The following is a 251353-nucleotide window of genomic DNA, read 5'->3' as shown; positions in this document are numbered from 1 at the left end:
TGTTTCATTGTTTAATTTTTGACATAAACATTCATAGTATTATTTATAGAATAATGATTACATTAAAGTTAAAAAGGAGAAGATAAGGTCAAAATAGGCTCCATATTAAGGATAACTGATCTTTTTTCTTGAAAGATATGTAAAGAGTTGGTACTAGGGACATAAGGGAAAAGATTAGGAAAAGTAATAGGGAAAGAATCCTGAAATTCTGGCATTTGAATGAAAACTGACTCCTAAGTCAACTTAATAACTAATAATGATAGATAATATTTAGATAGCAGTTATTATGCCCCAGGTACTGTACTAAGTGTTTTTCAATCATTATCTCTTTTGATCATCTCAACAATCCTGCAATGTAGGTACTATTATTAATCCCATCTTACAGATGAAGGGATTGAGGCAAACTTCGGTTATATGACTTGCTCAATGTCACACATCCAATCAAATGTCTGAGACTGGATTTGAACTCAGGTGTTTGTTTTACAAACAAAATAGAGACATATCAAAATATCTAAGATAATATAAAGGAAGGCTTGCAGATATAGAGAACGTCAGTATATTCTGTACCATTAGAAAATGCTGTAAATATCATCTAGGAGGAAAATGGATTGAATTTTTAAGAAGTACTGAAATGACTCTCCCAATTCTATGGAAGGCCCTCAACAAATGGATACTATGCTGGGGTAGTGCAGAAACAAATATAATAGAACACATATTCTGTGAAGCATCTGCCAAAAGAATATGTGGACAAGGCATCTGAAACCTTAAACCTCTGATAATGCAAATGTCTTTCTGAGTGCAATTTTAAGCCAGTTGGTTTACATGACTGGAGAAAAATAAACAATCATAATGAGTTCAATTCTGAGAACCCAGAAGAATAAATTCTGAATTCCTCTGTTTTTAAAAAGAAGACGTCTCAATTTCTAGCTGAAAACAAAAGGCAAGGTCTGGTCAGGATGGGTCAGACTAGAGATGGGAAACTTTAGTCAATGAATAGATGAAGTTAAAAAGCTTCCATAGCCATATATCTGACTCCTAAAAGCATATTTTCTGTTGTGTTCTTCCTTTTTTTTTTTTTTTTTTAATAATATAATGGTTCTCTCTGGGAGCAGGTTTCTTGGGGAGGTTTTCTGGAGGCAGCCTTAGTTTCGGTTCAAAATAATAATCACTTCAAATGAAGCCAGGTGTTAAAGTAGTTCTTTATTATTTCTTCCAAAATAGCCCAGTTAGCTTTCTTTGGTTCTGAGAGCTCTTGTTGCTAGCTTCAGCCTCTTTCTGAATCCTGGTTCTGCCCGACTGCAGATTACCTTCTCAATCTCCTGAGCTGAACTCTCACTCTGTCAATCTTCCAAAGTGACTTCTGGCTCTATCTCAAATCTGACTCGTGGCTTCTTCTGAACTGACTCTGACTGACTCACTGAAGCTCTTTTTATGCTCTGTGTAAAAGGTTGACTCCTCCTCCGAGAGTGGGATTATGGGAGGTGTGAATTCACAAAATTACAAGGTTAACTTTGTGTATCTCCCATACTTGTGAACTCCAATGTGTGAACTCTAATGTGCAAACTTTTTTTTTTTTAAGTTACTCAACAAATTTAATCTGATTAAACAAATATATGTGGCATACTGCATACAAGGCACTGAGCTACCAAATAACGTTAACATTACACTTGTGATTTCAAAATACCTCTTTTGCGCAGTGAATGTATATATGAATATGTTAATGTGTATACTCTTAAAGGTGCAAACCCAAGCACACAAGCATTGCTTCCATCAATTCCACTTAGTACCTTGTTTCATGTTCTGGCCCATAACATCTCCTTGTAAGATCAGATCAATCATACTGAACCATGCTAAATTAGATAATTATTGTCTCTATCAATTCTAATGAGTTAACACTTTGTAAGGATTCCAACATTTTCTATGCCTTTATAAGATGTAAATCATGCATAGAAATTACCAAAGAAAAACAAACTGAAGCTGTGTGAGAAAAAAACAGGTAACAGATAACGGGGGGGAAATACCCATGAAGAGAAATTGGAAAGAAAACAGGTGAAACACAAATTCCTTCCTCCTCCACAAATCTGAGAGGTAAATTATCCTATGTTCTTCTTTGTTTATAGTATCATTCTTTATGTCTAGATCATGAACCCATTTCGACATTATTTTGGTATACGGCGTTAGGTGTGCTTCTATGCCTACTTTCTGCCATATTAGTTTTTCCCAGCAGTTTTTGTCAAATAGTGAATTCTTATCCCAAAAGGTGGGGCTTTTTGGTTTGTTAAATACTAGATTGTTATAGTCATTGGCTTTTGTTTTATGAGCCTAACCTATTCCACTGATCAACTAGTCTATTTCTTAGCCAGTACCAAATGGTTTTGATGACTGCTGCTTTATAATATAGTTTTAGATCTGGTACAGCCAGGCCACCTTCATTTGATGTTAGAAATCCTTACAAATTGTTAAGTCATTAGAGTTGATAGAAACAATGCTTATGGTTCATACCTTTGGAGCTCATACCTTTAAGAAAGTTTACATAAGAGTTCATACATTAGAGTTCACAAGTCCGGGAGATTCACACCTCCCATAATCCCACTTTCTCAGAGGAGGAGTCAACCTCTGAGTTCACACCTTTGGGAGAGCATATATAAAAAGCTCTCAGAGCGTCAGTGAAGAAACTTCGGGAGATTGACAAAGCAGGAGTGAGTGGAGAAGTCAGTTGGAGATTGAGAAGCCAGGAGTCGGAGTTGAGCTAGAGGTAGAAGCTGGAAGAGCTAAAAGACAAGCTGCAAGAGCTTTTGGAACCAAGGAGGAAGATAGACCTCTAAGAAAACTAACCAGGCTATTTTGGAAGAGACAATAAAAGATTGGATTTTATCTCCCAGCTGTATTTGAGGTGATTATTACTTTGAACCGAAACTAAGGCTGCCTCCAGAAAGACCCCCTCCCCTGCCCTCCCCCAGAAATCTGCCCCCAGAGAACGATTATATTATAGAAAAGAAGAGAACACCACAATTTGTTTTTTTTTCCCCATTAGTTCCCTTGAAATTCTTGACCTTTGTTCTTCCAGATTAATTTTGTTGTTATTTTTTCTAGTTCAATAAAGTAAGTTTCTTGGGAGTTTGATTGGAATAATACTAACTAAATAAATTAGTTTAGGGAGCATTGTCATCTTTATTATATTTTCTCGACCTATCCATGAGCACTTGATATTTTCCCAATTGTTTAGATCTGACTTAATTTGTGTGAAAAGTGTTTTGTATTTTTGCTCATATAATTCCCGACTTTCCCTTGGCAGATAGATTAGCAAATATTTTATATTATCAAGTTATTTTAAGTGGAATTTCTCTTTGTAATTCTTGCTTTTGGATGTTGTTAGAAATGTATAAGAATGTTGAAGATTTATGTGGATTTATTTTGTATCCTGAAACTTTGCTAAAGTTGTGGATTATTTCTAATAGCTTTTTAGATGATTCTCTGGAGTCTCTAAGTATACCATCATATTATCTGCAAAGAGTGATAATTTAGTTTCCTCATTAACTAATCTAATTCCTTTAATCTCTTTTTCTTCTCTTATTGCCAAGGCTAGAATTTCTAATACAATATTGAATAGCAATGGCAAAGAAGAACTAGAGATCATTATTGATCATAAAATAGATAATTTTGATTATATAAAGTTATAAAGATTTTGTACAAACAAAACTAATGCAGACATGACTACAAGGGAAGCAATAAACTGGGAAAACATTTTTATATCCAAGGGTTCTGATAAAGACATCATTTGTACACTATATAAAGAACTGACTCAAGTTTATAATACAAGCCATTCTCCAACTGATAAATGGCCAAAGGATATGAACAATTTTCAGATAAAGAATTTAAAATTATTTGTAGCCACACGAAAAGGTGCTCCAAATCACTATTGATGAGAGATTTCTCTGAGATATCACTACACACCTCTCAGATTGGCTAAGGTGACAGGAAAAGAAAACGAGGAATGTTGGAGGGAATGTGGGAAAACTGGGACACTGATACATTGTTGGTGGAACTGTGAACGGATCCAATCATTCTGGAGAGTAGTTTGGAACTGTGCTCAAAAAATTATCAAACTGCATAATCTTTGATCCAACAATGTTTCTACTGGGATTATATCCCAAAGAGATCTTAAAAGAGGGAAAGGGACCCACATGTGCAAAAATGTTTGTGGCAGCCCTCTTTGTAGTGGCAAGAAAACTGGAAACTGAGTGGATGTCCACTGGTATCAATGGCTGAATAAATTATGGTATATGAATGCTATGGAATACTATTGTTCTGTAAGAAATGACCAGTAAGATGATTTCAGAGAGGCTTGGAGAGACCTACATGAACTGATGCAGAGTGAAACGAACAGAACCAGGAAATTATACACAGCAAGACTATATGATGATCAATTCTTACAGACATGGCTCTCTTCAACACTGAGATGATTCAAAGCAGTTCCATTTGTGCTGTGATGAAGAGAACCATCTGGACCCAGAGAGAACCATGGCAACAGAAGGTGGAACACAACATAGCATTTTCACTCTGTTATTTACTTGCATTTTGTTTTTCTTTTTCTTCCTTCTTGATCTGATTTTTCTTGTGCAACCAGATAACTGCATAGAAATATATATATATACACATATTGGATCTAACATACATGTATCTCAACGTATTTTAACACATTGGATTTACAACTTGAATAGGTTTAGAAATCAATGCACTAGCTATCATCCCCATAATTACTGCCCCCAAATAACCCGCGCCTGGGCGCCACAGACGGAGAAGCAGGTAGGGAAAAGTGAAAAATTAGCAAAAAGTGCAAGAGGGTCTATGTACAAAAAATTACAAATGCATGCGCTTCATAAAGAAAAAGAAAGCGTGCAGAAGGAACAAAAAACATGCTTTCACCTCCAAAACTTCGTAAGCAAAAAAAACGCTTGACTAAAACTTACATTTCAATACTGATTATCAGGGGAGAGCGCGAACGCAGTCCCCCACTACCACAAATTATGCAGTCGAGTTTCCCGCATTTGGGGAAATCGCAGGGGTCAGCCCATCCGGAGTGCAATGGATAAGCCTCGCCCTGGGGAAACCACCTTCGTGATCATGGAATCACCCCTGCCAGGTAAGTATGCTTTCCTCCACCACGCTCGCCCTCTCCCTCCGCATGCTCACACATCACGCACACGGTCACCAACACAACATGTCCCACACACCAGCCTCCAGCCCCGCAAACCACAGAAATCAAAAAATATTTCTATTATACAAATGTAGGAGCTACGACCCTCACATCTACACTTTTCAGAGAGAGAAAACTATTTGGAGAATACAGGCCCTTAAAGACTCTTCATTTGCATATTGCCTCCCCTTTTGTGACGTTTCTCAGTCTTCCATCGTCAGCCATAGACCTGCCTTATGCAGCATTAGGCATTTCCTCATTCCTCTGGAGCGAAAGCAGATTCGCTTCATTGTTCCGTTCTTTCTTTCTTTCTTTCTTTCACCTCATCCTCCTTGCTTCCCATGAAGTAATTACCAATTTTAGGTTTAATATGATGACAATAACGCCACATAACTTAGGTAAAACTTTTAGAATTTTCCAAATAGCCAAATACAACAAAGTTGTAATTTTCTCTTAATTTTTATTTTTATAAAGGTGAAAAATCTTGCAATTACATTTGCTTTTATATTATAAATCGATTAGCAAAGCTAAATAAACTCATGTAGGAAAGGAATCTACATGTGCACAACGGTCGTGGCAGCAGTCTGTTTGTAGAAAAAAAGAACGGAGCCTGTGATGTCCAATAATTGGGGAAATGACCGGTGTTGCGGAATATGGATATTGTTGAATATGATTGTTCTGTAAAAAATGATCAGCACGGCGATTTTAGAGAGGCCTAGAAACACTTACATGAACTGATGCTAAGTGAAATGAGCATAACCAGATCATTATACATAAATAAATAATATTATATAATGATCAATTCTGCATGGATTTTCCAACAATGACATGATTGTGCTGTTCCAATGATCTTGTGATGAAAGGAGTCATCTACACCCAGAGTTCCAGTCCGTGGGATCTGAGTGTGGAACACAACATAGCATTCTCACTCTTTTTGTTGTTGTCTGCTTGCATTCTGATTTCTTTGTCATTTTTTTCCCCTTTTGGATCTGATTTTTCATATACAGCAAGATTATTGTTTAAATATGCTTGAAAATACATTGAATGTACTGAAACTAAATTGGATTTAACATATATTTTAACATGCTCCAATATGGTATTGAATATCTGGGAGGGTGGGGAAGGAGAGGAAAATTTGGAACACAAGGTTTTGTAGAGGTCCGTGTTGGAAAATTAATGTTGTGTATATTTTGAAAAGGAAAAAAACTTTAATAAAATAAATAAGTGAAGAAACTTTCCACCTTCTTTTAGTTGTTACACTTATTCTGTCCCCAAGCTGTTGAGCTTTGGAAGTTCTCAGGGAGGATTTCTATTCCATTCAATAAGTTACCCTGTTGTTTTAGGGAAAGACAAGACAATTCTTAAGATTGAGATAATATGTTTGAAATTGGACTTCGATTTACTAAGTTCTAATTAGCTGTTCTAGAAAAACTGAATATTGTCATTTGGTTATTTTCAATTCATAGGAACCATTTCTCTTTTGTGAGCCAGGAAAGGGTTAAAGTGCCAATTTTTGTTACATAGCCTTGTGTTGAATTTTTCCTTGATAACTCAAAAGCAGGCTGTTGGTTGCCAGAGTTACTCAATAGCAACGACCTGCTTTTCTGTTTTCCTAAAGTTCCCAAACTCTTAAATCTGCTGTTAAGACAGTTGATGCAAACAGATTACAATTTACATATCCCTTCAGTGGGCTTTGATTAGAGTCCCTTTAAAACTGCTTTTACTAGCATATCTGGAATAACAAATTTAACTGAACGATGTCTATTTTCTTTCTCCCTGCTGTAGTCAGGGAAGGAGGGAAGGGGGAAGAAAAAAGAGACTCTCTCTCCTCTTTGCATTAACTTCCTAGTCCTGGAGAGGCCTTAATGTAGTTGAATTTGCTTCCAAATTTCCGTGTAAACACAGATCAGTGGGCTTAACAGATGCAGAGGCTGGCTTTCTCACCTCACCCATTCAGTTGCTGGATTGGTGTCCCGCTGAAGGCTGTGGTGACTGGTGCCAGGATCTCTATTTAATGATAGTTTCAGGTGTGCTAGGGCTCAGAGAATGATAACCATGGGGTCTGTCCCTTACTCCATCTCCCACACACAATAATTCGTGCCCCCCCTTCCTGAGTTGAGGAGTTGTTTGGGCAAGGAGTATGGGATCCCTATGACTGTTGCTGCTTCCCCCATTTGTACAGGTGAGGCAGAATTTGAGTTTCCCTATAGTTCTTCAGCATTCTCTGTTCTTAATCTGATCTGACCTGAGAAGGGTAGCAAAAAGGTGCTATTTACCCAGTTGTCTTTTTGTTTGTTTGTTTGTCTTTTGTTTTATTATTAATTTTTTTGGATGACTAATTGCTAGACTTCTTAATCATGTCTCTCAAAACCTTGAGAATCAGCTAAGATGTTATTTTAGCAGTTCTATAGTTTTAATTAGTTGACGTTATTAGACCTGGGGTCCAGAAGAAAAAGTCAGGGAAATCTTTCCTTAACAAATTGTAGCTCACAGAAAGGACATGACACAGACATTCTGTGAAGAGACAGAGACACAGACAAAAATGGCATGAAAAAGGACTGTTCCATCTTTGCCCAAAGCCATAAACTTGGAAAAAGAAAAACAACCCCTCAGTTATTAACATGGTGCTAAGATAAACCATTCTTTTAAATGATAGAAACAATAATTGGGGTTGGGATTGGAAAGGCCCAGGATGGACTTGGGAGATGGGTAACCAAGAAGGGAGCCACCTGTTTGGAGGTGTGAATTGCCAGGCCTGTCCAGCACAGAAGAAGAACAAAAGCAGAAGCAAGGCAAGTGACTGTTCTGTCCCTGAAGGGGAGGAAATGTTCTAGCTCAGGCCACAGCTGCCACTTGCTTTTCTAAACTTGGCTCAGTCAATAGAGAGGCGGCCCCGTAGAGCAGATGAGACAAGGGAGGCCAGGCAGCCAAAGAAGTGCAGATGAGCAGGTTTTGCAAGTATGTTCCCTAAAGAGGACAAATAGTGGGTGGGAAAGATGATTGAGGTTGCAGGCGAAGGCGAGGTGGTGGAGGTCAGAGCGCTTGCGTGTGCGCGAGGCTTTTGTGTGTGGGGCGTGTGTGATTGATGTGTGGGAGCGTCGCTCGGGTGATCCTGTGTTTAGAGTGTGTGTGTGCAGGGAGCGCTGGAGCGCGGTGTGATTGAGCATACTTACATGGTAGGGTTGATTCCATGATCACGAAGGTGGTTTCCCCAGGGCGAGGCTTATAAGTAAGATTGCTTATAAGTAAGATTAAGATTATTAAGTAAGATTGGAATCATGGGTAGCTCTTTTTATTCTGTTCCTTGCCACATTGGTTGGTATCATTATCCCATTTGATCGAGACATATCTAAGGAGTAAATCCATGTAGTTGCATGCTAGTTGTGATCAAGTTTCAGATTGTGTAGACACCCCCAACCATATTAATGCTTGTTCCATTGTTTAGTTCTGTTTAACTTCATTATCTATTATTCTTTTAAGGGATCAGATACATTTAAAAAAGTGATCTGTGAAATGAACAGTCTGAATAGATTCTGTTTGAGCTCTAGGTAAAACAGTCAGTGACATAAATAGTTGTGATAGCTTCTAGAACTCCAGCAATGAGTAATCCAACATTTGAAAATGCTTTTGGGATTCATGCCCAGTAATGATATTGTTAGATCATCCCATATCTGAGATGTGAAAATGTGTGGGATGGGCAGATAATAAGTTTACCACTGCCTGTAATTGAAAACATTGTGTGAAGGGTGCTCAAATAGCAAAGATGCTAAAGTTATCACCTATCTTTGGGGACATCACTCCTTGTCTTGTCGTTATGCCTCTCCATTGGACTTCAGTGACTCTGGAAGAGAGTTGGTTACTTGTGCAAGTGCTTCATTTAATTCTATTCACACAAGAATCAGGATCCTGATGTCATTAGCTTTTTAAAAGTGACTCAAGTGACTTATTAGGGAAAGAGAGTTACATAAACTACTCAAAATAAATATTGGGAAGCAGAACAATACAGTTCCACAACCAAGCTATTACAAGCATTTCTGAAGCTCAGAGATCTTTGACATACTTGTGATCCCTTTCATATATCAGTAATCCCCCTTTGAGTGAACTCTGCCTGAATTTGGAGATGCCTATAGCTGCCAGAAATCATAGAACATCCTTAATTGGTTCAAGGGCAACTCTGAGCAGAAGCTATAAACTATTTGGGACTTTCTGAACATCCTGGCTTATTATATCTACAGACATTCTCTTCCCCTTAACTCCTTCCTGCTCAAAAGCCTCTAGGCACCATTAACTATTTTCCATATCTGCTTGGAGCAGTTGAGAACTCTCCCTCTTTGCTCCTTTGTAGAATCTCTTCCTTACAGGCTTCTTTTCTCAGAGAATATGTAGTCGGTATGTTGACTCTCTATTTGCTTAGATCCTTTATGAACCCGAGGGTCTTTTTTTCACAATGGTTAATGACATCAAAGAGCATAGTAAAGGCACATATAAAATTAATTTTCTCTCTCTGTAACTTCTGCCATAGATCATTTCTTATTTAACTGGTGAGAACCCACTGTTTTCTTGTATATTATAGTACGGTAGAGGGTGAGATCTCCTTTGAAAAAAAAAAGCCACCAAACAGTATTTAAATGGTTTAAAGAAGTAGATAAAGTGGGCTCTAAAATTGCTCTTCCTCACCAATCTTCTGTGTTTTGATAAGAAATAGTGCAGAACCAAAAGGCCCCACAGAGCGCCCTAAACCTACTGCTCTTGTTCTTCACCTTTATCTCTCAGTACTTTCTCAGGCCATCACTCTCAAATGGGGGAAGAGCATCTTTCGGTAAATTAATTTCCTTCCCACCCGTCCTTCTGAACAGGCTCAACTCACAGTATCTATTTCTACTCTATAATTCTTCATTGATTGGGACCACTGCAAATATAAGGGCTGTTAAAATAATCCCTGTAGTCCTCCCTCACAAGAACTCTTTTCTTTTGATTCTCTTGAATTTCTTACTCTTGATTTCATATGATGATCTTTCTTGCCAAGTCAAACTTCAACTCCTTTCCCTTGTTGTTCCCTAGGGCTTCCAACTGATGGTCTAACACCATCTCATTTTATCTCAATCTTCATTCTTTATCCTGTTCTGCACACCAAAAGTCTTTCCATTTTAAGTAAACAAAGAAACCATCTTTAAATATTTATCTTCATCATATCTTTCTTCTCTTCTTAGATAACTTTGAAAATTCTCCTACCAGGTGCCCATTCATTATCTGTCTAAATGGATGGTGCAGCATCAGAGTGGGTAAGAAACAACTTTTAATTGAATCAAACAATCAGAAACCAAACTAGTGCTTTGTTTACTCTTCGAATCAACCAGTCCTAGTGTGAAAGATCAGATCAAACTGAGTAAACCAAATGGAATCTCCTCCTCACTTAAGGAACAAAGAAAGACCCAGAGAATGATGCAACCATGGGTCTGTCCTCACTCCACCTCCCCACACACAATTCATGCCCCCTTCCTGAGTTGAGGAGTTGTTTGAAGGAGATGGAACTTATGACTGCTGCTGCTTCCGTCGCAGGTGAGTGTAGAACTTGAGTTTCCATAGTCTCTCAGCATTCTCTGTTCTTAATCTGATCTGACCTGAGAAGGGTAGCAAAAAGGTGCTATTTACCCAGTTGTGTTTTTGATTGTTTGTCTTTTGTTTTATTATTAATTTTTTTGGATGACTAATTGCTAGACTTCTTAATCATGTCTCTCAAAACCTTGAGAATCTGCTAAGATGTTATTTTAGCAGTTCTATACAAATTGAAGGATTATATTAGACCTGGGGTCCAGAGGAAAAAGTCAGGGAAATCTTTCCTTAACAAATTGTAGCTCACAGAAAGGACATGACACAGACATTCTGTGAAGAGACAGAGACACAGACAAAAATGGCATGAAAAAGGACTGTTCCATCTTTGCCCAAAGCCATAAAACTTGAAAAAGAAAAACAACCCCTCAGTTATTAACATGGTGCTAAGATAAACCATTCTTTTAAATGATAGAAACAATAATTGGGGTTGGGGACGTTGGAAAAGGCCTAGGATGGACTTGGGGGAGATGGGTGAATCCAAGAAGGGAGCCAATTCGTTTGGAGGTGTGAATTCTGCCAGGCTCTGGTCCAGTACAGAAGAACAAAAGCAGAAGCAAGGCAAGTGACTGGTCTGTCCCTTTGAAGGGGAGGAAATGCCCTAGCCTGGCGACAGTTGCCAATTACTTGCTTTTCTAAACGTGGCTTCCAGTCAATAATAGAGGGCGGTCTCCTGCAGAGCAGATGAGATGAGCGATGTCAGTAAGGGCCAAAGCATTATGCAGATGAGCAGGCTTCGGTAAGTATGTTCCCTAAAGAGGTCAGCTAGCGTGGGTGGGAAAGATGGATTTTCGAGGTTGTGAGGGGCGAAGCAAGGAGGTGGCGTGGAGGCTCAGGAGCATGGCGGGAAGTGCTGAGGCTTTTGTGTGTGGGGGGCAGATTTACGGGAGCGTCGCTCGGGTGATCCTGTGTTTAGTGTGTGTGTGTGCAGGGGAGCGCTGGAGCGCGGTGATTGACATACTGGCTCAAGGGTGGTGATTCCATGATCACAGAAGATGGCTTCCAGGGCGAGAGGCTTCCTCCATTGCACCTGGATGTGTTGACCTCATGATTTCCCCAAATGCGGGAAACTCGACTGTATAATTTGTGTTAGTGGGGGACTGCGTTCGCGCTCTCCCCTCTCTTTGACGTTCAATGGAAAGAAAAACCATAACCCGTCTTGTTTCCTAGCGATATTCTTCTCTCTTCCCACCAAAGGACCTTAACCTCTCCCGTAGCTGCCCGCTGCAACCTTATAGTGTTTCTTGACCCTGCAGTGTCTTGGTCTTTGTTTCCCTTGCTCTGTCTGGGGAAGAAATGTCTCTTTCCTTTCAGACTCTTAAACACATCGCCTTGGTCAGTTTAGAACTTGGGAAGTAAGTTCTTACCTCCCTTTCTCTGGCATCCAGCCTACTGCTGAATCGGCCCAGAAAAGTGGCTGCTGCAGCGACCATTTTTATCCAGATCTTGGGGAATTCAGAGAGTGAAATCCTTGCCTGTGTGGCTGGAAGGGTTTATAGGGACAGGGCAAGAGTGAAGGCAGGTGACCAAAGAATATGGACGTTCTGGACAATTATTCCCCAAATGGCAATCAAACTGTGCAGATCCTTTGGCCTAGCAGATACCACTTCTAGGTCTGCATCCCAAAGAGATCAAAAAAAAAAAAAAAAAAAAAAAAAAAAAAAAAAAAGGCAAAAGGTGCAGAAGAGGTACAAAAATATTTATTGTAGCCCTTTCTTGTGCTGGGGAGATGTTGGCTATTGAACGGCCTCCCAGTGACTGGAGAATGGCTCAGCAAGTTGAGTTCATCCCACTCACATTCACACTTATGACTGGTAACTCTACCCTTCCCCTATCCTCTTCTTTTCTAATTCTGACCACTACCTTCCTTAAGCCACTCTTCCTCCTATCCCATCCCCTTGCTCTCAACTCCTATTGGGCAAGATGAATTTCTCGCTCTCGCGGTTGCTCCCTCTCACGGTTGCTCGCTCTCTGTCTCTCCTTCCCTCCCTTCTTTGCTTCTGTCCTTTCTTTTCTTAAACGTGTGCATTTGTTTACATGTTGCCACGTTTATCACGTGACACCAGAAAAATCAGATTAAAATGGGGGAAAAGTGAGAAAGAAAGAAAAGCAAGCAAACAAAAACAACAAAGGTAGAAATACTATATTGTGATCCACGTTCAGTCCCTACAGATTTCTTTGTGGATGGAGATGTCTCTCTCCATCACGAGTGCACTAGATTTGTCCTGAATAATATCAGTTTTGAAAAGAGCCAAGCCCACCAGAATTGATCATCACATTGTCTCGTCGTTGCTGGGTACGGTGTTCGTTTGGTTCTGCTCATGTCACTTAGCATCCTGGCCTTTCTGAAATCATCCCGCTGATCGTTTCTTAAAGAACAATAATATTTCATAACATACCTATACCATAACTTTAGTCAGTTGCAACTTAGTTCCTTGCTACTCCAAAAAGCTCTGGTACAAGCATTTTTGCACATGTTGGTCCTTTGCCCTTTTGGATATATTTTTTAAAACTATTTTTATTTTTATTCTTTTGGGAGGAGCAGGAATTTTGTGAGAGGACAGTTAAAAGTAAGCCAGCGCGAACTCACCAACAATGTATTTAGGTGTCCTGCCCCACATCCCTCCAATATTGATCATTATCTTTTCCTGTCATCTTGGCCAATCTGGGGGGTGTGTAGTGGTACCTCTTAATTTGCACGTGTCTAATCAATAGGGATTTAGAACCTTTTTTTTTATGACTAGAAATGGTTTTAATTTCGGGAAGATGAATTTGTCAACCGCGTGTATTTATATTCTTCCCTTTTTGAACCAGGTCAGGGACAGTGAGCATGCCTGTTGCTTCCCACCTTTCCATTTTTCTTTGGAGATCATCTCATCCTAAGCGCCTCACACTCTGTCTCACTTCTCCTTCCAGCTTTTAAGCGATAATGATAACGCCCCTTTGCATTAGATGTCATCTTCTGTTTCTCACCATCACACCTTGTAGGTTTTGTCTACTTTGAATCTTTGTGTTGGAAATGTCAACTCTATCCAGTTCTCATCTGGTCATCATAACCATCCAACAAAACCCACCAATATCAGACGAGAACGCTGATGAATCAGCTCAAGGCAGACCAAGTATAAAGCAAAGGTATGATTAATAGGGCAAGACAGTGACTGCTCTCAAGGATTATCGGTGATGATAAAGACTTGGCTGGTCTGTCCCAGTGATCAATCTGTCCGTGGGTCATTTTATTAAAACTGAAATGCCCTTTCTTTTTTTCATTTTTTAATTTCTATTTTGAATTTGCTTTCCAAATTTCTGCAAATCATTTATCTCAACACGGGCATTATAATGCTGGTAACATCTAAAGCCCTAAGGAAGGCTTCAAATAGAAGTGATGATGTCAACAAAAGTTAGTATTCATATAACCTTGTTTTATGCTAAAACACTTGTTGCAAACATGTGATCTTCACAAAACTAATCAGAAAAACTGGGGCAGTTAAAATAGCTACATAATTATATTCCCAACTGAAACACAGATCAGTAAATACGGGATGCAGAGGCGATTCGCTCTCACCTCACCCACTCAGTTTCTGGACAGAACCCGCTGAAGCCTATGGTGAATGGTGCCAGGATCTCTGTTTGATGACAGTTTCAGGTGCCAGGGCTCAGAGAATGTTAACATGGAGTCTGTCCCCAGCTGCTTTCCAGGTCCTCCCACACACAGTGCACCCTGGGAGTTGTTTGGGCAAAAGGGATCCCTCATCACTGTTGCTGGCCTCTAATAGTGAGACAGAATTCTGAGTTTCCAGAGTTCTTCAAATATTCTCTTGTTCCTTGATCTGATCTGATCTGGAGAAGGTTAGCAAACAAACTATTTACCCAGTTGTGTTTTTGTTTGTTTGTTTGTCTTTTGTTTTATTATTAATTTTTTTGGATGACTAATTGCTGGACTTCTTAATCATGTCTCTCAAAACCTTGAGAATCTGCTAAGATGTTATTTTAGCAGTTCTATAGTTTTAATTAGTTGACTTACACCAGAGGAAAAAGTCAGGGAACAGGCACCAGCTTCACAGAAATGACATGGCTGATTCTGTGAAGAGACAGAGACACAGACAAAATGGCATGTGAAAAGATCTGTCCACTGTCCAAATAATTTGAAAAGATAAACAACCTTGGTTATTAAAAATGGTACAGATCAACTATTCTTTTAAATGATAGAACAATGATTGAAGGGTTATATCAGGATGACCTTTGGGGAGTCATGAACTAAGAAGGAGCCAATTGTTTAAGATGAACTGCTGAATGTCCATTACAGAAGAAGAACAAAAGCAGAAGCAAGGTGCGACTGGTCTGTCCTTTGAAGGGAGGAATGCCTCAGTTCATGACAGTTGCCAATCACTGCTTTTTCTAAACGTGTATACCAGTCAATAATAGAGGGCGGTCCCCATAGAGCAGATGAGATGAGTGATGTCAAGGGCCAAAGCATTATGTAGATGAGCAGTGTTCAAGTATTCCTAGTGAGGCCCAGCCATGGGCGTGGAAAGGTGGATTTCAGGCTGTGAGGGCGAAGGTGGTGAGCCTGAGCGCGCGTGCGCTTTTGGGGAAGCAAGATTGATGTGGGAGCGTCAGCCGCGATCCTGTGTTTAGAGTGTGTGTGTGTGTGCAGGAGCGTTGACAAGCGGTGTGATTGAGCATACTATCGGCAGGCGATTCCACGATCACGAAGGTGGTTTCCCCAGGCGAGGCTTATCCATTGCACCGGATGGTTGACTCATGATTTCCCCCCAAATGCGGAAACTCGACTGCATAATTTGTGCTAGTGGGGGACTGCGTTCGCGCTCTCCCCTGTCTCTGATGTTCAAAGGAAAGAAAAAATAAATCACAACCTGTCTTGTTTTCTAGCCACGTTTTTCTCCCTTCCCACCAAGGAACCTTAACGTAATCCTGTAGTGTGCCCGCTGCAGTCTCAGCACCAGCGTGTTTCTTTGACCTCCTGCAGTGTCTTGGTTCATCCCTTTGCTCTGGGGAAAACCCTTTCCTTCAGACCCTTAAACACACGTCAATATTTGCAGTCCCAAAGCTCACCTTTCTGGCATCAGCTTGAATCGCCCAGAAAAGGCTGCTGCAGCGACCACTTTATCCAGAGATCTTGGGACGAGAGAGTGAACCCTGCCTGTGTGGCTGAAGGCCAGGACAGGGCATGCGAAGGCACATGGACAAAATAGAGAGAGACCTGACTCTAATTTATAAGAAATCGCTCATTCTCCTAATAAATGGTCAAAGATATGAACAGACAATTCTCGTCAAGAAACTGTAACCATTTCTAGCCATATAAAAGATCTCCGTCATTATTAATCAGAGAAATGCAAATTACACAACTCTGGGATACCACCACATTCCCACTGACTAGCTGTAACACAGGAAAGATACAATGTAATGTTGGAGGGAAAGTAAAACAGGACATTGTTACTTCACAGGAACTATGCCTGCAAGTTATCAAAGTGTGCATACACAGTACAGCAGTGTTACTACTGGGCTTATAGCCCAAAGACATCTTAAAGAAGGGAAAGGGATCTGTATGTGCACGAATTTTTGTAGCAGCCCTTTTTGTAGTGGCCAGAAACTGGAAACTGAGCAGATGCCCTCAATTGGAGAATAGCTGAATAAATTGTGGTATATGAATATTATGGAATGTTATTGTTCGGTAAGAAATGACCAACAGATGTTTTCAGAAAGGCCGAGAGTCTACACAAACGGATGCTGAGTGAAATGAAAGAGGCCAGGAGATCATTATATACTTCAACAACAACACTATGATGCATCACTCCTGATGGATCACTATCTTTTCACTATATTAAACCAAATCAGTTCCAACGGAGCAGTAATGAACTGAATCAGCTACACCCAGCGAAAGCCCTGGGAGATGACTAAGAGTCACATTGAATTCCATCCCTATATTTTGCCTGCTCAGTATTTTGGATTTCCTTCATACACTTTTGTACACTATTTCAGAGTCCGATACGTTTTGTACAACAAAACAACGATTTGGTCATGTATAGTTATTGTGTATCTAATTTATACTTTAATATATTTAACATCTACTGGTCATCCTGCCATCTGGGAGAGGGGGTGGGGAGAAGGAGGGAAAAATTGGAAGAAGAGGTTTGGCAATTGTCAATGCTGAAAAATCACCCATACATATAACTTGTAAATAAAAAGCTATTAAAAAAAAAAAGAAGAAAAAAGAAAGAGTATGGGCATTCTGGAGGATTATGCCCAGAGAGCAACCAAACTGTGCAGACTCTTTGGCCCAGCAATACCACTTTTAGGTCTGCATCCCAAAGAGATCAAAAAAAAAAAAAAAAAAAAAAAAAGACAAAGAAGTACAAATATATTTATTGTAGCCCTTTCTTGTGCTGGCGAGATGTTGGAAATTGAGCGGACTCCCAGGGACTGGAGAATGGCTCACCAAGTTGTATTATATGAAGCACATGCGTATTCTGGTCTTTATTCTATTCTCTTATAGTTCTATTTTACCAACGAGTTCATCCCACTCACATTCCCACTTATGACTGCTAACGCTTCCCCCATCCTATTCTCTTCTAATTCTTCTTTGTCTTTCAACCTGTCCCATCCACAAAAGTCTAATTTGCTTCTTCTGACCACTACCTTCCTTAAGCCACTTTCCGCCTATTCCACCCCGCTTTTCTTATCTCCTTTCTATTGGGCAAGATAAATTTCTCGCTCTCCGGATTCTCTCTCTCTCTCTCTCTCTCTCTCTCTCTCTCTCTCTCTCTCTCTCTCTCTCCTTCCCTCCCTTCTTTGCTTCCGTCCTTTCTTTTCTTAAACGTGTGCATTTGTTTACGTTTCCACATTTATCATGTGTCACCAGAAAAAGCAGATCAAAATGGGGGAAAAGTGAGAAAGAAAGAAAAGCAAGCAAACAAAACCCATAAAGTACAACACATGTTGTGATCCACGCCAGTCCCTCAGATTTCTTTGTGATGATGTCTCCATCACGAGTGCACTGATTTGGCTTCTGAATCATCTTGTTTTGAAAAGAGCCAGTCTACCAGAGGATCATGACATTGTCTCGTAAGTTGCTATGGTGTTCGCTATTCTTTGCCTATGTCACTTAGCATCAATTAGTGTAAGTCTCTCCAGGCCTTTCTGAAATCATCCCGCTGATCGTTTCTGAAAGAACAATAATATTCCATAACATAGCTATACCATAACTTTAGTCAGTTGCAACTTAGTTCCTTGCTACTCCAACAAGCTCTGTTACAAGCATTTTTGCACATGTTGGTCCTTTCCCCCTTTGGATATATATTTTTTAAATATATTTTTATTTATCTCTTTGGGATACAGACCCAGGAGCGACACTCATGATCAGTGAAAAGATTGGTTTGATAGCTCTTGGGCATAATTCCAAATTGTTTCTCGAGGTTGAGCAGTTTGCAACTCTTACCAACAATGTATTTAGTGTCCTTGCTTCCACATCCCTCCACATTATCATTCTCTTTTCCTGGGTCCAACAATCTGGGAGGTGTGTAGTGGTACCTCTTAATTTGCACGTGTCTAATCAAGAGGGTCTTAGGGCATTTTTTCTTATGACTAGAAATGGTTTTAATTTCAGGAAGATGAATTTCTAAACCGGATGTATGTATATTCTTCCCTTCTTGAACCAGTTCAGGGACAGTGAGCATGCCTATTGCTTCCCACCTTTCCATTTTTCTTTGGAGATCATCTCATCCTAAGTGCCTCACACTCTGTCTCACTTCCTCTCCTTCCAGCTTCCTTGTTGATAATGATAACGATCTTTGCATTACAAGTGTCATCTTCAAGATCACAGGCTCCTTTTGAGTCTTGTGTTGTAATGTCAAATTTCCCATCCAGTTCTCATCTGGTCATCACAAAGCCATCCAACAAAACCCACAATTAACATCAGACGAGAAACGCTGATGAATCAGCCTGCTATGGACCAAGTATGTGCTAAAACGGCGATTGGGAAACGAGGGCAAAAGACAGTGACTGTTTCAGTTACTATCAGATGATAAAGACTGGCTGGTCTGTCCTGAAGGGATTGGGAAGCACCGTCCGTGGTTGTCGGTTGAAATCTGCTAGGTCGTTCAAGGACCTCAGTGAAAGCCGGTTTTTGAAGGGGGAAACGGAGTGGTTTGTTCCTTCACGTCTTCCTGCCCGGGAACATTCCTCCACCCTGAAAATGCCTGCTTCTCCTCCTCCTGTCAAGGTTTGACAAGGCGAAATGCAAGAAGCCTTCCAGAGCGGGACAGAACGTCGGTGGAAGTGCTGGTTCTGGATCCAAGGGACAGCGGAGGGCCCTGGCGCTCTGCTGCTGGGTCGGCTTTCGCTTTTGAAGAGCTTTGAAGAAGAAAGGGAGGAAGGAGAAATGAAGGAAAGGGAAAGTGAAAGATGGGAGGGTGGAGTTATGCAATGCTGGAGCAGGCTCTGTAGGCAGGGTTTGTGGGCTGCAGGCGTGCCCTACCAAGAAAGTGGCCTGACGTATAAAGGTCCGTTTCTGTGGCGCGCGCTGGCGCTGGTGTGGTCGTGGCAAAGGCCCAGGCTGTCAGCTACTCGGTCGGGGTGTAGGGAGGCAGAGGCGCGGCGGCGGCTGGGTGAGCTGCCAGGTGGGGCTGAGTGCAAAAGGGTGTTGTGGGGAAGGGTGAGGAGTGAGTTGACAAAGTTATCGCTTCTCGGCCTTGGCTAAGATCAAGTGTAGTATCTGTTCTTATCAGTTTAATATCTGATACGTCCTCTATCTGGAGGACAATATATTAAATGGATTTTTTTGACTCTAGGAGGGAATAGAGCTGCTCCGTCCACCCACGCATCGACCCAGCATGCACTCTGAACGGTATTTCCTCCGGGGATTGTTTTCTGTGTGGGAAAAGAAAGTTGTGGACAATTTGCGCTCCTTTGTTAGAGGCAAACCTTCTTGTGGCCGACCACCCGAGGCGTTTCTCCTTTTTTCTCTTTCCCTTCTCCTTATCAAATGCCTGCTTGAGATAGCCCCACACCGGGAAAAGCAAGAAAACTTGCATGTTTACACGACAAGATGAGCTCTTGAGCTCATAATAACCTTTTTGTATTAACCTGAGTTCAATTAACTTCTTCTCTTAGACAACAGTCAACCTGCTTGAGGACAACTCTATTATTCACGATTTCTCCCTGGGGTTCCCATTCATTTGGCACTGCCTCATCGTCTGCCCGGGAAGAGTAACTGGAATTGCCCCAAACATGAAGACTTTCTCTGGGAGGAATGGGCAGAAGGCCACAATTTCTCTTGACTTTGTGTTTGCCACTGGACTTCAGTGACTGAAAGAGAGTTGGTCAGAGCAACTCCTGCCCTCATGCACGAGCAACTTGTGCAAGGGCCTCATTTAATCCAGTTCACACACACGGTCCCTAGATGTTTTAAGCCTTTTAAAATGAAGGACAAAGAACGTCTCTGCTAGGGAAACAAGATCAATATGTGATGTGAGAAGTCTGAAGAGATTCTGTTGGCTCTGTAGCTAAAACGGCCACTGGCGCAAATAGTTCCGACAGCTGCTTGAACTCCAGCAATGAGTAATCCAACAAACCTGTTTTTGCTATTTCTATTGGTTTCTAATTTTCTTTTGATGTCATCCCAAGCCTGTCTGCCCGCTGTTCTGTACCCATTGTGATTAATCTTAGTAGTCATTATCAATCACTTAGTAGGCCTCGAAGATGGCGTTCTATAATAAGAACTATGGGCTATGACTTAGAAGTAAGACACTAGGATAAAACACAATTGCAACATTGTACAATCTACCCTCGTGGTCCATTCATGATTTGGATTCCAGCGTCATTTCTTAAGATGGTATCTCTTGTTAGATATATCTGTGGATTTGTTAAGCATACCAGCCCTGAACGGCTGGTTCTGACGGCCCTGAAACATTGTGGAATCCCCTATCTGAGATGTGAAATTGTGTCCCATCCTAAGTTTCAACAGGGGACCCATCTAGATAGTTTGGAGTTCATTCACCCACCCCTTCCAGTTTCTTCCCAGACCTATGGGGCCCAAAGTCTTCTGGAGAGCCGGGGCAATGATCTCCTTCTCTGAAACTTCCTGCTGAGAATGGGCATAGAGCTGAGTCATCTACAGGGTTCCACTTTATTTTCTTTTTCTTTTTCTTTTTCTTTTCTTTTCTTTCTTTTTTTTTCTTTTTTTTTCTTTTTTTTTGGATAAGGTGGAACACAACTATAACTGACTAAAATCTAAAATAAAAAAACCAATTGAACAAATAGAGTTCAGGATAATCTGAGATAGAGAAACAAGACCAGAAAGACTGCTATAACATATAGAGAAGCCAAGATAGATTGGCCAGCAACTTTTCATGTAAAGAAACATATTTGTATCACAGGACATACAGTACATACAAATGTTCAAGATGTTTCAGCTTTAGTTTCAATAAACAATCCAATGAGAGTTGTCTCACAGACACTCATGTTAATTGGTCTTAGATTATTTTAGAAAACTTTAAGGATCTTATTTCATACAGACATAAACATTAAGTAGCAGATACATGATTAGGTCAAATATTCATTCACCTAATTATTTACCGATGTAATGACTACATATTTTCAGATTGAAAACAGCAAGTATGCTCGTGGCTTCTAGTGACCATTTGCTCTGATTCCAGAAATTTTGTATAGGAGGAAAATGCAGGTGTATGACTATAATACATCAAAACTGGGTTTTCAGGCTCCATTCTAGGAGCATGCACACTACAGGATAAAGCTCAGGTCAATCACCAATTATAACATTTTCACCTTATGGCCAGATGCAGGAATAATCCGGTGGGGGAAAGAAAGAAACAGAACTGGGAAACCGGGTCAGAAGGATCTGACTTTGAGCAGAGACTAAGGCTGTTGTGCCAGCTCTTGCCTGGATAAGAGGTCCACCTGTGATAGTTCAGGAAGTAACTGGCATTTCTCCCTGAGTAACATGGCCTTTCTCTCAAATGGTCAGATTATTGACTGATCAGGCAATGAAATTCAGAACTCAAGAGAGCATCAGTTACAGTCCCAAGAGATTTTACAGCAAATGCTATGAATCACCACTTAGGGCTAGTTAAATCAATTTCTTAAGATTTCCCAAGACTTACACCCATAGCAAGTTTTGCTTAACATTGCTTATAGGTTTAAAACTCATCCTGATGCAAAGGATCAATCATTAAACAACCTTATAGATTCTTAGTAAACACATTCTTTGTATAAGCACTATACATCCTAAAGAGGCTCATTTCTCAAGACTGATAACCTTGCTTACCCTGATGGTTTCAAGAAAAATCTCAAGCTTACAAATTAAGGGGAGTTTATAGAGACCCCAAGAAAGGGGCTGAGCTTGCAGTTGCCCACCCCAACTATTCTTAGTGTTTTCGTGGGCTGTGCTCTTCCATACTTCCCCCCTCCCCAAGTCTGTGAAGGGGGGAAAAATTGCTGCACACCCTCATCCTTGAAGGTGAATTGATAAGGCTTTCACCTCATCCTCCTTGCTTCCCATGAAGTAATTACCAATTTTAGGTTTAATATGATGACAATAATGCCACATAACTTAGGTAACAATTTCAGAATTTTCCTAATAGCCAAATACAACAAAGTTGTAATTTTCTCTTAATTTTTATTTTTTAGCAAAGGTGAAAATACCCTAAATTACATTTGCTTTTTATATTATAAAACGGGATTAGCAAAGCTAAATAAACTTGTGAGGGAAAGGGACCCACATGTGCACAAATGGTTGTGGCAGCAGCCCTGTTTGTAGTGGCAAGAAACGGGAGCCTGGGTGGATGTCCATCAATTGGGGAATGACTGAGTAAGTTATGGAATATGGATATTGTTGAATATGATTGTTCTGTAAAAAATGATCAGCACGGCGATTTTAGAGAGGCCTAGAAACACTTACATGAACTGATGCTAAGTGAAATGAGCATAACCAGATCATTATACATGGCAACAACAATATTATATAATGATCAATTCTGGTGGACGTGATTCTTTCCAACAATGACATGATTGCGGCCAGTTCCAATGATCTTGTGATGAAAGGAGTCATCTACACCCAGAGTTCCAGTCCGTGGGATCTGAGTGTGGAACACAACATAGCATTCTCACTCTTTTTGTTGTTGTCTGCTTGCATTCTGATTTCTTTGTCATTTTTTTCCCCTTTTGGATCTGATTTTTCATATACAGCAAGATTATTGTTTAAATATGCTTGAAAATACATTGAATGTACTGAAACTAAATTGGATTTAACATATATTTTAACATGTCTAACATACATTGGATTATCTGGGAGGGTGGGGAAGGAGAGGAAAATTTGGAACACAAGGTTTTGTAGAGGTCCGTGTTGGAAAATTAATGTTGTGTATATTTTGAAAAGGAAAAAAATCCTTTAATAAAATAAATAAGTAAAGAAACTTTCCACCTTCTTTTAGTTGTTACACTTATTCTGTCCCCAAGCTGTTGAGCTTTGGAAGTTCTCAGGGAGGATTTCTATTCCCTTCAATAAGTTGCCCTTTTGTTTTAGGGAAAGACAAGACAATTCTTAAGATTGAGATAGAACAGATGTTTAAATTGACTTCGATTTACTAAGTTCTAATTAGCTGTTCTAGAGAAACTGAATATTGTCATTTGGTTATTTTCAATTCATAGGAACCATTTCTCTTTTGTGAGCCAGGAAAGGGTTAAAGTGCCAATTTTTGTTGCTGACAGGGCCCTCAGAAGCTGACTCTTGATAACTCAAAAGCAGGCTGTTGGTTGCCAGAGTTTCTCAAGTAGCAACGACCTGCTTTTCTGTTTTCCTAAAGTTCCCAAACTCTTAAATCTGCTGTTAAGACAGTTGATGCAAAGAGATTATAATTTACATATCCCTTCAGTGGGCTTTGATTAGAGTCCCTTTAAAAGTGCTTTTACTGGCATATCTGGAATAACAAATTTAAATGAACGATGTCTATTTTCTTTCTCCCTGCTGTAGTCAGGGAAGGAGGGAAGGGGGAAGAAAATGAGACTCTCTCTCCTCTTTGCATTACCTTCCTAGTCCTGGAGAGGCCTTAATTTAGTTGAATTTGCTTCCATATTTCCGTGTAAACACAGATCAGTGGGCTTAACAGATGTAGAGGCTGGCTTTCTCACCTCACCCATTCAGTTGCTGGACAGAACCCGCTGAAGGCTGTGGTGACTGGTGCCAGGATCTCTATTTAATGATAGTTTCAGGTGCTAGGGCTCAGAGAATGATAACCATGGAGTCTGTCCCTTACTCCACCTCCCACACACAATAATTCGTGCCCCCCCCCTTCCTGAGTTGGGGAGTTGTTTGGGCAAGGAGTATGGGATCCCTGTGACTGTTGCTGCTTCCCCCATTTGTACAGGTGAGGCAGAATTTGAGTTTCCCTATAGTTCTTCAGCATTCTCTGTTCTTAATCTGATCTGACCTGAGAAGGGGTAGCAAAAAGGTGCTGTTTACCCAGTTGTCTTTTTGTTTGTTTGTTTGTCTTTTGTTTTATTATTAATTTTTTTGGATGACTAATTGCTGGACTTCTTAATCATGTCTCTCAAAACCTTGAGAATCTGCTAAGATGTTATTTTAGCAGTTCTATAGTTTTAATTAGTTGACGTTATTAGACCTGGGGTCCAGAGGAAAAAGTCAGGGAAATCTTTCCTTAACAAATTGTAGCTCACAGAAAGGACATGACACAGACATTCTGTGAAGAGACAGAGACACAGACAAAAATGGCATGAAAAAGGACTGTTCCATCTTTGCCCAAAGCCATAAACTTGAAAAAGAAAAACAACCCCTCAGTTATTAACATGGTGCTAAGATAAACCATTCTTTTAAATGATAGAAACAATAATTGGGGTTGGGGACGTTGGAAAAGGCCTAGGATGGACTTGGGAGATGGGTAACCAAGAAGGGAGCCACCTGTTTGGAGGTGTGAATTGCCAGGCCTGTCCAGCACAGAAGAAGAACAAAAGCAGAAGCAAGGCAAGGACTGTTCTGTCCCTGAAGGGGAGGAAATGTTCTAGCTCAGGCCACAGCTGCCACTTGCTTTTCTAAACTTGGCTCAGTCAATAGAGAGGCGGCCCCGTAGAGCAGATGAGACAAGGGAGGCCAGGCAGCCAAAGAAGTGCAGATGAGCAGGTTTTGCAAGTATGTTCCCTAAAGAGGACAAATAGTGGGTGGGAAAGATGATTGAGGTTGCAGGCGAAGGCGAGGTGGTGGAGGTCAGAGCGCTTGCGTGCGCGAGGCTTTTGTGTGGGGCGGATTGATGTGAGAGCGTCGCTCGGGTGATCCTGTGTTTAGAGTGTGTGTGTGCAGGGAGCGCTGGAGCGCGGTGTGATTGAGCATACTTACATGGTAGGGTTGATTCCATGATCACGAAGGTGGTTTCCCCAGGGCGAGGCTTATAAGTAAGATTGCTTATAAGTAAGATTAAGATTATTAAGTAAGATTGGAATCATGGGTAGCTCTTTTTATTCTGTTCCTTGCCACATTGGTTGGTATCATTATCCCATTTAGATCGAGTGACACATTCATGAGTAAATCCATGTAGTTGCATGCTAGTTGTGATCAAGTTTCCAGATTGTGTAGACAATTCCCTAACCATATTAATGGTTGTTCCATTAAGTTTAGTTCTTATTTTAACTCATTATCTATATTATTCTTTAAGGGATCGTGATACATTTTTGGGTAAGTGATCTGTGAAATGAACAGTCTGAATAGATTCTGTTTGAGCTCTAGGTAAAACAGTCAGTGACATAAATAGTTGTGATAGCTTCTAGAACTCCAGCAATGAGTAATCCAACATTTGAAAATGCTTTTGGGATTCATGCCCAGTAATGATATTGTTAGATCATCCCATATCTGAGATGTGAAAATGTGTGGGATGGGCAGATAATAAGTTTGTTCTAATTGCCCTGTAGCACTGAAAACACGTGCAGAAGGGTGCTCAAATAGCAAAGATGCTAAAGTTATCACCTATCTTTGGGGACATCACTCCTTGTCTTGTCGTTATGCCTCTCCATTGGACTTCAGTGACTCTGGAAGAGAGTTGGTTACTTGTGCAAGTGCTTCATTTAATTCTATTCACACAAGAATCAGGATCCTGATGTCATTAGCTTTTTTTAAAAAGTGGACTAAGTGACTCTGCTAGGGAAAGAGCTGCCACAAGCAAACCAGTGCCCCAAAAGCAACATTGGGAAGCAGAACAATACAGTTCCACAACCAAGCTATTACAAGCATTTCTGAAGCTCAGAGATCTTTGACATACTTGTGATCCCTTTCATATATCAGTAATCCCCCTTTGAGTGAACTCTGCCTGAATTTGGAGATGCCTATAGCTGCCAGAAATCATAGAACATCCTTAATTGGTTCAAGGGCAACTCTGAGCAGAAGCTATAAACTATTTGGGACTTTCTGAACATCCTGGCTTATTATATCTACAGACATTCTCTTCCCCTTAACTCCTTCCTGCTCAAAAGCCTCTAGGCACCATTAACTATTTTCCATATCTGCTTGGAGCAGTTGAGAACTCTCCCTCTTTGCTCCTTTGTAGAATCTCTTCCTTACAGGCTTCTTTTTCTCAGACAATGTTTTAGTCGGTGGTTGGACTCTATTTTAGTTTAGATCCCTTTATGAACCCGAGGGTCTTTTTTTCACAATGGTTAATGACATCAAAGAGCATAGTAAAGGCACATATAAAATTAATTTTCTCTCTCTGTAACTTCTGCCATAGATCATTTCTTATTTAACTGGTGAGAACCCACTGTTTTCTTGTATATTATACTTGGCAGAGGTAGATCTCTGAAAAAAAAAAAAAAAGGTTTTTGAATTTAAACAGTATTTAAATGGTTTAAAGAAGTAGATAAAGTGGGCTCTAAAATTGCTCTTCCTCACCAATCTTCTGTGTTTTGATAAGAAATAGTGCAGAACCAAAAGGCCCTAATAAGGAGCGTCCTAAACCTACTGCTCTTGTTCTTCACCTTTATCTCTCAGTACTTTCTCAGGCCATCACTCTCAAATGGGGAGCATTCCTTCTGGCAACACTCTTCCCAATTCCAGTCCCTCTCTGAACAGGCTCAACTCCACAGTATCTATCTTCTACTCTATAATTCTTCATTGATTGGGACCACTGCAAATATATGTAATGTTAAAATAATCCCTGTAGTCCTCCCCACAAGAACTCTTTCTTTACCCCTCTTTGAATTTCACTTGATTTCATATGATGATCTTTCTTGCCAAAGTCAACCCCAACTCCTTTCCCCTTGTTCCTTTAGGGCTTCTCCAACTGATGGTTCTAGCACTATCTCATTTTATCTCTAATCTTCATTCTTATCCGTGTTCTGCACACCAAAGTCTTTCCCCATTTTTAAGCAAAATAAAATAAAATCCATTCCTTAAAATATTTATCTTCATCATATCTTTCTTTCTCTTCTTAGATAATCTCCTTGAAAAATTCTCCTACATTCAGGGTGCCCATTCAGTCATTCATTCAAATGTGATGGTGCAGTGATTGCCAGAGTGGGTAAGAACAACTTTTAATTGAATCAAACAATCAGAAACCAAACTGAACAGTGCTTGTTTACTTCCTTGAATCAATCAAAGTCCTAGTGTGAAAGACTGCATCAAACTGGAGTAAACCAAAATGGAATTTCCTCCTTACCTTTAAGGAACAAAGAAAAGACCTTTGGATCAGAACTGCATCCGAAAAGAGTAATTGTTTATACTGGGCTATCTATCCATACATTAGTACCATAATATAACCTGTTTAGATACTCAAATGTTTCCATTAAACAATTAAGTTTTAGCACAAAGGGGGGTAGGGGTGGGGAGGGCAGAGCCTAAGGCAGGCTATTGCCTGAGCTCCTCCTGGCTTCTTAAGGTATACTTGGTTAAGTTATCTTGGAAGAACTTCAGAAAAGGTCGGTCTCAATAGAGCAGGGGTGAACAGGGCCCAGCATAGATGTGACATAGGAGGATTGTAGTGGGAGATTGTTTGCCAGCTTGAGGATTGTAGTGGGAGATTCTTTGCCAAATTACAGCAGCATTGATTACTCTGTCCTGATTCAGAAAGCCAGCCCAGCAGTGAGACCTCCAGTGCAACCACAGAAGGCAAATTTTGAGTCTCTTAACCTCAGTATAACAGACAGGACTTGGTCAGGCCACTCTGCACTCTAGGATACCCTGCAGCACTTGCCCCAGACCAATCACTGAGAAGCCCCTGTCATATTCCCTATGTCCTAAGTGCAGACCTCAACTTTTTAAAATAAACAAAAAACCAAAAAGATCTCTGACCATAGAGAGTTACAAAGAAAACAATGAAGACCGGATTACAGCCTTGAAGATAAAAACTTAGTCACTAGTCAAAATATTGTCTTGGAAGAGTTCAAAAAGGAACTTAAAAGAGAAGAAAGAATGGGGGAAAGAAATGAGAATATTGCAAGGGAGTTATGAAAGTTTTGTTTGTTTGTTTTTTTGGGGGGAGTCAACTCCTTGGAAAGGAAGCACAGAAATTGGCTGAAGAAAACATGTCCCTAAAAAGGTTACTACAAGGAAGCCAGGGAAAGGGGGAGGACAGAGGAACAGGATGAGGGTAGGAGACAGGGAGAGGAGAGAGCAGGAGAGAAAGAAAGAAGGAGAGGGGAAGGGGGAGGGAGAGAGAGGTAAAGTGAGGCAGAGAGCTTAATATCTTCTTTACCTGAGTACTGAGAACTTTCCTAATTGGAGAGTCAGGGAAATTGTTTTGTGAGTGATCTGACAATGTTTCTCCTAAGTCAAATGAGTTTTTCCCCCCTTGTAAATAGTATTGTTAAGTCAATATTTTAGAAGGTCAGATGTAGAAAAGATATTCTATGTCATTCAGTTCCATTCTTAAATTCAATTTATTTTATTTTCATTTTTATTTTCTTTCTTCTCCCCTCCCCCACCTATTGAAAAGGCAAGGAAAATAAAACCTATTAGAAACATGAATATGATGCAAAACAAATTCTCATATTGGGCATGTTCCCCCCTCCCCCCCAAAAAAAGGAAAAGAAAGGGAGAGAAAAGGTGGAGAGAAAATATGCTTTGGTATGCACTCTAAGTCCACTACTTCTTTATATGAAGGTAATGAATAATTTTTTATTATGGTCTGGTGATTTGAAATTGTGATTGGTCATTGTCCTGATCCGAGTTCCTAAGATTTTAAAATTTGATTATCTTTACACTATTGTTATCATATATATGTAGTTCCCTTTCGTCTTTCCATGTTTTTCTGAAATCATTCCCTTCATTATTTATTACAGCATAATAGGTATTCCATTCCACAAATTGGGCAGACATCTCCCAATTGGGGGACATTCCCTCAGTTTCCAATTCTTTGTTACCACAGAAAGAGCCACTATTAAGTATTTTTGTTCACATAAACCCTTTTATTCTTCCATTGATCTTTTTGAAGTGAATGGGCTTAGTAGCATCATCATTGGGTCAAAGCATATGCAGTTTAATAAATTTTGGGTTATAGTTCCAAATTTTCTTTTTTTTCCCTTTTGCTGAGGCAATTGGGGTTAAGTGACTTGCCCAGGGTCACACAGCTAGGAAGTATTATTAAATGTCTAAGGCCACATTTGAACTCAAGTTCTCTTGATTTCAGGGCTTGTGCTATATCCACTGCACCACTTAGCTGCCGCCTCCAAATTGTTTTCCAGAATGGTCGGACCAGTGAACAGCTCCATCAATAATATATTAAAGTACTTGTTTTTCTACAATACCTCCAGCATTTATCATGTTTCTTTTTTTAACTTTGCCAATCTAATGGCTGTGAGGTGGTACCCCAAAATTGTTTTAAGTTTCATTTCTCTATGCATTGGTGATTTAGAGCATTTTTTAAAATACGGAATTGATAACTTGGATTTCTTCATCTGAAAGCTTCCTGTTCATACTGAAACAAATGAAAAGCCTCAGAAACAATTTATGTGTATAATAATCAATTCATTAGTTAAGTAGCTGATGGTCAGTTGTTTCAGAAACCAAAGATAAAATCAGGGAGATCTGTTGGAGTCTAGCTTCAATGAACACCAAGAGTGTGAATGAATATCCAAGGCCAGACAGAAGATATGCTTTGCAATTTTCATTTATTAAACCAGCTACCTCCAGATATCGCTATTTACCTTCCAGGGTTAATGCATAATCAATACTTTCAACATTTTAATTCATCTTAACTAGCAATAACAAGATATCTATAGTAACAGGGGAGTCAATAACAAATTATCAATGGTATTTGCCAAAGCTGATGTAAATAACAGTTGTAGTGCCTTGTTCTTTTTTTTTTTTTTTTTTTTTTTTATTATTTAATAGCCTTTAATTTACAGGATATATACATGGGTAACTTTACAGCATTAACAATTGCCAAACCTCTTGTTCCAATTTTTCACCTCTTACCCCCCCCCACCCCCTCCCCTAAATGGCAGGATGACCAGTAGATGTTAAATATATTAAAATATAACTTAGATACACAATAAGTATACATGACCAAAACATTATTTTGCTGTACAAAAAGAATCAGACTCTGAATTATTGTACAATTAGCTTGTGAAGGAAATCAAAAATGCAGGTGTGCATAAATATAGGGATTGGGAATTCAATGTAATGGTTTTTAGTCATCTCCCAGAGTTCTTTTTCTGGGTATAGCTAGTTCAGTTCATTACTGCTCCATTAGAAATGATTTGGTTGATCTCGTTGCTGAGGATGGCCTGATCCATCAGGACTGGTCATCATCTAGTATTGTTGTTGAAGTATATAATGATCTCCTGGTCCTGCTCATTTCACTCAGCATCAGTTCGTGTAAGTCTCTCCAGGCCTTTCTGAAATCATCCTGTTGGTCATTTCTTACAGAACAGTAATATTCCATAATTTTCATATACCACAATTTATTCAGCCATTCTCCAACTGATGGACATCCATTCAGTTTCCAGTTTCTAGCCACTACAAAAAGGGCTGCCACAAACATTCGTGCACATACAGGTCCCTTTCCCTTCTTTATAATCTCTTTGGGATATAATCCCAGTAGTAACACTGCTGGATCAAAGGGTATTGTAGTGCCTTGTTCTTGTCACAGTCAGTCTCTAGAGTATTTATTTAGAGTATGTTTTTCATTCATTGTTAAGAAGATAATGAGGCAATAATTTGAATCTCACTAACCGTAGCAGAGAGCAGGTCTCAAGTAATGCCTGGACCAGAGTCTTGCTGTCCAATTTATTCAATACTGGCCCTATTCAGAGATCAGCTTAAATACCTTTGGAAAAAGCAGGTGCTCCTGAGTGGTGTTGATCAATCCTGATTGGTGAAAAATTAACGAGGGAGTAGACTTTCAAATAAGAATATAGACGTTGAAAGTCTTCACTCCTCTTGAGAATGTGGCTTGATTAGGAGCCTCAATGGATTCCAGAAATCTAGACAAAGGAATTCACCTCTCCCTATACCGCTCTGGTTAGTTTTCTTCTTGAGGATTAGCCTAAACTCCAAAGGAGGGGCTGCTGCAAGGTCATAGACTTACTTTTCAAGGGCAAGAATGTACATAGATTAGATTCTGTTCACATAAGTAAACTCTTCTAGTTCTGTTGTGGAAGACTGAGAAACAAGTCCCAGAATATTTGGGTAATCATATCTATCAGCAATGTCCTTCAAAAACTGATTGACTGGAGCTGGTCCCTGAATAAGAAAATGTAAAAAACCAAATAAATCCTTAATCCTAATCTATATTAGACTTCTCTTCCTCATTTCTTCCGGTTCTAACTGCCTTAAATTGTGAAAAACATTAATTTTTAACTATTAGTCTACTTTATCTCCCCTAACTCTTGTGTGGTCCTAAACTTTCTCTGTTCATAGACCGTAATTTCCCTGAATCTTTTCATTAATTTATGGCGTCATCTTAAAATCTGCATATGTAAATGCCTAAACAGCTGTGTGCGCACATAGAAACATAAAGGCATATGTAATAGGTAATTTAAAAATTGAGATCAAATAGGCAACTATGTAACTAGGTATAGCTTTAAATAAACGAAAGTGCGAAGGCTGTTTTCCGACTGTAGCAATAAAAACAGCCCAATGGGAACTAAAAATCTGCACAGAGTTCGATAAACATGAATCTTGAAACGCTAATGTAACGGCAAAATACAGCGTACAGTAGTTAAAATAGCAGACACAAGAAAAAAGTCCACTTAGACAAGAGCTGATTTGAATTTATGTTTGAAGTAAATGAAACAAAGCCAATTAATCTAGCAATTGCATAACAAAACTTACTTTTAAAACACAATATGTCTCCCAGAGGGAGGTGCACCGTTCCCGGAAGTACTGCAATACCGGGTCGATGCGCGGAGCGGACGGAGCAAGCCCCTATTCCGACTCCTAATTCCAAAAATCCATTTAATATATTGTCCTCGGATAGAGGACGTATCAGATATTAAACTGATAAGAACAGATACTACACTTGATCTTAGCCAAAAGGCCGAGAAGCGATAAAGATCTAGCGCCGCCGCTCCCCTACACCCTTGCAACAACACCCTTTTACACACGTGGCGACTAACCCACACCGCCAACCCTCCCCCTCCTCCGATGATACCTCCTAAACCCAACATACAATGTCCGCTTCCACACAACAAAACGGCCTCCAACAACACTACAGAAAACGGATTTTTAATAAATCTTAGCTCTTTCTACGTACAAGAAGGCACTCACCCCGTATCCACAAAACCTTGCCTGCTTGGCAACTCGTCATTTGCATACCCCTCCTACATCCGCGCTAAGTCGACCAATGGCTTCCCTGTAGAGGGCGGAATAGGAGCTGAAAATGCACACGGAGTCCTGATAGGCGGGCTGGGGGCCAGATACTCCTTTCACAAAACTTTGAGCATCTCTTCCCTCCCCCACCTGCTGCCCTCGCACCTCCTGTCAAAAAGCTATAGAGAAACCCTCCTCCCAAGAAGGGCAACCCGGGCCCCCAGATTCCAAGCGGCCTTGGTGAGGAATCAGCCGCTCCACAGGCGCCCCCGGTTACTGGCTCCCTCCGCCCACTTTTCTGCCTACTGTTAAGTCTTAAAACAAAATCGACAAGCAGACCACCTGGGAAACATATCAGCTGCCCACAGTTCATCAATCCCCATGTCACTGGTACCCAGATAGTAAATCACCCATTTCGAAAATTCATTAAAATGTAAGCAGCTTCAGTCAGTCAAGAAACGTTAAGCAGTCTACCACAAGCCGGGAATAGAGGTTAAAGGAGAGGCAAAAGAACCTTGTTAATCTCTGCTCTCAAGAAGCTTACAATCCAATCAGGGAACCTAAAGTGCAAGCGGCTATGTACATCATGTAAGGGGAGAAAATTACCAGATGGAAGACACTAACATGAAGGAAGATTAGAAAAGATTTCCCCCAAAAGCTAGGCTTTTAAGACTTGGAAGCCTGGGAACCTATGAGTTGGATAGCATGGTGTAAATTATATCAGGGTCCCCTGAAACTGTGTCCCCTTTAATCTGTGGGAGAAGGGTGATTCCGAGTCTCAAACTCTCCCCAAGGAGGGGCACATCCTCATGCCCATAAAAGAAACTCCCATGATTTTGAGTTCATTTAATTTTGAATTGAGTTGAATTGAAAAAGCAGTCTCACAGATTTATCCAGAGATTAGGCTCCCAGTTCTTGGCCAAAGATCAAAGCAGCCCCGATATATCTAGGCTGTATACCCAGACAGCTTTGCAGATGTCTTAACAGGACCGTGCCTTATTGTTGGATATATTTTCTTCTCAGTGTAACCCACCTTTGCTATATTCCTTGCCCACTAAGAAGTCTGTCTTCTTAGTGTAATTAAATCCCATTCTTTGCAACAAACCTTGTGCCTGTAGTCACTGGGGTTTTCAAATTCTTTCTTTCGCAAAGTCTGCCACCGGCCAAGGGGATCCCGTTGCTGTTAGGAGATCTCTTTTTCTCTATTCTCGCATCTCATCAACCATGAGGAAGATAATTCCAAATGGGTTTCAGGAATAGGAAAAAGGCTGATCAGCCAGTGATCGATTGCCTTGTGCTACATAGTATGTGGAAATGAGTAAGGTGTAAGACTGGAAAGGTAGGAAAAAGCCAAATAATTAAGAGTTTCAAAAGCCAAACAGGATCTTGTTTCATCCCAGACATAACTGGGGAGTTACTGGAGGTGATATTGACGTGTCAAAATATTTTGGAGATAGCCTGTTTCCAGAGCTAAATGCCAGCAAGCAGACTGTGTTAGAATACATTAAATCTGGCTTAACAATAATCCACTGCTCTCAGGATGATATCATCTTCTGACAAAGTGTATTGCTTGGAGTAGCAGCAGGTATTCACTGAGGGATTTAGTCCCTTATTTCCCAGGACCATCCACCACATGTTCACAATCCCTATGCCTTGTCACTGACAGGTACTGCATTCCTGTTTCTGTCACAAAACTCCATTGCTGTACCTCTCAGAGTGGCTAAAATTTGACACATGACTATTACCATAGAGATCCAATAATATCTATATTATCCCAAAAAATGATAAAAAGGAGAACTATGTCAAGATCTAAGAATGTTTGTGTTGTGAGCCAACCTCTTTCAAGTAGATGAGGTTCCAGTATCTGGCCTTCTTTTTTAGGAGGTAGATGGCCTTCTGCTTGCAGGTATGATTTCCCTCACTCTGAAATTAAACTTCCACTTTTGTCCTGATTCTCCTGTCTCTAGTCTGATGTTTCAGTTCAAACCACTCACAGTTTAGAAGGTAGTTCAAGTCCAATTGATTGATGTCAAATCTGAGTCCAGTTGATTGACAGACCTGAACTTTAGGAAACTCATTTGGATAGCTTAGTGGAGGAAGGACTGGAGTGGAAGAGCAAGAGCAAGAACAAAAGTAGGACATTGAGTGAAGAGATTGAATAAAAATTAAGTATTGTTATAAGACTTTTTTATTTCCCTTTCTTATTTGGGACTCAGGACTATTCCTTTTGGTTAACTAAAAGTCTATTTTAACATTAACCTAACCTGAACAAAAGCTGTCTCATGGGATATAAAAATTTACTTAAGAATTTTAAATATTTCTCAGATAAGAAGCCATAGAAAGAATCTCAACTGTCCCTGACTCTTTGAGGACATCCAATTGGACTCTTCAGTCTATTGTGAATCCTTTTAATATAGTTTAATCTGTAATCTGACTTAGTTTACATATAGAGTTAGACAAAGTTGTTTTCTTAGGGGTTATAAGAGATTATGAGTTTTTCAGTTTGTTCAACTTTTATGACATTAAAGAAAGTATGGAATTGTAGGCAGGAGAAGGTAGGTTTCAAAGTGGGTAAAGTATCAGTTTTGGAGTTAGAAGGGCTGAGTTCAAATTGGACCTTAGTGGGCAGGTCATTTAACCCTATTTATCTCAGTTTCCTTATTTATAAAATGAATCGATGAAAGACATGACAAAACCACTCCAGAATCTTTACCACGTAAATCCCAAATGAGGTCATGAAAAGTAGGACATATATAACTAATTGACTAAATAACAAAAATGGATCTATCTTTTCTTTAACTTTTATAGCCTAAGAGGCATAAGATGGCAATGTATAAAAAATTTATTTTTCAGTCATTTCCCACAGTCCTCTCTCTGGGTATAAAAGGCTCTCTTCATCACAAGATCATTGGAACTGGCCTCAATCATCTTATTGCTGGAAAGAGTCACGTCCATCAGAATTGATTCTTGAATAGTCCTGTTGTTGCCATGTATAATGATCTCCTGGTTCTGCTCATTTCACTTAGCATCAATTCATGTCTTTCCAGACTTCTCTAAATATCATCCTGCTGATTGTTTCTGATAGAACAATAATATTCCATAACATTCATATACCATGACTTATTCAGCCATTCTCCAACTGATGGGCATTCACTCAGTTTCCAGTTTCTTGCTACCATGAAAAGGGCTGCCACAAACATTTTTGCACATGTGGGTCCCTTTCCCTCTTTTAAGATCTCTTTGGGACATAAGCCCAGTAGAAACACTGCTGAATCAAAGGGTAGGCACAGTTTGATGACTTTCTGACCATAGTTCCAAATTGTTCTCCAGAATGGCTGGATTTATTCACAATTTCGCCAGCAATGTATTTGTGTCCCAGTTTTCCCACATCCCCTCCAACATTTATCATTATCTTTTCCTGTCATCTTAGCCAATCTGACAGGTGTGTCATGGGTATTTCAGAGTTGTCTTAGTTTGCATTTCCCTGATCAGTGATTTAGAGCATCTGATCATATGACTAGAAATGGTTTTAATTTCTTCATCTGAAAATTGTCTGTTCATATCCTTTGACCATTTATCAACTGGCTAATGGCTTGAAGTCTTATAAATTTGAGTTGATTCTTTATATATTTTAGAAATGAGGCCTTTATCAGAACCCTTACATATAAAACGTTTTCCCAATTTATTGCTTCCCTTCTAATCTTGTCTGCAATAGTTTTGTGTGAAGAAAGACCTTTTAACTTAATATAATCAAAATGATCTATTTGGTGTTCAAGACTTTTTTTTAAAGATAGATTTTAATACCCAAATATACTAAAGATGGATGGTAAAATACAGAATCAAATTAATAGACCATGCTCTGGCGAGCCAAAGAATCAAGATGGGTGAGAGTCGTCTCTGGTGACCATAAGATAGTGATCATAAGATAGTCAACTGCTCATGTTGGGCAAGAAAGAATAGTCCAGAGATTCAAAAACAAGTTGGGGGAATTGTTCAAAGAATCAAGGTATCCCGCTTATGCTGGGTTTGGACATGGAATTCAAGACAAGATGGAGATATCTTTGTTGCCATTCTTGTTGATCCACAAGTGAGCTTCATAAGAGGTAAACAAGTAGGGAACATTATATTAAAATTTGAGGCCTCCAAAAAGGCCTACTATAAGACACTATCTTATCTAATTATTTCTATATGATTTATGTAAAATATCAAACTGATTAATATTAATTTGAATAGAGTAGGATCCTAATGAATTATATTTCACACCTCCAGACTTGATTCAGCTGAGCAAAGCTCTGCCTTACTAGCTTGATTTGCATGGGTCAGGGGAGGGAGGGAGGAAGTTGAAGAAAGCTAACATAATACTTGGAAGTACTATATACTTCATAATGTCTATAAGAATGTCTGCTAATTGGGGTTTTTGTAACCATCATTTTTAAATATAAATATTGATATTTCTTGGGAGAGAACTTATGCATGCATATGTAATGATATTGTTAAGCTGAAGCTTAATTACTGAGGATCTTCTACTTAATGCTTGAATCCTTCTAAAATTCCCTTTAAAGTCATTCAATTTGTGATATTCTACATTTCTTTGTGGAGTTTCAAAGGAAAGGAGTAAGTCTGTGCAAAAATTCATTTTCTCTCCCAAAGAGCAAGCCATTTCTCCCAATCCACACTAAGCAGCAGTGCTATTGTCAGAGTAGTGCTAATGCACTACTCAGAGTAATAGGAGAGATTGTATCAATTTTTCCTCCATCCCTATCCTTCCTACCATCTCATAAGAGACTGCAGCACTCCATATAGTTAAAGGAGCTGTAACAAATCACCTTTTGGTGTTGCAACACCCTTCCAAGACTCTTCGAGTTGCCACCTGGACCCTATGTTCACTTTTTTTTCCCCACCTTTTCCTTTTTTAGTCTCACGTAGTTTGTGGAACCCTAACCCAGGATCCTGACCTGAAGAACAGTCCATCTTCTTTTCATTCGTTCCAAGACCTATGGTACCGGTTATAAAGAATCTCCTTTTATAACCATTTGTAAATTTTATGTCTTTTTTTTCTTCTTTTCTTTTCTTTCCTGGCTATGGTGGTGCATTGATTACAAAATCACTTCTGTAGAGGGTGAATACTGCTTAAGGTAGGAAGTTATCTCAAGGGGAGAATCTGCTCAATTCCACTTTTAAATTATCTTTTGTGAATGCCCAAATAACTCTAACATTCAGGGAAAAACAAGTAGAGCCTTACAACAATGGGTAACAGAAATAAGAGTAATTCAGCCTTTCTCCTTTCCACTCTTCTAATGACAAGGTAGGTTTTATAGCAGAAATGCTTCTGTGGTTTTGGCAGGTGTTTCTACTCAAGTGTTTTCATATAAAATTGCTATTCTGCAGTATTCTTCAAGCATGGCACTATTGGAAATGCTGCTGTGACTAACAGAAATCAAAAAGGAAAAACATAGGGAGTCTACTATTTCTTTTTACAACAAGTGGAGGCTATGGTGAGTGTCTTCAGGAGTAAAAAAGCTAGGGCTTTGGAGCTCAGGGACTCATGCCTTTCTGATGTTCTAAGCAGTTGTTATTCTGGAAAGTATTTCTTGAGGGTTTTCTAGGTGGGAACAATTTATTATCCCTGTAACTGACTTAGTTATCAGGGAATAATCACCAGACTAGTTACCTCCTAATGATGAATGATCTTTTGTATTATGTGACCTAGAATCATGAGCTTCAAATGGCCTTGGTGGAGCTTCTTCGATATCATGAGTCAGGAAACTCAGAAGACTAGAATTCTTTAAATTGCATTATCTGAAGCCACAGGGAGAAAAAAGTTTAAAGAAGGAGAGGGAGGTACCCCGATTGGCAGTGAATAATATATGGCTTGGATGGGTGATGGATGTCACAAGTATGCTTACACAGGCTTTTTTATTTTAATCAGTTTCATTTACTTTCTACTTTTATTCAAACTGTAGTCAATAAAATAAACATCTATTTAGCAACATGTTGTCCATGAGATGATGTGTACAAAAATAGTTATATACAGAACATAATACAAAATAACAAGGTTTTTCTGTTTGTTTTTTTAGGGGGAAAGGCTTCCCACTTCCTAGCAGAGAGGGATAGTATGAAAGAGGTTTTCTGACATGCAGTGTGTAGGCACAGATGTATGTTGCTTTTGTTTAAAGTAAGTTTATTTGTTACAAAGAAAGGCTTTGGGGAGTTATTATAGTGATGATAATTCAAAAAAAAAAAAAAAAGGAAAGAGCATCAATGAAACATTTTAACAAATGTGCTACAAAAAAAAAGAAGGTAGTTTAGATACAGGCACAGAGCAGCAGTGATATTGGTGAGACTGCAGTGACTCTGAAGCCTTCTGATCTAAGAGTACTCTTGTTCTAACAATGTCTGTCAATGATTGTAAAAGTCCTCTGGCCTAATAATGTAATAATATTTCTCCCCTTAGATATATTATTAATCCTGAATCTCTTTGACCTAAAAGTGCTCTTGTTCTAATAATCTGTCTGTTGATGATTTCAAAATTTTCTGGTTTTTAGAATAGTACTACAAACATTACTGTCAGATTGATAATCTGTTGGTCAGTAATGACCCAGTTCCTGAGACAATAGTGAATAGACCACCCCTCAAACCTGCCTGCAAGCCATAAAATTAGCAAATAAGTAACATGAAGCTCTGATCCAATTTGTATAAATCATCTCCTTTCCCTCTTTCCCTTACTAATTTCTTTTGGAATTTAATCCACTATAATTGGCATTACAATTACAATAAACTTTGCCCCTTGACTAAGAAATGGGTACAAGCCTGCAAATTCTTTTGAGACATGTCATGACATTGGTTTGTGAACCCAAACTTTTGGGGTTCTCTTCCCAATCTCAACGGTAAGACAGCATTGGAAGGAGCATATCGAATTTGTTTATCTATTTTAAAAAACAACAACTCCAAAGTTTATTGTAATTCAGGGTTTCATAAACGATTATCTGTTTGTACATAGAAATGTCCATCTTTGTTCATGTTGGTCAAGCTCATAATAATACAAAAGTATAATTTTAAAAATTAGGGGAGGTCTTGAATTTTGGGAGAAGAATTTGGAAAAGCTTTATGTAGAGGATGATGCCTGAAGGGACCTCAGAGGGAAACAAGGTATTTTAAGAATGGGTAGGTGAGGAGGAACGGGGCAGATGCGTGCGCTATAGGAAGTAGAGGAGTTGACTGAAGTATAGAGTACTACAGGGGAAAGACAGATTGGAGCCATTTTGTGAAGAGCTTTCAAAGGGTCAAATAGAAGGGTTTCTATTTTATTCCAGGGGCGAGAAAAAGCCAGCCACTGGAATCAACCGAATAGGGGAGCGGGGGAAATCAGCTTGACTGGTGAATGAGAGATGAGGTGAAAAGGGGAGAGGACTGAGGTGGGGAGTCCGACCAGGAGGCTAGAGAGGGGATCGCCAGGCTCGGATTCATAGTCCGCTGCTAAGGCTGAGGTATTTAGAAAAGGCTTCATGAAAGAGGCGTGGCTTGATCTAGGACAGATTCGGAAATGTAGAGAAGGGAAAAGAATCGAAATTCGGCATAATTGTAAACTAGGTATGAAAATAAAAAAAATTAAAAAAAAAAAAAAACGAAACCAACCTAACATAAAATGCAACTGCTCTTGTTCCATTGAGATGAAATGTCAAATGTTGCACAAAGTTGAATAAGTAAAGTCACAAAAGGGGAAGCAGTATGCAGATGAAGAGGACTTGTGGTCCCGTTTTCTCCGACCAGTTACTCCTTCTGGAAAATATAAATTTGAGAGTCAGAAGATCGTAGCTACTATGTTGTTTCGTTTGAAATACTTTGTGATTTATATAGTTTGCGTGGATGAAGGTTGTTGTGCGGGATGTATAAATCTTGTGTAGGTGACCGTGTGTGTAAAGGGTGAGTGTGTGCAGGGAGCGCTGGAGCGTGGTGTGATTGAGCATACTTACCTGGCAGGGGTGATTCCATGATCACGAAGGTGGTTTCCCCAGGGCGAGGCTTATCCATTGCACTCCGGATGGGCTGACCCCTGCGATTTCCCCAAATGCGGGAAACTCGACTGCATAATTTGTGGTAGTGGGGGACTGCGTTCGCGCTCTCCCCTGGTTTGCAAGTTTTAAAAGACAGATCATAAGTTCCACTTTTGCTTTCAGTCTTCCTTTTGTTTCTGTTCTTTGCTTGTTCCCGTATCCGTTTCTTTGGTCTCATTTGCAATCTCTGGTATGTGTCCATTATGTCAATCTTTAAGTGAATTAAGTCTTGGGTATGACTTTGTTGCGGTCTGTGTATCAGCATGCACGTTTTTTTCAGATTGCTACCATGGAAGGTGGTTTTTTGTGGTTTCTTTGGGACACATTAGAGACTTAGACCAAACGATAAAATAATTTTGTAATAATTAATTAGTACTATTTCCTGGTAGGATAGGTGAGTTCACAAGCTTATATTACATTATAAATTCTCTATCTCTTGAGATATGTAAGCAGAGACTGAGTAACCACTAATTAGGAGGTTATGAAAGGAATTCTTTCCTTTCCTGTGTATGTATCCTGTGAGGGATAGATTAAATGGTCTGTCAGATCTCTTCTTGTTCTTGGTTCTTATGATTCTTTTTATGTCATGTGTATTCCCATGCTTCTATTTCTCCTCACTGAAATGAAATGAAATGAAATGTTTGTTTCATTCTCTTCTGTCCAAATATCACCCATTTTTTAAGGCTCATCTCAAATTGAGATAGTAACACTACTCTAGTATTCTCATCTTTTTCTTTTCTAATTTTTACACCCATCAGAGTGAATATAATCCAGCATTTAACTATATGATGGCTTATATTGTTCTAAACTGTGTCATATGCATTAGTTAGAAGCAGCTAGAAGAGGACTCAAGAAGTTATCGGTGTTCAATTTGTAGTTCGGGAGAAACTGAGGCAAAACAGGTTAGAGGGTTTTTAATGTTTTAATAGTGGAGAGTTTGGACTGGCAGCCATATTAGCCAGCCGGTTGGATGGGACTCTTGTTTCAAAGAATCCAAGATGAGCAAGGGCTTCCAAAGACTCTTTATAGGGCTCCAGCTATCAGGGAAACGAAGGCAAGGGGGGAAAGGGAGAAGCAGAGCACTGGTGAGTGCTTTTTAATTCTGACAGATTGGGGTGTGAAGAAGGAAGGATCAAAAATTCTGATAAGTTGGGAATGAAGAATCTAGGAGACAAGAAGTCTGAGCCAGAAAAATGCCCAAACATTTGAGATAAGCTGTCTGGAGTTTTATGACTCTTTGGAATGCTAGAGTGGCCAGAGCTCCTTAGCCATAATTATCTCAGTCCTAATGGCCAGGAAGAGGGGAGGGTGCCACCAGGGAAACTGAGGCAGAACAATTCAGGGAAACTAAGATAGGGAAACTGAGGCATAACAAATTGAATCCAATTCTTTGTCACTCCATCGACCATATTATCTATATGGTTTTCTTGGCAAGAGTCCTGGAGTGGTTTGTCATTTCTTTCTAAAGTAGATTAAGGCAAACAGAGATTAAATGACTTGCTTAGTCACACAGTTAATAAGTATTTGAGGTTAGAGTCAAGAATACTCTAGACCCAGTGCCTTATCGGTTGAAACATCTAGCTGCCCTTGAATGGAAGAAGATTTAAGTTCAAATGTAGCCTTAGACACTTACTACGTGTCTGACTCTAGGTAAGTCACTTAACCCCAATTACCTCACCAAAAATATGGGAAACACAAACATACAAAGTCATGGGAGACCTCTTAAAAAAAACCTACGTCCATTTTTTATAGATTGAATATGGCTTCTGCTGTCTTTTTTTTTTTTCTGAGACAATTGGGGTTAAGTGACTTGCCCAGGGTCACACAGCTAGAAAGTGTTAAGTGTCTGAGATCAGATTTGAACTCAGGTCCTGCTGACCTCAGGGCTGGTGCTCTATCCACTATGCCCCCTAGCTGCCACCTGGCTGCCCCTCTCTACTATCCTTAAGGAATAATGGTTACTTCTTATTGACCAGGGCCTAATTGATATATATTTCAGCCTTGCAATAGAACTTTATCTTTCTCAGTATAGACTACAACCAGGACTGTCTGTTACATTAGCACAGGAGCAAAAATAAATAAGGAAAGGTTTGAAAATAACAAGTTTAAGGAACATATTTCTTCCTTTTGGATTTGGAGGATATTGTCTAAAATGAAGTAATGTTAAAAGAGGAAAAGACAAGACCACTCCAACACCACCCCCTTATCGATATGATCCTAACAAACAAGAAGACAAAGACCAATACCACATCCTTATGACAAGCTCTTATTGGCTTACTTAAAGAACCTTTGTTGAATTGAATGGAATTAAAATGATTTATGCCTCATGACTTCAGTACCTAGCTAGAGTCAAGGATGATACACAACAACAGAGACAGACAGGGAAGCCACTCAGGTAACCAGTCTCACTAGAACTAACTACCCATTTTTTTTATGCTTTCCCTGCTGCACACAGAGTCAACTCTTTAGTATAAAAATCAGTTTAGAAACACTTGCCTAGAAATCTGATTTTTAGTGCTATCTATAGATTTTTGTGGGCAGCTAGGTGGTATAATGGATAGAGGAGAACTTGAGTTCAAATGTGGCTTCAAACACTAGCTATATGACTTTAGGCAAGTCACTTAACCCTCTCTGACTTCCTTATCTGTAAAATGAGCTGGAAAAGGAAATAGCAAACCACTACAGTATTGTAGAGCTCATGCTAGACTCTAACCCTAGGCCCTCAACTAGCTTATGAAAATTATTAACATAAACATTTTCTAAAATCATTAAGATTTAGTATATTTAGACTTGTTGGGCCCATAGAAGGAACATTTGCTCTGCAAACTATTCCTTGAACTCAGGCAACAAAGTAGCTCTACTCTGTTTTTAACAGATCCTGTGTCTTAAAAAAAAAGATTCTGTTTTTAGCAACCTTAATATTCCTAACATGGCTTGTAGGCAAAATTATGGTACTTAAGCTTGCTCTCACCTCCTGTCCCTATTAACAATTATTTTGCCCATACTATTTGGCTCCTCAGCTATGGTGAAATAAAGCTCTTACTTAAATAGAATTCTAAGCAAATGTTCTCACTCTGACTTCAAACCAACTGCTCTTCTGCAGCATCTTTGATAATAAAACCCCATATGGGGTCATGGAAGAGTCAAACATGAGAGATAAAAACTCAACAACAACAGATTTGTGCAGAGAGGGAAAAAAGGTCTTGCCCTTCTCAGAGTTATGAGGAATAGTAGTTGCTGTCTCAAGTCAAGTGCCTTATCTTGCTCATTGGACTTGCTTATGGGACTCACTTTCCCAACCAAGGTAACTGGGGAAACCTGGAAGTAGTTGCCTTTAAAATAGTATCTGACATACCTTCTTGGGCTTTTTGTAGGGAAATTACAGTGCCCACCTTAAAACACTAGATAAAGAGTGAGTTCCAGAATCTCTAGGATTGGGCCTCTTCTCTCAAGGAGAGAACATAATGTATCTTGGGCATCCAAGAGTTTCATGAAGAGAAGATTGTCTTTCAAGATGTAACTAACTTCTTAGTTGATTGAGTAAGGGGATTGAACAGTGACTAAGTAACAATTGCTACTCTTTTACTCAATTTATACATTAAAAAAAGAGTCTGAGTAGCAACTCCAGTTATACTTTGTTTCAGTTCTTTCCCTTGCTCCTCTTTTCTAAATTTAAGGCTCTGATAACATGCCAGGATTCCAATAAGGCTGATCTTAAAAAAAAAAAAAAAAAATCTTCAGACTCACATAACTTAATCTAAAGGAATCTTCTTATTTACCTTGGCTTCTCTTGTGTGTGTGTGTGTGTGTGTGTGTGTGTTTTAACCCTAATTTGGCTTCTACTTTTAATCTCACAAAGATGGAGGAATCGGAATCTTTCAGATTTCAAGGACAATACCCTCTTTTTAAGAAGGATAGGAGGACTGGAAACCTGTCCACTTGATAGATGAAGGCTCAAAGTTAAGCAAATCTTGTTTTACCCATGAGGCAATGGAGAAGGGTATCCAAAAGTTGTTTTACATTTTGACAAAGTGCTAACCTTTTTGAAAGGTGTTCTTTGTCAGAGTGTTTTATTGATGAGGCTGAGCCAGAAAGTGACAATTTCTATCTAGTATTAAGAGAGAGGTAAAAGGTGTTAGTGCTAGTAAAATGAAGAGAAAGGTAAAAGGTATTAGTGCAGTGTGGTATTATTTGTTTTTTTCTTCCCCTTTATTTCTAAACTCTGCCCCCCAAGACAGGCATTACAGCTATGAGAACCTGGGAAAGTACTATGCTGTTTTAGGTTTCTATTTGAGTGACTCCCTTCCTTCATCCTTGCCTGGTGTTGGAGGAGTTTGTGTAGCTCAATGAAACTATAAGGTGGAGAGTTCAGACAAAAGGTAATCCCCTGGAAAAGGAAATGGCAAACCATTCCAGTGTGTTTGCCAAGAAAACCCCATGACTAGTATTGAAATGCTAAAAGACATATCAGAATGGTATACTATGGTCCATAGGATTATGAAGAGTCAAGTATTGAAAATCATTTGAGTAAGTCTAAAGGCTTTTTTTTTTTTTAAGGATTTAAGGGTGTGATTGTTTTATCTAAAGGAGTATAGTGTTTCAGTTCTTTGTTTTTACTCTGAGATAATTTATTTTGTAAATTTGTTTAAAATTTTTTTTTCTCCCTGTGGTAATATTCAAGAGTGATCTAACTCCTGGAGAGAGGAATTATTTTGACAAGAAACAGTTAAATCTTCCACTGAGATTTAACGTTTAGTTAAAAACTAGAATGGGGCAAATGGAAGCAAGGTTAATTTCTTGTCATTATTGAAATATGTGGTTTTGACAGAAAGCAACACTTTAATATACATAGAACAACAACAAAATATGTATGAAATTGAAAAAAGTATTTTTTCTTTTTAAAAAAAAATCTAGATTAAATTTAATGTGATAATTTTCTCATCATAGTATTGTCTTCCTTTCTGAAATTCTGGCCTCTTTTGTTCTTAAAAAAAAAAAAAAAAGTTTTACTGAAACTTTTCTTTTTTTCTTATTTTCAGGGTTCAGTCTCTGGCCAAGATGTCAATGATGAACATATTCTTTGTGACCCTATCAGGTGAAATAGAGATATATAGAGCATTTCACCAGAGAGTAAAGTAGTTTGACAACCTCCAAAGAAGTATCTGGAGTGAGGTATGACATGAATTTATCAAACAGAGTTAATAATGTTAATTTATTATTTATGTTGACATATTTTCTGTATCTTGGTTATATTTTATCAATTTAATGTATTTTACATAAATTCAAAATATGAAAGGTATATACTTATACCTCATTTTTGCCATTGCCATTCTATACAACTTTTACTTGATTAAAAAAAAAAAAAAACAATTTACTACTGTTGTCAATATGACATTTGCAAGATTACTTTTGTGTTATTACCAAAATGTATTTACAAATACATTGCCTGATAATTAACTTGTATGTTAATATGCTGGGCTGTTTTCAATATATGTTGTTTTGATTTTGCAGTTAATTTGTTCTCCTGGTCCTTCCTGAAAGATTTACTTGGTCACACCCTTTGTTTTAACTTTTTAGCTTTTATTTATCAGTGGACCATCCAGTTCTGTGGAATTTACTTTCTGCCACCTGCTTACATCATGTGGATCTCCTTCACCCACCATCTTGCCTTTAACATCCTACCAGTCTTCTTTAAAGACAAAGAACTCCGTAATTTAATGACTCCAGAGGAAAATGAAAGAGGTCCAGTTAATAATTCTTTTGCAGAAAGGGAAAGACTCTTCTCTGTTTTTTTGTACTGGCTTTTTATTGAACCAGCTACTTATTTTCAGTGCCATAATCTAGCAAAACAATACTGAACTAGAGAAGGCTAGGAATCAAATAGTTTTAGATTTGGAAGAGGCACTTTGACTTGACTTAATGATGTCAAATCAGAGAACTACAAAAAAGCAAAAAACAAAACCAGGCAGTTACTTTTCCCTACTCCTCCCTGGAATTCTCAATTAGTAACCCAGTAGAATTTATGGCAGCAGCTCCTGTATCTATCAGCTCCCCAACTCCTTTTATTTATTCTATTTCCAAGTTCTTTTAATTCTCTTAAGTAAAATTCTTCTTATTTCTTTAGATTTATTTATCTCTTATTATCTATCAGATCCATTTATTGCCAGTTAAATGAATCTTAATTGCAGTTTATTGTTGGAGGTATACACCCTCAACAACATACATGTGGATTATTTTGTTCTGCACTTAGCAGATTCATTGGGGTTAGTAACATGCACTGTGGTTGACTCATAAATGAATGGATTGAATGACAATTATATTGAAATTATCTATAGATTTGTCAGTACTGTTTTTGCTCTGATTGTTAACATATATATCAGACTATGACAAGGTTATATTATACAATGTCCTCTACCAGATAAATATGTTTATTATTGCAATGTGGTAAAAATGAATGAATTGATTACTAAATGCATTTCATAACATCTGGTATCTGTAGTTCTAAACTCCGGTTTATAATGTATAGAATAATCCTATCTATTTAGGATTGTTGTCACTGCAAATAAAGCCCTTCCTCTTTAACTGTAATCCAATTGGTATCCCATGGATATATACCAAATTTGTTAAAGTTTAAGCCTATTTTCTTTCATGTTCAAATTTGTGGAAAGTCCTTTCTTACATTTATATTCTCTTTATATTGAAAGTGTGAAGTAAGAGAGCAAAGATGGCATAGTGAAGCCAGGAATCTGTTCAAACTCTCCCAGTTTCCCTCAAAAACCACATGAAACAAGCTTCTGTACAGAGTCTGACAGAATAAAACCACTCTTCAGTTCAAAATAGATTGAAAAGACTTCAAGATAGGTCAGTCTCACTGGAGTAAAAAGGGTGTTCAGTCCAGCTCAGATGGAGACTGGGAAAGTAAGTGAGAGGGTCTTAAAATACAGCAGATCAGCAACTGAATCCTCCTGGTCCTGGCTCAGAAGAAGAGCAAACCACTGGGAAGTCTCCATTCCCAGGTCAGAAGACAAATTCTGGGAAACCAGGCTGTTTCCTGGAAAGAACAGGTAAGCTATCCCCTGCTGTGAGCAAAAATGGCAAACACAAGAGACCCCTGTGCTCAAAGCCAAGGTTCAGAGTTGCACAGAAAGCTGAAGACAGTGACTACCCAGGAGCAAAGCTAAATCATAAAAGTCACAAAAGAAGAAATACAAAAAGAGAAGGAAAGAAAATTAGCAAGAAATAGAAAAGAACCTTGATCATAGAAATATACTATGGTGACAGGGAAGACCAAAATGACAAATCAGATGAGGACAAAGTGTTCATAAAATAAATCTAAAAGAATAATAGCAGTTGGTCTCAAACCCAAAGAGGTTTCTTGGAAGTGCTCATAAAAGACTTTAAAAGGCAAATATGAGAGGTTGAAGAAAAAAATGATAAAAGAAATGAGAGGTATGCAAGAGAAAGTCAACAGCTTGGAGAAGGAAAGAAAAAAAAATTGATTGAAGAAAACAATTCCTTTAAAAATATAATTGGCCAAATGCAAAAAAAAAAAAAAAAATCCACCAAAGAAAACAATACCTTGAAAAGTAGAATTAATCAAATGGAAAAAGAGACAAAAAGTAACAGAAGAAAACCACACATTAAAAACTAGAATGGGGCAAATGGAAGCTAGTGTCTCTATGAGACATCAATAATCAGTCAAACAAACTAAAAAGAATGAAAGTGTGGTATCACCTTCCCTCCTCCATAAGATAGGGGGTCATCATCATCTCCAATTGTCTTGAGCTATATCTTGCCATTGGCCCCAGATATCTTGTCACTGGCCACTGGCTCTGGAAGAGAAAGTGAGGCTGATGACTTAGCACAACCCTCTCTCACTTAAATCCAACTCATTTTCATATCATGGCATCAGCTACTGATGTCATGGTCCTCCTCAAGAACAAAGGAAAAACAATAATGACCCTACCATAATATAGAAAACTCTTTGAAAGGAGGATCATGTTTCAATCTTTGTATTTTCCCTTTTCTTTCTTTAGTAAGACTTGCCATTATGGCTTCAATTTCTACTATTCTGTCAATTATTTCTGCTGTGTAGGCCATAAAATATGTTTTCACAACATTCTGTTTTGGTTCCAGGATCTTTTACATACTTAGGGTTCTCTGCATTATCAGCTCTTGGTTCCTTTGTTTTGTGCTATTTATTCATCAATGTCTGAACTTGTTTGGTTGAGCTTGAAGCCACATTCCCTTGAATATATTCACTGTTGGTTCATCTATTTATGTTACTGAGATCTTTGGTCATTTCAGTTTCTTTTCATTATAAGTTCTATTTTTTACTTTCTCTTTCCTTTTTGATTTCAGTAGCACTTCAAAGCTATGTATGTCAGCTTTATCCCAAGATTCACTGGCCTCTACCCCTAGTTAATTTCTGGGAGAGAGAAGTAGATATCCCCGAGTCTGGGCTCTTTCCCTCAGGCTTAGGGAGGGTAATAAATATATCCTGCCCCAGTTCCCTCTGTTTCTCAGTTCCCTGGCTGATCTCTCTTGAAAGACATGGCTTTATCATGTTTTTTCAGCTAAGGCAAATTCTTGTCTTTTGATTTCTCTCTGAACTATGAAGGGCATTTGCAGCTCTCCGATCTTGGGGAATGGCATGGGAGGGGGTGGTGAGCAAGTTAAGGGTTAGGGATTACAGGCATACCTTGTTTTATTGCACTTCACAGATATTGTGACTTTTTGTTTTTTTTAAATATATTGAAGATTTGTGACAACTCTGAATAAAGCAAATCTATTGATGCCATTTTTTCCTGTGGCATGTGGTCACATATTGTCTCTGTGTCACAATTTGGTAATTGCAATATTTTAGACATTTTCATTTTAATTATATCATTTATGGTGATCTATGATCAGTGATCTTTGATGTTAGTCTTGTAATTGTTTCGAAATACCATGAACCATGCCCATATAAGATGCTGAACTTAATAAATGTGTGTTCTAACTCCACCTGGCTGGTAGTTCCCCATTTCTCTCTCCCCTCCCTAATACCTGAGACTCAACAATATTGAGAAATAGTACATTAACTTAGTTGACAAAGTACTAGCAGGTTTTGAGAGAATTGACCCCAAATAAGTTATATTGTGCTTTGGCCCGCGAGGCGGAGTATGTAGACTCTGGAAGAAAACAGACATAACAGCAAGAGAGAGGGGACGCAGAAGAATGGAGGCAAGACAAAACCATCTGATCAAGTCTCATTTTAATGGATGCAATAGTACAGATATATATATATATATATATATATATATATATATATATATAGTAGCAGGGTTGGGCGAACTTAGTACAGGGTGGGGGTCCTAGACAAAGGATTGGTTTCCCGCCCAAGGATGAGCTGATCAAGTGTCTTTGGTTGTAGGAAGCTTCATGGTGTGATTAGGGTTTTGCCTAGATATCTGCCTATTCAAGGTTAAGGGTCCTTGGTCTAGGTTAGGATGTGATTAGGATATTCCTCCATGATGTGATTAGGAGATTCCTATTCAAGGTTAGGGCAGTCTTTTGGAATGTGGCCTTAATCACCTGTATATTAGTGCTGGCTCCCCACAATATTGTGGGTAAAAGGGCCATCAAATAGTACTGCATACCACAGAGAAATTTTTTGTGAAAGGAAGAATCAATCAATGAGGAAAAGTTCATTGTCTTATTTTAAGAAATTGCCACAACCACTACCCAGATCAGTCAACAGTCATTAATGTCAAGGCAAGACCCTCCACCAGCAAAAAAAGATTATGACCTGATAAAAGCTCAGATGATGGTTATCACTTTTAACAATAAAATATTTTAAATTAAGATATATAGACATTTTTAAATATAATTTTTATATATAATACTATTTGTACACTTAATAATGTAAAATTTTATATGTACCTAGAAACGAAAACATTCATGTGACTCAATTTATTGAGATATTTACTTTATTGAAGTGGTCTGGAACTGAACCCACGGTATTTCTAAGGTATGTTGCAAACTCCTCTGCAGTTAATTTAATGTTTGTTGTTGTTTTTTTATTGGCTGAGGCAACTGGGGTTAAGTGACTTGCCCAGAGTCACTCAGATGGGAAGAGTTAAGTGTCTGAGACCAGATTTGAACTCACGTCCTCCTGACTTCAGGGCTGGTGCTCTATTCACTATACCATCTAGCTGTCCCCCTTTGTGACAAGCTTGGGTATTTGGTGTCCTAAACAATGGAGAGTTGAAGTTGTTTTATCTCTTGTGTACAATTTTTATTTTGGAGAGGTTTGAGTCATGAATATTGGAACAAATGTTCATTTTTTTGGTCATGTGACCTGGTAGCACATTAACTTTTTTTTTTTTAATACTTTATCCCATTAGCAGTTTGGATTTTAGTTTATAGTCAGGTTAAACTGTTCCTTTGAACAGGACTAGAAGATTTGACTCCATAAACAGGTTTTACAATAAGTTCAGGGTTTTGAATGACATGTCCTCCATGATCTTTGATACTGTTACCATCTTCTGAGGGCCCTATGACCCCACAAAAAATTTGGGTTAAACAAATTATTCTAGGGCTTAAAGCAGGTATTTCCATTGGATCCTGAAAGAACCTAACTGCCACGGTCATGTCAATGACTTAGAGAAAAGAGATATTTTGCTTTTGAAATAAGTCAGATATGACAAGTAAAGAAATAATGTGTCTGTATTTGACCCAGAAAGAGTAAACAATATTTAGCAATTATGATAGTAATTTTAGATATTTCAGATAGATTTAATAATCATGATTAAGAGCTGAGTCACAAGCAATAAGTGTCTTTAATTCAAGCTAAAAATTGGGCAGAGAGAAATGTCTGTCTTGTGAGAAAATTAATGGTTCAGTATGCAATTATATAGAGCAAGGACATATATAGTAATCACGTCATGGGAGTAGAACTAAGATCAGTCTTATAGGGAAAAGAGGATATATATGAGGATATATATGAATACACATACGTATGTCTATACATACATACCTATATTTATATATTAATATTAGAAGGGTATTACTATTACTATTTTGATCTCTTAACCAGGAAATGATTACCTTTGACAAGAATATTGATATGCTTTTCTTGTTAGTTACTTACTATTTATGCTATTTATTGATCCTATTCACCTCGCTTTATATATTTTTGTTTGCATGTTATTTCTCTCATTACATTATAAGCTCCTCTAGAACAGGTCCATCTTGCCTCTTTTTTGTATCCCCAGCACTTAACACAGTGTCTGGCCCATAGTTGGCGCTGAATGTTTATATATTATTGTTTTTATATCCTGTTATTATTAGACAGATATTGAATATATATATAGTTTCATTTGGTAGTAATTTTTTTTTAAGAATGAAAATATAGGATTTACATCATAATATAGTGAGAGTTGTACATTTGCTTTTTAAAATAATAAATTGTAAAACATCTTTTCTTATCAGATTAATACCAGATAAATCTTCTATGTGAAGACAATATATTAAAAGGAGTTTTGAAACATGGAGATGTGGTAGGAGCTTACTCTCTTCACTCTACACATCAATTTCAGTATTGAAGGACTTCTGGAAATGGTTTATTCTCCCCAGGCAGTAAGTTTTCTGTTTAATAGAAAGATTTGGCTTGCTTTTTTCAGGGAGTGTATCTCTCAGAAGCTCTAACTTTCTCATTATCTATACACATTTTGTTTGTACCTAGTGGAAGTGGGGAAACTGAAATCAGTTTTATAGGGAAAAGAGAGAAGGAAAGTTTTTGTTTTATATTGCCTATTGGCTGATATTAAATGTGGAGGAATATAGACTGTTCTAATTTGGCCCAGAAGACATTCTTCAACAAGTGGAGAAGCCATGGTTTGGTAGCCTTTTAGTAGGAATAAGTCTGATACACAACTCTTGCAAAATAAAACAAAGCAAAACTTTCAAATAGAAATATTAGATTTTTCTAAAGGGTGTAATGGGATATGATTGGTGTTATTTTTCAAAGAAATCTGAACAGGCTAGAAACACTAAATCCTACAGGAGAAATTATTTTTAGTGGTTGGTAAAGAGAGTCCCTTTTTGATGTCTATGTCCTATGTTAGAATCAGGTTCATGTCACATGAGGTTAATAAACAAAATGCAGACTTCCAGTTAACTAAATTAAAATTTGAGGAAAGAATAACCATGAGACCTAAATAGTTCCAATAAAGGAAAAATTTAAAAATCACGGTAATAGTTTATAGAATTCTTAAAACATCATGGAAGAAATCTAGGTCTTAATTTTAGTCATTTAGTGTATCAAAATGGCTGCTACAAACAATTTTTTAGGACCATCTATCATTGATTAATTCAAAAGATAATAAAAGAACATGTGGGATGGTCTTTACTGGCCTGAGAAACACGATAGACTCAAGCCTAATAAGCTCCATAAGCCATACAATATCATTTGGTTTAGACTAAAATGGATGGTTAACAAGATAAGGGTATTAATAATGCTCCCCATAATCTCTGCTTCTGATTCTCCCAATGTTCTTTACTACACCTAGGGAGTTTCCTCTCTCTGAAAGTTCATTCTGTCTCTAGATTTCTCACACTGGAAATATGCTCTGCCATCGGGGTCATTTTCTTATTGGCTGGTTCTTCCTAGAACCTCCATTTTTAAGGAAAGTGCCCCAAATTATTTTCTTTCCAGTACCCACTCCTGATTCTCCATATTTTCTTTTCTTTTTTCCTCAATAGTAGTTTATTTTCCAAATACACATATAATTTTCAACATTCATTTTTGTAAGATTTTATGTCACAAATTTGTATCTCTTCTTCCCTTACAAAACAGCAAGCAAGCTGATATAAGTTAAACATGTACAATGCTATCGTGTGCTTTTTAGAGCCCCCAAATTGGGGTGCCAAAATGTACTGTGCTTTCTAGAGCCCCCAAATTGGGGTGTCAGAATATACTGTTGGGACTAGCTCCCTGGATCTCGGGACCAGCCTGAGTCTTTGGTCTTAATGGAGGACTGGAACCCATGAGGATGGTCAAAGATGGAGTCTATTTCAAGTCCTCTCAGTCCCTAAATACCTTAGAACAATGACATCACTGCAGCACACTGAGCAAGTGCCAATTTATAGTATCATTATATCACCACAGCACACTGAGCAAGTGCTATCAGCACCCTGCTATTAATATGTAGATGCCTCTTTACTGTGAGTATCTCTGCTTCTAGTAAAACACAAGTGATCACCCCTCACCCTGACTTCTCAGGAAGGGTGAGATGCCCCAAAGGGAAATGAGAGCTGAAGCAGACATTGTCAGCAGGTTCCCTTTGAGCTGAAGGGTCTTATACCTCACTGAGAGTTTTCCCATTGTCTGTGGCTCTCTACTCAATGCTTTATATAAAATGATCTGGAGAAGGAAATAGCAAACCATTCCAGTATCTTTCCCAAGAAAACCACAAATGGGGTCACTAAGTCTTGGACCATACACAACAAGCTCTCTCTTCCGGGAGTGTTGGAGAAAGGGTTGTAAGCTTGTCCCTGGTTATAGCCATAGGTATGCAAGAGGTGATTCATAAGATGGGATGAATTGCTTCTGAAGACTTGGGGCAGCTCTCTCACCATTTCCTCACTGATACTGTGAGCCATATCCAAAGCCAAAGGGGCTACATACCTGAATGACCCAAATGATTTGGAGCATACATTCTATTCTAGTCCAATCAGCATTTTCTCACCTTGTGGCCTAATGGAAGCAGAACGTGATAATGGAGGCACAGATGCATTCAAACTACAGACCTGGTTTTCCATGTTCACCATGACTGTTGACTAGAAAGCAATCAACTGAGTTTAACCTTGTGGCTCAATGATTGGCTCCTGAATTGATGGAAGAACTTTTAAAGAAAATGTTTTGTTAGTTTTATTAAGCAGCAATTAGTTTTATTTGGTCTCTTTTCTGGCTTCAGCCTCAAAGTTGATGTGAGGAAAGAGATCCTTTATCTGGTTAGTCGACTTGCATTTTATTCACAGAGAGAAGTTAGACTGTTTTCCCTTAATTGATGCCAGAAGATTGGGTTCTGGAAACAAAGACTGCCATCAGGTTGGTGCACATTCTGTGCCACTGTAAACATCACTAGAGTTGACTCTCACCTTGTAACATAATGACATTTAAACAGACCCTAAAAATCACGACAGTGGCAAAGATCACCGAGGTAGGTTTGCCATTAAAATCATATCAAATGATTTATGGAGGAGATTGACAGAGCCAGAATTCAGTCAGTTGAGAAGAGTAGAACTGGAGACCCAGAGGGAGCTGGAGGCGACAAAGGAGAAGCTGCAAAAGCTCTTGGAACCAAGGCGGGAGATAGGCCTCTAAGAAAACTAATCGGGCTATTTTGGAAGAGACAATAAAGGATTTGAACTTTTAACAGCCGGCTGTATTTGAGGCGATTATTGAACTGAAACTAAGGCTGCCTCCAGAAGCTCCTCAAGAAACCTGCTCCCAGAGAGAACCTTCATATTTTAGAGAAAAGAACACAACATTAGACCAGAAAGAAATGAACATGTGGTTGGGGGTGGTAGGAGAAGTGGAGGGAAAATGGTAGATATGATGGCTAATCTCAAATCTGTAAAGCTGTTAAGTGAAATTGATATTACAGTAATTTTGCTTGGCATCAAAGATCCCTCCCCAGTCTTATTCAATGATGGTTTTGATCCTTTGCCATTCGGGAAGAGAGGAAAGAGTTATAAGAAACTTTTGAGACTTCCAGAGCGCTCTGTCTCTCTGTCTCTCTCTGTCTGTATGTCTGTCTCTTTCTCTCTCTCTCTCTGTCTCTCTGTCTCTCTGTTTCTCTCTGTCTCTGCTTCTCTCTCTCTCTCTGTCTGTCTCTCTCTGTCTCTGTCTCTGTCTCTCTCTCTCTCTGTCTGTATGTCTGTCTCTCTCTGCCTCTCTCTCTGTCTGTCTCTCTCTCTCTCTCTGTCTATCTCTGTCTCTATCTCTCTCTGTCTCTGTCTCTCTCTGTATGTATGTGTGTGTTCCTGCTTTGGGTGGAGAGGGGCCTCTATACTAGATTTTCTTCTCACTGGATGATTGTAACATCATCCTTTCTTCCGATCCTCTGACGGAGGCTCCCCACTCCTGTCATATCATAGTCTTCTGAATCAGGGAAGAAAGGTTAGTATCTTCCATCTTTTCCCTAGAAGCCGATGAGATATCGCACTAGAAAAAGATCTGAAGAAAATTTTTGCTTGAAGACTTCCTAAAAGTAAAGAAAAAGGGGACCCAAAGGGGATCCCCAAAAGACACCCGCCGGGGGGGGCTGGGAAAGGTTCTCCGGGAGAGGCGGGATGGGAGCTGCGCGGGGCGGGAGCAGGGAGACTAATCCAGGAAGGTTGGTAGGTGACGTCATGAAGAGGCAGAGCGTATGCAGATGAGGAGACTTTCAGTCCGGTTTTCTCCGAGCGGTTCCTGCTTGTGGAAAAGAGATTTGTGGGTCCGGAGAGATGGACAGGGAGGAGAGACTGAGCCCCTTTGGTGCTGTCTGAAGCGCTGGAAGCGTGTGTAGTTTGTGTGTGTGTGTGCGTGCAACGCGTTATGCGGGGCGCGGAAGTGGTGTATAAGTAGGCGTGATTTAGAAGTGTGTGCGTTCAGAGGGAGCGCGCGCGTGTGGAAGGTTCTAGCATACTTACCTGGCAGGGGTGATTCCATGATCACGAAGGTGGTTTCCCCAGGGCGAGGCTTATCCATTGCACTCCGGATGGGCTGACCCCTGCGATTTCCCCAAATGCGGGAAACTCGACTGCATAATTTGTGGTAGTGGGGGACTGCGTTCGCGCTCTCCCCTGGATTTTCTTGTATTAATGAAAGACTAACGTTGTGCGTTTGTGGCGACAGCTAGTAATTTAGTGTCTTATTGTGTTTCTGAGTTGCTTAACGATTTTGTATGTTTTCTACTGCAACTAATATGTAAGTGAAATCATGTAGCAGTTTTTTCTCAGCAAAAGGGCATGAAACTAGTGAAAGCTTTACGGTGGAGATTTATTTAACTTGCTTCTAATCAATTGCAGCAAAGCTAAAAATTAAGATAGGGTATTCACTGTAAAATGAATGACATGATTTCAGAGCATAATTAAAAAAGAAGTAAACTAAACATTACAAAGAAAACAACTTGAAAGAATTTAAGAACTGTGGTCGATGAATGCAATAGTCACTCCTATCTCTAAAGCCCAGTTTAAAATTATGGGTGGAGAACTCCATATGGGGTCTTCACTGAATATGGGGAATTCTCGAAATGATGTAAATGTTTTATTTGTATTACATAAAGGCTTTTTAAATTAATTTAAATTTTTGTTGATAAAGATTTTTATTTTCAAAATATGCGCAAAATAGTTCTCAACATTTGCCCTTGCAAAAACCTTGTGTTCCATATTTTTTCTTCCTCCCTTCCCCTCACCCCCTCCCCTGGGCAAGTAATCTATTTTAAACAATTTTTTACATTTGTTTTTAAAACTCTAAGTTTGATTCTCTCCCTCATCCTCACCCCCAGCCCCATTAAGAAAGCATATGTGAAGCTATGCAAAACATTTCTATAATAGTCATGTGGAAAGAAAGCAAATTATCCCCCCCCAAAAAATTTTTTTTTAAAGAAAAAGTCCTTTCTCCCTATTCTTTTTCTTTCTTCCTCTTCTTCTTCCTCCTCCTCCTCCTCCTCCTCCTCCTCTTCTTCTTCTCCTCCTTCTCCTTCTCCTTCTCCTTCTCCTTCTCCTTCTCCTTCTCCTTCTCCTTCTCCTTCTCCTTCTCCTTCTCCTTCTCCTTCTCCTTCTCCTTCTCCTTCTCCTTCTCCTTCTCCTTCTCCTTCTCCTTCTCCTTCTCCTTCTCCTTCTCCTTCTCCTTCTCCTTCTCCTTCTCCTTCTCCTTCTCCTTCTCCTTCTCCTTCTCCTTCTTCTTCTTCTTCTTCTTCTTCTTCTTCTTCTTCTTCTTTCCTATTCTTTTTCTAAGAGAAAATACTTCAACCTGTATTCAGACACAATCAGTTCTGTCTCTAGGTATAGATAAGATTTTTCATCTAAATCCTTCAGAGTTGTGGTGGATCATTATATTGCTGAGAATAGCAAAATCATTCATAGCTGATCACCCCTCGACACTGCTATTACTTTATACACAATACATACCATTCTGCTTGAGTTCATGATATGGAGATTAAAATTATCCCATTTACAATGAGAGACTGAGGCAGAGGTCTGAACCAAAGGCACTTTATTAAAGAATCCATGGACCCTCAGATGTTCCTCACATTTGAGATGGCACCTTCTTCCAAGGCCCTATGTTTATAGGGCTAGATACCCAGTCATTCCAGAACAGCTATACCAAATATAGAATAATTCCACTGAATTAGCAATTTGTTTGCAGGGTTACAAGTTGAGTGAAGCAAGGATCTGAGCAGAAGGAAATGGTACAAGCCATTACAGCGAGCTAAATTGTCATAAGACAGTCATCTGCTTCTGTTGGACAAGTGATTGGTCTGGAGGTACAATAATATTTTGGGGAGCTTTGCATATAGTTGAGATCTCTGCCAATCTGGGCTTGGTCAGCATCACAAGTGGCAAAACAAGAATGGAGGGCCTAAGCAACTTCCTGTAGCTCAAAGCTCTGGGGCCTTATATATAAAACTACTTTTTTAAATAGCTTTTTATTTAAAAGTTATATGCATGGGTAATTTTACAGCATTGACAACTGCCAAATCTTTTGTTCCAATTTTTCCTCTCCTTCCCCCCACCCTAGATGGCAGGATGACCAGTAGATGTTAAATATATTAAAGTATAAATTAGATACACAATAAGTATAATGACCAAACCGTTTATATAAAACTTTAAAAATATGATTAATATTGATTGGAATAGAGTGGGGTCCAAAATGAATTATTTCTCTCACCACCCCCCACCTTTGATCCACAGAAAGATCTGTGATTCTTGTTGTCTTTCTATAGATTGTTACAATCCAAGTGCATGAAGGCAGTCCTCCATGGGCCATGAAAATCCAGAAGGGGGCAGTTCCCTCAAAGGTAACATCAGAGAAGAGGAAAACAGGAATAATTCATAAGCATACTGATTGTTTTCCATTAAATAATCATATCCTAAATATACAGTGAATGTCTGAAGTTATTCTCTCACTTACCAACCATGAGAGAGAGGTTCTTCCTAGGAAAACTTGCCTACAAGATATGAAAATTAAGAATCCATAAGGCAATGTGAGCATTGTCCTGGAATTATGAGTCCTGGAAATCTTCTGAGTTTGTAAAAAAGACTCAAGCAACTTTGACAATCATTCTCTTATGGTGATGTGAGGCCTCTGATATAGAAATATAGGACTTCCCAGGTTTTGCTGAGAGTATCCTGTTCATTATTTCCCATAGAACAATAATATTCCATTTTAATCACATGCAATTTATTCAGCCATTCCCAATTGATGGGTATCCCCTCAGTTTCAATTTTTTTGCCCTGAGAAGAGAACTGCTATAAATATTTTTGTACATACAGGTCCTTTCCCCTTCACATAAGAGTCTCTGCTAAAAGGGGTCCTGAGTGAAAAAGGTATTAAGAAGCCCTACTTTAGAGGACCTATAATGAAGTATGCTCCCCTATCTTCTGACAGTTAAATATTTATTAAGGGCCTACTAATATACAAGTTAGGAGACAGCTAGGTAGCTCAGTATCTCCTTCCCAGCCCTGAAATCAGGAAAACTTGAGTTCAAATGCAGCCTTAGACAATTACTAGCTGTGTGATCTTGTACATATCACAACTTCAGTTTGCCTTACTTAAGTCACTCTAGCCTAGAAAATCCCAAGAACAGTATGTTCCACTGGGTCATATGAATAAAGGACAGAATTACAACAAATAGCAACAAACACTATGCTAAATGCTGGAAATTTAAAAGCGACAAAAGACATGCCCTAAAGGAATTCACAATCTAATGGGAGTTACTACAAGCAAAGGGAAATAGATCCTAAGGTTTAGAAATACACAGTTTTGCAAGTAGTCATTGGGTAAATTAATTTTACTTGATGAGGCTTATTTGTTACAAGGGTGATTTTTCATTTGTACACAGTAACAGCAAGAGTGTATGATAATCTTTACAAGACAGAATAGTCAACTATAGCAATATAGTGTTTGACAAACCCAAAGATCCTCACTTTTGGGATAAGAATTCATTATTTGACAAAAACTGCTGGGATAACTGGAAATTAGTATGGCAGAAATTAGGCATGGACCCACACTTAACACCGTATACCAAGATAAGATCAAAATGGGTCCATGATTTAGATATAAAGAACGAGATTATAAACAAATTGGAGGAACATAGGATAGTTTATCTCTCAGACTTGTGGAAGAGGAAGAAATTTGTGACTAAAGACGAACTAGAGACCATTATTGATCACAAAATAGAAAATTTTGATTACATCAAATTAAAAAGCTTCTGTACAAACAAAACTAATGTAAACAAGATTAGAAGGGAAGCAACAAACTGGGAAAACATCTTCATAGTTAAAGGTTCTGATAAAGGCCTCATTTCCAAAATATATAGAGAACTGACTCTAATTTATAAGAAACCAAGCCATTCTCCAATTGATAAATGGTCAAAGGATATGAACAGACAATTTTCAGATGATGAAATTGAAATCATTACCACTCATATGAAAGAGTGTTCCAAATCATTATTAATCAGAGAAATGTAAATTAAGACAACTCTGAGATACCACTACACACCTGTCAGATTGGCTAAGATGACAGGAAAAAATAATGATGATTGTTGGAGGGGATGCGGGAAAACTGGGACACTGATACATTGTTGGTGGAGCTGTGAATGAATCCAACCATTCTGGAGAGCAATCTGGAATTATGCCCAAAAAGTTATCAAACTGTGCATACCCTTTGATCCAGCAGTGTTTCTACTGGGCTTATACCCCAAGGAGATACTAAAGAAGGGAAAGGGACCAGTATGTGCCAAAATGTTTATGGCAGCCCTGTTTGTAGTGGCTAGAAGCTGGAAACTGAGTGGATGCCCATCAATTGGAGAATGGTTGGGTAAATTGTGGTATATGAATGAAATGATCAGCAAGATGAATACAGAGAGGCTTGGAGAGAATTACATGAACTGATGCTAAGTGAAATGAGCAGAACCAAGAGATCATTATATACGTCAACAATGATACTGTATGAAGATGTATTCTTATGGAAGTGGATTTCTTTGACAAAGAGACCTAATTCAGTTTCAATTGATCAATGATGGACAGAAACAGCTACACCCAAAGAAAAAACACTGGGAAATGAATGTAAACTGTTTGCATTTTTGTTTTTCTTCCCGGGTTATTTTTACCTTCTGAATCCAATTCTCCCTGTGCAACAAGAAAACTGTTTGGATCTGCACACATACATTGTACTAGGATATACTATGATATATTCAACATATATAGGACTGCTTGCCATCTAGGGGAGGAGGTGGAGGGTGGGAGGGAAAAATCGGAACAGAAGTGAGTGCAAGGGATAATGTTGTAAAAAAATTACCCTGGCATGGGTTCTGTCAATAAAAAGTTACTATAATAATTTTAAAAAAAAAGAGTGTATGATAATCAACTATGATAGACTTGGCTCTTCTCAGTGTTTGATGATCCGAAGCAATCCCAATAAACTTTGGATGGAAAACATCAAATGCATCCAGAGAAAGAGCTATGGCGACTGAATGTAAACCAATACATGCTATGTTCACTTTCTTTATCTTCTGGTTTTTTTTTCCCTTGCTTTTTACATTTTGGTGTGATTTTTCTCTCCAAATATGATTCATATGGAAATATATAAAAATGAATACATGAATAACAAAAGAATTGTTGTATGTGTAATTGGAGAAAAAAAATTTTAAGGGAAAAAAAAACCACCGTTGCTTTTTTTTCCTGCTAGGGTATGGGACCCTGCTAAGAGGGAGTACCAGGCCACCTGGACCTTTTGTGCACAATAAGTTTTCTGCCATGTGACAGAAATGCCCTGTTGAGCAAGGAGCACTGATGTGTGGCATGGGAACGGGTTCAGTCTGAGGGTCACAGTACAATTGTTCATAAGTAGGGATGCCTTGACAGGGCCTCTCACCTGAGAGCTAGCTGCTAAATTGCTGGATTGGCTCTCCTTCCACTGGCAGATATCATGCATATACAAAGCCCATAAGCTGCTTCTCTGAACGATGATTGGGGATTGCCTGCTGTTCACATGATCATGCTTGCAAAAATGTATCTCAACAAGGTTGTGCTGCATAATAAACTAGAGCTCTTTTCACACACTTTGAGTCTCCCACCTCATTCATCTCACCTCTGACATCAAAGGACTCAAATACTTTGAGCTTTCAATCAAGATGACTACAACATTTTTTTTTTAAGTTTTTAATTAGGATGGAGGTAAGGTAGTAATAATATTGTATAAGAAAAATGACATTATAACTTTTTTTAATATTAGTGAACTAGAAGCTCAGGAGGAAGCAGATATAAGGATAGTTGAAAATAAATGGAAATAAGCAAGCAGTATGGGATGGAGACATACTTTCAATAAGTAAGAAATTATGGACAAAATGAAGAGATACAATAGACACCAGGAATGGTAAATATGAAATCAGAGTTGGGAGAGCATATAGTTAGGAAGGAAAGGAATTTTAACAATGATGGAAAAGACAAGAACCCTAGTGGAAATCAAGATTAACCAGGAGAAAGAGAACTACCTCATCAGATTGGAGTATGCCCTTATCTGGTAAGCTAAATCTATAGAAGATTTTAGCGCCCTAAAAGTGTTAGCTATAAGAAGGAGAAAGAATAAAGGCGTGGTGGGAGATATAAGGAGGGACAACATGTCACGAGAGAGGGATGAGGGGAAAGCCACCAGGAGGTAAATGTCCATGGTGAGTGTAAGCAAAGGGGTTCAAGCAAAAATGTCATGAATTATGATCAGATTTAAAGAGGAAATTTAACTTCAGGGGTTTAACATAACTTTGATTTTTGATCAAACCCATGATCTCCACAGAGAATGGAACTATGAGGTTAAACTGATCCCCATCAGTACCCTTCCCTGCTTGCCTCAGAGAGTAATTACATCAATACTTCAGTCTTTCTTTGCCAACTACATCTAGTTACTTAGAGTCTCATCAGTACCAATCCTCAGCTCTTGCTCAGAATGGCAAAGTTCCACAGCATATCTTGTCCTTGACAGTTAGGGACTCAAAATCATTTAGGAAAGTTCTCTCAGTCTTCTGGCTGATTGTAAACTCTCTCTCCTCAAAATTTTCTCAGTCTGGTTGTCTAATTGTTTTTTTTTTTTTACTCTCTTTGGGAATGGATGAACAAATTGTGGTATATGAAAGAAACAGAACTAATTTTAGAAAGGATTGGAAAGATTTACATGAATTGATGCTGAGTGAAACAAGCAGAACTAGGAATACATTGTACACAATGACAAGAAGAATGTGTGATAATCAGCTATGAAAGATTTGATTCTTCTCAGTGGTTCAGTGATCCAAACCTATCCCAAAAGATTTTGGACAGAAAATGCCATCTGCATCCAGAAAAAGAACTAAGGAGACGGAATGTAAATCAACACATGCTATGTTAATTTCTTTTTCCTGTTTTTTTTTTTAAATCTCTCCCATGGTTTTCCCCTTTTGCTCTTACTTTTCTCACACAACATGAGTCATAAAGCAATGTGTATTTTTTTTTTTAAAATAAATTTACTAGAAAAAATGTAAAAAAAAAAAAAAACCCTCAACAACAAAGAATGGCTATTTAAATTACAGTTACATATATAATATATCTGCAAACTTCCTCATGTATTTAAGACGGGGAATATGCAGCTCTTAGAGAGTTAGCTCTTATTGTTTAACCTTTAACTTTCCCCCCATATAAAATCAAAAGATCACTCTTGAGGGACAGCTAGGTGATGCAATGGATAGAGCACCAGCCCTGAAGTCAAGAGGACCCAAGTTCAAATCTTACCTCACTTGACACTTCCTAGTTGTGTGACCCTGGGCAAGTTACTCAACCCTGATTGCCTCAAGGGGTGGGGGAAAGATCACTACTGAAAGAGATCCTACAAAGAAAACTTACTTAGAGGAATGTCATAGCCAAGTTTCAAAATTTCCAGGTTAAAAACAAAATATTGCAAGCCACAAGACAAAAAGAAAGAAAAAAAAATGAAAGAGATAATTTAAATACGATGGGAAAATAATCAGAATTTCATAAGCAGCTTCCACGTTAAAAGACCACAGGTCTTGGAACATTATATGTTTTTTTAATTAAAAAAAAATAATAGCTTTTTATTTTCAAAATATGTACAAAATAATTTTCAACATTCACACTTGCAAAGCCTTGTGTTCAAACATTTTCTCCCTCACTTTCTTTCCCTCCTCCGCTAGATAGCAAGCAATCCAATATATGTTAAGCATGTGCATATATATTTCCACATTTATCATGCTACACAAGAAAAATCATATGAAAAAGAAAAGGGGAAAAAGCAAGCAAACAACTACAAAAAACTGAAAATACTATGTTGTGATCCACAGTCCTCTTTTTGGATATAGATGGCTCTCTCTATTACAATTGAATTGGCTTGAATCACCTCATTATTGAAAAGACTCATGTCCATCAGAATTGATCATGGTATAATCTTTTTGCTGTGTACAATGATCTCTTGGTTCTGCTCATTTCACTTAGCAGCAGTTCAAGTAAGTCTCTCCCGGCCTTTCTGAAATCATCCTGCTGATCATTTCTTATAGAATAATAATATTCCATAACATTTATATACCATAACTTATTCAGCCATTTCCCAACTAATGGGTATTCTTTTAGTTTCAAGAAACATTATATTTCAAAGAGCAAAGAAGCTGGAGTTGCATCCAAGAATACCTTATCCAGCAAAATTAAGTATAATTCTTGAGGGGAGAGAATGAACTGAAAGATTTTTAGATATTTGTAACAAAAAGATCATACACTATGGAAAATTCCCTATACAATATCCAGAAGAAATATAAGGAAATCATTGAAGACTAATTAAGAGGCACTGATTAAGATCAAACTTTACTTATGCTATATTAAAATGTTATTAATATTAGTTATTGTTATTAGGAATAATATTCTTTAAATTTATTACTACGATAGTTTGAAAGAAAGATTGGAGCTGAATTTTATGTGAAGTGATTTTGAAAAAGACAATTGGATCTTAAGAAGATGGTTAAAAGTATCTCATAAAAGTAGGGTGTGATAGGAAGAACTAATATAGAGCAAACAGGTGGGGGTGGAGATCTAGTAATAATAGAACTTTAATTTGAGTTGAAGAAACAGTGTATTTATCTGAAGAGGTTTAGATGTCTTGTAAATTTCTAGAGGTGAGAAAACTAAAGAGATAGTGTAGGGGAGGGACTTTTAGAAGGGCTATTTTTAGGAGAATAGGATAAATGGACAAGGGAGTGACTTTTAGAGGGGAGATAAAATAAAGAGTAAAGGTAAGGGAGAAGAGACTGACAAGGAAAAAAAAAAACAAATATCAATTATTATAACTTTGTGAATGGAATAAACTAACCCGAGAAATGGAAACAGCAGAATGGATTAAAATCAGAATCCAACAATATGTTGTTTATAAGAAATATTTTAAAATTAGAGCTACACACGGAATTAAAATGGAGTGTTGGAGTAGAATTTATTGTGCTTCAACTGATTTCAAGGATAACTATCATTGGAAAAGGAATAATAAAGCTTACGTGATAATTTTGCCTTCTATTTAAGAGAAAGAGAAGTTGTGCACATATTTGCAGATCTATGTATAATCACCTTTTTCTATTGTATTACACTATGAAAATGTCTGTTTTATTCCATGTATTAAAATTGTTTTAAAGAAAAAATGTCAAAAAATGATAGAAAGGGCCAGAGGAAAAGACAAGTAAAACCAGAAATCTAAGGAAAAATGAGTTTCAGAGTTTTTAAAAATTGGAAGTGTAAAGATTGTTCTCGATAATTAGAGGGGAATGGGAAAGGGAATCAGGGAAAGCTTCTGGAAAGAGATGGAACTTGAGAAGGAACTTCCAATAGAAAATCAGGATGAAAATGGGAGGACCATCAAGGTGCAGCAAGAAATTCCTTGGAAAGGAAGCAGTTAATAAAAGATTGGACTAAGTTGGAGTCAAACAATGGAGGGCTCCAAGGAACAATGCCATTTTTATAGCATGCAATTGGAAATTATTTAAAATTGATCGCTTGTAGAAAGCAATTAATTTTTGGATTGGAGAGAGAAGACGATCAGCAAAGAAGTTACAAGATTATGGGCCAGTAAAAAATAGCCTGAGCAGAGGTCTGCAGGAGTTGGTTGGTTGTGACTCGGTAATTAATGGGGAATTGGAGGACTGCGGAAAAAGAAGTTACCAGATAACAAGCTAGAAAATCTGTGGGCAAAGAACTCAGAAAGCAATAGTCTTAATAGAAAGCAATAATCTGATTTATTTCCAGTCATATGAAAAAATGCTGTCAGAAAAATGCAAATTAAGACAACTCTGAGGTATCATTGCACACCTCTCACAATGGTTAAAATGACAGGAAAAGATAATGACAAATGTTGGACCAAGGGATGTGGGAAAACTGGGACACAAATACGTTGTTGCGGTTGTGAATTGATCCAACCATTCTAGAGAGCAATATGTAATTATGTCCGAAGAGCTTATCTTGTGCATATATACGCAGTGCCGCCACTCGGTCTGTAAGAATGTTACGAAATATTACTGTTTTATAAGAAGTGAGCAACAAAATGATGCCAAAAAGGCCAGAAGAAAGTTACATGAACTGATGATGCTAAATGAAATGAGTAGAACCCGGAGAGAGAACTGTGAAGCCTAAGTGCGGATCACAACATAGCTCTTTCAATAAAAGTTAGTTTTCTAAATGTGTTAAACATATTGGACTGGTTATGCAGGTGAGAAAAGAAAAGTAAGAACGTAGAGAAGAAGAGAATGTCGCAAACATAATATTTGCTTATTTACATAGGCATTAACGAAAACGTTTATGTTGTGTCAACCATGCGCAAAATGCTGCATTACTACTGACTAAAACCAAAAGATGAAAACTCAAAGCTTTTGTTGATACAAGAAAAACCAGGGGAGAGCGCGAACGCAGTCCCCCACTACCACAAATTATGCAGTCGAGTTTCCCGCATTTGGGGAAATCGCAGGGGTCAACCCATCCGGAGTGCAATGGATAAGCCTCGCCCTGGGGAAACCACCTTCGTGATCATGGAATCACCCCTGCCAGGTAAGTATGCTAGAACCTTCCACACGCGCGCGCTCCCTCTGAACGCACACACTTCTAACTCACGCCTACTTATACACCACTTCCGCGCCCCGCATAACGCGTTGCACGCACACACACACACACAAACTACACACGCTTCCAGCGCTTCAGACAGCACCAAAGGGACTCAGTCTCTCCGCTCTGTCCCTCTCTCCGGACCCACAAATCTCTTTTCCACAAGCAGGAACCGCTCGGAGAAAACCGGACTGAAAGTCTCCTCATCTGCATACGCTCTGCCTCTTCATGACGTCACCCACCCAACCTTGTCTGACTGGACATCGCCATCTAATGGTGGTTCGGAAGAATTTTTACAAGGACAGGAGCGCGAGCTCGCTCTAGACTTGAGCATGTCCTCAGCCTTATTCAATGGAGACCCGGGGATTGTCCAGCTTCCTCACAGACTTTAGTCATGAAAATGAGGAGTAGGGCTATGAGTTGACTATTATTGTGACTCTACAGACCAAGTGAATATTTTTGATTTTATTTTTTTTGAGGATGCAGCAGACAAGGGTGCATTTGCAGGCAGTGAGGAAGCAGCTGTCAGAGAGCGATTAAAGAGTAGTGAGAAAATGTGGACCACAGGGCAGCTAGGGGGGGCAGTGGAGAGAGCGCTAGGAAGATGAGTCTGAGTTCCAAGGTGACCTCAAACACTTACAACTTGTGTGATCCTGAGCAAGTCACTTAGTTCTGCTCCAGAGGAAAATGAGCTGGAGAAAGAAACGTCAAACCGCTCCAGGGTCTTCGTCAAGAAAACCCCAAATGGGGTCACAAAGAGTCAGACATGGCAAAAATGACTGAGCAACAACAATAAAGGGACAATCTGCAGGTGAAGGTAGGATAGAGTGGGATCAAAGGGCGGTTCTTCTTAGCAAGTCACGCGTCAGTCCATCTTCTGAGACAGCAGTGAATGAGCAGATTAGTGTTAGGCGGTATCTGGATAATGTGAAGGGAGGAGGAAGAAGTTCTTGGTGAAGGGCGTTTTTTTGGTTAAGCATCAGACAAGTTCTTAGCCAAGAGAGTGGGGCGCCAAAAGGGGGACTGAGGAGTGAGGGAAAAGCTTTTTTTTTTTTTTTTTTTTTCCTATTATTTTTTTTAATTTAATAGCCTTTTATTTACGGGTTATATGCATGGGTAACTTTACAGCATTAACAATTGCCAAACCTCTTGTTCCAATTTTTCACCTCTTACCCCCCCACCCCCTCCCCTAGATGGCAGGATGATCAGTAGATGTTAAATATATTAAAATATAACTTAGATACACAATAAGTATACATGACCAAAACATTATTTTGCTGTACAAAAAGAATCAGACTCTAAATTATTGTACAATTAGCTTGTGAAGGAAATCAAAAATGCAGGTGTGCATAAATATAGGGATTGGGAATTCAATGTAATGGTTTTTAGTCATCTCCCAGAGTCCTTTCTCTGGGCGTAGCTGGTTCAGTTCATTACTGCTCCATTGGAAATGATTTGGTTGATCTCGTTGCTGAGGATGGCCAGGTCCATCAGAACTGGTCATCATCTAGTATTGTTGTTGAAGTATATAATGATCTCCTGGTTCTGCTCATTTCACTCAGCATCAGTTCGTGTAAGTCTCTCCAGGCCTTTCTGAAATCATCCTGTTGGTCATTTCTTACAGAACAGTAATATTCCATAATATTCATATGCCACAATTTATTCAGTCATTGTCCACCTGATGGACATCCATTCAGTGTCACACTATTCAACATGGTTTAGTAATTTTAACAGTTCTGTTCAGCAGTATTATCATTATCAGGAACAAATGCAGCAGATAGTGGCAGTAATTCAAGATTGGAATTTGGTAATGCTCCTTCTGTGAAACAGCTGGGTAGCACAGTGGATAGAGCACCAGATCCAGGGTCAGAAAGATCCCAGGTCAAATCTGGCTTGTGTGACCGTAGCCAAGTCACTTTATCCTATTTACCTCACTTTCCTCATCTGTAAAATGAGTTGGAGTAGTAAAGGGCAAAACCACTGTAGGATCTTTGCCAAGAAATCCACAAATAGAACATCAAAGAGTCCTACACAAATATAAGTGACTGAACAAAAACAATTCTTCTTCTTTGGAATCTATAGTCTTAGAAAGTTGCCTAGAATGTGAAAAGATTAACTGAGAAGAAAAATGAATTTTTTCCTCAGTTCTTAAACAGTTAGGATTACAGATTTGGAGCAGAGACTTTGACATTTCTGAGAATCAATGATTCTAACCACTATCTTTTTATGTCAAAAATGCTATAACACTGATTATAGCAATGATCTTTGATTTGTGATCAATGGGATTAATTTCAAGATTAGTACATCCAAAAACACAGAAAAGAAAAGATAGTCCTAGAGGCTGAGATCTATGACAAGCCTGCTGTGGGGTATAAACCACCCATATATAAAAATAAACAGAACATTTCTTTATTTTTAAAAGGACACATAATATATCCCTGTTATGAATTTAGGATTCAAATATTTAGATTTGTGTGTGAAATCTGAAAAAACTTCACAAAAACATCATAAAATATTTTTAAAGAGTAGCACCATAAGAAAAACAAATGCCAATTATAAAACTTAACACCTTAACCCAAAAAAACAAAAACAAAAAATAACAATACTTTAATTCTCTTGATTTAGACTTCCACAAGTTCATGGAAGTACCCTTGAATACCTTTGAAGAGTTACCATCATTTCCCATAGCAATCATATTGGGACAGGCCTAAAATTTGACTTGTAGAAATCTTAAATACAACAAATTGTTTCAATGAACTTCAACTTTTGAAAAATTTCCAAAAGCCACTAGTTCCAGAAGAAAAGGAAATGTTTCCCAAGCTCTTTTCTATCCTACATGCTTCCTCTCCCATGTCACACACAATTTCCCATTCTTTCCCAAGAAAATCTGGAGAGCTCTATCTCCTGCAGTGCTAATCTCTGCTCTCCCAGGTTTCAACAAAATAAGACCTCAGGATTTATCTTTTTGTGTATGTGTTTGCTTGTTTTAAGGCAATCAGTTTGAAATAACTTGGCCAGGATCACACTGTTGAGGCTGGATTTGATCTTAGACTCTCCAGTGTTGGAGTTCTATCCACTGTACTACCTAGCTGCCCCAGGAATCAATGTTTGTAAGACCTAGGAAGGACCCAGCCAGCCCCTCTCTCTCAGTTATTTTTATGGGGGGAATGAAGTAGAATCCATAGCAAATTTCTATCTGGCTTTTTTCTGTTGTGAAAGGAAAAGGAGAGATTCCATGAGGATAAGGTAAAAATCATTAAAACCATTGGCCAAAGCCTAAAGCTCTAGATACAATTATCATTTGTATTCAGCTCATCTTATTCCAATATTAGTTCACTCTGAGGCCCTAACATAATCTATTATTTTTGCTTGTGCAGTGAAAAGAATGTTTTAGGCCATATCACATTTTCTGAAACACTTCAAGAAACTTGGGCTAGGAACATATTTCAAAAAAGCAAAATTAATAGGATTTTTGTAATGGAAACAATAGATTCTTTTTAGCAGTATACATATGTGTGTATGTATATTTTATACACACACACACATATATATATATATATATATATATATATATATATATATATATTAGATACATGCATATAGTATAATCCAGGTCCAGAAGAAAGACTTGTTTTATTTATTTAAAAAATTACTTTAACCCTTATTATTTAATTATTTTCAAATCTCTCTCATCTTACACATTATTTCTCAATACACACACATACACACACAGACTAGATAATTTGTCCAGAATTGCAAAGCTAGTAAGTGTAAGAGACAGAATTTGAACTCTGGTTATTGTGACACAGATACAAACCTTTAGATATATATGTATAACATGCAAAATTATATATTTATATGTTCATATATGTGTGTATATACACATATAATATATATGTGTGTGTGAGTATATATATATATATATATATATATATATATACACACACAGCTGTACTATGGCACTGTCCTACTAAAGAGAGTTTAAAGAGGAATAAAAAGCATGAAATATAACCAAACTATCTACCTGCATAGGTAGAAATGAAAGAAAGAAGAGAAAATTCAGCATGCAAGTGCAATAGTTAGATCAACCAAAAAACATTTTTGGAAAATTATTTTCTTTCTTTTTTTAATAGTATTTTATTTTTCCAAATAAAAGCAAAGATAGCTTTCAATATTCACCTTTGCAAAACCTTGTATTTCAAAATTTTCTCCCTCTTTCCCTTTCTTCCTCCTCCCCCATATAGTAACAATTCAAAATAGCTTAAACATTTGCAGTTCTTCTAAACGTATTTCCATATTCATGCTGTGCAAGAAAAATCAGATCAAAAAGGGGAAAAAACACAAGACAGAAAAAGGAACAAACAAACAACAACAAGAAAAAGATGAAAATACTATGCTTTGATCCACATTCAGTCTCCATAGAACTCTGTCTAGATGAGGAGGGCACTCTCCATTACAAATCTATTGGAATTGCCTTGAATCACTTCATTATTGAAAAGAGCCATGTCCATCAGAATTGATCACTGTATAATCTTGTTATTGCCCTGTACAATGTTCTTTTGGTTCTGCTCATTTCACTTAGAATCAGTTCATGTAAATCTCTCCAGGACTTTCTGAAATCATCCTGCTGGTCATTTCTTATAGAACAATAATATTCAATAACATTCATATACCACAACTTATTCAGCCATTCTCCAACATGTGTACTTCCACTCAGTTTCCAGTTCCTGGCCATTATAAAAAGGGCTGCCACAAACATTTTTGCACGTGTGGGTCCTTTTTCCTCTTTTATGACCTCTTTGGGATACAGGCCCAGTACGGATATTGCTGAATCAAAGGGATGCACAGGAAAACTATTTTCTTGAAAATAGTATCTCCCAAGGGAGTAGAAATTTCGCCAGTGACCTCTACATCTCATCTCACACACTAAACATTAGGTAACTTTTAGCTTGCAGGACTCCAGCAGCTTCTGACCTCCAGACCAGATTCACTGTAAGCCCTGATTAGTAATTAAAAGTCACTAATCTGACATAGGAAACATCTTTCCTTGTCCATTCACCATTGCTTCACATTCACACTCCACATTTATGACAATGCTTTTTTTTTTTTTTTTTTTTAATAGTTTAATGCCTTTATTTTACAAGAAAGAAAGTGAAACTATAGAAGTTGTCTTAAGTAGTAAGTGATAAGATTTATGGCTCCAAATGCAATATTTTTGATCATAAAGAGTGGCCTTCTTTTTTATTGTAAACAGTGGTTTTCACTATACTATGGTACCCTGGCTTCTGTCATTAATTTCTTTTTTCTTTTTTTTTATTAAAGCTTTTTATTTTTAAAACATATGCATGGATAATTTCCAACATTCATCCTTGCAAAACCTTGTGTTCCAAATTTTTATGTCTCTTCCCCCCACTTCTTCTCCCAGATGGCAAGTAATCCAATATATATTAAACATGTGCAATTCTTCTATACATATTTCCACAATTATGCTGCACAAGAAAAATCAGATCAAAAAGGAAAAAAAATGAGAAAGAAAACACGAGTAAGCAGCAAAAAGAGTGAAAATAATATTTTGTGATCAATACTCAGTTCCTACAGTCCACTTTCTGGGTGCAGAACTAATAATTCTTACTACAGTCCACATTTCAAGATTAAATATAGTTAGAAAAATCAGAGGTCTATCTGTTCTCTAGGTTTGATTGTTTGGTATTTTAAAAATTCTTCAGGCTCATTATTCTTGTACCACTAATAGGAAAGTAACAAGAAGGGAGAAAGTAGCAAACTTTTAAATGGTTTCCCCCTCAATAGAGGTTCAGTTCTCCCTGATATCAATATTAAATAGTACATAAACTAGGGAAATGTGTTTTTCCTAACGATGATCATTATGGAAGTTGTATTGTACAGTACAATTTATAGATGGAGAAGTCCTATAATACTCCCATTTGTTACTGAAAAGGACTTATAGAGGATAGAGTCAGGAGTCAAAAAGACTTGCATTCAAAACTGATCTATACACTTATTAACTATGACTTTGAGCAAGCCACTTTATCTCTACCTCACTTTCCTCATTTGTAAAATGGGGATAACAAAAGCACCTACCTTCCAGAGTTATTGGGAGAATCAAATAAAGATAATATTTGTAAAGTGTTTGGCTTAATACTTCTCCCATGGGAGCCACATAAATATTAATAATACTTTTAAGACGGGTGGGCAATTTTATTGAGCTAATTGGCCCCACCTTTACATCTGTAAGGATGAAGTTCCACTACTTCTGAAAGATCAGAGCTGCAGGTGACCCAAAGGGACATAATCAGGTTATAGCATATTAACAGTCACAATTTGTATTAAAGAAATGGGGCAAGAGATATTCATATGGATCTGTGATCAGATTAATTTGGGAGTTCCCTCCGGCAAGGCAGAGTGAAGTCAATGCAAGTCTGTCCATTCATTGGAAATCTTTTCCATGTTCTCCTAAAAGCTCCTCTATGTGTGTGTGTGTGTGTGTGTGTGTGTGTGTGTGAAAGAGAGAGAGAGAGAGACAGACAGACAGACAGACATCCAGAGAAACAGAGACAGAGAGACTGACAGACAGAGAGAGAGAGACTGAGACAGAGAGAGAGAGAGACAGAGAGACATACATGCACAGAGATCTCATTTGTGGCTAGACTGTATTACTCAGCTTTCTTAAGTGAGCTCAACTCTACAGAACCTACCCTATGGAAAACTTTCTAGAGCTACATTTACTACACCTCCCATAAGGACTAGCCGATTCCTGAAGATTCCTTGGTAACAAAAATCCCATTTTTAAAACCTTGCCCATATTTCAAGTAGGAATGCATATCCTGACTCCTTCCCTTGCTGGGGACTTGTACCACTAAGAATTTTGATCCAGGAATATTTGAGAGAATCAAGGGAAATCTCCATTAGCCTTTACAAGTTGCCATCAGAAAAATGCTAGGAAACCAGGAGCAGGATATGAATTTAAAAATAAATTTAGGCTCCACAGACATTTTCTCATCAGGTGAAATTCTTTCAAAGACCAGATTTGGCTCAGGGTTTTCTCTCAATCCACATAGCTCTCTTCTAACGTCTTATTTTTAGTTTCACCAGAAGATACTGCATTTCCAAATGTCATCAGCCCTATTTTCTCATGTCAAATATAGTACTTGGCTATAATGTAACCCAGGTCCAAAAGAAAAGTCTTTAACTTATTTATTTAAAAATTTTAGCTTTTATTCTTTATTTGTCTCCAACTTTCTCTCTCATTCGTGCACTTTGAGAAGTGAGAGGTCTTTTGAGAGAAGCTCCAGATCATAGATTTAAAGCTGGAAAGGTGTTCATCCTCCATTCTCAAAGAGCGCCAATGACTTGCATGAGAATTGGATATAAGAGAGGCAGAGTTGTGCAGAGTTCTCAGTCTTACTTTTTTCTCTAGTTAGCAAAGTCCACTGGCAAGACAAAAGATAGGATGATAGCTGGAAAGGGTCTTAAAAGTTATGTATCTTAAAGATCTCCTTTATTTTATATATTACTACAAAAATAATAATAAGTAATTAAGGGCAGCTATGTGGTATAATAGAGCACCAGGCCTGGAGTCAAAAAGATTTAGCTTTCTGAGTTCAAATCTGGCCTCAGATACTTACTAGTTGTATGACTCTGGGCAATTCACTTAAGCCTGTTTGCCTCAGTTCCTCATCTACAAAATGAGCTGGAGAAGGAAATGGCAAACTATTCTAGTATCTTTGCCAAGAAAACCTCAAATGGGATTATGAAGAGTCAGACATGACTGAAAAATGACCAAACAACTATAATAATAAGTATTTATGTAATGTTCTTTGTTTGGTTTTCTGGTGGTCTCTGGAGCAGCCTTCTTTTCAGTTCAGGAATTACTACAAGAATAGCCAGGTGTTAAAGTTCAAGTTCTTTAGTATCTCTTTCAAAGTCTTGTCTCCTTTCCTGGGCCCACTTAGCTTTCTTAAAGGCCTTCTGGAGTCTTGGTTTCAGTGGAGAAAATGCAGGACAGCCTGCCACCAGTCCTTTGTTTTCTCTCTCTCTGAATCTGTCTGTGATTCTGGCTCATATGCTCTACACTGAGTATAAGCCAATCATTATATCACTAGGAAACCATTATTTGTGGCAAGATTAAATCAATCATACTGAATTTAGAGAACTGTTAATTACCATGCTAAAGTAGATAACCATTGTCTGATCAAGTCCACTTACTTAACACTTTGTAAGAATCTTTGTTTTAAGTACAGAGTTCTGGCCCATAACATATTTATGTGACACTTTAAGTTTTACAAAGTCTTTTAGGTATGCTATTTCATCTGATCCTCACAACTCCATGAGTTTGGAACTAATGTCATCTCCATTTTACAAAATTAGTAAACTGAGATCTAAAGAAGCTAAGTGACTTGTCTAATACGCCTTTCAACAACTATTTTCTTATAAATGTGAAAATTAATGGAATAAATCAAGTCAATATTGAATCAGAATAAAAACTGCATTTATGCATGTGGAATTTGGAGCCTTTCCCAGGCTTGACATTTATTGCCTTTGAAACCTTGAGTGGATGCTTTAATTTAGTTGGGACTCAGTTTCCTTCTAAAGTTTATAACTTTGAGGCAAGATCTGAATCCTGACTCCAGGTCCAACATTGATTTCATTAAAGCACAATGCCTCATTTAAGTTTTTCCTCTATTGCACTTTATTTAAAATAAAACCTTTTTTAAAATTAAAAAATATTCAGTTAATGAAATTAAATATTTTAATAAATGTCCAAAACAAGGCAATTTGAAAAAAACTGCTTGGAAAACTGGAAAACAGTATGGCAGAAACTGGGTATTGCCCAACATCTTATACTATATTACCAAGATAAGGTCAAAATGAGTATATGGTTTAGACACAAAGAGTGATACTAAAAACAAATTAGGAGAACAAGTAATGGATCTAGGCAGAAGGGAAGAGTTTGTGACTAAACAAGAGATAAAGAATATCAAAAGATATAAAAAGGATAATTTTGATTAGAGAGAAAACTTGTAAAAAGTAATAGCAACATTGTATCATCAACTGTTAATAACTTCAAGTATTCTCAGCAATACAATGATGCAAGACAATTCCAAAGGACTCATGATGAAATATGCTATCTACATCCAGAGAAAGAACTGATGAAGTCTAAATGTGAATTAAAGCATTTTACTTTCTTTATTTTTGGAATGGATTTTTTGTCTGTCTTCTTTCACAACATGACTAATATGAAAATATGTTTTGCATGATTGTACATATATAACCTTTATCACATTGCTTACCACCTCAGGAAAGTGATAGGGAAAGGAAAGAATTTAAAACAAAAAAAGTTAAAAAATAATTATTAAAAGTTGTTTTTACGTGTAATTGGGAAAAATATTATTTTTTAAAAAGAAACAAACAAAAAAGAGATGGAGGTAAATGCTCCCATGCCGTTATCCTTTGTAAGGTAGAATGGAGCAAATTAACAAACAACAGACACACAAAATATTTTTGTTCTATGACCCTTTCCAGATTTGTTAAAGTTTTGCCACTTTTGGCATTGTTTTTCTTCATTCTTGCCTAGAAGACTTCTTTAATGGAAAGGGGATAGTGGCCAGGAAAATGCCATATTTTATTACTGAAGGTCTTAAGAAGAAAACTTGTTAATGCCAGCATTCAGCATCACATGTAAATGGTAACAAGAATCAAGACAATTACATGCCAAGATTTTGCAATACTTACTGTCTGTCTTTTAGACGAAGACCAAAAAAAAAATAGAGAAATCTGCCTAGACTACTAACATTGGCTACATTTTCCAGGATAACAAAGAGGATTCAATTGGGTCTTTAGATTCTGTTAGGTTCAAAATAAAATGGAATCAAATTTTTCCAATTACTATTGTCAGTCAATACATTTGATTAATACTGCATATTTAAATTATGTTTTATATATATAATTTATAATGTAAGAAGACCTACCATTTATCTAAGTTTTCTTTCAATGATTATGTCAAGAAGGCTTATGGTTAACCTATATGATCTGGAGATGAAGGACATGGTTTCAAGTCCCTGTTACTTGCTACCTGTGTGACTTTGGGTGGATCACTTAAAATGAAGGAATTGGACATCTAAGGTCACTTTCATCTCTAAATCTATGATTCTGTTTCCAATGTTCTCAAAATCAAACTATGCTTTCCCAAACTGGACACAATACATTAAATATATATATATATATATGTGTGTGTGTGTGTGTGTGTGTGTATACATATATATATATAGAGAGAGAGATAGATAGATAGATGGTATACTTTGGATTCACACTGCACATTGGTAATCTCAGCCCCTAAAAATAGTAATCACTAGAGTAATCACTTTTACCAAGGACCAGACTCAGTTTATGAAGTAGGCAGAACACATATATTCTAATGTACACTATAGTTGGACAAAAATAGTTTCCTAATATATACTTTATAAATGATGATGGTGATACTTACTCCCATCTATCAGTATAGATCATATAGCTCTAAAAGGCCTATACAGGCCTTTTCATCTTGTATTACTCTTCCTTATATTCTACCGATTGTCCACAGAGATCCATTCAATTGGTTGAAAGCTTCGCTCTAGATTTTTTTTTTTTAGACAAAAAACATAAATCTCTTTTAGAAGTATGGAATGTAATCCATCTACCTGTGATTTTCTCTTCCTTAATACATAGCTGATCAATCTATTTCTTGCCATATATTTTTTGTACGATGTAGGCTGTGATTTGTGTCTTAATTGTCTTAATTAATTTTCACTGTTGTGATTATTGGTGAATTTAAGGCTCTTTTCAAAATTTGCTTTCAATTAAACAAATATTTTTCTCTCTCCCTTCCTTCCCCCATTGGAAAAAAAAAAAAAAGAAATCAAATCTCTTGTAAACAACCAGGCAAAACAAATTCCCATAAAGAATTTAGGTTAAATATAAAAAAGAAGTGAGAATGAGAATTTGAAGGGAAGCTAAGTGGTCTAGTAGATAGTATACTAAGCCTGCAGTCAAAGATTTATCTTTCTGAATTCAAATCTGGCTTCAGACACTTACTACTTGTGTGACCCTGGCCAAGTCATATAACCCTGTTTGATTTGTTTTTGTTTGTTTGTTTTTATTTGAAAAATGAGCTAGAGAAGGAAATGACAAAGCACTCCAGTATCTGCTAAGAAAACCCTAAATATGGTTATGATAATAGTCAGACACTACTGAAATAATTGTACATCAACAAAGAATTTGAAAACTATATTATATTCTAAAGATTACCTAGCTTACCCTTCTACTGCAGATGATTAAACCACATAGATGAAGCCCAGATTAGTTTAATGACTTGTTTCATTATTTTTAAAAATTATTGATTTTTTTTTGTTTTTGCATCACCTTAATTTCTTAATATATTTCTACCCTCCTACCTCAGAGATATATCCCTTGTAGCAAATATGGCAAGATATGCTCTGGTTGGCTACACATTGACCAGAATTCTAGGTATGATGTATGAGGGAAGCTACCTCTTTACTCTCATCAGTTTAACTTCCCCACAGTTTACAGTAGCCTTGGTTTGTTGGGGGAGAGGAATATTTAGAGCTGTAGTTACATTTAACCACTTAATATAGATTAACGTTTACAAGGGAGAAGTACTTCAAAGATATCCCAAGAACAATATAAACATCTCCCCCAATACCTCTAGTGCATATTTTCCCCTCTATCTGTTTCTGGGGGAGTAGGAGACACATGTGATTCGGTTCCTACATACATTCTCCACCAAGTTCATATGGCATATGATAGATGAATCCTTTCATTGGGCTAGAGCCAAAGGTCACTCCCAAATATTCAGTACATCATTAATGGGCTAGCTGCAACATCAGTGGTTAATACAGTGTTTGACACATAATAGGAATTTAATAAATGCTTGTTGACTGACAACTTGCCTGAATTCCAATTTCTAGATTCTTATGGCTCATCTATCCCTAGTCAAAGATTACTCTCTTGGAACTTAGAATGGAAATGAAAAAACAAAAAAGCAAAAACACTTCTATTTTTGGAGTGCCATATGTCTTCAGAGGGGCAGAAGGCCCTGAGGCCTTTCTCCTTATAGCACAGTGATTCTTAATCAATCACCTTATTTCCTTTGACTCAAATCAGCAAAGAGTCTGCATCCTCCTTTAATTGTTAGCTGTTTATATTTGTTGACCATGTTTCTTTTGATGCAAGATTATAAAGAAATTTGAGCCAAATTTTGTTTATTGAATAGTTATACTTTTTTTGGGGGGGAGGCAATTGGGGTTAAATGACTTATCTGGGGTCACACAGCTAGTAAGTGTTAAGTTTCTGAGGCTAGATTTGAACTCGGGAACGACTGACTCCAGGGCTGGTGGAGCCCTGTCTACCATCCTATCTAGCTGCCCCTGAATGATTATGCTTTTAAGGTAATTGGTTTAGGAGAAGGAGATTTAGATACCTTCAGCTCACATCATCTAGCTGGATACAGAACAATATTATTTCTTTCCATTCTTATGTTAAGAGACATAAAGAGAAATATACTTGAGAAAATTTTTCATTGTGTATTTTATAAGATGTTGAACACTGTACATGCTTAATAAGTGTTTGTTGCTGACTCAGCACTAACCTCTAGAATGAATTTGTAATAATAGAATGGTATGGTGAAAGTAATCTACTCTATATTGTTATTATGAAGATAGAAGAAGTTAATGTATGTAAAGTGCTTTATAATTATCCATTATAATTGCATGAAGAGAGGATTAAAAAAGATACAGAGGAAGGACCTAATAAAAACTATAATGGAAACAATATTGTATATAGGAACTCGTTTTTGTCAGTTTAAGTTAAATGCTTAATATATTAAAATGAAATGCTTTTAATGGGGAAGTACCAATATGTAAAGTGAAGTCTTTGCCAGATGCTAATCAATGTGATTAGTCCAAGTGAAGGTAGAATAAAATGGAAAACTGGCCTAAAGTGGATTAGGCCGGATATATCCAAGCCTTCCCTGAAAGGAAGACGGAAATTCATTTATGAATTAGTCCAGGAAATAATGCTTTTCTTCATATCTGACCTCAGACACTTACTAGCTGTTTGACTCTCAGCAAGTCACTTAATTGCTGTCTGTCTCAGTTTTCTCATCTATAAAATGGGGATAATAATAACACCGAATTCCCAAGTTGTTGTAAGGAAGCATTTAGCATAATATCTGGCACATAGTTGATGCTAAATAAATGCTTGTTTCCATCCTTTTAGGTTGGAATATCACTTTTAAATACTTTATTTACTTTCAGCACTTGCTATAGTTCTTATTTCTAGCTCTTTGCATCCTCCTATTTTTTGATGTTAAGGCAATTGCTTATTGATACCTTTTCTAGTGAGGATGAATGAGTAACATAAAAATAAGCATTATTAAACATTATTTTCTGAGAATTTATCTAATGATGTTACTACAATATTATAGGTGATGAATTGTGACTTTCTACTGAGTACTTTTTTCAGGGAAATGAAATTGTTTAGATCTCTTTGGGGAGAAGAGAAATTCCTTTTGAGCTTTCCCATTTCTTGTATTTCAGAGAGAAGGCTAAGGCATTTCTGCAATTATTCTTTATCCATTTCCATTCTTTCATAATAATAATAGTAACTAGCATTTATACAGTGCTGTACCAGGTATTGTGCTAAGCCCTTTATAAATATTATCTCATTTGGTCCTTACATCAACTTTAAGATATCAATGCTGTTATGACTCCCAATTTACAGATAAGGAAACTGAGACAGAGAGAGGTTGAGTGACTTGCTCAGCGTCAAGGCTAGTAAGTATCTGAGATCATATTTGATCTCTATCCACCATCCATCTACCACTATTAGCACTTAATTTTTTTTTAAGACTTGATAATACAATAAACCAGCTTGGCATGGTAGTTAGAGAACCATCATTAAAATTAGAAAGACCTGCCTTCAAGTCCTGCCTCTGAACATACTGGCTGTATGACTTTGGGGAACTTAAGTAACTCAAAGTGCTTCAGGAAACTTAAAGCTACAAGTTAGTTACACAGAAAGTGCTGATATTTGTGGATAGGAGTTTTCTTACCAAGGAGTTCCTTAATCATAATAAAATCATAGCCCTGGTCCCTGTCTCTAAGTATTTATTATTCTTGGTGAATTCACTCACTGATGTTAATACATTGTTTTAAGTAGTGAGCTGTGACTTAGAGTACCTGCTCCAGAGAACTGGAATACTTCATATCCATTTAGAGAGAAAAGGAATTCCTTCTGACTTCTTCCACTTTTGTTGTTTCAAGGAGACAACTAAGTCATTCCTCTCATCGTCTCTATACTTTCATTCCTTTTGCTACTATGGTTATTTAAAAATCCATTTTTAAAAAAAGGCATGGTAATGCAGAATAGGACAGCTATATGCAAGTGGGAGGCAGTTTGCTCTTTTTTCTTTCTTTTTTATTTAGTATTTCTTTGGACTGATTAAAAGAAAAGTATTTAACAAGGGGGAATTTGATTAATTATTAAGCTCTGTCCAAGCTAATGCAAGCATATTTATTAATCAGCTAATGAGGAATTTCCATCACAAAAAATGCTTTCTTGAATTCCTGATAATGGTGATTCCACAGTCTTGCTTCTAGAACTTATGTAGGAAATAGATTGTCATGCAGATTTGGAAAAATATAATTTTGAATAACTTATATTTTATCTATGAAGCTTGGCTTTAGATAAGTTACCCTCCTCCTCTCATTCACCCTGAAAGCTCTGTACTTGGACTCCTGAAATATACTCACAGATTTTCCGGGGTTTGTACCCAAACTTTTCTGCATCCCTAACCACAATTTCTCTCTCTATTTTTGAGAGTGTGGTCCTTTTCCTTGCTTAACTGTTAAAAGGGGTATTGGACTAGAGTTATTCTTATCTAAAACATTTCAAATATGTTTAATCTAGGGGTACAACACTTAGGAGAGCCCAGGATCAATGCTATTTCCCCCAATCACTCTCAAGGGGAATTTGACTATTTATAATCACCAGTCTACCTCCCTTCCACCAAATTGATTTGGTGGATTGATTATTTGGATATTGATTATCCAAAAAACCATCAGCAATAGCTAGTATACCTCCTTATCAAAGTAAACACTAAATAGAAGATGATGAAGTTATATGATTAGAATAAACCAAAAAAATGTATAGTGGACTCCTTTGAAGCAAGATTCTGTTATCTATTCAAAAGTTGGTGCCCTTAAAAGTGTGTCTTTTAACTATCTCTAGAAATTGCTTCACCTGTACAGGTATAGTGCAACTCATCATTTTCTCAATCAGGAAATAATGTCTTTTTCCATCTACAGTTTTCAAAGAGCTATGCTATAGAAAATCTATCCAATCTATAAGAATGGAGATGTTACATATGCAACACCTATACAGTGTTGGACAGCATAGAAGACATAAAACTGAACACAATATGATTCTGGTCCTCAAAAAACTAATAGGATTGAAAAAGAGAGTCCAAAAGGATGCAAAGGGCTAGACCAAGACAGAAATGAATATGAAGCTTCTATTTTGATAATTATACTTATCCTACAGGCTAGTATCCTAGGATAAAATAGAGATTCAAGCAAAATATGATGGTAGTACAGAGGAGGCTTCTGACTAGGAGAAATAGGGAAGAAAACAAGGGATGGCATGAAAGCTAGATTTTGAAAGGTGGGTAGAATTTTTATAGGCAGAGATTTGGAGAAGGGCTCAGTTCTAAGTAGAAGGAATAGCATTAACAGTAGGAAAGTGAGCAGTATGTTTTAAAAGTATAATAGCTATAGTGTAAGGCAAATGAAGGTAAGTAATAAGAGACGAGGTCCAAAAAGTAAGTAGGAACTAGATCACAGAAGGCTTTGAATGACTGGTGGTGTTTGCCATCTGTTCTGTAGCTGTTAGAGCAAACTACAATCTGACTTTTGCCCTTCACTTACCTAAAGCAGCTCTCATAAAAGTTTCCAGTGATCTTTTGCCCTCTGTATCCTTATTATTGATGATCATCCCTTCCTCTGAAAGAGTCTCTCCTCTATGAATTTTTGTGACATGGTTGGTTCTTCTCTCATTCCTTCTCTTTTTCTCTCATTTCTTTGTTAGATCATCACCTATAACTCACCCCCTGACTATGTGTCTCCCAAAGTTCAGTTCTAAGTCTTCTCTTCTCTAGAGATAGACTCTCTAGAGATAGATCTCATCCACTCTCATGGGCTGTAACCATCTCTACACAGATGTCTCACAGCTCTATATATCCACTCCTCATTTCTCTCCTGAGCACCAGTCCAATATCATTAAGTGTTTTTATCATGGGAGCATTTAAAATTCAGTATATTCAAAACAGCATTTCCTTAATGTACTCTTTTTTAGACTTTCTTTTTTTTTTTTTTTTTTTTTTTTTGTCAAGGGTACCACCATTCTTTCAGTCATGCTGCCAGTGGCCAAGTTTTGTCAAGTCTCCCTTCACAATATCACTTGTATCCAGCTCCTTGCCTCTACTCACATGGAGACCACTCTAACTCAGGCTCTAAACCACTATACAATAGCTTGTAATTAATCTCTCTAAACTCAGTCTTGCTCTTCTCTTCTCCATCTTTCACAAAATTGCTAAATTAATATATTCCTTTTTAGATACTATTTTATTTTTTAAATTATATATAAATACAATTCTAAAATTCATTTTTATAAAAATTTAAGTTCCAAATTCTCTCTCTTCCTTCCATCTCTCTCTTCTTACTGTAAGAAATTTGATATAAATTATAATGTGCAATCATGTAAAACATATTTCCATATTATTCATGTTGAAAAAGAAGAAACATTTCAAAAGAAAAAAAAACAAGAAAACAAGAAAATGAAAATAGTATGCTTTGATCTGCATTCAGAGTCTACTATTTCTTTCTCTGGAGGAGAGTAACATTTTCCATCAAAAATTTTTTTGGTAATTGTTTTGAATTGACATTCCTAAAGTATAGGTCTGATCACAATGCTCCCCTATTTAAGAAACTGCACTGATTCCCTCTTGCCTCTAGGATAAAATATAAACTTAAAAAAAAAAAACTTTCAAAGTCATTTACAATATAGTTTTAGTCTACCTTTTAAGGGGTGTTGCATGCACATTACCTCACACTCTGGTGTGATCATACTGGACTATATCCTGTTCCTCAGAAGCATTATCTGTCTCATATCTCTGTGGTTTTACTGAAGCTAAGTTCTATCTTCTCTGCCTAAAATGTACTCTCTCCTCATCTCTGCCTTTGAGAATTTCTTATTTCCTTTAAAGTTCAGCTCAAGATATATCATCTTTTTTTTCATTCACCCAGTTGATGACACTTTACTCCCAAAATTACTTTCTGTATTTCTTGTATTGATTTATACATGTATATGTTGTTTGTTACCCAGTAGAATACAAACTCCTTGAAAACAGACACTATTTTATTTTTCGTCTCTGCATCCCCAACCCCTAATTCAATGCCTGCTTCATTACAGACATTTAATAAATGCTTTCTGAATGAATGAGTGGTATGATCAAGGTGGCCAGTCAGGAAGATATAATTTAGAGGGGAGAGAACCTACAGCCAGAGGGACCAATTAAAATTCTAATGAAATAATCCTGGTAATAGATCATGGAGGTGTCTGAACTTATTATTAACTATTGGAGTAGAAAGCATTGTGGCAATAAATAAGGAGATAAAGAATTGACCTCCATTCATCATATAGATAGGAACTTGATTGGCCTTTAAAGGCTACTTTTGAGTATAAGATCTCACCAATAAGGCTATATGGGAGAGCTTCTGGCTTCCTAACCCCTGATTCTAGCCTTGGAGAGGTAGTGGTGTATATATAATGTAAGGGTCCAAGAGATGGCAATAATGGAGAGGAGGGAATCATAGGGCCAAGAGAATGGCACTGCTTAGAAACTCCTCTTTCTCTCATTAGAAGATAAAATTCAAAGATCTTATATCCAAGAAAACAGAGAGCAGGACCTCTCCCAGCTTAGCCACAAGTTCTCCCTCACCCTGGTTGCCATCTCTTCAATTGAGAGCTTATATTACTGCTTATTTACAGTTAGGTTCAAGAGGAACCTAATAAATGGTTATTATATAATAGTGATGACTAATTGGATGTGGGGAACAAGGGAAGAAGTGAGTAAGTGTGACTATAAAGTTTTTATATTGGGTGATTACCAGAATGGTGACATCATTAACAGAAAGAAGAAAACCAACAGTTGAACGAATTTGGGGAGGAAGATGAGTTCACTTCTGGATTTCAGGTATTGGGGGGACATCTACATGAAAGTATCCATAGATGTTTGGAAAGGAGAATCTAGAGTTCGGTTGGGACTAGCTACAGAGATTTAGGAGTCATCTGGATAGAGGTGATAGGTGGCTCCATGGACATGAGTGAATGAGTGTCAATGTACAGAAAAATGAGAGAAAGTTTAGTAAGATAATTTTGTGGAATACCTACATTTAAGGTATAGGACTAGAAAGAAGAGCTAAAAAGAAGAGACAATGACCAGAGGAGGAATGAGATTATTATTATTATTATTTATTTTTTAATTTAATAGAAAATAGAAAGACAGAAAAGAAAAACAAAATAAAACATAGGACAACATTGTCATGTGCCTGGGAAGATTCAAAATGTAACAATGAATTTCCAGTTCAAGAAAGGATGTATAATAATAAAAGAAATTATATTCATATATGTTCATCTTTTCTTTATTTCCTTGTAGATTATTCTTTTGTTTTCTGCTGGGTACTTTTTTTTTTTTTACTTTGTTCTTACCCCTTTTATCCTCTTCCCCCCCCCCCCCCCCCCCCCCGCCCCCCCCCCCCCCCCCCCCCCCGCCCACAATGAGATTAAAAGAAAATAGAAGAACGTAGTACAACCCTATTCAAGGAAAGGATTCTTGGCCAAACATGGAATTGAGATGGTCATAAAATAAACAATTTTGATTGCATATAATTAAGAAGCTTTTATGGACATTGAGGTGGAGCAGTAGATAAAGAGCATGGCTTGGAGACAGGAAGACTATCTTTGTGAGTTCAGATTTTGCCTCAGAAATCTATTAGCTGAGTAAGTCACTTAACTTTGCTTGCCTTGGTTTCCTAATCTATAAAATGAGCAGGAGAAAGAAATGACAAACCATTCCTATATCTTTGCCAAGAAAATACCAAATGAGGTTATGTCGGACATGAATGAAACAAAAAAAGACCTTTTTCATAAACACAACTAAAATAACTAGAATAAGAAGAGAAGTTATTTGAGGGAGAAAAGAAAAACTCTTTGAGGCAAGGAAGCCTGCTAAAGAATTGACATCCAAGATATATATGGAGCTAATTTAAGTATAGAACAAGAAACATTTCCCAATTAATAAGTGGTCAAAGGATATGAACATGTAGTTTTCAACCTTGTGGAAATAAGGTTGTTCTACAACCTCATTAGAATAATGCATGAAAAACATGAAAGAATGCTCTAAATAATTAACAATAACAGAAATACAAATTAAAACTACTTTGAAGTCTTGCTCCATTCCATCATATTGATAAAGATGATCAAAGATGAAAAGAGGCTATGAATTATACACAGTAATGTACTTTTGATGTGTATGTAAAATAGCCCAACCATCCGGAAAACCATTTGGAAGTATACTAGTAAAGCCAATGAAATGAATATATCCTCTGATTCATTAATACCACTTCTTGGCATGTACTGCAATAAAGTTAAAGTCAGTAGAAGGTCCTATGTATACAAAAATATTTATAGCAGGACTTTTTGTGGTTGCAAAGATGTGGAAGTAAAGTTTATGTTCATTGATTAGGGAATGACTGGACAAATTGTGGCATATGAATGTTATATTATGAATGGAATATTATTTTCTCATAAAACATGAAGAATAAGATACTAGAACAAGATTACAGATACTGAAAAAGACTTTAGTTGAACTGATACAAACTGCAGGAAGCAGAAGTGGAGAGGGAGGAATTCACACAATAATGGAAAAGTAAGTAACATTGAAAGACATTGGACCTCCGATCAATGTAGTGAATAATCTTAAATTCAGTGAGCTGCTGGTGAAGCATGTCTCTCTCCTCTGAGGGGAGAGTTTTAGAATATGACTGTGGAATGAGGCTTATCTTGTCAGACATAGTTAATATGATGATTTGTTCTACTTAAATGTTTTTCTTTTTAGGGAGGGTTGTATTGGCAGAGAGAGGAAAGTCTTTGAGAAAGTCAGTTTTTTTTTCAAGGAACATTTGTGAATCAATAACAAAAGGCAACCAGGATAGTAGATTTTAAAGGAAGCCAAGGGAAGAGAGATATTCAAGAAGGATCTAGCCAAGAGTATCAAATCCTACAGAGAAGGAAAAGAGGATTAGGACTGAAAAAAGGCCATTGATTTGGTGAGAAGGCATTTATTGATAATTTTGAAAAGAGCAGTGTCAGTACAGTATTTTGGATGGAAATTAGAATGCAGTGGATTAATCAGAATGAATCCAATATGTATGTTTAGGAGAAAACAGTTTTCGTAATTCAAGTATTTTTCCCCCTAATTGATACTGGTCACTAGGGAACACTATGATAGTAGAAACGCCTAGTTATCTGGAATCCTTTTACTTGGAAACAGGGATTTTAAAATTTTAATTTGGGGAAGTTTATTTTGTCTGATGGGAAATGGTGAGGTGATTGCAGCTGCCAGAATCCTTCTGCTCATTAATTCCTGGGTTTCATGCAAATGTGCATGTTTTCAATTCATCTATGGAGAAACAGTTTCAGCTTCAATCCTCAGGAATTCAAAGCAAGTACTACATTTGAAAACCTAGTTCTGGGGGCGCTAATCGGAATTCTGGCTACATGTCTCAGAACTGTTCACATTTTGGGAGAAAAAGAACCATTCTTCTGCCAAGTTGATTTTTTTAAGAAAGAGAAAAAGATTCAACTATTTCCCATTAAAACCAGGTGTTGATTTTCCCAGGCCAGTGGACAGTGATATTTTTATTGTGTCTTTCCCAATAAATCCTGGAGGGTGCCAGGTAACTGAGACCATTACTAAGGGAGAGAATATGTATTTTCAGGTGGTACTTGAAATTCTAGAAACTTTTCCCACTTTGTTCTTATGTGTGCATGCATATGTGTGTGTGTATGTGTGTGTATGTGTGCACACTGCTTTAAAGGAAGTAATTTAATATAAGAAGATCACTAAACAGATGTTGTTCTTAAGTGAGTACTTTTGTATAGCTCTCTGGAGAGATATATATAGAGGACAATGGGATTCATTATTGCTGAAAACCATCAAAAAATGTCAGCATATTCTTTTTCATTTTCTTCTTAATTTAGTGTTCTGGGGCCATTTTTGGAGGGGAGATATTATAAATCTTCTGATGAAATAAAAACATCATATTGGGTTCCAGATATTTTTAGTGGGATATTATAGGGAAAATGTGAGAGAGAAAGTTGCAAAAAGGCATTTTCCCTTCCATCCTAGCAAAGGTGAGGGACACTATGGATATCGTATACTGTATACATTGTTGACCATAATAGTGTGTTAGTTTTTTGTTGAACTGCTGTATTTTTCCTTCTCAAAGGATGCAGATCCAGAAACTAGGAAGTGAGATCAGGAAAAGAGGAGCTATGAGTTAGGATGTCAAGACAGGTGAAAATGCCAGAACTCGGCATTAAGGGAAATTCCACAGTTCATTATTATACCATGTTGCCTCTGTTAATCTATTAGTTCTGGCAAAATCCTGGTTAAGGTGATTCTGAGAATTGAAGGCAATGGAATAGTTAAGGTAGAGTGATCTGAGTGTGTTTTGGAAGTGGGGAAGTAGTTGTAAAAATATTGTACTAAAGTACTAGATAAGGACACACACAAGGTCACAGACATTAAGGGTAAAGTGCAGACTTGTGAACAAGCATTCATGAAGACTTGGAACTGTACAGTTCCCAGTTTTGAAATGGCCACAATGGAAAAGGTCAGCTATTATTTGCCCTTCAGCCTAAAGCTCTTTGCATTCATTAGGGCATATCCCTAGTTGTCTGTTGACATTACTCTTTCCTTATTTCTGTTGTAAGTATCTATCCAAAATAACAAGCATAAGAAGCATAGATGGTGTCATCCAGGGCGATTTCTGCTTGTTGTCTTTTGGTGATTGATTTTTTTCCTGCTATTAAGACGCTGAAAGGCTATTCTTTTGGATGGTAATAATATTGTGCATTCTCTTCATTGCCTAAATTTAATGAGTTCTAAAAGCTAAGTATCCAAACCTGTAATGTGCCTTTTTCAGCTCAGCATGACATATTTCCTTCAAGGGAAGGAGCTCAGAGGTATGCAATAAAATTAAACCACATTGTGTTCTTCATTTCCTGAAATGTTCTGTGGAATGACTTAACATAAAACAGTTATGACATATTTATCCAAGTAGAGGCTACCCCTAATATAAACTGCTCTTTAAAAATGAAAACTCTTTGAAAGTAAAAAAAATTATTGGGCAAAGAATGAAAAATAACACTATTCTAGGCCACACATAATTTATATAGGCTATATCTAAGGTTAATAGAGCCAATATTTGGACTGATAACATTAATAACTCACCCTACTCCTCACCTGGACTTTACTATTGTCCCATTTTCCTACAAGATCATATCAACTCTGAAATTCATTCTTGGATAGGATAGAATATGGTCCTGTAGATTTCTTCTCAGATTCTTTATTAAAGGAGGAAGTCTCAGCATTGCCCATCTAGCTGCAAGTCTTCATCACTTGCTTACTCTTACTCTCCTCTTCTCCATTCCTCCTGACTCTTTCAGGTTTTTTATATGTTATCTCCCCCTATTAGACTGTGATCTCCTTGAGGGCAGGGACTATTGTTTATCTTTCTTTGTATCTCCAGTGCTTAACATAGATGTTAAACAAAGTTTTATTGACTATTGACTATTATATCAACTGTATAAACACAATTTTCCTCCAAGAAGTTTTATTTTTGTTATATCATATGTTCTTTAAGGTAGACAGGGAAGGGCTTGTCATTATTACATTTCAAAGATGAGGAAACTGACAAACACTTTTATTTATTTGTTTGTTTGTTTATTTTTTGCCAATAGATAGATGTATAAAACAAAATAAAGTAAACTAGGCACCAGGAATGGCAAATATGAAATAGAGTTGGGAGAACTATAGGGTTATCATTATCAAGGAAAAGAGTTTGAATATACCACAAGGCATGGGTGTGCCATTGACTGGCAGGTAATAAATAGTATTTAAAATAAAAATAACATTTCTTCATACCAGCCCCCTGAAGTAAGTAGTGTTTTATTATTCTTATTTTATAGATAAGAAAATATAAATTCATAAAGGTTAAGTGATTTGCCTAAGGCCATATAGCTGGTTTGTAACTGAGATCAAGACAAAATAAGTGTCTTAATTCCAAATTTGGTTTTCTATCCTTTTATAGGATATAGTCATTGAACATTGAGGAACTGGCATGTGAGAGATCTAGTATGTAGACTCATGTTATAGTGATGGTCTCAAGGCTAATGTTATCTAGGACAAAGTGTTATTGCCCATCTTCCTTTGCCTTTTATAGTACTGTTCTTGGGGTCTCTTTGGCTCCTGGTCCCAGGAACAGTTCCTCTTTCAGGGGTCAATTAGCCAGGAGATATCTGGATAGCAGTAATGAGAAGTTACAACATGGGTAGATTCCATTAGGAAGTCAGATTTTTGTTTTTGTCTGAAGAAGGATATGTCAGGAATGTGCCAAATAGCAGCTAAGAAGATTGCTTTGAATTAGCCAGAGAAAAGGCAGTAAGTCTGCCCTATGTAAATTAAGGTTCATTAGAGAGTACACATCAAATGAGCCATCAGAGCAACAAACGGACATGTCTGTGTTTCAAAGCAGTTAGTCAATTTACAGACATTTATTAAACACTTATTATGTTCCAGGCACTGCACTATGCACTGGCGATACAAAGAAAGGTACAAATAGCCCTTGTTCTCTAGGTGCTTATGTTCTTAAAAGGGAGACAAATAACTATGTACAAATGAGATCCAGACAGGATAAACTGGAAATAAGCTCAGAGGGAAAGCACTCAAATTAATGGGGATAATAGGGAAAGGCTTCCTGCAGAAGGTAGGAAGGAAGAGGGAAAAGGAAGTCGGAGAAGCCAAGAGGTGGAGTTGAGGAGAGAGAATTCCAGGTATGGAGGACAGTCAGTGAAAGTTCTCAGAGTCAGTTGTTGGAGGAACCCTGAGGAGGTCAGTGTAAGTGGATTGTAGCATCTGTGGGGTATGTGTAAGATACAAGAATATGAGATGGACAGGAAGGGACCAGGTAATAATGACCTTTAAAAGCCAAACAGAGAATTTTATTTTTATTTGTCCTGTAGGTAATAAAGCGCCATTGGGAATTTTTGATGAGGGGTGGCAGTGATGTAATCAGCCTATGGTTTAGGAAGGTGATGTTGATAGTTAATGTTGACCCTTTAATAAAGAATATTAATAAAGAATAATAAAGCTATCTTAATTCCAAGATAGACTGGAATCAGGAGAGACTTGGAGCAAGGAAACTAACCAGGAAACGATTGCAGTAGTTCAGGTGTGGGGTGATGAGGCCCTACCCCAGGCTGGTGGCAGTGTCTGAGAAGAGAAAGGGGTATTTAACATGTCATGGAGGTAGAGATGGCAGGACTTCCAATTGGCAAAGGATTGAGGAGTTTTTCTTCTCATGTGAGAGCAGCATGTAGCCCAAGAAAAGGTTGCTAGGGTCTGCCATTAAAGAGTCACTTCCATCTGAACCAGCATAAGGAATCTACCATCTCCTGCTGCTAGTCCAGGCTCCCAACTCGCATGTAAAGAACAACTCTTCCTTTGACTTCAGGCCTTCCAGATCCTGCTGTACCTGTCCTTTGTAAGTAGATGGATGGCAACTTCCACTCAATGATAAACATTCTCACACCTGGTCATACCCAACCCACACCCCCTATCACCTGATTTCTCATTTCCATCCCCTTCAAGCCTCCACCCCAAAGTTTCAACCTAACTTCACCCAATCCTTCTACTATACCCTTTGGGATTCCTTTCACCTTAAATCTTATTGATTTAAATAAGCTCTAACTGATACCTGATTTCCCCATGATGTTACAGTCTCTCTGGCCATCCTTTCCAGTACTGACTGCATTTGAGCCCTCACTGCACCTTGGCAAGCCTACTATACCTCCCTTGCTATCCCATTCTCCAGAGGGATTTTCCCAAACCTTTTAATCCTTTCTCAAATCTCTCATGGCTCTTCTTCTCCCCATCCTACTAGCTAGGAACCTTGCTTCATATTTTACAGAGATAGAAGAACCAGAGAAATTCGTGTCATGAAAATTTAGAGAGAAGAGAATATGAGGAGAAGAATATAATCAACAATTTCAGGATGTCAAGGAGAATTTGAATTGAGAAAAAAACCATTAGATTTGGCAATTAAGAAATTATTGGTAATTTTGGAGAGAGCAGTTTCAGTTGGATGATGAGGTCTGAGGCTGGATTTCAGAGAATTAAGAAAAGGAGGGAAAGTCGAGGCACAAACTATAGATAGTTTTCCTAAAGAAAGGAAGAAAGGGAGATATAGGTAGTGGGAATGGATGGATCAAGTGAAGGTTTTTTGGAGGATGGAGGAGATATATATCTAGGTAGCAAGGAAGCAGCTAAGTAGATTTAAGAGAGAATGAAGATTAGTGACAAAAAAGACAATCTGTTGGAGAAGACAAGATGGAATGAATTCAATCAAGCAGGTAGATTGATTTGCCTTGGCAAAGAAGACAGCCTCTTTTTTTATTATAGCTTTTTATTCACAAGATATATGCATGGGTAATTTTTCAGCACTGACAATTGCAAAACCTTTTGTTCCAGCTTTTCCCCTCCTTCCCCACACCCTCTCCCCCCATGGCAAGTTGACCAATACATGTTAAATATGTTAAAGTATAAGTTAAATACAATATATGTATACATGTCCATACTGTTATTTTGCTGTACAAAAAGGATCGGACTTTGAAATAGTGTACAATTAACCTGTGAAGGAAATCAAAAATGCAGGCGGACAAAAATAGAGGGATTGCGAATTCTATGAAGTGGTTCATAGTCATCTCCCAGAATTCTTTTGCTGGGCATAGCTGGTTCAGTTCATTACTGCTCCATTGGAACTGATTTGGTTGATCTCATTGCTGAGGATGGCCATGTCCATCAGAACTGATCATCATATAGTATTGTTGTTAAAGCATATAATGATCTCCTGGTCCTGCTCATTTCACTCAGCATCAGTTCATGTAAGTCTCTCCAGGCCTTTCTGAAATCCTCCTGCTGGTCATTTCTTACAGAACAATAATATTCCATAACCACATTTAATCCATATACCACAATTTATTCAGCCATTCTCCAATTGATGGGCATCTACTCAGTTTCCAGTTTCTTGCCATTACAAAAAGCGTTGCCACAAACATTTTTGCACATACAGGTCCCTTTCCCTTCTTTAATATCTCTTTAGGATATAAACCCAGTAATAACACTGCTGGATCAAAGGGTATGCACAGTTTGATAACTTTTTGAGCATAGTTCCAAATCACTCTCCAGAATGGCTGGATGTATTCACAATTCCACCAACAATGTATCAGTGCCCCTGTTTTCCCACATCCCCTCCAACATTCCTCATTCTCTTTCCCTATCATTCTAGCCAGTCTGATGGGTATGTAGTGGTATCTCAGAATTGTCTTACTTTGCATTTCTCTGATTAATAATGACTTGGAGCATCTTTTCATATGGCTAGAAATAGTTTCAGTTGAAGACGATCTCTTCATGTAAGGTAGGTATGAAGGAGAAAAGTGTCAGAAAGCATTTAGTTAAGTATAAGAGAGAGCTCCTAAAAAGAAAACTTAAGATCAGGATACTTATGATTTGGATTCAAGCATGTAAAGTGGCCAAGAAGAGAGGCTATGTGACATAGTGGATGAAATGCTAGAATTAGAGGCAGAGGATCTGAGTGTGAATCCTACATCTGTCACTAATTAGCTGAATGACCTTGGGCAAGTTGTTCCAATCAGTTGGACCTCTGTTTCTTCATCTATAAAATGAGAGAATTGGGCCAAATGATTTCTAAGATCCCTGCCAGATCTAAATCTGTTTTCCTAAGAATTTTGCATTGACGTGTAATGTTTGTGCTTTTGCTAGTATCTACAAAGTAAAAGTTGGGTTCTGTCCTAGAAGATTAGTTTTCATTTGGGAAAATATTTCTGTAATTTTCAGATTATCAGAGAGAATAGAGTAATTATTGAAAGAAAGGAAGATTAGTTCCAAGTTAAAAAATGAAAAAAAAAGATGTGAAGAAGTAGAGGGATGTTAAGCTTATTGGTTGGAGGATGGAAAAAACGTCAGAGAGAAGGAAAAGAAAAGTGTTTGTATTTCAGTAATAAGACAATATTTATTAAGTGCTTAGCACAGTTCCTGGCACAGAGTAGACACTATATAAATGCTAATTCTCTCCTTTCCTTTCCTAATAAGTGTGAGCTTTCTTCTGTAGAGGAGGATCTGGTCTATTTGGTAAAAAGAGATATGGTTGTGCTACAAGATATTTTATTTATTAATTAAAGCTTTTTATTTACAAAACATATGCATAGGTAATTTTTCAACATCGACCCTTGCAAAACCTTCTGTTCCAAATTTTCCCCTTTCCCCCACCCCCTCCCTTAGATGGCAGGTAGTCCAATACATTAAATATGATAAAATATGTTAAATCCAATATAGGTATACATATTAATACAGTTATCTTGCTGCACAAGAAAAATCAGATCAAGAAGGAAGAAAAAACTGTGAAAGAAAAAAAAATGTAAGCAAACTACAACAGAAAGAGTGAGAATGCTATGTTGTGATCCACACTCAGTTCCCATAGACCTCTCTCTGGGTGTAGATGGATCTCCATTACTGAAAAAGTGGGATTGATTTGAATCATCTTATTATTGAAGAGAGCCACGGCATCAGAATTGATCCTCATATAATCTTCTTGTTACCCTGTACAATAATCTCCTGGTTCTGCTCATTTCACTCAGCATCAGTTCATGTAAGTCTCTACAGCCCTCTCCAATCCTTCCTGATCATTTCTTACAGAAAAATAATATTCCATAACAATCATATACCATAATTTATTCAGCCATTCTCCAACTGATGGGCATCCACTCAGTTTCTAGTTTCTTGCCACTACAAAAAGGGCTGCCACAAACATTTGCGCCCACATTTGTGGGTCCCTTTCCCTCCTTTAAGATCTCTTTGGGACAGACAAGTAGTGGTAGCCAGTGACTTCCTTTGGAGGTAGATCCTGGTGTGATGGTTTGCTGACCTAACATAAATAAGGAGGGAAATGGTTTGCTCTCTTCCCAAAATATGTATCTCGGACATAAGAAAGTACCTTCTGACATATGTCAAATAGTGTTCACTCATTCAAATCACTGATTAGATGACAGAGTGTTTGGCTATCTTAAAAGAATCACAGTCAGGAGAAAAGCCGATTCTAACAATGACTATCCACTTTTGATGATTAATTATAAATAATAGCACCAGAAGGGACTCAGATAATATTATTAAGGATGATAAAATCCTATGGAGAAAAAGCAGAAGACTTTAAGATCACAAAGGACCTATTCATCATTAATGCTGAGTGAAAGTAGGGGATTCATAAAGAAAAGGTGGATTTTTGAAGGAAACAAATGATGGAAATGCCCTTGAGATCTGTCACACTTGACAGTTGCTATACACTCATGTGATTCATGTGATGACAAATGATTCTGTGAGAAGAAACTTAGAAAGTTTTGCTAAGGATTTTAAGTCCCAAAGGGAAAACTGAGGACCAAAAGAATACAAAGAGTGTTTTTATAATTAAATCTGATGGAAGGAAAAGGGATTCAAAAGAGAAAGGCAGATTTTGGAAGTATACAGCTAGCAAAGAAGATAACTGAAAATGGGATTTAGATTTGTAGACCAAAGATTAAAATATAAGAATAGTGGTCAATTGGCCTGGGATGGAGTATACCTAATAAGGGCTGGTAAACTATATTTCTTGGTGTTTTGTAAATCTAAGTAAGATGGTTTTGGACAGGAAATGGAAGAGGAGCAGAAAAAGTAGTAGACAAGTAGTAGTGACCAGTGACTTTTTTGGAGGGAGATAGTGGGGTGGCGGTTGGCTGACCTAACATAAACAAGGTGGGAAATCATTTGCTCTACTATTATAGAGAGTAGCAGGTAGAACACTACAAGAAGAATAGTAGAAAAAAGGACAATAATTCTTAGGAGACAAAATCCAAGGGAGATATATGAATAAAAGCCATAGTTTCAGATCTCTGTATATAGATGCACAAAGTATGAGTAATAAATAGGGAAGTTTGGTGGTTCAGTGAATAGAATATTGGACCAAAGTTAAGGAGACTCATCTTCATGAGTTCAAATCTGGCCCTGAAGATCACTCAGGCAAGTCACTTCACTCTGTTTGCCTCAGTTTCCTCATATGTAAAATGAGCTGGAGAAAGAAATGGTAAACCCTCCAGTGTCTTTGCCAAGAAAATCCCCAATAGGTTCAGGAAGAGTCAGGCACAACTAGAAAACAGCTGAACAACAACAATGGATAATAAATAGGGAGAATTAGATACCTTAATAATGCAAGGGAACAGATTTGATCTCATATTTATCATAGTGACTTAATAAAATGGAACTCATGCCTATAGTATGGCTCCAGAATAGTATACTTTATTCAAAGGGCACTAGCTAGATCAGAGATTCTAACTTGGGATTCATGGGCCTTGTGGACAGATTTCAGGGAGTCTATGAATTTGATAAGAAAGAAAATGAAATCATTATTTTCACTAAGCATTAGTTTTATTTAATCATATGGTTTTTATTTTATACATTAGAGAAAAGATTTATGATTTCCCCTGCTTTGTCAGGAATTATATTTATTGAAGACCCAGAAAAATACTTCTCATTTCCATCAATGGCTCAGCATAAAAAATAAATGTAATTTTATCAGTGGAAATGACATTAAAGATGATGCATTACTATTTGCTTTGCTTCTGGGACCATTGGACCCTTCCATCTGACTTGAAGCTGAAACCACCTATAGAAACAGAATCTCCCTAATAAATGAAATGTGCACTCTTTGAGGGCAGGGACTGTTTTGCCTTTCAATTTACATTCTGATTACTTACCATAATGCTTTGCATGTATTTAATGTTTAATAAATGTTTTTTCATTTAATCATTCATTCATTCATTCATTCACTAGATTGTGAAAGGCTAAGAATCTTTGGAATAGATAGAGTGTTAAGGACTGTTAAGGGATCCCCTGAACTTGTCTTTTTGAATTGTCATATTTTCCAGAAACGCTGAATTCATATTATGCAGAAAGCGCTGAATAAAAACAAAACCCTGCTAGATGTAATTTGTTGTTCACCTCCCAAACTAGACTCCCGGTGTGTCCTTGGGAATCAAGACAGGTGGCTGTCACTTTGCCCTAGGCTGAGAATCTGTTTGTGCTGCTAGGGTCCAGGTAGATAAGCAGACCATTCTATCTTAAGTCTAGCAATTCTCAAGAGAAAAGGATGTAACTTTGGCCTTGGCTTTGCTCTTCTCCTTTGGGAGGGGTTTTTGTTCTTTTTCTTTCTTTTTTAATTAAAGCTTTTTATTTACAAAACATATGCATGGGTAATTTTTCAACATTGACCTTTGCAAAGCCTTCTCTCCAAATTATCCCCCCCTTTCCCGCACCCCTCCCCTAGATGGCAGATAACCCCAATACATGTTAAATATGTTAAAATATATACTAAATCCAATATATGTATACATATTTATACAGTTATCTTGCTGAACAAGGAAAATCAGATCAAGAAGGAAGAAAAAAAAAAAAAGCTGAGAAAGAAAATAAAATGCCAGCAAAGAACAACAGAAAGAGTGAAAATGCTATGTTGTGGTCCACACTCAGTTCCCACCATCTTCTCTTTGGGTATAAATGACTCTCTTCATCACTGAACAATTGGAACTGGTTTGAATCATCTCATTGTTGAAGAGAGTCATGTCTGTCAGAATTGATCATCATATAGTCTTGTTGTTACCATGTGTAATAATCTCCTGGTTCTGCTCATTTCACTCAGCATCAGTTCATGTAAGTCTCTCCGGGCCTTTCTGAAATCATCCTGCTGGTCGTTTCTTACAGAAAAATAGCATTCCATAGCATTCATAAATCAAAATTTATACAGCCATTTTCCAATTGATGGGCATTCACTCGGTTTCTAGTTTCTAGCCACTATAAAAAGGGCTGCTACAAACATTTTTGCACCTGTAGGCCCTTTCCCTCCTTTAAGATCTCTTTGGGATATAAGCCCAGTAGTAACACTGCTGGATCAAAGGATATGCACAGTTTGATAACTTTTTGAGCATAGTTCCAAATTGCTCTCCAGAATGGTTGGATCCATTCATAGTTTCATCAACAGTGTATCAGTGTCCCAGTTTTCCCACATCCCCTCCAACATTTGTCATTGTTGTGGGTTTTATTCTTTTTCTACCTCTACTGCACTTTCCCCCCTCCCCTGCCACATCTATTTAGATGGAAATTTGTGCTTCTATCTCCTTCCTTTGTCCTGCTGTTATAAAAATATAAACTTCTGTATAGATTGTGAACTCTTTGGTTCCACGTGTATGTTCACTTCTCTTGGAATAAACCTAGTTTTCACTTAAGTTTTGTAGAGTTGTGAATGCCTGTTGACAAGAGGGAATTGCATATTAAATAATACATGTATTTAAAGAGTTGTAGCATCAGCACTAGGAGTGTTGCCTTAGAGGTATCAAACTCAGGAAATAACTGTAGACTCTGTTGCAGAATTCACAATTTTGGTTCTTTGTTCTTGTGAGACTTGTAGAAAAGATAGGTGGGAAGAGACTTCTTCTTGAGAACCACATGGAAGCATGGGACCAGGTTAGGGTGCTGGAGGGGCTCCTGCTGCCATGGACATCTCTCCCCACCTGTGGCCCTTGTGGAAGGCTGCTATATCAGGCTAGGGGATCCAGAGGTAACTTACACTTAAATGGACTTGTTTCCCCCACCCTGTGGCTTCTAGAACAGTCTGCTTTTGCAGGATGATGGATTTGAACTGATGGAATGACATGGGGCTATCTAGAGGTGATAGATAAGTTGTTGAGGTTTGGGCTTCCTGTTGGCTATGCTTCTCTCTGCTCACCGAGGAGTTAACTCAAAATTTCCCTCATTCCAGATGAATGGTGGGGTGTCTGCTAATGTCTCCATCCCTTTTCTTGCTCAGTTCAGGGAAGAGATAGACAAAAAAAAAAATAGGAATCTGTTCTTCTCTATGAGCCAAAAGAAGCCAAATGCTTTTGTCTTTTACTTCCTTACTATATCCCCTATGGTTGTCCATGTATTGATAAATGGAAAATTTTGTGGACACCAAAATTCTTGTTTGTGCTATTAATGTTGTCAGAAAATAGAGATTTGGGAAGATGTATTAACTCTAAAGAGAAGACATTATCCCTTTTTAACACAAGTTAAAAGGAGAAGGGAGGGGCCATAAACAAATCTATCTGAATCTCCACAAAAGGGAAGTATGTAAAGCTAAATCATAATTATCTTCTAGACTAGGTATTCATAACCTAGGTTTTGTGAATAAAAGCATATACATACATAATATATTTTGATAATTATATTACAATATGATTGATTTCCTTTACAATATTGTATATTTTATTTGTATCTCTCTGTGTTTCTGTCTCTGTCTCTTTTCTCTCTCCCTCACTCCCTCTTTATCTCTATATCCCTTCTTCTTTCCCTTCTATTCTCTCTGACTCTATATTTCTCTTTCTCTCTCCCTCCCTCCCTCTCTCTGTTCTTTTCTGTCTCTCTCTTTCTCTGTCTCTTGTCTCTCTCTTCCCTCCCCTCCCCATTGCCAGCCTTCACAGATACACAGGCTAATAACCCCTGGACTAGATTAAACATGGAGAAAAATTGAGGCAAATAAGGATCTAGAAAGAACAAATATCACATAAGATGAGGGCTAGGAAATTTGTGGACAGTGAGAATGGGGTGACAGTGATGAGGTTAGTGGTAGTTGTGATGAGGTGTGAGAATTGGGGTGGGAAATCCCCTCTGGTCAGAGCCACAGGTCCTATGTGAAAGAATTCGCAAACCTGAAATCTGTGTGGCAAAAAGGGATTTTTATTGTTCACTGAGAAGTCAGCTTGCTAGGACAAAAGGTCCTTTTAAGAAGATATCAAAGGTTAACCCTGAGAAGAGAATCTTCACCAGTGGACAGAAGTCCCAAACAGGATTACGCTTGCCAGGATTATTGCTTTCTTGGCAAGCTGCCCTGCCAGGACTTTTGCGCACTGGTAAAGATATTGTCTTCTCATTGCCAAGCATCTCAAAATTTGAAGAACAAGGAAAAGGACTATATTATGAGTTTCTACCACTTAAGGTGTTTGGGATTACACATACACACACACACACACACACACACACACACACACACACAAAAAAAACCACACACACACACTACCTGATTGCACTACTTTGGCATTTTGCTACCTTAAAAAAACTTCTAAAAATTCATTTTGAACTTAAATCTAAAAAGAAGATGCTTAAATTAAAAAAAAACACATAAATTTCCATTTCATAATATTTAATTAAAAAAAACTATGTAATAAATATTGCACATCATTTTCAAAACTGTTCTGCTTTTCTGTGTGCTTCTTTTTTTGTGATGCAATCTGAGTTAAGTGACTTGCCCAGGATCATACAGGCAGTGAGTATTAAGTATCTGAGGCTGCATTTGAACTCAGGTCCTCTTGACTCCAGGATTAGTATTCTATCTGGGCTTTACCTACCTTCCCTCTGAACTTCCTTCTAAGTTTTCTTTTATTTTTTTCTGTGGATTCCCCCCCCCGCCACAACCTAAAGAAGGCTCTTATTAGACACAAATACATACAAACATAGATGAAACCATACTACACATACTTCTATTTAATAGCATTTTCTCTGAATATGGATAGCATCTTCCTTTATAAGTCTTTTATAGTTAATCTGAGTGTTTATAATACTTAAAATGACATAGTTATTTAAACTTGTTCTTAACTTCTCCAACAAGTCTTAGGAAGCTCCTTTTGGGATAATTTTAGCATCCTCTAAGATCCTGCATGTTTTGGCACTTCACTTCATCACTATCCCTCCATCTCTGTGATTGGAGTTTGGGGCCATGAACTTCAAATCTTTATTTTTTAAGGAGAAAGCTCAGTTTAGATATTTCATTTCTTACCTATCTTATTTTGGGCCTTCTCTGACTTACTTCTCCACCATGTCCCTTCATTGGGTATCTTCTCTGTCTTACTTTATTTTTTAAAATTATAGCTTTTTGTTTACAAAATATATGCATGGGTAATTTTTCAGCATTGACAATTGCAAAACCTTTTGTTCCAATTTTTCCCCTCTTTCCCCCCACCCCCTCCCCTAGATGGCAGGTAGACCAATATATGTTAAATATGCTAAAGTATATGTTAAATACAATATATGTGTACATATTCATATAGTTATTTTGCTGTTCAAGAAACATCATTCTGTCCTACTTTTTAGCTTTCTTTTGTGTGGTCTTCCCCCATTAGATTGTAAGTTCCTTGAGGGCAGGGACAGTGCTGTATTTGTATCCCTAGTGCTTAGCGTATATGGCACATATAAGTACTTAATATGTGTTTATTGATTGATACATAAATATACATATACATGTATACATAGGCATTTTAATGAAGTCTTAATCAAATAATAACAAATTGCTCTATTTTGAACTCTTGCATCATATCCCTTTCTTTCCCTTTGTGAAACTAATAAAATGTTTTAGTCATGTTCTCTCTTTTTTTCCATCTCTATGTCAGAAATGCCCTTTCTCTCTATTTGTTGAATTCTTGTAAAAGTTCAACTGGAATGTTACTTTTTTCACAAAGTCTTCCTTGATATTTTCTCCTCTCTACACCTTACTTTTGTGTTTAATAACCCTTTGCTTTGCATGTCTTTATTATGGGATAACTGTTAACAATTAAATAATTGAAGGTCAAGGTCATCTTTTCCAATTCATTTGCATGTCATGGCTTCACCTCCCTGATGTCCTGGTCCTCTTCAAGAAATAAGGACAAACAATAACAACAAAAACCCCTTTTATATTTACTAGTGGATCATTGTAAATAGTGAGCTCCTATTGTGCATTTAAAATAGGGTCCAATTTGCAAAATTTTTATTTATATGAACTTTGAAAGAATGCAGAGATTAAGTAAAGATAGTGACATCCCTATTAAGCTTTTCATAAACAATTCTTTTTTAAATAACAAGTTCATGACACTGCTTGATTACATTATATGAACATATTAGGAAAGTACTTTGGGTGAGGCTTTTGATTCCCACTTTATCAGAGTTCAGCCAGACTGATTCAATTCAGAATAATTCTCTGCTCTTTTAGAGGAATAAGATTTCTCAAAGGCAGTGGACACCCATCAGTTTTAACAGTGGCTGACTCACTACACATACCACAGACCTCTTTTGCATCACAGATGCTATCACAAAATTTCCCCAGATGCAAACAGAACAAACAGAATTCCAAGCAGCTGAGATGCTGCTTACATAGGAGCAGTTGGAATGGATATCTGGACAGGGAGTTAGCTTATACAAACATTCATTCCTGTAGGAGTCAGCCTCTTAGTTAGGTTGTTTTTCTATTGCCTGAACTTTGAAGCATTTACCCACCTGTCATGAAATACTATCTATAGCTGAAATTGTCCCAAATTGCTAATGCTTCAGAATGCCGGCCATTATCCAAGTTGAAGTCAGAAATTGCTTACATTATCAACTTTGGCTCCCCCATTGAGGGGAAGTATGCATGACAGTTTAAACAGCTGCTGGAGAAAAAGAATGGGGAGAGAAAGCCAGGATTGCATTTTGGAAAATGATCCACAAGGGCCAGTCAGCTTGCATCAAATTTGATGAAATGTTTGGTGATACACAGTCATGGGACTGACCCCTAACTGAGGTCTCGCATTTCTGTCCACTCTTTTGACTACCTTACCAAATAACAGAGCACATTGACCACTTTCAAAACCTACCTGAAATTAAAGGACATTATTTATTAAAGGGTAAAAACAGAAAAGCTCTAACTCCAGCTGTTTTAATTAGAGTACCAGAGATGGAGCTCTATCATTGGTGGATCTCAAATGGACCTGATGGATGTTAACCCACATCACAAAGATGCTGGCAATCCAAGCAGATAAGGACTACAATGATAATCATCACCCTATCACTTCATGCCTTGATTATTACAATATCCTGTTGGTGGGCCTGCCTGCCTCAAGTATTTTGCCATTCCAATCCATCCTCTATTTAGCCATCAAAGTGATTTTCTTAAAGTACCAAAGTGATTTTCCTAAAGTACAGGTTTGATCATATGATCTCCTTACCCTTTCTTCCATCAATAAATTCTGTTGGTTCCTTATTGCCTCAAGGATCAAATACAAAACCCTCCATTTGGTGTTCAAAACTATTCATAATCTAGTTCTCTTCTACTTCTTCAGTATTTTTACATCTCTATTCTTTATTACATACTCTTGCTGTTGCACGAACAAAATACTTAATCTCTTGGTTCTGGCCATTTTCTCTGGCTGTGTCCCATACCTGGAATACTCTCTCTTTATTTCTACCTGATGCCTTGCTTCCCTACTTCCTTCAAGTCTCAGCTAAACTACCATTTTTTAACCGTTCTTAACTGTAAAGCATTCTTATTCTAAAAATTATTTGGAATAAAATTTTATTGATATTTCCTCTTTCTTATATAACCATAGTATCCCACAATATATAACCATTGCCGTCCCTCCCCCCCATCCCTTCCAGAAAGCCATCTCCAAACAAAAATTATTTTTCAAGAGAAAAAAAAAATCAGCACAATTGATTAATAATTGAAAAAATACAAAAGCATGAGCAATATGTAACATTTGTAGATCTCTCACCACAAAAGGGTAGTTTGGGAGTTTTCTTTCATAACTCTAATTTGAATCTCACTTGATCTTTCTAATTTTGTTACACTTACTTTTTTTGGGGGGGGTGAATCATCATTCTTTCCATTTATGTTGTTTTTCACTTTTCATTAACTCATGTAGATCTTTCTATACTTTTCTATATTCATCACATTTCTTTTAGCACAATAGTATTCCATTATATTCATTAACACAATTTGTTTAGCCATATCTCAATTGATGGGGATCTACTTTATTTCTAATTTTTAGCTATCACAAAAAATGCTACTATAATTATTTTGGTATACATGTAAACTTGTTTCTTATCAAAATTCTTTTTGAGTAATAGTAATGGAGTCTCTGGCTCAAAGGCCATGGACATATAATTTATTTGCATAATTCTAAATTGTTCTCCAAAATGATTGTACCATTTTACAGCTCTACCAGGAAGATAATAATGTGCCTGTCTTTTCACAACCACTCCAACATTGATCATTGCCTTTTTTTTGGTCATTTTGGGTAAATTTTCAGAATGTGAATTAAAATTTCAAGATTGTTTTGATTTGCATTTCTTTTGTTATTAGTGATTTGGAACATGTTTTCACATGGTTGTGAATACTTTGGAATTCTTTTGAGAACTGTTTGTTCATGTTCTTTGATTATCTGTTGAAGAATGGTTATTAGTCAAATACATTTATTAATTATTTATATATCTTGGATACAAAACCCATTCAATAACTTTTCTTTTTATGGTAGATATATTGTATATATGTAGATATATGTGTTATCTATGCAGATGCCTTTTCATTTTCAAGTAATCAAAGTTATCCAATTTATTTTTAGTAATTACTTCTATCTCTTGTTTGGTTAAGAATACATTTCTAACATAAAGGTATGAGAGATATAAACTCTTTCTCTTCCATTTTAAAAAATATGTTCTTTTATATTCAGGCTATCTATAAATTATAGAGTGTGATTAGATGTTGGTCTAATTCTAATTTTTGCCATACTGCTTTCCAGTTTTCTCAGCAGTTTTTTTTTTTTTTTTTTTTTTTTTTTTTTTATCAGATAGGGAGTTTTTTTTCTTGGTAATTTGTGTTTTCCTCTTTTAACTTGTATTTTCTTCTGTATCAAATACTTTGTCATTGGATTTGATTGTTCTGAATCTTCCTTGTCTATTCTGTTCTATTTATCTATCTCTTTATCCTTTAGCTTTGATAGTTGCTGCTTTGTAATATAGTTTGAGGTCTGGAAGTGCTATTCCCCCTTTCCCCTTCTTTTCATCATTTCCTTTGATATTCTAGATCTTTTGATTTTCCAAATGAATTCTGTCACCATTTTATCAAGATCTGTAAAGAATCCCTTTGGTAATTTGATTGGTATAACATTAAATGTGCAAATTAATTTTGATAGTCCTGTCATTTTTATTATATTGGCATAGACATCATAAATGCAAAATATTCCTTCAGCTATTTAGGTTGTTTTGCTTTAAAATTTTTTAGGTAGTAATTGAGTTTATGCTAGCCTTCGTTTGTTTTGAGAGGTTGATTTCCAAGATATCTTACACATTTTGTAGTTATTTGGAATGGGATATTCTTTTCTATTAATGCCTCTGATGTTTTGCTGTTATTATATCGAAATGTTGGTTATAAGGATACTTTTCCCTGTGAGAACTGCTTTATTGCATTCTAGATATTTTGGTATACTATTTTATCTTTGTTGCAGTGCTCTGATCTGGGTCAGGGGGTGGCCTGGTTTAGGTTACTATATCTTGTCTCTCCTTGGGTGCTAAAGTGCTCCAGCTCTGGGAGATCCTAGCTCAGCTCTGTCCCAGTACTCATAGAATTCCTTGTTTGTCTTTTTATGCTGACCTGGGCTTGACAAAAAACTCACTGTGACTTTTTTCCTGTATTTTTTTCTGGAAAGATCTGGCCTGGAACATTTCACTTCACTTGCATTCACTTTCCAATTGACTTTCATGTAATGCTGTTTCTCCCCTGCCCCCCATCATGATCCTCTTCTAGAAAGAAGGATGAATAACAGCCTCCTATCACACTGCCATCTTAGCTCTGTCCTCTTAATCTCTTTATGATATGACATTTGTATTTCTACTTGGAACTTATCGTGGTAGATGATGTGGGATTTTGGCAAAATCATAATTTTTTCCAAACTGCTTTTCAATTTTCCCAATAGTTTTTGTTAAATAACCTTTTACCCTAGTAGTTATAATCCTTGAGTATATTGAACATTGTATTGCTAAGTTTGATTGCTTCTGGATCTTGTATCTATTTCATTGATAATGTTGACCAGTGCCAAGTTGTTTTGATGATTATTGTTTTCCTTCCCATTTCCCTTGAGTTTCTTGACCTTTTTTTTTTTCCAAGATAAATTTTGTTTTGACTCTTCCTTAGTTCTAAAAAGTACTATTTTGGTAGTTTGCTTGGTGTGATATTGAACAGCTAGGTTAATTTAGGCAACATTATTTTAATATAAAAATTAGTATTGGCCCAACTGTGAACAATTATTTAGCTGTTCCCTTATTTCTGAAAAAAAAAAAACCCCACAAAAATCCAGCATTTTGTGGCTATATTCATGTAATTTCTGTATATATCTTAGTAGGTAGATTCTGAGACATTTTTAGTACATTCTTCAATTTTGAATAGAATTTCTTTTTCTATTTTGTACCTGTTAGTTTTGTTAATGATATACAGAAAGTGTGATTACTTTTGTGACTTCATTTTATATATTGCTACTTTATTGAAATTATTCTAGCTAATTTTTAAATTGAATCTTTAGAATTCCCTAAATAATCTTAATACACAAAAATTATATATATATATATATATATACACATATACATATATTTTGCCTATGCTTGTTTCTTCATTTTTTTTGGTCCTATCATTTCAATAGCTAGCATTTCTAGAACTACATCTTAACTTGTTTTTGTCTTTTGTTATTCTATGGTTAACAATTAACATGAGCATTTATTCATGCAAAAAAAGGACAGAACAAAAAGATTGCATATGAAACCATTAATCTACTATAATCAGCTTACTTCTTTTTTTAAAGCATATAATAAAATAAAGTTGGACATTGAATTGATCAGAGTATTTAAGTCTTTTCAAGGTTGACACCTAAATACAAAAAGCAGAAATGATAAAAATAAAATTTAAATTTAAAATCCTCTTCCTTGTATCAATTAAGTCCTCTCATGAAAAATAAATCTACATATCAATACTTTTCTGAAAATACATACCTCATTCTACATTTCACATCTATCATCTCTTTGTCAGGAGGTGGGTAGCATGCTTCATAACTATCTTCTGGATCTAAAGTATGTCACTGACTTCTTCAGGCTTTTTTTAGTCTTTCAAAACTGTTTTTCTTTACCGTTTTGTAATTACTGAATATATTGTTCTCCTAATCATGATCACTTCACTGCATTAGTACATACACATATTACTATGTTTCTTTGAATCCATCCCTTTCATTGCTTCATGAGGTACAAAAATATTATTATATTCATATATCATAATTTGTTCAGCTATTTCCCAAACGATGGGTATCCTCCTATTTTCCAATTCCCTGCTACCATAAAAAGATGTGCTACCGCAACAAGAAGACTATACAATTCTGATGGACATGGCTCTCTTCCACAATGAGTTGATTTAAACCAGTTCCAATTGTTCAGTGATGAAGAGAGCCATCTACACCCAGAGAGAGGACTATGGGAACTGAGTGTGGACCACAACATAGCATTTTTATTCTTTCTGTTATTGTTTGCTTGCATTTTTGTTTTCCTTCTCAGGTTTTTTTTTCTTTCTAGATCTGATTTTTCTTGAACAAGATAACTGTATAAATATGTATACATATATTGGACTTAACATATATTTTAACATATTTAACATATAAACATATATTAACATATTTAACAATACATGTATTGGACTAACTGCCATCTAGAGGAGGGTATGGGGGAAGGAGGGGAAAAGTGGGAACAGAAGGTTTTACAAGGGTCAATATTGAAAAATTACTCATGCATATGTTTTGTAAATAAAAGCAATAATAATAAAAAAAAGGGGAAAAACAGATGTGCTAGAAATATTTTTGTACATGAAGGTTCTCTCTCTGTCTTTCTCTCTTTGTGCCTCTGTCTATATTTCTCTCTTTCTGGAGAGGTATAAACCTTATAACGGTATCACTGGATTAAACAGTGCCTAGGTTAATAACTATAGGGCAATAGTTTCCAATTGCTTTCCTGAACTATTGGATCAGGAAAATAGAGGGGGACCAAGAATATAAAATGGAGAATTTTAATCATATAAAGTTAAATAGCTTTAGTTCAAACAAGACCAATACAATGAAAATAAAGAAGGAAATGCTTAACTGAGAAAAAATTTGCATTAAACTTTTCTGATAAATGTCTGATATTCATGATGAATAGGGAACTGATTTAAATTTATAAGAAGTCATTCTCCAAGTAATAAATGATTAAAGGATATGGACAGGCAGTTATTCAGAGAAGAAATTCACACTATCAATAGCTATATGAATAAATCACTAATAATTAGATAATGCAAATTAAATTAATGCTGAAATTCTACCTTATATCCATCAGATTCCTTAAAATGATCAGAATGAAATGCAAAATGGACAACTTTAATTACATCAAATTAAAAAGTATTTGCACAAACAAAACCAACATAAACAAGATTAAAGGAGAAATATAAAACGGGAAATTTTTTGCAGCTAGTGTTTTTGACAAAGGTCTCATTTCTAAAATAATGGTGTCAAATTTGTAAGAATACGGGTCATTCCTCAATTGATAAATGGTCAAATGTTATGAATAGACAATTTTCAGATGATGAAATTAAAGCCATCTATAGTCATATGAAAAAATGCTCTAAATCACTATTGACTAGAGAAAATGCAAATTAAAACAACACCTCTCAGAGTGGATAAAATGGCAGTAAAAGATAATGATAAACATTGGAGAAGATATGGGAAAACTGGGACACTAATGCATTGTTGGTGAACTTGTGAACTGATCCAACCATTCTGGAGAGTAATTCGGAATTATGCCCAAAGGGCTATAAATTGCACATACCCTTTGACTCAGAAGTGCCATTACTGGGTCTGTATCCTAAGGAAATCATAAAGGAAGGAAAAGGAGCCATCTGAACAAAAATGTTTGTGGTGGCAAAGAATCAGAAAATGAGTAGATGCCCAGCAATTGGAGAATGGCTGAACATGTTGTGGTACATGAAGATAATGGAATATTATTATTCTATAAAAATGATAAACAAGCTAATTTTAGAAAGGCCTGAAAAAATTTACATGGACTGATGCTGAGTGAAACAAACAGAACCAGGAATACAGCGTACACAGTAACAACAAGATTGAGCAATGATCAACTATGATAGACTTAGTTCTTAGCAATTCAGTGATCCAAGGCAATCCCAATAAACTTTGGATAGAAAATATTATCTGCATCCAGAAAAAGAACTATAGAGATTGAATGTAAATCAACACATGCTATGTCCACTTTTTTTTCTACCTTTTTTCCCCCCAAAATTTGTCCCAACATGATTCATAAAGAAATGTGTATTTAAAAAGTTAATATACATTCATAACCAGAAAATATAAACTTAAAAAATAAAATGACCAGAAAAAGGAAAATGACAAATGTTGTAGGAGTTTATTAAAAAGAGGAACATTACTATACTATCAATGGAGTTATAAATTAATCCAATCATTCTGAGAAGCAATGTGGAGCTGGGCTCCAAATAATGTTAAAATGTGCATTTTTTTTTCCTTTTGACTTAGTAATACCATAGTCACCAAAGATCAAATAAATAGGGAAAAGACCTATTATATCTAATATTTATACTAGCACTTTTTGTTGTAGTGAAGAACTGGAAACAAAGAGAATACTCATCAATTGGGAAATGGTTGAACAACTTATGTACATGAACATAATGGTATATTTCTGGACCATAAATGAAAAAGGGGAGTTTTAGAGAAACTTGGGAAGGCTTATATAAATTGATGCAGAATGAGGTAAATGGAACCAGGAGAACAATTTAAATAACAAGAACAGCATTGTAAAAACAAACCTTGAAAGACTTAAGAACTCTCATTACTGCAATGATCAACCATGGTGGAAGCATGCTACCACTCATCTCCCTGACGGAGATAATTAAATTGAGATGTAAATTAAGGTATGCATTCTTACTTGCTTATACATATTTGTTACAAAGATTTTGGTTTTTTTTTTTTCTTTTCTAATGATTAAGGGGAAGTGGGAGAGAGAAGAAAACTAACATTATTATTGATAAAGATATAAAGATATTTGACAGCTCCACCAGCACTATATTAGTTTGCCTGTCTTCTCATGTCTCATCCAATAATTGTAATTTTCCTTTTTCTGGTCATCTTTGCCAATCTGATATATGTGAGATGAAACCTCAGAGTTATTTTAATTTTCATCTCATTATTAGTGATTTGGCCTTTTAAATATAATTATTCAAAGGTTGAATTTCTTTGAGAACTGCTTATAAATATCTTTGCTTACCTGTCAGTCATTTTTCAGTTGCATCTGACTCTATGTGATCTCTTTTGGGGTTTTCTTGGCAGAGATACTAGGTTTGCCATTTCCTTCTCCAGCTCATTTTTCAAATGAGGAAACTTGAACAGGGTTAAGTGACTTGTCCAGATCACATAGCTAAGTATCTGAGACTTGATTTGCACTCAGAAAGATAAATCTTCCTAACTTCAGGCTCAGCACTCTTAAGTATAGACTCTCCTAGCCACCTATTCACATTTTTTGGCCCTTTATCTATGAGGGAATTACATTTACTCTTTTGAAAATCGATTTTTATTGATAATTTTTGTTTTAACATTGCCTACATTTCTCCCCTCCATTTTCCCAGAATCATCCCTTATAATAAAAGGTTTTCTTTTAAATAAAAAAGAAAAAGAGGAAGGAAAAAAATCAATAAAGCTGATCAATATAGAAAAAAATCTTATGTAACATGAAATATTTCATACCTATGGACTCTAACTGCAAAGAAGTAGTAGATGTTTTCTCATATCCCTAGTCTGCGATTTTGCAACATTCATATCATTTAACTATCTATTCTTAAATATTTGAATCATTTTCCTATGAATTTTCATGATTAGATTTCTATCAGAACCTCTACAAAGGTTATTTTATCCTGGTTATTTACCTACTCATTGTAACTGTCCTGATTTTGCTTATGCAGAAACTTTTATGTAATCAGTCTTGTCCATTTTATTTTCTGTGATCTTTTCTATCCTTTGGTTAGAATTCCCTCTTTATACCTGGCTGAGGAAGTTATTTTCTTTTCTACTCTTCTAATTTATTTATTATATGATCTTTTATACCTGTCATGTATCTATTTGGAATTTATTTGGTAAATGATATGAAATATTAGTCTAAATTAATTTTTTGCTTCATTACTTTTCATTTTTCTTAATAGTTTTTCTAAAAGTCAATCACTAAGCATTTACTGAGGAGTTACTCTGTACTAGGCACTTTATTATTTTCTTGAGATGCAAAGAAAGGCAAAAATGCTTTCTCTGGCTTAAGGAGCTCACATTCTAATGTGGGTGACAACATAGAAATCATACACACAAGATATACACAGAATAAATCCAAAGTAATGGGAAACATTAGCAGAGAATAGATTTTGGCAAGTTTGAGAAAGAACTACTGAAAAAGGTGCTATTAATGCTGTCAGAAGTCATTGAAACAAAGAGAGGGAAGAGTCTTCTAGGCATTGGGCTAACCTAGGCAACTTTGAATGGAATCAAAGTTAAGGGATAGAGTGCCATGTGCAAAGAACATCAGATAGATTGGTATAGCTGCCTAATGGAGTATTTTTGTAAAGTCAGATTTGAGTTCATCAAAAACTATGCTACCAAATTTGTTTGCTTCTGGATCTTGTGTGCCTAATCTATTCAAATGGATATTTTTTTTGTTTTGTTTTTTTTTTTAAAGCAGAACCAAGTAGCATTGATGATTACTTTTTTTTAACAGAATAATTTCAGCTATCGTGCTATTAGGTTTCCTAGTTTCCTACTTTTTCATTATTTCACTTGAGATTATTGACTTTTTTTTTTTTTACTCCAGATAAATTTTCTTTTTATTTTTTTTTTCTAGTTTTGTAATGTAGTTCTTTGACAATGCTTAGTATGGAACTGTATAAGCTAATTAGATAGTATTGTCATTTTTATTGTGATGAATAATCAATACTTCTCGAATTATTTAGGTTTATTTTTTCCATATAGTGTTTTATAATTGAAATTATCTAGTTCCCCTGTTTCTTGGAAGATAGACTCTAATGTTTTATATATTCTGTTGTTATTTTGAATGGATTTCTCAGTCTTTCCCCCCTGGCTTTTATTGGTAATGACGGGGTGGGGAGAACCCTGAAACTGTCTTCCCTGGTTTTTGGGGGGAAACTATGGGGGTGAACTCTGAGAAACTCTCCTCTGGGAAAGGCCCACCTTAGGGAATCAAGATAAAGTGGCTTCATTCTGTTATTTTGCTGACTAGCCTGCACTCTCTATTGAGCTGAAAATTAGTCTAGTACGTCTCCTACTTAGCTAGAACTTAAGGGGTCTCATTCAATTGGAAATGTAGGCCTGGGAACAGTGACAACATTGAAGGAATCTCATTCAATTGAAACCCCACTCTCAGATCTCTTATTAAAAAAACCACCTATATTTTTGCAGAATGTCTGAAGCAGGATTATGGCTTGTCAAGGAACCTCTCCTTGGCATAGCTGCTTGCCAGGACTCCTGCCTGCTATGAAAAGACCCTCTTCTCAGTGAAAACCTTCTGTTATTTCTCTGCTAGGACCTAGACACTGAAGAAGTCATTCTCCTAGCAAAGGACCTCTCAGTGCCACTTTTTTTTTTCTTTTTTGCTACTAATATTTCAAGTTCGTGAATTCTTTCACATTGAACCTGTGGCAACAAGAAGGGATTCTTCATACCTCGACTGCACTGCCATTAACTGCATCAGTAATATAGAGAAAAAGTGACAATTTATATGTGTTTGTTTTATATCTTGCTACTTTTCTGAAATATTTCTTTAATTAGTATGTTCAACTCACTCCTTAGAACTTTAGAGCATAGTATCTTTCACACAAAAAAATGCTAGTTTTGTTTCTTATATGTATTCTCTCAATTTCTTTTTATCTTATTGCTAAAACTAGCTTTTCTAGAACTGTGTAAAAAATGGTGTCACAGAGTTATTGATTTACTCTGATCTCATTAGGAAGGACTCTAATCTTTTTCTGTTACATAAAATACTAGCTCTTGGTTTAGTTAGATATTATTTACAATATTAAGGAAAGGTCTATTTATTTTAAAATTTTCATTGAAATTTTTTTTTCATTTCTTTCCCAGTGTTAAGCATGTATTTTATCTCTTTTCTTCCTCTCATCCCACTCTAAAGAAAGAAAAACAATGCCCTTGTAACAAATAACTATAGCCAAGCAAAACAAATTCTCATATTGTCCCATTTATTCTTAGACATTTTGTTCTCACATAATTTGGTGTTGAATTTTGTCAAAAGCTTTACCAGCATCTATTGATATAATAATGTGCCTTTTATAAATTTTGTCATTAATACATTAAACTATGCTCATTATTTTCTTTACATTGAACAAATTCTCCATTTTTGGTGAAACTTTTGCTGTTGTTAAGTCATTTCAATTGTGTTCAACTCTTCATGACTCTATTTTGAATTTTCTTGGCAAAGACAATGGAATGGTCTTCCAGTGCTAAGATGATAGCGTGAAGGAAGAATTCACCTGATCCCTCTCAAATTCTCCTTCAAACAATTTTGAAAATTGCCTCAGATAAAATTTTTGGGTTGGTAGAAACTCTGTATTCTGTATTCTGTATTTTTTTGATATTTCACAAAAATGTCACAAAAATATCTGTATTCTGAGTCCATCAGTTCTTTATTTGGTTATGGATAGCATTCATGAGATTTTTGTACTTGTCTGGGATCATTGTATTGCTGAGAAGAGCTCATAGTTGATTATCATAGTTGATTATCACACAGTGTTGCTAATAGTATGTAAAATGTTTTCCTGGCTTTGTTCATTCACTTTGCATCAGTTTTTACAAGTCTTTCCAGGTTTTTCTGAAATCTGCCTTTTCACCTACAGCTCTTTAACTCTGGAATGGATGGAATTTCAGAGCAACATCTTGCATTTTAAAATGTGTTTCTTATAAACAACATATCAGATTCTGATTTTTTTTAACCTATTCTGATATTCATTTCTGTTTTATGGGGGAGTTCATCTCATTTGTATTCAAAGTTATAATTACTATTTGTGAATTTTAGACATTCTATTTTTCCTCCCTATTATCTTTTTTATTTTTCTTTTTACCCAATCTGTCCTCACACTTCTAATTTACTTCTAACCATTGACCTTCTTAATCTATAACTTAAAAAATACCTCCCTTTTCCTCTCCCGTACCTTCCTTCCTACTTCAGATTTATACAATCTTCTAAAAGTCCCTCCATTTTTAATACTTCTTGGTGCCATTAGCTTCCCTGGTCCAATTTTAATTTTTAAGGAGTTCTCTTTTTAAGTTTTTGTATTTCTTTGTCCAATTGGTTAATTTTCTTTTCATAAATTTCTTTGATTGTTCTTATTTATTTATTTTTTGCCTAATTTTTCTCTTACACTCTCTTGATTTTTAAAGTCTTTTAAAGTTCTTCCAAGAATTCTTTTTGGGCTTGTGACCATTTGACATTTTTCTTTGAAGTAGTTTTCAAATTTCTTTGTCTTCTTCTGAATGTGAACCTACATCTTCTCTATGACCATAGTAGCTCTCTAAGAATGGGTTTTTGGCCTTTGCTTACTCATTTTTTAAACGGCTAATTATTATAATCAGGTTCTAGTCCCTAGATGTAGGAATGATGCTTCAGGTTTTTCTGAGTTCCATCTGGGGACCTGACCTAAGCCATTCCTTTTCACCTATGAGCCATGGCTAGAGTCCCCAGCCATGTTGTCACTGCAAATGCTCTTCCTCTGCGCTGTCTTTCCCACAGCTGCAAACTTCAGCTCACTCTTCCACTTTGGAACCCAAACCAGGGATTCTGGTCTCTTGCAAGTGTTCTTAGCCAGCAGTCTTCATTGCTCAATTACTACACTCACCTGAGATGAGTTCTCTCCTCTTCACTCACAGCCACAGTTTGGGAATGCATCTGGTCAGCAAATCTGGGTCTGGCATCCAGTGTCAGTCGGAGAGTCCTTCAATCTTCCCCTGCTTAAATGTCTGATCACTACACGCTCTGTGAGACAAAAGTTTCTGAAGCTGAGGCCACTGTCTGACCCAGCTGCCTCTAGGGCTTGTTTTTCTTGATTCAGTAAAAAGAGGTTTTGCAAGTGACCCGAATCAGAGAATCAAATCTGCTAGAAGTTGCTCTGGAATTCCATCCATTCCAGAGTGCTTAAGAGATTTAAGGGCCGCATTAGCTGTTCTCAGAAATCAGACAACTTTATGAGATATTAAAGCCCTATAATATGCTGGACTGATGAAATGGACAATAGGAGTGGATTATAGTTCCTTTTTCTTTTTCTTTTTTTTTTTAAACTTCTTCCCTATGTACCTCTATTCTGTAAGGTCTGTTTGTCCTTAATAGCTCCTGTCAAAATGTATGTTAATCTTATGCTTCCCTCATAGTTTCCCATCATAAGCCAATAGTTACATTTGAATCTCCCCATTAATAGAGTTTTACTGTCTATTTTCCCTATAATTTAATATTTTCAATTTGTTATTTATTTTGGAAAATGAATGGTAGATTCTATTTTCACTTTGTCCTATGGCTCTAATAGATCTTGAATGTTGTTTTGTGAATTTTGTGAAGTTTCAAATTTAAACTACCAGTATTTTATTATTGGTCATGGTTTTCAAAGAGCTTAGTATTAAATAATCTTGCTTTTACTTGTATTCTATTTCTTTTGAGAATGTACACTTTATATTCCCTTTCAATTTTCTAGTCTTTTAACTTTGTACTATTATTTCTTATTTGGTGGAATCATTGAATTTAGTATGCTTTATTTTATTTTGTAGGGCATCTACTACTTTGGAAAGTTGTTAACCTATTTTAAGTTATTTTATTCTTCCAATTTTTTTCTCAGGAGCTCTAAATTTGTTTTGTTTCTTGTTTCATTTCCTTCAGCTACTCTTCAAGTCTTCGTGACAAATGTTTTTCTCTGAGGTTCTATTTATATTTATTGTAGAATTACTCTCTTCTTCCAGATTTGTCTTAGGCCTCTCTTAATTCAAATTTTCTCATAGTGTTTGAAATTTCCCCTTTTTGCTCATATAATATCTCAGTTCTTAGTTCCTATATTGGGTTTTGGGCCAGTTTTACTCCTATTCTTTATGGATGAGTTGGACAGATCATCTCTGGTTGTCCCTCTATGTCTACAAGTCTCTACAAGGTCTGGATGAAGTATCTGGGGCTAGTTTACATACTCTTCTATGATGTCCATGGCCTAGTAACTCAATGTAGATGTTGAACTTGGCCCAGTCTTTATCCCCTTTCCTCATGTAATCACCCGGTGAGTTAGCCCTGTTTTCATCTAGGGCTCTGACAAGGTGTCTCCCTATCCCTAACCTGAGCAAGCCATTTCTTGCTCTGACTGTAATAGGAATTCTGTCTTCATTTCTCTTTCCCTTACCTTGTACTTAAATGCTTCGGTCCATTTTCTTGTATAGTTCTGGTTTGGATACAAGAAAACTATTTTCCACTGGTTTTCTTGATCATTATTTATCTTATATGATCTCTTAAATCTTTTTTTTTTTTTTTTTTTTTTTTTTAAATAATCGGGAATGGAGTTGGCTAGTTAGGTCAGTTAGTAAACATTTATTAAATACCTATTACATACTAGGAACTGTGCTAAGCACATGTTGTCATTTTCAGAACTTTTTGATCTTTTGCAATTTCCCAAAAACATTACATTCATATCCACTCTGTGTGTTCCCCACAATACTAGGTGCTATGAGAAAATCAATGCATGGAAACAGTTCTTGTTCTTTAGGATTCAAGAGACAATTTACCCTTAGGAAACAGAATAAGATTAAGACAATACATACTAAATGCTGAAATAAGTGACGCTGACAACAAATGCTCTAGTACTCTGACTTGGATTACTAAGGTGGTTCAAGGGGAAGTACCACCTAATGGGGGCTTAAAAGAGGGAGAAGTGAATGAAAAAACATTTGTGAAACTCTTCCTTTGTGGAAAGTATACTACATAATAAAAAAGCAAGATAACCCCTATTCTCTTTTTGGTGGGGCAATTGGGGTTAACTGACTTGCCTAAGGTCACACACATTTAGTGTTAAGTATCTGAGGTTAGATTTGAACTCGGGTACTTTTGACTCCAAGGCTGGTATTCTATCCACTACACCACCTAGCTATCCTTGGTAATCTTTATTCTCAAGAAGCTCACATTTAAATGGAGAAAACACCAAAGAGAAATAAGCTGAAAGTCAGATGAAAAATTTCTATATCCTTAGGGTACAATGACAAAGCAAATGTTAGTACATCTTCTTTGGTGTCATTTCCACAAATCACAGCTAGGAATGGGTCAGGTGAAGGGAAGATATTCCTGGAAGGTGAGGAAAATAGCATGAATAAAAGCTTGGAGTCAAGAATGAGTAAAGATAGAAACCAAATATTAGTATGGAATTTTTTATTTGGAAGGGACTGTAGTGGTCATTTAATTCAACCTCCTCATTTTGTATGAAGGCAAGTGATTCTAGTCTTCTATTTTAGTATGGGCAAATTTTTTTAAAGGGGGGGGCAATTGGGGTTAAGTGACTTGCTCAGAGTCACACAGTGTTAAGTGTCTGAGGTCAAATTTGAACTGGGGTCCTCCTGACTTCAGGGATAGTGCTCTATCCCCTGCACCAACTAACCGCCCCCAATATAGACAAATCTCAATACATAAGCCAACAGCAATTTAGTGAGCTGGAGTCCTGATAAAGAGGGGTAATAGCAACAATGAGACTGATGAGATTCATAACAGGACTTCATGTCTGGAACATGGATCTGGAACTACAAGTGCTGGTCTGAGTTAAGAGACCATCCGGTGTTGATATGAAACAATTCTGGGATTTTACTATGGCTAAATTCATCCAGAAGGTGAGGGCAAAGGATTGCTATTATGTTAAGCTCAGGGCACGGCTTGCTTACTGGGACTTAGTTCTGGAAAACAGGTGTCTCCTAAAAGTAAATAGAGGAGTAAAATGAGAGGGAATTCTTTGTATGGAGAGTCTGACAGATCCTATGCTTCTTTGATCTAGTCAATGATGTTCCCAAATTATTGTCTGTTGTGATACAGGAGTGGCTGCTGGAGGTCTAACTCAGACCTGTAGCATGGATCTCTTCATGTGAGAGGATGAGGATGATGATGATGATGATGATGATGATATAAGGAGACTGAGAAGCCGTTTCATTCTCTAACCTCTCTCCTCTTCTCTCTTCCCTCCAATATATTTCATTCCCAATCCGCAAGGAACAAGTGTAAAGGCTGCTTTGCAACTCCTTCAAGTGTTATGATTCACAACTGTGGAGGATCTCAGAGAATTGACCTGCCTCTTCTCTTAGGCATGGTCCTTAATAATTGTCTTCTCTGTTCTCCTTCCCTTTCTCTCCAATATTATTTTTCTCCAATTGAACTTATAGACTTTATTATTTTTAAATTTGAATTGATAGGCATTAGAAAAAAGGCCCATATCTCTTCCTCATATAGCACAAAAGGTTCTCTTTCAATATTGACTGGGGGCTTGGTTGCCCCTTTCTACTTCTTTCAACTTTCTTTCCTCTTCTAAGAGAGGCAACATGGCATGATGAGCTGCTTTGGAATCAGAAAAGGCCTAGGTTTCATCTCTGATATATACTGACTGTGTGACCCTGGCCAAGTCACTTGTTTAATACCACAGGCAACTCTAAGACTATAAATGACAGTAGAAAGCATTGATCTACATTGATAGGGGAAGTTAATGAATCCAAGTAGTTTCTTTTCCCAGTGAAATCCTCATTCAGTCCTCATTCCCTATCTAAATGTAGCATACTAATAGAAAAGGAACATAAATCACTAATGCAATTCTTTCAGGTTTAAAGGGTAGAAATCACCTGTCGATGATCTTAATCTTTATCAGCACTTTTTTTTTTTTCAGAATGTAATGTCCAGGGATGGCAGGAATTATTTTTAGACATAGTCCATCACTGGATCTGGGCTCAGATCTGGGCTTTCCTGTGTGATAGGATCTGCTAATTGTTGTTGCTTTGGTCTTGTTTGATTTTGCAAGACCTCCTTGGATTCTGTCCAGGGGTTTTTCTTGGCAAAGATAGTGGAGTGGTCTGCCATTTCCTTCTCCTGTGTATGCTGTATCCACTGTACCACTTCACTAGCTAGTCTTCAAGAATCCAGGGACATTTTGTGTTATAATGAAATCTCTGAGTAAGACTTCACTGGAAGAACTCTAATATTAATATCATACATCTTTCATATGTGATTTCAGGAAAGTCAATTAAATTCAGATCAAATATATAAAGTATCTACTCTGTGCCAGGCACTGTATTAGGTATCCAAAGTCAAGAATAAAACCACCTCTGCTTTTGAAGAACTGACATTCTTCTTGGGGAATATAGCATTATCCACAAGAAAACAAAAGCAAAGTATGTATGTGGAAAGTAATTTCAAAAGTTACTGCCAATAACAGGAAAAACCTCATGTAAGAGATGGCACTTGAGGTGTGCTTTGGAAGATAAGAATTCAAAGAGGTGGTGATGAGAGAATGCATGAAACATCTTCAGTGTTCTCCTAGGAAAATTAAGGGCTAGAAATAGATCATCTCTAAGTCCTTTCCACTTTTGACATTCTATTATTACATAAACTGCTCCCCCCAATTCTTCTGATCCCAAATCAGTAGGGAATGCACTTTGAACTATTTTCTGGTAACAGGGATGGTTTTTATACTATGTAATTGATGTGAAATTTTATTCTCATATTTGTGAATGAAATCAAACATTATTAGTAAGTTTGGCATGGATTGTGGGGGAATGGTGTGGGATAAGACATGAGGCACACAGAATTTGAGATTATGTGTAGACACCAAATAGAACAAATCTAATTGGCTTGAAAGGGGATTAACCTCTTTATTATCACTGGGCTCTAACCAGCTAAGCTCACCAAAATTATCTTTTTTAGTGTCATGCTCACACAAGGAACAACTGACAGACCGAACAGCAGACTTTATTAGAAATGCTCCTCATTCATCAGTAAATTCACATTAAAAACGCTGAAGGCAGCTCCGTCTGAATATTTGACATCCCGCCATTACAATTTCCAGTTAAAAACTAGACCAGGCAGATAATTTGAAACATGTAAGAAATGCAAATAGGAAGCAGCATCTTAAAAATATATATAATATGTATATTTTATATATATATATATATATATATATATATATATATATATATTGACTGAGCTTGGAAAATGAAGGATGATACCTTAAACATTCCACCATTCTAGTTACAAGGGGCCCAAAGTTCCCAAACAGATAAACAATAGAGCACATGTTAGAAATTGGGGGCTGAGAATTTAGAATTCACATAAAATGAAAATAATACTTTTAATAATAAAGATACAAGGCTGGCTCTATGTTTAAGTTGGCAGATCACCTGCCTCGGGGGTGTGATTTGAGAGTTATGGAAAAGGCCCATCTTCCTACTCTTACCTCCAAATATCAACCGAAACAGCTGTCAAGCTTGAAATTCCATTTTTTCCTTTCAGTTCAGCATTACCCTACTCAGGCTACTTTTAAAAATCCAACTCCCCCAGGTGGAGGAATAAAATGAGGATGAGCTCTTTCCTCTCTGACTGATCTGATAGGGATTGCTAGAGAAGAGGTGAGTAGGGGACTGTATTTAAATAGGGGAAGTGTGGTTCAATAGGGAGAAATAAAGGGAAAATATAAGGGGGGAGGGCTGCCAAAATAATTTGCCACCCTAATGATTTTATTGAGCGCTAGTCCTTTAGATCCCTTGAGAAAGACTGAACTCCAGCCTCTAAATGGTGACCACCAGTCCTCCTTACAAATTATGCAAAGTTGGGAAGAAATTGGCCTGGGCTTGGAAATAACTACAACACTGGCACTTAGCTGCTTTCATCATCCATTATTCAAAGGCAATTGTTTTTCTTTTTTTTTGTTCCCACTCTATACAATCACCCTCAATATATTTGAAACCAGGGCACAGGATAGAAAGTCTTCTACCCAAATGTTTTATTCATTCTTTTGAATTAAAAATATGCTTTTTAATCAATATACTGATAGCATCCCTGTCTTGGTTGGGTGGGCAAAGCCTCAAGGCAGAGAGCTAACTGATTTCGCTAAGTTCCCTATTGAGGTGTCCAGCTTTAGAGGTCACCTTTGAGGATGGCAAATACTATTGGCAATTGACATTTATTTCCAAAATCAGTAACAAATCCCAATTGTTCACATTATCTAACAGCTCCCACACTGTCCTGTTGAACAGATTAAAGAGGGCGGGGAATGCCCCACATATATACATACATACATACATATATATATATATTTATCTATTTTTTAAAAATTAAATTATGGTCAAGTGTCCGCTGAGACTTTGCTTCTGATGTAAACAATTCATTGTGCCGGGTGCATTGCTTTAGTCTATTTTGAGTCCAGAAGGGCTTCAGGCTTCTTATTGGTACTGGAGATAGTTTTTCAGAGACTGAGGCAAAGGCAGAGATTCTATTTCATGCAGGCGTTCTCGACTGAGGGCAAATCGAATTGATCTTCGGCACAGGTCCATTAGGGGCAGGGGCTCCGCTGAAACATAAGAGTGAGAGAGATTGAATATCACCAATAGCATTGCAGGCACTTAGATATACTTCCTCTGCTTACCGGAGAGGAGAGATGCAGCAGGTCCATTTAAGAATAAAGCTGAAGGAATAGAGCCAGGAGAGTTAGGAGGGATCAGGAAAGTTTATTTTATGCCACACTTGCTGCTACCTCCTCATGTCATACACAAGAACACAAAATCATAGATTTAGAGCCAAAAAGGGCTTTGTAGGCTGCCTAACTGAACATCCTCATTTTTACATTGAGAACCTGAAATCTAGGGACATGATCTGACCTGTTACTTAAATCACAGTCAATATGAGAGTGAACATTTTAACCCAGGTCTTCTGATTATAAATCTGTTTCATTGTGCATTACCCTCTAGCCTTTAAAAAAATTAGTATTCATCCATTTTAATTGTATAACAATTGTATAATTTATCTCCAGCCACAACACCTTCACTCTCCCCATTCAGTAAGCCAACCCCTGTAACAATAAAAAAGAAAAGTAGTTTAGCAAAGGCAATGAACACGTCAACTGAGTCTGAAAGTATATTCAATAATTTATACCTATGTTCCCCAACTCCTGCAGACAAATACACAACTTTTCTAGAGCTTAGACACTTACGTCATTATAGTTACAAAGTATTTAGTTTCTTTCTTTTTTTTTTTGTTATTGTTCTTTCCAACTAGAGTACCAATCAGGGACTCAGGGAGACTCATCTTTCTGTGTTCAAATATGACCTTAGACACTCACTAGTGGTTTGATCTTGGGCAATTCACTCAACTCTGTTTGCCTCTGTTTCCTCATCTGTGAAATGAGCTGGAGAAAGAAATGGCAAACCACTCTAGTATCTTAACCAAGAAAGTTCCCAAATGGATCAAGAAGAGTCAGACAATTGAAGAATGACTGGAGAACAAGGGAAATATATTACAGGATCATAGAATTGAAAGGTGGCCTTAGAGACCATCTATTCTAATCTCATTTTACAGGTATTTAAACAGGTGAAGGTTAAATGAGTTGTCCCATATCACAGAGGTAGTTAATCACTGGAGATAGAATTTGAGCCTAAAGTCTTCTATTATTCAATAAATACTCATTCCATTGTACTGTAAGGTCTTCCATGTATTTTAAATTCTGCTTATTTTGACCTGCTTCAGTTCCTATAAATTCAGTTCCTATAAATATCTCTTGTGCTTCTCTGAATTTTTCATATTGATCATTTTTTAAGGCATTTACATTCAAGTACTGTAGTTTTAACCACTTTATTGATGGGCATTTATTGTCTCTATTTCTTTGCTACCACAAAAATATGCTGTTAACCCCTAATTTGATGTATTAGGACCTTTCCTTGGATAAAGGCCTAGCAAAAGAATCCTTGGATTGATGGGTATGGATAGTTTAGTTACTTTTAAAGCATAATTCCAACTGAGTGGATGCCCATCAGTTGGAGAATGGCTGAATATATATGAATATGAATTATGTATATGAATATGAATATTGTGGAATATTATTGTTCTATAAGAATCAATCAGGAGGATGATTTTAGAGAGACCTGGAGAGACCTGATGCTAAGTGAAGTGAGAAGAACCAGGATAACATTATATACAGAAAACAGCAAGATTATGTGATGATCAATTCTGATGCATGTAACTCTTTTCAACAGCCAGGTAATTCAGGCCAGTTCCAATGGTCTTGTGATGAAGAGGGCCATCTGCACCCAGAGAGAAAACTGTGGAGATAATGTGCCTATCTTTCCACATGGAGAAGGAAATGGAAAAAAAAAAAAATCCAGTATCTTTACCAAGAAAATCCCAAATGGGGTCAGGAAGAATCAGACATGACTGATGCAACTCAGCAACAATAATTTTTCCACAGGCTCTCTAAAATTGGCTATTTCCACTCTTTGTTACCCATGCCCTCCTATCCTTTTTAATCAAGATCCTTCTTTAATGTCTATGTATAGAGATAAGAACACCAGATTTGGCATCCAATTCTGATTCTGTTCCTTCTTTTGTGGATGTGTAACTCTGAGAAATCAAAGAACTCATCAGGATTTCAGATTCCTCAACTATAAAATGAATAGTTAGACTATATAGTTTCTAACATTGCTTTTATGTCTAAATCCTGAAATCTTAGAAATCTTATTGTCACCATGAAAGTCTTTGACTTCACTGGTCTAATCCTTTAATATTTACATTTTCCCCAAAGTAGTGTTTATTAGATTGCTAATTTAGCATTCCTTTTTATGTGCTAATTTTTGAACAAGGTTACAAACTCCTTAAGGTCGGGGAAATGTTTATTTGTAATTAAAACCAGTAAGATTTTCAGTATCTTATATATCACATTTGAATGTGGTTAAACCACAAAAGATGGACCCTAAAAAACAGGAATTACTGTGTAATGGAAAGAGCATTGAATTTGAAGTAAAAAAAAAAGTTAGGTTTATATTTTGATTCTACCACTTCCTAGCCATGTGACTGGCTTCTTTGACTGTTCTAGCCAAATCCTTTCATATTTATTTTTTCTAAATTAGAGTTTATGGAATTGCTAATTTAGCAATTCCTTTTTATGTGCTTTTAAACTAAGTTATAAACTCCTTCAGGTCAGGAATAACAATTATTTGTAATAAAACCATTAAGATTTCAGCATTTTATATCACATTTGAATGTGGTTAAACCATAAAAAATAGATACTAAAAAACAGGAATTACTGTGAAATGGAGAGAGTACTGAATCTGAAGTAAAAAAAAAAAAATTGAGTTCACATCTTGACTTCACCATTTGCTAGTCATGTGATCGTAGGCAAGTCCCAAGCCTTTTTGAAGTTCACTGTCCTCATTTGTCAAATTTGGGGGATAATATCATTTTAAGAATTTATGCTTTGATGCTCTTTCACATTTATTATTTCATTTGGTTGTCAGAGGAAGTATTTCATACATAATCAAGTGAATTGCAGAACTGACTTGCACATCTCTCCACCCACCCCCTTTTTTCCCCATTTCCATGACTCCACACTAGGCTAGAATCTTCACCTCACACTTAGATTACTCCAACAGCCTCCTAATTAATTTGTTTCCATATTCCTTCTCCTCCAAACTCACAATTCCCATTTCTCCCAGATTAAATGCTCCAAAGCACATCTTTCATTTTTGGTACTTCCAAGAGGCTATATTCCCTTTGACTAAAGGGTAATCAAACTGTTTATAATTTTGATCCAGCAATATCACTACTGGGTCTATGTCCGAAAAAGTTAAAAAAAAAAAAAAAAAACGGAAAAGGACTACATGTACAAAAATATTTGTAGCAGCTCTTTTTGTTGTGGCAGAGAATTGGACATTGAAGGGATACACATCAATTGGGGAATGGCTGAGCAAATTGTGGTATATGAATGTCATGAAATGTTACTCTGCCTTTAGAAATAATGAGCAAGAAGATTACAGAAAAAGCTTGGAAAGATTTAGATGAACTGATGCTGAGTGAAGAGGACAGAACCAGGAATACATAATACACATTAACAGCAATAGTGAGATGATCAACTATGATCGACTTAGCTCTTCTCAGCACTACAGTGATTCAAGAGATTTCCAAAAAATTCATGATGTAAAATGCTATTCTCATCCAGAGAAAGATGGAGTCTGAATGCAGATCAAAGTATGCTATTTTCATTTAATTTTTTATGTTTTTTTTTCTTTTGCAAACTGTTTTTAAAAACTTTTTCTTCTTTTGAAACATGATTAATATGGAAATATATTTAGCATGATTGCATACTTAAAACATAAATCAAATAGCTTACCATCTTAGAGAGGGAGGAAATTTTGGAACTCAAAATTTTGTTTAAAGAGAATGTTAGAAATTGTCTTTACATGTAATTAGAAAAAGTAAAATACTATTTTTAAAAGAGGCCATTTCCAATACCCCTTAATTTTAGTGTCTTCCTTCTGAGATGACCTTCAATTAATTTTGTATATATCTGGTACACATATTGTCTCCCCATTAGGCCATGAGCTCCTTGTTTTTTACCTTGTGTTACCAGCATTTAAAACAGGGTCTAGCACATATAAGTACTTAATAAATGTTTGTTTACAGCACTTTGGGTTTGCAAAATGCTTTATGTACATTTATCTCATTTCAGCCTCCCTGAAATCTGTGAGTTTTACTATTTAAATATAAGAAAACAGGTTTAGTGAGTTTGTGACCTTCCTGCCTATGGCCACACAGCTAATAATGTCAATTCTCTTTCTCCTTTTCCCTTCCCTGAGACAGTAAGCAATCTGATATAGGTTATATATATGTAATCATGTAAACATATTTCTATATTAGCTATTTTGTAAAAGAAAAAGAAAGAAAAATTAGTGAGCTTCATTGTGTATTTGGAATTTATCAAATTCTTTCTCTGGAAGTGGATAATATTTTCCATCATAAGTTCTTTGGGATTGTCTTAGATCATTTTTTTGCTAAGAATAGAATCCACACAATATTGCTATTACTGTGTACAATGTTTTCCTGCTCACTTCACTCTTCTTTTATCGGTTTATATAATTCTTTCTAAGTTTTTCTGAAATCATACTGTTTGTCTTTTCTTACAGCAATATTCCATTATATTCATATACTACAGCCTGTTCAGAGATATTCCCCAGTTGAGGGGCATTCCCTCAATTTCCAATTTTTTTTTGGGGGGGGGCTTTACATTCAATCTCCATAGTTCTTTTTCAGTACAGTATGGTGTGATGGGGTAAAAGGAGAAATCCCAACAGAAGGCTCTTAGATAGGGCTCATTGTGAAAGATCTTGAAAGCCAAGTCAAGTAGTCTGGCTTTTATCCCATAAACTTAGGGTTCCCAAAATTTTCAGTGATGAAACCTGGGCCAAATTCTTTTTAGTAAAATCCTTTAAAATTATTATATTTAATGGCTAATATCAAATAACATAAAGTTCATTTTTTTAAATGAGGGTGTTTCATGTTTCATTGGAATAATTTTTCTATCTGAGTGAGAGAAAATAAAAGCCAGTTAATTGAGGGGAAAAAAAGCTTAAAAAAAAAAAAAAAGGAAAGCAATATTGCTAGTGGGAAGGGGCAAATGAAAGGTACCATGGCGTTTTCACAGCTACATTCCTAGAAAAAGCTCTCTCTGTGGTCTACACTTCCTCTCTTCTCATTCACTTTTCAACCTTTTCCTGGTTTAGTTTCTGAGCTCATAATTCACAGTTTTCTCTAACGTTACTAGTGATCTCTTAATTGCCAAATCCAATGACTTTTTCTCAATCCCCACCTTTCTAAAATTTTCTAGTAGTTGAGAGACATTGATAGCCAGTCTTTTCTTCTTTATTGCTTCATTACCCTTATCTTTCCTGGTTCTCCTCCTACTTGTCTGACCATTCCTTCTCAGTTTTCTTTTCTGGCTGATCATCCATATCATTCCACTTGTTCTGTCCTCCCTTTTCACCCTCTTTTCTATTTCTATTTGTAATTTTATTAGTCCCCATGGATTCCATCTTTCTGAAGATAATTCATTGCTTCATATACCTCTATGTGCAGCCCTCTTTTTCTATATCCTGCCCCAGACTTTCCCCAAAGTACGATCCTTCACCACCAATTTGCAATCTCTTTGATATACCTGACACTGTTGACCATCCTTTCCTCCTAGACACTGTCTGCTCTCAAGATTTTTATTATACTGACTAGATTCACAGTCCCTGGTTCTGCCACTAGACCATAGTGCCTCTTTGCACAGTCTGTTTCCAGAGTCTCTCCTTGTCTTACCCTCCCATTTTTGTCAAAAATAAGACATGACTCCATTCAACTACTCAATTAGTGCAACTATATATCAGGCAAACAATTACTGAGAAAGCAGAGGGAAGTAAAAGTCAATTGCTTCCATTCTAAGTCCTCCCGCAGTCATTAAAATTAATCTAGAGCTAAAAAAAAATAGTTGGAAACACATTTTTAGTTTTAAATGTGAATCATAAATCATCTCTCTTGCTCCTGAAGGGACTTCTAAATGGTAAATGCTTAACAACAGAAGCGAATAAAGAAAGCCCTTAAGCTCTTATAACAGCTGCAAAACTTCAAGAATTCAGCCTGTTTTTCTAAGGCAAAATGTTAGTTGATTTCTTCTCTTTTCTTAGTCTTGGAACTCCTTTCAGAACTGTAGTGTTAAGACTGAGCTGTGAGCAATCTGATAGGAAGGAGAACATTTGACTTCTCTGGCAGAGGTGCTGTTCTGAAAAACATTCTCCTGCTGGCATATAAATGGGAGAGAGCCCTGGATTTAGGGTTACAAGGTGTGGTTTCAGATTCTGGCTCTGCTACTTATTTCAGTTTTCTCAGCTGTACAATACGATCAGACTAGATTATGTCTATGAACCCCACTAGCTTTTATAATGCTACTAATAAATAGAAAATGTTAAAAAAAATATATAATATATAAAAAAGCATCTAATATAATAATTTTTTTAAATAGATGAAAAATCATGATTTATTCAGCATCACAGTAAATGGAAAATCTGGGATGAGAACTTAGGAGTTGCTTCTAAATCCAACTCTTGTTCTATTCTGTATCTTAGAAAGAAAGTGGGGTGGGGGAAGGCAAGGAAAGGAAGTGAACAGTGCAGGAAAGGACCATATGATTATAAATTCAAAGCTGGAAGTGACCCCAGGGGCCATTTAGTCTACTTTCATTTTACAGAGGAAGAAACTGAGATTGAGGAAGTAATGTGCTGAAGATCATACATGTGGTAAGTGTCAGGGATGGAAATGGCAACTAGGGCCTGACTCTGAACTCCACTCTCAATTTACTGCACCATGGAGATGAAGCAAGTGGAGCAGGGGTGGAGAAAGACATTTAGAGGCATGGAAAAGGATCTGTTATAGCAAATGCAAATGTTCAGCAACAGAATCTGCTGTGTAGTTACTCATATATACAGTGAAAATCAATGATGGATGGCCCACCTCACCTTGGATCTTTGCATAACTGGACACATACCACTCCTACTCCCTCTGTTTCCATTTAACTTTCAGGTCTTTGGAAGACTAATACTATTGTCTTGTGAAATTTTATTAAACTACTTAGCATATATATTCATATTATAGCCAGAGACAGTATAAAGTCGATCCCATAGGCAAAGCCAATATAAACAAAAACAGTTTTTCAGCTAAATTCCAATTCTACTCACTAGCTGTGTGACTTAGAACAACACTCACCTCTTTGGGTCTCAGTTTCTCCATCTGTAAAATGATGGGTTTGAACCAAATGATCTCTAGAGGTCCCACCAGGTCTAACATTCCATATATGAAACTAGGATTTTGTTTTCTGGAGACACCTAATATTGCATCTATAGGAAGAGGCAGGATATTAAGTGGAATTCACAGGTGGAAGAACCCTTAGGAGTCATCAAATTTAACTATCTCTTTTTAGAGATATGGAAACTGATCATCCACATATTCTCTCTGCCTCAAAGTAGTAAGTAGCAAAGCTGGGATTGATTTTAGGTCATCTAATTCTAAAACAACATATGCCACGCTTTCTCAAAGTAATGTGAGTAAAGGTGAAAGAAAGGACAACTTTCCCAGGCCATTATAAACTTATAAAACATGGATAGACATTATTAGGTCTCAGAAACCCAGCAGGTTATTTTCATACCTTCCCATCCTCAGCCTGGAATGGAGAAGATATTCAGCTAACTATTGGAAGGAATCTGTTGTATTAACTTCAAAAATTAAGTGGGACAATTCAGTTAGATCCCTCGATTCAACAGACATGTTTTCACAGGAAACCTAAGGTTTCCTTTTTAGGCTCCCAGACTCCAAAAAGGTAGTTGCCTTCCAAGGACCTGTCGTCCCTTTTTTGTGAATTTGCAGACATCTCCTTGTATTCAGACAAAATCAAAATCACTCTCCAGTTAATGGGGCCTCAGGCAGCCCCTAAATAGAGTTGGAAACAAGACGAATTCTTTTCACCATATCTTCGTCACCAATTCAAATCATTCTTTCTTGATACTTGATCACAGTTTACCCACTCCTTGAAGCCCTCCAGATAGGCAGGACTGACTTTTCTTTTATTTATGTGGAGTGAGCAGTGGGAAGTCATCCCTGTTCACTAATATCTAGAATTCTTTAACAACTAAGAGGCATGAAAGTACAGTGGAAATAAGTGCTGGATTTGGAATTAAAGGACTTGGCTCTACCACTGTGCATCTTTGGGCAAAACAATCACCTCTGGGCTTCAGTGGCCTTATCTGTAAATTGAGAACTAGACTAAGTGACCTCTAAGGTCTCTTGAATTATCATTCTAAAATTATAATTCAAAATTTTCCATTTTGTGGTTAGAGATAAAGAGGAAAATGCAAATCTTCCTGGAAGAGGATAAAGACTCAGTAAATGATTGTGATCAGATTCCTTCCTGAGAGCAAGTTTTGAAAGAGGGATTTAAAAAAAAAAGAAATTTACATGACAATTTTATTATATATTTAAAAGGAAAAGCAAGTTATAAATAAATTAAATACAAAAAAAATAAAGAGGGAGAATCATAGGATTATAGATTTGGAGCAAAAAAAGCTTTATAGGCCATTATATCTAATCTCCTCATTATACAGATGAGGAAGCTGAGAGGCGAATTGAATTGCCAGGGTCACAGAGATTGGCAGAATTTGAATCTAGGCCTTTCAGGTTTGAAGGCCAGCATTTTTATCTATGTCATGCTGCTTTCAAGGAGGAAGCTCAAGGGCAAAGGACGCTGCAGGGAGAGGATACCACAGAATAGGAGGATGGAGGAGTCCTGATGTTTCAATGAAACATTTTGCCAGTCCACAGTGATGTCTGAGGCCGGCCCAAATTACTGAATTCAGATTCTGCCTGAGTCCTGGAAATTATTTTTTTAAATTATAAAATACTCTGCATTCCCAGGTTCTTCCACCTTTAAATACCATGTATTAATGTAATACATTTTTGTTTAAAAGACAACACAATGTGCCCGCCAGAGACTTTTATGCAGCTACTTTTGCAGAGGTTGTTGAAATTCTACTCCAGATTGAAGTCGACCTACAGAAATTAATTGTCAAACCATCAGTTGGTATTTCCTGCACTAAACTTGACAATTGAACTGTAGGAATTGTACTAAGACAGCTACCCTTCCAGCCTGCATAACAACTTCTAGCACCAAAGAGCAGAATGTTTCTTAGATAACAACAACAACAAAACTTCTTGAAAGCTCATGAATTTGGGCAAGGGAGGCCATTGTGCATGAATGACAACGACTCGATTCTAGAATATTTCTCAGAAAAAGGAAACTTGATAATTTCCAACATATAGAGCATCTCAAATTGTTGATTAAGTCTTCCTTTATGGAGGAGAACCCACAAGTCCTTTGTAATGGTCATATATCACTAATGAACAGATTCTGCCAAAGCTTTCAAAAATAACTAAATTGGATGTGTGGATTGCTTTACATGTATTATCTTATTTGAGTATAATGGCAATCCTGTGAGATAGGTATCACAGGTATTCCCATTTTACAGATGGGAAAATTGAACCTTAAAAAAGATTCAGTAACCTGCCAAGCATGGGAGACAAGATCAAGGGTCCCAGATTTAGAGCTGGAAAAAAACCTCAATAACATTCATAATAATAACAAGAAGCTTCTTGTTATTATTATGAATGTTATTGAGGTTTTTTTCCTCGAGACTTGGTTTTTTTGTTTTTACTTTACGTTATTTAATTTCTCTCTTTGGGCCTCAAGTTACATAACCCTGATTGCCTTCCAAAAAAAGGAAATGCAAGGTAAGAAGCTATTTTGCTTAGTAGATAGAGAACTGGCCTTCAAGCTGGGAAGATCCCATGCAAATCATGCCTCAAAGCCATATTGTCTTTGGCAAAAAATCCCAAGTTTTATATAGTACCTATTATGTGCCAGGTACTGTGCTAAGTGTTTTTACACACATCTCATTTTATCCTCACAGCAACCTCAGGAGGTAGGTATTATTATTACTATTACTCCCATATCACTGATGAGGAAACTGGTTTCTTGGTTGATTGTTGTCCTGCATTCTTGACGAGAACCAAAATGACATTACTATGTTAGAGTTGAGTTACAGCATGTCCGACTGGTTACTTGGACCAATAGGTGCTCGGGAAGCTCTGCCACAGATAGTCCCTATGAACACAAGACACAAATAGTCCCTATGAACATTGGGGATGGCTTCCTTAACTTTGCACATCTCTTGTTTCTTCAGAGTTAATTCAGTTCTGCTTTGCTCATAGGGCACAGCACCTTTTCTGTTGAGGGCCTGGGGTGGTCCTGGCCAGTGTTTCCCATGCCATACATTTTCAAAAATGGGGAAACTGAGGCAGATAGAGATTAGATGACTTGTCCTGGATATTCCATTGTATTTGCTATTATTATTATGATTCCTGCACAGAATACCTTCTTCCTTCTTCTACTCAAACCTAGCTTGAGAATCACTGCCCTCTGAATGCTTAAGTCCCAGCTCCACTATGGGTCACATAGTTCCAAGCCATTTACTCTTTGAGCTCCAGTTTCCTCCTAAAAGGGCTGCATCAGAGACTATATAAATGTGAGCTGTTACTATGACTCATATTTCAAGGCCTAGCTCAAATTTCCCCCACTTTATAAAGTCTTTCCTGACTGTTCCAGTCCACATTAATAATTTCCCTTTTGTCTAAATTCCTCTAACACTTATATTCTGCAGAGGCTCTATCTAGCATTAAATTCTACTGTTTTTCCATGGCAAACTGCTGTTTCATGTATTTTGTTGGTCTTATCTTTTTCAATGAAATCATAAGCATTTTGAGAGCAGGGCTCCCATCTTCTCCATCTCTAAGCTTCTCTCCAATCTCTAATCAGAACAGGGGCAGCTATGTTGAATTGAACTGAAATGAGAGAATTATTTCCTCTCTAAATATACAGCATTCCATCTATTGGTATTGTCATGAATTAGCCAGAAACAATCATTAACATTCACAGAGCATTTGGCAGATAAATCTTCCTTGAAGGAAAGCTTACCTTCAAAGGAAGTAATTCAGGGATATAGGCCTTCAGTCTAACATCCACAGTTGTTATTAATAGCTGACATTTAAATTTTTGAAGCATTTTACTTGAATTGTTTTATTCTATCTTATAATCCTATAAAATAGTAGGAAGGTATAGAGAGGAGAACTAGGATTTCATTGGTATAAAGCAAAGCTTTTTAAACTGTGGGTTGCAACCCCCATAGAGGATCAGGTCACATAACTGAATGTGGGGGTCATGAAATTATGATTTATCAGTAGATTTTTGATTTGTATTCCTATTTTATATAACTATATTACCAAGGTCATGTAAAAATTTGTCAGGTGAAAAGAAGTCTTGGTATGTGGAACTCCTAGGGTGAGGAAACTCCTTTTATCAATGCAAATAGCAGCTTCTTGACAATTTATAGTCCCAAGAGAGATTCCTGGAGCTTTAAGACATTAAATGATGGTCCAGGATCAGACTGACAATATGGCTTTGAGGCATGATTTGCATGGGATCTTCCCAGCTTGAAGGCCAGTTCTCTATCTACTAAGCAAAATAGCTTCTTGCCTTGCATTTCCTTTTTTTTTTTTTTTTTTTTTTGGAAGGCAATCAGGGTTAAGTAACTTGAGGCCCAAAGCGAGAAATTAAATAACGTAAAGTAAAAACAAAAAAACCAAAAACTAGTTAGTGGTATATCATGAGCTAGAATTCCTGACCTTTAGTCACTAGGGCTAAGAAGGAATATTCTGAAATAAGATGTAAACTAACTGGTTTCCAAGTTTGTGCCCCTGCAATGACTTCTGAACCTGGATTAGTTCATAGCTAGCATTTATATAACATTTAAGTATAGCAAGGCACTTTACAAAAGTTTGATCTCCAAAAACATCCTGTGAGGTGAGTAGTATTATTATTTCCATTTTACAGATCAAGAAATAGAGACCAAGAGAGGTGGAATGACTTGTCACACGTCTAGCAAGTATCTGAAGCCGGATTTGAATTCAGATCTTTTTGATTACAAATATAATACCATTCATCTAGCTCTTTCTGGATTAATAAGACTAGCTTCCCAGTGAAGAAACCTTCTTCCAACACAGATCAGCAACTAAAAAGACTCGGAGAATTGTCCTGGATATTGAGGGGTTAATTACCTATGGCAAGTTGACTAAAATTAAAATTCAATTCAATAAAAATTTATTCAGTGTCTACTCTGTATTCAGCCCTGTGCTATGAGAAGGAATAAATATGGTCCTTGTCCTCAGGAGCTGATCATCTAAATATAAGAGATGGAATAAAAGTATACAAATGAAAAGTTAAGTAGCTATAGAACAAGAGATGTCACAGGCAGTAAAATGTCTAGTGAGTCACTGGTCATTTCCATTAGTGTTAAGAGAGGGAGAGATTTCTATGAACCAAAGAAAGCAGGAAGGCTTCAGTGAGGAGGAGACTTGAGCTAACTCTGAAGGATGGATATGCTCATTATACAAATAATAACTACTATAATTACTAGATGGTGATTCATGAGTGCCAAAATGCCTTGGGTTTTTTATTTCACTTACTTAACCACTGATTCATTTTGGCATCATCAAAGCAGAGGGAGGGAATTTTGCTTTCTGAATTATTCATTGAGAAATCCCTGAGGTCCCCTCTCTGCTTCCAAAGGGGTCGGACTTTTCAGACAACTTGCTTTATTGATGTACCTTTTTGCTTTATGAAAGGCAGAGTTTACATTATTGATTGCTGCCAACCAGCTGTTGGTAGAAATCGACGAAACCTGGCTTCCCTGGGGTTTGGGGGAAGCATTAGTGATCTGAGGTCCTATTTTATGAATACAGGCTGTAAATAGATATGTCATTTTGGTTGTCCTTTCTATTTTCAATGCAGGGGCCGATCTTTATGGAACCCATTTTTTATAAAGGCAAAAGCAATCATGCATGTTCCAAGCCACATTTAGGATCCTTCCTCTGAGTGGCCCAGACAGAAAAGGTCCTTGGAGAATGACAAGTCATTTCTAGCTTTCTTTCTTTCCTTAAAAAAAAAAAAAAAAAAAGAATAAAATCTATTTTCTCTAGATCCCATCTCCTGAGATTGGGGAAGAACAGAAAACAAAACCCTTGTGGTAAATATGAATGGTCAAGCAAACAAATTCCTGCATTGTTAGTGTCCGCCCCCCTCCCCCCCCAAAAAAAAGCAAGAAAAAAGATTCTGTACCTTTTCTGTCAAGAAAAAAATGTTTTATTGTGGATCCTCTGCCTAGCTTTGTTCCAAACTTGAAATATTTTCAGGTCTTAAGAAATAACAGCTGGTACCCCCATGTTATACCCTGGGAATCTCAAGTATGATGAATGATGGATTTTCTAGTAAATCATCCCTAGAATGCAGGGACTCTATCTTTCTTATGTTATGGAGCCCTTTGCAGTCAGATGAAGCCTATGACCTCCTTCCAAGCTCTATATTTTAGATGTATAACTACATATATAGAATTATGATTCTATAATCATAGATAGGATTACATGTAATATACATATTACATATATATAATATATATTACATAGAAATATGTATTTTTTGGCACCTAGTAAGTAAATGTTTAGGAAAGCATCATAGCATCAGAATCTGAGGCTATTAAGGTCCTCATTTTATAGGTGAGAAAATACATAGGATTATAAAAGAAATCAATTATATGATTACTAATGCAAAGTATTTTCCATGTGTTGTCTTATTTGATTTGATCCTCACAACAACCCTGAGAAGTAAATGCCATTATTATCCTTATTTTACAGATTAAAAAACTGAAGCTGGTTCATATAGCTAGCAATTGTGTAAAGCTGAATTTGAACTCACAATCCCAGTTTCAAGTTTAACCTTAACTAGTGAGCCACCTAATCACTGATGTTGACAGTTTTCTAGTTGCTCTTCCCTCCCTCCATCCTTGCTTTTCCTATTTTTTTGTACTTTTGTACAAGTCTTTTGAGATATTTGCAGAAGATAGGAATTATGGGCAATCAAATAGTATTTTATAGTGGAATTTGTGAGTCCAGGGATTAGCTTTCTGAAAGTAGCTAGAGAAGCAATGTGTGTTAGGGAGGGGATCAGGGTCTTAGGAAGAAGACAGTCATTATTATAATACAGGAGGGACAAAGCAGATCTGATGCTATAAATGAGAAGTAAGTAAGTTTCAACAAAAGTATAGTACCCTTCATAATTTGTAACTCCCACTGGCCAGAGTGTAATATGGGGCATGTAATCTCAGTCCTTTACTACTAAGTAATGGAAAAGAATATGATGAAAATGGTGTTGACCTTTATGATGATAATGAACTTAATGGAGACAATGGTAGTGAGTGATGATTGAGATCCATATGATAAAGAAAATACTTTGAAAGGTAATGGGGTGATTAGGGCACTGAACTGGGGAGTCTGTAAGACTCCCTACACAATTATAGGTGTATGAACTTGATTGAATAAATTACTGATCCTACTCAGAGATGCTCCTCATCTCATTTGCAAAATTAAGGTGTTGGAATCAAAGGCCTTTAAAATCAGAGCATGATTGTAAAATAATGTAACTTTTTTTTTAATTAAAGCTTTTTATTTCAAAACATATGCAAAGATAATTTTCAACATTTACCCTTGCAAAATCTTGTGTTCCAATTTTTTTCTCTCCCTCCCACTTTTCCTAGATGGTAAATAATCCAATATATGTTAAACATGTATAATTCTTCTATATATATTTCCACAATTATCATGCTGCATAAGAAAAATCAGATCAAAAAGGAAAAAATGAAAAAAATGCAAGCAAACTACAACAACAACAAAAAGAAAAGAAAATATTATGTTGTCATCCACTCAGTCCCACAGTCCTTGCTTGATCTGAGTGTGAATGGCTCTCTTCATCATGTGATTTATTTTTCAAAAGAAACTCAAAAAAACAAAAAAAAAATTACTTTAAGTGAATGTTATTTTTTTCAATATAGGCTGTACATTTATTCTTAAGGATGCTGTTTTTTGAACACTATATTTGACAAATACCTCAGCTATGACCTTCAAAGTCTGTACCATATTTTATCAAGTATCCCCAGTGGTGACACGTTTGTCCTATGAGAACTAGTTTGACTTTTGAAAATAGCCAAAAAATGTCCCAAATCTAAAAGGGGGTAGAATCCCATTTTTGCTTGTATTTTTAAATAAAAGGACAACACATTAATTTGATATAATGTATGCTGTTTGTTTAAGAATTATAGCTAGGTCCCCATTAGTATGAATAATAAATTCCTTAAAGTATTCACATTTATTTAAAGTTATAATTATGTAAAATATGGCAACTGGTTTCAGCCCACTGGGACTATGGAGTGGGAATTTGAATAATGTGATCACTTGAGGGAATTCATTATTCCCACTAATCTGAACCAAGTTGCAGTCACTTTATTTTGCAATTATCTTTTATATAATGTGGCTAGGTATATGATCCTGTGTCTTAGGTGGAAAAGAAACCTAATCAAATCCAAGAGAAATCAGAAAGCTGACTGGGATATGTAAGTAATACTTTCTCTATTACTACATAATGCAGGGGAAATGGATCCAGGTCCCAAGAGAAAGAAGCCAGTTGCAACATTTGAGCAATAGAGGGGTTCCAGCATCTACCATTTATCCCTAGGGGAATAATCACATACTAAGAGTCAGAAGAGGAGAGAAAAGCAAAGAAAAAAGACAGTTTAATTAAACTACAAGATGACAAAGTCTCCCATAAGATGAAGTAATTGTGTGCACAACAATTTATATAGGAAGCAAGATGAGATAGAAAAAGAATTGGCTTTAGATTCAGAGTCTGGGCTTAAACCTGCCTTTGATGCTCATTTCATACGTGATTGGCCAAGTTGTTTTACCTCCATAAACTTCCTTATTAATAAAATAATAAGTAATAATAATAGCGAATTTTTATATAGAGCTTACCATGAACAAGGCCCTGTGGTAAGTGCTTTATAATTTTTATTTCATCTGATCCTCATAATAACCTTGAGAGGTAGATGCAATAATTATTCCAGTTTTATAGATGACGAAACTGAAGCAAAACAGACTTGCTTAGCTAGGTTCACACAGCTAGTAAGTGCCAGACCCATAGTTGAATTTGGGTCTTCCAGACTCTAGACCTAGAGCTCTATACCCTGAGCCATCTAGCTGCCTCCACATCTGTAAAGGACTTTGAATTTTCATACCAAATCATTTGATCCTGATACCAAGCTGATGAAGAAAGTAGAAGAAATAGTATTATCACTATTTAACATATGAAAAATTTAAGCCACAGAATACAATTCATTCTTGGACTATAATAATTAAGATTTAGGTAGTGTTTTAAACCTTGCAAAGCACTTTACCCATATCATGCCATTTGATCCTCACAAAAACCATGAACAAGAGATTTTTTATTATTATCATTATTATTTATTAATTTATATATTATATTACATATATTATATGTTATTATTATTATTATCATTATCATCATCACCCCCATTCTACAACTGAGGAAACTGAGGCTAACAGGTCGAGTGACTTTCCCAAATAGATATCACAGAGTAAGTAAGGTTCAGGTGGATCTTTAACTCATGTCTTCCTCACTCCAAATCCAGTGCTTTATTCATTATGCCACTTAAAATATCACATGTTCTTTATAACAGTGTGGTGAAAGTGCCAGATTCAAGGTCAAGTATAAAATCATATGCTTCCAGAGATGAATTCAGAAAAGACACAGCCAGGTGTAGCAGATAAAACGTGGGGGGCTCAAAAACCTACTTCTATTATTGATTTATCTATCCGGGCAAATCACTTAATCTCCAAGGAAACTATGTTTCCTCCTGTCTGAGGTAGTTGGAATAGATGTTACCTGGAAAGCCTCAGGCAACTTCCTAGGAAGCATCTACTATTTGCTATGACACAGAGTTTCTCTGCTGAAAAAACCACATATTCTGGTATTAAAGCTTTTCAAACTTAGTTTTGACAATGCAGCCAGTTAAGCATTTACTTACTAGGTACCAAGAACTGTGGTAAGTCCTGAAGAAAAAGTCAAAAAGGTCTTTGCTTTCAAGGTGCTATCATTCTATTGGGGGAGATGACCTTCAAACAGCTGTTACATAGAAGATATGTACAGAATACATGTGGGGTAATTTCAGTGGGAAAGGTTCTAACTGCGGGAAAAGCAGAAAAAAATCTCCTGCAGAAGGGAAGATTGAAGCTAAGTGAAAAGGCACAAGTCAGGAAGTGGTGCAAGGACGGTTTCTCTAGATCACAGAGTCCACTTAATACTTTTCTCATCTTGGGGTTAGGGGGACGGTGCCCTAGTGATCTGAAAAATCCAAGTAAAATTTTTTGACTCTCCCTTTGTACCAGATAAGAAGTCTGAATTATTCTAATATTAAAAGATAAAATGTTGGCATTATACAATACCATACATATTTTAATGCATTTCTGAATTTCTAAACTTTCTCTGTGTCATCTGCTGCCTTTTGAGTGTTGTCTGTGGCTTTTACAAAACTTCCAAAAAATTCCCATTTAATTTCTTATGCCAACCATGATAAATCAAAACCTTGATGGGGAAAGTCAAGATGTGGAAGGGATATCTGTAAAGCTTATGACTAGAAAGGTAGAAGTGGATGAGTTACAAAGGGCTTTTGAAATACCATCTATAAGAAATTGCATGTAAATATTTTAGGCAGGTCTAACTCTGTATTAAGACAATATGAACAGGAATGAACCCCAGAGATGGATTATCTAATTTGACCCAATTTTGTCTCACAGGTGGAATTGTTTTGTCCAAGGTTACATGACTAATTAGTGTCAGAACTGGGATTAGAACTTAGGTATCCTGACTCCTGGGCCAGAATGCTTTCTATTTAAAAATATTGCTTCTCAGGAAGTCTGGATTTGAGTTCTAATCCTGTCATCAATTTGTTGATATTGATGATCAAATTTTAGGCCTGCTTCACAGGGCTCTTGTAAGAATCAGATGAAATGCTAAATGATAAGAGATGATTATTAGGAATACAGACAAGTTTTGTTTTACATAAGTGGACAATTGGCAGACCTCTACCTAAAGCAATTTTTACTTAATGCAAATTTGTTCATGTACCTGGGGAAGAGAAGGAGGCAAAAAAGGGGCCATGACAGGTGTAGGGTTCAAGGACAAATGAGTGGTAGGTATAAAAAAGATAGATCAGAAGGAGAAATTTGTAGGGAAGTACATGTGTGTGGGGGCAGACAAATAGGGGTTGGAAATTGACAGACAAGAGAGGACAGGTAACATGAGTGGGGACAGACACGTGGTACTGTGGGGCAGATAGTTGGAAAACAAAGCATGCCGGGGGCCTGGACACATGGACAGCAAGTGACCTATCTGGTGGCAGCCCTGACGGCAATCTCTGTGATTCCCTTTATAAGTTCATTTTTCTGCTTTTACTTGGTAGTTTTCTTTTCCTTTTTTTTTTCCCCAAGGTTGGTGATGGTGATGATGGAAACCAAGCCAAGGGGCAGGAAGAGAAAGAGCACAGTAAAGAATAAATAGGTTTTTTTTGTTTGTTTGTTTTTGTTTTATTTTTTGGGAGGGGAATCTAGTTTTCTTTCAGAATTCCTCATATAAAGTTGAATTTCGATAATATAAATTTATATAATGTTTGAGCTGTCTGTCGTGGTAAGTGATACTTAATTTTCTGGGACAGGTAGATATCTGAAATTGCTGATACAAAGCCCTAAAAATAAATAAATAAGTGTATGTGTGTACACAAACATACACACACATGTATATATGCTATACAGATATGGTATGTATATAGTATATATACATCTGTGAGTATGTGTGAGGGTGTATTTTGGCACAGGAAGATTTCCATGCAAGGAACTTAAAACAGTAAATGGAAATCCAAATTCAACTAAATATATTCAATGTATAATTGAATATTATGATCTAGATTTTTATTATAATTATACTTTCTAATGATCCTATTTTCCTTTTCGTCATCTTTCCCTTCCTCTTGGGATATACAGGTAATCTGTTTTCTGGTTAGTAGATGGTCAGTTCCAAGGTTATTTCCAGTTAACTAGGGAAGGCTTAACAACAACAACAAACACATGCCATCTCCCAAAATGGTGTTATTTTTCTTGATGATATCAGACGAAGATCCCAGGCATTTGAATGGGGCAGGAAGAGCTATTACTTAGCAAGTTTAGGGAGGCTGGGAGTGGCAGTGAGATTTAGTGTCAGGAATATATACACACATACACACACACGTATGTATATGCATATATGTGTTTATATCTACATATATGTATATATACGCAAACACATATACATATATACATATAAATTTTTACATGTAAAAATTTAAAGACATTTTTAGACATTTTTAATTTATTTTTTAAAATTTATTTATTTTTAATTTAAATTTTAAGACATTTTGTTTTAAAATTTGATTTCCAAATTCTCTCTTTCCCTTTCTACCATCATTGAAAAGGTAAGCAACTAGACAGAGTTATATTTCCATAATTGTCATGTCATGAAGGAAAACACCCCTCCCCCAAAAAAACCCCAAGAAAAATAAATTAAAAATTAAAAATTATGCTTTGATCTGCACTTAGGCTCCATCACTTCTTTCTCTGGAGGTGGAGAGCATTTTTCATCATGAGTCCACAGTTGATCATTGCATGATATTGCAGTCACTATGTACAGTGTTTTCCTGGTTCTACTCCCTTTACTTTGCATCAGTTCATGCAAATCTTTGCAGGTTTTTCTGAAAGCATCAGGTCAGGATTTTAAAGCTGAAAGAGACCTTAGCAATCATCTAGTTCATCTTCTTTTTACAAATGAGTAAACTGAGATCATACCACCATGCTTCTACTCCCTCCTCACTAACTCTTACAAGCTCCTTTTCCTGTATGTGAGTTCTTCCTGGGCCTTCCTTTTTTGGGGTAAGGGTCCAGACCAGTCATCTCACATTCTCTAGACTAATCCATCATTTTTCTACTCCCACCTCGCTTTGGGTAATTTCTTCTTTCCCAATGGTAATCCTTTTCATAAGGCAAGCATTATCTTTCTTTTTGCTTGAATTTGTACTTCCAGAGCCTAGCACATAGTAAACACTTAATAAATGCTTACTGACTAACTGACTGACCGACTGATGTTCAGGGATGGGTAGTGGTTTTCCAGTAATGCTGTGAGGGCAAGCACTAGAGCTCAATTTCCAATATATCTTCAGTGATATCTGGTTGTATCAATTTAAACAGAAATGGATTCTAGTCAGTTGAATATTGACTTAGAAAACCACATATTAAAGATTAACTATGTCATAGTGTATTTTTATTTATTTTGTTAGATATTTTCCAATTACATTTTAATCTGTCTGCCATACTAATTCCCTGATCATGAGTGGCTGGCTGGTTGATTTGATACCTCTGAATTAGAAACATCAACTAAGAATCTGGTATCACACAAACAACTTATTGAATGAAAATAAGGTGCAAGATGATATTTAAGCAAAAAAAAAAAAAAAAAAGAGGGAGGAGGTGCTAAAATTCTTTAAATCTAGTGATTTAAATTAACTGCAAATACATCTCATTTCTACAGCAAGAGTGTCTAAGGGGGAACAAAGGTAGGGATTGACAAAGTCAGTAACTCACTTTATCCTCACATTTTTCTATAAAAGAAGGGGTGAGTTTTTGTGTAGCTAGAGGGTTGACCTTTTGACTGCTAGGCTATGAAAATTGTTTTTAGCCTCTTCCAAGTCAGGAGACTATATATTTGTACAACATGAGTGTTGAGTGTTAGGGGATAGAAAAGAGAATAAGAACAAGGAGTCCAGCCCCATCTTACATATTAGTTACTGTGGTGAGAAGGTATTTCAGGGTCATTCTTGGCAATCTCTCTCTTTCCCTTCAGCTGATTCCTATATTACCTATCAAAATCTACCTTAATTCTCATCATATTCACAAAACTTTTTAGTGTACTCTAATTCACAGTGATTTCTCTCTCCTCTAAACAAGGTAACATTTATTACCTCTCAATTCATCTGGCACTGACTTGTCTTATTAGCTAACTTTTCACTTTGTCTAGATCCTGTCTGCATGGCTAAGTTCCCCCAGGACAGAACAGAGACGCAATAAATAGCGATCTGGAATCCAGGGCAAGAAGAACCTAGAAAAGCTACTTGGTGCAAAAAAGGGCCCTCTAATAAACTTTTCAAGACATTTGTTTAGCTGGAAAGAAGAGACCTTAGAAAAAGATCTTAGGACACAAGGTCTCATTTGAGGAGAGATTGTAGGGCACCAATTTGTACAGAAAATTATAGTGACTGGGAAACCTAAACACTAATGGTGAGGTGAGGTGACAAGGTGAGGCTGAGCTGGGGAGTTTACTTGGTATGTGTGTGTGTGTGTAATATCTGATATTTTCCTATTTTAACTACTTTTACTAACTGGGTGCTAAGTTCAGTCACAATTATTATTTTTTCTTTTTTTAATCTCAAAAAGTCCCAGTAAGTTTCACACAAAGTAAATTCCAAAACCTTGGATGCTCAGTCCTAGTAATGCACTAGTTGAGCTATTGCAAATAGAGGAGCTCAGTAAAAAATTAATTAAAAGAGGATAATAATTGATGAGCATCATTTTATAGTAATTTCATTTACCTCACCTGCTAACTTCTACACATAGTCTTTAAAGGACATGAAAGCTGTTTTTTTTTTTTTGTTTTGTTTTTTTTTTCCCCATTTCACTATGTTCCCATGCATGATTCTGCAGCTTACTTTTAACTTCAGGGTTTCTCACACACCATTAAGGATGACAAAATGTCCTCTTCCCAGCTTGGCTGACATGCTGTTGAATTATAACTCCCCCTAGAATGCCGCCATCAAACTGTTCTCATAAGCCTGCCTTTCTTGGACAAATTTCCTCTTGTAATAGAGGCACTTTAAAAGTTGTTTTTTGAAGTGATCACCAAACAAGACCCTAGTCATATCCTCACAGCAAAATGGTGACCAAATTTCTTTTCTTTCACTTAACCTCACCTTCCCTTACCTCTGCATCTAATTCAGGCTCGTTCAGACTGGTCCCCTCCCCATCCTGTAATGCCCGTCTACCTCTCCTAGGAGATTAATCACTCCAAAGTATGACTGAACGTGTTATTCTTCAAAGAAGAATTTGCATTAAAAAAATTTATAGAGGTTTCCTAGACCTTAACCAAAAGGAATGAATCTTTCAGAGTGGAATTTCAGACACTTTAGCATCTGGAAGGAGGTTTTTGAGGGGGGTAGGATACAAGGACCTGCCAGGACTTCTCAAACCACACCAAATAGGGGACGACTTCCTGCTTTCCTTATTTTTTTTACTGCCAGTCATGCTAAGACATGAGGACATAAACATTTCAGACTCTAAATCACTCCAGTTTTAGTGCTTAAGACATAGCAGGTAAAAATGATCAATCTACGGTATTAAATCTATGGTATATGTTCACATAAGCTAGGTTCAGATCCTGGCTCTGCCACTAATAATATTACTTATGGGACCTTGGACAACTTATTTCCCTGAGTACCCTCCCTTTTCTGTCCCCTTCCCCAAAATCTCTATCCTTCACTTTGCTTATCTGACTCCCTATGGTCCTATGATCCCACTCTTCTTGAGAGAAAAAACCAAGCCACAAAACTGATTGCTACCCCATGTGAAGAGGCTACAAAAGGTTATAAAAATGCAAAGCATCTAGAATTCCTCCAAATTGCAGCTCAAGCTCAGAAAGAAAGTGGGGGGGGGGGTAGGGAAGCAACTGCTGGGGGGCCTAGGATAGAGAAAATGTCAGGCATAAACTCCTTTGAAGAGTCACCAGAGCAGGTGGCTGACTATGTGATTTGACCTGAGGGACTGGGAAGGTCCCTCATCCCCCACTCTCTCAGTGCCTGAAAATTCACTTTAAGTGATTCATTCTTTTGGATTAACCATAAGCCCTAGTCAGCCTCTGTGGCCATGGAACAATATAGGTCTCTAAGGGGTTTTAAGAGAAGCAGTGAGGGTTCAAGGTTGTCCTTGGACCTTGGAAATATGCGGTGTAAATTCAGCTAGTGAAACCCAGCTGATGCAGCAGGAAGTGCTTATTCTATGATACCTGAAATTCCTTTAGCAGGGGAAACTATCAATCTACAACCAGAGACACATAGGGCTGAATACGGCTGAGATAGTTCTGGGAGAAGGAGAACAAACTAAAATGAAAATGACTTTCTAGAGTTTGTTTTTAGATTAAATTTGATTTTTCTTAATGGTCAAAAAATTAATTCCCCTCATCCTTTCCCTTCAACTCCTCCACTCTAAACTGCCATCACTGAAAAAGAAAGACAAAATCTTTGCAAATAAACATAATAAAGCAAAACAAATCCCAAACTGGCCATGTCCCCAAAAATTGTACATCTCATTCTCTCTCCTGAGCCTATCACTTCCATGTTAGGAGAGGGGTATGCTTCAGTATAGATCTTGAGGGCAGGTGGGGGGGGGGGTTGGCAAGAGAACCTGGGCACAATGAATCCTGTTGATCTGGTGGGAGTTCAAGACACAAAGTTAGAGACAGACTTTATTAACTTTTGCAATTTGATAAGGCTCAGACCCCATAGCTCTATCTGTTTTTGGAGAGTCAAATCAACACAAATTATTGAATGTCCTTCATGTATATGGCACTGTACTTAGCTCTAAGGATGCAAAGATGCCAAAAGAAATAGATTATCTCCTTAAAGAAGTTAGAATCAGTTATAGGTTGGGCAAGACATTCACAGCAATACCAGTCTCAAATAAAGCAGATGGCAAAAGAGAAGTCCAGAAAAGGTGTTAGGAGACTTTAAAAAAGGAATTGGAAAGATCTAGCAATAAAGGTTTTCTTTATGCAAAGATGGGGTCTGGTCTGAGTTGGCTCTTGGGGGATGGAAGACAAAAGGAAGGAGCAAAGCAAGGGAATAGTCCATTCTAGATATGGGAAATACTGAGCTATAGATATGGAACTGTAAGAGATCCTATGGGCCATGCAGTCTAATTCCCTCTTTTTACAGATGAGGAAACTGAGGTCAGGAAGTTAATTTGCCCAAGGTAACAAGAGTGTTAAGTGGTGGAAGTGGAATTTGAACTCAGGCTCTCGGACTCAAGTTCAGGAGTTCTTAACAAGGGGTCCATGGACAGATTCCATGGAGGTCTGCCATTTTGGATGGAAAGAAATTCTTTATTTTCATTAACTTCTGATTGAAATTTATCACTTCAATTATGAATGTAAGCAATAAACCAAAGTAACACTGACATTATCAATGATTGTGCCACCAATAAAAAAATCATATTTTCATATCATATTCATTTTAGATCTTAAAATATTTATTTCTTATTAAATTAAATTAAATTATTAAATATTATTTATTATATTCTTCACTACTTCAAAATTACTATAATTATTAAACCTGCTGCCAGATCACACATGAGTACTTCCCTGTCTATTATATTTCAATAAAACTGGTTTTCTTCATAATCCTTTGTGTGAGTTTAAAAACACCTGGTCTTGATAAATGGAATTCCTACCTGTGTATTTCCAAGCCTAAAACTTTGGAATCATCTTTGCATTCTCTCTATTTTACCTAGCTATCTAATTGGTAACCAAGTGATTTTTCTTTGCAGCATTTCACACTTTCTGTGTCTTCCCTTTTTATTTTTGTTATTGCTACTGTACTCCAGGCTCCCATCTCTTTATATCTGAATTATGCTAGTGTCATGCCTGATCACCTTGTACCTCCAGACCCAATCTGCATGCCATTGACAAATGAAACTTTTTCAAAATGCTTCCATGTTTCTCCCTGAATAAAAACAAATGAACAAAAAAACTTTTGGTATTTTCCCTGTCTTGTTTCTTAACTATTTGACTTGTGTTAGTCAATCGATTTCAATATTTTTGGGTAGGGACTGCATCTCATAATCCTCCAGAGCAATGGTAAAAAATTCAAGTAGAACCAGGGGCCACTAAATGATATTATAAAGATTCTCTAGGGTTGCACACTGACTTAGGAGATTACATATTAACATTATCTGTGTTTTATTGTGGACAGCTAGGTGGAGAAGTGGATAGAGTGCTAAGCCTGGAGATAAGAAGAGGCTTCTTCCTTCAAATGACCCTCAGACACTTACTAGCTGTGATTCTGGGAAACTCACTTCACCTGTTTGCCTCAATTTCCTCATCTCTCAAATGATCTGGAAAAAAAAATGGCAAACCCCTACAATATTTTTGCCAAATAAACTCCAAAATGGTCAGAAAGAATCAGACACTACTAAAAAAAAATGACTATCAATTTTAAATTTTATTTTAATTTATCTTGTTAAATATTTCCAATTATATTTTGATCTGATTTTGGGCATATAGGTCCAGGTATTTGATATCTTTAATCCAGGGCATCTAAGTAGTTATGTTACAAGAGCTAAGTCATCATTTGTTTTTGAAATACTGAGCTAATTAGAAAATTCGCCTCTGTGGAAAGGATGACAGGCAACAGAAAGTTAGTGCCTTCCCAAAATGAATGCAATTTTAGTCCAACTGTTTTCAGAGCAGAAAATAAGAAAAAAAAAATATTCCTTTCATGCTGTCCAATTTTTCTTGCTCAAGAGAACATAACATGCCAGGTAGGTCTCTAAAGACCGACAAAATTAGTAACGTCCTGCACCACTTTCTCTCAGTTAACTTGAAAAAGACATTCCTGATTCAGCCGAAAATTTCCCAGAAAACCTTAGTGTTTTCAACTTGTTTCTTTCTCAAGAGAGTTAAGGGATGCAGACGTATTACAGAAGACTACATCCTTAGATGAGAATAATATTTGGTCACGTAGGCTATTAACTCTTGGTTAGCTACCCTTGGAAAACATGTTCTGTATGTTCCATGAACATACAAGAAAGGACTATAGGTCAGGAACAAAAGGAGTAGGAAGCCCCCAAAACAAGTTGTCTATCTTATTCTCCCAAATTATTTTGTCCTTCTCTGGGAATATTACTAGTCATTATTGGTGCCAAAGAAACCAAATTTTGTCAAAATTCTAAACCATGTAGGATCATAGAACTAAAGCTGGAGAGGAACCTCCAAATTATAGTCTAACTTCATCCCCCCATTTTACAGAGTAAATGACTTGTCCAAAGTCACCCGGGTAATAAGTGGGGAGCTCAAACTTTGTAGCTTAGTCCTCTGACTCCAAATCCAATGCTTTTTTTTTTTTTTTTACTAAATTTCTGCACTGATGAACTTTTTTTTAAGCTACAGTGACAATAAATAGATGATAAAGGCATGCAGAGTGATAGGGTAGGGTAGCTACATTCTAGGATATCTAATACCCTTGGCAAATGTTCTCTGCTGCTATCAGGTTTTCAAAATCCATTCTTGGAGTCAGGGTGAAAGGCTCAGAGATAATACATTGTACAATCTAGCTTCTAGCCAAATTTTTGTGACACAAACTGAAAGAGAAACAGCTGCAATTTTCCAGGTTTTCTAGCATTATGCATATTTATTCTAATCTTGCTCTTTTCAAATAAGCAATCCTGGTGGGGCATGGTGGCACAGATTTGTAATTCTAGCTTCTTGGGCCACTGACACTAATGGATCTTCTGAGTTCAGGAGTTCTGAGTCTCAGTGAACTATCTTTGCCAATCCACATTCACTAAATCCAGCATCAATATGATAGCAGATTGCCTAAGGGGAGGCTAGTTAGCCTATGTTGCAAATAGAATAGGTCAAAATTCTCATAATGATAAATAGAGGTGAGCCACACTAGGAGACCCAGTCTTTAAAAAAGGAAAAAAAAGACAAACAAAAGGCAAACCTCTGCTCTTAGTCACTGTTTGTTAAGAAAACATTTGATAAAAGCATTTTTAAAATACTTTAAAAAGAAAACACAAGGTAAAAAACTACCCAAGCAACAAACTTCCTGAAAATTAGAATGGACTAAATAGAAGTTAATGATTCGACAAAATAAATATTAAAATAAAGACTAGAGAATGGAAAAAAAATTGGAAGAAAACATAAGCTCTCTCTAAGCTAAAATAACTGACCTGGAGGGGAAAAAGGGGCTTAGATATCATATTTCAAGAAAGTCTAAGAAATTAGCTCAAATCTCTTAGAATCATAGAACAAAATGAAAATAGAAAAAATCTATTGGTCATCTCCTAAATGTTGTAAGAAATGAAGGAATGGTTTCAGAGAGAAACCTCAGAAGACTTTTAGGAATTGATACATAGTAAGGTGAACAAAACCAAGAGAACAGTTTGTATAACAAAATAATATTGTATAAACAACTTTGAAAAATTTAGGAAATCTGATCAAAAGAATGCTGAATCGTGATGAAATATGCTACCCAATGACAGAGGGATGAGAGGGAGGGGAAGATGATGAACTCGAGAATGGACAATGAATATGGAATTTGTTTTGTTTGAACATACATATTTATAACAATTTTTTCCCTTTTTCATTTTTAATTAGTGAGAGTGAGGGAATAGTTAAAAAAAGAGATTTTTTATTAAAAAAATAAAATGTAATTAAAAAGCAAAAATCATCGATTGTGAATAATCTTTACCAGTCATTTCCTTAAAATCATGCCAAAACCTCAGAAAAATAGGTTGATGACAACATAGCTTTTAAGAGAATCTCAGAGCTGGTTTTTCTGAAAGTGTTACTAATGTCTTTGCTAATAGAGAAATAGCTAAACCTTGCATCTTCCTGCTATTAAATTTGAGATTTCTGAGAATTAAGACTATTTATGGCAAACAGCAAAGGTTATGGCTGAAATAAAAGCTCATTTTAGGATGTCATTTAGGATGTCAGCCTAAATCCCCTTGGGTTTCTTTATCAGCTAGTGAATTGTTAAGGAAGCATATTTTGGTGTGTGTGTGTGTGTATCTTACAAAGTAGATAATTTTTTAGAGAGTAATCAGGATTAGGCAAGCTTCCTTCCACTTGGAAAATGTATGACTTTAGCCTCTAACTATACAGTACAGGCCCCCTGGGTTTAATATTAAAGTTTTTTTAAATAGATTTATTGTGTTTATCTGACCTCTCTATGTAAGAGCTCAGGAACAAGTTAGAAAGAAGAGGGTGGGAACTTGTTTTTCCTACCTAAAGCAAAACAGAAGAATAAATAAACTCGTTGATTGAATTATTTCAGTGTTCCTGTCTCTTTATCTGGAGTACTCTATTAAGACTAAAAAGAATACTATGTTTAAAGAGGGAAAACAAGGAAAGCTATGCTCATTTAGAGGCAAGAAATCATGAAGTCCACAAATACATTTTGGATTTGCAGAGGAAGAAGAAAAATAAGCAATTAGTAATTAAACTTTTACTAGAGTTCATAACTAAAAAAAAAATTGTTGGGGGTTAAGAACCATTATTAGTTTTAAGCAAGAGTGCTGGTCTTAATTAGTAGTAGTCATGAATGAATAAAAGTTCACTTATGTTTCACAAATATATTTAAATGTCAAGACTTACATCATTTTACACCAGGGATTCAAATGTATCCTCAATACTTTTATGTAATTGGCCAAAGCATAAGGTCTCATTTAAACTAATAAACATTTAAAAATCCTTGACAAAACAAGTATAAACAAAATCCTGATTCATGAAATCCTGATTCAATTCTTCTCTGCTGTGGACATTACTTAGCTCTATGTTTTTGGCCCAAGCTTTATACAAAATACCAGAAAGACCTCATAACACCAGTATACATGACCTGGCAGCTTGGACCCTGCAAGATGATATGGTTGATCCTAGTAACTGATGGTGACACTAATGGAATAGGAATAAAAGATTTCTATTCCTTAACTGATTCTCCTAGCAAATCAGGATCAGGACAAAGTCAGGCAAATGACTGATGAATTTACTGAACAGAAGACAAAAAGCTAATTTCAACTCCTGGTTTTGCCATCTTCCCCTCTATGAGCCTGGGTTTCCTTATCTATAAAATAGAAGTTATTGGTCTAGTTGTTCTCAAAAGTACTTTCCAATTCTAAGGTTCTGTGACTCAAAGGAACAATGAGTATGAACTACTGCATACTATAGTTGCTGTGGCTTTTGTGTTCTTCTCAGTCTCTCTCTCTACCTCCCTCCTTTTCCCTCCTTCCCTCTGTATCTTTCCCCCCTTTCTCTGTCTTTTTCTCTCCTTCCTTCCTTGCTTCCTTCCTTCCTTTCTTCTCTCTCTCTTATCTCATTCTTCCTTCCTTCTTTTCTTCTTCCTTCCCTTTCTTTTTTTCCTTTCTTTCTTGGTAGAGATAGTAAAAAAAAATAAGGAGATTGTATATAAAATTTACTGTGTACGCAGGCTAGGTGATGTGTAAGATGTAGTCCATCCCTTTAAGGAGCTCCCTATATAGAAAGGTAGAAAGACAAAACAAAGGCATTTGAAACATTTAAAAGACAAGCCACTGCTTAGGGATGTGGTACTAATAAGTACTAATAAATCCAACAAATTAAGAGGCACAAAGGTAATATGGTATAGTGGAAGGAAGGAAACACAGATTTATTAAATGCCTACTATGTGCTAGGCACTATGCTAACCACTTTGCAGATATTATCTCATTTGAACTTTGCAACAAAGGGGTGGAGGAGAGGTGTTATTATTTTACAATTGAGGAAACTGAGGCAAACAAGACTGAATAACTTGCCTAGAGTCATACAGCTGGTAAGTGTTTAAGGCTTTCTGATTTTAGGTTCATACTGTACCCTCTGTGCCACCTTGGTGTTTCTAAAAAGGCTTGTGAAGAGATTTGGTGATAGAGAATCTGTATTCAAATCCTAATCCCAATCTACTATTTCTATGGTCTTGAAACAAATCACTTAATTTCTGTGGATCTCAGATTCCTTACCCATAAAATGATTGGACTAGATGATCCTTTCATCACTCAGTGTCTGGTCCTGGGGAGAAAGTCAGAAAGTCATCTCCTTGGAATGAGTAGAATATATAATGAACTCAGGACATAGCTAAGAAATTTTGTCCTTTATTGAATAAATTCCTGTCTGCTCTATATCTCTTTGGGGCAGCAAGGTGGAACATTTAGATAGAGTATAGGGGCCTGGAATCACAAAGACCTGAATTCAAATCCAGCCTCAGATATTTACTAATTGTGTGACCATAGGCAAATCACTTAACCCTGTTTGCCTTGTTTCCTCATATATAAAATGAACTGGAAAAGGAAATGGCAAGACCACTTGAATATTTATGCTGAGAAAAACTCAAATGGGATCACAAAAGATTTGGACATGATTGAAAATAAGGCTGGCTAATTTTGCTTACAAAGAGTAAAAAAAAAAATAACAGTCTTGCTTTACCTAACAAGTATTTAAATTCTCAGAATTACTATCTCTCAGGGCAGTTGTTGGGTTGCTACAGATGGATGTCCTGTTATCTCATCATCTAAGAACTTTGTTGATGAATATGGCCCTAAGAGTGTTAATCCAATTGTATCAGGTAGTAAGAGAAGGGAAGAAAGGAAAATGGTCATAAATCAGCATCAGAGATTTGGAGTCTGGGGATAAATTTGGAGGAACAGGCAAAGGAAAAGCAGAAAGAATGAAGAAATCAGAATAGCAGTGATCTCTAGGTTCTAAATTAGATTTATTTAAATTCATCTGAATTTAAAAAATTAAATATGGGCTCAGAACTGGAGATAGAGGGGACTGATGATTTCATTAATATAGGGAAATCTCAGAAGTGGACATTCCTATCCATGTAGGTCATCACCTTTTCTTTAATACATAATCTTAAAGAGCTGCCCAGAACATGTGAGGCAGTGACTTGCCCAGGATCACATAGCTAGTATGTGTTAAAAGCCATGTCTTCCCGGCTTTCTGGAGATACAAAGATGACTCAAACATTGTTCCTGCTTTTGATGATCTTTGGTACTAGTAGAAAATGATAGACAAAAACATATATGGGCACAGGAGAGACACAACCACAGTCCTATCAGTCAGCCAATGTCAACCAACCTGGAAACACCTATATGCATTAGGCATTTTGCTAAGTGCTAGGGTGCCTGGAATCAGGAGGACTTAAATTACAAATCCAGCCTAGCTGTGTGACCCTAGGTGAATCACTTAATCCACTGAAAGAGGAAATGAAAAATCATTTCAGTATCTTTGTCAAGAAAACCCAGTGGAATCATGAAAAATTGGATATGATAACTGAACAAGGAACACCAAAACAAAACAGTCCTCCCCTCAGGAAGTTTTACATTCTATCAGGGAAGACCAAAGACACAAACATACACAACACACAGAGATACACAAATAGACATCTATAAATGATGGATAAAAAATAAATCCAAGGTTATTTGTATTTTAGGGGGTGGGTGGGAAGAAAATGGTTACCCAATTAGATAAGTAAGGGTATCAGGTAGAAATTTGTACCTAAACTGACCTTTGAAGGAAATCAGAGATTCTAAGAGACAGAAGTAATTAAGCAAGAAGGTAAGAAGTAGAAAGTGCATTCAAAGCATGAGGAATAGCTAGGTCAAAGGCATGGAGGTGGTGGGAGATGAAGTGTTATGTGAGAGCAAAAAAGCTAGTTAAACAGGATTGTTAGCTTGTGGGGAAGGGAAATGTGTAACATCTAAGGAGAGAGAGAGCATCAGATTGTTGGGTTTTTTTTTTTAAGCTTCACGGAAATGGAACTGGAGTTGGCCCTTAAAAGACAGGAGGGACATCAATAAATAGAAATCTAGGAATTTGGACATTATTTCACAGGCAACAAGAGTGACATGCTTCATTAGGAAGTTAGTTGTTGGCAATGGTATGAAGGACGGATGAGAAAAACTGGAAGGGAGTAGGTAGGTGAAGAAAAATTCATTGTAAGAATTCAGGCAAGGGTTTTTGAGAGAATGAACTGAGATGGTACCGTATGAATGGAAGAAATGACAGAAAATTCCCATTCATACCAACCTATTTTTGGCTTTTATCCCATCATCTCTGGACCAGTGGGACAATTTCCTAATTGATTTCACTGCATCAAGACTCTCCTCTCTGACCTATCCTTCACATAGCTGCCAAAGGGATATTCCTATAATACAGGACCATATCACTTCCCTTATTTTTCTTGGATAAAATATGAACTTCTATGTTTAGCATTTAAAATCCTTCCCATTTTAGCTACAGTCTACCTTTCTTTTCTTATCACATTCCTCTTTGCCAACTCTATTGTTTAGGTACATTGCTGTTCGTAGATATTGGACTCTGATTTCCATCACTTTATCTTTGCACATTCTGTCCCTTAGACTCGAAATCAACTCCCTCTTCATCACTCCCTCCTAGAACCCTTAGATTTCTTAAGTTCACCTCAAGTATAGCCTCCTAATATTTTCACTGATGGTGCCTCCACTTCTAAAATTATCTTGCATTCATTTTGTATTTACTTATATGCTTATCTATTGTTCCCTTTGAAAGAATGTACACCCTGAGGACAAACTGATTTGCTTATTTTTGTATTTCCAGTGTATAGAACAGATCTAAAGGCATAGGAGGCACTTAATTTTTTTAAAAAATCAAATTAACAAGGAACTTTTTAAAATTAATTGAAACAGAATTGATAAGTCTTGGCTTTAGAGGACATAGGGAGAAAAAGAAATAAAGAATAATAATAAAAATAATAGATAACATTTGCACAGCAATCACTACGTGCCGGTTACCATGCTTTTGTGTCATTTGATCCTCACAAGAACTCTGGAAAGTTGGTGCTGTTATTACCCCTATTTAATAGATGAGAAAACTGAGGCAAAACTAAGGTTAGATGGCTTGCCCAGGGTCACAAAGCCAGCAACAAACTGAGGATAAATTTGAACTCAAGTCTTCTTGATTCCAAATTCAATGCTAAATCTATGTGCCACCTAGTTGCCAATAACGGCAAATCGAAGCCAAGGAAAATATATTTATTGATTACTTACTGGGTTAAAGGATTTGAGAAAAAAAACACTGTTTTTCTCAAGAAGTTAATCCTCTAGCATACATTTAACCTACATCAGATTGCTTGCTGTACTGGGAAAGAGGGAGGTAAAGGAGGAAGAAAGAAAAATTTGGAACACAAAGGTTTATAAAATGAATGTTTAAAACTATCTTTACATGTATTTGAGAAAATAAAATACTATCGAGAAAAAAAAGAAGTTAATCCTCTAGGTGGTGAGACAATATGTCAGCCCATGAACGGGAAAAAAAGCACCTGGAGAATAATAAAAAACAACATTATACTAAAACACTTAGGAATATTTGGTGATGTTCTTGGTTATACAAGGTAAAGTCAAGTTAACAGCCTTTAAATACAAAACTAAGAAGTTTGGAATCAATGCCAAGGGGTAATGAGGAGTCATTATGAAACTCCTCCAGCTCTAATCTTGCCACTGTATCCAGATGGCTCTGGAGGGGAAAGTGAGGCTGGTGGCTTTGCAAAGCCTTCCCTCACATAAGTCTAATTCATTTGCCTGTCACCTCTCTGAAGCCATGGCCTTCTTCCAGAATGAAGGACAAAAATAACAAAAGAGCAATAGCAACAAACATAATGAAAACAATATTTTAGGCAAATGGTTTCTATTAATTGCTTAGTGAGGCAGAGATTAATCAGGGATACTTGTCTAGGGGCCATTGAAGTAGTTCAGATCTGAGGCTAGAGCTTCTGCTGAATGAATATTCCTGAGCCATTAGGAAATAGAACTTGGACTCAGTTGTAAGAGTGGAATGAGTTCCAAGAGGTCATCTAATCTAAGCACCTTATTTTATAAATTTGTAAGTAATAATACTAAATAGCTAACACTTACCTAGCACTTCCATAGGGCAGGCACTGTACCAAGTGCTTTACAATTATATCTTACTTGATCCTCACAACAATCTTGGGAGATAAGTGCTATTATTATCTCCATTGAACAGATGAGGAAATTGAGGAGAGATTAAGTGATTGATCACACAGCCAGCATGTATAGGAGGTCAATTTTGAAGTCAGGTCTTATTGATCCCAAGTCTACTTTCTCCAGAGCATACCTAGCTGCCTGAGGATCATAGAACTACAGTTAGCAGGGTCCTCCGAGGTTATCTATCCATACCTTATAATTTTACAGATGAAGAAACTAAGTCACATAAGGAGTTATTCATCAGAGGCAGGATCTGCAGCAACTCTGAATCTAGAACCAGTGTGAGATATTGCCCCCTAAATCCTGAGCACACACCGGGAGCAGCCAAATCACAGTTAGAGCCTACATCTTTTCACTGTAAATACAGCCTTCTTTCTACTCTTCCATATGCATGATAGAGTGAAGAAGGAAAACCTTGCCTACATCTTCTAGCCATCTTGCCTTGAAACTAAACCGGAGGATTAATGCCTCAGCCATCAAAATGCCCAGAGAACATTGGATGCTTCCAAAGCCAGTTATTGAAGGGAGTACTGAATGATGGAAGTACCGCAGCAAGGCTCCCTAAGGAGGAATTAGAATGCCAGGCTATGTAGGAGTTTCTATCAGGTGAAGGGATAGAAGGCAGAGTTAATAGGTCAGAGCCAGAATTTCAGATTAAGGTTTGTAAAATGGCTACTCCTATCAGGGAGGTTTGAAAGTGAGGTCGTCTGCTAATAGCCCACTAAGTCCAAAGAACAGCATTTCACCCTCCAAGGAGTTAAAATGATGATATGATTACAGTCACCCAAGTTCAAATAAAGGAAAAAAAATTACAAGGCTAAGGGGAAAACTCCTGTGATGGAAATATGCAGCCAGAAGACATGCATCAGACCTCATTTGGCAACAACGATTAAAGTGCTATAAATAGCACCCAAGATAGACTCAAAGACCATAAAACATGCTTCCCGGTACAGCTCAGATCTTACAGTCTTCCTTGCTTAATTGGGTCTCAAAAATAAAGTACTTGGAAGTAAGTATGCTTCCTACGCATTTTGAAGCCTCCTCCCTCTTCCCCCCCCCCCCCGCCCCGTTGCCATAGTAATGAAATTTGGCTCTGAAAAAGAGACCTGTCAAAGTGTTATTCTGAACAAAGAGACCCCACCCCTTATTTGGTCCTTCCACAATACCTGTTAGGGTCATAGATTGAAAGCTGGAAGGGACAGCATTTCATAAATAAGGGAACAGAGGTCCAGAGAATATTAATGACTTGCCCAAGGTCACATGAATAATGAATATCAAAGGCAGACCTCAAACTCATGGCACTCCCAGATTCTTAATGTAGTACTCTTGTCCACCAAATACTTCCTTCTGTTGAGGCCATTTTGATCCCTTATGGATAACTATGAACAGAGTAAAGAATCTTCTAAACAGTGTATTGCTAAGATGAATTTTGAGTAATTCAACCAAACAAAAGGCCACCTTCTAGATGGCCTTTGGGACACACTGGTAGAAAGAATCGTATCTTTAGCTTGAAAGAGGGAAGACAGGGAGGGATGTCATTGTCTTCAAATAATCAAAAAGTTGTCATGTAAAAGGAGGATTAGGCTTATCCTGCCTGATGCTGGTTAAAAAGAACTAGGACTGATGGGCAAAAACTACAGAGCAGCAAATTTCTGTTTTAAAAAACAAACCAACAAACAAAAAACACCAAACACATTCTCCTTTTCTCTTCTTCCCTCTCCCTCCCTTTCTCCCTCCTTCCCTCCCTCTCTCTCTCTCTCTCTCTGTTTCTTTCTCTCTTCTCTTTCTGTCTCTCTCCAGTTCAATATAAAGTAGATTATTTCTTAATAGATTGTTGTTCATCATTATCACCATTGTGGCCATCATCACATAGAGGTTGAATGATCACTTTTTGTGGATCTAGTAGTGGGGTTTCATGTTTCAGATAGGGGGCAGACCAGATAACTTCTCAGTTTCTTTTAATTCTAAGACTGAACAATTTGGATTCTAAAGTTCCCTTTGGTGCCAGAAATACATGGTACCTTTTCAATTATACATTTAGAATAATGGTGGGTACTTCACTTTCAGAGTGTTATGGACCCATTTAGCCATCTGACAAAGCTTAAGGACTTTTTTTTTTTTTTAATAAAGGTGGCCTAGCTATACCAGACCTAAAATTATATCTTATAGTACTAGTCATTCAAAACCATTTGGCATTGGTTAAGAAATAGAGTAGTGAAACACTTCTCAGATTGGCTAAGATGACAGGAAAAGATAAAGATAATGCTGGAGGGAATGTGGGAAAACTGGCACACTGATACATTGTTGGTGGAGTTGTGAACGGATCCAACCATTCTGGAGAGCAATTTGGAACTATGCTCAAAAGTTGTCAAACTGTGCATACCCTTTGACCCAGCAGTGCTACTACTGGGCTTATATCCCAAAGAGATCTTAAAAAAGGGAAAGGGATCCACATGTGCAAAGATGTTTGTGGCAGCCCTCTTTGAAGTGTCCAGAAACTGGAAATTGAATGGATGCTCATCAATTAGAGAATGGCTGGATAAGTTAGGTTGTATAAATGTTATGAAATGTTATTGTTCTATAAGAAACGATCAGCAGGATGATTTTAGAGAGGTCTGGAAAGACTTGAACTGATACTAAGTGAAATGAGCAGAACCAAAAGAATATTGTACACAGCAACAATAAGATTATGTTATGATAACTGTGATGGACATGGCTCTTTTCAACAATAAAATGATTCAGACCAATTCCAATAGACTTGTGATGGACAGAGCCAGAGGACTATGAAGACTGAATGTGGAACACAACATATTTTTTGTTATTTGCTTGTTTTTTTTCTTTCTCCTTTCTTTTTCCTTTTTTCCTGATTTTTCTTGGGCAACATGATAAATGTGTAATTAGATTTAGAAGAATTCCATTGTTTAAAAAGTCTTTGAGGTAGGTAATATAGGTAATACAAGTATTCTTGCCTCAATTTTGCAGATACAAGAACTAAGGCTCAAAGTTCTGTACCCATAGAGAAGTCAGTTAGCATTAGCAAATGCTGTGCAATAATATAGAGTAGGATCAAGAGGATGAAATACTAAATACATATATGTAACTAAAGGATAAGCATAATCCAAAAAGATGGAAACAAAGATTTTTAGTCTTATTCTCTTAGTAAAGCACTTTTGGGGCCTCTATTTCCTCATCTTATAAAGGAAGAATTGATCTGGATGATCTCTAAGGTCCCAATGATTCTATGTGCAGATCATAAACACAACTGTGTCTTCCAATTTGTCTTTCCCCCCTGCAATATGTATTCACCACCACCAGGTGGTGGTATCAAGTTGCAGTAATAATTTGAAACTGCTCCAGGTTTGGCTTATAAAAATCTGTTTAAATCATTTAAAACTCAACAAGTAAAACAATTGTAGTCAAAAATAATTTGCAAAATAAATGATGAAAAAAGCTAAACCCATTTCTTAAATTCTGATTCATGTGGGTTATTCCTAGCAGTATGGAAATTAATTATATAAATTACATAAATTATATTAATTAATTATATATTATATTAATCATGCTACATATATTATATTAATTATATAAATTATAAAAATTAACTTAATTACATAGATTTAATAGAAATTTATTCCCTGTTCTTCTTATGGATGCTATATGTATCAGTAGTAGTGTCCACTCCAAATTTATGAGGAGGAAATGTGATGTCTTTGTTTAAGAAAGGGGCTCACTCTTTCAACAGAATTTCACAGTTGGGGGAAAAAAAACCCTAAAGGTCCCCTTAGTTCAATTCACTAAATCTGAAATAACAGCCAAATGGAAGTGGAAAAATTCAAAAGGATGGAACATGAGGTTTGTTCCTTTCTCTTCCTCTCCCTGCCCTATGGATCTGAAATCACACCATGTTGAAATGATAATTTATAATATTATAATCACCTTCCTGGTATTACTCCCTTTTCCCAAACATGATTCTTTACCTTCATTATTACTAACTTCCCTATGGTAACTTGTTAGGACCTTTACTTAGTGGGTCAAACTCGGTACCCAACTGATTTTTCTAGGTCTCATTTTCCTTTTCTGTCCAATAAAAACAATTTCAGAAACCTTCTAAATTCTATTATCATGGTAAGCCTTGTCTCTGATAGCATCCTAAAGGCCTGAGATGATTAGGATGGAGTGTTTGTGTAGTTAGGGATGATGACAGTTTTCTTAGCCAGTAGCAGGGGTTTTTGCTGGCAGTGAGTATTTCTCCCTCAGAGTTATGAATATTTAATTTCTGTTTATTTTTTTAGGGGAGATACTTCTTTAAGTCTCTTCTGAACTGTGTTCAGAGCAACATATTATCATCTCCCAGGGATAGTCTTGACATACTGCCTGTACAGGTGTCCATACTATTCTATACAGTTGGCAGATATTCTTGAAAAGGTTCCCTCCCATCAACTGAAAAATTTCCAAGTTCGGCAACTATACAAGCATACTGTATTTCATCATGCTTAGCTTTATTGTACTTCACAGATAATGTGTTTTTAATAAAGTGAAAGTTTGTAGCAACCCAGTGTGGAGCAGCAAGTCTACGGGTGTCATTTTTTTCCAATGCATGTGCTTACATTGTGTCTCTGTGTCACATATTGGAAATACTTGCAATATTTCAAACTTTTTCATTATTATTGTTATAACATCTGTCATGGTGATCTGTGATCAGTGATCCTTGATATTATTTTTGTCATTGTTTTGGAGCACCATGAACTGGCCAATATATGATAGTAATATATGTTATCTATGCTCTGACTGCTCCACTGACAGGTTGTTTCCTCATCTCTTTCCCTTTCCTTGGGCCTCCTATACCCTGTGACACAATGCTATTAAAGAATGCTATTAAAGCTATGTATTATGCTACATAAATAAACTTGATTGACAAAGTGGCAACTGGATTTGAGAGAATTAATTGCAATTTTGAAAGAATTTCTGCTGTAGGTAAAATGCTATCAAATAGCATGAAAGGAAGAGTCAATTTATGCAGCAAACTAATATTGTCTTATTTTAAGAAATTGCCATAAGGAGGAAGAAATTTGTGACCAAAGATGAACTAGAGACCATTATTGATCACAAAATAGAAAATTTTGATTGCATCAAATTAAAAAGCCTTTGTACAAACAAAACTAATGCAAACAAGATTAGAAGGGAAGCAACAAACTGGGAAAACATTTTCACAGTTAAAGATTCTGATAAAGGCCTCATTTCCAAAATATATAGAGAATTGATTCTGATTTATAAGAAACCAAGCCACTCTCCAATTGATAAATGGTCAAAGGATATGAATAGACAATTTTCAGATGATGAAATTAAAACTATTTCCATTCATATGAAAGTGTTCCAAATCACTTATTGATCAGAGAAATGCAAATTAAGACAACTCTGAGATACCACTACACACCTGTCAGATTGGCTAAGATGACAGGAAAAAATGATGATTGTTGGAGCGGATGCGGGAAAATTGGACACTGATGCATTGTTGATGGAGTTGTGAACGAATCCAACCATTCTGGAGAGTAATCTTGAATTATGCCCAAAAAGTTATCAAACTGTGTATACCCTTTGACCCAGCAGTGTTTCTACTGGCTTATACCCCAAGGAGATACTAAAGAAGGGAAAGGGACCTGTATGTGCCAAAATGTTTGTGGCAGCCCTGTTTGTAGTGGCTAGAAACTGGAAAATGAATGGATGCCCATCAATTGGAGAATGGTTGGGTAAATTGTGGTATATGAATGTTATGGAATATTATTGTTCTGTAAGAAATGACCAACAGGATGAATACAGAGAGGCTTGGAGAGAATTACATGAACTGATGCTGAGCGAAATGAGCAGAACCAGGAGATCATTATATACTTCAACAACAATACTGTATGAGGATGTATTCTGATGGAAGTGGATTTCTTTGACAAAGAGAAGATCTAACTTGGTTTCAATTGATCAGTGATGGACAGAAGCAGCTACACCCAAAGAAAGAACACTGGAAAATGAATGTAAACTGTCTGTATTTTTGTTTTTCTTCCCAGGTTATTTTTATCTTCTGAATCCAATTCTCCCTGTGCAACAAGAGAACTGTTCGGTTCTGCACACATATATTGTGTCTAGGATCTACTGTGACATATTTAACATGTATAGGACTACTTGCCATCTGCGGGAAGGGGTGGAGGGGAAAAATCAGAACAGAAGTGAGTGCAAGGGATAATGTAAAAAATTACCCTGGCATGGGCTCTGTCAATAAAAAGTTATAATTATAAAAAAAAAAAAAAAAAAGAGATTGCCACAGCCATCCCAGCCTTTAGCAACCACCACACTAATCAGTTTGCAGCCATTAATATCAAGGCAAGACCCTATCACCAACAAAAAAATTATGACTTGATCAAGGCTCCGATGATGGTTAGCATTTTTTAATCAATAAAATATTTTAAAGCTTTTTATTTTCAAAATATATGCATATTTTATAACATTTACCCTTGCAAAACCTTGGGTTCCAAATTTTTTCTTCCTCCCTTTCCCCACCCCTTTCCTTAGACAGAAAGTAATACAATATGTTAAATATGTTCAATTCTTCTATACCTATTTCTACAACATGTTACCCAAGAAAAATGAGATCAAAAAGGAAAAAAATGAGAAAGAAAATAAAAAGTAAGCAAGCAAACAACAAAAGGAATGAAAATGCTACGTTATGAACCTCAGTCCCCACAGTCCTCTCTCTGGATGCAGATAGCTTTCTTCATCACAAGATCATTGGAACTTGTCTGAATCATCTTTGTTGTAAGTGAATACACCTATGCTGTATTTGCTTAATTTATATATATGGTTTTCCCTTCCACCCCTCTTCAAGAATGCAATCACCTGAAAATAGCCATATTTATCAGAATTTATCATTGTATAATCTTGTTGCTGTGTACAATGATCTCCTGGTTCTGCTCATTTCACTTAGCATCAGTTCATTTAAGTCTCTCCAAGCCTCTTTGAAATCATCCTGCTGGTCGTTTCTTCCAGAACAATAATATTCCATAACATTCATATATCATAATTTATTCAGCCATTCTCTAATTTATGGGCATCCACTCAGTTTCCAGTTTTTAGCCACTATAAAAAGGGCTGTCACAATATTATATAGGTCCACAATACATACAGGTCCCTTTCCTTCTTTATGGTTTCTCTGGGATATAAGCCTAGGAGAAACACTATTGGGTCAAAGGGTATGCACAGTTTGCTAACTTTTTGGGCATAGTTCCAAATTGCTCTCCAGAATGGCTGGATATATTCACAATTCTACCAACAATGTATCAATGTCCCAGTTTTCCCACATGCCCTCCAACATTCATTATTATCTTTCCCTGTCATCTTAGCTAATCTGAAAGGTGTGTATTGGTACCTCAGAGTTGTCTTAATTTGCATTTCTCCAATCAATAGTGATTTAAAGAATTTTTTTTGAATGACTAGAAATGGTTTTAATTTTTTTATTTGAAAATTGTTCATCTCCTTTGACCATTTACAAATTGGAGAATGGATTGTATTCTTATAAATTTGAGTCAATTTTCTATGTATTTTTAGAAATGAGACCTTAATCAGAACCTTGGATGTAAATTCCCCTCTCCCCCCATTTTTCTGCTTCCCTTCTAATCTTATCTGCATTGGTTTTGTTTGTACAAAAGGTTTTTAACTTAATATAGTCAAAATTAATCCATTTTGCATTTCATAATATACTCTAGTTCTTCTTTGACCACAAATTCCTTCCTTCCCCACAGATCTGAGAGGTAGACTATCCTTAATTCTTCTAGTTTGCTTATAGTATAACTCTAATAAAATATTTTAAATCAAGGCATATACATTTTAAAAGACAATCATATTATATAAACATAACTTATATATGCACCGGAAAATCAAAAAATTCATGTGACTCACTTTATTATGACATTCACTGGATTGCTGTGGTCTGGAATCAAACCTGTAATATCTCCAAGGTATAAATGGTGTCAAAGAGCTCAATTTTTAAAAAAGTCTCTTCATGAATTATTTTGTAAAGCAAAGACTTTTCTTGTAAGGCAAAATCATTTTTAATTTCTCTTGATTTCTAAATGCAGATTTTCTGGTGTCAAAGTGTCTCATGAGTACACAGAAGTGTCTACCCAAACAGAGTAAAATATAAACATAATTCTCTGTAAATTCAGACTGGAAGGTTAATAATCTTTGGTTTCTTTAAAACCCTAAGCCCACCTTTTTTCCTTCTTTACAGTATTTGTCTAGAGATAAAATAATAATACCTGATGTGTTTAACTCATAGATTTGTGACAAAGTTAAGAAATGTATAAACAAATATAATGGGATTTGTATTATTGTTAAGAAATCTACTTCAAGAACTGATGCTACGTGAAATGAGCAGAACCAAGGAGATCATTATATACGACAACAAGATTATACAAGGATCCATTCTGATGGATGTGGCTCTGTTCAACAGTGAGACCATTCAGGCTGATTCCAATGATTTTTCTGATGAAGAGAGCCTTCAACACATCCAGAGAGGACTGGAAATTGAATGTGGATCACAATATAGTATTTTCACCTTTTTTGTTGTTGTTTGCTTACTTTTTGTTTTCTATGACATTTTTTCCCCTTTTTGATCTGATTTTTCTTGTGTAGCACAATAATTGTATAAATATATATGTATGTATATATATATATGTGTGTGTGTGTGTGTATATATATATATATATATATATATATATATATTGGATCTAACATATATTTAAACATGTTTACATGTATTGGACTGACACTCCCATCTATAGTAGAGGGGGATGAGAAAGGGAAAATTTGGAATAAAAGGTTATGCAAGGGTCAATGTTGAAAAATTATCCATGCATATGTTTTGAAAATAAAAAACTTTAATAAAAAAATAAAAAATACTAAGGCATTTTCAGGAATGCAAAAAAAAAAAAAAAAAAGAAAAAGAAATCCACTTCAATCCTGTTTCCTGTATATAATATTATTGTGTCTCCTTCTTTCATCCTTATGCATAGGGTCCCAATTTTTTGGCCTAAGATACTGCCCCTCCTGACTCCTACCTCTTGGAATCCCAAACTTCCTTTAAAACAGCTCAGGTGTCTTTCTATATGTTTATTTGCTTAATTTATATATACACAGTTTGCCTCCCAATCCTCTTCAAGAATGCAAGCTCCTGATGATAAGGGACAGATTTTGGAGGTTGCTGGTTTTTTGGGGGGAGTTGTCTTTATATTCTAGGACATAGCACAAAAGGGAACCCTTTATTTCCCCTTGCCTGTAAAAAGAGCAGCTATATAAAGTGTTATGCCAAGGAATTCCTACTCTTACACAAGGGCCCTTGCTTGGGTTCCCACTGATACTATTCCCTTTAAAAAAGGTATTTTCATTTATTTCAAACTCCTACAAATATAATGGGGCAAATTATGTGACAATTTTTTTAAACTTGAATCAGCATAACTAACACCTCATAAAATGACATTGAAAATATTTGGCTGGTTTCATAAAAGGAAAGACACAAAGGCACATTTGTGAAAATATTTCTCTAGCAGAGGCCTTTTCCGGCTCCCGCCTCTTACACATGCTGGACTTGCAGACAGTCGGTCCAGGGGCAGCTATTGAAAGTTGCAGGCATCACTGCCCCACTGATTCCAAACACTATCAATTTGTTTGGAAGGAGCCCGAGAGCTGGCAGCCTTTCAAGCCATTAGGAAGAATTTCGGTCACAGGCACACATTATAAACTTCATACATCTTCCTAAGCAGACTTCCCCAGAAACAACCAGGGACTTCCAAAAGCTGAGTGGTCAAAAATAAATTTGCAGCCATTTATGAATCTAAAAAGTGCTCAGGTAGCAGGAGAAACTACTGCTAAGTTAGAGCTCATTTTGGAGGCTGCAAGTGCATACTGCCTCTCACAGTTTCATAACCCCATGGCCATATTTCTCATTCTTGTCCCACAAATTTTTATTCCTGCTTATCAAAATTTTGTATAGAGGAGAGAATAGGCATGCAAGTCAGACATGATGTTTTCTTTGTCACTTTTTTCATTATTAATAAGGTGTTTTCTAGCCTATATATCTATATCTATCCTATCTATCTATCTATCTATCTATCTATATATCCTATATCTATATCTATATCTATATCTATATCTATATATATATATATTTTATTTGCTTTAGAAATCAATTCTTCATGAATCAATTCACACTATTATATTGGTTCTAATAATAATTCCTTTTAAGCACTTTTCCATACACACCTAGTTTTTTAAGGAAAAAATTAAATAAATGCTTTATTGATGCCTTTGGGCACTACCATTTCCTAAGAATTATCTCTCCTGCAGAACCCTCTCTTGTGATAAAGAAACAAAGTTATAAACAAATACACTGTCCATGCTACCAATTCTGCCATATTCTATCAATTTTTTATCAAGAGAAGGGAAACATGTTATGTCTGACTCTTCAGGACCCCATTTGGGGTTTTCTTGGCAAATATACTTCAGTGATTTGTCATTTCTTTCTCCAGCTTGACTTACAGATAAGGAAACTGAGGCAAACAGGGTTAAGTGACTTGCACAGGATCATATGGCTAGTAAGTGTTTGAGGCCAAATTTGAACTCAGATCTTCCTGTTGGGCACTCTATTCAGTGTGCCATCTAGCTTCCCTTATGCTTCACTCACTCTAAAGTCAAGATTATGTCTCGTTCCTTGATGCCTCTTACATTTTGCTCACAATTTCTCCTACTGGATTGTCTTGATCTGTCCCCTCCAGGAAGCTTCATCAGATCACTTTTGGGATAAAAGATCTCTCCTTCCTTGGAATCATAAACACAAACATCTATACTACAGATTTAGCAATTAAACATATTTTTCTTTGTCTTGACTTCTCTAAATTTCCATGTAACACTGGCACTGCTATGGCAGCATACCATTTCATCAGTCTGTAGTCTGAAGTCAGCTTTTTGGGTAGCCAAAGTTTACCCTCCTATAGGCCATAACTTTTGTTTTTTCTTTAATCATTACATTACAGAAGTCTTTCTAAATTTCCTTGTCATCTTCAAAGTATGTAAATAATTCACCCTTCATTTAATGACTTGTCATCACTATGAAACTCAATATATCATCCTATATAGGCCATTAAGTCATGCTATCAGGAACTTTATTGAAGTATAACATTGTAGTGATCACATTAAGTCCAAGAACATTGTAGAGCTTCCTACATAAATGGGATCCACAAACGCTTAAAAAAATCTAGTTTAAAGTGGAACACTAATATATTGTTGATGGAGTTGTGAAATGATCCAACCATTCTGGAGAACAAAGAGTTATGTTATCCCTTTGATCCCTTTGATCCAGCAGTCTCACTATTGGGTATGGATTTAAAAGAGATCATAAAAAAAGGAAAAGGATTCATTATATGAAAAAATGTTTATAGAAGTCCTTTTTTTGTAGTGGCAAGGAACTGGAAACTGAGTGGATGCCCATCAGTTGGAGAATGTTATGGTATATGAATATTATAGAATATTATTGTTCTGTAAGAAATGATGAGCAGGCTGAGGGAAGTGAATAGAACCAAAAAAACATTGTACACAACAGCACGATTATGTGATGATAAACTATGATGGATGTGGCTCTTTACAACAATGAGGTGATTCAGGTCAATTGCAACAGACTTGTAATGAAGAGAGCCATCTGCATCCAGAAGAAGGACTTATGGGGACTGAATGTGGAACAAAGAATAGTATTTTGACTTTTTTGTTTGTTTATTTAAAACTAAGTGAATGAAAAATGCCTATTGCCTGGACCATGATATGTAATTGAATAGATAACAATAGAGAAATCTATCATAAAATGGACAACACATAGAGCTTATCTATCATAGTCTCATAGATTCAGAATTAGAAGGGACCCTAAAAGTCACTGAATCCAACTCTCCCATTTTATAGAGGAAAAAATTAAGATAGGGTAAATGACTTGGTAAGATCACACAACTAGTGAATGAGTACACACACACACACACACACACACACACACACACACATCTATAGATAGATTCTACAACTATGTAATGAAATTGTTCCGTGTTTTTAATGTTTTGTTTTGTTTCTTTTGGAGGCAATAATGCAGGGCTTTTAAGAATCCTAAGCTTCTCTCTGAAATTGTTATTATTTTTAACATTAATTTTCTTTCTTTGACAATTTGACATGGCTTTGAGTCTTTAAAACCTCCAAAGAAATAAATTTGGGGAATACCTAAAGGACTACGGGGATGCATCTGATAAATATGACTTGAACTACATCATATCAAAAATAAAGAACTCTTTGGATTCTCTCTGGAAGACTTATGGGAAGACGTGGGTTGCAGTTTGGACATATAGAAGCAGTAGTCACATTGAAGAGATCCTAGATCCATGAAGTATGGAAGCAGTTTATCTTAGTCTGAATGCTACCATGCTAGAGTTCTTATGTCTGTTTGCCTTTGACAACTGTCAACTATCATTTCTTTCTGTTGTTTGTATCCCTCAGCAGCTTCATTTACCCTTCTATTTGGCTCCTTTTAATCTTCCTTGACACTGGCTGTACCTTGCATATGGCACTCCATCTCCTGATGTTGAACATTTTCACTGGTTGTTCCTCTGTAACTTTTTCCCTCCTTATGTCTATCAGCTTCTCTGGCTTCCTTCAGATCTCAGCTACAAGTCCATCTTTTGCAAGAAACTTTTGCCAGTGCTCCTTAATCATAGTGCTTTCCCTGTTAGATTAAAAACCCAGTTTATCTTGTTTTATTTCATTTGTAATGCTTGTTCTCTCCCCCGTTAGAATGTGAGCTCCTTGACAGTAGGGATTGTCGATGCCTTTCTTTGTAGTCCTGACCCTTAGCATACTTCTTGGAACATAAAACTTAAACTTCTCTTCTACAACTCCAAAAGCCCTAAGAAAATTAATTTTTGTTGTGCAAGACATATGCAAGAAGTCTATTTCAGGTTTGGGGTGAAGTTCTGTTTAGTCAAGGTTGATAAATGAGCAGATATTGCATTTAGTTCTGTGCATTTATTTTTTCTTTCTTCCGATAGATGGCAAGTTTTTGCCAAGTTCCTTGAGTATGGGGCTGTTTTATACTTCTTTGCCTAGCAGAGTGCCTTGAAAATAGGAGTTATTCAACAAACATTTTAACTTATTTGATTTCCTATAGAGAATACACATTCTGAGAAAACTCAACAAGATATAGTAGTACCAAAAATGATGTCATTTTCAAGGGAGTCTTACTTAATTGGTATACTATTCACTTCAAATCCCACCATTACTTTCCATTATTTTTCAATTAGTTTAAACTCAAAGCATCCAGCACTATACTAATCACTAAAGACTTCTCTTTATCTTCTCTCTGGACTAGAAAGTTGACAGGGAAGCATCTGTGGTAAATGGTTCTCTAAATGAAATGTGTTTTGGAACTGGATCAAGATAAACAAAATTTTCTAATTTGTTATCACATTAGGTCTTCTGAGTTGTCAGAGCAACTTCATTTAGGATTAAGAATTTGCTCACTTTGTGCATTATATATACATATACATGTGATATTACTATGAGCAGATAATGAAGTGATCACAAGAGACATCTACTCCAAAACTTACCTTAATGGAATTCTATTATAGCCTTTGCCTTTTACCTTTCTTTGTAACCCCAATGCTTAGTACAGCACCTAGGACATAGTAAATGTTTTATAAATGTTTATTAAGTAGCCCAACTTGGGGCAGCTAGGTGGTGTCCAGTCTGATGTCAAGATTTATCTTCCTATGCTCAAATCTGGCCTCAGCTACTTATTGGCTATGTGGTCCTGGGCAAGTCACTTAACCCTGTTTGCCCGTTTCCTGTAATTGAGCCACAAATTTCTTGTAAATTGAGCTGGAAAAGGAAATAGCAAACTACTCCACTATCTGCCAAGAAAACCCCAAATGAGTCATGAAGAATTGGACATGACTGAAATTGACTGATCAGCAAGAGAAAGTACTCAACTAGTCTTCACCTGATGATCTTCATTGTTTAAGAACTCTGTTTCCTGAAGAAACCTATCCCACTTTTGACAGTTATAATTTTTAGTATTAAGAGTATTTATTTTTTCCAAGCTATGCCTTTTATTGAAGCAAAATATGTCTCTCCATCTTCTACCACTTGTTCCTAGTTCTACCTTTTGCAGCCATGTAGAAAAAAATCAAAATCTCTTCTAAATAATGGCTCTTTTTCTTTTCCCCAGGCTAAATATAAATCCTCCTGTTCAACCAATTCTTTTATATAGCAAGTTCCCTTATTATTCTGATTATTTTTTTTCTGAATCTGCTCTAATTTATTAATTTTTATTGTATTATTGAATACAAAGCTTGAGACACCATCTGACCAAGGTAAAGTATGGTGGAAGTAGAGTATACAGTAATGATTCATTGTTAGTTCATCTATTGATTAATAAGACTATTCCAAATTTTTTTAAATGACAGCCTTGGTGTAATTAGAATATAAAGTAACAAGTAATTTTCCAGAAAAGATCATAGAATCATAGATCTAGATGAGACCTCTAATCCAATCTCTTCTGAGCTCCAGACAAATTAATTGATTTGCCTAGTGTCACACAGTTATGGCAGAGCAAAATTTGAACACAGTTCCCTCTGATCCCAAGTCAGTACTCCTTCCACTGTACTAGATAGAGATATCCAGGTTCCATTATTTGAAAGAAAAACAAATCAGATCTAATACAGGGGCTAATAAAGTATTATTCACTCCTATGATGAGAGAAACAGAATGTAGCTGTCAGGGAAATCCAGCTGTTTCCCTGGATCCAATTCTTATTACCACTCCATGGCTGCTGCCAGAACCCTGTGAGGAAATAGCCCTGAGCAAGCTGAGTCACTACACATTTAAAGGATTTAGCTGAAGTGAGTGTTGTATGTCAGTGACTGCTCTTTTCAGCTCCTGGAAAAAGCTCTTGGTAAAAGAGGAAGCTTTAAAAAACAACTTGTGGGCTATTCTCTTTGGCTCCTCAAGGTATGGATATAGCTCAGTTAGAAACTGTAATAAACTCAAGCTTTAAAGACACATCTGGAGCAGTAACTCTACTGGCAAAGATATCATTCACTTATTTTTATCAGTGAAATCTTGTTTAGGATCCACAGTCACCCTTGTGTCAGAAAAAAATGACTAGACTAAAAAAATATGAGAAATTAATAATTTAGTTTATTATATATTATATATATTATAATACACAATGTATATACTATATAACATGGCCCTTTATCTGACCATCCATTTATGCAGAAGAAAGCCTTAAATGGTTTGTTGACTGTAAGGCAGAGGCTACTATTGTTCTCAAGGCAATCACTGAACAGTTATTTATTGTGTTCATTCAATAAAAATCTCAACATCTACTTGGAGCTTATCATCATCTACCTTGTCCTTTGTGCTTGTATTCCCCTTCTCAGACTCATGAGCTCACCTTGAAAGGCCCCTAAAAGAATAGCTAAGTTCCATGTATTCCCAGTCCCGCCCTGACCCACCTTTCCCTTTGACTCTTCAAAAAGGTAGATTATGAAATCAACTCTTGCCCATTTTCTATCATTCAATTCAACAAGTCTTTAATGTAAGGCAAGTTTTATGCCAGTCTCTGTGGTAGGTACTGAAAAAGAAATAAGTGAGCAAATCAATTCATGTCTCTGGACTTGTTTCTTTTTCTCAGAAATAAGCTATAGTTTCCAGGGCAGTTGAGACCAGGAGATATTGCAGTATCCTATGGCATCTTGGTGAGAAAATGTGAGTGTTTAGTACTTGATGTAAGATTAGAATGTTTGTTTAGACTTTGAGCTATAAAAGACACTCTTTGGATTGATTTTTATTTTGGGGGGGGCATTTTTTGTGTAGAAACAGGAAGGCTCACCTAGATTCCATTATCATTAATAATAATCATATACTGAATGCTTACTGGGTATAGATAGGACACTGTTTTGGGGATGCTGACTGAATAGATCTGTCCTTATCATTCTGTTTTCCACAAATTGGTCATATATTACAGATCTTCCTGTTTCTGTAGGCCTATCTTCTACCTGGGCAGAATGTAGAGGTCATTTACCCATATTCATTGGGGAAATGTGAAAGTTAAATGCCATCTTTCCCCAGTACCTACCAACTCTTATCTCATCTCTAATTCATAAAAATGTTTTCTCTGACCTAGAGACAAAGATCCTCAAATCACTGTAACATTGTCTTTCTACCAGACAAGAATTTTAATTCTTTTCCGGGTCTCCTTCTACAGAAAGATTTTCCTGACCCTCCCAGTTTCTAGTGCCCCCAATCCTTTCCAAGATTATTTTGTACTTGATCATGTGTTCATATTATTTCTCTTGATAGAATCTAAGTTCCTTGAGGCCATAGTTTATTTTAACTGTTCATTTACAGATAATGAAACAGAGAATAATAGATGACTTGGCCCAGATTCCAAATGCCTTCATTCTTCTGTACCTTTATGTTCCTCTTGTTTTATTATCTGAAAATGAACAGTCAATCAATAAGTATCAACTGACTATGATGTACTAGTCTCTGAGTATCCAAAAATAAAATAATCTTAGGAAGAATGATCTCTAAAGTCCCTTCAACCCTCACATTCTATAAGCCAATTAGGACTGAGAAAGACTAGGTAGAGCACTAGCCCAGAGGAAAAAAACAAAACAAAGTATGTTTTGACTCTCATTTTATCTCCATGAGACACCAGGACTTCAGAGAAAATGAGTCTGGTGTCTCATGGAGATAGTGGGGAAGAAGAACCCTCCTAATTCTGAGACAATTAATCCCATATGTCAAGAAATAACTTTCTTAATTCCAAGGCTTGCCTTCTTTCCACTATTGCAATGTTACCTCTCACTATATTGGCACTAACAATTTTTTAAGAGAAACAGGATCTCCAGCATGTTGGGCAAATCCATAATAGCAAGAATTGCACAGGATGGATTGATTATAAGATCACTGATTTAGGTCTGGAAAGGACCCTAGATTATCTAGTATAACCCTCTCATTTTACAAATGAGGAGACTGAAGCTTATAGAGGTAAGTGATATAATAATGATAATAATAATAATAACCATAGCTAACATTTACATAGTGTGCCAGATACTAAGTACTTTACAGTTATGATCTCATTTGACTCACAACAAACTGAGAGATAAGTACTATTATTGTCCCCATTTTAGAGATGAAGGGACTAAGACAAATAGAAGTTAAGTAACTTGTCTATCACATAGCTGGTAGAAATCTAAGGATCAATTTAAATCCAAGGTCCAGTATTTTGTCCAGTGTGTAAAGCTAAACAAAGTCACTTGCTCAATCAAGTTTTTATTAAGCACTACTATATATGCTATATGCTAAATGACGGAGATACAAATACAAAAATGAGATAGTTCCTGTCCTCCCAGAGCTTATATTCTACTTGTGGTAGACACAATATGTTCGCCAATGAGTAAATACAGGATTTATGCAAAATACACAGTAATTAAGGATAATACCCACAGCTGAGAGAATCAGAAAGACTTTTGGGATTCCAAGAAGCAAAGATAAAAAAGGAAAGCATATGTACAAAGTCACAAAAATGAGAAATGAAAAGCTTTTTATTTGTAGTTCCAATGCCTTTCTAGGGCAAGCTTAGATGGTACAGTGGGATAAAGAGCCCAGTTAGAGTCAAGAAAACTCATTTTTGGAGCAGCTAAGTGACACATTGGATAGAGCACCAGCCCTGAAGTCAGGAGGACCCGAGTTCAAATCTGGTCTCAGACACTTCCTAGCTATGTGACTTTGGGCAAGTCACAACTCCAATTGCCTCAGCAAAAAAAAAAAAAAAAAAAGTCTCTTCCTGAGTTCAAACTCAGTCTCAGACACTTACTAGCTGTGTGATTCTGGGTAAATCACTTAACCATGTTTGCCTCAGTTTACTCATCTATAAATAGAAAGGAAATGGCAAACTAATATCTCTGCCAAGAAAACTCCAAATAAGGTCACAAAAATTTGGGCACAACTGAATTAACTGAACAACAATGACTGAACTACCAGTACTTAACACAATGCTTTTATTTAACAATAAAATGGGGATAATAAAAAAAGAAGCTTAATAAATGCTTTTTAATAGAATCAGAGATCCAGAGTTGAAAGAGACTTTGCAGGGGGACAAATTTCCCTGGAGTCTCTGTCCTTTGGAAGAAGGGAATGGTCAGTCTAACAACTACAGCATCCTTTGGCATCCTTGCCCTCATGAGATTTATTGCTAAATAAATTTCTATAGACTTTAATTTCCCATCTACTACCAGACTGAGCTAATTATTTATTGTTTGTTCACTTATAAACACTGGAACACATTCATAAATATCAAGAGGACAAAGAGTTCTTCCCATCATGGTGTGTACCCTGTGGCAAGGAACACAAGAGCCAGACAGATTGAAATAATGGGAGAAGGTCAGATATGTCACCTCTGATACTGGCTAATATTTGATATTGTGATGTCACCACACCCTCCCAGAGACACCTATTCCCATTTCAGGAGAGGATTTGGGAGAACTGACCTAAGAACTATTGTAAAATCCCCACAAAGAATCTTTTCATTCTTAGAACACTTCATTTAGCTAATGTCTTTAAAAACACCACATCCTCACATAGGTTATTGGTGGATAGCATCTCTAACTGAACCCAAATCCACTCTCACTTTCTGGAAGAAGCCTGGTCTGAATATATTAGCCAACAGGGCTTTCAGATTATTGATGTCTCCCACAAGAGGGTGTTTCTGGTGAACCACCTTAAATCAATAAAATCACCATGCTGACAATGAGCAGGGAAGGATTAAGCCTAAATCATCTTGGGCTGGTGTTTTGGGTTCTTTGTTTTGTTCTGTCTTGGGGGCAGGGGAGGGGGAAGATAATTATTGTTAAATTAAACCCAGGGTCACATAATTTAAATTAAACATAATATTAAATTGAACCCAGGGTCACATAATTTAAATTAAACATAATGTTAAGCTATCTATTGAGCTGCCTTGAAATTACGTTGAATTGGTTAAAATACTGAATGGGAAAGGGTCAAATACAGATCCCTGGAGACATTACATTGGAGACCTCCTTCCAAAATGACATGGAATGACTATTTAAATCCATCCATTCAACCAATTTTTGCATCCATCTGTTGTTACACTTTAGTCCTCATCTCTCCACTTTTTCCACAAGAATAACATTGAGTTATTTTTATCAAAGTTGGCAGCTAAGTGGTCCAGTAGATCAGAGTGCAGTCCAAAGAACTGAATCCAGCCTCAGACATTTACTAGCTGTGTGAACCTGGATAAGTCACTTAATTCTGTTTGCCTCAATTTCTTCATCTGTCAAATTGGTAAAGGAAATGGCAAATTACTCCAGTGATTTTGTCAAGAAAATCCTAAATGGGGTCATAAAGAATTTGACATAACTGAAACAATGCTTTATCCAAATGCTTAGTTCAGATCTACATAAATTATATCTACAGCATTCCCTTGATCACTGCTAGCTTAGTTATTCTGTCAAAACAATGAAATATGTCTAATTGTCTGGCATGACCTGTTCTTGATAAAATCATACTCTTTGTAATCATCATTTCCTTTTCACAGTGTTTTACTTCAATGATTCATTCTAGACTATTCCAAGACATAGAAATCTAACTTGCAAACTCTTTTTTTTCCCTCCAAACAACTGTTTCTTATATAGTGCTTTACATACCTTATCTCCTTTGATGTTCATAACTTTATACAGTACTAGTTATTACCCTCACTTAACAGAAAAAGAAACTGAAAATGAATGAATTAAGCGTTTACTCAAGATCACATGGATACCACGTCTGGAGTAGAAGTAAAATCATCTCTTCCTAATTCATGGCTAAGCTCATATTCCATCTAAGTTCCTTGACTACCCCAGTTTCAAAATATTTCTCTCAATATTGGGTAGAAAAAATTTATTGATTTCCTTTGTAGTTCTGTGTATTTTATTTTATTTTATGTAATTATATGCATTTTCTGAAAAGGGGTCCACACTAAGGGATATTATTTTTCAATTATATCAATAACCAATTATTAAGTTAGAATTAAGATATTTTTCTCTTTGTTTTGTCATTCAGGGACCAATGACCTGGAGGTCATTCAGCCAGTCTCTGAAGGAAAAAGCTGATACATGAAATTGTCTTAATCCTTACAGTATATGTTTTAGGATCTTGGGCAGGTCAATTAGGAGATCTTACTTCTATTTAGATTGCAAACAAAATTGAATCTAAGTGAATTCTAGCCCCCAAATATAAATTTTATGCCTTTGTGTTTCTCTATTAAAGTTTTGGATAGCCCATCTCCATCAGAGTAAACCAACCAGAGAGGTTTGAATACAGATGGATTCCTTTGTATGGATGAATTCCTGGAAGCGGCTGAGTCTCATGATTACATCACTTAGCAGGAGAAGTGAATATTTTTAAACCATCTCCTCAATGTACCAACTCTCTTATTAATTGTTCATCATTCAGTGTTGATTTCTCCTGTGAGAGACATTCCCTTTAAAAAAATATTTAAAGCATTCAATGCCCCCATTAAGTATCTTCGGTTACTGAAACCACTATCAATTTATTATCAGCTAGCCTAATTAATAAGCTGATTATTACCCCAAAACTATCTCTCAGGTTTTTCATTCATCTCAATAGGTTTTTACCAGATTGCCAAAAGGTTGCATGGCTCCTGTTTTTAAGCCACAATTTAATTATATTCAGCAACATATTCCATATGGAAGCCACCTCCTAAAGACATTGTTAACACTGAAGACAAGGATTTGTAATAAATTTCTGCCATCATCTATCATATTACTGAGCTCATATTAGAAGACTGATAAATACTGGTTGATTGATTGTCTCTCTCACACAGCCACCAGACAAGTCTTCCTAAAAATACAATTTCTTCATATTTTTCCACTTCTTAAGAACTTTCAGTAACTACTTATTGCCCACAAAGGATAGCTATGCTCATCAAAATCCTATCCACCCTTCAAAGCCCAGGTCTTACCCATAAGGACATCAGCCTAGTAGGAAAAAGAGATAGACATATAGATAGAAACATACCTAGATTAATCTTTCCTTAGGAGCCAATATAGGAAACATTCTACTTTTGCAAATTCCAAACTGACTGCTTCAAATATTTGCAGGTTATTTTGTTAATAATATATGCTGGGTTCAATTAGATCCAGTTCCAATGATGCTATAATGCTGGCTCAGTACCAATGATGTCTTTTGTCTTTACATTGCCCCAAATCTCTTAGTGATTCTGATTTCTGGCAGAAATCTCTTACATAGGGCAAACTGGTTAGATGGGGAGATGGGGAGATGGGGAAGGGGGAGAATATACACAACAGGGAGGATAAAAGGAAATGTTCTATTTATGCTATCTCAGGCAACCTCCCAAATGATGCTAGGAACTAGGTGTCTGGTCAGGTGTGAGTTGATAAGCGAAGATGGTCCCCTGGAAGACTGGTCTTCCAATGATGAACATCCAAGATTAGTAAAAGGAAGAAATTGGGGGAGGGAAGGAATGCATTATCTTTCTCCAGGGTACCAAACAGGGCACACTTAGCACTGCTAATGGCAAAGAATTGCCCTTTGACCTATGTCAGCATCAACAAGATAAAAGTCATTACCTAATTGATGCACTCTAAATGTAATTTAAAAAAAAAAGTAAAAAAATCATTTTAAGAGAGGGAGAGCTTTGGAAAAGAAAACAGCAATATGAAGCATTGTGTCAGAAATAACTCCCTTTTAAAACATTATTCTATTAGTGCAGTTCAATATTTGTGGATTTTTCATAGAAACAGAAAAAGTTATCGAGGTGCTTCTTAAACTGTGGTTCACAAGCCCACATGGAGTCTCATAACTGACTGTGATGTGGGGGTGGCAAAATTATGATTTATTACTATTAAATGTTTGATTTGTTTACCTATTTTATATATCTATATATTTGGGGTCACATAAAAATTTCTTGGGTAGGGGCAGCTAGGTGGCGCAGTGGATAAAGCATCTGAAGTCAGGAGGACCCGAGTTCAAACCTGATCTCAAACACTTCCTAGCTGTGTGACCCTGGGACCAAGTAAAATAACTCTACTATTTTCTCTTCATGACAATATCTCATATATTTCAAGCCAGAGATCATGCTTAAGATTTTAAGCAGCTTATAATACCAGTCTATGCACAAATCCTTCCCCAGAGAGACAACACGGAACACAAATATGGGCAAGGGATGTAGGGAAGACCACCTGGTAACCAGACTCACTGAGAGTTGCCCTTCTCTGCTACAACAAAGTTTCATTTGACAATCTTGCTCTTCCTCCTTCCAACAAAGTGTTAGAGCCATAGTATAAAGATCAGTTAAATGAAATGAATACCATCCCACAGGCATGGATTCATTCTGGACTATGAAGTACCCACTGTCAACCTCACAGTCAGGGAGGCTGATGCCTTTGTTAAAGCTATTAGCAGCAGCTGTCACTTTACTGTTCTCGCTGCTCAAGAGCCTTGTTTCCCTGATTGTGGTTACTCTGGGAATCTTTAGTTTAGAAAAAAAAAAATGTTCTCCCTGGAAGCATGAAAGCTTTCTTCAAATAGTTACAGGGCTTTTGTAGGGAAAAGAGAGTGAGATCAATCTATTGTTTCAGATGACTAGTGGACAAAAATTACAGGGAAACAGATTCTGGCTAAACAGAAAAGAATTTCTAACAAAAATAGCTACCCAACAATGCAATGAGCTTTCTTACGTAGTAGCAAATTCCCCATAATCAAACAGAAGTTAGGTGTCCATCTGTTAAGGAAACTATAGGGGTCAATGTTATTGAATTCTCTTGGAAGTTGAAATAGATGATCTTTAAGGTCACCTTCTAACTCTAATTTTGAAGAGTATTAAATTATTATTCTATTAAATCATCCAGGAGGAAATTAAATCTCCTTGTCAACTAACTCTTTACTTATCAATAAACATATTAACAGGGATTAGTAGAATTAAAACATTAGAATAGAAGTGTCTTGGGAAGAGGAAAAGGGAGGTCCAGGAATATCCAGAAGAAGGAACAGGGTCATCAGAAGATAATGGGCAGAAATTAAAGACAGAATCCATTGAACTAATTAACCCTTTTATTTGTTCTAAACCTGGCTCAAGGCTTATTTTTTTTTTTATTTTTTTAAAAATTTTTTTAAATATATAACAACAAATTACCTGTTCAAGAAAAGTGTGTGTGTGCGAGTGTGTGTATATGTGTGTGTGTATCTATCTATATGTATATATATCAAGGCTTATTTATTACAATGAAATTTCTTCAATATTTTGGATATGCATCTCAGGATATACAAAGTACCTCTATAAGAGGTTCATAATATAATAGAAAGGTTCTAGACTTCAAATCAAGAGATCTGGGTTTGAATTCTGATTCTTTCATTTATTAGCCATATGATCATATACAAGTAATTTAAAGAAACACAGGATTTACAGAAGAAAGAAATGTTGGAAATAATCTAGGTTACAGCGTTTCCTTTTATAAATGAGAAAACAGATTACTTGGCCCAAATGAAATCACACAGGAAGAAAATAGCAGAACTGAGATTTGAATCCATACATCCACTCCTACTTAAACTTTCAAAAATCCCAATTTCTTAATCTTGGGGTAAAAATATTTACTCTATTTCCTATAGTTGAGAGAATGCACTTTCACCCTAAATATCTTACATAAATTAGAATAATTACATTTCAAAGGGAATCAGGTCTTTCCCCACACCTTTCCCCCTCTGCTCCCACCTTCCTCCTTCTATTGCTCTTCTTCATAAAGAAAGGATGTGTCCAGAAGGATTCTCCTTTCTTCTCCCTTAATTTTGTCACCGTCCTTTCAATCTTGGGAAATCAGTCATGAGAACAGTCCTTGATTAAAGGTAGCATTCAGGTTAAACTGATCTTTTTGGTCTGTTACTACTGTATCAGCCAATTTGACCCCATGATTCTTACCTGAAGGTTCAAGTCTGGTCCCTGCTCTGAGTCTTACTGATTCCTGGCTTCCTTTGTTCACTTTGTCTCTGATCTCTGTGTGTTCCCCACATTCTGATTCACAGTTTTCCTCAGGTTACTGTCTTCCACATGTTCCTTGGTCTTTCTACTCTGTTTTGCTTCCCACCAGATTTCTATGTTTTCATGCTGTCCACAGTCCTGCTGTGATGAAATATCACAACAACTATATGAAAAATGAAAACCCAGTCCATCCTAATGAGTGGTTTTATTCAGGAAAAAAATTTCAAATAATGGACTGAATTCTCAACATTCATTCTAGAGATCTGTGGTATTGTTAAAGCTCAGCCTAAGACTCAGGGGAGAGTAGGAATGGAGCAGGTGGGTGAATGAACAATGAATGAACCCATTCTAAACCCTCAAGGCATCCTCTTCAATTATTAATGAGTATTCAGTAAGTATCCATGGTGGACTAGGCTCTGTCCCAAATATACAAAAGACACAGCTGTTGAGCACTTTGTAATCTTGCATTTATGGACTAGCTGTAACAATCTCAATCCTTCTAACATGGGTGCCCATGGGTTAACCCAGTCCCTGAATCTTTAGGCTACAACAGACTTGCTCATCTCATATATGTGTGAAACATCATATTTATTATGATGTCAGGCTCTGCTTCCAAAGAGAATGTTAATGTTCAATAAATCTCTATTTTCTTTATACACACACAAACACACACACCCCTAATTTTTTAGGAAACTAATATCTTTTCTGATTAAAAATGAGACTGGGAATAGGGACTGTACTTATGACAGTTTGGAGGCATACTAAATAGAGTGCTGGATTAGGACTTGACTTGAATTCTTCCTTAAGATATTTGTAAATGCAAAATAGATAATTTTGATTATATAAAATTGAAGTTTTTGCACAAACAAAACCAATTCAATCAAAGACACAAGGAAAGCAGAAAATTGGCAAAAAAAATTTTCAACAAATATCTCTAATAAAGGTCTCTCATTTCTCAAACATATAGAGAATTGAATCAACTTTATAAATATACAAGTCATTCCCTAATTGATAAATGATCAAAGGATAAGAATGGCATTTTTTTCAGATAAAGAAATCAAAGCTATCTATAGTCACAAAAATACTCTATCACTTTTGATCAGACGAATGCAAATTAAAACAAGTCTGAAGTACAATCACGTAATTATTAAGAGTGACTAATATGACAAAAAAGGAAAATGTTGGATGTGGAGGAGAAGTGAAAAAACTGAAACACTAAAGCATTGTTGATGGAGTTGTGAACTGATCCAGCCTCTCTGGAGAACAAGTTGGAACTATGCCCAAGAGGCTATAAAACTGCGAATACCCTTTGATTCACAATAGCACATTACAATATCTATATCCAAAAGAAGTGGAAAGGACCTATTTGTACAAAAATATTTATAGCAATTCTTTTTGTGGTAGCTAAGAATTAGAAATCAAAGGGATACACTTCAACTGGGGAATGATTAAGTAAATTGTAATATATAATTATTATTTTTTTTACTTTTTAAAAGTATTTTATTTTTCCAAATATATGCAAAGTTAAGTTTTCAACATTCACTTTTGCAAAACCTTGGGATCCAAATATTTTCCCTTCTCTGGCCCTTCCCCCCCTCCCCAACATAGCAAGCAATCTGATATAGGTAAACATGTTCAATGCTTCTAAACATATTTTCATATTCTCCATGCTCCCACAAGAAAAATCTGATCAAAAGGGGAAAAACACAAAAAAGGAAAAAATAAAGAAGCCAAAAAACAACACGAAAGCTGAAAATACTATGCTTTGATGCTATGATATATCATTGTAATGGAATATTATTGTGCTATAAGAAATAACAAGCAGGATGATTTCTGAAAAACCTGCAAAGACTTACATGAATTGACACATAGTGAAGTGAACAGAACCAGAACTTTGTACACAGTGACATCAATATTATTCTATGAAGAACAGTGAATGACTTAGCGATTCTCAGCAATACAATGATCCAAAAGAATTTCAAGGAATTAATCCCAAAACATGCTCTGCCTCCAGGGAAGGAAATGATATTGACTGAATACAAAATGACATATTTGTATATTGACTGAAGCATGCTAATTTTTTATTTTTCTTTCATTTTTTCCCCTTTTAATTGAGTCTTATACAAAATGACCAATATGGAAATATTTCACATAGTTGCACATGTATAATTTATATCTGCTTACCATTTCATAGAAAGGGAAGGGAAAGGAGAGAAGGAGGAATAAAATTTAAAACTCAAAACTTTATAAATTGTTAATAAAGTTTTTGGGAAAAGACATTTTGTGTGACTCTGAACATATTAATGAATTTCTGTCAGTCTTTCTAGGGTCTTTTCTTTGTTAATTATTTCCTATTCTGTTTATAGTTTGTATATGAGGCAGCTAGGTGATAGAGTCCTGGGCCTGGAGTCAGGAATATCTGAATTCAAATCCAGTCTTAGACTCTTATTAGTTATGTAAATCTTGGCCTATCACTTCACCTGTTTGCCTCCATTCCTCATTTTACAGATGATCTCACTTGATCCTCACAATAACCCTCTGAGGTAATGAGACAATATTTGTAAATCACTTAGCACAATGCCTAGCATATACTAAGTGCTACATAAATGTTGTTATTGTTATTATTGTATAATTCTTTGCTTGTTGTCTCCCTCACTTAAATCATGGCTTCCTGAGTATGAGGACTATCTTTTCCTTTCTCTGTATTCCCACAAGCACTGATCTTTAATGACTTGGGAAGAAAGAGTGATGCTGACAACTTTTTGCAAGCCTTCCTTATACATCCTTCCTCACTGACATCTCATTACCCCCTGTTCACAATACCTCCCCCAAGCTATCCCCTTCCAGCATTGGCTGAATCTTCATTCATTTCCCTCAGCTCCCTGATCAAGACAAGGGAGTTGGAATACCATCACTTAGTAACCCCTCTTCCTTTGAAGTTCATACTATTTATATCTACTACCCAAATTTTTAAAAAATTACATATAGTTGCTGTAGTCTACCTGTCTCACATCTTTTCTCTTCTCCCCAACGACTGCCCTCATATTAGGAGTCTTAAACATACATACTGATTCTCTCCTTTGCTACAACCTAGGTAAGTTAGATCTACACCTCACCCTGATCTAGTAGCTCCATCAAAAAAGAGACGTGGAGATAGAGATTACATTAATCTGTTCTTAATGAAGACAAGTTTTTGTCTTCATGACCATTGCTTTCATCCCAGATGGGAATTGACCATACCTTTAATAATAAAGATAGATTTCATTGGAACAGAGCAATCTTGAGCAAAGAAACTCCCTCTACCAATATGGGTTGGCAACTACTTTGCAAATGCAATTTGCTTTGCAAATAGTTTAAGAAAGCTGCCTAGGTTTATTGTGAGGATCAAATGAGATAATATTTGTAATGAGCTTAGCATTGACCTGGCACATGGTAGATGCTTAATAAATGCTTTTTTTCCTCTTTTCATATATACTGGATAGCAGTGGTCTCCAATTTTAAAACCATCCTTATAACATTAATAAAATACAGGATTCATTCTTCTATGCAAGCCATAGAAAGATGAATATATCTTCATCAAAAAGCAGAAAAATAATTAATAGTCTCAGAATAGATAATAAATTGATTAAAATTTAACAAAAATACTTTTGTAACAAGAAAACCACTTCACAAAACAATACTAAAGGCAGATACCAAGTATAGTCCACTGAAATTTCAACAAAATATGGTTTACCTCCAGATGGAGCCTATGAAATAGCTGTTTCAAGAGTAGAATTATAAAATCTCTTCATGAGTGACACTCACACAAACTCAGGCACCATGTATCCATCCATGTCACCTACAAGCCTTCTTCTGAGATTTATATAGCTACACATATGTGTGTATGCACATATATATGTGTGTGTGTGTGTATATATATATCTTACACCTACATTTACTTCTTTGTTCCTCATAATAATCTAGAGTAAGGTAGAGACTACTATGATCTACACATTAGAAGGTAAGAACCAAAGAAATTTAATGACTTGCCCAGTAATACACAGTAAGTGATATTCCGTGTTTAGCATCTACATCCACTGGAAAGGTATCAAATTCAAGGCCTGAAGTCCCAGCAAAACTCCTTAAATGCAGCAACAAAATGGGATTGGGAAATGTTTTAAAATAAATTAAAAAAAAAAAAAAACCAAAAAAAAACAATGACAGAAATTAAAAAAAAAAGTTGCCTAGGTAGATTTCAGAAAAATCTGGAAAGATTTACATGGATTGATGCTGATTGAAATCAGCAGAACATTCTAATAGCAACAGCAACATTGTATGATGATTAACTTTGATAGACTTCACAGCAACACAATGATCTAAGACAATTTCAAAAGACTCATGGTAAAAAATGCTATCCAGATCCAGAGAAAGAACTATGGAGTCTAAATGTAGATCCATACCATTTTATTTTTTATTTTTTCTTTCTCATGGATTTTCCCTTTTGTTCTGATTCTTTTTTCACAACATGACTAATGTGAAAATATGTTTAATACGATTGTACATGTATAACCTATATCAGATTACTTGATGTTTTAGGGAAAGAGAGAAGAAAGAGAGGGAGGAAAAAAATGGAAATCAAAATGTTATAAAAGTAAATGTTAAAAACAAAACAAAAAAAAAAGAAAAAATTTAAGGGGGAAAAATGTTGTAAAATTAATTTACAAGGGTTCACATGGACAGTGTATTTCAGAGATAGTACTTGAATTTAGATCTTCCTGATTCTACAGCTGGCTCTCTGTCTACTATTCCACACTATCCATAGGACAGCTAGGTGGTAATATACTCAGATCTTGCCAGGAAGTGAAGCCAAGCTTATTAGCCTATCTTTTATAGACTCCTTATTAGCCGATATTTTATAGATCCCTTTCTTTGCAAAACAACATGTTTGATCCTTCTTCAAGTCACTGAAATATAGATTTAGAAATGGAAAGGTCACCTAGTCCAGTGACTCGGCTGCCATTTAAGTCACTTAGCTTCTCTTTGCTTTAATTTCTTCAACTGTAAATTGAGGATAATAACAGCATTTATTCCATAGGGTTGTTGGGAGGATTAAATGAGATCTGTTAAGTCTTTTGCATAATGTCTGCCACAGTAAGTATTTAATATTTAATAAATGCTTGTTCCCTTCTCATTTTTTCTCCAATGATCTTTCAAAATTTACAAAAATTGACTTGGCAATCAATTGGCCATTTCTTTCTATGCTGTAATCCATCTAAGTTTGATGATCTGAATTCATTCAGCCTCAGTTCTTTCAATACACCCTTACTTATCTTGGAATTCAACTCTCTATTAACTCCCTTCCAGTCCAAAGATTTTCTCTTCAATAGAGAAAATAAAAGGAAAGCAGCAAAACCTTTTCTTCATTGTCCATTATCATCATCTTATCCACCACAAATAGAATTCCAATTTCTCCTTTAATTCTTTTCTGCAATAAACCTAAAAATATAAACAAACTAAGCTTTTGTTGGCCTTAGTTTTCTTCTGTGCTTCAGTCCAGGTGGAGTCCCAGAATTCTTGATAACATTCTTACAATATCATGTCACCCAAATTAGCTTTGCTATATACTACATTCCCTACCTAATCATGGTCCCTGAGGGGGTTATAAAGAAGGGAGCTTTAGGGTTAGGATCAAAGATCTGATCTGATAAACATGCAGTATATCTACACATCATTTTAAAAATCTGAATTAGCAGTTTTGCTCACAACTGGGTGGGTGGTTCCATTTTTTTCAACATGGCACAATGAAAACAACTCTAGATTGAAAGCCAAGAGACTTGCATTCTCATCTTGGTGGTGACACTAATCAGTTGGGCAATACAGGATTGACTGTTCCACCACTGAGAGTGGTAAAGCCATCATTTTGACTGCAATGCTTGTGACTCAATATAATGCTCAACTACAATTTGTCTTGATATTGAGTTACACAAATTTTTTAGCCCCCTGAAGACTGTATTAGAAAAGGTGGCCAGCCAAAGAAGGAAATGCCTTCATTTTTCTTCACCAAACCAGCAAAATTTCCCAAATCATCACTGGTCTTTGTACTCACAGCTGCTTCTTCCCTTTCTCACATCCTCTGCTTGTTTTATATTTCTATGATTCAGGCTCTCCACTGCTAATCCAAAGACACAGGAATTTACTAATTTAGTTCCTTTAAAATACAGTAACTTTAACTAGTAACTCAGTTCAGCCTTTAAAAGTGAGACTGATGGTATGAAATAACCAATCCAAAGTAGACAGCCCCTATTTCTTGTACCACTATTTGTTTGGTGAACTAACTCAACATAACTTCCTTATGATACTTTTTTAATTGCTTATTAACATTTTAATTCCTTGGCCTAATATAATGGAAGGAACCTAGATTTTGGAATCAGAAAAATCTATGTTAATAATAGCTTGCATTTAATACAGTACTTTAAATGTTTGTGATAAACTTCACAAATATTAACAAATTTGATCCTCACAACTCTGGGAGGAAAGTGTTTTTATTACTGCCATTATTTTTTTTCCTGAGGCAATTAGGATTAAGTGACTTGCCCAGGGTCACACAGATAGGAAGAGTTAAGTGCCTGAGACCAGATTTGAACTCAGGTCCCTCCTGACTTCAGAGCCTGTGCCACCTAAGCTGCCCCAATTACCCCCATTTTTAAGAAAGGAAATTAAGGTTCAGAAAAGCTAAGAAATATGCCCAGAATCACAGGGTGTGAACTGAGGTCTTCCTGATTTCAAGTCCAACCCTCTATCCACTAGCAGCTAGCTATCTCTGAGGGACATTGGGTAAGCATTATATTGTGACTCATCCATAAAATGAAGGGAATAGACTATATGATCTTTAAATACGTCCCAGTATTAAATTCTATATTCCAGTCTAGCCATCTTCTGGTTGTCTTTATTCTGGCCTTTGTTCTTTTCCCTATATACCTTGCCAATTTTTTTTTTCCTTTTTGCATCCTTCGTATCCTTCTCCTCCATGAAACCTTTCTTAATTAATCCCGTCTATGCATCTCTAGGTGGCACAGTGGATAGAGTGCTGGGCCTGGAGTTAGGAAGTTTCATTTTTCTGAGTTCAAATCCAGTCTTGGACACATCCTAGCTGTGTGACCCTAGGTGAGTCTTTTAATGTTTGCCTCAGTTTCCTCATCTATCAAATGAGCTGGAGAAGGAAATGACAAACCAGTAACTTTGCCAAGAAGATTCTAAATGGGATCCTGAAGAGTTGGACACAACTGAACAACTATGAATGCTTCTCTGAATTCCCAATTACACTTAGTTCTTACTTATTCCATAAGTGTTAGCTTCATCCCCCAATTAAACTGTAAGCAATTTGAAGACAAATTATTCTCTCTATCTATATTCTCCATAATGCCCAGCACAGAGTGAGCTACTAAAAGTTGCACAATAAAACCTGATGATCCAACAAAGTTTTACTCCTTGTACCAAATTCCCCTCAGTAGACCTTCTAAAATTAATTAGTATGAAGCCCTGAAAATGTGGTCCAAAGGCAGACAAAATCTTGGAGCATCAAGTACTTACTGCCCAGCCAGCTCATTAGATCCTGATGTATAGAGCTGTTCCTCTCAGGGATCCAGAAGCTAACAGAGGCTGCATATTCAAAGTCTTTTGGGTCTTTGAATAATGTATATGAGTGGTTGACTCACAGCTGTTCTCAAAGAATCTGCCATCAGGAATTGGCCTTGAGCTCATTACACAGAAAAAACATCTGAAATTTTATATGTGTGTATAACAGAATGATACAGACTCAGTCATTTTTCTTTAGAACTTGTGAGGCTGATGCCCACCATTTCCATGTCAAAAATGAAATCCACTGTCTCTTGGATGTTTGATTTCTGTGGCCTGGATTTAACTGTAGAGACAGATTTTTAGTATGATTCAAGGAAAAACTTGTTAGTTTTAGATCTTACCAAAAGTGGATTGGTCCACCTCGAGGAGATTTTCAAAGTAAAGATCCCGGTGGCTGTTTGTTGGCTATGTTGTAGATGGAATTTTAGTTCGGCTTCAAGTTGGATTGTGTCCTTTGAAATCCTTTTCAGTTTTTCAGATTATGTGACTCCAAGGCCAAAGCACTTTATGTAATACCAAATGACTTCTCTGTTGATATGGAAAGGCTCTTTTGGAGGGACACACACATACATACTCTCTCTCTCTCTCTCTCTTACCCACCTCACCATCAAGAAAAAAAAGGATCATATATCCTTGAATATTTTCCCCACTTCTCTACTTCCCAACAAATACAAAAAGACTGACTCTGATTCTGGAAGCAGCTATGCCCATAAAATGGGCACATGAAAAGAAGGCATTTCATTTTCCTCAGTCTTACAGAATCATAACACCTAACACAACTGAAACCCCATTAGCATTCAGAGAGGGCGAATATCCTATACCCAGGTTAGAGGAGGATTTATCATCATTAAGATACAATCATGGCTGTGTGGAGCAGCCCAGCTTAAATAAATGGCTGACAAGGTTTTAAATCTCTCATCCCAAGACCCTTCCATTTTCATGCTCATTGAGCCACAGCCAAACTTTCTCTTCCTAAAGAGCCACATACAATTAGAGGTCACAAACGGATATTCTTCTCTCCTCTGCCCTCTACCCCAGACTCAAAATTAAATGGTAGAAAACTATATGACACTATTTTCTCCTATGCTGTCCCTGCAATATCCCTGTTCTAACAACCTCAGCTATAGTGCTTTTGTTATAAGGAAGGCCCTATAGGATTTCCATGAATGGAGTTTCCAAAAGACTTGCCTTAAAGTGAATTCTATTCTGCAATAAAGCAAGTCTCAGCAAAGTTTTTGGCATTTATTTGAAGAATTTTCATGCCTGATTTAATGATAAAAATTTAAATATTGACCAACAACTGCATTTTAAACACAAATATACATAAAAACAATTGAAACATTCCCAGGCCAGGGAATTCCTAAGGTTACTCTTTTAAGTACTCACACTGGCCATTTTAGATTGACATGGAATAGGACATTAAACACAACTTTTAAAAGACTGTTAATGGAAATAAATGGTAGCATGAGAAAAAAAAATCCAATATTTCTGTTTCTATTATATAGTTTTATACATACATTTGAATGTAAATGTCTGTTGAATGTGAATGTCTGAGGCTCTGGAAATTATGAGGTCACATTGTCAAGATTTAAGTTGGAAGAAATTAGAAAGCAGTGCAGTGTTTCTATCCTGCCTTCCTGCTCTGATAGCTTTCCTGATTCCATTTCAGAGTGAATCACATTTACCTCTTAGCCAAGGGCTCTTAAGCTGAAGTTCATGAACTTGGTTTTTAAAAACATTTTGATAAATGTCTATCAACATAATTGGTTTTATTTGTAATCCTATTTTTTTATTTTATTTTATGCATTATTCTGAGAAGGGGTCCAGAGGTTTCACTGGACTACCATAGTTGTCATACTACCATATGTCAATAATACATAGAAGGTTATAAACTTACCTTGGCTTAACTGATACAAAGCAACCACTTCTAAGGGAGAACTCTATAGATGGTTTAGTGTCTTTCCCTTTCAGAGAGCCTTCATCAACTCTGTATGTATCTTATATATAACTAATTATTCACATGTCTTCCCCAGGAGCTACATTTTTTCAGAATAGGGACTTTTTTTTTTAAACTTTCTTCGTATCCACAACACTTAGCACAGTTCCTAGTATGTAGTAAGTGCTTGATAAATATTTGTTGACTGACAACACAATACTGACTTCAGTGACAACTCTTTGAAGGACACTGCTAGTTGCTGGACAGGGAAGAGCTTTCTCTCACCTATTTTCCTATGTAGAGAAAGAAAAGAGGCAGACAAATTACTTAACTTTGTTTGCCTCCATTTCCTCATCTGTAAAATGAGCTGGAGAAGGAAATGGAAAACCACTCCAGTGTCTTTGCCAAGAAAACCCCAAACAGGATTACAAAAAATTGGACTTGACAACAACAATAAAGGATGGAAAAACCCAGGGGCATGTTTAAAGTACAATAAGCATTACAATTTGATTGCAATATAGGCTTGCTGTAGGAGAGTAATAGAAAGTAAAACTAGAAAAACTTGAACAACAAATTGAAGAATTTAGATGATTTCCAGTGATTTAGATGATTATCATAGGATTATCCTATGGATGGTGAGGAATGTTCTAAGTTTCTGAACAGTGAGGTGACACAATCTGGACAATTCTAAGTACTACATTTTAGGAAGGAATACTGAAATATGTTTTAGGAAGGATAAAGTGAAGAACATTTAGGACAGGGTTCTTTGGATGGTGAATAGGTTCATGCCAGTTGAAGAGCCCCTGAGGTAATTGGGAAGCTTATTCTGGAAAAGAACAATCAGTTAGAGGGAACATGATAGCTGACTTCAGATATTTGGTAGCCTTCATTCTCTTAATTATTTCCTATTTAACTTGTATGGTATGCTTTGTATATCCCTGTTTGCATGTTGTCTCCCCCATTAGACTATAAGTTCTTTGAGGGCAGGGACTATCTTTTGCCTCTTACAGTATCCCCAGCACTTAGCACAAGGTCTGACACATAGTAAATGCTTAATAAATGTTTGTTGACCAAATGAGTCAAGATGATAAATGTGACATCATGTGTAGAGAGAAGAGAAGAAAGACTGGAGATAGGGAGATTGATTAAGAGGCTATGGCAAGAGCAAATATGTTCCTGAGAGCCTTTATAAAAGAAAAAAAGAGATGACAGATGTATAAAATTAGATAATTCTCTCAACATTTCATACTGATCTATCTTTTTCATCCGTAATGAAAATGGCTCAATAACCAAAGTGAGTGAATGGCAATTCATTCATTATTCCATTTATTTATTTGACAAACATGTATTAAGTATTGCAGGGACTACAAGTGTACAAAGTTAAAAAGATGAAATAAGCAACACTGCTTGAATCAGACTAAGCACATATAGAAGAAATCCATGATGGAGGTAAAATTTTTAAAGACATTCAGTTATTAATTGTTGATGTGTTTTTTTTTTAAAGGAATAGTACAAAAAAGAACAGATTGTTTTATTCTAAAAGGTGACCAGGAACATATCACCAGCTACCAATTCATATAAAGTGCTTTCTCATCTCTATAAAATCTTTGAGAACTGTTTATGTAAGCACTAAAAAAAACTTTGAGGAAAACACGAGAAAAGAAATCTTTTCAGAAAACTTTCTATTGCAGATAATATTTTTATAGTCACACCTAAATGAGACAGACAATTGCCTTTTGTTTCTAGATTTAAAAAAAAACATACCTAATAAAAAGCATAGCCTCAAATGCTCAAAGTGTCTCCCAAATTGATATTAAAATTACATAAGACTATGACAGATGCAACAATGGAAATAATTTTGTTTAATGATCCAGTGAATATTGACATCAATCATTATTAGAAGAGCATAAAATATATATTCACTTAAAATGTGTTACTTGCAATACTTTAAAATCAAAGGAATGAATGTAAGAGTGGGCATTTCAAGAACTATGGTTTGTGTTGAAGTTATTCTGAGGTGAGAGACCTTTAGTAATCTGAAAATTAGAAGTAGCCATATATGATAAGTGCACTGCAATGTAGTGAAAAGAGTATAGAGAGTTTGAGTTTGAGTAGAGGCCTAGGGACAAAACTCAGCTCTGCTATTCAAAACCTGTGTCACTTAATCAAGCACTCTTGGCTCTTTTTCCTCACATATAAAAAGAGGGATTTGGATTAAATCTAATTTTTTTTTTGTTTCCTCAAAAAAAGAAAGTATAAAGGATATGTGAAATTGTCTATTGTTTGGAGAAGCTTGCTATATTGTATTACATGACTATATATAAAAATGGGAATCCATAATAATTTGGATTTGATTTGAGATTTGATTTGAGAACACTGCGTGTTACAACTCACACATCCACATCTGCCTCTGGCCTCCTTTTCCTCTGCACCAGAGACCATTGCTATTGCCAAAGAATCCATTAAAAAAAAAATCTTGGAGCTTTGAGGGAATCTTGTGAATTAAGAAATGAAACTGTAGGAAAGGAAAATGCTCTGAAAAGCAAGCAGAAGTTTCGTACAATCCATATGAGGAAGAGGATGGGAGGGGTAAGATTCCTTAGATCTGGCTCATCTACATGGTAATCCCAATTCCCAATATATTTTTCTCTAAAAATCTGAAATTCTAATTATTTAAAGATTCATTTGGGTTAACAACTTCCTCTTTTAATTGATTCAACAATAATTAATTGTTGACTCTTCTTTTTAAAAAGCATAAATTAACTTTGGTAGTTTTCTTTAGTCATTCAGATGAATTGGTTAAATCAGAAAAATTTTGTAGTGAAATCTGGCAGAGGCAACAATATTGAAGGAATAGGCAAAGGGAGAGAAGAAATTTTAGAAATTGTTGGATTATTGAACAACACAAAAAGATATGATCTGGGGGCTGGAGAAGGAGGAAAATCTATAAAGCAAGAAAAAGTTGCAGGGAAAAAAAGGTAGATATTATTAGATATATACCCAAAATAGATCAATTAAAGAACAAAATTATCCACGAGTAGTACAAAAATACTTGTTACAGTCACAAAAGGTGGTAAAGAACTACAAACTTAAGAGGAACCTGTTACTGAGTAATAGCTGAATAATAAATAGTATATGAATGTTATGGAATATTATTGAGCTATAAGGAATGATCAAAGGAATGGTTTTAAGAATAACCTGAGAAAACTTGTATGTATTGATGGAGAAAAGTGAGTAGAACTAGAACAATGTAAACAATTAAATATTATTGTAAAGACAAGAACTTTGAAAGGCTTTAGAATTCTGATTAATGAAATGACCAACTACAATTCCAGAGGATTCATGCTGCTTATCTCCTGAAAGGTGATGAACATAGACTGAGATTTTTTTAGACATGGTCAATTAAGGTTTTTGTTTTGTTTAACTATACATGTTTGTAACGTTTTTCTTTCTCAGATTGCAGTGGGGGGTGGGGATGAGATAGAAGAATAAAAGGATTTTCTTAATTGGATAAAAAATAAAATTTAATTTAGAATTTTTTTAAAGGTAAGGAAGGCAGAGGAAATTTCATTTTCTTTCATGCTCTCCCTCCCTTTCCCTTTACGATTGATCCAGAAAAGAACAAAATGAGACTCATAGCCTTCCCTCCATACCACTATCTGCAGTTGATGTTTAAATGTCTTGTTGGGTTTGCCATTCTGACTCTGACCTGAGGAGGTGACTGCAAAGACTTTACTTATAAAAAGTAGTTCTGCTTTTCCAGCTGTACTTCTTGCCAATGTCCACAGACACTTCTCCTCAACTGTCTGTGGTTATACTATATTGCTTAAGGCTGAATCAAGCTTCAGAAAGTCCCACTCTTTGAATTAACTAGAGTGAATTCTTTAAACACCACTTTCATTGTTATTATTCAGTCATGTCCAATTTTTTGTGACTTCATGGTTCATACTGTCCATAGAGTTTTCTTGGGATTCTGGAGTGGTTTCCCATTTTCTTCTCCAGTGAATTAAGGCTTAACTGAGATTAAGGGATTTGCCCAGGGTCACACAACTAAGTGTGTGTTTAAGTGTTTAAAATCAGATTTGAACTCAGGAAGATCAGTCTTGTTATTAAAAGATAGCCTTCAGTAGTCTTCCTAAAATGAGACAAAGGCATGGAAAATAAGATTTGTCCCCAAGAAACTATAAATTTGATTGTTCATCCCAGTTACTAATCAAGTAATCACAAATTATCTGAGCAGTAAGGAGGGAGCTAATCTCCCTCCTGTTATAGGAGTGGAGTCCCACTAATAAAACCAGTAAAGTAGAAAAGACAATACAAGGTCTCTCTTAAGAACTTAAGCATTAATTGTATGACATGGGAGACACTGGCCATGACCACCCAGCACAGCAGGCCCTCATCAGAGAGGGTGCTATGCTCTATGAGCAAAGCAGAATTGAATTAGCTCAGAAGAAATGAGAGATACACAAAGTTAGAGAAGCCACCCCAAATGTTCATCGAGACTATTTGTGTCTGACCTGACCTCCTCAGAATGGGAGCATTCTGACCTCCCATTGGTCTGATCAGCCACAGTTGGACACTGCGAACTTGACTCTAACATAATGATGTCATTTTGTTCCTCTTCAGAACAAAAGGCAATAATCAATCTTTAGTAAACTCTTAAGATTTTCAGTGTCAGGATTTATACTTCAGAAATCAACAAACACTACAAATCAGGGCTTGAGTTATTGTTTTGTTAATTGTCCAGATTTAAGAAAGTGATGAAGAAAATGCTAATACTACAAATTAAACCCCCAAAATGTGTCCTCTGTACATTCCTTCACCCCCCCCCCCAAATCCCACTTCAACCAGCCAATTGTTAAATATTTACTGGCACAGAGCTGGATGTAAGAGACCTTATAAATGTTTTATTTGTTGGACTCATTCTTTTTACACAGGAGAAAACTAGGCTCACAGAAATTGTCACTTGCCCAAAGTGACAGTGAGTCAGTGGTAAAATTGGATTGGAACCAGGTATCCTGACTCCTAGAGTAACACTCTTTCAACACCACCTCTCCAATAGACACCACTCCGTCCTCCCAACACACTTACATAGATGTCTGACCCATTCATCATTAGAAAATGAAGTCCATAAATAAGTCAGGGCAAACTCAATTAGAAAAAGAATTGAATAGCCCACTGAAAGAAAGGAAATAGCCTTGTAAAGATCAAAATGTATTGTTAAGCAACCTCATTTACATTAAGATGAAGAGGCTCAAGTGAGTTTAAAATGTCAGTGCTTCCTGATCACCATTCTATTTTTCTTTTCTGGAATCCACCTATGTCCCTTTCTTCCCTAAATACCAGTGTCCTCAGCCCCTTAGTCTGCCAGAGAACCCACTTCCTCATTCCCTTCAGCCTATCTTCCCGCGAGGGAATGGTACATATAGGGGCCAATGTCTTTACCCTCTGCATCCTTACCATCTCCTATCATCATTAAAACTTAACCTTCTGAGTATCATTCCAGGTCTATGCTAATTGACTCAAAGACTTATGCTGTAGAAGCTATCAGAATGGGCAGCAACTTGCTAAAGTTAATTCACAGGAATGACTAGTCCTGTTTTAATGTGGGTCAGAGATGGTTTCACATCCTACTTCTGTCACTATTTAACCTTTAGGAGGTTATTGTATTTAGAATATAGTATCTCTAAAGGTCGTGTATAATTCTGTAATCCTCTTGGGTTGACCTGAGAACTTTGAATCTTAGGACAACGAAATAAATTTCTAATATTATAATGTCATATATTAGCAATAGGCCAAAAAGGAGGGGGATGTTTTGGGGAAGGCAAGAAGACTTCACAAGCAAACTACACATGACATTATATATGAAATTTGACTGTAATCAATATTTATCAAGCAGAGTACTTTATATATTATATATCTTTATTATTATATATAACATAATATTATAATTTATACTATGTTATCACATTCACAACAATCTTGTGAGATAGGTGATACTATTATCCAACACTTTATAGATATAGAAACTAAGTCTCAAAGAGGTTGAATGATTTACCTCAGCTAATAAAACTGAGGTGGGATCTGAAACCAGGTTTCTTGATTCAAAATTGCTGCTTCTGGGATTTAAGTCTGGCTTTTTTGCAGATCTGAGCAAACTGAAAATGCATCCCAAATGAGCATGGAGTCACATTTTCTAAATTGAGTGTGGGAGAAGTCAGAGAATCCTGGCCCTCACATGTTGGGAGGCCAATATAGCAATCTGCCGAGTGCTTTGGGTCAAAGACCCCAGAGGTCAAGACCTTTGCCTGGTATTAATGAACACAGATTAAAAACACATGGGGTGTACAAATGGTTGAACTCAGCAAAACATGATGCCTTTTCACAGATGGCCTCAGGAAATGGCACAAATAGCCAGAAACTGTTATAAAGTACTATGTGGGTCCTTAAAGACATGAGGCCTCCTTAACCAACTCTGGTACCCAGACTAGTTAAAGCCATGTTTCCCTGTTCTCCATTTTCAGTCCTCCCTACCTCCTTCCCTCTGTCTCTGTCTGTTTCTTTCTGTGTCTCTCTCTTGCCAAGGTGATAATGAGCTAAAATTCATCAATTCATTTGATCATCTCTATGGATCCCACACATACTCTCTTAATACGCATGAATTTTAATTAAGACCTCTAGAAGATATATTCTGGACTATCTCTTTTAAAATTGTATATCAAAGAATATTAAAACTAGAAGAAACATTTACAGATAGATATTTTATACAAGGGATTCTCAACTTTTTTTGATTTATAGGTGCTTTGGACAGCCTGCTAAAACTTGTGAATATCTTCTTAAAATAATGTTTTAAATGCATACAATATATAGAATTACAAAGGAAACCAATTCTATTCAAGGAGTTTTTAAAACACTAAAACACAAAGTTCATGGTTAAGAACCCCTAATTTAGACCAATATTTTTATTTTTTAGCCAAAAAGAGGTGAAGTGGTTTAGTTGCTTACGGATCATAAGCTAGGTACACAGGTGTAAATACATGGCCCCAACTTCTTGTGGTCAGATAGGTACCTTTCACTCACTGCATTCAGACCAGATTCTGGGTCTGGTTTTGGACAATAGAACTAGAAAAGGAAGGGGGGAAAGTTCTCAGCTGGGAAATGTCATTTTTCAATGACATTTTGAAGAGGATCACAAATAAGGATGTCTCCAACATAAAAAGACTGTAGTTGCCTCCTGCTCTCATTGGTAAAACAAAACAGCATTTTCTGTGCTTGCCTCCAGCAGGGTAATGGGGTGTTTCAGCGACCCATCTGGTCTACTCCTAGGCACAATAATAGAAGCTTTGTGAAACATATGTTTTTGCAAGGAGGGCTGGGGGTTTGGATGCCAGGTACAAGGCTTGGCCCCTAAGGAGGGTGGAGTTCTAGCACAATTGCTTCCCCAAAAGCATTATACTGACTGTGGCACATTGTGAAAACATCAAGTGCTATGTGCACAGCTGGGAGACTTTGGAGGTAATCCCTTGGGAAGTTTTCAGTGTTAAGGACACTGCTATTACAATAGAACAATTCCTGACTAAAGGACCCATGAGACTGGATCAATAAATTAATATTTACTGGGTGCTTATTGGAAGGATTAAATTTATGCTGTGTAGCTCCATAGGAGGAACAAAGGCCAGTTGGTAGAAGTACAGGAAAGAAAATTTTTTTTAATATTAGGAAGAACTTTCTAACATTCAGAGACATACAAAAATAGCATGGCCTTGTCACTACAAGTATTTCAGCAGAGATGAGATGCATCACCTACAGGGGATGTGATGAATCGTATTCTTGTACTGGCTGTAAGTTAGTACCGGATGACTGGAGTACAAAGTTCTTCTTTGTGATCATGTATCTGGCAGAAACAAGAGAGACTTAGGTCCTGTCATCAGGAGGCTTTGTTTGCGACTTTGATTCCTATTCTCTCCATCTTCCTCCAAAATTTTGGCGTCATTGCCTATCATACATCTTCAATCTATCTTTGTGTGTATGTGTGTGTATGTATGTGTGTCTATCTGTCTCTCAGTTGTTTCTTTACAACTTCTAACTATCTATTTGGGATGGGAGGTGGTGGAAATACTACTCACTCTTATTCTTAAAAAGAATTTTTTTACAACATGCTTTTAAAAAGCAAATGCATGTAAAAAAAGTTTGTGGTTTTATATACAATCCTTTTCATTATTCTTTGTATATTGAAATGTTTGGTTTTGTTAATAATTATATTCATGTCTATAAGTTTGCCAATGATCATCTTGCTCATCAAATTCAATGTCCTTTTTTGGTCCTGATGCCCCTTGATTTTTATTTAAACTACCGATATTATACTCATTTAATATTAATGTTACACTTTTAATTAAAAAAAAGTTTTCCCAAACAAATTAATGTTGAAAAATGGCATTGTTTTACATATTTTTGCAAATCTAGCAACATAAAGTCAGGACAACTGGGATTTTCATATCTGCTTCCCCATTCAAACTGTTGTAATGTTGCTTTGGCTGAAGGAGAAGAAGAAAAATCTGCCTTCACATTGATATGTACTTGGAAAAGGGAGGAGTGTCTTAACAAGCAAATAATATCTTTGTTGTTCAGTTATTTCAATCATATCTGATGCTTCATGATTCCATGTGGGGTTTTCTTGGTAAAGATGCTGGCATGGTTTGCCATTTTCCTCTCCGGTTCATTTTACAGATGAGGAAACTGATATATAATATCATTTAGTATTATTTAGAAAATATAGTTTTGATCCATAAAAGGATCTTGAGAATTCTCAGAGGTTTATGCATCATACTTTTGGAACTACTGTCCTTGCCTGAGAACTTTGGACTTCTCCTACCCCTTGAAATCTAGCCTTCATACTACTGAGAGTAATTTTTCTTCTGAATAGATTTTTCTTGCTCAAAAATCTTAAGGGACTGTCTTCTGTTCTCTGGAGAACAAGAGACTTTAGCTAACCCTCGAATATGTAGATTCAAAAGAGAAATAGGATTAAGAATGGAATCATATGTAGGATACATGATGAAAATAAAGGCATAGAAAGATAAATATGCTAAATGTGTTCAGGAGACAGGGAATAGACCAGTTAGGTCTATAGACCAAGGGATTATAGAATAGACACAGGGATTACGCTATGCTAAAGAAAGCAGAAAAAGTTTAGAATAGCATGTGAGGCCAGGTAATTTAAGATCTTGAATACTAATGAGTTTGAACTTGACTCTATATCTGTTAGGGAAACTGTAAAGGGGTCACTAAGAAGTGTTGTCTTTTAGGACTTTTTTCTGTGTTTTGTGTAAACTATTGCCTTAACTAGATTTAAAGTTCCTTGAGGTCAATGACCATGTCTCACCAATCAACTGCACCACTCCCCAGTCCCTGAAGCAGTCCTTTTCTTCTCTGGCTCCTTAATCTGTCCTTGTGGTTCTGTCATGGTCAACCACATAAATCTAATCCCTGATTGTGACCCTTTCCATTCATTAAATCTTTTTCTGCTTCTTGGTTTCCTAGATAGGGGGTCATATAGACTGTCAAGGGTAAACTGGCAACTTTGAGTGATAAACTCTTTGAGAGAAGTCTCGTTTATCTTTATTTCTCACCCAGCGCCAGAGGTAGGAACAGGTCCAAAGCAGGCTGAATTATCTCCAATTCTTTAAAGCACTTAAGGGTGGGCTTCAGGTATGATTCCTTGGGGCTACAATAACTGGCCATAATTATTCACACAGAGCAAGGCCCAGAGATCGGGATAGAAGTGGCATCTTGAGGGACTGGGATCTTGGGCCTGGTCCAGAAAGATACAGAATGGCAGGAGGTAAAATTGTGAGAGTCATTTAAAGAATGGAGGGAGTGGACTAAAAAAGAAAAATGTCAGCTGTATTTACTCGAAAAAATGGGAAATTAAATGAGAAAACATTTCAATGATAATTGTTATAATAAAGTGGTGGAACACATTTCAAACTCATACCATTTTACATTCTTGAAAACATCCCACTAATAGGCAATTAAGCTACAAATATTTTAGCTATGTTTCATTTCCTTCTTGATCTCATGGTCAACATTTTAAAACACTAACCACTTTTCAGGCTGCAACTTTGTCTAATGAATGTCTTCTCCCTATGGGCTAACAATCATTCAGAAATGAAATCAAAAACATGATTAAAAGAAAAAACAACTCGACCACAGAACCCAACATTCTCTATAGCTTGGTTCACATAGGGTGTTCATTAGTGAGAAAGAGAGAGATGGATAGACAGAGACAGAGAAAAGAGAGATAGAGATAGTGCTGGAAAAAGTGAGAGAGAGAAAAGAGTGAGAGAGAATGAGAGAAAGGAGGGGGAGAGAGAGAAAGAGAGAGAGAGAGAGAGAGAGAGAGAGAGAGAGAGAGAGAGAGAGAACTGTCTGCCCCTGGAAATTTTGCCAAAAGTACTCTAACCCTTTGTTCTCTCTAGTCCCTGCTTGATATATACAGTACTTCCTTAAGTCAACAAGTATTTCACAGGCCTGCTATTTGTGCCCAGTACACTATAAAACAAAGGTGTCAAACTCTAAAGCCAAAGTAAAATATAACTGGAAAATATTTAACAAAATAAATAAAAATACAATATATATGATGTTAATTTGTGGTTTCCTATTAATATTCAGCAGGCAAGGATCCATTTCTGTTTCAGTTTGGCATTAACTGGTATTTATATAGTTCATTAAAGGTTACCAAGGATTTGACATATATCATCTCATCTGAACCACATATATTATAATATCTCATAAGAACCCTATAATACTAATATATTGGGGCAGATAGGTGGAGCTAGTACCAGCCCTGAACTCAAGACCTGAGTTCAAATCTGTTCTCAGACACTTAACATTTCCTGGCTGTGTGAACCTGGGCAAATCACTTAACCCCAAATGTCTCAGGAAAAAAAAAATTAGTAATATTAAATAATGCTAATAATATTAAATACTAAAAGAATTCTTTTTCTTGCTTTATTGATGATAAAACTGAAGCCACACAGTAAGCAACTAATGTGGGAAAAGAAATTAGGTTATCCCAATTCCCAAGTGAGGTACATTAGGAGCTATAACCACACTATATCTAGGCTATGGGAGATAATAGGACAAGACACAATCTTTGTGGTTCATAGAACTTAGAATCTGGCTGAAGGGTCAAGATATACACACATGAAACAGATAACATTCTAAGCCAACATGGGATAAATGAATCCAGATGAGTTGTTCAAATAATAAATGTTATAGGCATTCAGAGAGAAGTGTTGGCTGGAGTTATCAGCAATAGCTTCATGGAACAGAGAGTATGTGTGTTGGCAGGTTGTACACCAGGGAGTATACAATGTAGAAATTTCTGCTTTGACTTCTTATTGAAAATAACTCATTTTGATTTCTTTACTACTTAAAAGAATTTCCTAGAATATAGCAAAGAGGGCTGGCCATAGAAAACTCCTATGTAGATTGCCCAAATGAGCCCAGTTAAAAACTATAAGCGCTTTGAGGAAAGCATTGTTTTTCTGGTTTGGGCTTGTTTTTTGTTTTTGTTTTTGTTTTTTTGATCTTTATATCCTCAGACTATCTAGCACACTACCTTGTACTTTTTTTTTTTTTTGGGGGGGGGGTTGTTATTCACACCTATGATTTCATTGGTGCAACAAGCTCCCAGAAAGGAAACATTCTCTACCAATGCAGATTAGTAGTACTAGTTCTGCAACTTTTACACTTAAATGCCTTGGAGGCCCTGAGAAATTAAGCAACTGGTTGTTCACACAGTCAGGATATCAGGAGTGAAACTTGAACTCAGGTCTCTCAGATTCTAAGGTCTGTCCATGCTGCCTCTGCCTTGCATGTAGAAAATGCTTAAATGTTTCTTCTATTAAATTTCTTCTCGTCTAGCACCTTTTCTTTTATAGAGTATTTCCTGTGTAATATTCTTTAACGTAGTAGCCTGTAAACTACACAGTAAATGTGGCTATTAGGGTAGCTGAATTAAAAGTTAAGTCACATCTCAGGTGAGGTTGGAAGTTTTTAGACGTTGCTTACTTTTGCACTAGAGTTGAGTACTTGGATAGATCCTTTAGGTCCAAGAAAGCAAGAGTAAGCAGAGATGCTGGCAGATTGAGTCAAGGGAAAGGAGGGATATGTATAGAGGCAGAATATCCTTAAAGAGGAAAAGAGGGAAGAAATTAAGTAAGTTAGGACAGAGACTTCAAACACCCAATTAATTGATGAGAAACCTTTGAGCCTCTTCTGGTCACTGTGAAGCTATAATTCTAGAGAAGAAAGTAAATGATAAATACAACTTTATTACAAACCATCATTCTCATGATGTCACTGCTCCTCCTTGAGAAGGACAAACAACAATAACAACATCAGACTGGTTCAAAGAGGCCAGAGAGATTAAAAATGAATAAAAAAAATTACTGATAGTTTATCCTTTTTAGGTGCTACAGTAGACAGAAAAGTTATACAATCAGAATCCTCAATGTGTATATACACTGATTGAAAAGGGAAAATTAATAAACAAAAGAATTAGACAACAATACCTTACAAAATAGTAAATAATTATGAACTAAATTGAATAATTCAGAATTTGTTATAGGAGTTCAAGGAAAGGAGAAAAGACAGAAAAACGTGATCAAATGCCACAAAAATTTTGTTGTTCTTGTTGAGTCATTTGAGTTGTATTTGACGCTTTGTGAGCCTTTTTTTTTTTTTTTTTGGCAAAGATACTGGAGTAGTTTGCCATTTCTTCTCCAGCTCATATTGCAGAGATGAAAATGAAAACGCAAACAGGATTACATGGTAAATGTGTGAGGCCGGATTTGAACTCAGGAAGATGAGTCTTAACTTAGAGGTCATTAATTAGAGGGAAAGATGTTGTCAGTTTGCTCTGTTAGTTTGGAGGATGGAGATAATATGAGCTGTAAGAACCAGGGAAATCTTAAGAGTTGCTTCTTCAAGGGTCCTGAAGAATACTATTAGATTTGAAATGATGACAAAGAAGAGAAATGAAAGAGCATAAGCCAGGGAAATAACAGCATGACCAAAAGTCAGAAACCAGTCTGGCGTTTGTGGAGGACAGGGACCAGCCCAACAAAGTACAGGCCACGCTTCAATTGCAGAGGAATTGAGAATTGAGAATTGAGATCATGCTCATGGAGGGTGGGGACATAGAAAATGCTCCTAGAACTTCAGAGCAAAAAGATGAGTAAGGGATATGGAAGCAGTATCAGATCCTGTCCAGACAAGGTCTGGAAGCAATGCCAATGAGATGAAGACCATGCTGGAGTTTGACTTTTTTTTTTTTTTTTTTTAATTTGTATGCACTTATTTACTAAACAAGTTCTGATGCTTCTATTGTCCTGGAACATAAGACCTGTAACATGGCTTCCTGGAATCAGCCCTGCCAGTTTTAGGATTTTGTCTCTGATGAAGACATTGAAAAAATTAAGCACGACTATCATTTTCTAACATCAACTTCTAAAGGTTCCTGGGGAGTACTGGCACTTAATAGTGACCTGATTGATGGAGAGAGGCCCTGAAAGCACTTAGATAATCATGGAATGAACCCTAGATAGAGACCACCTTAGTGCAACTTAGATTCTGTGAACTTTTCTTTGAAAATATATATCAACATGATTGATTTCTGAAACACAGACAAGCAAGGACATTTTGAAAGTTACATAAAGACTAGATTATATTTTTTAAAAAGTGGTATGAAATAGATATTCACAGTCTCATCTATAAACCTTTACTTGTATCTGAAGTATATATGTAAATGATCCTTTTTGGTGTTTGAGGTCAGAATAAAAAATAATTTTAAAAAATCTTTAAAAAAATACAATGAGTTCTTTTGTAATCCTTTCTATTTTATTTTATGTATTTTTAAAATATGACTGAGAAGAGGTCTGTAGGTTTTACCACTCAAAGGGGACCATCGCACAATTAAGTCCCTCTCTCCCCAGTTTAGCTTCAACCATCTGATTTCACAAATAAGAATTTGAGGCCAAGAGGGAAGAGAAATAGCTTCTTCTAAGATCCCACATCTAATCTGGGCTACAATCAGGAAACTAGAATCCAAATTCACTAAGGAAATGTAATCCTGAGAAAAAGGAAGATATGTTTTCAGAAGGGGGTGATTATTATTGAGTCATTTTGATTTATTGCTGGGCAATGCTGAAAAAGAGAATCTGGAAAGAAAACCAGATAATCTAATCATTAATACAGACATTTGCATTATAAGGTCAAGATAGAAGGACTAGATTTTAGGATTATTATGATCATCATCTTTATACTCAATTTTATTTGGAAAAATGCATTCAAATCCATTCACATGCCCTAGATAGAATTTTTTAATTGAATTCTAAAGACAAGAACACCAATTAGTTTAAAATCTCTATCACTAGGGGACTTTATGAAAAACTGAAGGCAGACCAAAATAATTAACCTTTCTATCGACTAGTTTATAACATACAATCAATATTAAGCACACTAGAAACGTGGCTTATCTGCTTGAAATTCAGATAGAAATCCATACTTCAGAATCTTGGAGACCTTGTAGGAAACCAGACACCCTGTCTATTTCCTGGCAAACTGAACCTTTTAGCAAGATATTGGAAAGTTTTCTCTCTGATCTCCAACCTTTACCCTTGATTTGTTTATACAAGCAAAGGCCACAAGGTCAACAGTACTATGTGATCAATGGGACCAGCACGGGGTTCTCCCTCAGGGCAGCCAATATTTCAGCAAATGAAAACCAGATAGCAGAAGTTTCCAAACATTCACCATGTGCTGAAAACAATTGAGAGCTTTAAACAACTTACTTTCACAGTACAAATATGTGCTGGGGAAATGCCTCTGAGTTAGTCATAAAACAAAAGGGGACAGAGTCATTTGACCTTTACAAATTTGCTGAAGACCACAATTTTTCCCTTTAAATTGTTTAGCGCCCAGTTTTGTGCCGAGGAGACAATAAGAACACAAGAAAGCATAGCCCTTCCCCTCAAGATGTTTACAATCTATCTAATAGGACACACATTTAGAAATATAAGGGTGGTAAGTAACAAAATGAATTGTAGAAACGCTGAATGCTATAGAAATTCAGAGAAGACTTTCAAAGGCATTCTTAATCTTTTTTTGTTTGTGGTGGATCCCTTCTCAGGATGTTTCTAATAGTGAATTTTATCAATCTCACCCTGAAAATACTTAATATTTATTTTATGTGTATTTTGAACTTATCTGGGTACATGTTACTTCTTCCCAGCTCAATGTAAGCCCCTTACAATAGGAGGACAGGGATCCTAATACCTGACAAGTAATAAGTGTTTAATAAATTTATTGAATTAAATTCAACCTTCTGTTTCCTCCAAACTAATTTTTACACCGTCCACATTTGTACTACAAGATCTTTGTTCACTGAATTGCTTCAGTACTTCCTGGGCATCTCCAACCATATAAACTCCAATCAACTCCACTTGAGCCAACAATCCTCATCAGAAAATTGGCCTCTATCCCTGGAATCATCCTGGATTTTGAAAGACTAACCTTGCCCTTATTTTGCTCAGTTCCAGACTCCACAGCAATTCTAGTCAAAGGACAGTGCAAGCACTTAATAAATGCTTACTTACTCACTCTATCTGCAAATCCTATCCATATTTCAAGGTCCAGGTCAAATGCTACCTCCTCTACGAAGCCTTCCCCGATTTCTAAACTGTTAAAACTCTATGCTGTTCAATCTATTACTGTCTTGATATTGCACGTATATTTCTTGCCTCCTTAACCCTGGAACCTTGAAAATAGAAATGATGCACTTCATAGATATGTAAGATACGTGATGGCTACTTAGGAAAGACTTGTTAAATGAATTAATGAATGACACTTGGACTAATCGAAGAAAATTTCTTGGAAGAGGTGAGACTTTTAGCTGATTTCTGAAGAATAGCTACAAATTTTAATGAGATCAGCAAAAAATCAATACATTACAGAAATAATCTTTCATTTGAGCCATTCTTAAAGTAGATGGTAAACTGAATTTCTCACTTGTTTGTTCAAAGAATCAGAACAAAGAAATAAACTTTCATTTGAACCATTTTTAAAGGAGATGACAAATTTTATTTCTCATTTATTTTATTCCTCATTCAAATGATCAGATATACAAATACTTTCTCTTTCTCATGGTAAACTATACACAGGCTACTTAACAATTAAATACATAGTGGTAGCTCAATCAATCACACTGACAATGCCATTGACCTGAATCTACCATTAAGCCAACTGAAAACAGTGTCCACCATTGTCTAACCCCATGGTTTTCACAAAGTAGATGCTCTTGGTCTATAGGCCCGAATTACCTGTTTAAAGAAATTCTCTCTCTCATAGAGCAACTCACTCTGCTTAAATATCACCCTAGCCTATAAGTTGTGTGAAATCAACCCAAAAAAGCCAATATATTTTCTTGTTCACCACATCCAGCTTGGAATGCGGAGAATTCTGAACAATCCAGACCAATGATCTATGTAGAGACAGTGTTCCTAAACATCTGTACTCGCTCAACAAATGTGTTGATGGCAAAGAGACTCCTTGGGTCAGAATAAGGGGCGCTTACACTGAGGCTGGGTCAGCTCCAAAGGACATGCCCTCCCCCGGTCCCATATGTCATGATACAAATGAGGCCTACAGTTGTGGAGTCTACAGAAAACAAATACCTTTTTAATGTGGTTGGTGGTCTAATCTGGTTCTACTATCTGAAGGGACAGCTTAAGACTTCTCAGGGATTGCTCAAAAATTACATATTTAAAAATAATTAAAATGTCTCTTTTCCTAGCTGGCCTTTCAGACACTTAACATTTTTATAACAAAACCACTTGAAATCTGTACAGTATTTGACAGTTTTCAAAATCTTTTATTTAGTGTACTGAAAAAAATACCATTATTTGATGGTATCCCAGCTATTCTACTGACTTCTTGCTCTTATGTAAGTCCCTTTCCTTCTGTGAGCTTTGGTTTATTCAACTATAAAATAGATAGTAATAGCACCTATCTTATAGGGTTATTATGGAACTCAACTAAGATAATGGAATGCCAAAACTATAAAAAACATTTGAAAACTCCCTGATCAAAGTTCCTAAAAACTTAATCCTGGAAAGGACCTAAAATAGACCATAAACACTAACTCCTTCATTTTACACTTGATAAAATTGAGGTGTTAGGAAGCTGAATGATTTTCCTAAGTTCACACAGATACCAAATAGCAAAAGTCCAGAATTCAAACTCAATTCCTCTAACAAAAATATTCAGTGATCACCTATACCAGATATACATCAAAATATACCAAATACACCAAAATATACCTGAATGACAGATGAGAAATTAGAAAACCCAGGTCTCTTGATTCCTAGTTGAGCACTTTTAATTAATAAATTTTTTTCAGATTTAAATAGGTTTTTTTCCCAAATACATTCAAAAATAGCTTTCAACATTCTTCATCTTTGCAAAACCTTGTGTTCCAAATTCTTCTTCCTCCCTCCTCCCCTAGATAGCAAGCAATCCAAAAATGTTAAACATGTGCAAGTGAATAATATTTTTGAGATTCTACTGGAGGTCCTATTTAGCGATAAAAGAAGTGGAAGGCTGTGACTAATGTACATGAAAACATTAGTGAATAATATAAGACACCATGTAATTACTACAAGTGCCCCCAACATCATGAGGAGACACCTACTGACATTTCTCACCATTAATTCCTCCGCATAGTACCCAGGTTTTAATTAATTAGGGAGTTTTCTGATGCAACCAATTAGCACATTAGGAAAGAGAAATGGTGATCAATTTAAGTTGGATTTAAATAATTTCAGCAATCAGAGGAGATCTTTCAAATTGTGACTTTAGAAAGAAGATCTGTGTATTCTTTATCATCCTTTCCCATCTCAAAAGAGAAAAAGTATCTTGGTAATCAGCTCTGACAGCCAGAGTGGTGCAACATGTGAAATCTGGAGTGGAGACAAATTTAAAATCTGTGGCGTCAATGCACCAGTGCTCATTCGTCATGTTGAAAGCAAAGCTAATGGCCTTTCAAACCAATTGAGCCTTATTTGGTTAATGAGCTATGAAGAGAAACCCAATTAATATCCTTACTATGCTGATACTAATGTTCTTTGTAAAATGTTGAGTGTGTACTTCGATCTTCCCGATTCTTGTACCAGCCACACAACAGCCAAGTTAATGGCAATAATTACCCCAAAACAAAGGAGTCCAGAATGCCACAAGGAGTTATGGAAAGAAATCAAGACACCAGAGTTTGTTTTTGTCTCAGCCATGTATTAGTGACTTGTGTGACCTGAGGCAAATCAATTCACTTCTCTAGACTTCAATTTCCTTATTACAAAATAAGGGGTTTGGACTAGTTATCCTCTAAAATCCATGTTGCTTCTAAATACAATGGCTTTTGGCTTTTAAGGCAATAGGCCTTATTTGAGAGAGGAAAAGAATCCATCAATCAATAAATATGCACTTAGGCCCAATCGTGGACTCAACTCTAATTTAAGTATCATGGGGGATATAAAAGCTTAGAGAAGTAAATATTTAAGAATGTAAAAATTGTATTCAGATAGTTGAAGAGCTATAATATAGAAGAGCTAAAGAGCCTCCTTTTTAGCTCCAAAGAGTAGGCTAAGATCAATGGGTAAAACATATAGAGAACCAAATTTTCCTTCAACGTAAAGAAGTTCTAGGCAAATGGAATTGTCCAAAAGTGAAATGGGCTTCCTCAGAAACTAGATAGCTCCCTATCTCTGGCAGGGCTCTGGCTTAGGCTAGATGCCTACTGGGGAAGACGTGACAGAAGGAATTTATGTTTCATTAAGGGACTGAACCAGATAATCTCTAGTCTCTCCTAATTTTGAGTTTATATGATAAAATCATTAGTAAAAGGAAGTTTGAGATTGAATAGGCACTATAATTATTCTTCTTAAACTGCTTTTGGGATTCATTGTTTGACCCAGACTGATCTGCTCCAATAGTTCTAAGAAAAAGTTTAAAAATGACTTTGGATCTGTTCTATTACTAGCATGGCAAGAGATTATCAATTTAATATCAATTAATTCGGTGACCAATTAAGGCAGGTAACATTGACTTAACAACTTATTGAACATTTAGAACAAAAATTAACAAGGGCAGGATGCACTCATTCAAAAATCAATTTGATACAATAAGCATTTATGTCTAAGTAAAAAGAGAACAGTCCCTGCCTTCAGAAAACTAACATTCTACTACTGGTCAGGAATGTTTATATTCTGTAAACAAATATGAAGTTCTTGTTGTTGTGCCACAGTTCTCTTTTAATGTTCTGACCCAGTTTCCCTAATTGTCCTATTCCGTTACTCTGCCTCAGGTTATAACCATTCCCTCTTAATGTTAGGATAGAAGTCTTTTATCTTAGACTTTAGGCTGTAATCATTCCCTCATAATGTAGTATAGGCAGTAGTAGTCAGACCACATTTCTAGGAAAATTGATTCCCTGGAAAATGGCTGAGGGGGATGGGCTAGTAACAGGGCTGATATTTGGGTGGGCTCTAGGGAAAGAGAGAAGGGGGAACGAAGAATAGGATTGGATAGACAAAGAAAGAAATACAGATGAAATAGGAGTGGGGAATAGAGTATACCTTCTCAGTAACAACACTCAAACTACATGTAGATTTCTACCTTATGCAAAACAATTTTACATATGTATGAAAAGGGTGAAATGAATGCAAAATTCACTTTTAGAATTAAGTAATTTTCCAAAATAACCCAGAAGGAAGGGGGAATAGAGTGTATCCCCTAACAACACCCACATTACATGTAAATTCCCACCCTATGCAAAATAACTACATTTGTATGAAATAGGTGAAATGAACTCAGAAAATGTACTTTTAAAATTAAGTAATTTTCCAAAACAACCTAGGATGAACAGCTCTAATATTTTCAATTGTTCAGAGAATGGGAAAGATTATTATTTTTTTAATCACATTTTCAAAATTGCTCAAAAAAGTGTTTAAATCAGACACGGCTGAAGCGATTCAATAGCAAACATGTCAAAACAAAGAGGAATGATTATGAAGCAATACACAAAAGCCTAGTTCTGGTCATTCTTGTTTGACACAGTATCTAATAATAAAACATTCCTTAATCAAAGCAAATTAGTAAGGTCATCGAGCTTTGCATAGCACAGAATGATTTGGAGCAGGAAGAATAAACATAATTGTCTTGGTGCTGCCAAGATAGAAAAGCTGAGCTCCATTAAAGTTCCCATGAAAGTCTAAAGCCACAGTTACATTCATAACCAGGAATCAATAGCTTGGAAGAAACAAAGATTTAAAAATTTGCTTTTTTAACAGTTAGCTATACTCTAGGTCTTTCTCTCTCTGTCTCTCTCTGGTATCTCACTTTTTTCTTTAAAAATTTAATGACTAGACGGAATGGATTTATAAATGTAAAATCAGAAAGCTTCCAGTATAGGTTAACCCTTGAATTTTCTCCAAATTTCTTTCCATTACTAGGATACCAATAGCAATATGAAATAGCAACTATGGTCATCCCTTTGGGAAAATACCCATTTCTGGTTATATCTGGTTAGAAATCAAAAATGTTCATAAAAGATTTTGTAAAGAGTTTTTTTGTATCTGCAGAAATTTTTTCAGGATTCTATTTGCATTCATACACACAAATATATTTTTCAGTGATTTAATTCAGCTAAAAAAAAGATATTTGAAACCCATCAAGCAAAAAATGTAGTGATCACAGACAGAGAACTGCATGGGATCCTAGAAGCCATCTGGTTCCATCCCTTTATCATATAAATGAAGCCTAGAATTTCTTTTAAGGGCTCAAGATCACATAGATGTCAAAAACCAGGATACAGACTCAGGACCCATATCTCCCAAATTCATCATTTTGAGTTCAGTACTCTTTCCACGTTAATAGGCTGCTTCCTTTTGATTATAATGTGGCATTTATTATTTGTACTGTTTGTCATTAAATCATAGACTACTTTGAGTTGTTATTTAGCTGTTAAATGGATTAAGTCCCCAACTAAACAACAGCAGGATATAATCACCATAAGACAAGGATCAGTTTTTCCTGGACCAACTATTTACTAGTTGTGTGAACTTGGGAAATTCACTTTCTATTTCTGAACCCTCAGTTTCTTCAATTGCAAAATGGGACCAATACCTGCCTCTGAGAAATGTGCTTAAACACTGATTGCAAAGGATGATAGAAATCATGTACAACCTTCCTGCTAATTTTACTTATGAGGAAATCAACTGGCTAAGGTCATAAAGTTTGTAAATTGAAGTATCAGGTCAAGATTTCAAATTCTTTCAAATGCTTTCTGTTACATTCAGTTGGAATGATTGAACTCTTTCTCTGATCTCCTTGTTGGTCACCCTCCCTCTCCATAATTATGGCTCTTATTTGCAAAGCTGGAATGCAGAATTTTTCAGTGTCATAGAAATTACTTCAGTAAAGGCAAGTTGTGGAATGTGATCTAGAAATTAGGAGGTGAGAAACTATGCCAAATATACAGTTGTTACTGTTTTTCACTTTTAATCCAAATACTTTGACATAATGACTACATCAATTATTATTTAGATTCAGGCTGCAGAACCATAGAATCATAGAAGCTCAGACTTGAAAGGGACTTGGAGAACACAGTCTGACCTACCCCTAAACAAGAATTCTCGCTACATCTCTAGCAAGCATTTCTTCACTTCATACATGAAGATCTCTAATGAAGGGGAACCTACTCTCTCCCCCAAGGCAGCTCATTTCACATTTGTACAGCTCCAATTAGATTGCTAATTAGCTTGTTTTTCCTTACCACAGGCTAAAAAGTACCTATGAGCAATTCCATCTATCACGGTACTTGTGTCCCTTGGTGCCATGTTTAGCAGAATTATATTTGCTTTTACATGACAATCCTTCAGATATTTGAAGATAGATAGTACCCTCTAAGGCTTCTCTGGCTATTTCTTCAATCATTCTTCTATGGCGTGGGCTTGAAGGCTTTTATCAACCTGGTAATATTCTACTGGATAGTCTGAAAATTTTCAATGTCCTAATATAACATTAGTCATGCAATATAATAATAATAATAATAAATAATAATTATAATTCTTAATGTCCTTTTAAGAACCAATTAATAAAGAACACAGTGCTCCTTGACTTCTATAGCATTTAGATTTTTTTTAGCACACAGCAGCTGCTGTGGTATAGTGAAGAATGTATTGGACCTGGAGTCAGGAGGACCTGAATTCATATCTGGCTTCAAACATGGGCAAGTCACTTAACTATGACTGCCTCACCCACAAAAAAGATTCTTTAGCACAGCTTTCATTTAATTATATAATTATTATATGTTATAATTACATCATATCATTTTATTATATAATAATAATAATTGTTGTTTGTCTTTTTTCTTTAATTATACTGGCAACTAGTTGAGTCCAAAATATATCTTGGGTTTTCTTGTGTTCTCACGGTGTCTGACACATGGCTTAATATATAGTATATTAGTATATAAGAGATACCCAGCAAATATATGTTTATTGATTGATTTATCATGAGAAGCATAACTGAAAGGAAAATAAAATGATTAGAGAAAAAGGCATTGTAAAAATGTTATGTAAGTTACAAAAAGATTATGTGATGATCAAATGTGGTGATTCTTAATAAATGCAATGATTCAAGACAGTCCCAATAAATTGGGAATGGGAAATGCTATTCATATCCAGAAAAAAAACTACAGAGACTAAATGTGTATAAAAGCATAGTATTTTCCCTTTTTGTTTGCTTAATTTTTGTTTCTCATGGATTTTTCATCTGTTTGGTCTGATTTTTCTTGTACAACAGACAAATATGTTTAAAAGGATTGTGCATGTTTAATCTATATTAGATTGCTTGCTATCTTGGGAAGGAGGAACATGAGGAAGGAAGGGAAAAAAATTTGGAACACAAACTCTTCCAAAAATGAATGTTGGAAACTATCTTTATGTGTATTTGGAAAAATAAAATACTATTTAGAAAAAAAAAAGTTATGTGCCATCTGCATCCAGTAAAAGATCTGTGGGGAATGAAGGTAAATAAGCACATACTGCCATGTTCACTTTTTTTTCTTTTTTTCTCTCTCATGGTTTTTCCCTTTTGTTCTGATTTTTCTCTTTCAACATGATTCACAAAGAAATGTGTATTTTAAAACAATACATGTATAACCAGAAAAATGAAGAAAACAATAAAAAGAAAAAAGTTACAGTTTACACACAGCAATAAAAATTATGTAAGACAGTATATACACAATTATGAGTAGGATATATCCAGTTCAAGTCCCAATATCTGTTTCACTGCCCTGAGTTCTTAGGGGGTGGAAACGAGTTATCTTTTAGCTCAAAATTCTCTACTTTTAGAGAAAAATATAAGATATTATAAGATATTTTATATTATAAGATAATAATACATATTAATACTAAGATAATTTGCCAGAAAAGGCGCTGTTCCTCACCCAACTACTTTCCCCTACCCTCCATTCTTCAAAGGTCCTCCTCACATTTAAACTGTATTAGGAATTCTTCTCCTAAGAATTTAATTCAAATAACATTTATGGTAAGGATTCCACTGAAACGTTATTTCAATGGTTCATAATGTCACAGGTTCTCAACAGACTGACACAAAAGTCTAAGCTCTGACAATTTCCTTTTAATGAAAAGATGCCTCTGGGAGTGGACAATACATCTGTTATCCAGGGGTCCAGCCTTGCTAAGTTGAAAAGCGATCCCTTTGGCTCCAGGGTGTTGCCATTTTGTGAACATGAAAAACATCATTCACAGACAGCATTTCCTGTAAGTTATAGGGAGACTGCGATTTGTACCAGTGGAAAAAATAATCACACCTGTGACATTACAGGTCCTTGGAGCCTTGAAGATATACAAAGCACTAAAGATACAAAATGGTATAGTTTTTGACCCCAAGGATCTTACAATTTAGTTTGGAACTAGGGAAATAAGTACACAAATAAGCATGATTTAAGATTAGATTATAATAGAGGCAAAGAAAAGATCTAGATAAATTCCTATAGAAAGAGTTGGAGCAGAAGCGTTTTAGTTGAGGTATCTGGGAAAGATGAGGCACCTGCCCTGATCTTCAAAAGAAGAAAATTTTATTTTTAATAGAGATGGAGAGAGAATGAATTTCAGGCATAGTAGGGCAATGGCTGGACTGAGGGTTTGTGCAAATGCAGAGGCAAGAGAGAATGGATGGAATCGGAGAATAGCTAGGAGTTGAGGTTAGCTGGCCTGGTCTTTGCAAAGGAGAATAGTATGAAACTAGAACAATGTATAGGTTGGAGCTAGATTACGAAGGACCTCATTAAGTTCGTATTTTATTTGACTGAAATAGGGAGTCATTGAAAGTCTTTGTACAGGGAAGTGATTTGGTTTGATTTGTGCATTCAGCAAATTAATTTACCAGTTGTTTAAAAAACAGATTGGAGAGAAATAGAAGCCTATCATAATGGTCCAGCAAGAATTGGTGATACAGGTATCAGATTAGAACTAGATTAGTAACAGATTAAAGATATATAGAAGTTGAATGGATAGGATTAGATGGGAAGGATAAAAGGAACAACTACAAGAAGGATTCAAGTCTTAGAAACTAAAAAGATAACTGTGCCATTAATATAGAGAAGTTGGGAAAAGGGACAAGTTTAGGGGATACGGGGAGAAAAACTGAATTCAACTTTGGACATATTGAATTATATTTAGGTACACATACATATATACATATTTTTAATGTGTTATATTACACACACACACACACACACACACACATATTTTTAAAACCCATGTGGGGCTAAGTGACTTGCCCAGGGTCACACAGATAGTGTTAAATTTCTGAGGTCACATTTGAATTAGGTTCTCCTGACTCCAAGGCCATTACTCTATCCCTGTACCATCTAGCTATCCCTATTGAATTTTAGATGCAATAAACTGAAAGTATAAAACAGAAGGCCAGGGGAGAAACTAGAGCTGAATAGAGTACTGGACATGATGCCAGAAGACCTATATTCAAATCCTATCGCAAATATTTATAAGCTATAAATCACTTAACATCTCATTAATCTGAGTTTCCTCATAAGAAAAATGAGGATAATAGTTGAATTGCCTGTCTTATAAGGGTTATGAGAAAAGTGCTTTATAAAACTTAAAGTGCTATATCAATTTGAGATTATTATAGGTAGGCTTGAGAATCATCTACATAGAGATAACTAAAACCATGGAAATCACAAATATGAAGAGTTAAAAGAGAAAATGGCCAAGAACACTTAGGAGGAAAAAAGAGGAAACAGTATTAAAGATGGAAAAAAGTGCAAACAAATAAAAGGAGACCAGGATAGAACAATGTAATGAAAATTGAAGGAAGAAAGAATAACAATGAGAAGTGGGTGGTCAATTATGTCAATCCTAATCCAAAATCATCTGGGTCTGTCTTTATTTACATTTTGACTTTTGATTCTACTTAAATTTAGCTCTTTATTATATGTTATCTATCTTGTGCTGTTCTCTAAGCCAATTCTTTAAACTGGTTAATTTTGTGTCTTCCATCAATCAATCAACAAATATTTACTAAGCACCAAGGCATAAAAATAGGTAAAACTAATTAGTGTCCTCAAAGAGCTTATATTCTAGTAGAAGTATATAAAAGAAACATACAGAAAAGAGAAGTAAATCAAAGTATAAATTCCTCAAGGGCTGGGACTGTATTTGACTTGTGCCTAGCACAATAGGGGAATAATGAAGAATCTATGATCTCATTAGGGTGGGGATCATAGCATGTCTGCATTTCTGGAATCCAGAATTATAGCTTTAGGGCTAAAAGGGACCTAAGAGTCATTAATGCAATCTCTTTATTTTATGGATGAGGAAAGGAAAGACTCCCAGAAGTGACCACACAGGCAGTAGGTGATAAAGATGGGACTTGAACCCACATCTTGATACTAAATCTGGCAATTTTCCCACTGTACTATGCTAATTCCCTAATAAGTAAATTCTATGAAACTGCTTGAGGCATTTGGGGATTAAGTGACTCGCCCAAATTTATAGGACTCTAAGTATCAGGACATGGATTTGAATGTTTCTGTCTACCTTAATGCCTCTCTACAGAAAGCACAATGTTAGGCACAAAAAGGAAAAGTGAGTGTCACAACTGAGGTTTCCTTAAATGTAGACAGTCTCTTTAGACTAGCATTTTAAGAGCTTAACAAACTAATCCCCCCAAATTCTGGGAGGAATATGAACACAAAGCATGTTGCTTAAAGTGCCATATTTATAAGGAAGAAGTTGCAATTAACTTAGATAATAAACACCCACAGCAAAACTAATCCAATCTGAAAGGAAAAAAAAAAATCAATGGGAGAAATCTGTGATTGGGCAAGTTGGCTCCTTGGATTAACTTAAAGTACTGTTTTCTTGAAATGAATCCAAAGTCAAGGGAATAATGTCTCTCTCCTGAGAAAGCTATTTCTCTCCTGCTGCTCCATATTTCAATCATGTGCCTGTGATGAACAGTGTTGAGAAGATCAGGAAAGATCGAAAGACACCATATGCTCTCCTGTGTATAATTCCTTGGACACATGGCAATATGGCATTTGCTTTGACTGTCAGCAAAACAAGCAGGTCTGTCTTCCCCAACAGGCTGTCCCTGGAGACTGATAGTGCATCTCTATTTATAGAAGGCCATCTTATCTAATATAATGAAGTGCTACTGTGAAATCTAGGCATGGCCCAGATCTTGTGATCCCATTCTTTCTTAGTTGAACTGCATCCCAAGAAAGCAGATCAGTCAATGGTCACTTTGAAGATTCAATAACATTTTTGATAACATTTGGTATTACAGAGTAAATCAGAAGTTTTATAAATACAGCTATTATTTTTTAGCATATGTAATAACTCTAGCTCCGAGTACAGTTTTAAAGAAGATAAGATTCATCTGTCCACTGGTAGCTCAAACATGGCTTTAAAAAAATTGTGGAACTATGTATAGAAGAACTGCACATGTTTAACATATTACTTGCTGTCTAACAGAGGGAGTGGGGGGAAAGGAGGGAGAAAAGAAAAAATCTGGAACACAAAGTTTTGCAGGAATGTTGAGACCTATTTATGCATCTATTTTGAAAATAAAAAGTTAAAGATGACAGGAAAAGAAAATGATGAATGTTGGAGGGGATGTGAGAAAATTGGGACACTAATACATTGTTGGTGGAGTTGTGAACTGATCCAATCATTCTGGAGAGCAATAGGGAACTATTTCCAAAGGACTACCAAACCCCAATGATCCATCAGTGTCTCTACTGGGCTTGTATGCCAAAGAGATTATAAAAAGGGGGAAGGGACCCACATGTGCAAAAATGTTTGGGGCAGACCTTTTTGTAGTGGCAATTAACTGGAAATGGGTGGATGCCCATCAGTTGGAGAATGGCTGAATTAAGTTATGGTAAATGTATTTTATGGAATATTATTTTTTCTATAAAAAATGATCAGCAGAATGATTTCTGAGAGGCCTGGAAAGACATGAATTGATGCTAAGTAAAATTAGAGCTAGGAGAACATTGTAAATAGTGTCAAGAAGATTATACAATGATCATTCTTGATGGACTCCAGCTCCAATGATCTTGTGATGGAGAGAACCATCTGCATGCACCCAGAGAGAGGACTACGGAAACTGAAGTGGATCACAACATAGTATTTTCACTTTTTTCACAACATAGTATTTTCACTTTTTTCCTTGTTTGCTTACATTTTGTTTCCTTTCTCATATATTTATTTTTTCCTTTTTGATCTGATTTTTCTTGTGCAGCATAATTGGAGAAATATGTATAGAAGTATTGCACATGTTTAACATGTATTGGATTGGATTACTTGCTGTATAAGAGGGGTGAAGAGAAGAGAGGAAGAAAAAAATTTGGAGCACAAAGTTTTGCAAGGGTGAATGTTGTAAACTATGTATATATTTTGAAAACAAAAAAACTTTATAATAAAAATAGAAAAAAAAGGAAAGAAAAGGCAGATATATAAAAATAGCAAAAACAGTATCAAATTTTAAAAAATAAAATGTTGGAAAAGTATATTCTCAAGCCATTCAAACATTCCTACTGAAATTTTAGTTATAAATCCTTTTACTTTACAAGTTTTATTTTCTTTAGTGTGGCTTCTTTTATAATTATCAGAATTTCTGGATTTTGATGAACTACAATTCCTTAAGGATGCCAACACTAGTCAGTGTGTGTGTGTGTAATTTTTTTCCAAGCATATCATAAACTTCTTAAGGACAGAGATTGTGCCTTTTCTGTCATTCTTCTCCTCCCCCATAATTCTAACCCATTGTGTCTAGTATAGGATTTTAGAGATCCATAAATGTCTTCCAGTTTCAAATCATAAAAACAAGATGAAGAAATGATGAAGCTTTAACCAAGAAGGCAAGTAATTTTCCCAAATAAGAAAGGTCTCCCAGACTTCTTGGGGTTCTTTACAGAGTCACCAAGTTCTTAAAAAGTTGGTAGACAATAGCATTCAAACTTGATACAGTTAAAAAAAAGGTGCTGTTAGAGATTCTTGAGTGGGGTAAGAGAAATGGTGTGATGACAGCTGTGTTTTTGGAAGATTATCCTGGCAGCAGTGTGCAGGATGAATTGGAAGGTAGAAAGAATGGAGGCAGGGAAGCCAGGTGGGATTGCTGTCATACCTGGGTAGGATGTGATGAGAACTAGAGACTTAAGAGACCAGGGTGGTGACAGAAAAGCAATAGGTTTGTGGGTGGTTTGGATGAGGCAAGATTTGTGGAAAGGCAAAAGCATTAACTTTTATTCTGTAATTTCAGCAAGAATTTCTGAAGAACTGATTAAACTAATCCTTAAGATAAACCTAAAGCAAACAAGGGACTTACTTTAATGGATCCATGATCTCATCTATTCCAGTCACATCCAACCCACACCTTTTTGTACTCTTGTTCAAGTCTTTCCATAAATCTCTCATAGAAGGTCTGCCCAAGGCACTAGAGCCAACTTCAGGTCTTTTAATACATCACATACACCAGTGTAGGACTCAGACTGTCTCTCTTATCTCTCACCCTCAAAACATTATGAACCCATATATCCATTTCTGGTTATATGTGTCCTAAATAATGTTGTATTTAAGAAGGAACTTTGAGATGACAATCTTCATTTCACAAAAAAAGTGAGAACTAATTAGTAATAGAATGGGACTTTGAATCTCTCTCGATTCCTATTCCAGGAGTACTCATTAAAAAGGGACATGCATTTGGGTCCAAGTATATGTGTATAAAATCTAGCCTTGGGTTGCCACAGGTATTCTAAAATTATCTCTGATTAGGCCTTAGCATCTTGTCAACTCTTAGTATTATTGACTTTACCAAGAATATAGCATAATGATTCTTTTCAAAATAATTTTATTTTTTCCTCAATTACATATAAAATTTTTAAACATTTGTTGAGGTTTTTTTAAGTTTTGAGAGTTTCCAAATTCTTACCCTTCTCTATCCCCTGACTCCTCTCTGAAATGGCAAGCTATGAGATAAGTTGTACATTTGCAGTCATATAAAACATTTCCTTATTTTTTGTAAGACAAAAAAAAAAGTGAAAAAATAATGTTTCAGCATGTGTTCAGACAACATCAGTTTTTCCCCTGGAAGAAGCGAGCATTTTTCATCATGAACTTTTGGGATTGTCTTGTATCATTAGATTGATGAAATAGCTACGCCATTCACCGTTCTTCATTGTACAATGTTGCTGTTACTATATCAGTGTTCTCCCAGTTCTGCTTTTTTAACAATGGGAGCTGCTCTTTGAAATAGTAATAGATTCATGATTTGTCATCTCCTATGACTGAAGCTCTTCATTTGAAAGGTGGATGGCAACTTTTAAACCAACAGGACTGTCATCAGAGATTCATGTTCAGGGATGGGTTGTGGTGGATGGTATGAGATGAAGGGGCCAAGGAATGATGAGTAATTTGGTGGACTTTAAAAAACAGGGTTTTTATTTCTCCTGCACAGGTTTATTACTGCATTCACAAAGCATTTGGTTGTGCTCTTCCTTTTCTGAATGCCTATGATACATCACCTATACAACATAGATTAGCATGTCATCTAATTTCTTAGCTGTTCTCTGAATGCTACAGTGGAAAAAATACTAGATTTGGAGCTAGGAGAGCTGAATTCTAGTCCCATCTTGGCTAATAACTTGCTGTATGACATTTTCTCTGGTCATCAGATTTTTCATGAATAAGAGTAGTAACATAATCTTAATCTTCTCAGATTCTTTGTGTATTTGGAGATGATTTTGCAAGGAAAGATTAAGGTGACCTGGGAAAAGCTTATTGTAGAAAATGGGAATTTAGTGGGAACTTGAAGCATCCATAGCAGCTAGGTGATGTGATGGAAAGAATGGCAGGCTTGAAATCAGGAAGACTTGAATTAAAATCCAGTCAAAACTGTGCGACTCTGGGTAAGTCACTTAACTGTTTGCCTCAGTTTCCTTATCTGTCAAATGAGCTGGAGAAATCATTCCAGTATCTTGGCTAAGAAAATCCAAAAGGGGTCAGAAAGAGTTGCATGTGTGCACACACACACAAAATTTGATAAAATGACTAAAGGCATCCCAGAGGCAGAAATGAGGAGGGAGAGAATTCTAGACAATGGGGGACAGCTAGTAAAAATGCTTAGAAGGGGGAGTTTTGTGCAAGGAATAGCAAGAAATTTAGTGTCCTTGGATTACAGAATAGAAAACAGGGTATAAGGTGCAAGAAGATTGGAAAAGGAGAAGTTTATCTGATTATGGAGGGAGATTTGAGTCAGGAACCAACAGGTTCCTGTCATAATTCAGGTGTGGAATGATGGGGGTATCCACTAGAGTGATGGTAGTGTCAGGAAAGAAGGGTAGGAGTGGAAAGAATATTTGAGAGATATTATAAAGGTAGTATTGATAAGACTTGACAAATGATGGAATGGGGGTGGGGTAATGAGAGTTAAAGGTCTAGTAAGACATGTAGGTTTGAGTCTGGGCAGCTGCAAGGATGATGTTACTCTCAACAATAACAGGAAGTTAGGAAGAGGGGAATAGTTTGAGGGAAATTGTGTGTGTATGCATGTGACTTGTCTCCCCAAGGATTACTTTTAGACATGAATGAGTAATTGGTTTTTGAGAAATGAACGCTATGAATTTGGTGCCATACATGGGAAATGATTTTGAGAATGAGTAGATGTCCTTGGAACCTGACAAAGTTCTTTTCAGCCATCATTAAATGATAAGGGAGCCTGCCTGTATATCAGATTATACTGCCGAGTCATCATGTCACTAACTACTTGGATAATTGATAGAATCATCCAAGAACACCAGCTGAATATGATTAGTTGAACCACTTTTGCCATATTGTGCCAGGGGTCTTACTGTGACCTGGATCTTTGCCCTGTTTATCCTGATATTCTTGTGGATAAGACAGAGGTATGTGGTTTGGATCTTAGCATTCAGATTCCTATATGGATGTTTCCAACAGCCATAATGAAAGGTTAATTCAAGGAAAGAACTCTCTGGTGATACTGCGACAGAACTTTTTCATTAATCCTACTTTTATTCTATGTTTTTAAATGATTAACATAAAGGCACAAAAGACATTTTGTCAGATATATGATTGACCTGAAAATAAAGATAATATTTAAATTTACAAAAAAGATATGCGGATGACACAAAGAAGGGAAGGAAGAATAAGACAACAGATATTAGACTCAGGATCCAACATTATCCCGAGAGGTTAGAATAATAAGACAAAACACTACAAGATGAACTTAAATAGGATAAATTTCTATATTTAGTTTTTTAAATCGCATATATAAAAAGAGAAAGACCTAGGCTTGTTAAAAGTTCATGATAATCATAACGAGATATAGGTGATAACAAAACTACACCAAATACTCAGGCTTCATTAAGAGAAACATAGTTTTCAGAACAGAGTAGAGGTCATCATCCCACTTTATTCTGGGCTGGTCAGATAGAATCTGGAGTATTCTTTTCAATTCTTTTAGCCCCACATTTCAAAAGATCATTGACAAAAAATAGATCATGTGCCAGAGATGGGTAACCAGGATACCAGGGGATGTTGAAACACTGTCAGATGAAGGAAAGGAAATTTGCAAGTTTAACTTGAAAAAGATTTCTTTGGATTGATACATGATAGGTGTCGAACAAGAAACAGATCAGGAAGTGGATAGGTTATTTTGGGTTATTTTTTTTCAACTCAAGCAAAATGTCTTTTACCAGTCTTCTGAAAACACTATGTAGATAACCAACTCCCTTTATGAGCCATCTCAGGTCCTCATGGCTTAAATGCATCACTAACAGCCCAACAGTCACAATCAGACACCTCATTTATCCTTTTAACCATCACAGTCCATTCTGTACATGTTTCCATTCTCCACTGATTTGAGCAATTACTCATTATGCTGCAGAGTTGAGCTCTATGAAGTACAAACTCTTTCCAGGAAAAGGTCCCTGGAAATCAGAGACTCCCAAGATCTTATTGTGTATCAGAGGCAGCATAACTTGAATTAAAGCTACTCTCAAATGAGAAAGATTATTATTAATATAATAAAAAAAATTCTTGATAAAATGATGAGCGATGAAACCCTGCTTACTCTGAACATGAACATGTAAGTCTCCATTTTGGAGGTGAGCACAATTGCATTGTGAAAAACTGAAATGCCAGAAGGCAATGGAGCTTTTGTTTTCAAAACATTTGGAGAAAAAGATAGTGTAAACTTATGAGTAGGAAGGATTCTCAACACATCTTTCAATTTCACACATAAATAAGAATGAAATGCTTTTAAATGATTCCATGGAGGATTATAGTGTTTATTAAATTAAATTTTCTAAATTGTTTGTTGGAATATGTTTGGGCTTTGATTCAGAACAAATTTTGGAGCTGTCTTTAAGGAAATTAATTTTTACAGACTAGTCTTTGGAGTTTTGTATTCAATTGAAAGTTCTGAAGAGTATATGTTGAGCTGGAAGAAGGGGGAGGGGGTGAAATTCATTACCTGAATGTATAAGTAATTTTATATCCATAATCCACAAATGCTTGTTGTTTAGGTTAATAGGTCAAGTGATTTGGGTAGTAAAAAGCAGAGACTTAAGAACTAAAATTTTTCAGAACAATTTTCAGCCTATGTAAAAGGAAATCTACCTAACCTCAGCAATCTGGAAATAGTTGAATACTTCAATTTCAACAACCCAAGGGAAAATTGCCATATAATTTTGCCTATTTTTTCTCAGATTAAGAAAATGGATAGAGACCTATTGTTTCTATTAGGCATATCTCACTTCTAAACTCTGTCAATAACCCTAATGTTGAAGAGATCTGTCTCCAGTTCTTCCCCCCAATCCTTGCAACAACCTTATGAGGTAAATGAGGTAAAAAAAAAAAAAATCCCCATTCTATGCAAATTAAGCCAACTCTAAGGTACAACTTCATACCCTGGCTAAAATGACAGGAAAAGATAGTGATAAATGTTGGAGGGGATGTGGGAAAGCTAGGACACTAATACATTATTGGTGGAATTTTGAAATGATCCAACCATTCTAGAGAGCAATTTGGAACTATGCCCAAAAGGGGCAAAAGTCCCTTTGATCCAGCAATGCCATTATGACGTCTATATCCCAAAGAGATAATGAAAAAGAGAAAACCTGTATGTGAAAAAATGTTTGCAGCATTTTTTGTGGTGGCAAAGAATTGGAAATTGAGTAGATGCCCATCAGTTGGGTAATGGCTGAATAAGTTAAGATATATGAAAGTAATTGTTTTATAAGAAATGATGAAGAGGCCGAGTACTTGACATCAGAACCTGTATGCATTTGAGCATGAATTATTTTTCAGTTTAAACTCCCTTTTGATTCTATATTCTTATATTAAAACTGAAAAGTTTTTTGACTGTCAGAGAGAAAAGTTTCAAGTGAGTATTGCCATTTGTTCATCTGATTATGAATGTCTATATTTTTCTTAGAACTGGTCACTATTAAGTGACCCAAGATGAGAAAGCAAAAGGTACTATGATAATTAATTAATGCCTGCTTCCATTACAGGCACATATATGATGCTAAATGAAACTGGTAATAATGGAAGGGTTACTAGAAAGGACACAAAACTGGGGGAAAAAACCATGAGAGAACCTGAGATCCAATCGTGGTCCTGCTACTTATTTCATTCCAAGAATGTCAGGGACTCAGTTTTCTTCTCTGTAAAATGAGGGTTATTTGATAGTTCATGGTTTTATGATCAAAGTTTTTTTTCTCTCTCTCTTTGTTTCTCTGTCTCTGTCTCTCTCTGTCTCTCTCTCTCTCTCTCTCTCTCTCTCTCTGTGTGTGTGTGTGTGTGTTGGAGAAATTAGCAGTATTAGGTAGGGGGTGGGCAAGGAATAAATGAACCACAGAACCAAGATCTCAAAGCCATTATCATCAAAAACAATTTGGTACTAACCAACTAGAGTATTTGGTCAATGTAAGGTACACATTATACAGAAGCAAATGACCCCAGTCACCTAGTGCTTGATAAATCCCAAGATCTCACCTAGTGGGACAAGAAATCACTATCTGACAAAAACTACTGGGAAAACTAAGAAAACAATCTGTCAGAAACTAGGTAGCAACCAATATCTCATACTATATACCAAAATAAGCTCAAAATGAGTCCATGATTTAGACATAAAAGATGATATCATAAGGAAATTAGTAGAGCAAAGAAAACATCTGTCAAATCTCTGTATGGGAAACATTTCAAGACCAAACGAAAGATAGAGAGATTCATAGGAAGTAAAATGAATAACTTTGACTGCAGAAAATTTAAATTTTCTGTATAAACAAAACCAATGAAACTAAGACTAGAAGAAAAGGAGGAAATTTAGAGGAACGAAAAAAGATCTTTGTCGCAAGTTTATCTGATATTTCTAAAATATATAGGGAACTAGATCTAACTTAAAAGAATAAAGGTCACTCTCCAATTGATAAATGATCAAAGGGTATTAATGGGCTGTTTTCAGATGTGGCTATCAATAGACACATAAAAAAGCTCTAAATCAATAATAATTTGAGAAATGCAAATTAAGACAACTCTGTGGTACCACTTCACACCAATCAAGAGTGATTAAGGTGACAGAAAAGGAAAATAACAAATGCTGGACAATCTGTAGGAAAACAGATACCCTAATACATTAGTGCAAATTATTGGTAAAGCTGTGAATAAGTTCAACCATTCTGGAAAACAATTTGGAACCATGCCCAAAAAGCTATTAAGCTGCGTGTACCCTTTGATCCAGTGATACTGTTACTAGATCTATACACCAAAGAGATCAAAGAAAGAGGAAAAGGGCCCATCTGTACAAAAATATTTATAACAATTCCTCTTGCAGTGGCAAAGCATTAGAAACTAAGAGAATACCCAATCAGTTAGGGAATGGCTGAGAAAGAATATTATTATGCTATGAGATAGCATAGCATAGCATGAAGGTGATGTTTTCAGAGACTTGGGAAGACTTTTAGGAATTGACACAAAGGAAAGTGATCAAAATCAGGAGAATAAGTTATATAATAACAGCAATACTATAAATATAATTAATATTCAAAGACTTAGTAACTCTGATCAAAACAATGACCAACTATAATGCCAAAGAACTCATGATTAAACATGCTATCCACCTCCAGAAGAAGAACTGATAGATTCCAAATGCAGATTGTGGGAATTTGTTTGGCACAATTATACATATTTGTAATAGGTTCTGTTTTTCTTTCTTCGTGGGTGGGGGTGTAGAGAGAATTCAGAACTAAAAATAAAATAGAATTTACATATACTTATGTAATAATAATTGTTATTTGTAATATATAATATAGTTTACATATACATATATACATATACATGGTAAAGCATATATATATGAAGCAATTGAAGTTCGGAGAGGTTGTGATTAACCCAAGTTCACAAAGGAAGTTAAAGTGGCACATACCCTTTGATCTAGCAATGCCATTATGGGGTCTATATCCCAAAGAGATAATAAAAAAGAGAAAATTACCTATATATGCAAAAATGTTTGTAGCAGCTTTTTTTGTGGTAGCAAGGAATTGAAATTGAGTGGATGCTCATCAATTGAGGAATGGCTACATAGGTTATGCTATATGAAAGCAATGAATTTTATTGCTCTATAAGAAATGATGAAAAAGCTGATTTTAGAAAAGCCTGGAAAGATTTACATGAACTGATGCTGAGCAAAACCAAAACAGAATCAGGAATACATTGTATACATTAACAGCAAGACTGTGTGATGATCAATTATGAAAGACTTGGTTCTTCTCAGCAGTTCAGTGGTGATCTAAGGTAATCCCAATAAACTTTGGATAGAAAACACCAGCTGCATCTAGAAAGAGTACTAGAGAGTGTGAATGTAAATCAACAATATGCTATGTTCATTTTGTTTTTCTATTTTGTTCTGATTTTTCTCTCCCAACATGATTCATAAAGAAAATTTAAAAATTAATATATATGTATAACCAGAAAAAAAAACAATTAAAAAAAGTATTACCAAGGACAAGTCACTCAACTGAGGAAACCTCAGTTTCCTGATCTGTAAAATGAGAATAGTAATACTTTCACTATTTATCTCACAGGATCTTCAGAAGGAAAGTTTTGTAAACGAGGAAGCAATGTGATAAAGAGGAAAGAATGCTGACTCTGGAGCTGGGGGACTTGAGTTCAAATCCAATTTTTAAAGGCTCTAATCATCCAAATTTTCAATCTCCGTGTCTTCTTTAACTCTTCACTAACACTCAATCAACAAATATAATCTGTTATCATACTTTGTAATTCCTACTTTCATTGAATCTCACATTTTTTCTTTTCTCTTTACTCCAGGTTCTCAATATTTCTTATCAAGATAATTTCAATAGGTTCAAGTCTCTTTCTACTTGGAAGCAGCTAGGAAGCTAGCTAGACACCTATTTCTATCAGTTTTTTTTTTTTTTGCATTGTAAAATCAGGGTAATAACAATATCTACCTTCCAGAGTTATGTGAGGAACAAATGAGATAATATTTGTAAAGCACTTAGCACAGGGCCTGGCATATAGTAGGCACTTAATATAAAATATATGCGTTTCTTTCCTTCTTTTCTACTCTTGATAACTCTCATTGCCAAGGAAATGTTTCTAAAACACAGATTTGACTATACTACCCTCTTGGCTCTCATTCCATATACATTCAACAAATTTCAGCATCTCCCTCCAGGAGCAAATATAAAACCTTGTATTTGGCATTTAAAGTCCTTTACAGAACTGGCCTCTTCTTCACTACCTTTGCAGTCTGAATATCCTTGACTCCCTTCCATACTCTAGTTATGTGGGTCTGTTATCCTTTACATTTGACACTCTAGCTCCTGACTACACTTTCAATATTTTTACACCACCAATATTTTTCCTTCCTATCACTTTTTTTTAGCTTCCCTGGCATCCTTTAAGTCTGTTTAAATCTTACTTTCTGAAGAAAGTACCTCCCACTCTACTTACCTACTAATACCTTCCCTCAAAAATTACCTTTGATATAGACTTTGTAAATTTTAAATGTACATAGTTATTTGCTTGTAGTCTCCTTGATTAGAATACAATTTTCTTGAGAAAAAGCACTGTGTTTCTGCTTTTAGATCTATCTCCAAAGCTTAGCACAATTCCTGGTACATCTTAAGCTCTAGTTTATTGACCGGGGCCTAAATTTCCTAATCTATAAAAGGAAAGAAATGGATAAGATGGCCTCTGAGGTCCTTTCCAACTGTAGAGTTATGATTTCTCTTACATTGTAATATTATATAAGGTAGGAGGCTTTTCTGGAGGGGCAAGACTTGGATTTGTGAAGTAGAGAAATCTCAGTGAGGAAATTCCTTCTACCAGGACAGGGTTAATAAATATTCTGTTGCTATTTTCTTAGAAATTTGCCTAAACTTGGCTCTTTTCAACAATGAAGTGATTCAAGTCAATTCCAATAGACTTGAGATGGAAAGAGCCATTCACATCCTGAGAGAGAACTACAGAGACTGAATGTGGATCAAAGCATAATATTTTTATCTTTTGTTGTTTACTTTTTTTCTTCTTCTTCTTTTGCTTTTTGAGCTGATTATTCTTGGGCAGCATGACAAAAGTGGAAATAAGTTTAGAAGAACTGTACACATTTAACCTATTTTGGATTGCTTGCTGTCTATGGGACAGGGTAGGAGTTAGGAAGGGAGAAAAATTTGGAATACAAATATTTGCAAAGGTAAATGCCAAAAACTATCTTTGCATGTATTTGGAAAAATAAAAAGCTATTAAAAATGAAAAATAATTTTTTTTTAAAAGAGGATTGCCTAAAGCACTAAAAGATTGTAATTTGCCCAGAATTACATATGTTATATAAATTAGAACCAAGATTTGGTCTAGGTGACCAGTGGATATAACATGGAGCTTGGAATCAGGAAGACCTGTCTATATGTTTAGATTTCTCAACTCAAACACTCACTAGCTGTAAACCCTGGGCAAGTCACCTAATTGTATTTGTCTGTTTCCTCCTCTCTAAAATGAACAGGAGGAGGAATGGTAAACCGTTCCAGTATCTTTGCCAAGAAAACCACAAAACAGGGTCACAAAAACTCGGACATGACTAAAGAAATGACTGAACAACAACTTCCTGACTCCAAGACAATTAACTTCCTGCCTCTAAGACAATTCTCTAACCATTCATTACTCCATGCTACAAATTAATATTATGTTTTTTACCATGTTTAACATATACTGAATTACTTGCCATCTAAGAGAAGGGGGGGTATAATTGGAACACAAGGTTTTCTAAGGGTCAATGTTTAAAAATTATCCATGCATGTGTTTTGTAAAAAAAGAAAAAAAAACTTTAATTAAAAAACAAACAAACAAACCAAAGTTAATATTACTATTACCTACATGTTAATGTAGTTAATTAATTACATGTTAATGACAATGGAAATTCAGTTTGGTCATGGACATCTATTTCAATAAATACTTTCTAGCATATATTTATTAAGCACCAGAAGAATATATCCCACACACAGTGTCTGGACTAGGTCCTGAGAGAAGAATAAAGCTTAGTTAAGACACTGCCCTTCCCTGAATGACATGACCCAAGGAGTTGACAAAGGATAGAGAAAGGGTAGAATACTTACGATCAAGTCCATTAATGTATCTCATTGTGATCTCACAGTGGCCCCAAACAGCACTCACTACTGGGTAGAGCTTTTTCCCCTTCAGCCCCCGGAAGGCCACACCAAGGTACTGTCCATCCACAATGAAGCTGAGCGTGCCCTCGTCCATGTCCAGAACTACGAGCAGAGAATCTGGAAGCACAAAAGCCTCATCTGGCTCTAAGAAGGCAGGGTAGGTCACTCCAGGTTGGTTCTTACAGTTATGGTAGAGTCTGTTGCGCCCTAGATCCCAGCCCCAGGACTCACTGTTACTGCCGACGAGTGCCGTGTAGCCCACCGAATGCAGCGGGGCCTCGGCAGTGGCCACCCCCACCACGGCGTGGGTTCCTCTCTGCCGTGTAGGCCAGTGGATCTGCCACACGTGCAGGCCTCGGGCATGGCCCACCTTCCCCCGGATACAGTCCGTGCTCTGGGCCACTGGGTGCCGGTGGAAGGTCAGCCGGTCATCTTCTTTCACAAAAATATTCAGCGAGCGGTCCTCGGGATTCCAGGCGTGCTGGTGCTGGACCTCCGGCCGGGCTGGGGGCATATCCAACAGCAGGTCCAGGCGGGCTGGCCGGCAGAAGTCGGGACCCCTCAGGTCTCGTTTCACCGATTGGTAAGGGGGCTCTCGGACATCCACAGATTTGATGCTCCCTGAGATTTTCTGGCCCATTGCTTCACCAAGAGGGAGAAGAGGCCAGTCACAGGCCAGGGTTACCTCATGGGAGTGTCTACCCCCTTTCCCAGAGACTAGGCAAACAATTCAGATTCACTCCCTCGATCGGAGCCTGCCTGTTCTACTGCTGCTGGAGAGCAAGAGCTCCTAGAACAAAGCAGAAATAGTGGTTAGCTTCGAAAAGAATTGGTAGCAACAATAATTAAGCAATAATCATTTATTGAATACCTACAATGTACAAGGCATTGAGCTAAGTCCTATGGGATTTAAAAATAATCATAGAATTACAGAATCTGAGTCAGAAGGGACCTTTAGGGTCATTTAGTTCAACCTCTACCTGAAACACAATTCAAGCTACAATACTGCCAACAAGTGATCATCTAACCACTGATGAACATCTCCAATGTTGAGGATATATAAGAGGTAAGTCAAGAAGCTAATAATCTAGTTTGGGAGATCAGATATACTCATGAAAAAAAGACATCAAATGAGCCCGAATGAGTGACATAGTAAATAACCGTACAGCTGTACAAAGGACTAGGGGTGGCTGGGGGAAGGCTTTGGGGAGATGAATCCCAGCTGGGCCTGGAAAGATTTTGGAGATTAGGGTAGGCAGACAGAAGGGGTTCAAACACAGTTAGGACCTTGTAATATTTCTGTGAAGTAGACTTCTACAGTTATTCCTTTTCCCATTTTAGGGGAAGAAATTCAGAGAAAAGTTAAGGTAGTTGTTTTTAGAGAAAAGTTAAGGTACTTGTCCAAAGCCATGTGGCTAATTAGTGGCAGAGACAGAATTATTGTCTAGGCTTTTTGACTCCTATTCCAGGGCTCAATTTACTTAAGCTTGGCTGCTGACCTAAGGTCATGGCAAATCTGTCAAAATGTCCTGGCACAGACTCTAGGGGCTTTAAAAGGTGGAAAGTGGACAGTACAGTATATAGTCTTAAAAATAGGAAAAAAAATCTTTCCCTCCCCCCTCTCTGGCCCACAAAATGTGCAGCAGGATGTAGAGGGCCCACTGTGTATATAAAGCACAGACAATAACTTCCTCTGAGTCATAATAGGACACAGACATTCTTCACGCCCTGCCTGCCTCCCACCCAAACAGGCTGGAGATGCTCCTCAGTCAGAGGCCTGGGGGTTGGGACAGGGAAAGAAAGGGAGCATAGCTCAGTGTACTACACTACAGCAAAAATGAACAGCACTGATTTCCTTTTGATAAGAATTCTAGAGTGATTTAATTGTCCCACATCTGTGTGCAAGCCAATATTATTCTCCATTGTCTCTACAATTCCATGCACATAAGCCAGCTAAAGTTTAAGCTATGACTGATATAGACATTATTCAGAGGTCTGGATAATTTTTAATCTAGGGGACAAACAAAACAGACATTTGTAATACCGTACTTGCTAATGAGTTTCTTCCTTTGTTCCTTTTCCTCCTCTTCTGCTTTCCCATTCTCCAATTCTTTTGCTTACTCTGCTTGCTACTCTTTCTCTTTTCCTTGCTTTCTTTCCTTTCTCTTCAGTTTTTCTTCTCTTCCTTTTCTCCTCTATTTTCTGTCTACTGAACCATGGAACAAATGATCTTTCTGCTTCTCACCCCAGACCACTACTTATTTTATTATGGTCACATACATGTAAAGAAAAGTAACTCTCTTGTGACCTGGGACTGCTGAAGCATTAAGAAAAAGGAGATGAATTCAAGGCAATTCCAATATATTTGTGATGGAAAGAGCTGTCTGCATCCAGAGAGAGAACTATGGAAACTGAATGTGAATCAAAGCATGGCATTTTCACCTTTTTTGGTTGTTGTCTGTTCTTTCTCATGCTTTTTTTCCTCTTGATCTGATTTTTCTTGCATAGTATGACGAATATGGAAATATGTTTAGAAGAATTGTACATTTAGCCTATATTGAATTGCTTGTTGTCTAGGGGAGTGAGGGAGAGAGAAAGAAAAATTTGGAACACAAGATTTTGCAAAGGTGAATGTTGAAAACTATCTTTGCATGTATTTGGAAAAAATAAAAAGCTATATTAAAAAAAAAGATGAGTCTACCTTTCTCTCATTTGTCCCCTTTCTGATTCACTATGAGCAATAACTGAGGGAAAAGAGTACAGAGACTGGAAGTAGCAGTTTTTTTATATTAAGAACTTTAGGAAGTAGAAATTCTTTCCAAATCTTTATATATATATATATATAGTTATGATGCTCAGGTTTGGGGGAAGAAAAGTAGAACACGTGGTAGGGTGGGACAGTGATGGGCAAAAGACAGAAAGAACTAGACGAAGATACCCAGACAGAAAAGACAATAGAATAACATGGACAAAAGATTAAAGTAGGGAGAAAGACTTTGGGGGAAGGAGAAGCAGCTGGTTTGGGGAAGAACAATGAATCGTCTTTTCCCAAATGTACTTGCAAGTCACTGAAAGATTCTAAAGAAGTCATGTCCTCTCTCAGCCTGGTACCATATCTGCTAAATGATGATGGATTAATTATCTCTAAGGTATCTCTAGATTTAAAACTCTTTGCAGGGAAATAATGATGGAGATAGAAAAAAAAAGAGGAACAGAGATAGAGAGAAGGAAATTTACACAGTAGAAGAGAATGATGTGGTAAATATGTCTTCATCATTACATTGGACAAGTTTTTCTGAACATAATTGACATTAACCAGAGTTAGGTCTTCTAACTCAAAGCTTCTTAAACTGTGGGTCATAACCTTCATATGGGATCATAACAATGAAAACTTTGGCAACAGTAAAAAATTTCTGAATGCAACAACCAAAAATAAATTTAAAATCAAATGCTTAATGAATTGAGGTGTTTCTGGCAGTACTTGCATAGCATGACTTCACTGAAGCTTTGGTTCTGAACACACAATGTCCATACTTTGCACTGGACAGGTACAGATACTACCAGAAACACCTCAGTTCAGATTCAAGATGGGGTCATGTAAAAATTTCTCACCTGAAAAGGGGTCATGTTTGGAAAAAGTTTAAGGAACCCTGCTCTAATTCTTACATAAAGATTAAATTTTTTTTTCTCCTTTTTTCCCTTTCCTCAGAAAAATGGATAATAGCTTTAGAATGAGCAGAATGATGATAGTGCTAGGAAATATCTGGGAATTCTATTGTGCTAGAAATGACAAAAAAAAATTACTTCAGTGACAACAGAAAAACTGATGCAGAGTGAAGTGAGCAGAAACAGAACCATTTGTATTGCAAAAAAAAAATGTCATAAAAACAAACTATTTTGAAAGTCAATTCTGATCAACTAAATGACCAATGATGATTCCAAAGGAGAATGCTGTCCACCTCAGGACAGGGATGATGGACTATTATTTAGAATAAGAAGTTTATTTTTTGGATGTGACCAGTGGGGAAATATATTTTGCTTGATTGAGTTTATATGATACATTTCTTCCCTTTTTTTCTCCAGCAGATAAGAGAGGTGGGAGAAAGAAAAAATTAATTTTTTTAAAAAAAGAAAATCTCTAGGAAGTATGGGACCAGTCAGAAGGTCACTTCTGAAAGGGATGACATTTATGTGGTACTTTTTAGTTTATAGAGTTCTTTCTTTATAAAAATCCTGTCAGGTAGGTAGTATGTATATAACTATTAGCTACTCCACAGAGGAGAAAATTGAGACCTAGAGAGGTAAAATGACTTGTCTATACCTACCTCATGAATTTATTGTGGAAGCCGAATTATAATGCAAGGAGAAGAAAGGAGTCCTGAAAAGCTAAAATTGCATACAAATGTCAGCAACCTTTAAAAATAACGTTTTGTGTTCATTTTATTAATATACAGGTTCAATCAGATGACATTTTGGTAAATCTTTTTGTTAACATACAATTAATCCCTTGAGAATCTGAACATAGAAATACTTCATATTGAACATCCAATGGGGATACAAACACATCTTTTCTAAAGCCTCCAAAATCTATTTCACAGAAATCTTTTCTTGTCTAAAAAAATGCTCAGTATAGTTACCCTGACCAGAAGAAATCCAATGGTTTTTAGATACTTACCTTTGTTTATTTATAATCAACAAGAGCAGCATTTATTTAGGATAAGTTTTCTTTTGGAGAAGCAGCCTGGCATATTGGATAGAAAATTGATATTGAAATTAAGAAGACTTGAATGTGAGTAGATTGGACTAGATTATCTCAAAGTCCTTTTCCATCATTAACTCTATGGTACTATGAGCCTAAGTATCCAATTCTAAACTGTATATGGCAATAATAGAATATTACTGGGTTATAAGAAATTACAAAATGGAATGTTTCAGAGAAATCCGGGAAGACCTACATGAATTGATAAAAAGTGAAATGAACTGGAGAACAATTTATACAACAATAACATCACAAGTAAAAACAACTTTGAATTCACTGTTTGAAAAAAACTGCTAGGAAAATTGGAAAATAGTATGGCAGAAATTGCATTGACCAACATCTAATACCCTATACCAAGATAAGGTTGAAATGAATTCTTAATTTAGACATAAAGAGTGATACCATAAGCAAATAAAGAAAACAAGATAGTCCAGCTCTCAGATCTGTGGAGAAGGAATTTATGGCCAAAGAAGAACTAGAGAACATGTAAATGTAAAATGAAATGTAAAATGGATATTTTTTATTATATTTTGTACAAACAAAACCAAAGCAACCAAAATTAGAAGAGAAGCAGAAAAGTGAGGGAAAAATTTACATCCAAGGATTCTGATAAAAGCCTCATAAATTTAAATCAATTTTCTTTATATTTTAGAAATAAGAATATAAGACATTCAACTGACAAATGGCCAAAAAGTATAAATAGACAATTTTCAGATGAAAATATTAAAGCCATTTCTAATCATATGAAAAAATGCTCTAAATCACTATTAAAGAAATGCAAATGAAGACAATTCTGAGGTACCACTTCACACCTCTCAGATTGGCTAAGATGACAGGAAAAAATAATGAAGAATGGTGGAGGGGAGGTGGGCAAACTGTGGACACTAATGCATTGTTGGAGGCGGTATGAACTGATCCAAAAATTCTGGAAAGTTTATCCTTTGATCCAGCAGTGTCTTCACTGGGCTTATATCACAAAGAGATCATAAAGAGGAGAAAGGTTCCCACGTGTGCAAAAATGTTTGTGGCAGCCCTTTTTGTAGTGGCAAGAAACTGGAAACTAAGTGGCTGCCCATCAGTTGGGGAATGGCTGAATTAGTAATGAAATATGAATGTAATGGAATATTATTGTTCTATAAGGAATGATCTGCATGATAATTTCAGAACAGCCTGGAGAGACTTACATGAACTTATGCTAAGTGAAGTGAGTAGAACCCAGAGAGCATTATACACAGCTGCAACAAGATTATGTAATGATCAAGTGTGATGGACTTGGCTCTTTTCTATCATGAGGTGATTCGGGCCAATTCTAATAACTTGTGATGGAGAGAGCCATTTGAATCCAGAAAGAGAACTATGGGGACTGAATGTGGATTATAACATAGTACTTTCACCTTTTTTGTTTGTTTGCTTGCTTTTCTTTTTTTTTCCTTTTTTGATTTTATTTTTCTTGTGCAGCATGACAAATGTGGAAATATGTAGAAGAATTGCACATGTTTAACATTTATTGGATTACTTGCTGTCTAGGGGAGGGGAGTGGGAGGAAGAAAAGAAGAAAAATTTGGAACACAAGATTTTGTAAGGATGAATGTTGAAAATTTTTGCATGTGTTTTGGAAATAAAAAAAACTATTTAAAGTTATAGGCTAAATTTATATGCTTAAAACAAGAAGTCAGCTATACATCTATATATACATATATATCTGCGGTTTCATGTGGTATCCTTTTCTGTTCTACTATGTATATAGCACCCCTTTTATTTCATGTTTGTTACTTTCAAAATAAAAATATTTTCAAAAAAGTTAATTGGTGAGAAAAGGAGCAGAGGAAGGGACACAATTCATTAAAACACGTTCATTTCTGCTTGGATTACGATATAATATCATTGTAGACAGATCAAGGGAAAGAACCAGTGGTGAAACAAATTTTTGTTACTCATAGTAAATCAGATTGGTCAATAATAGTTACTTCCTTTTTAGTCCATCCAATGGAAAAAAATTGTATCTTTTCCTATTTAACCAGCTTTACTCCTTCCTTCTTGTCAGGTCAGGCACAGGTTGGGAGCTGAAATGTTACCTGGGTGTGCTTGGGCCTCTCCCTGCAGGGACTAAATAAATGCTTTCTTTTTGTACCTGAAGATGTCTCTGATTAGCTAATCTGGGTAAGGGGGTCTACCACTCATCCCACACTTCTTTCTCTGTATCTTCTTCCAAAGAATACTTAAAGTTGAAGGGACATTAGAAAACATTGTTCTTCATTCTCCTCTCTTTACAGATAAGGAAACTGAGGCCCAGGGAAGTTAGGCAGAAAGTAGGAGAGCAAGGGTTTTAATGCAGACCATCTGTCTCCAGACCCAATATTTTTCCTTGCATACTACAGTCTCTCTCACTTCATAGTTGTCATATTCCTTAGCCTATGTAAGGGCAATATCTTAACGCTATAAACTCAGGTACATAATGAATACTGTCTACTTTTAGGAAAAGGAACAGGATTAGCTTTATATGTAGGTAACTGCTTTTGTGGTCTTATTTGGGGGGGAAATGGAATTCCCCCCTCCCCTTCATCTTCCATCCTTTGGCTCCGGAGCCACCTCTTTTAAAAATGCAAATACTCCTGGGAGTAGGGAAGCATTAAATCTTTTACACATTACTGTGAATTAGTTTAGGCTAGACTAAGCAATGAGACTGCTGCATGCCTGAGAGTGAGAAGGAAGGGAAGGAAAAGGGCATTAAAGAGACACTTGACCAATTTCACTGTTTTGAAGAAGATCAGCCCAGCAAGGGTGTTTTCCTGGTGAGTTTCTTTCAAAGTATAGCTTTCCCAAACATGCCACCCAGCCCCACTAATCCCTTTCTGAGACAGTTTGGATTGTCCTCAAATAGAGAAGGTATTATTTAACCTAGAGGAGGGGGAGAAGGAGTGCATAAAGGCTAAACAGCCTTTATCTATAAGTAAACTGGACACCATAGCCCCCTCCAAAAAGACAGCTCTGGTTTCTTCTACCCACCCCAGAATGTTTACATTAAAACTTTCCTCCACCAGCCCCAACACAAAACCCTCTTTTCTCCTCCCCATCACAGTGGGTGACTTCATAAACATTCCCAAGAGGTCTAGCAGCTTTCCTGTTACACTATGGGCACATTCCTCATCCACGTGGTTTCGATTTCCTATAACATAGATGAAAAATTGAACATACATCTTTTCCCATCCTTCCCAGTTAAGTAACAGCCACTCTCCATCACAGAATGTAATCGCCAGTCCCACCACGGAGCAGCAGATGTAGCTGCTTAGGGTCATGTCAAAGATTTGCAGACCCAAAACTAAAGGATAAAGTGGGGCGGGGTAGAGGAGAAAGGAAGTGGAAAGGGGCAGTTAGAAAGGGAGCCGAGTATTGGACAGTGAGTAGCTCAGGATTCAGTTTAGGTTACTTCAAGGCAGTCTTTGACCCCAAGGAGAATGCAGGCCAAAAAGGGTCATAGGGTATTCTCTTGGGGAATGCTATTCACTGCCTCCCATTCACATGCTGAACTAAGGGACTTAAAATAAGAAAAAGAATGTGAGTGTCCCAGAGGGATGGAGTCCTAGTTTACTTTCCACTAATCCCAATCCATTTTTTTATTCCAGTGAGAGAACTAATTATGCAATCAATGGTTGGAAGAAAACTTTCTTTTTAGTAATTTTTCCAAATGCTTTCAATTTTGTTCCATTTTGTATTATTTTAAATGTTCTTTCTCTCCCAATTAGACTGAAAACTCCAGGAAGGCAAGGACTGCATCTTACTTCTCTACTAGGCGATAAGCAATGAAGAGATTCCAAGCACTGTGCGTGGAATCAGGAAAACTCATTTTTCTGAGTTCAAAACAACACCTTTTGCCTCAGTTTCCTCATCTATAAAATAAGCTACAGTATCTTTGCCAAGAAAATGTCAGATGGGAACATGAAGAGTCAGCAAGATTGAAATCACTCAACAACAACCATCTTTCCCTAATGTTGAGCCTGGCGCTGTACATATAAGAAGTTACATTTGATTGGTAAATATTTGTTGAACCAAACTCAAGACACTAGCTTCTCCATATCACACTTAAGTCACCATCTTGAACAGACCTAAAAAACTGTACTTTGTCTGCACTTTTGTTTCTCAAAATCTGATTTCTTTAAAGGCAGAGTCCAGGGGCAGCTAGATGGCACAGTGGATAGATCACCCGTCCTGAAGTCAGGAGGATCCAAGTTTAAAAAAGGTCTCAGACACTTAATACTTCCTAACTGTGTGACCCTGGGCCCCAGTTGCCTCAGCCAAAAAACACAAGGCCTTTCCTGGCTCCCTTAACCCCAATTCCAGGTGCCGTTGCTTTAAAAGTACCTGCTTTAATTGTATGTATTTTTCTATATCTGTAAGCACAATATGTCCTTCATTAGAATGAAATCTCTGTGAGGGCAGAGATGGTTTTAATTCTGTTGTTATAAATCGGGTGCTTACAACAACATCTGGCATATGGTGCTCGTTAAATACTTGATTGATTCTATGTTAGAGAAAAGGGAAGTCCATGAAATTTTCTTAAGTATTAATACTAATTGCAATAATTATACTAATAGCAACTGGCACTTAGTAACACTTTAAGATTTGTAAAGTATTTTATGATATCTCATTTTAGCTCATACCCACCTTGGGAGACACTGACATGGACTACCATCATTTATTTTATATTAACCCCATTTTACTGTACAAAAACTGAAACAGAGAGAAGTTGAGTTACTTCAATTAATTGAGCAATAAATGTTTATTAAGTGAGTACTATGTTTCAGGTACTGGATCACACAGCTACTTACTGCCTGAGGTCATATATGAATGCAGGTGTTTGAGACTCCAGGCCGAGGGCTCTACTTTGTAGCCTAGTAATAACCAAGATTTTCCCAAAACTCTGAAAAGATGATTTGTAAATATAAGAGCTTTGAAAGAAAATATAAGCTTGAAAGAAAGCTTCTCATAGCTCATTACCAACATGTATACATTCTCAGTTACCACTAACTGGAAAAAATGATTTTGTCTACTGTCCATGTGTCCAACAACATCAGGTTAGTGAGTCTCTTGCTCCCCGATCCGTGGAACCAGGTGGCAGATGGGGCTCACTCAGGATTCCCTCTTCCCTTGGGACAATACCTACCTCAGTGTAGAAGGAAGGGGAAGACATTTGCAGAGAATGACAAATGACCCATTTGTTGCTTCTCTGGAAAGCAGCTGTCTGTGGCAGGTATTCCACTGTGGCTAATGGTGAGTCATTAAGAAAAAAATAAATTGTTCTGCACCGTATCCTCTCTATAGAAAAAGTGGCAGCCAAACCACTATTCAAAATGAGGGGCAAACAGCCTATTTACAAGTAAAAGTGTAGCTAGCAGAGAGTTTCAGTCAATTCTAAAGGTTTGAATGAGACCTGGCAGAAGTTGGTATAGCAATGAGGTTGCAGGGAAGCAAATGTCATCTTCTTGACTGATAATCACCATGTTTGCATAAATGAAGGTAAGATTGGGTGAAACAGGAGCCTTCAAATCAAGTTATCTCATTTGTTCTTAAAAATCCTTTGGGGTTCACATTATTATTCCCAGTTTACAGAAGAGGAAACTCAGTTACAGAGAGGTTGATTAAGTTACCTTACCCAAGAGCACATAGCAAGTTAATGGCTGCACTAGAACTAGAACTCGGGTCTAATTCAGTAAGGAGCCAAGACAGAGTCTTAAAATACAGTGAATGTGAGAAATGCTAAATTTCTTTCCAATGGACTACACCCATTTTAAAAAAAGAAACAGATATCCATTACCTGTGGGATTAAGCCTAATAATTCTCATTATGACCCCTGTAACTCTTATTCAGCTTTCTTTTTGATTGTCTTTCAATCAATCAGACATCTGACCAGCTTTAGGTTTACTTTTCAGTTTAGGAAACTCCACTATTTCTCAATTCTGTCCTTGATTTAGAATCCAAGACCCTATGTCTTGTCTAGTAGTTCTGATCTTGACTAAATTCTCATTTCTCCCTACCCCTCCTGTCATTGAACATAACATGGGACATTGACATGGACAACCATTATTCATTTCTGTTTTGAGCTGTGAGGCCTATAGGCCCAATAGGAATGTTACTGGTAGATTAAAAAGATTCTGTCCGGGTTTTAGTTCATAGTTTCCATGGAGCACACCCTGATGTTGCCCATACCTCCTTTAACTAAAATACAATATAGGTTCTTTTAAATTAAACATGCTACCTATCCTCACTCCTCTTTCTCATGGTCCTGAATAAATTAGGGACCTAAATTGAAGAACTCTTGGTTACAATATCATTGGCTTTGGTGCATTTTTCTAATGAAAAAGGTCTATAATTGTAGTCAAGAAATTCGGCGTTCAAGTTCCAATTTTGACACTGTTTTTGAGACTACAGAATAATCAACTTGATTTCTTTTAAATTTCAGTTTTCTAATTTATAAATTGGGAATATTAGTAGTTGTGAGGAAAATACTTTATAGGTCTTAAATAATAACAATGTAAGTTATTATTTGACAGATCAAATCTAAAGTGTTGGATTTGTTATTCAAGGCTTTCAACCACTTGGTCATTCTATCGAACCTCTTAGAATCATTCCATTATAGAGGCAGTTGGATGGTATAATGGTTAACAGGCACTGGGCCTGGAGTCAGGAAGACCCGGTTCAAATATAGCCTCAGATAACTTATTGACTGTGTGATTATAAGCAAATCACAAATTGCCTCTTTTTTCTCCTCTGTAAAATGGGAAATATTGTGAGAATCCCTTAAGATCTTTGCAAAGCATCTAATATATATAGTAGATACTATATATAAATGCACATTTCCTTCCCTTCCCCAATCTCATGCACACTTCTAATCCAAATGCTTATTCCCTTTTCCTTCCTCTGATCAAATACCCTTTGAGAACTTTGCTGGCCTCCTCACTGTCACCAACCCACATAGCACAGTCTGGGCATTTATCAAGACTTTTTATCCAATATGTAAATTCTTTTCTAACTTTTCAAAAATTCTGCTTATCTTAAATTCCACTTCTTCCATTAAGGTTCCCCAGTCAGTGTTGATAAACTCCCCTCCTTGATTAACCATGGCCTTTTACACTCTGCTTCAAGCATTCTGACTAACCATGGCTCTTTACACTCTGCTTCAAGCATTCTAACACTTGATTATATCCAATTTACTGCTTTATTTATTACTTTGGAGAAGGAAATAATAAACCATTCCAGTTTCTTTGCCAAGAAAACCCCAAATGGGGTCATAGAGTCAGACACTGAAAAATGACTTAACAACAAAAACTACTTTTATTAATTTACTACTTTATTTATATATACTGTATTGTACACTATTTCTATGCTGTTCTCTGTTTAGTGTGTGAAAATATGTTCTCTTCACCTGAGACTGATTATAAAACTTTTTGAAATCAGAGGCTGGGTACAGGATGGGTACATCTCGATTTTTTTGTCTTAAGCTTCATTCTCTCAAACCAATATGGATTACAAAAAGCATCAGAGGATAACAGCTTCAACACTCTCTCTCTCTCTCTCTCACTCACCAAACTACTTATTTCCTCAGCTTCATTTAGACCCGGATGTTTAATTACATTATCAGGTATTGTACATGACTGAGTTCAACCCATGTCTGAACAATAAAACAGAAAAAACCAAATTGCCAATTTCACTTTCCAGTGCTCTGCTTGTGTGTAGTTGCTGAGAAATTATTCAGCAGCAAGAAAACGATGAAGTATGAATATTTGATTCTGAGCTTCTTAAAACACCCCAGATGGCATTTTGTAGGGGACATCAGCTCAAGACTGCTACTTTCCCTAGGTAGTACAGAACCCAGAACACCAAAGTCAGAAATAGTGAGTTTGGCTAGTCCCACTAAATTTCCTCTCATCTGGGAGTCCTGGGGAAAGACTGAAGCATACTTCCAGGATTCTTTATAATTACCATGCAAATATACCTTCCCTTTCCATCCTCCCCCTCTCAGGGATTAAGAAAAATTCATTCAATTCTACTTCCCCATCCCCTAATCTTAATTTCTCAAAGTCAGACCTAAAGGTTTAGTCTATCTGAATTAGAAAAAAGTCTGAATTCTATATATATTTAAAACAGTTTTTTATTAATTTTAAGTATACATTATAACTTCCAAACAGACCCTGTTGTTCAGTTGTATAAGACTCTTCATGACCTCATTTGGAGTTTTCTTGGCAAAGATACTGGAGTGATTTGCAATTTCATTTGAGGAAAATGAAACAACTAGAGACAAACATGGTTAAGTGACTTGTCCATCGCTGAATGAGTGTCTCAGGCCAAATTTGAATTCAGGAACAAAAGTCTTTCTAACTCTAGGCCTGGGGCTCTATCCACTAGGACACTTGGCTGCCTGATAGGGTCTTGTGTTAGTGCAAAGTGTTAGACCATGGAAACCTGGAGTTCTACTTGTTTTATTTATTTGCATCATACTATACTTGTTTAATCTTTGTATCTCAGTTTCTTCATCTACAGAATGGAATATATATGGAAAGTACTCTGTAAGGTGTTATTAATACCATTTGCTTAAGTTCTATGGGCCTCAATTTCTGTATCTTTACAATGATGAGTTTGGATTGGATAAACTCTAACTCCCTTTCAGCTTTAATATTCTATGATTCATTCATGGAAACTAACAATAAAGGCATTGAAGTCTTTAGAAAGAACTTGTTCATTATGTTCCCAGCAAATTAAATATGTTCCTAGAAATCCTTTGTACCTTATTAATTGTCTCAGCAAATCTTTTCTTCTCAAGAATCCAAAGGGAGATTCAAGTCCCACTTCTGCCCAAATTATCATGAATTCTGTATCCCTGGGACCCAAGACAATGTGGTTTTGTGGAATTACTCTATAACTTGGTTTCTATGGGAATCTTGTCTGTGTTTGAGGCCCCAAGGCCAGTGGGGTAATTCCTTAGCCTAGTGATGCAGAGAACGACTGGAGATACAGAGTGGTGCCTCTCAAAGGGGGACAGAGAGCATCGATGATGTGAAAGTAAGAAAATCCTATGTAGACAGACAACCTAATGAGTCTGAAAGGTTGCTACTCCTAGGGCAAGATTAATTATGCCCACTTCACCTGAAAATTCATTTGTAGAAGACCCACTATTTGAACACCAGGTGGCAACAAGAATTCAGAACCTGCTTGTGATAATTCGTGATAACTGGGGAATTAAAAATAAAATGGGAGTGGACCTCCATTTGCACAACAAGTATAGTTCTGAAAAGTTAGGTGTAAATTAAAATTTTAATTTAAACTTGTAAAATGTACTAAGGCCTGGGCACGGATTTTTCTAACCAAAGGATCATTTGGGGGGGGGGGGGCATTCTTTTGTTAAAACAAATAATGGAATATTCTTTTTTTTTTCTTTTTTTGAGGCAGTTGGGTTTAAGTGACTTGCTAGGGGTCACACAGTTACTATCTGGTGCAGTCCCAGATTTCAGGGCCAATGCTTTACCCACTACAACATCTAACTACTCCTGTCAAATATTCTTGATGCTAATAATCAACCTATAATTTGGCAAATTAAAAATCTGAGTAAATTAGTAAATTATTTTCTTAGTATTTACTATTAGCAATTAATATAATTAGGAAAATTTTTCTTAATATAAAGGCATGCTAAAATTATAAAACAAAAACATGCACACATCAGGCTTGACCTGCCACACAATGGTTAACACACGACCTGTGTGGGCACATGAATATATGTTTACAGATGTGCACGTGTATGCATGGAGGTCTTTAATGATTTAAAACCAAACAGGTGTTGGGCTCCCTTCCCTGTGATGCCAGACAAGGTCGAGTTTCCTAGTCCCTCCTCCTTGTGCTCATTGAACTGAGAGAAAGGTATGAGAGGGTCTTGTCTGATTTAATTAAGCTGCTCCTTGGAGGAGTGAGGAAGGTGAGGGAGGGAAGAAAATCAGACTCTGGGAGAAAAGTAAATGTATAATGAAAGAAATGAAGAGGAAATGTAATGGTCCTTTGATTTTAGAAATAAACATGCAAATAGTGTAATATACCCTGAAGTAAAGTCAAGACCGAGGGTCACTTGACCTAACCAATGTCATTTGAGAAGGAAAAAGCAGGGTCAGCATTCAAAACCAGACACCCTGACTCTAAATTTACTGTTTATTCTATTAGACCATGTAGTTTCTTATTATGGGAGAAGGGGGAAGAATGAACAAGGAGGTCAGAACCCATGATTTCATCAGTATTAGGAATTTCCAGAGTGGAAAACACTCTCCATAATAATCCCTAATCTTGGAGAGTTAGTGACTTGGGGAAATAAAAGATTAAGTGATTTACTCAAAGTTAGCACAGCTTAAAATGCCTGTGACTAGGCTAGAACTCAGGTCTTTGACCAGAATTATCAAGCAAACATGGTAGTATGATTGGAGGTCAGAATCCATGATTTCATCAGTATTAGGAATTTCCAGAGTGGAAAACACTCTCCACAGTAATCCCTAATCTTAGAGAGTTAGTGACTTGGGGAAATAAAAGATTAAGTGATTTACTCAAAGTTAGCACAGCTAAAATGCCTGTGGCTGGGCTAGAACTGTAGACTATCTGGAAATCAGATTTATCAAGCAAACATGGTAGTATGATTAAAAGATAATAGTCCCTTTAGAACTGGAAAGGACTTTTAGGGAGCCATTTAAAGTCTCATTTTACAGATGAGAAACTAAGCCCTAGAGTTTCAATAGCTTGCCCAAGATCAGAATCGAGAAGTGGCAGAAAAGGGGATTTGAACTGGGTCCTCTGACTCAAATCAGTTTATCTTCTTAGTTCCAAGTAGTAGAAAGAATACTGAAAGTATTAGTAGTGAAAGTAGTTAGTCCTCACTAAAGAACTATACAAATACAAAGTGGTGTCATTATTTCAGAAGGCAAAAGAGGCCTAAGGAAAGTAGGAATTATTAGAATCCCCAGGAAACCTGTTTAACTCGAAGCATAGATGAGGAAGTTTCCTTTTAATTACCTGGCAGTAAGCCAGAAGCTCATATGAAAATCATGGGCAAATCAAGGAAAATGAAATAATTTCCAATGTGTGTATTTTATTCTTCTTGAAAGGGCAGAAAAAGGCCACCTTGAGCTCAAAGGTTCACTCCTCTTAGCTCAAATCCCCAAAAGTCAAATAACAAATACAGCCTGGGCAAATTCTATGCTGAATTCTAAATCTTTTCTGAATATAGCTACATTACCCGAGTACTCAAATACTCAAGATTGATCTTCACTCTGTTATGTTTGACAGCCTTCAGATATCAAGAGGGCCAAATTAATTATTAGATCCAACAATCAAATCAGCATGGGATAAAAGAAGGGGTCACTCACAGGTTTAACAAGTCTTGACAAAATTTGTAGTGAGGCAAAAGGAGGTTAGGTAATTTGTCCAGAGTCACACAAATAAAGAGATTTGAACTTGGGTCCTCTTGATTCCAGGCTTGGTACTCTTACCTACCTATGACTCACACACAAGCTTGACCTAGAACCTAAATAATTAAGGTATTATAGGTCCATATTAAACTTCAAATTTGTTGAAAAGAAAGGGGGAAATGGTGAAACCATCATTCACTATTAATACCAGATTGCCGACCAGTTCTTCAGAATGGGCAGGTATTTTAAAAGAATCTGCCTTTAAAAAAATGCTTCTCATACCTAGGATTCCAAAGCTTAAAATAAGTTATTCTAGGATTATCCATTGTTTTTTATCTGTGCTTTCCCCTGACTCTCCCTAGGCCTATTCTAACCCATCAGGTTCCTCATAGTCTTTTCTTATGTATATCTTTTACATTTCCACCATGTCTTCAGCTGCCACTTTTCCCAATTCTCCCTCAAAAGATTTTTTCTAAAAGTCTGCATATTTCTTGGGGTTAAGGATCCCTGCAATCTATGGTGGACTCATCAGAACTGCTTTCTCAGGGTCTTCTTCCTATTATCTGCAGTATTCAGACCACCAAGGAAGAGGTTATTATAACCCCTAATAACATTGCCGGTTGATAGTCTATTACAGTATCCCAGCTTTTCTTAACAGTCCTCCATTAATCTGTCATCCACTGATATCTGTCAACTGTTCTTAAAAATCTGTTTATATTTTCAGCCTTTAACCTCTAAAGATAAAAGCTGGACCTCTCTGGTCCTTAAACTCTCCTTACTATCACTATCACACAGTTTCTTCTCTAGCCCTAGAAACCAAGATTTATCAAAACAAACATGGCAAAAAAAAATAAATTAAAAATTAAAAGCAAACATGGCAGCTTGATCATAGGAACACCAATGTAGAGCTGAAAAGTGTTTTAGAGGTCACTTAGCCCAGTCCCTCTTATTAACAGATGAGAAAACTGAGCTTCATATAGATGAAGTAAGGTCTCCAGATCAGAGCATCTATTAGAATAATAAAGACCATCTAGTTAACCAATCACTGGCCTTCATTCAAAGAGAGCCCAAGTCTACATTTTCATTCACATTCCACTTTTAAGACCCAGCAGGGGATAGGATGTTACTATAGCTCAGGATGACAATTGGGTTACTTAACACCAAGCCAACATTGAACAAAGAGGGGAAGGGGACATGGAGATTCAGATCAGTGGGAGGACAAGACCTCAGGTTTTAAGGAATTTACTTTCTAGTAAACAGGGCTGGAAAACAAATCCAGGAGGACAGAATCCTCAAGTTGTCCCGCCTAGAAAAATGGAATTTTGCCTAGACTATCTGCCTTATTAGAAAATCTTAGAAAATGAATGAGCTCAGGTTTAGAAAGTTTTGCTTTCTATTGATGCTTCTAAGATTTACTGCAGGAAGGAATCTTATTCTTTAGTCCAAAACTCTCATCATTATCAGAGAAGGGAATCTGAAGATTATCGAGGGTCACTTGATCTAACCAAAGTCACTTGGGAAGGAAAAAGGAGAGTCAGCATTCAAAATAAGGCATCCTGACTCTAAATTTACTGTTTATTTTACTAGACCATGTAGCTTCTATTATGGGAGAATGGGGAAAAAGGAATAAGGAAGGGGGTCAGAACCCAGGATTTCATCAGTATTAGGAATTTCCAGAGTGGAAAACACTCTCCACAGTAATCCCTAATCTTGGAGAGTTAGTGATTTGAGGGAATAAAAGATTAAGTGATTTCCTCAAAGTTAGCATAGCTAAAATGCCTATGCCTGGGCTAGAACTCAGGTCTTTGACCAGAATTATCAAGCAAACATGGCGGTTTGATTGGAGGTCAGAACCCATGATTTCATAATATTAGGAATTTCCAGAGTGGAAAACACTCTCCACAGTAATCCCTAATCTTGGAGAGTTAGTGATTTGGGGGAATAAAAGATTAAGTGATTTAGTCAAAGTTAGCACAGCTAAAATGCCAGTGGCTCAGGTCTTACTGATACCAAGTATTTCTTAACCATTATCTCACACTGTCTCTCAGTTATTATTATAATTCTAATAATTTTTTAAACTACTTTTGGCCATAATTCCCATGTTAGAAGACTTGATGACTTAAGTAATATTGTCTTTCTTGACTTTCAAACATGTGGATATTGTTCAGCTAAAAAGTATAAACTTGTTCATGGGTAACTTGTTGAAGAAGATGGCTAAGTTGGCTAGAGCACTGGGCCTGAAGTCAGAAAATCTTGAGTTCAGATTTACACTAACTGTGTGACCCTGAGTGAAGCCCTTAAACTGTTAACCTTAGCCTATTGGAGAAGGAAATGGAGACCTGTCCTCAATCTTTGTCAAGGAAATTCCATGGATAGGCAGTATAGGGTGTGCTGTATCCGTAGGTTCCAAAGAATGGTACCAAACTGAACAACTACATCTTATTGGGGAGATGAGGAAGCCTGCTCTGCTTCAGGGCTTGGTGGTTACAGGCTGGGCCCACAAGGGATAGAAAAATAATCCTGAACTAAAACTGGCTTCAATCTTACTTTTCTATTTTCTGAGAGACAAAAGCACAGCCCTCAAAACAAAAGAGGAACTAAGTAGTTAAATGAATGAATAAAACTTCACATTTCACACATTATATATATGAAAATCTGATCAAATGTAGAGCTTCAACATTTTTGGTGTGATGGAAACATTTGTATTACTTTGGTGTGATGGAAACATTTGTATTACTTTGGGAGTAAAGATGCTATCCATAAGGTAAGGTGTATGTGAGGATAGGCAAAGAGAGGATATCTCTCACAATTATTATTTTGCCAATATCTTGGGAGGCCCAATAAACTTGGAATGAAGGTAAATGGGAGCCATAGATTCGAAGATTATAAGGGAATGAGGTTTTAAGATCTACAGGTAGTTCTCAATCTAGTGATTGGGGATTCTTGGTATAATGAAAAAAAATCATTGTAATGAAAAAAGATCCTTGTAATAAAAAAAATCCTTGACAGAGAGGTCAAGAGACTGGATTCTAATTCCAGCTCTGCAACCAACTTAGTTGTGTGACTTCAGGCTTAAAAATTTAACCTTTCAGCTTTTCATTCTGTAAATTGGGGCTAATCACACTTTTCCGGTCTAACTCCAAGGAATATACTAAAGAACAAGCAAGGAAAGTTAAAAGCACTATACAAAGATCAAATATGTTAAAAGTGAAGGATCATACCTCCTCAGAAAGAAAAATTCAAGTCTTTAACCTCATATTTGAGCCACAAAAACTGCCTAGAAACACACAAGAATACCTTTATCCTTTCTCGTAGCTGGAATGTGTTTGAGTGGCAGATTCTTTGAGGAAAAAAAGTAAAACTAATCATGAATCGAATATTTTTAGGCCAGTCAAATATGCTGAATTGGAAGAGAAGTAAACAGTGGAAACCCATTGCCGGTAGAACAGTGAAACACTGTGGGCAGTGCTTCGAGATGGGATGTTTCTTAAAACATGCCATACTGCCCTAGAGTAGGACGGATTTAACCCCTAGGGATTCTGTTGCAAAAAAAAAAAAAAAAAGACAAAAAACCCCCCAAAACCCTTTGCTAACAAGGACAGAATTAGCCCTGCTCGGGATGCCAGCCTGACTTAGAAGTCATGTAGAATCCGGACAGTCCTTTTGGCCTTTAGTTTCAGGGATATTCCCAAGGACTCTTTTCTCAAGTTTGAATCACAAGCCGGAAGAGTGGGGGAGAAGAGGAGGGAGGCAATTAACTTAGCCTAATGTGCAACCTGGGCGATTTAGCCTCTGCGGGAGAGTGATGCTGGCAAAGGCGTTTACTCGGTTACTCAGAAAACCACCAAGTTCCCCGGAGGTGGGCAATAAATCAAACCGCCCGCGAACAAAAGGTGCAAAAGCCCCCCCATTGCCTGCCTGGGTCAGACGCTTGTCACACGCAGAAAATCACCCTTCCTGTGTCCAAGGATCCCGGGGCACGGAGACTCGCTGAGGAAAGGGGCTAGCGGACTGGGAAGGAGGGAGGGCTGTGTGTGTGTTCAGACCGCAACAGCGTGCTACAGAAAAGCCTCATAAAGGCATGCATGGTGCTTAACTTGTAAAGCAGCCGGGATCCCATCAGTGCCCCTTTGCATCGCTCAGAATGCAAACCTCTCTAGCTCGGAGCAAGAACGAGCCACGGAGGGATTTTAGTACTTACCATAAAATGCATATGAATCTCGTTATCGCCAAAGTGCGGGCCAATCTTCAGTTCAGCGAGTCTGCGAGCAAAGCCCCAACTCTCGGCAGCCGCGCCCCGCTGGGTGGCCGGGAGGAGGGGGTCTGGAAGCCTGAGCCCCGGAGGGCGAATCCTCCCTGCACTGACCGCGGTAGCGCGCAGGGAGGGAGAGAGCGAGCGCTCCCAGGCTCTCGGGAAGCAGGGGCCGCCCCGGAGTTGCGGAGCACTTGGAGAAGTTGGGAGCCTCAGCAGCGGCGGGAAAGGAACATCTGTCTGCTGGTCCGTCTGGGGCGGTCAGCGCGCGTACGCGGGCAGCCCGGGAGACACGGAGCGCGCCCAGCCGGCGTCGGGAGCTCGGTGTCTCAGGGGGCACCGGCCGGAGTGCCTCGGCCCCCCGGGCCCCGGCAGGCTGGCTGCCCCGGTGTCTGCAGGGAGCTTCTCTCAGAGCAGGGCGGCTTTGTGCCCAGAGCCCGACTTCTCCTGCTGTGGCTGGAGCTGCGGCTGCTGCTGCTGTAATTGCTGCTGCTGCTGTTACTGCCACCGCCGCCGCCGCCGCCGCCGGCTCCCCTCCTTCCAGGACAGGGAAGAGGCTGCAGCTGAAAGCCGATCGGGCTGAGCTCATCCCTGAAGGCCACTAATCCAATAGCCTGGGAAGGAGCAGCAGATGGCAACGCCCCTTCCCCCACCATCCCAGCTCCCGCTTGGCCCGGCCCAGCCCAGCCCTGCCCAGCCCGGCCCAGCCCGTCCCGGCTCCGGAGCTACGCTCCTGGCTTCCCAAGGCCAACCGCAGGCTAGAAAGCGAAATGGATTACCCCATCCCTGGCAGCGTCGATGTCATTTCAGTTTGTTCATTCATTCCATTTCCATTCATTCAGCTATTTATCTAGCGCCTACTAGGTGCATTAGCATTGTGGCGGATACACACATTTCCTTGCGAGCTTGCTTCGCCGCCAATCTGAGGGCACCCGGGGTGGACCGGGAAAGCTAAAAACCGCATCGTTCACTATCTGTCCCAGAGCTTTCACTGAATCACACTTTTTTTTATTGGCAAAGCAGCAACTCTAACCTCATCCTCCACGGCTCAACTCAGACCCCACTCCTTCTGAGAAGCCTTCCTTAATCAACTTCTACGCTGAATTCTCCTAGAATTGATCGGCATCCCTCTTTTAGCATTGATAGTCTGTTTAGGGTTAACTTGTCTCACTTGTGTGTTATGTTCTCAACTGGACTGACTGTAAGCTCATTTTTTTTTTTTTCATCCACAAATCCATCCATCCATTTATTCATCCTGCACCGGGCTGAGGTAGATACTGGGAAGATATGCAAATATAAATAAAATAAGAGTATACACTTTCAAAGATCTGACAGGAGCTGGGATATGTAAATAAGAATGAGTGTAAATTTCTAAGAGGAATACAAATAGTGCAGAGTTTAAGAAGAGGGAAAGATCATTGTTGGGGGTGGGAAACTAGTATCATGAGAAGACTTCATGGAAGAAGTGGCTTTGGAAATGGGTAAAGATGAAGGAGGAGAAGAGTACATTCTGCCAGTAGGGGATGTTGTGAGCATAAATGGTAGAGATGAGGGGGATGAGGAAGCATCTGTTGGCAAAGGGTCCCTGAGAGGGAGCAATAAAAATTAAGGTTGGAGACCTAAGTTCCAGGCTATGATTCTGATAAGGGCAGTTAGAAAGGATTGGGACAGGTCATAGTTCTTTCTATCAAAATAACCTGAGGATTAAAAATGTACCTTGAAAATCTCTAATTTCACCTTGGTAATTTGACAAAATCAACCTTTCCAGCTCTTTGTGGGCAAGTCTCAAATCGTATTCTTTTCTACTCTGCACTCCTACCCCAGGACCTAAATAAGAACTGAGCATACA

At 36.7% G+C, this 251353-nt stretch overlaps 1 protein-coding gene, 7 non-coding genes and 2 pseudogenes across 8 annotated transcripts; 6 read left to right on the top strand and 4 right to left on the bottom strand.

The window, feature by feature from the left end:
- Window positions 1-4987: 4987 nt before the first annotated feature.
- LOC111719719 lies at window positions 4988-5151 on the bottom strand. The gene has a single exon (XR_002769724.1). It is a non-coding gene; the product is annotated as a U1 spliceosomal RNA (small nuclear RNA).
- Window positions 5152-11764: 6613 nt separating this feature from the next.
- LOC111720299 lies at window positions 11765-11928 on the top strand. The gene has a single exon (XR_002770028.2). It is a non-coding gene; the product is annotated as a U1 spliceosomal RNA (small nuclear RNA).
- Window positions 11929-15488: 3560 nt separating this feature from the next.
- LOC116423120 lies at window positions 15489-15643 on the top strand (annotated as a pseudogene).
- Window positions 15644-19501: 3858 nt separating this feature from the next.
- LOC116423124 lies at window positions 19502-19681 on the top strand (annotated as a pseudogene).
- Window positions 19682-32140: 12459 nt separating this feature from the next.
- Window positions 32141-32331, bottom strand: LOC111719718. Its single transcript, XR_002769723.1, has one exon. It is a non-coding gene; the product is annotated as a U2 spliceosomal RNA (small nuclear RNA).
- An 8225-nt stretch (window positions 32332-40556) lies between these two features.
- LOC111719715 lies at window positions 40557-40720 on the top strand. The gene has a single exon (XR_002769720.1). It is a non-coding gene; the product is annotated as a U1 spliceosomal RNA (small nuclear RNA).
- Window positions 40721-52067: 11347 nt separating this feature from the next.
- LOC111719714 lies at window positions 52068-52257 on the top strand. The gene has a single exon (XR_002769719.1). It is a non-coding gene; the product is annotated as a U2 spliceosomal RNA (small nuclear RNA).
- A 4061-nt stretch (window positions 52258-56318) lies between these two features.
- LOC111719717 lies at window positions 56319-56482 on the top strand. The gene has a single exon (XR_002769722.2). It is a non-coding gene; the product is annotated as a U1 spliceosomal RNA (small nuclear RNA).
- Window positions 56483-66799: 10317 nt separating this feature from the next.
- Window positions 66800-66963, bottom strand: LOC111719713. The gene has a single exon (XR_002769718.2). It is a non-coding gene; the product is annotated as a U1 spliceosomal RNA (small nuclear RNA).
- A 53723-nt stretch (window positions 66964-120686) lies between these two features.
- SPSB4 (splA/ryanodine receptor domain and SOCS box containing 4) lies at window positions 120687-250017 on the bottom strand. The gene is made up of 3 exons (XM_003763735.3): window positions 249454-250017; window positions 229008-229851; window positions 120687-122049 (listed from the first exon to the last, which is right to left on the bottom strand). Exons 2-3 carry the CDS (start codon window positions 229699-229701, stop codon window positions 121922-121924), a joined length of 822 nt encoding a protein of 273 aa, XP_003763783.1. The 5' UTR covers window positions 229702-229851; window positions 249454-250017; the 3' UTR covers window positions 120687-121921.
- Window positions 250018-251353: the final 1336 nt, after the last annotated feature.

Source organism: Sarcophilus harrisii, chromosome 3, assembly GCF_902635505.1.
Source record: "Sarcophilus harrisii chromosome 3, mSarHar1.11, whole genome shotgun sequence".
Classification (NCBI taxonomy): domain Eukaryota; kingdom Metazoa; phylum Chordata; class Mammalia; order Dasyuromorphia; family Dasyuridae; genus Sarcophilus; species Sarcophilus harrisii.
Note: the sequence above shows the minus strand (reverse complement) of the source record. Positions and strands in the feature narration are given on the sequence as shown.

Coding starts and splice junctions, on each gene's coding strand:
- SPSB4 (XM_003763735.3), bottom strand. CDS start 229,701: ATGGGCCAGAAAATCTCAGGGAGCATCAAATCTGTGGATGTCCGAGAG. Junction 122,050..229,007: donor ATACATTAATGGACTTGATC/GTAAGTATTCTA, acceptor CTTATGTTTCAG/CGGAGCCCCTGCCCCTAATG.